Below are 288,358 nucleotides of genomic sequence, written 5' to 3' on the forward strand. Positions count from 1 at the left end.
TTACAGCAAACAGGTTCACCAAATCATGACATGAATTATGAGCCCCTGTCTAATCAAACACTCAGGGTTGAGGAAGCAACTGGTCCCCCATTCGAGGTCATTGAAGTCACAGCAGGCTTCCATAAGATGAAGCAAGGCGTGGGCTATTATTTTTCATCTCCAGCTATGAAAGGGCGGAAGCAATAAAATAGAAAAAGAAGGAAAATAAGAGACATGTAAAAGAACTATTTCATTCATCAAAAATGACATTTCTTTACAATAAAGAGAAAAATAGAAAGAAGATGTCGTAAAAAACGGTCAATAATCTCTTTGACCCTTCCCTTGCACTCATCAACTGAGGCTCTAGCTCGCTCGATGACCACCCTCAATTCGGCCACCAGCCCAACCTCGTGCTCCACTAGGGCTAGCTGCTCGCCCAGGGAGTACTCGAGATCCAGCACCTTTTGGCCCAGTCCCTTATGTTCGACCTCCCAAGCTGCCATCTCATCCTCCAACCTAGCAAGCTCTTGAGCCCATTTGGAAATCTTCGCCTTCAGGGTCTACACCTTGCGATTGCGCATTACTGTCTTCTCGATAAGAGCGGACTTCTGAGAGACGATAGCCTCTCTCTCTCCTACTTGGACCTGTGCTACCTTCTGGTTCTGTGATAGGGAAGCCTCCAATGATTATAATTGTGAGCCCTCTAGGCACGCTGCGTCCTCCTCTAGGCCTTTGTTGTTCCAAGCTCTTGAAGAGACAACTCCTTCAGCTTCTAGAGGCCCATTTGAAGTATCAAAAAAATGACGCCTGACAACCTGCTAAAAGAAGGCCTGGGCAATACAGCAAGATCATGCTAACATGGCTCCAAGTTTTCGACAACACTTTGACCGTGTTTGAGCAACGATCGTAGTAGCCCACCAAGCACTAGATGGCGGCCGGCAAGGAAGCCCGTCTCAAAGTATTTCTAAAATGCCTCGACACTTTCATGGTCCATGAGGAGTACTCCTTTAGGTATTGGTGCTCTCCTCGTACCCGCAGGTCGGTAGAATACCATTTCATGCTCGGGGTTTCTACCATCCACTTTCCTATAGTCGGCAACTTCGCATTAGAGGCTATGTTTCGGTGCTGGCAATGCAAGAGGCCTACCCCTTTCTCTACACTCACATTACCATCATTGTCCTCCCTCATCACCAGTTGGACACACTGACAAAGGTGATGCTCAAGGGCCACCTCAGTTCACACAAGCTTTCAGTGAGCCAGATTGGCTCACCTCTCATCAAGCTTTCATCGGTGAATTCATCAGTACCTAGCTTCCCTTCTCGCGGGTGATTCCTCACATCTGAAATGGTACCTGAAGACTCGACCATTTGATCAGAAGCTTCACTGGCAAAGGACACTAGGTGGCCGGCAAGAGACTACGCTCACAAAGGTGTATCGTCGGCTGGGCACTCATGGTGTAATGCTGGCAAGGTATCGTTGTCTGCCCACTGAGATGGTATCGCCGTAAGCAGAGGGCAAGCTATCGTCATCTCACAGCAAAGGTCAGGACTATCGCCGTCTTCCCACTGAGATGGTATCGACGTGCGTAAAAAGCAAGGTTATCGTCGTCCCATGACTAAGGCATATTAATGCTCCTACTCCAGCTGTCAACACATGCCACACGTGCGTTCCTTGAAATCTAAGCACACCGCCTAACAATCGTGACATGGCATGTTGTCGTGGGTGTGAAGGGTAACCGTTCACCGTCCCACACCTCCCGACCGTTACATTCCTGCGACCCCTCGAGGTCCCACCGACGTTTCCCCTCTTCACTGAGAGTTCTTTCTTGTTCACCGAAAAGCCCTTTCCCGCCTTCTACTCGTTACCAGAGTTAGTGGAAAACCACCAGAAATCCCTGAGACCCTGCCAGTTGCACCTCTCCCTGCTTTTTCCCTTCACCAGTTTGTCACAAACTCATCGGAATTCCACTGAGTTCCCGGTGAGCTCACTACTGCTGCTCCTTCTTCCCCCTGATAGCCAGAGGAGCATCAGACTCCCACGACTTCTCTGCGACCTCCCATTCAGCCACAGGACTACCGAAGAACGCACCAGAACTCTAACAAAGCACCTCTGCAAATCTTGCAAAGGCCTCGAGGAAACCTGTTTCTTGCTCAGAAAGCCCTGGCACTCTTCAAAAGTATCTGCAAGCATGGTACGAGGCTCAAGACCTCTCCAGTTCACCAGAAAGCCCTTGAAGGTCTGACTACTGCGAACTTTGGCCCCAAAACTCTTGCTGGAAGTCTCTTCTCAGAAACTTAGACTCTCTCTCTCTAGAAACCCTTTAACTATTTTACCCTTCAATAAAAACAGTAGAAAACGGTTTTCCCCCTTTTTTATGCTCAGAAGTACCGCAAGCTGCCGTTGACAAATCCGAAAAAAAAGATGCTGCAATCTTCATCTTCATACCGCAATAAGACCAGGTCGGGGTGGGTCAAGCCCAAGGCCCAAAAGGGCTATTGCCGCACGCTGCATAAGAAGTCATCGCCCTTGCCTTCATCAAGGGCCATCATCGCATGCCGCATAAGAAGCCATCGCCACACGCCTTCGTCAAGGGCCATCGTCGCACGCCTTCGTCAACGGCCATCGTCGAGTGCCTTCATCAAGGGCCATCGTCGTACGCCTTCGTCAAGGGCCATCACCTCACGCCTTCGTCAATGTCCATCGTCGCGTGCCTTCATAAAGGGTCATTGCCGTGTGCCTTAACCTAGAGGCTATCGTCGCGCCCTTCATCAAGGATTTAACGTTGCGCTCTTCAACAAGTACCTAACATCGTGCATGCACCATCTAAGCCTAATGTCGCGTGCGCCATCCAACACTTAGTGTCGTGATCATGCCACGAAACTCCCCTCTGGACCATTGTCCGGCCTCTTCAAGAAGTTCATTCCCTGCATCACAGTCTCACTTCTTAGAGAATCCAGTCTCCGGTGATGGCTCTGTTCCCCCTGGAGTCGCATTCCTTCACCACATACCAGTCCGTACTGCATGACCTTAAACTGCACAGCCATGGTCCAAACTATATGACCTTAAACTGTAGCGGAGGTCTAGTTGCACGACCTTAGACTGCTTAGTCCTCGTCGTACGACTCAAAACTGTGTGACTATGGTCCAGTTGTGTGACCTTAAACCATAGTGCACTTCCTAGCCGCATGACGTTAAAGGGCTTAACGACAAAGTCCAAACTACATGACCTTAAATTGTAGCAAAGGTCTAGTTGCATGACCTTAAACTATATGGTCCTAACTGCATGACCTAACACTGCGTAGCCATAGTCCAAGCTACAAGACCCTAAAATTGTAATGCACAGCACGACAAATGGTCCATACACATGGGCCACTTATTCGCTAAAGGTGTACTTCATCAACACCCCCAGTGGAGTTAGATGCATGCAAGGGTCGTACCTACCCCTTTAATCCTCAATAGGTTTCTTTCGCACCAACATTCCACTGAGAGTCACATCTTACTGCCACCCACTATCCTCAGGGAGTAGGGGCCATTCTTATCCTTCAATCCTCAATAAGGCTCATATGTGCTCTGGCCTCTCATTCTCAGCAGAGTTACATCCATACCATTACTCAATATCCCCGTACAGCCACACTGGCCCTCCTAATCCCCAGTGAGGTCTCATTGGCTTGCCACTCCTCGTAGGGCCACCATCTTTGTCTAAACCTCTCTGCTTGTGTATAGCCTTAACTATCTTTATCCCCAAGGAGTCAGGTAGCTATCCTCAGACATATCCCCCATGTAGCTTTACCTTCATGGCGACCCACTTACTGGTCCGCATTGCATACTGCATAGCCATGGTCTGCATTGCATGACCTTAAACTACACCGCCATGGTTCGCACTACATGACCTTAAACTGCACAGCTATGGTCCGTGCTGCATGATTTTAAACTGCACAGCTGTGGTCCTGGTTGCATGACTTTAAATTGCATGACCACGGTCTAAACTATATGACCATAAACTATAGCGGAGGTCTAATTGCACAACCTTAAACAACATGGTCCTAGTTGCATGACTTTAAACTGCATAACCACGATCCAAGCTATATGACCTTAAACCATAGTGCACATCCTGACCGCATGACGTTAAATTGCTTCGCACAGGTCTAGGAGGCATGACCTTAAAGATGCCCTCACATACACGCACACCTCTTTTACGTGCATCTTCACGCACTTCTTCCCTAACCAGCCCATTCATGTACGCACACCACCTTTATTGCCTCCCCAGTGAGTCCACATACTCACACACATCCTTTACATGCATCTCCATGCATGCCTTCCGTAACCAACCGTCGTGTGCATACACCAGCTTCATTACCTCCTTAGTGAGTCCAATTCATCATTACCATCTTTCATCATTCCCAGTGAGTCTCACTCGTGCCCACAAAATGGTGAGCCATCTGGCCACCCATAATCGCCGTCAATTAGTGGGTCATCATTCTTCACCCACCATTTTTCCTGCATAAGTAGCTTTGTGTCATCTTCCCAAAGTGAGTCGTAACTACCACCATACTCACTCCATGGCCTCTACAGATTGCCATTCATCACCATCACGGTCCAGTTGTATGCCCTAAAACTATAGTGCATGTCTTGGCCGCATGACATTAAAAGGCTTCGCACGGGTCTCGAAGGCACGACCCTAAACATGCCTTCACAGAAAAAAAAAAGGGGCATGGTCTACACCTGTACAAGGGAACGCCATGAGTAAAAATTATGGACTGGCATGGTCACGAAACCATGAGTAAAAGAGTTCCATGGAAAACAAAACCCAGGCACGGTGAAATCCCCAAAACGGCATCGTGAGCAAAAACGGATGTAAAAGGTGGACATGAGTGTGAGGTCATGGGTAAAAGAGCTCAAAAATAATAGAAGTTGGTGAAAATCGTCTTTATGGCACCACTTCCCATATTCAAGTGAAAACCCGTGAAAGGGCACTTGGATCAACAAAATAGGTTGACGCACTACCGCCGCCTCACCCAACACTCAATTTCCAAACAATCATATGCCTGGCTAATGAGGTCTACCTAAAATCCTCAAATGTCAGCATCCAGTAACAACACAAATTGACTCATCAGGAAGTGAGAGTCGACAAGAGTCCTTGAGGGTGAAGACCATGACCAAAGGATCCCTCCATAACGCTAAAGACCATCACAAAGGAAAGAAGCCGACGAAGTCAGGGTCTAACCTGCTAAGAACTTCAGGGTATTCCTCACCAAAATCCCCTAGCCAATAAGGGCCGAGACTTTCGGGCAGGTCGGAGGCCCCTGACTGGACCCCACTAGACGAGACCTACAGAGATACCCTGAACATCAAAAGAAAACCTGGTGTAGCAGTGAACAATGCCGACCAAAGGTTCATAGCAGTCGCCCTTTAGATAGGCCTGATTATGTCCGAGGAGGTCCCTACAAAGGCCTCACACTTCAGAATTGCAGATAGTCCCTCGAGGGTGAGGACTTTGACAAGATCCCTCAAACTTCCCGAATGATTGCACTTCTCAATTCTCTTAAAGCACAACATTCGGCAGGGCATGCTGTTGGAAGATATTTTTCATCATCATGGGGCTCCCGCTTAATAAAAGCCTGGCAAACAGTGGAAATCCCAACAATCTCAGAATAGCTCCAAAACTGGTCAAGATCTTCATGAAGTCTCTCAAAGTCTCCTGCCAAGTTTTGTCTCATTCCGACATGTATAAGGTAGTGCTAATTGAGAAATAGTTACGATAGAATCGGCCTTTGGCATCTTGAAACGGACCCTTTAACTAGAGCTACATTTTCATTATTTCAATTTGTTGTGGGACCACTGCCATTGGATCCGACACGGTTGAAAACTCCCATGGGTCAAATTTCATCTTGAATTGATATCCCAGGAAAACGCTATAGGTGAAAGAGCGAAACAGGAGGAGTCGCATGCTATTCCCGTGTGACCACCCTACAACTCAACGCCATTAAAGGGACAATCACGACAAGTGACTTTTGACACTCATATCTCACTAGTCTGAGGTCGGATTAAGCTCAAATTTTGTGTGTGTATTCGTTGCCTCAAGACAAGCGTTTTGATATATGGCATGCCCCATGACGACTTCTGAGCGCGAAGAAAAGCTAAGAGAAGTTTTTGATCCATGAAGAAAGTGCTGGAAATTCATCAGCGTCGTTCTTCGCTCTAGCGGCGCCGTTCGCGAGCCCGAACGACGCGAGACCAATTCCATCACGTACGTAAGGTCTTGGGCTATTGCTGACTCGAACACCGTACATTATGAACAGTCAGATTCTGCAGACGAAGCCGATGAAGCAACAGCAACTTCCGTCGTCGAAATTCCAAATTCCAGCCAAAATTCCAAAGTTGCAAAATCTTCGTTCGGACGTGTAATCAAGCTGTGTTTGTTGCCCCACTATCGTAACGGCATGCTCAGTGTGATCCAGCGAAGAAATCACCAAAAAATCAAGGAACGAGCACACTATCGATCCAAAGTTTCAAAACTCAACCAAAATTCAAGTCGCATGATTGTGCCCTAAAAACACGATCCATGGCTCAAAGTTGGTATCAAACCGATCATCATGCCAAGCCCTACAATAAAATAATCATCTTTTGATCAACCGGGCATCAGAACGACCCCGGATCATCCGTGAAGAATCATGCATGTTTTAGAGCAACACAGGGACGGCTCTGGAATTCCTAAAATTGCTAGAAAAGGGCAAATCTATCATTTTGCACATTATTTTCTAATTTATTTTAATTCAATTTAATCTTAATTTTTAGAAATTAGGGTTACTTTTGATCATCCACCGATGTTTGAGACAAATTCTATATATACCACGTACCATCATTATACGGGCAATACACATACACACATAATACACAAAGAGAGAGTTTTTATTGAATAAAGTTTCTCTTTCTTCTCATTGTTGGGTCACGTTTAGAGAGTGTAAGGTAAGAGAGTTTTGGACAGGTACCTCTAGGCTCAAGGCAAACTTTCTCTCTCTTCGTTTTCTTTTCTTCTTCTCTCTCTTCCTCTTCTTCTTCTTCCTGTTCTCCGTCTGAGCTCCCCTTAGAGGTCATGCATGGTAGTGCCAGTGCTATGCATACCTCTCCTGTGGTCGCATAGGTCGCACATGGCGATGGCAGCACTATGCATGAGCCTCCTTCTCCTTATGTTCGCCCATCTCTACCTCCCAGCGAGGCTTGCAGACGGCGCTGCTAATCGCCATCCACAAACACGTCTTCGTTGCCTTAATGAAGAGCACAGACGGCCAAACTCATTGCCGCCTGCGGGGGTCTTCCCCCATCGCGTGCCTATCACAGAAGACGATGCCTATGGTATACGGTGATGCCTATCGCCACCCGTGAGAGGTCTCGGCAATGTCTATCGCCGCCCGCGAGCTTTCTTCGCGTGCACAGTGCCAATCGCCGTCCACAAGCCTCCTTGGTGCATTTAGTAGTGTTGTGCAGAAAAAAACGAGGAGATTATAGGTCAAGGGAGGTGATTCCAAACCAGCTAAAGCAGCTGAGGGCCTTTCTGATGTGATCTAAGAGGGCACCCACGTGAGCCAGCCTGAGTAAGTCTCAAACCCACCTTAAATTCCTCTCTCATTGGTTGGTAAACCTGCCCTTGCTCTTGAGCAAGGTTCCGAGAGAGCGATCTCAAATCTCGGGTTCACCAGAAACTCGAGATACGTGTTGCCTGATCATCTAGATCTGGAGGGTGAGATCGAGGCACCTAACCACTCTTCTCCCCTAAAGTCTCCATGGACCTGTACATTGCATCCAAATGTTTGAGCATCCTAGTTACAACATTGCGTGGATCTCCTCGATGTTCACATCTTGTGGCTAGGAAGAAAAAAGTAATCAAGCCGAATAAAATTTTCCAAATGTTGTCCTTCTCGCTTCACTCAAAGCACAAATTTTGGCGGGGAAAGCTGTTTGAACACATTTTTCAATACTTTAGGTCCCCGATACAGAATAAAAAGAGAAGCCGGTCAATAAAGCCTAAATTACAGTGGAATTCTCGACAGTCTCAAAATTCCCTCAGAATAAGTGAAAAATATTCATAAGAATTTCAAAAGGCCACTTGCCAAGTTTCATCGCAATCCGACATGTCTAAGGCAGTGCAAACAAAGAAACAATTTTAGAAAAATGAGTCTTTAGCACCCGAAAACGGACCCCATAAATAGATTTCTATTTTTGGTATGTCAAATAGCTATGAGACCACCGCAATTGGATCCGGCACGGTCGAAAACCCTCATGGGTCAACTTTCGGCTTAAACGGACATTCCAAGACAAAGTTATGGGTAAATGACAAAAAAGGGGTAGGCTGCACACTATTCCCGTGCGCCCTTCCTGCACCAAATGACCATTAAAGGTGATTGGTTTTACAGTCTTGGGCAGTGACTTTCAGGAGCCATATTTCACTCGTCCCAAGTTGGATCATGCTCAAATTTTGTGAGCGTGTATGTCTCGTCAAGATGAGCATTTTCATATGTTGCAGGTCCCGTGATGACGCTCGAGCAGGGAGAAAAGCTAGAGAGAAGTGGATGATTCATGAAGGAAATTGCAGGAAATTTAGCAGCGACACGTCCCGCTGAAGTGGCCATATCACAACGCTTGCACATCGGATTGACACAAGACCAGTTTCATCGCGTGCGTAAAGTCTAGTGCTAGCAATGGTCTGAACCCCGTGTGTGATGAACGGTCAGATTCTACATATGAAGTCAATAAAGTTGTTGTAAATTCTGACCGTCAGAACTCATATTCCGACTAAAAACTTAAGACTACAAAATCTTTATCCAGGTACGAAATTAAGTTGTATTTTTTGCCACGTGATCGTGACAGTATGCTCAGTGCAATACAACAAAGAAATCACAAAGAAACATCAAGATATGAACACACTATCGATCTGAAGTTTATAAGACTCACATGAATTTTAAGTTGCATGATCGTGGCTTAAAAAAACGATCAGTGGCTCGAAGTTGGTATCAAATCGATCGCCATGACGAGCCTTATAAGAAAGCAATCATCTTTTTATCAAACAAGCATCAGAACAACCTCGGATCACCTATGGAAGATCAAGTACGTTCTAGGGTAGCAGCAGGGACTGTTTTGGAATTTCATGTATTGTTAGGCAGGGGCAAAACAGTCATTTCACACCCATTTTTTGAATTTCTTTTAATTCAAATAAATTTTAATTATCATCAATTAAGATTTTTTTTTGGCATCCACCCATGTTTGGGCCCAATTTTATAAATACATACTAAACCTAATTGTACAAGGATACCTCTCATACTATAATTCATCAATGAAGCTTGAGTTTCTACATTGAGTTGGATGGGCACGTCTTAGAGAGAGAGAGAGGAGAGAGAAGAATTAAGCCGATACCCCTCTTTTCAAAGGTAATTCTATCTCTTCCTTTCTTCTCTCTCCTCCTTTTTCTCTCTCTTTCTTCCCCTCTCTTTTCTATCTTCTTCTTTTCTTTGTTTCTCTCTTTCTATCTGAGAACATGTACGGTTGTAGCAGAACCGTGCATGCCTCTCTCTTTCTTTTCTTTCTCTCTTCTCTCTCTTCTTCTTCTTCTTCTTTCCCTTCTCCTTTACTTATTCTCTCTCTGCTCTATCTTTCTCTCTGCTTTTCTCTATCTAAGTGTGCATAGCGATGGTAGTGCCATGCATGAACTTCTCTCTCTATTTTATTTTCTCTATTTAGCACACACGACGATGGCCAAGCCGTGTGTGTTTCCTTCTCTCTCTTTCCTTCTTTCTCTTCTGCCTCTTTCCTAAATCTCTTTCCTTCTCTTTCCTCCTTTCTCCTCTGACACTATTCTAATCTATCTCCTTACTTTCCTTTTCTCTCCCTTTTGTTTTTTTGTCTCTCACTGTTCACTTTCCTTCTCTCTTTACTTTTCTTTCCTCTTTCTCTTCCCTAAACTCTCTTTTCTTCCTCTCTGTCTTTCTTTCTCTCACCTTGTTATTTCTTTTCTCTCTCCTCTCTAATCACGCACGGCGATACCCATCGACAGGCATCAAATTCTCATTCTTCCCTTATCCTCTGGAAACATACACAGTGAGCCAAGCCTTAACCCGAGTGGCGGGCCAGGTCTCTATTCAAGTTTCCCCTTTCCAATGTTGTGCACGACAATACTCATCGTCGCGCATGACATTCCTTTCCTCATTCTTTGACAAGCACACTGAACGAGGCCCTTTCCTGAGTGGCGGGTCGAGTCGTGTTTGAGTCCCTTACAAAACGAGCGGCGATGCCTAGCGCTGCACATGTCTTTCCCCTTTCTTGCTCCTGTCTCTCTCTCTTGTCATGGGCGACGGAACCCATCGACGTCCATGTCCTTTCTCTCTCCTCTGTCCTCTGCCATGGGCGACGGAACTCATCACCGTCCATGTCTTTTCTTTCTCCTCTTTCCTCTGTCATGGGTGGCAGAACCCATCGCCATCCATGTTCTTTCTCTCTCCTCTTTCCTCTGTCATAAACGGCGGAACCCATAGTCGTCCATGTTCTTTCTCTCTTCTATTTTCCTTTGTCATGGGCGGTGGAACCCATCGCCGTCTATGTACTTTCTCTCTTCTTTTTTTCTCTTCTTCTTTCACCTTTCTTCTTCTCTCCCTTCTCTTCTCTTACTCACTTCTCTTCTCTCTCCTTTCTCGTTTATCTCTTCTCTTTCTTTTCTTCTCCTTTCCTTCTCTTTTCTCCTATCCCTTTTCCTCTCTCTCTCTTTCTCTTCTACTTTTCTTATCTCTCCTCTCCTCTCTCTTTCTTTTTCTTCTTTCTCTCTCATTTGACCAAGGGACAAGTCTAGTACTATCAGGATAGTCTCTTCATCAAGTAGTATTGTTGTTGTGCCAGTCTAAGTTAACGTGACCATCTTACTGCCACGTTGAACTCGTTGTGCCAGGCTGGTTGGTGTTGGTGTTCTGTCGTCGAGTAGTATTGTTGTCGTGCCGGTCCGCGTTATCGTGCCCATCTTGCTACCACGTCAGGTCAATCATCATGCCAATCTAGCCATGGTGCTAGGCTAGTTACCCGGTCAAATGTCTCTTTCTTTTCTTTTCTTCCCTCTTTCTCCTTCTCCCAACCCTCATCTCATCATTTCTTCTCTTTTCTCCTTTGAATGTGTACGCCTATGTACATTCGCCTATAGACAAGGTGGGTTCCCTCGGCCCACCTGTCCTGTAAAATTAACCATGTGTGTGTGATTACAGAAACAAGAGAATATAGGCCAAGTGAGGTGATTCTGAACCAGTTGTAGAACTGGGGGGCTTTTTTCATGAGCTAAGAGGGTGCCCACGCAAGCCAGCCCGAGTAAGTCCGGAACCCACCTTAAATTCCTCTCTCATCAGTTGATATACATGCCCTTGTTCCTTAGCAAGGTTCACGAGAGAGCGATCTCAAGTCCTGGATTCCCTTCGAAACCCGAGATGCATGTCACCAGATCATCTAGATTCGAGGGCGAGATCGAGGCACCTAACCAACAATGTTAGAACAGACTGCAACCTTGATAACCAGCTAATTGCACCACCTCCCATAAAAAAAACTTACCCAATAGTAGTCCTTCTTTTATCTAAGTCTCCTGCAAAATTTGCATCAATAGAACTAGTGATTTTCAAATCCATTTCGCGATAACAAATACCAACATTGCAAGTTTCCTTCAAATACTAAAGAATCCATTTCACAACAGTCCAGTGATCATGGCCTACATTTGCTATATATCTGCTCACAACTCCCACTGCATATGTTATGTCAGGTCTAGTGCTAACCATAGCAAGCATGAGGCTCCCTACTGATGACGAATACAGTACTCAAGATATTTGTGTCTTCTCTACTTCTTTGCTAGGACAATGTTTCGAAGACTTCATATCCACAGAAAATGGGGTACTAACTGGTTTGGTATTCTGCATATTGAAGCACCACTTTTCACATAACTCTTCTGAGTTAACCTGCTTTTCTTCTTCTTCCTATCTCTAAGTACACTCATCCTGTTGATTAACGACTCCCAAATCTTTCATCTCAAATTCCCTAGCGAATTGAGCTTTAAGTGTTGCAATATTCCCTTTATTTGGTCTTGCAACAATCATGTCATCGACATATAATAATAAGATAATAAAACTTCTATCACCATATCCGTAAAACTAGGAAAAATGGTCAGCTTTACATCGACGAAAAATTCAAGCTCAACATGAAAGAGTCAAATCATTTGTACCGACACCTCGACGATATTTTCAACCCATACAATTTTTTTGAGCCTACAAATCAAATTCTCTTTATCTTCCTCAATAAAACCCTCAGGTTGAGTCATATAAATTTCTTCTTTTAAGTCACAATGCAAAAATACAAATTTCACATCTAATTATTCCAAATCTAGATCAAGCATAGCAGTCATGGCCAAAACAACTCTAATAGTAGACATGCACACAACAGGAAAAAAAATCTCATCAAAATCAATACTTGATTTTGAAGCATAGCCTTTCACAACCAATCGAGTTCTGTACCTTTCAACTATATCATCAAGAACTTTTTACTTCTGCAAGACCCACCTGCAACCAATTGCCTTTCTCATCTCTAGTAATTCGATGAGGTCTCATGTTTTATTTTTTCGCATGGCCTCATCTCTTCTTCCATGGATGCTCTCCATTTATTGACTCCATCGACCTTACATGCTTCACAAAAAGAAACTGACCCACCCTCCTCTGTTAGGCAATCATTGGACAAGATATAGTCGTTAAGCCACACATGATCTTTTTTAGGCCTATCATATTTTCTTAATTCAAGATCTTAAATATTCTTCAAGCTCTTGAACAATTTCAGGTTCTTGCTTCTAACCATTATCTTGCTGGTTCTAATTGGTGTATTCCACGTCAAAAGTGTTTGCATCTTAGTCATCTTTCTTTTTCTACATGGAATTTTTATTGAAAATAATATCTCGACCAACTATAACCGTGTGGTCAGTAGGGTCCCACAATTTGTACCCCTTTGTACCATTAACATAACCAAGAAAAACACACTTATTGTAATTTTCATCCAACTTAGTTCTTTTCTCCTTTGGAATCAAAGAATATGCATCATAACAAAAAACACAAAGGAAATAATAATCAACTAGTTTACCTATCCAAAGATCTTCTGGTGTCTTGTAGTTAATAGCAAAAGCAAAAGACCTATTAATTAAGAAACAAGTTGTACGAATTGTTTCTTACCCATAAACATTGCTCTAACCCGAGAACACTCAACATACACTTGGCACACTTCATAATGGTACGATTCATCCTCTCAGCAGCACCATTTTACTGAGATGTTTCAGGAACTGTGAACTAGCAATACCATGCTCACTACAAAAATTATTAAATTCACTAGAACAAAATTCTCCCCCATTATCAGTTCTTAGACATTAGACACTCTTACCTTTTTTATTTTCTACTAAGGCCTTAAATTTTTGGAAACAACTAAAAGTATCTGAGATCTTTTTCAACATATAAACTCCTACTTTTCTTGAAAAATCATCAATGAAAGTTACAAAATATGCAGCACCCCACATATAAACAAGTGATTCACATGTGCCCGAATGAATCAATTCCAAAAAATCCTTACTTTTAGTGGTGGATAAAGCAAAGCGAAATTTGTTTTTCTTTTGAAATAAGCATGACTCACAAAAAACTATATTAAAAGATTTTAAACCAATGAGAAGATTTTTATTGAGATGTACCTTTAGTTCAAGCTCACTCATATGGCCAAAACGTGTATGCCATGTCATTTACGGAGTTCACCCTGCAATATCGGCCTCCCCCAAAATTGCTTCTCCAACAAGTCTGTATAAAGCCTGTTAATTATCATTTTGCAGCCACTATTACTCCTTTTGAAATTTGTAGATATCGTTTTTCATTTGTAAACTTGAAACCTTCCTCATCAAATTTTATTAGGAAGAAAAATTTTATTAGGAAGAAACTCTGCCTTCATCAGTATTTTTTAGCTTATCAATAAAATCTTTTGTGAAAATTTCTAAGGAGACATTGAATAAAACAAGCATCTTTATTTTCTTTGCCTTTTAAAGCCACTACACAACCATCTTTCATCAATACCGCATACATCTTTAATTTCCAAATTGAGAAATATGAACTGTCAAATTTTGATATTTTATATCTAGTTGAACTTTCCTCTAGCCATTTCAAAGATCTACGATCTGTCACAAACATTGTGCCCAACAAGGATATTAAATAACCCTAAAGCTCTGATATCAATTGTAGATGATAAAAATCAAGGTTTACTAAAAATAAAGAAAAGAAAAATAGTGTAGAAAAATAAAAGAAAAGATACAAAGATTTATATGGTTTGGCATGTTGCCCACGTCCACGGGGCAGCAAAGTTCTCTTCCATTTATCAGATAAATATCATGCAAACATGAAAAATAAAAAGGTTACAACCTCTCTCTCTCAAGCTCTAAAAGATGATCTTTCTCTCTTTAAAATACCCACCCAAAAAGACTAAAGAACTAACCCTTCTCTCTATATTTTTCCTTGCATAATAACCTCTCTACAAAGCGAAGAAACCATGGGAGACCCATACCCATCTTCTTAACCCCTTTCTTTTAGGAATGACATAGTTTCATCTCTTTCCATAGATTCACATTTATCACAATCACATTTATCACAAAAAATATGGATTCACATCCCATATAATACGGAACCACACATAGGAAGTAATATACGAGTTAAAAGGGCATCACGTACATCCCAATTTTGTGGGGATTAACCTGCCTTAAAAGATGGCTTCACCATGTAATTTTTGAAGGTAAAGACAAAGATTGAGAAATTTTTTTTTTTGGCTTTAAATAACGAAAATAATTTCCGACGGAAATACGTTTATCCCAAAATTTTGATCTGAACGCCATAAATGTGTATCTCCACAGAAAAACATTTTTGAAAATATATTTTCAAGTATCCTACTAGCCTCTAAATTGTAATAGTTAGTATATGCATGGACATGATCTGTGAGACGCCCCATGGTTAACGGGTTCAACCACGCAGTATAGAGCTTCACTGCAATCACAGGACCAGTTTTGAAACCTCAAACACACTACTAGACTACTTTTGTCCTTTTTTATATTCTTTTAAGTAGTAGAGCATTGGGAGTCGAACTTGAGATGTGGCATTTGCCAATATCAAAGCCTAACAAACTCAAGGCCAAGTCCGATTCTTAACATCTGACCAGCACCCCTATATACCACAAATTTGACAACAGAGCAAACTGTACTAAGACCGCATTTATGTCTCGCAAATATTTGTGGAGCAAGACAAGACCAGGAAATAACAGATAACTACAAATTCATAGCCTGGGACTTGGGATCATCAAGTACCAAGGCCACGTCAAATGATATTTGTCCATTGTTCAGCAGAACCGGAAGGAAATTGGCAAAAACAACACACAAGGCAACCCTCTCTTCACATTAAGAACACAAGGTTATAAATACAAGGAACAAAAACAGGTTAGTCCATCATACACATGCACTCGGGACAAAGAGGATGCCGATAGATATTCCTTCCAGCAGGCCTTATGTGAACGTTCTTACTCTGTCTAACCGCTTTCCTCACGCTCTTTTCAAACACTTTCCACTCTATTTTGTTGTTCTTGACGAAGATGCCAGCTAGTCGACGCTTATTTGGTCGTACAGTGGGTAGCTTACCACCACCATAGTACATCCGATATCCTGACACAAGGGATGAGAACCGACTCCCTGAGTCAGTCATTGCAAATGCATCGGCAGCAGCACATCCTATGAAATCCAGGGCAGCAAGCTGCAAAAAAGCAGCAGGATCAACATTGGAGATGAGACCAACTACAAGAATCATAACTTATAAACTATTTGGAGTCTTAAGCTTCAAAGTGTTTTAGCCACAACCATTTGAAGGGTGCAAATAGCTGAAATATCTCATCTAGTTCTATTTCTTAGCGATCATTCAAAAATAATGACGGATTTCCCCCAGGTTTCTTTTGAAATTCGTCAAGAAATAGGCTGAAGTATGAACCTCGGAAAAATATTTGGAGGAAGCTGAAAAAAATAGGCAAAAACATTTGAACCTTCGCTCAAAACTCCTGAATATTCATAGACTAAATATGATCTGTGACAGCTAAAGTTATTTAATCCTGAGTCCACAATTGGCCTTCATTATTTCTATCTATTTTTTCATGAGGTGATTGAGAATATGTTTGAGTTCCCATCTACTTAACTTTATACAAGGGAAGTGATGACCAAAACAAACATTGTTCTTACCTGAGATGAAAAGTTTTTGAATGGCCTTATCTCTTCTGATGAAAGAAGATCTTCTTTAGTCACTAAGTTGGGATACAAACTAGTCAGTGCAACCATCCGTGACTGGCCCCCATAGATATGTGCTCCTGCTACAAATATATGTGATTCACGTTTAAATCCGAGAGCTGCAAGCACAAGAACGGCTTCTTCGGGTGTCAGTGGACACCTTCCTTCAGACCGCAGGTCTTCAGGAGAAGGTAGCCTGTGGAAGAACAAGTAATTTACTTATCAGATGAATGTCCTATAAAATTGTAAATCAATAATCCATTTTGTACAAAGCCAAAAATAATGAATGAATGAATTATACAAGTGAAGGATAATCACCAGTCAAATCTAAGAGGCTTACATTGTGCTTTTTTTGAGAAGGTACAAAGCTGGAAAATGAATTGATCGATATAATTCAAGTTCCTCTCTCTCAGCTTCTACCCCGCCGAATTCACACATAGAGTAAGCCACCATGTCAATTTCAAACCGCAAGTGTAGAGCTAAATATTTCGAGGCTTTCACTGGAATGTGATTTTTCCCTTTCTCATCTGTATCAACTGCAAAATGACCCAAAAGGTTTCGATCTATCGGACCCCATCGGGGAACATATTGATGCATTCTTTGAACTATCAAAGCCCCGGCTTCTTGAATTTTGTGAACAAATATAAGAGCATGAAAATTGCATCTGCATCGAAGTTTCTAATCGATTACTTTGATTAGAATAAAGTACACCAAAAGCAGAAATACATAAAAGGAGCGATTCCAATCCAAAAGAATTGGAACCTGAAATCTTATTTATCAAAACTGACATGATAGACCCATCATGCAGCAAACAAGGGAATCTAAAGTCAATAATCTGGGGATATAAGAGAACAATGTGCATATATACAAGCATAAAGTACACACCCCGTGCCTAAGAACATGCATAAAGCCATATATACAGAAAGACACCCATAGCATGCATAGTTTTGCATATGCCAATAAATTCACAAAAAACAATGCTCAAAAAGCTCAATGATTGAACAAAAGATTTTCTTTAATCAACTAAACAGGGACTTGACTTGAGTCCCAAAACACTCATGCTTGCTTGAGCAAAGACTACGAGATTGGACTAGGTGAGTCTTAGAACTAAAGAAAGTCCTCAAAATTTTAGGAGGAATGTGAAGAGCTGTCCAAAAAGTTGAAGTCAACTTTTATATGTAGGGCATTCGGCAGAAGAGGTGTTCTCTGGGCAGATCTCATCCACCAAGGATACTGAAATTTCCTAGCACCAAAACAACCCTTGATGCAAGCAAAGTTTCAAAAATACCCAAGATTTTATTTTGGAAATGTATTTTATGTTCACAATTTTTCTAAGGCATTTTAAATACAAACACATACAACTTGTTTGTTTTAGATTCAATGTAAGAATATCTCTAGCCACCACATTTGTAGGCAATATAAATGTCCTAGAACATCAACCAACTAAGATGATGGTAGACATGGCTGCATGTAAACGAATGCCCAAGGCTGTTGAAGACATGACCCAAGTAAAATACATGCAACAGGAGAGTGCCAAAGAATAATAATGCCATCATGTATGCCGAATTATCTGACAAGCTTACCTGCAATTCAAATGGTATTGGGTCGAAAGCTAAGCGATTTCCAAACCCTACAAAGTGAACCACCCGTGTTTGTATCAGAAGAGGGAGAATCTTTCTTAGGAAAAAACTTGGCTTGGACTCCTTCATGATATCATTATCTGTAACCTATTGAGAAAGAACACCACCACAAGTTAAATTAATATGCAGAGAATACCATGGTACTTCAAATCGCATTCAGCGACATGAAAGGATTTAAAACAAAAATAACTTACAACACTACCAATTGCTTCCAAATCTAATGACTGCAGCTCCACCGGGAGTTCTTTAACAATCTTGATATCTTCTTTCAAGTAGTTGATAAAATGGTCTTCCTGGTAAATATCGCTGAACTGGCTAAGAAAGTATAAATAAGATCAAAATCCATTCCTAAAATGTTGCAGAAAATTAGAATATTAACAAAAGAATCTAAATCCAAAATAATATTAGCATGAAAATCTAAATCCATAGCTCATGAAATAAATGCACATCAACATAGACAAGGAACATCTTCCATATTCTAAAAAGAGTGGTTTGAAAGACAAAACTTATGGTAGCCCATTTTATTTGTCTCTTATTGACATTGTCAAGATAAAACCCGGAGTCAAACTCAAAGTACATTCCAATCACTAAAAATCATCATCATCCAAGCTTTATCCAAACCATTTGGGGTCGACTATACGAATTTTGTTCGACCATTCTGCTCTATCAAGAGCCATACCCTCAATCGGACCGTGAGTCACCATATATTTTCTCACGACTTCCATCCCTGTCATTTGGTGCCTTTCCCTTGTCTTTTTAGAGCCTTCCACTTGAACCAAATCACCCCTCCTAATCGTTGCTATTTTAGGTTGACGCTGCAGTCTATTTTACCGCATTTTATCGCCTATTGAAGCTAGCCCTAAATTCCCTTGAATGCATTCATTCTGGATTCTATCCTTCCTTGTCTTGCAACTCATCCATCTATATCCTCACCTCAGCTAGACTCATTAAATAGACACAATTGATAATCAAAATGATTGTCAAAAATTGCAAGTCAACTTCAGTTTTTTGAGAAAGCCCTTGGGAAATCGAAGAATAACAACTATAACCAATTCTGTAAGGAGACTAGAGGAGACGTCGAAGCCCTGCCTGATCATGGAGGTCAAAACGACAGAAGACATAGACGGAGTGTGAAGATTACAGAGGTTAAGAGCTCTTGATGGTGACCAATATATAGTGGATAGTTGTAGGATGTTCCTGAATGCATGCCTTCATACAGTTTATTCCAGATGCCCAAACACAACTTCCATCATTAGATGGTCCTTGAGAACTTAACACATGTGGTTACAGTTGATGTGAAGCTGCAAGAAGGTGCAATGGTATCCTTCCAGATCGATTACGTGGTAATGGAAAACAGAATTTTACACTATGGCAGCCAAATGACAGATCGAGAGATGAACTTAGACTGGACGTACAGAATGGACACTCTAGGAGTGATTAAGACTGGATAAGAATATAAAGTATGGAGATATCCATCCATGGATGGCCGTGGACACCTTCGGGTCTGGAAAATTTTGGAAATATAACGTCTTCAGCCAAGTGACCAACGTCCAAAAACAAACAGAAACAGAGAGAAGGGCATGCGGCATGTGCCTCAAGGGCATAACGTCATAAGATTGAACAAAGACCGTCCTATTTTCAGACAGTCGGATCTATGTTAAAGAATTCAAATTTACTTTTTTAATAAAAATAATCGTCTAGTGATTCTTAGGTGGATCCCAAAATTTCAGATCGAAAAAATCCTCCTAAGCAGCTCTTTCACCCAAGGGACTGAGTGTACAATATACTCCCAAGGAAGCATGTTGTACACACTCTTCTTTTAAATTAGTAAACCAATCCTACCCTCAAGATTTGGTTCTACAAACCACTAATAGACATTCTCTCCATAGTTACCGAAAGCGATTCAGAAATTAAATTGATTTAAAAATAGGAAGTGCAGAATCGCTGCCAGCTGGAAGAATCCTGTTTTTTTATTCAACTTTCGTACAAAAGGAATCGTGGGGGACGAGATTCCTATGTTTAGGAATCGAGATTCGACCAAAATACAAGTGAGAGCCCTACATAGATGGAATCGAGAATCCTAGCTCTTTGAAATCAAGTTTCTGACCTTGTGGAAATCCACCAATATGGAATCAAGATTCCTTCATTTATGGAGTTGAGATTCCGATATCTTTGGAACGAAAAGGGAACTTAGAGGGAAACAATACATGTCTCAATGCCATTCATTGACCAACATGTCATACATACGCATTTACATTATTTGTATTACATTATTTCTGACATCTTGGAGTTGCAACCTCTACATTGGATCAATACAACACATATTTAAATAATTAAGTAGAGAACATGGACCATCAATTTAGTTTCTATCGGTCATTTCATGACTTAAAAGATGACTAGACCTTGACTTAAAAGATGACTAGACCTTGTAGCTTGAGATTGTGTGTCTAGCTAGAGTAGTTTGATGCCTAGAAAACATCTAAATTATTACTTCTTTGAAAAAGGCAAAAGGAAAAAAACAAAAGAGGGGGGGGGGGGGGGGGGAGGCATGGTAGAATTCCAGTAAATGTAGAAACTAGTTTCAACAAGTGTAAAATCAAGATTCACCAATTGCGGAATCGAGAATCAGTAAATATTGAAAACGAGATTTTGCAAGCGTTGGAGTCAAGATTCCTAAAATAAGGAATTGAGATTCCAAACTTCTCGAAAACGAGTTCTACGACGATTCCTAGTCAAAATTGCTGAATCGAGGTTCTAAATCAGAATCACAACCTTCATAAGAGAATAGGGTAACTATGATTCTCTCCACAAGTTCAAGCGAACCACATCAATTCTAAAGGAACATGATTACCAATAATCTGCAGATAATTTTCCTTCAAAGGTAGGGCTATAGGATACCTTCCTTACCAATTGGATCAATTCCCTGTTAAAATGTACCTATGGTAGTCAAAGCCACATCCAAAAATCCCAAATAGACCCTTAGGAAACTTCTTATCCAAGGGCTAAGCTCACCACCATGGGCACTTTATTAGATGCATAGTAAGAATGAGCTTCTCAAAAATGATTTGCATACAAAGATATTTAAGCAATCTCCACATGGCGATCTACGTCGTCAATATATTCCACCACCAACAAACTGTGCTTTCTAGTCTCAAAGAAGATCCTCAAGTTTTTTTTGAAATGTTTCAAGCCATGGTGCTTCAGGAGATTCAGGTGATAATTCGAAGGTTATTCATCATTCAAGTGTAAAATTCTTATACCTAATTTATATGTATTATCATTCAAGTGTAAAATTCTTATACCTGATTTATATGTAGCCGACATTGCAATTGACAGCACACTCATATCTTACCTTGAGCATATTTTATCACCACATCTCCAGAAGGATATCTGGTCCCTTTCTTATGCTACACTTGAAATTACAGTAAGGAACTTATCAACATTAAGCAATATGTAAGATCTCATAGCTAGGGACCATGCATGATAAACAACAGATACACCTCTTGAGAAGAATGCAATGCACTCAGCAAAGGATAACAATCATCGCCATGATATAATTTACATCTTCTTCTTGTAAGTAATTACTCATTTTGTGCAATCACCTCCAGCATCCACTTGAATAGAATTCACCGCATCAACCGATACATATATTAATGTAGACATAGGGCTAACCCTGCATTAGTGTCGGGTACTTGTCACCATTAAAGGCCTTATGAGAGCATGTAATCAACATTTGATATAGTGGAGCAATGAACTCCAGTGGGAGTATGGTCTACAAGGACTGTGGTAGGCAAATGCAATTTGTCGAGACTCAGACTAGGCTTAATACGCAAGGACAATCGAGTTGGAAAACCCTTAATCACTTAGGCATATAGCAAAACGGAGGAGGGTTAGCAGGGTTATACCTTGATGAGGTCGGAGTTGCCTAGGGTAGTGAGTCAAATGACTGTGTGACCTTTGTGTGTGATGGTAGGCCTATAGGGACAAGGGTCAAAGCCTCATCTTGAACCATAACAAAACAAGTACTTATGATAGCCGTGTCACGAAAGAAAATCACCATTAAGGGTGATAAATATACATGTGCAACAGATGACCCCTATGCACTATAGAGTTGTGGTTACACCACGTCTATGTGACCTTGGACTTGTCCCTAAGAGAGAACCTGTAATCAATAGACTGGGATTATGTCCCCTCACCTATTAGGTGACTTTGGTAGCCCAATCATGAACCCCTGTGATGGTCTGTAGGTCATAGGAACTGCTAGGTCAGTTTAAAAAAGTGAATGTGGATTATAGTCCTCAGTAGAAGATGGAACGCTTCAACAAATTAATAATTCCTTAACATAGTTAGATCTGAATCCCATCAAAATTATTTAGAAATAACTATTTTGATGTTAAAAGATTTTTAGATAGATAGTTTGAATTTTTAGAAGTCTCTGGATATTTTATTTTCTCACAATGGATTTATAAATAGAGAGATTGAATTTTCAGTATTTTAATATTCAGAGAGAAAAATAATATCTTATTTTTAAAATTAATTTCAATAATTTAAAAATTTCTATTACACATGGGGGCGCATTACACCTCATGGGCCCCAATAAATTAGAACTTTTGGGTGATGCGTGGGGCCCACTAGAGGCCCCATGAGAGGCATGCCCCACATATATGTTCTAGACACCCCCCCAGAAATTCTGGCTAAGGAAACTCCTAAAAACCTCGATTCTGAATCAAAAGGACCACACAAGCCTTAGTAGACCACAGGCAACCTAGACCCAATATAATTACTTCAAAACTGCCCAAAACCTACTCCAACTTGAAGTAGAGCCCGAGAGCATTCCAACGGTCAAAGAATCGCCTAATCCGACCTACGGATAAAAAAATCCAACAAATGACAATTTAGTCACCGTAAGACCCAAGTATTGAGCTGTAGGCCAAGCCGTGTCAGGCCCAAGCATGGCCTAATGACTCAGTAAACGCGTTTTCTTTAATTAGATACGAAAAACTTCAAAATAAATCCAAAAATTCCGAAAAAAATTCCAAAAAAGCCAAGAAAAGTCACCAATTAAATCCTATAAATAACCCCTGCCATAAACCAAAAAAGACCAGAGAGAAAAGAGATCAAGAAATCCCTTGGAAATTCTCGAAATTCGGAAAATAGCCCAAAAATTGGAAAAACCCCTAAAAAATTCTTAAAAATTAGGAAAAAATCCCAAAAAATCACATAAAATCCAAGACTTCATATTCAACCTTTGGAGATCCCAAAACCCTTAGAAAACTAAGGAAATTCTTCTCCAATCCCAAGAAATCCCCAAGAAAAGCCTAAGTAGAGTCTACCTAAAATTCTCAGCTTTTCCCCATGCTTTAGAAACCCTAGATATAGGTCAAATAACTTAGATCTACCAATTCCAACATGAAAATGCAACCAAAAACGAAGATGGTGGTGCAAATCGGAAGAGTGGCCTATTCCAAGTCTAAAACTCTGGGTTTCGGGTTCCTCGTTCTTTGCTTAATTTAGTTTGTTTTTCTTCATTTAATTCTCCTTTTTATTTTAGTTTTTTGGAAATTAATTTATCATTAGATTCAATTAAATTTAGAAGCATTTTTTTTAGCCAAAATACGGATTTGGAGCTCGCGCTGCCAATGGACTCAGAAAAAGACCAGATTTGTGTAGATCTGGGACTTTTCTAAGCTCATAATTCAAGCAACCCCCCTTTCTCTACCTTTTCAAAAAAAAAACTCAGTTTTTTGCTAAAATTTGAGCAGATCTTATCCGAGAGATCGACGCAGATTGGAGCGTATACAGTTTGGCGAGCATCGTGGGGCACACCTTGAGCTTCAGATCCGTATTTTAGACTTAAAAAAGCTTCTTCTTTTTTTCTCATATTTATATTTCCAGCAAAAATAAAAAATAAAAAAGAAGAAAAACAAGGTAGATTTGAAAAGATTTCTTTTTATTAGATTCTACCCTTTCTTTCTAAATCTTATCTTTTCTCTCTCCATAAATAATTTAGAATCTTTTTTCTCTCAATTTTTATGATCTTTGGATCTCTTAGATCATCTTCTTTTAGATTCATCTTTTAGATCAATCATTATTATCTTTTTTTAGATCTTCTTTTTGATACATTTTGATCATCTTTAGATCAATCTTTATCATCATGTAGATTAATCTTTATTATCTTTTTTGGATCTTCTTTTAGATCCATCTTGATCATCTTTATCTTAAGATCATCTTTTAGGTCTATCTTTTAGATCAACGTTTTGATCAATAGTTATCATCTTGTATATTAATCATTATTATCTTTTTTAGATTATCTTCTATTAGATCCATCTTGATCATCTTTATCTTTAGATCTTCTTTTATTTTCATCTTTGTTTTTTTAGAACATCTTTAGATTCACCTTGATATCATATTTTTTAGATCCTCTTTTATTCATGCTTATCATCTTTAGATCATCTTTTCTCTACTTTAGATCATACCTATCTTCTTTAAGTGTATCTTTATCTTTTTAGAAGACATCTTTTAGAAAGAATCTTTTTCTCTTTGCTAAAAAAAATAAGAATTTTTATCTCTTTTCATAAAATAATTTTTGTTAAAGAAAAAGAGAAAAAAACAGATAGATTTAGGCTTTCTCTACTTTATCTGTTTAGATTAGAGAAAAGATCTCATCTTTTTTTATCTTATCTTTTGCTTTTAAGCTTTATCAGCATAGCTTAAAATTTTCTTGACTTTATCTTTTTTTTAGGAAAAAAAAAATCTTTTTCTTTTAAAAGCATCTTTATCTCATTTTGAAAAGACATTTTTCTTAGATAGATTAAAAAAGATAAAAATAAAAAAAAAACAGATTTTTGTGCATAGCGTTGTAGTTATGTCCATTATTCATGGTGACTCAGTTATTAAGTCTACTGCATAGTCTAGACCCATTTGGATAACTAGACCTACAGGGCCTTATGACTCAGTTCCCTAGGTCTACCATGTCTTAGGTCAGTCGATATCCAGTTTTAGTGGGTCATCGAACCCATCTGTAGTCCAACCAAGCCGTGTAGTCCAGCAAGTCTGTCTGGCTCGAGCTACTCAAAACAGTCAAAGCATTCGACCCGAGACTAAAGAACCAGGTTGAACCCAACTTCATCTTCTAAGTCTAGATTAAGGGAAGATGTAGCCCAATCAGGGGCGTACCTCCCACAAATGTCCAAGTCTAAGGGTGACGCTGCCCAACTAGGGGCACACCACCCATGTCTGTCTAACTTTAGAGTTGACGCTACCCATCTAGGGGCACACCACCCATCTCTGTATAGCTCTAGAGTTGATGTTGCCCAATTAGAGGCACACCACCCACCTCCTCAAAAGACCCATTCTAAGTGCCACCAACTTAGTAAGATCCAATTAACAACCCAGATGATGAGCTTATTAGGTAGGCTAACCTGTTAGACTTAGAGTACTGTCGAAGATTAAGTCAAGGCCCAAGCAAGGCTAGCCACCAAGGAAAACTAGAGAGTGAAACATCTTCACCTAAAAGAGTTCTTTAAGCCATGCCTCTATTCTTCAAAGTTTACCCTTATCCAATTCTATAGACTACGAATCCTTTCAAATCAAGTGTCTTAAGAACTTACACGAGGTCAAGGCTTTCTTGAGGCATGCCGCCCTTGTTGAATCACATGCCCTAGCATCAAGTCGTCAGTCAGGTCAGAGTCAAAGGACTTCTCTAGCCCCTAAACAACAAAGTCATGTGAGTTCAACCCCGTGGTGAGCCGGCACCGCCAATCTTCTCGTCCTCCACCTTTCATAGAACCAGCTCGACCACGGGATCGTCCATTCTATAGTAGTCAGTCCAGACCTGACCCTCCTCAGGTCATGTATGCAGCCTCTTCAAGCGGCCTTGGTCCTACACCATCAGTCGCAGGTGGCCTATATAGCTCCTGTTCCAACTCAGTATTCACCACGTGAACCATACTTGTCGGCTCCATACCCTTCGACCGCACCTCCGGCCTCCAGTCATTCTTACCTAGGTATCCTGTCAACCAAGCCCCTATGTCTACACCACCTCTCTATCTGGACCCAGCCATCTCGCAAGTCCATCCTATGTCTAGTCCGGTGCAGCCCACATCAGCTGCATCTCCTGCAATACAAATTATGCCATCAGTTCCGAGGAACCAAACAGACCTCTGAGGTTAAAACCCCTGAGTCAGTTGAGCTTACCCAACTGAAAGGCGAATTATCTACATTTAACGAGACCTCGGCTAAGATCGAAGTTCCAAATATACTCCTTCCACAATCTTATGTCAAGGATGTTATTGAGGATTGCGAACCCCTTCCTCCGGGTTTAGAATTCCCTCGGTATGAAAATAACTTCAACGGGCATGGTGGTTCTGAAAATCACATCACCTCTTACCTATTGATTGTTTCTGCACTTGAAGAGAAACCATGGCGTCTCAAAGCCATGTTTCTGTACACTCTTTTCGAACAAAGCTTTAACATGGTTCCGAGAGGTGGTCTCAATATACTGAATCAAACTCCCGATGAATTGTTTCAACGTTTTGTTGAGCAATATCGTGGGACAAAAAGAGAGACCAATGAACCTTGGAGAATTGGTCTCCACAAGACACAATCTTGGTGAATTGTTCACAGACTTTGCCCAAAGATTTAGAGAGGCGGCATCAAAAGTCATTGATTGCACGCTTTCTAAATCCTCTAAGATCAGTATGGCCATAGAGTACGTTTCCCCTGAGTATAAACTTGACTTCAGTAAAAGCATTCGGCCTTTTTCTTTTGACTCAATGTTCGAAATGGTTTCAAGCTATGAGAGAGCAAAGGAGAGGGTTCGAGATCGGTCACAAGTTACACTGGGGCAAGAGCCTGAAGAAACTATACTTGGGCAAGAGCCAGATGAAGTCATGATGGAACAAAAGCCTGACTACAATGAAGATTCATCTAAATGTGACTCTGAAGAGATGACAATTGAAAAATTTGAAGCCGATCCCAAGTAAGGATCATCCTCAGAATCATTAAGGGATATAGGTGGGGCTAACTTATGGCAAGACCAAGAGATGTCAGATGATACGAGTGAAGATGGAGAAGTCTTAGCTGATATCAATTTGATAAAGATCAACCAGTCAAGACTCATGCCCGAGCCTGAAAATCATACGGTGAAACCGCCCAGAAAATGAAGACCGCAACGATAGAGTGACGTATTTTACTAAGGAATTTCAAAAACCAAGTGACGAGAATTGCCTTAGCACAGGGTCTACAACCCAAGAGAGAATAGAAGAGCAAACTACCCCACAAGAAGTTCCAATTGCAGTGGAAGGAACAAACTTGCAGAAGGCTCAAGACACCCCTATCCTAGATAGCAGAGCAGGGGTAGATGACCCAAATCTTGAGGCTATAGATTCTCAAATTCAAATTGAGGAGAGTAATTATAGCCAGAATTTTGAAACTTGAGAAAATGAGGAAAATACAAGAAAAATCTCAATTCTGTTTGAAGAAACGAGCCCACAAAAAGTCTGGGACATCCCAATGACACATGTCACCACAAAAGAAAATGACCTAATCATCCCATCTTTCAAATAAGTGCAGTGGATGACCCACGGAAGGCTCAAGTCATCAATGAGCTCAACCGAGATCCTGAAGCTAGGCACTCCCAAGACTACATTTATGAAGAGTGTCTTAATCTCGACAGTGCAATGCATGGAGAAACAAAAGAGTCAAGCCTAGAGGATTCTTCTGAACTATCCCCTGATGTGAACCCAAAAGAATATCCATCCCCTCAAGAATGGATGAAAGAACTTGAACCTCTAGAGATCCTAACCTTCACTTAACTTCTTACCAGACCCATCTATTTGGGATGAAGAGCTGAATCTAAAGTATTCAATTACATCACCTTCGATCTTGCAATCAACATCGAAGAAGCGAGGGATCCAAATTGTATCATTCCTGAAGATCCAACACCTCTGCAAGATTTAAAAGAAATCTAACCCCTAGAAGTTCTAAGGAGACTACCTGGGCCGCTCTCACTAGATTTCCTGAAAAACCCACATATCTAGGATGAAACCCCAAGAAGAAGATAGGCGCAGGGACATGACTCCATTACCTGGGGTATCCCAAATTCAAAAAGAAAAAGAAGATCCAACAGGGCAGTCTCATCACCAACTTGCTAGGGATCCGCTCATCTAACGAAAAATGTTGTAGAGATTGTCTCATCCAACATGCTAAGAGAGACAATCTCATCTAACGAAGAAGACCCTACAGGGGCAACCCCACTAAACCACTTTGTAGGGGCACCTCCATCCATTAATATAGCAGGGGCAATCGGTGAGGCCTGCACCTTATCCCACGACTCCCAACATGCCTCGAGGCAATGTACTCCCCAAGAGCAACATGAGGTTCCGATCAAAAAAGATTATCGAAATGGCGTGGGGTGATTACTTACCCCTCCCTCTCAAATAAGCCAACTGGGGCATCCATGCTCTGCTTAGGCACACTAGTCCATAGCATTAATGGAGTCCAAAAAAAAGGCTTAGCCAACCCAACAAGATATTGAAGGACTAAGAAGTTGAAAGTGACTCCGAATATGAAGATCAAGGCTCAAGTGAAGCGATTCAAGGAGGAAAGACTCTAAAAGCATTCAACAGCCGTTGTCAAGGAAGTATCGGATACCAACCACATGCAAGGAAATCTAAGTATAACTAAAACTAGGACATCCCTGCCACTTGGAAGAAGAAAGGATGATCGAGCTTTTATTTATTTTCTAAGACGAAGTGCCAAAAAGAGAAAAAAAACAAACACCACTAACTTTTCTTCTTCTCCTCCTCTTTCTTCATATTTTTCAAAAAGCAAAAGGACAGAAAAAAAAAATCTGTTAGGCTGAAAATCCGAAAGGAAACCCAAGCATTGGAAAAAAAAACCTTACCGGGGCTGAACACCCACACCCGAAAGGGACCTCAGGGCGATAGAAAATGGCGTCAGAAAGCAAAGTAAATGAAAGGCATCAGTCCAAGTAAACATGCAGATGCTCAACTATCTTTCCAATACTCCAGTTTGCTCAGAAAATAAGAAATATTCTCCCTTGAATAGTGACGTAAGAGCCATGATTGGAAGATGATGAAGTACTTGGTGATTCCGCATCCTAAAAGTCCCAAGTAAAGGCTCGGCAAGCTCATGTCAAAAAATAAAAAAATAAAAAAAAAGAAGAAAAAAAAAACTGAAAAAAAAAGAAAAAAATAAAAACAGAAGAAGAGAGAGCTCCATGATAGCATGAGCCTAAACTGCTTACCAAACTTGTTTTTTAAAATTTATCATCCATCTTCAAAATTTCCCCAATGTGTTTCATGAGTTTTCAAAAACTTTAATTTTTTTGGTTAAAACGTAACCCGAAACTCTGTTTCTGTTTTCAAAATTGAATCAATCTTCAAACCTTCTAAAATGTTTTAAAAATCGAAGGAGTTTCATGGAGGCGTGGATATGATGCATCGGCCGCCGCCAAATACTGGATTGCCATGCTTGCAAACCCTTAGGAAAACAAAGAAAATGAAAGGCATCAGTCGAAGTAATTAGGAAAATAGCCCATAAACCAAAAAAGACCAGAGAGAAAAGAGATCAAGAAATCCCTTAGAAATTCTCGAAATTAGGAAAATAGCCCAAAATACCCAAAAATAGGAAAAACCCCTAGAAAATTCCAAAAAAATTAGAAAAAATCCCAAAAAATCCCTAAAAATCACAAAAAATTCCATAATTCATATTCAACCTTTGAAGATCCCAAAACCCAGAGAAAACTAAAGAAATTCTTCTCCACTCCCAAGAAATCCCCAAGAAGAGCCTAGGTAGACTTTACCTAAAATTCTTAGCATTTCTCCATGCCTTAGGAACCCAAGATCTAAGTCAGAACCTTAGATCTACCAATTCCAGCAAGGAAAGGCATCCAAAAAAGGGGATGGTGGCTCAAATCGGAAGAGCGGCCTGATCCAAGCCTGAACCTCTGGGTTTTGGGTCCCTAGAGATAAGTATCTCTTTCTTTGCTTAATTTAGTTTGTTTTTCTTCATTTAATTCTCTTTTTTATTTTATTTTTTCCAGAAATTGATTTATTATTAGATTGAATTAAATTTATAAGCGATTTTTTAGTCAAAATACGGATTTGGAGCTAATGCTACCAGTAGACTAAGAAAAAGACTGGACTTGTATATATCTGGGATTTTCCTGAGCTCATAATTCAAGCAACTCCACTTTCTCTACCTTTTCAAAAAAAATAACTTAGGCTTTTGCTAAGAGAGCAGATCTCATCCCAGAGATCGACACATATCGGAGCGTAAACATATGTGTTCTTTCCTATTTTGTAGCCTTATCAATCAAGGCATTCAATTGAGTTAAAATGATAGGATGTCTTGAAAATTAAGAGATATAATTTTCAATTAACGTATGTGTAAGAAGATTATGGAAAAGAGAGGTAAGATTATTTTTATTTGATAGGATTAGGTTAAGAAAGTTGAAGGATAAGGTGCTAGCATCTTCCTTTTAATCGTGATGTTGATCTAAAGATTGTATTGCTAAGATCCCTTACCCCACAGGTCTCTTTTGATCAATAGTCTGGATCTATCTTCTAAAAGGATGGCTAAACCTAAGAAACCTAACCCTAGAAAAAATCTATAAATACACCCCATAGGGGTCCTAATTCTCTACACAGCTTGAGTTCTCTTTCTCTCCCCCTCACAAGGCGATATGCCACCCTCTCTCATCTCTCTCTCAAATCTCTCATCTCTCTCTTGCCTCCATTAGGAAATTCTAGTAAGAGAAATAGGGGAGCACGCCCCAAGCATAGTGCTAAGGGTAGGTTACCATACTAGCTATTGAGACCTAGGATACTATATTAGGTATTGAGACCTAGCCTACCATACTAGGTATTGAGACCTACACTTAGTCTTCCATACTAGGTATTGAGCTCTAGCTTACCATACTAGGAATTGAGACCTAGCATACCATGCTTAGGCATTGAGGCCCAATGTTGTGATTGTTCTACTATTGCTCTTTGGTTTGAAAGGGTTGATAGCCTAAAGTTTCTCATACTTTAAAGATCTCAAAAAGACCTTGATCCGGTGCACCATCGAAGGAGGCCTAGAGTGGGATGTGCAAAGTCCAATTGAGGTAATCTTTTGGCAATTTATTTTTTGTTTATACAGTTTGTGTTTCCTTCTCCCAAGACTTTAAAGATCAAGTTTATGCAATTTTGTTTGTGTAATAAAGAATGGTTAAAATGGTAGCAAGTGAGAGTCCTTGGGATTCTTTGTGTCTCTTTATTGTTTCTCATTATGTATGTGAATATCTGGAAGTAATCCGGGTGGTGAAAATAAAGAAAAGAAAGAAAAAATTTTAATCAATATATACTTGCCCGGGTTACATAGTCCAACTTTCAATTAAAGCTTAAGCCAATATTTTAAGCAGACTCTTAGTTGGAAGTGTTGTAATAGCTTATTTGATGACAGAGAGTTGAACTGGTGCTGGCCCAAGTAGCAAAGTTGAAAGAGAGAAACACAGCAAAATGAGAAAGGAACAAAACAACAATCGTTTCGGCACGATCTCATAGAGTTTATATTTGAATCACTTACAAAAATTGCCCAAGAAATTTTTACATTGTATATTTGAGGCCTTGTATGAGCTGTAGATAAATATGACATAAGCATAGGTCAAAAGCAATGTTCCAAAACACAGCCCGCCAAACGCCTAGGCAGCCGCCTAAGCAGGCCAAGGCGGTCTGGGCTAGTGCCCAAGCCTAGGTAGCCCTCCTGGGCACTGGGTCCCCAACCACCCTCCAGGGGAAGCAGGCCCAATACCTAGCCCTAGGCAGGCGCCCAAGGACTGTGGCCACCCAAGTGTGAAAATGCGTTCATGGACGGGCATTTTGGACCTTCCCCCTTCCCCCCCCCCCCAAATAAGGGGGAGGGAGAGGGGGGTTTAAGTTTTTGTGTGTCCTAAGGCCTTTTCTTACATATTAAAGGGAAAAACAAACAAATTTTTGCTTTCCTATTAGTTTTGATAGGTTAATTCAAAGTTAAAAAAAATTAATCGACACATTTTTTTCCCTCCTCATATGTGTATGGAGTATGGACTATGGATTGGGATGGTAATCATGGTATTGGTACATGGAGGACTATGGACTATGTGTTATGTCACTATGTGTATGAGTTAACATGAAGTTTGCTCTATGGTGTTTGGGTTGCTTTGGACTATGGTGTATGGTCTATGGATTAATTGGATTACAATTTATGACTCATGAATTGTGACTTGCGAGTTTGTGACTATTAATTATTATATTTTCCTTGTAATTGTGTTAGCAATTAGCACTAGTAATCTAGTACTGAATTTGAATGTTGGATTCTATTTTGCTCTGTTTCTGAAGTTATCATTAACTAATTGTTTCAGGCAGCAAAAGTGTTTTGGAAGTCAGTACCCAAACAAAAACTGTCATCTACAACCTAGATTCCTGCTCTGGAAGGTGAGCGCTCATGTAACTCACATATCCATGTTTCAGGCAGCAAGAGCCCATACATCTCACATTCCCATTTTCCCAGGTGAATGCCCATATAAATAATATACAAATCTTCTACGTAGTGAGTGGCCACATGGTTCACTTCACTTACTCATGTTCCTAGTGGTTATACACTCATGTTCCTAGGGGCAAGTCCCAGATGACTTTGTTGACAGAAGGTGGACGCCACTTGGAGATAATCTTGAAATGTGGAGATAAGGATCCCATATACATGGTGACACATTTCATTGCTCTATTGGGCACAAAGCCCACCTAGCGATCCATAAAGATATCCTAGGAGGAGACGGAATGGTTCTCTTCTCTCTCCGGAGACTTATCACAATCCCCGCACTCTCCATCCACTTGGCCATCTAATCACTCTAAGGCAGTTCCCCTCTTTTACACAATTCCACGGATCCATTATTAAGATTTTGATTTGTCATTTGTTCTATATTCATATAATTTAATGATAATGATATTGAAATAATATTCGAACATCTATGACAAAAACGTCAAATCAACATAGAACTTTATCCTAGCACAAAAAAGAAACACTTAGAGAAAGGGTTCTTCATTCTCATACTCTTTAACTTTGTACTACGAACTTTCATGGTGAGAAAACAGCACTAAAATATGACATTGAGTCCATGGATCAAAATGGGATTAACTACAAAACACTAGTTGAAAGTTGCCATAGGAAAAGTTTTCTGCAAAGAGGTTGGCTATTGAATGTAAATTTAGGCATTTGTTAAAGCCTTTTACGATGATCCAGTTTGGACTGGACCCATTCCCTCTGCATGTAATATTGGTTCATGGAAATTTCAAGTACAGCATATGTATGCTTTTGATAAGGATACGATATAATTCTTTCACGCAATATTAAATGGAAAAATAACACATCCAGTCAAAAAAGAACCTGCTCAAGATCCTGTAATGCAAATTTACCATGTATATCATCATCCTTTCCAGCAATAGTTTCACGTGAGTAAAATAGTTTCCAGTGAGTACAATTCTATAAAGATTATCCTTGTTAAATATATGAAAAGATTACAAGCACAGGAAAGAATATGAACAGATGTACCTTTCATCTCTCCAAACACTACTATACAGAAATTTAGGGACTACTAGTGTGGCATTTAGCAAGCGAGAAACAGCAACGGCATTGCACACCTGAATTTCAACCAAAAATATATATATATGATTAATCAAGAAAACAACCTGCCCAAATGAATGACATTACCAAAACTCTATAAATGGTGAATAAAAAATATTTAGCACAAAAGCATATAAAGAACCAATATTTGCAGTAATTAATGGTATCCAGCTAAAGATCATGTAAACAAAACAAACAGACAATTCATACTCTAATGGATTCAATAGAAACACTAAAACTCTCACAAACAATCATACCAGCACCAAAATGAACATTGTCACAAAATGAGTTCTTACATTTATGTGGATTGATGTTCAAAAAGTAGATGGATGACAAATAACTGAGCAGGCAATTTCTACAATCACTATGCAGCAATAAACAGGTGAAATACAGAAAAGAGACAAATTGAAGAAATAGGGAACATCAATATATCGAAACCAAAATTTTATTCAGATCATATAATAGCTCCAAAAGATAAAAAGGAACTCCCATAGTTTCTCATGTTCCACAATGCTACCACTGAAATCTCTAGAGGTGTTTCTGAAGAATTGCATCCCTCTTTCCAACTTTCCAACAATTCCAGGTGAAATATATCAGGTTCTGATATAAAAGTTGAAGAATGGTGATACTAATCTATTGAAGTCTTTATCTTACGCAAATATAGTTGAAAGACCAGCAATCAAAAGAGAATCTGATAGAGAAAACTGTCACACATTACTTAGTTCAGCCTGATTTCCATATTGGGCATAGTTTCTAGGGTTTTTGTTTTGCTTTCGGTATTACAGTATGTGTTTCTTTCTAATACATGGTCTGCATAAAATATTATTCCAGTTAACAATACTGTTTTTAATTATGAAATAATCAGAGATCTACCATGTATGTATAAATAAAAAAGAACATAAAATTTATCAAGACCATTGGAGTTATGGTCTTTCAAGGCCTTGACCACATCCTTTTATAGCTCTTGATAGCTTTTGGGTACAGTGGGAGTGACCGAGAGCGATGTGACTGTAGGATCTTGGTGTACTCAGACCAAGAGTCACATCACCCCAAGTGTCATGAGGCTGTGCATGTGAGAGGCACCAAGAGTGTTGAGGGTTACCTCTAGTCAACGTTTCTTTTATATTCATGCCTCATGACTGTGTCATGACCAGGGTATTGTTTTTTAGACTGGTTGTGATTGACTGGTAGTGACATGAGCTCGAAGTATTCTATGTGATTTTAGCACTCTATGAGAAGGATAAGACTTTGAGAAGACAAACCTAAATCCCTGACCTTGTACATTCTCGTGTCATATGCATCTACAGTCAAAGGTAGCCACTCTTCCATAGCCGGTCCACTAGGAAGAGATATTTACATGTGCCGAGAGAGGACCCCAGCATCAACAAGAGTGCGTGTCCTCAGTGGTGCACCTATAATCCACTACAACCTGAGGGTCCCAAGCCATATATTGAATTAACTTTGATAAGCCAAGCCAAGCATAACACTGTGGGTTTGATGGGTCATTCTGGGCAGGTGACTTGGGATTCCAGGTCTATCCGAGTGGAGTGCTCTGATATCCAATTCATCTCTATAGGACCCTAATTTCCCTCATTGATCGTAACATATGATGCCAAATTGTGTGATTATGATGGAGTATGCTCTGAGGATTTTTGGGGATTTCTAAAAAAAATTCTAGATTTTTCTTAGCTCATACTATGGATTTGAGAAATTGTTTTTGAGAAATGACTAAGAACTGTGGACCCCATGGTCCACATGTGACACCCAAACAGCCCATGGGTGCCACATGTGGCTGATGTGGCTCCACATCATTGACACATGGGTATACATAGGGATGACATCATCCCCATGGCGACCTACTTATCATTTGTGAAATTGATTGAAAATTGAAATTTAAAATTATGGAGTATTTTGTGATATTGAGAAATTGGATTTGAGATATGGTTATGTGCACATGAGGAGATGTTCTTAAAGGGGTATAAGGTTTGGTATTATGAATAAAACCCAAAGCACATTTAGGATTATGTATATAACCACTTATCCTGCATGGCATCAAATGATTGGGTGCACATCCATACTAAAGTAAAATGGAATTGGGGGTAAACTTTAAGTTCAAATTTCTTCTAGAAGGATTGCCCAATTACGAAAGGGGTAACCCTCTACCTATGCTTTCTCATTTTAATCAAGAGAGTCAGCATGAGACATTATGGAAGCAAGTTGAATTTGATGTGAATTTGAATTTGAGATTAATGAGAGGATATTTGGAGGGAATTAGGGTTGATTAAGAGGATAATGGAGTTAACTCATCCACTCATCAAGATGACATGATGAGTGATGAGTGACTAGGATCATGCCCTCTCTCTACAATTGACGACTTGTTTCAATAGCCAAGATTACCTCATCTAGAAACATTTCTATACTAGACTATAAATACCCTCTTAGTTGCTCATTTGAGCACATTTAACTCTCTCTAAGTGGCTTGCCTGCCATTTGGCTCTCTCTCTCGCTATACACTATGTGAAAGTTTTTTAGTGAAAGAAACTAAATTTTTAAGTGGCACACACCCCATTTCTCGCTCTCTCTCTCCCTCTCTCTCTCTCTCTCTCTCTCTCTCTCTCCATAGAGTAGTACGATGGGCCTAGATCTTGGTGCTATCTGAGTAGTCATTACATGGTATGTAGCTAAGACCGTATCCGCAAACTGGGCACATAGATCTTGCTTATTTGGCTTCCCATGACCAAATCTAATGTGCACTTGTAAATGTTTGTTTTGGTGAAGAAGGAGATTGCATTTGAGTCATTTGATATAATTTCAAAGTGAACTATAATTTCCCTTGGAATTGTGTAGTGTTGTATTTTGTCGCACTTGAGTATTTGTCTTGTATATTTAAAACCTCCTTTTGAGTATTTTGTGTTTGGACTTTGTCAAGAGACCTATTAGAGTTGTAATTTTCTTTTTAGGTATATTTGAAGCCAAGTATAGTGGCTGGAAATTGCATTTAAATGGTATATGTTGATGTAAAATTCATGTAATTTGGAGCATTTTGTATTGTTATGAGATATTTTTAAATGTTGTTAGTTGGACTGGGCTTTATGCACTAATAAGTGGTATTCGAGCCAAAGTCTAAGGTCCCTTAGTCCATTAATTTTTGGCCTAAGATTGTGATCTAGGAAGTGCACAAGTACTTGATCATGGTAGCCAAGGCAACTTACTAAGCTTCTTAAAGATAAAAGATCCAAACACTAAGATGAGAGAGAGCAGACTTAGGTGGGCTCGCCATGTGTGGTGCAGACCTAGAACAGCGCCTGTTAGGAGGTGAGAGCTAGTTCAAGTAGAAGGCTTGAATAGGGTAAGGGGTAGGAAAAAAATGGCATGGTTGGAAGTAGCCTGAAAAGATATGGGGACTTATGATCTCACAGAGGTGGCTCTTAATAGATCACAATGGCGGACCAAGATTCGTCTAGCCGACCCCAATTAATTGAGAAAAGGCTATGATGATGATGATGAACTTGTTAGATTGAGTGGGAGCAAATTGATTAGTAGAATGCTAAAACCATTCAGAGAGGGGAACTTGGCCTCGAATTTGGAAACTTTTTCTTTCAACCAATTTCGCATGAGAATTTAGAAGAGATTATATATGGGAATGACGTGATATATAACCAAAAGGAGTTTTAGGCCTCTTGATATTTGAAATTGGACTTTCCATGAACCTATGAGCTTATCTTCCTCTGCTTTTTGAGTATCGTGACATCAATATTTTGCCACATTGGAGAAAAAAATGAGTCACTTGAGGTATGCCACTGGTGGTTAAATTAGAGGTCATTTATTAATGTTGCTAGGCACCTAACATTTGACTCTTGATCTTCCAATGGATGATTGAATGGGACCTATGCATAGAATCCTCGAACGCCTACATAATTCATGCACTATGTGCTAGGGATGACTATAATGCCAATATGAACTTATTCCGTTCACCGACGCATGAGGAACTCACCGAATGGCCTTACCCCGTCTCTTAAAGACTAGGAGGCTCCTCAGTGGACCATTCATGGATGTTTTGAGGACAATCAATTGGCATGTGAGACTTAATGAAAGGCTACATGAACATGTGAGGATTATGATAGATCTTATGACCATGTGAAAAGGACTCCTCATATTATGGGCAAGTCATAATCATAGTGACAATCTTATAAAGACTAAATGGGACGATTTTCAGGCAAATGAAATAATTCCATTGGCTAGACCAAACGAAATTTGCCAAAGAGAAACTTTTAAGATTGAAAGATGAGAAAACCCAAGTAAAGATTATTAAGTCCTGCATTATATGAGGTCTTGTCCTAAATATATGTTGGAATGATTCAAACCTAAATGTGCTTGGTTACTCGGATTCCTATAGGTCTCAATCAAGTGAACCATTTGATTATGGGGGCAAGGACTGATAGAATCAGTCGATAATGGCACTAATTTGGCATGGAATACACATTATTCATGAGGAATGAGATAATGAGCAAAATGATGTGGTTTTAAGAACTAATGTCCCATAGAAAAATCCAAGCACAATCCCACACCCTGGTCTTAAATGGACAAGATCTTATTTTGAGTTCTGGTCCATGACTACGGGAGGTTTGAGAGCTTTACATGAGTAAGAAAATGTGATCATGAGGATGAGTATTTGATGAGTACTTGCATGAGCATAAAGTGTGGGTAAGCGTGTATTCATAAATATTTATGTGTATTGATGAGCATGACACTCTGAGTACTTCATTGAGCATACGAGTATGTGCATAAGTATTGCAGGAGCATATGGAAATATGGACATGAGCATACATGAGAATTTGTGTGTTTGTGAATTTAAGTATGAATGCCTATATGGGCATGAGTATGTGTGTGAGAACATGCCTGAGTGCATGGTATGGATTTGAGAAAATGTGGCATAAGCATTTGCAAGAGTATCATATGGAGTTTTTGCATAAGTATGATATGGAGCATTGGTACGGGGATTATGTGTGGTATGATTCATGAATGGCTTGTGTGGAATGATTTATGTGGATCATGGCACAATTTATGTGGATCATAAGTGCTATGGTTTATGTGGATGATATTTGTTATTTCAATAGCAAGGCCTCAAAAGGCCAAGTAGGAAAATGTTAGAGTTATGGTCTTTCAAGGCCTTGACCCCATCTTTTTATGGTTCTTGGGGAGCGACTGAGAGCGATCCAACTCCAGGACCTTCATGCACTAGGACCAAGAGTTACATAACCCCAAGTGTCATGAGGCTAATTTATATGTGAGAGCAACCGAGATTGTTGAGGGTTACCTCTAGTCAGAGTTGGTTTTTTATTTATACCTCATGACTAGTGTTTCAAAAAGCGCTAGGCAGCACCAAGGCTGTCGAGAGGGTCTAGGCTGCCCAATGCCTAGGCGGGCGCCCAGAAACTGAGCAGCCCAGTAGGAATTTTTTTTTGTTTGGATTTTTTCTCTCTAAAATAGGCTCTAATGGGTTTTAGGTTTCAAATGAACCTACAACCCACAATTTTGTACCTTTAGTATTAAACAAATGACCCAAAAAATACCCTCAACGAGGGGCATTTCCACCCCTGGGCGGGGCACATGCCCTAAGCGGGTTCAGGCAGGCGCCTAGGGATATCCACCTATTTTGGCCGCCTAGGCCTGGGCAATGCGCTTAGGCCTTCTGGACCGCCTCGGCGGCCACCCAGGCACTGGGCGGTCCGCTTTTTAAAACACAACTCATGACTGTGTGATGGAAAGGGTATTGTTTTGTATATTGATTATGATCAATGTGTCAAAAAACACTAGGTAGCCTGCTTGGTGCCCAGCCCCTAGGGGGGCGAGTTGAGGTACAAATTTTAAGAAATACATATGTTGAACAAACACACATATATGGAGAGAGTTGTGATAATTTATAATTTTTTTGGCATTTATATGTATTCTAACTAACTTTCCAATCATATATATAAGCATGAGTGTTGAAACGCAATCAAACCTTCAAATAAAAGCTCAAAAATATTATTGTCCCGATCCGAAATCGACCGATCTGGATCAGGAATCACCTGGACCGTCCCGGATCTGACCATAAAACGGGATTCACCAAATTTTTTGTACAGGCTCGAAGTGCTGACGTCACGACAACAGTGAACCATCGAGTCCATTGATTCCACTGCGATGAACAGCGAAAGCATTTCAATCATCATGGGTTTGATCTTTTTGATTAATTATTTGCCATTTGCAGGATTTGGCAATGAATTATTGGTCACTTTACAGCCTTTTATTGCATTATAAACAAACTTGTGCTCGATTTGAGATCACAAATTCAATTTGCATTCACGGTTTTTTGAAGAACAGTTAAGAGCTTTGTTTTTCGCCATTTAATCGATTCCAGTCGATTTTGGGCAAATGTTTGTTCATATCAGAGGGTTTTTGTTCTTGATAGTGTTCTTGACCGATATTGTAGCCCTTATTCGTATTTTCGGCCGATTGTTGGTCGATTTTCGATTTCAAGTCACATTTTTTGAAAAACAGGTAACGGCTTTTCTTTTCTGGCATTTGACCAATTTTAATCAATTTTGGGTAAATTTTTTGTTCATATCAAAAGGTTATTGTTCTTGATAGTGTTTTTGACCAAATATTGTAGCCTTTTTCATGATTTTAGGTCGATTGTTGATCGATTTTCGATATCAAGTCATGCTTTTTGAAGAACAGTTAACTGCTATTTTTTTCCGCCATTTAATTGATTCCAGTGGAATTTGGGCAATTTTTGGTTCACATCAGAGGGTTTTTGTTCTTGATAGTGTTCTTAACCAGATATTGTAGCCCTTTTTCGGAAGTTTTGGTCGATTTTTTATTTCAAGTCACCTTTTTTGGAGAACAGTTAACTGTTTTTTTTTTCCGCCATTTAATCGACTCCAGTCAATTTTGGGCAAAATTTTTGTTCATATTAGATGGGTTTTGTTCTTGATCATGTTCACCAGATTTGTATCCCGTTTTCGTGATTTTTGCTCGATTGTTGCTCGTATTTCGATTTGCAGTTAGGTTTCTTGCTAAAACAATTGATAGAAAAAAACCTTGATTTCCGGTCATTACAACTCGATTCAAATCCAATTAAGGTATGCATTTTATTCTTGATATTTTCAATTCTCAGATCTAGTAGTATCATAATTTTTTCATTTTTTTATATGAATTTTTTTTAAAAATGCTTTATGGTTTGAAATCCAATTTAGGGTTTTTGAGTAATTACTTTTAAATTTAATTTTCTTATTTAAATTAGGAATTTTGAAAAATAATTGTTCTTGATACACACAACATAAGAATACATTTTTTTTATTTTCTTGCAATTATATTCAATTGTATGTCATGATTTATTAATTTCATGGGAAAAATCTCGTATTTTTTAATTTTACGTCAATTTTTTTTAAAGCACTAAAATGTATGTTTTTGAATCTTGACACATAATTAAATTTTTCTTGATACATAAAATATATGCATGTTATTGTTTCTCTCGGTATAAGAATACATTTTCTTTTCTATTTTCTATTTTCTTATAATTATAATCAATTATTCAATTCTATGTCATGAATGTATAATTATCATACAAAAAAATTGTATTTTTCAATTTTATTGTCAATTTTTTTTAATGCAATAAAATGTACATCCATGATGCATAATTAAATTATTCTTGATTGTGATATTTTTAAAAATGTGATGTTCCTTCCATGCTCACTTCATAGTATCTTATTCTTATCCTATAATTTGATTTCATATTCTGCTGCAATTATTTTGATTTGGAGCATGTTGGCATATTACTGTAGTTTGATTTATGGCAAAATGCCTACTTTTTTATAACAACTAACTTGGAATGCAAATTTGGAATTATATTGATGTGTGGACATCCAACTTAAAGAATACATGATCGCTTTTTTACTCCTTGGAGCAAGCACCGGTGGTCAAATAGCCATTTAGAACTAGGTTAACAAACATCCAGACAAGAAAACAGTGTCTCAGTATTCACCTATTTTTACAAAATAATGAAAGTACATAATGCACAATTCCTAATTTGTTTTATAAACTAAAAAAACACAATTTTTAGAGTTTTATAGTGATTTTTTGAAAAAACTTTGGAACAAAATTGGCCGATTCTGCCGATTCTCCGATCTGATCCACCGATCCGACACAGGTATGGGTGTGAACGATTCGGATCACCCATCAGTCTTTTTAAACCTTGCTTCAAATCATTGAAAATTTAGTAAAAAAACCTAAACAAGTCCATGATGTATTAGTTTCCAACTTTCCAATCCATACTCCAGAGTGACACACAGTCATGATAACAATTAGATGCACACAGACATAATCATTGGAGTCCAAGTCTCCAATAAAATACAAAACCAATAGTCCAAATGTCCCATACAAGATAGTGTAATATAAAAGGCAAGGTGAAATACAAAAGAAATTCCAATAATAAAGGGTCAGCTTTTGGATGCTTCTTCAAACCTCAAATAATTTTTGCGATTCAAAGAAATTTGTAAAATCAATTTATTTGGGTGTTTGTAGGGTCTAGATATGATTTTGTTTTTTCACTTTCGGGGTTTAGAATACCCCCCAATACTGTTTAAGTTTAGTTTGGGGGTCAAATGACCCAAAATGCCCTTAGGTGCCTATTTTATTACACAAAAAAAGGCCCAGGCCTAGGCATGTGGCCTTGGGCCCTTTAGGCACCAAGACAGGCGCCTAGTCGCCGGGCAACTGTTTCTTTAAACAATTATGTTTCAAAAAATGCTAGGCGGCCGACCTGGCGCCCAACCCCTAGGTGAGTGCCCAAAACCTCACACGCCTTGAGGTAAAAAATTTTAAGATATGCATATATGTGCTGTTCAAACGCACGTATTTGCTGATATTTGTGATAGTTTTGTATTTTTCTGTATTTATATGATTCTAACTTTTTCCACACATGTATATAGGAATGAATGTTGAAACCCGTTCAAAACTTCAAATCATTTGAAAATTTAGTGAAAAAGCATAAACAAGTCCCTGGTGTATTAGTCTCCAGCCCTCCAATCTATACTTCAAAGTGACACAATCATGAGACACAATTACACGCACATAGACATAGTCACATGGACTCCAAGTCTCTAATAGAAGTATAAAACCAATAGTCCAAATGTCTAATACAAGAGGATGCAATATAAAAGGCAAGATAAAACACAAAAGAAATTCCAATAATAAAGGGTAAAGCTTTTGGATGCTTCTTCGAACCTTAGATTCTTTTTTTAATTCGCAGAAATTTGCAAAAATCAATCTATTTAGGTGTTTGTAGGGTCTAGATTTTTTTAACTTTGGGGATTTAGAATTCCCCCCAACAGTTATTAAGTCTAATTTGTGGGTCAAAATGCCCTTAAGAGCCTATTTTATTACAAAAAAAGGGCCTAGGCCCCCGCCCAGGACTGGGCAGTAGGCGGTCACCTAGCAATTGGCGACCAGGGAAGACCGCCCAGGCCTAGACATGCGGCCTAGGGCCCTTTGGGCGCCTAGGCGCCAGGCAGACCGTTTTGTTAAACAATGCAACTTATATATTACTAGATAAAAATTGGCTGTTAAATGTGTACTAACCATTTAGCAAAGGAATATGATACACCTCATTGTGATTACTTGCATACGAGTAATACTTGCATAACTTAGAAGACAAACTTGTGTAATCAAGTAAACAAATGTTTCTGGGTGAAGTTATGAGCATAACCATGCAGGAAACAGATGATTATATGTGAAAAACTCATGAGGCTGTTACCTTTGGAAAAGCTTCTTTATATGTATGTAGAGAAAAGTTCCAAAATATTTTTAGACTTCTGAAATTTAGGAAACAACAGTTACTACCATGTCTTTCCAATAATTTTTCTTGTGACAGCTGACAAAGGGAAAACAGAAAATAGACAAGTCCATCCCTCCACGCTCCCTCCCTCCCTCTATGCACCAGTTCTCCTCTTATCCGCTTGTTGAAAATCATGTATTGGTTTTATTCATTTATCTGCATAATGGTATTATCATACATTTGGTTCTTTCAGCTCATTCTATAGAATGAGAAGCTATTCTTGCTCTCATCTTTTCCTTTCTTCTCTTATCCTCCTCAGATTGTTATAAAGCAATGAAGATCCTAAATTCACGGACCGCAACACTACAGCACAGTCTTGCTGTCTTTTTCTTTATGTGCTGGACATCACATTCAAGTTTTATATTTTTCTAGAAGTTTTTCTTGAACTTAAAGTTTTTGTGAAACGTTCATACCACATTAACCTATTTTTTAGAATTCCTTAGATTAGGCAAGCATATTATGAGATTTGTACAACTTAATTTTGCCCTAATCAGCAACCGCTCAGGCGTTTCAATTAGTTCTATGTTTTCAGCATGATAAACCTCAACCTATTTGAATTAACAAAAGAGAACCTGAACACATTGGTCCTTAAGGGTAATGGAACTTTTTGCTACTAGCTGTTGTGTATTTAACATTGCTTTCCAAAGAATTTCTGGTTATGAAATCTAGGTGACACAGACATTGAAGCAAGGTCTAATTAAGAGCTTGAACATTCCAACCATTATTAAAAACCCTAGCAGTTAAACAGTGCTGCAAAAGAGATCGCAAACAAATTTATATCCAATGGCCCTGATGTTTGTATAGCTTCTATGGGATGAAGAGATAAGGCCACAATAGATGGTCTACTCTTAAGACATTACCAGACAACTAAGGACAATTAAAGCTAGATGCCCCTGAATGGAGGTCCCCTAATCTACTTATTCCACTGTGGTCCAGAATGCTATCGAGCATACTATTTCAGTGGGGCTTCTCTTCATGAGAGTAATCAAGAAAACATGGGACCCCTAGAAATCATGTATTCCCAAGGAAATGCAGCCAATTACCCTAATAGACAATGGAAACAGAAAAATTTCGGACAAGGGACACTTTTACTTGGGCAAATACTACAACATCTTGAGCTTATTCTCATGTGTGTCAAAAATTTCTTCTAACGAAAAGGTATTTTGTCTTGACATTCATAGCATTATTAAATTTGACACAGCAGTTATGTGACCCCAATTCTTAACTTGCAAACTGTATATATTTCAACATAATGCACTTTTAAGACGGTAAAATATGCAATGACATATTCACAGATAAGCATATGCATAAACTACAATCAGAAACAGCACTTACAGCGACCCGTTGCTGGTTAATGCCACCATTTGCACTGACTACAATGTAGCCAGTACTGTTCTCTGGATGTAGTGTTCATGCAAGAAAACCATATTATAGACATCAGATAGAGCCATAACTATAAGACAACTCAAGGTGGAAACAACAGAGATAAAATTGATGTTACCAGTAACTTCCCAGTTACGTTGATCAGCACAAGGAGCCCAAGCCGGTTCATAATGTAATGGCTCCACCCATAAGTCCTTAGGCTCAGGATTATGAACACCCTGGATTTTTTACCATAACAGATTCAAGTAGAAATAGCTAGTAGTTTGAAGCATTTCCACAGACAACATGCTTAAAAGCAATAAAAATTACAACACATACCTCTCCTAAAGCATGGGCAGCCAAGGCCAACAAGCGAGGATACATAACTTTCTGAGGTCTATTCTGTTTAGACGACTTGATCCATTCCCCCTACAATAGAGAAAGAATCAGGTACAATTTCCTTGAAGGTGTCATGTTCACTCACTCCATCTAATTGTGATGGAAAGAACATATAATATCAATTCATATATTAATCAGTGAATTTTAACTAACAGCCAATACATATTGATAACTCAGAAACACTGGCACACTGCATCAAAATACAAGGTTGCTGCTAAATCAGGAAATAAGCATTCAGTCCAAAACAAATAAAAGAAAATATTATGGGGAAGGCAAGGCTATAGAGCGCTTCATGAACTCATAATGATTTAGTCGTACGTTAGAGAGGTAAACACTTGAATTAGGGGAACCTAAATAGATGGATTAGAAGGGTCATGTTGGTTCCATATATTTCCAACTGGATAATTATGTTAAGTAGGATAAGTAAGATTTGGACCTTGGATGTCTTGAAGTGGGCATCAGCCCAAACCCCTGCTTATAGGAAAAACAAACTCATCATCAGCATCCTCAGAGACATTTTCCAACTATTTGGGGTCGGCTACACAAATCTTGGTCTGCCGTTCTGCTCTATCAAGGGTCATACCCTCAGTGAGGCCATAAGTCCCTATATCTTTTCTCATTACTATCTAGTTTAAGTATTTCAACTTTGTAGTCCTTGGAACTAGTTAAATTATTAAACAAAAGAAAAATTGAAAATCGTGAACACCCGGCTGAGTGAAACATAACTCGGGTGAGTTGGGGCCGTCATACTATGATTAAGCTAAGTCATGGCAAAACTAGGCCATCAGAAAATTTGACTCTGTTTCTCAATATGCTGAGCAGACTGAGACAAGTCCCAAGTCAACTCGTCATGAGTTGGAGAACTATGATAGATGTTTACATTCAAGTTTCACAAAACTAACCAAAAGACCCTTTAATATGCAAATGGCAACTTAAAAAAAAAAAAAAAAATCAGAGCCACATGTCATGAAACACAACAAAATATGGCAATGTGGACAGTTAATTGCTAAAAGAACAAGACTAATTGGTAAAAGAGCAAGACAGCAGAAATGCATTTCAACACTTGAATATGTTGTGACAGCTGAAGTGCAATTAATATAACAGAAAGCCTAAAATATCATAAATGGATATAGCACCTCAAAGCTCATTTTCTCTACATTTATAAGAGGGTAGGACTCATAACTACTACTACCTTCCCAGTGGTGTCAAACCTAAAGGGAAATTATACCTGTCAATCATCTAGGGGAAATAGTTGCTGTTTTATTCCCTCCTTTTCGTAATCTATAGTTTTGCCTCCCTTTAAGTGTTAATGAATTAATAGAATGCATTCAGCAAAGTCTAGTGACTCATAGTAAATGAAGAATTTTCCTTCCAACTGCTACATTTTGTAATGACAAAGAGATATATACTCCCCACCATAAACTCATCCTAAAATAGCAATGGATTCACACCATTATCAAGTCGCAGAATCTCAATGGATTCCCCAAGTTGCGCCTTCCCAAATGAACTGTGAAAACAATATAAAATCCTAGAACCATTTCCTCAAGGTGGTATCTAGGCAACCCCCCAACCTTAATATTGAAACCGTCCTTGGCAATAAAATTATGTTCTCCTCTCAAGCCCTCCTATCCCCATCTTTCAGTTAATCCAAGTTGCAGCCCTCGGAGCTTGATTTTTATTGTTGCAATAGAAGAAAAAGAAGTGTGTGAAAAAGAAAGATGTCGCATGCAAGTGGAAAGGACAATATGAGCTACAATTGTCTCAAATTTCCCCTTTAGTTATTATATGTGTTTGTTTGATGCATATCAATTGGCTAAAGTTTCATTTTATATTACTCCATTTAACATAAGCTCAATCTTGCTTGTGTATGACTTCTCCAGGAGTTCAGCAATCAGAATGCGGACCTTAAGATCTACCTTGAATTGCTGGAGTCACTCCGTGGCCAAGTGCATGTTCCTAAATTGTTCATTGGAAATTATATTCTCTTGTAGTTTACTTAATTGTCCCTGGAGAAGCATCCGAATACAAATACAGATAACTGATGAGAATTTTTGTCATGTGAATTAGATACCAGAAGTAGATAGTCTCGTTCTCATTTGAAAGTAAGCAGCATTGTCACGAGAAACCGGATCAATTTCTTATACCCTGATCCAAAAGGAGAAATGGACGTATCCCTTCTAGAGGTTAGATTGGAATTTTAATGGGGACTCATAACCTTCCGCTTGATGCAGCATTAATTGGACTAAAACCCCATCATTACCAATTCCAGTGGTTTCTGACATGCTTTTTATAGAAACGATAGAATCATGTTCCATAAGAGCATACTATTTTAAACCAGAATTCCAGATACTTGATTCAAACAAGCCTCAATTTCTGAAATATCTTCTCACATTATTCTTCATAAAATACCAACAATTTCATCCCTCTCAATCTTTGTTATTGGAGGAACTATCAAAGAATTCAGTTCTTCTTGCCATGGTAGAAGCAGAACCCCCACCAGTGTCGGCAGATGGAGCCAGCGCTGAGTTCAAAGCACTTCAAATATAAACAAAATTTATAATAACAGTTGCAAACTGTTAAGAAAAATTAGATTTCGAAACTAAACTCCACTACCAATTTCATTGAGCTTGTCACATGCAAAATCCATAAAATTCCAAAGAAAATATTACTCGTCAAGAGAACAGTTTTTCCCTTTTCTTTAATTCGTCAATAACTTCGTCAAATCTGGTAAAACATGAATAAAAGAAAACATAAAGGGAAATCCAAATAAAAATAATACCTCAAACAATGAGCTCTGGTTCAAAGTAGCTTCACGTTTTCTTGAAGGAACATCCTGCAATCTCAAAAGAATCCACCAATTTATCAAAAAGAAGGTCGCCACAAGCCCTAAAGCCCCAATGATACTCCAAAACCGCCTCTTTTTCGTACCAACTATATGTTTCTTCTTCATCTCAAACCCCTGTAACTTCAACCAAAACCCTAGAAATCTCATCCCAGCCACGAATTTCAACCTCAATCTTCTCCCGAAACCCACTGTGGAAGCAGAAGCCCCTTGCATCCTCGAGAATCGACTCTGAGAGCCTGAGCTTCGACCGAGAGGGCCATTATCTTTGAAAATAGTGGGTTGATGAGTAGGGCTTCTTGGCGAGCCTTGGCGACTCCTTGGAGTCGTAGAGTGAGATCGCATGTGAAAAGCACTACTCCAAGCATTTGAAGCAGCATTGGTTTCTCTGTCTCTTGTCTCTCCATTTGACTGATCGAGTTCTGGTAGCAAAGCTTCGTGTTCATCTTCCAAAGAGGTGAGCTTGAGCTTGCGGAGCTGAAATGAAGCCGGTTCCTCAAGAGGATTCATGGTAGCTTCATGGAATGAGCAAAGTGGAGTGTAGAATAAGTAGTACTTGAGAGATAGAGAGAGAGATTTCTCTTTCAAATAACTGCGAAAAAGAGTAAACCTTACTGCGAGGTGAGAGGCACTGCAAGAGAGTTTTTTACTCGAAGCAGAAACAGATTAATGGAAGCAAGAGAGAGAATGTAGCAGGCAGCAGGAGAGAGAGAGCGCAGATGAGCAGGGGAGAGGAATTCGAGGTGGTAAGGAGAGAGAGAGACTGTGGAGGAGGGAGCTTGCGGTAAGATCGAAGAGAGAGAGGGAGAAACTCGGCAGAGAGAGAGTAAGGATATAGGGAGAGAGGGAGAGAGGGAGAGAGAGAGAGAGGAGCACGTGATTGCCAGGTCAGAGTGCGTCAAAGTGGTCGTATTTCTCATAATTTTTATAGGAGCTGCAAAATCACGAAGTCGCCCTCCTTTCAAATGCGTCCACCTCCATCGCATAATATTTCACCAAGTCTTTCTTCCAAACCATATGTAGAAAAAAGAAAAGAAAGGCGAAAATGGCTTTGGTGGAAACTGATACACCGGGGACGTTTTTCAACAGAGTGCGGTTTGTATAGAGCCGAGGCTCTAAACAATCAAAGTAAAGCGCACATTTAAATAGTGTCGAGAAATGTGGTTTCAATACTAAAAATCTTTATGATGACTTTAAAATATATTTTTATCTTTAATTATAAAATTTAAAGCTTCAAAAATAGTATAGATCGAACAGATTTACGAAAACTTGAAAATTGATGATCCAAAAATGCGTTACAAGATGCACTGTTTCCAAAACTTGAAATCCATTATTTTCTCATGTCCATGGATCTTGATGTCGAGATGATCTATTCGAGATATTTCGGTATCAAAACAACTTCTTCTAGTGAACGTTTTGAGGTGGAATCTAATTTAATTGTTTAAAGCCTTGGTTCAATATAAACTTTTTCCTTTTCAATATGACTTATTTACTTTGTGATGTGTATAGATCACAAGAGGGATGGAGAAAGTTTGTCATTTAAGTGCATGTTTCATGTTTCGAACATCTTACTCTAAAAATTAATTAAGACTCAAAATATTTTTACAATTATTTACCTATTTAGTACATACTAGTAGAGTGCATGTGTCTCGCATGTGATTTAAATTGGATCTATATTGAGTAACTCTCTAGTCATGTATTTTTTCTCGTTACAACATCCTGATCATATTATTTATTTAAGTCTTTGTATCTCCAACCATGCCCTTTCTCTCTCTAACTTCTCTTTCTATAACTACATTTATATTTGCTAACTGCAATATCAATCTATCTCATGTTCTCTCCTTGAGCACATCATTTCTATCTCTAACCACACTCTATGGTATTCTTTAGAGTAAATTTAGGGAATTTAGTGGATTGGATATATTGTAAAACATCCATTTCTATGCATGAAAATGCATGAAGGTAAACCCAGAGTTTTGAATAGAATGCAGTCTGATGTTTCTAACATCGGACCGTATTTTTAACAAAAAAGAAGAATGTTAAGCTTGATTTTCATAAAAATTTCAACATCAAGATAAAGTAATCGATATTACAAAAACTATATAATGCAGCACGATCCAATTCTTGCGCAAAAACATGAAGAACAATATAATTTTGAAACATCAAGATTTTTTGCACTCATCCATAATTGAATAGTACAACCTCAATATATTTCATTTATGGAGCAATGAAATTTCGAGTACATGATGAACAATCAGATTGTTTGTTGATACACAAAAAGCTTCAATCAAAAGTCCATGGGCTCAATTGCATCGTCTGAATTAATAGAAAATTCGCTCTCATGCTCCGATGCATCAATGAAGTACATTTCTTCTTCAAGTGTACCTGAAAAGTCCCTCTCTTCCTCAAGTATACCACAACCATAATTGTGTTCTTCAGGTGTATCATAGAAGTCTCTATCTTCCTCAGGTGTATCAGGGAAGTCATTGCCTTGCTCAAGTGCATGAGCGCAGTTCATCCCTTACTCAGATGTAAGAGGACTACTATCATCAATTGCCTTTTTGCATGACCTCATATTGTGGCCCTCAGCACCACAACGCTTGCAGAGGGAAGTTCAAAGGATTCAATAAGTATTAACTACAAATAATGAAATATATGATAGACATATATGTTATGAGTATTACCTCGTTGATGGACAACATGATGGAGCCATACACACTATATCTGGTTGATGTTCCCTATGATTGCTTCGGATAGTTGGTTCGCAACACATACATGAACATTGGAAGATACCAATAGCATACATGTCACATCTACATTTTCGTTTATTTCTACTAAAATATCATTATCTATATACATAATTATCAAATTGTTGGGGTCACAACACGCAACAGCCCATATGCATTTGAAACTGCTCCAATGAGTCACTTCATAAAACATAAAATGTGCATCCAAATACTAGAAGCAAAATAAAATATAGAAAATTTTAGCATCTCCCAATTCTCATAATGTACATGAAACATTGAGATATTGATTCAATCGATTTGATCGAACATAAAATGGGCATGTAGATATAAGGATCTGAATGAAAGATATGAAATTATAATTATGTATACTTAGTACACTCTTCTAATAATAAATGTAGAAATTTTGTATTAAATAAAAAGATAAAGCAAACACACATAGGATCCCCTTAGAGCTATAGTTTTTCAATATTTACAGAAATCGATGCATAAAAAAATTAAATTCATTGTGTACCTCACAAATATGTTTCGCCCAACTTCAATGCCTTTGCAATGTCCAAATACGAACTCTAATAGAAAATTCTGTAAATTTAGGGAAAATGAGAAAGTAAGGTTCAAATTGATAAGAGGATAAGAGAGAGTGAACTGAGAGCTGATGCCAACAGAGAGAGATAAAAAGTAAGAGAGAAGATAGAGCAAGAGTAAAGAGAAGAGAGGACGAAAGAGTAAAGAGAGAGAGAGAGAGGCTTGAGAGCAGACGAGGGTGTTTCTAGAGAGAGAGAGAGAGAGAGAGAGTGAGAGAGAGTGAGCAAAGAGAGAAAACGAGATCAGGGTATAAGTAAAGCGGTCCGAAGTTGAAAACATCGAACCGAGGCTAGAATAGTAAAAAAAAAAAAAAAACTTAATGGGACCTCCAAGGAATTAACGAGAAGGGGTTTAAAACATGCAGTTTGATGTTTAAAACATCGAATAGGGGGCAAACTTATCAAAAAAAAGAAAAAAATAGGATTCCGTCTTTTTGGGTAATAACGAGTCAATTTTGAGCCAATAATGGATTCCTCTTGCTACCACTACTTACAACTCCTTTTATTGAATAAACAAAAACTAACACAATACTAAGTGGATAAGAAAGGCACAAGAAGAACTGCAACGCATAAAATAAAAGATGCTGAAGATTATCTCAACCATGTTTAGTACACCCCACATCAATGGTCTTTGTCATATCTACCAAGTATGGAAAAGTTTGAGGCTCAACCCTTACAATATTAGAACATGGAAGATCTATAGTTTAAGACCCCAATGCCTTAACCAATTAAGTGGCCGTAGCCCCTCTTAACTTAATTGCCTAAGTGGGACGTGGCACCCCTTTCTACTACTAACCCTTTTAGAAAGATCATGAGATGAGAGAGGAGAAAAAGAAATCCTAAGGGCGGCGTGCCACCCTTCTAGAGAGATAAAGTAGAAAGAGTTGAGAGGTGTAGACAATTGAGGGAGAGGCAACCCCTATTTATAGATTTTTCTTGGCCTATGGTTTCCTTAGGGTAAGCCATCTTTATGTAGATTGAATCCAAAGCATTGATCATATGATACCTGTGAGGCAAGAGATCTGAAGTATCGAGTCCTTAGATCAGTCATCATGAATAAAAAGATGATGCAGAGCGTTATCCTTCAACTTCTTAAACTTAATCCCATCACATATTGTAATATGGAAACTATTATCAATTATACTATATTTTTCCATAACCTTCTTACACATAATTTATTTTATTGAAATCAAACCTTCTCAATTTCAAATCATACCAAATTATCACATCTTTGATTAGCATGCCAAAGTGGCTAGACCAATATTTAGTAAGTGATAGCCAATTTGAGTGGGGTGTGCCACCCTTAGGTGGTCTCAAGAAGGCCCCACAAAAACATCACCATGTGCATAATATATTATGGAAAGTGGGGTTTCCCTTTGAGTGGGCATACCTCTAGGTGGCCACATGTGGGCCCCACTCAAAAATAGTGGGCCCCCACAAAAATAGTGATTTATAAAATTAATAAAGTGATTTTTAGATGATTGGAAATATATTTTATTTTCCTTCGAATATTAAAATACTGAAAAATGCCTATATCTCTTATTTTATACATTCATTTTGTAAAAATAAAATATCCAAAGACTCATAAAAATTCAAATAATCAAATTAAAAATCATTTATCATCAAAATATTCAAAACCGAATAATTTTAATGGGAATCGATTCTGTATAGGTCCAGGAATTATATTATCGTTGAAGCATTACATCTTCTACTGTAGGCTATAATCTACACTTGTTTTTTCAAACTAACCCAGTAGTTTTCATGACCCACAGACCACCGTAGGAGTTCATGATTAGGCCATTAAAGCTCGCCAATCTATATATTCTCCTTAGAGAAGAAACCGATGTCATCCAGACATGATGCAATTGCAACCACAACTGTATGGTGCATAAGGATAATCTCTGGCACATATACATACTTCATACTCAAAGGTGGTTTGCTTTTTTAATACACTTATCATATGTACATATTGTGTGATAATTTAGTGATGAGGCTTTTGACCTCGTCTCTAGAGGCCAACCATCACACACAACGGTGAAATTGTCCATTGGCTCATACATCTGAGCAACTCCAATCTCATCAAAGGATGACCCATCAAACCCCCATTGTTTTAATTCCATGCTCAAGTAACTTGGGTTTTCCAACTCGACTGATCTAGTATGTCAAGCCAAGTCTGAGTATCAGCATATAACATTTGCCTATCATGTTCCGCAAGGGACCACACTCCCACTGAGTTTAAGTTCCACTATATCATGATGTTTGTTACAAGCTCTCACAAGGCTTTAATCACCACAGAAACCCAACACTTAGTCACTCGATCAATAAATGTGAAGTCTATTTCATGGAAATCGAAGTACAAACTTACGCAACAATCAGATGGGACAGTTGATCAAATGTATGTAGTTGTGCACATCTATCTCAGGCAATATCGCCACCATGTTAATGTTCATCGCGCTTGTAGTGGTCAAAACATGGAGGTTGTGGTAGATGGATAAGGAGAATGCATGTTTATCGCATGTAGCAGCTACATGGGTTCAAGTGTAGCAAGACACCACAACATTTGTGCAAGCTATGAAAGGTGTTGTAATGTATTAAACAGACAACGCGAGTTTGATATAGGATGATTGCATAATTCTGGTATTTAGTGAGTTTACTGTGGCACCCATGCACTTGAGTTTGTTTATGAAAGAACAAATGGGAAATCTAGAGATTATGCTCGGTGATGTGGATGGCTTGACCGACACAGATGATGATGTGGATGAAATCAAGCACATTCAAGAGAACCTTTACACGAGGATGGTGAGGGAACCAGGAGAGCCATGACGCTTTTGTTGCTTGGACATAAATTATTGTAAGAAATATACAACATACTTGCTCCACAGTTTAGGATGGAGAACTACAAAGCTTTCTGAACACCTATTGTAGTAACTCATAAATTGAGAAGCAACATGGGGAAGGAACTCAAGGAGGTAAGAATGCAGAGGTATCTTATAAGGAATTTAATTACTTAACTATTTTTTTTATCAGATATACCTTATGCAGTCGAAGTCACAAGAAGATTTAAGCTCGCGAAAGTTCCATATGAAAGTAGAATCAATGCACATTGGATAATGGGTAAGGGTCAGCATCTGTGATGAGGATATTGCTGATGACAGGTTAATAAATTACAGGGTACTAGTTGAGCTGAAGGTTAGGAGCAATCTCTTGGTGCAATTGACAATATCCTTGTCCATGATAGAAGTTGAGTACCTAGCTTCATACTACTTGATGGTGTAGCAAAAGGCAATTGATATAATATTGAGTATGTACATAGACCATAATTGATCACCATATAATTTAAGGTGTGTCCAATGTTCCACTCAAGGATGAGATCAATGTTGTCAGATTCACTTCGGAGACTTTTTCGGTATGGTGAGAAAATTGAAGCAATTTAGTGCTTTGGCTGATTCAGGGGAAGACTTCGAACTTTTTATTTTAAAAAATTTAATATAAATAAATTAGATATTTATATATAAAATATATACAAATAATTAAAAAAATTAACCGAAGTGGTCCGAATTTGACTGAAGCAGCCCGAAGCGGTCCGAATCTGATTGAAGCGGCAGCACCAGGCTTTGCTTTTATACCAAAAATCTAAAGGCTTCGTCTCCTAGGCCGAAGCGAAGTGAATTTGATAACATTGGATGAAACACACTGAATTGTACTACCATTTCATGATGAAAAACACTGAATTGTACTACCATTTCATGCAGGAAAAGGCACTGAATGGATAAATCGACCATATTCTCATGGTGATAACAGTGTAAACTACAGACTTGTGTATGGTGGGTTGGCATTTTTCTAATGTTCATAAAGTTTGAAGGACTAATTGGCATAATGAGTAGAAAGTTCTCGTTGATGGGGTGTTTCAAGAGAGGTCAATTCTCACGCATCAGGCCACTAAAATATCCTACAAGTAATAGAAATGTTAAGAGTGTTTGTATTGGGTTTAAATTGGCAAGATAAATGTAATTGATCAAAGATTTGAATATGCACGATATATGAAGTAGTTACATAGCGTTAAGAAGTTTCAATTTTGTAAATATCTCCCGCGTATTTGTAATTGCCAGTCCATGTGGGTCTTTCTTAGGAGAGAGAAAGTTCAGGTGTCTTTCTCTTTTTCTTTTTTTTTTTGGTTTATATATATTTACTTTGTGTTGGCATAAGTTTTCTTTTCTCTATTTTTTTATTTTTTAATTTATTTTTAATAATCAAAATTGTGAAAAGTCTTAGGTTTGTCAGAAGAGACTCAGTGTCCATTATTGTATGCATTTACAGACTTGCTTTTTATAGACAAATTATTGACAAGAATAGAACTATACCTAGACTTACCATAAAATACAAGCTATTCTATCTACCATTCCCATATATATATATATATATATATATATATATATATATATATATATATATATATATATATATATATATATATATATATACATGTATATATATATATATATATATATATGTATATATATATATACATGTATATGTATATATGTATATACATGTATATATGTATATATATATGTATATACATATATATATATATATATATATATATATATATATATATATATATATATATATATATGTATATACATATATGTATATATATATACATGTATATATATATATATGTATATATATATACATATATGTATATACATATATATATGTATATACATGTATATGTATATACATGTATATATATATACATATATGTATATATATATATATATATATATATATATATATATATATATATATATATATATATATATATATATATATATATATATATATATATATATATATATATATATATATATATATATATATATATATATATATATATATATATATATATATATATATATATATATATATATATATATAGACACACATACATTCCATATTAACATGATGTGTAATATATACTTTCCTTTCACACTCCCTCTCAAACTCAACATCTTATGAGAGAAAGCAGCTGAAGTTTGAACACTAAGTTGCGAAAACGAGCAGTTGGATCTTCAAGTGCATATTCAGATTGCTTGACCAAACATAGAGGAATATCAAAACATGGAAGGCTCAAGTAACAGTAGATCAACAACTCTCGAAAATAGAAAACTCGAATAGAGTAGGCTTGAGCAACAAACAAAAACTTCAGATCTTCTCTAGAGAGAAAAACAGTCGAGTTAGCTGAGAAAATATATTGGCACTTGGAAGAGCCAATAGGACTCTGTGTGGATCCGAGACAGATTCAACAGCTCGCAGACCAGAACAGATATGACCGAGTAACATAACAACATACTTGATCATACAGAAAAGAACATGATCGAGTAATATACCTGATCTTATAGGAATGGACACAACGAATCAAGTAATAGACTCGATCTTACAAGAATGAATACATTGAAGATAAATCTAGCTCTTATACCATATGAAGAGTCTAAAGTTTCTCAAAAGAGACCCAATGTCCATTATTGTATGAATGTACTTACTTGCCTTTTATAGACAAATTACTGATGACAAAAATAGATATAAATCACAAATACCTAAATTATACCCAGACTTATTATAAAATACAAGATATCGTATCTACCCTTCCCATATATATATATATATATATATAGGAAAACACAAAACACTATGCAATACCTATAGGCGAAAATCAACAGTGATTTTGCCTACCCCCATCACTGTCCAAAGTTCATCGCGCAGTCACGATTGTCTAGTAGAGTTTCATTTTTCATTTTTTTAAAAAAAATTGGAATGACCTAAAATTTGGAACATATATTTATCAAAAATAGATAAATATTTTAAAAATATAAAAAAATTAATTTACATGAAAACAGTTGACCAAAATACCCCCAAAATGTTTCAGGGGTATTTTGCTCAATTTTATTTTTGTGGATAATTTTTTTTATATTTTTATTAGATGCGTCTCAATAAGATGTACATACCCTCTAAATTTTAGGTCATTTATATTTATAGAAAAAAATAAAAAATAAAACACTACTAAATAATCTTGACCGCGTGATGAAATTTTAACAGTGATGAGGGTAGGCAAAATCACTATTTATTTTTGCGTATAGGTGTTGGGAAGAGTTTTCTATATATATATATATATAAGGCTGCAACCTTAAACAATCCAATTAAGGCGCACCTCCAAGTTTTATCATAACATGTAATTTTGTTGTAAAAAATTCTTAGAGTTATGTTAAAATCCATTTTCATATCTAATTAAAAATTTTAAACCCCAAAAACGGTTAAAATCAAGGAGATCTATAAACATATGAAAATCTTCAAAATGGACGGTCTAGATAATGTGTTGCAAGATGCACCATTTTTGAGACTCAAAAACTGTTTTTTATTTTTTATATTCATACATCTCGACATAGAGATGATCAAATAGAGGGTTTTTCAACATTAAAACAACCTTTCCGATAGATTTTTTAGGTGCATATGTAATTCTACATTTTAAAGTTGCAACCTTATATAAACTTTTCCATATATATATATATATATATATATATATATATACCTTCTATATTAACCTGATGTGCAATATATACTTTCCTATAAAAAAATGGACACTATAATATTTTTGAATGTATGCATTTTGCCAAGTATTAAAAAGCTAAAAAAAGAAGTCATTGCCCAAAAAAATCAACTATTAGAATTTTGAGGCGTAAAAGAGGTACGGGTTGAGAGAGAGAGAGCTAAGTGATCTTGTCTTTCCCTCCACTACCCATATTTCCTATCTCTATCTCTCTACAAATTTCAATGGTGTCTTTGTTATAAGGGAGTATCCAAAGACTTGGAAGGTAACCCTGAGACCAGTCAATACTGAGCCTAATTGCATGCACCATTATCCATTAGCCTCTCTCTAACCTAAAATCCTTAAAGTGATTTTTATGTAGCAAAGTATGTTGATTTCCGGCTCATTTGGTGGCTGGTATATTGGTGAAAAAGTTCCTTTTTTTTTCCATTTTCTATTTGCATGTTATTAATACAAGTTCAGGGGAAAATACTCGAAGAAGAAAGTAAAGATTTTGGACGGAATGTTGTAGCTTGTAGAGCTCGTTTGGATAATATAACATGGTAATTTTGTTATTACTAAGTGTGTAGCAGTTGATACATACCATATGTTTGACGGAATTCTAAAGTGATTCTAATAGATATCGAATTTAGCACTTTGTTCTCTTGATTAGTGAATCAAGCAATTTGTTTGACCCTTTAGAGAAGATTCATACTATTTATCTACGTGGTTTCTTGTGCTTGAATCATTATTTGTTAGACTCCACAAGGTTCTTATAGAATTTTTAGAGAGAGATGAACTCTTTAAGAAAAATAATTGTGCCCCACACTATTTTGTGGTGGTAATGTAATGGTAATGTAATGATGTAATACACACTTTTCTATCTTGTTATATACAATGTACACTTTTCTATCTTGTTACATTTTCCGCTAAAAAAGAAATGACAATATTTCTATTGTGGCCTTTCCAAAAACAGGAATTGTGGAATATTGTTTCTATTACTCCTCCTCAAACTCGACTGGAGAGGCATTTGAAGCCCTAGTTTGAAGCAAATATCTCGAAAAACATCTCGTGGCAAAGGCTTGGTGAAGATATCAACAACTTGATTGCGAGAGGAAACAAAACGAGTGATTAGTAATCTAAGAGTAACCTTTTTACGTATAAAATGATAGTCTAACTCAATGTCCTTTGTCCGTGCGTGAAAAACATGTTTAATTGTCATGTAAAGAGTACTAATATTCTCACAAAAATATATTGGTGGCTGAGGAAGAGGCAACCCAATATCTCGAAGAATAAAAGAAAGCCATATCAATTCTGCAGCAGTGGATGTCATAGATCGGTATTCCGCTTCAGCACTAGAATGAGACATAATCGACTATTTCTTATCACTCCAAGATATGCAATTAGAACCAATATAAGTGCAGAAACCAGTAGTTGAATGACGAGTGGTTGGAAATCTAGTCCAATTTGCATCAGATTATAACTCAAGGGAACTAGCAGATAAGATACTTAGACTACATGATTGTGTACTATTGAGATAACGAAGAATCTGTTTAACTGTCTGAAAATGTTCAATTGTAGGGGCATGCATAAATTGACACAATGTATTAACACTATAAGAAATGTCTGGTCATGTTATGGTAATGTATTAGAGTGCTCTAATAATACTCCGATAAAGAGAAGGATTAAGAAATGAATCAGAGTTCCCATGAAAATTATTTTTCATTTCCATTGGTGTTGAAATAGGTTTAACATCGAGCATCTGAGCATGATCAAGAAGATCCCAGGCATATTTGCTTTGTGAGAGAAAAAGCCTACCTAAAAAATAAGATCTGGATGCCAAGAAAGTAGTGAAGAGATCCAAGATCTTTCATTGCAAATTCTCTTCCAAGTTGGGAAATGAACAATTCTAGAAGATCTGAATTATCACCGGTAACAATATTATCATCGACATAAAGGAGAAGGATAATAGTGCCTTGAGTATTGTGAGAAACAAATAGAGATGAATCAGTTATACTGCAATAAACCACAATGATAATAAATAGATACTAAATCGATGAAACGAGGTATGAGGTGCTTGCCTGAGACCATATAATGCTCTTTTTAATCTGTAAACATGATTTGGATATTTTGTGCTAACGAATCTAGGAGGTTGTTCCATAAATACATGTTCCTTAATAAAGCCATGTAGGAAAGCTTTTTTACATCAATATGTTTAATGGGCTAGTGGCGTACAGTAGCTATGGTGAGCACAACTGAATATTAGTAGGCTGAATAACAGGACTGAATGTTTCAGAGAAATTAATTCCATCAACTTGATTGTATCCCTTAGTAACTAGTTTGCCCTTAAGTCTCTTTAAATTTCCATTATACTTTAATTTAGTCTTACAATAACCAACAACATTCATACTTGGAAGACATGGAACTAGCTCCTAAGTTGAATTATCTTATAGGTCTTCAATTTTCTCTTCCATCGCACGATGCCAACCTGGATGACCCAAGGCTGACTTACTAGTTTTAGGTTCAGAAGGGATAGCTTCAGAGCACTTGAAATTGCTGTCATTGAGGGGAGAATTTGAGGCCTTTGAGTACCATCTTGAGATCTTGTGACTATGTGATGATGATGATACTTAGAGGCTGGTAAAAAATTCGATTGGTTGGTTTCTTGAATTGTAATATGTCCATCATCATGATTGTGTGTTGCATCATCTTGAACATCTTGGATTAGTGTTGCAGTAGTGATATCTTCATCTATAAGAGAAGGTGGAGCGCTATCATTGGTGATGGGCAAAGCAAGATCTGAAGAGCCAGATACATCAAGTATGTCCTGTATAGGTGGTTTATGTGGAGGTGAAGAATCAAAAGAGGAAAGAGCTTGTATGTTAAGCTCATAATAGTCTGACCATTCTGCATAAGTGGACAGCTCCCCTTGAACCTGTGCACTATCAAACAAAGAATTGGAGTTAATATAAGGATATGTATTTTCATCAAATACAATATGTCTAAATATATAGACTTGGCATGTGGGTGGATGTAGACATTTGTAACCCTTATATCAGATACTATAGCCCAAGAGTACATATGGAAGAGAATGAGGACTAAATTTGTTTGCAGCATAGTCTCAAAGATATGGAAAACACCGACAACTAAATACTCAAAGTGAGGAATAATCTGGTAAACGTCCAAATAATAATGAGTATGGTGAATCCTTTTTTAAATTGGTAGAGGGAATTTTATTGATAACAAATATTGCAGTACAAAAGACGTCAACCCAAAAACGTTTAGGAATTCCTGCATGAAACATCATTGTAATGCCCAATTCTATAATATTTCTATGTTTCATTTTAGTTATTCCATTTTGCTCAAGGGTGCCCGGACATGATAATTGTTGAATGATTCCATTGTCATTAAGATGAGCAATAAATTATTTCTTAGCAAATTCACCAACTCCATCACATTGAAAAACTTAAATTCTTTTAACAAACCTCGTTTCAACCATGCAATGAAATTTCATAAATGCAACAAAAAATTCAAATTTTTGTTTCCAAGGATAAATCCAAGTAAAAAAATTATAATCATCAACAAACATAAAATCGATAGCCTTGATTAGATAAAATTGGAGCATGATCCCATTAGTTTGAATGAATATTAAAGAGAGGTTCAGTAGAGGTTTTGTCAACACCACTAAAAGGAAGCTCAGAACTCTTTCCCTTCTGACAACTAACACAAACAAAATGAGATTTATTTCATTCATCAACATTAATCAATTGTTTAGATTCTAAGTAACGAACAACATTATTTTGAGGATGTCCAAGAAATATTGTTTGTATTAGTTTTCTTCCATCTAAAGTAAATACCTTTAGAACTTATATTCATGCTAATTCATAATGATTTCCAGCAGCATTTTAAAACTTGACCGATCTAACTCGGGCACAACTGTCCGAGTTAGTTGTGCATCATTTTTTTTAGTTTAATTATTTTAAAACTTCTAACCTAAATCAGGTATGTAAATGTGTTTTTTTGGTTGTTACTTATACGTAAAGTCGAACCTGTACTTTTAAAATGTCTCGTTTTGGAGTTTTTTAAAAAAGTATCCTCCACGGGAGTGGATCCCAATTTAAAGTGGAAACAATAACCAACACACCCATATGCGGCTTAATGATAAATGATGGCACTTTTAATATATGTAATTTAATTTTATCTTTATTTTCTTAAAAAAAAAAAGGAAAAAGAAAAAAGAAAAAAGAAAAAAAGAGCTAGACTCGGGCGAAGCCCGAGTACTTTGGTCGAGTCGAGTTTTTCAACTATGATTTCCAATATCGACTATTACTTTTCTTTTGTGCAATAATGAAATTCGGATGATTCATTTTTGCGCATCAAAATGAAAGATCATGATCTTGATCAAGGAAAATTAGTTATACATAAGACAAAGAAGAAAGGACATAAAAGAAATAAAAAAAAAAAGAGGATATTACCAAAAAAGAAATGGTAGGAATATCTGCTTGCACGTACATGGAAATTTGAAAGTAAGGGAGAGAAACAGCAGGACGAGTGGGAGGATGCTTTGCCAGAAAGTCGATAAGGAAAAGGTGACCAAAACTAAAGTGTATGGGCACAACCAAGTTATGTCTGGAAAAATGACCAGTATTCCATTTTAGCAACGAATGTATCTGATTCCAAATGCCCCTCTAAATTCAGTTGAGGAGCCCATATAAATACGTGTAACAGTAGTTGCCTCTCAGCAACCTATTTGCTATGTTGGGAGACCCCTGGAGTTCCCCCTACACTTCAGCGATGTGATGTGCTCTCTACAAGAGAGAAAGAGATTTAGTTTATGCTGAAGTATTTTAGAGAGAGAGAGTTACTTTGTGCTAAAGTCTTTTGGCAAGAGAGAGAGAGAGAGGGAGTTGACGCTGAAGTGTTTGGGGGAACTCTTGGAGACCCTCAATAGTCTTGGTGTCAGGGCATACGGCTTGGGCTTGTTTGGCTTGATGGGTTAGCAAACCCAGGTTTTGAATCAATACCTTGTTATTGAAAGGAAGGTGTGAAGAATAATCGGCGCTCGGTCTACTCTCATTGTGGGAAGGACAATCACACTATCGCCGAATGCTACAGGAAGCGGAATGTGTGCCTCGGATGTGGCAAGCCCGGCCACTGGGTTAAGGATTGCCCTTTGATGAAGACAGAGGACCGACCAAAGACACAAGGGCGAGTGTTTGTTCTCACCGAACAAGAAGCCAAGGTGTCCACCTCGGTGATCAGAGGTATGCTCTCCATCTGTGGTGTTAGAGCTAGAACCTTAATTGACCTTGGTTCCTCTCACTCTTTCGTTGCACCCCATTTTGCTTGCTATCTAAATATTGAGCATGCATGTCTTGATTTTACTCTTGTAGTATGCACACCTGTCGGGGATTCCATGGAAACTGCTAGGCTTTATAGATAGTGTAAAGTTACAATTGATGGGTGTGACCTGTCAGTAAACTTGATGCTTCTAGGTGTTCAGGATTTTGATGTTATCCTAGGCATGGATTGGTTGTACACACACCATGCCACTGTCAATTTCCATGAAAAGACAGTGACTTTTTAACACCAGGACTAAGCTGAGTTACGCTTTGAGGGCACTCGGGATAGTCCCCCTCTGCACTTTATTTTTGCTCTCCGAGCCTTTTGCCTCCTAACTAAGAGATGTGAGGGATATCTGGCCTATGTAGTTGAAAATCGGGGCGTCCAGTCTCAGTTAGGAGAGATACCAGTAATAAGAGAGTACCTTGAGGTATTTTCAGAAGAACTACCATCCCTACTTCCAGTGAGGGAAATTGAATTTGAGATAGATGTAATCCTTGACACTGTTCTCATCTCTAAAGCCCTGTATATAATGGCTCCAGCAGAGTTGAAGGAGTTGAAAGAACATTTGTAAGAATTGTTGGATAAGGGATTCATCCGACCCAGCGTGTCACCTTAGGGTACACCGGTCCTGTTTGTGAAAAAGAATGATGGGTCCTTGAGGCTATGTATTGACTATAGGAAGTTTAACCAAGTAATAGTAAAGAATAAGTATCTTTTGCCTTGGATCGATGACCTTTTTTACCAACTCCAAGGGGCCGAAGTGTTTTAAAAATTGATCTTCGATCGGGGCATCATCAACTGTGAGTCAAGGAGGGAGACGTCCCAAATATCGCTTTCAAAACTCGATACGGCCATTATGAGTTCCTTGTGATGTCATTCGGGTTAACCAATGCCCTTGCTGTATTCATGGATTTGATGAATAGAGTAATCAGGCCTTTCTTGGACGATTTTGTTGTGGTATTTATTGATGATATTTTTGTGTATTTGAAAAGTTGGCAACTACATGAGCAGCATTTGAGAATTGTCTTGCAAACCTTGAAGTCGGAGAGATCGTATGCTAAATTAGGAAAGAGCGAGTTTTGGCTCCCCAGTGTGGCCTTCCTTAGGCACATTATTTCTATGAATGGAATCACGATCGACCCCTCTAAGATTGAAGCTGTGCTTAAGTGGACCGACAAATGTGCCCAAAGTTCGTAGTTTTCTGGGGTTAGCATGGTACTACATGCGCTTTGTAGAGGGATTTTCAAAGATAGCACTTCCCCTTACTCGGCTGACCCAGAAGAATGTAAGATTTGGGTGGTCAGAGGACAATGAGAGAAGATTCCAGGAACTTAAGCAGAGACTAACCATAGCCCCAATACTGACCTTACCTAAAGAAAATTGAAACTTTGTGGTTTATTTCTATGCATCCCATAAAGGGCTCGGATGTGTCATGCAGAGAGGTAAGGTTTTTTCTTATACCTCCAGATAGTTGAAGCCGTATGAGAAAAACTATCTAACTCATGACTTGGAGCTTGCGGCCGTAGTATTTGTGTTAAAGATTTGGAGACACTACCTCTATGGGGCCCAATTTAAAGTGTTCGTGGATCACAAGAGCCTTAAGTACCTATTTTCCCAAAAGGAGTTGACTATGAGGCAAAAACGATGGATGGACTTACTGAATGATTATGATTGTACAATTGATTACCGTCCAGGCAAGACTAATGTGGTAGCCGATGCCCTAAGCCAGAAAGCAGTGGTCTCAGTGGCACACCTGATGGTTCGAGAGATGAGATTGCTAGAGGATGCAGTGGAATGGCACCCAACTCTACCCCTCAATGATGGGGTCAGGATGCTTTCGTGTATAAGAATAAAGCCCCAACTCTTTCAACTGATCCGAGTAGCGTAAAAAGAAGATCATCAGCTTACGAAAATTCTTGAAGAAATGAAATTGGAGGAAAAGGAGGATTTCTCTATGAGTAGTGATGAGTTGTTGAGGTTGAAGGGCCGTGTATGTGTTCCTAATGATGAAAGTATAAAAGGGGCTGTTCTAAGAGAAGCACACCACTCCCGCTACACGGTACACTCAGGGAGTACAAAGATGTACTAGGATTTGAAAAAGGTCTTATGGTGAACAACATGAAGAGGGATGTGGCACAATTTTTCGCTAAGTGCTTGACGTGTCTGTTGGAAGATATTTTTCATCACCATGGGGCCTCCGCTCAATAAAATCCTACCAAACATTGGAAAATCCGACAGCCGTAGAATAGCCTTAGAACTGGTCAAGATCTTCACGACAACTCTCTAAAGTATCTTGCCAAGTTTCTTACGTTCTGACATGTCTAAGCCAATGTAGACAGAGAAACAGTTCCGATTGGATCACCACCATAACTATAGCTATATTCTCGGTGTCTCAATTTGTTGTTGGACCACTGCCATTGGATCCGACACAGTTGAAAACCCCCGAGGGTCATATTTCAGCTTCAACGGACATCCCAGAAAATATTATAAGTGAAAGAGAGAAATAGGAGGAGCCGCACGCTATTCCCTTGCGGCCACCTTGCAACTCAACTATTAAAGGGACAGTCACAACAAGTGACTTTCAATGCTCATATCTCACTCGTCTAATGCCGGATCAAGCCCAAATTTTGTGAGCATATTCATCTCATCAAGACGAGCGTTTTGATATGTGGCACGCCCCGTGACACGCTCGTGAGTGAAGAAAAGCTAGAGAGAAGTTACTGATCCGTGAAAAAGGTGCAGGAAAATCAACAGCATCATGCCTCACTCGAGCGGCCAAATCATGCCGTTCATAAGTCCGATCGATGTGAAACAAGTTCCATCACGTGCGTAAGGTCTGTGGCCATCACTGGTCTTAATCTCACATGTGATGAACAAACAAATTTCGCACACAAAGCCGACGAAATTATGGCAAATTCTATCATCAAAATTCCAGATTCTAACCAAAACTCCAAACTTGTAAAACCTTCGTCCGAGCATGGACCGATCTACGTTTGATGCCCCACCATCGTGACAGCATGCTTAATGTGATCCAGTGAAGAAATCACAGAAAAACATAAAGGAACGAGCACACAATCGATCCAAAGTTTCATGATTCATTCAAACTTCAAGTTACATGATCGTTCCCTAAAAACATGATCCATGGCTTGAAGTTGGTATCAAATCGATCGCCATGCCGAGCCCTACAAGAAAACAATCATCTCTCGATCAACCGGGCAACATAGGGACTGTTTTGAAATTCCACAACTTGTTAGGAAGAGACAAATATGTCATTTTGCACCCTATTTTCTAATTTCTTTTAGTTCATTTTATTCTTAATTTTTAGCAATTAGGGTTACCTTTGATCATCCACCCATATTTGGGGCACAATTCTATATATACTGTACTATCAATGTACATAAAAGGGGAACTCTTCACAAAAAAGGAGTTTTTACTTAATAGAGTTTCTCTTTCTACTCATTGTTGGGTCATGTTGGGAGAGAGAGAGTAAGGAGAGAGAAACCATTGGATCGGTACCCCTAGGCCCAAGGTAAATCTTCTCTCTCTTCTTTTTTTCTTTTCTTCTTTTCTCTCTTCCTCTCCTTCTTCTTCCTCTTCTTCATCTGAGCTCCCCACAGAGGCCATGCATGACAGTGGTAGTGCCGTGCATGCCTCTCCTATAGTCTCATAGATCTCACATGATGATGGCAGTGCAATGCCTGAGCCTCCCTCTCCTTCTGTTCATCCATCTTTGTCCCCTGGTGAGGTTTGTAGATAGCGTTGCTCATCGTCATTTGCAGACGTATCCTTCGTGCCTCAATGTAGAGCGCAGACGGCGAAAGTCACTGCTGCCCACAGGGGTCTCCCCTTGTTGCGCACTTATCACATACGGCGATGCCTATCACCGCCCAGCAACACCTATTGCTGTTCGTGAGCTTCCTTCGCGTGCTCGGTGCCTATCACTGTCCGTGAGCTTCCTACGCACGTGCGGTGCCTATCGCCTTCTGCGAGCTTCCTTCTAGTGCTTGGTGTCTATCGTCGTTCGCAAGCCTCTTTTGTACGTTTGGTGCTCATCGCCATTTGTCCCGCTCCTATCGTCATGCACCTCATAAGAACTATCGCCACACGCTTCGTAAATGGCTATCGTCGTGTGCTTCACGAGAGGCTATCACCGCTGGCGCAGGGGTTGCGCTGCCTTCTTGTGTTACTAGCAGCAATGCCTAGTGCTATCCGTAGTTTCCTTCTCCCTCTCAAGCCATGAGCAGTAGTGTTTAGCGCTGTCAAAGGGCCCTGACACTGCTGCTTCACGGTCGTGGGTGGCAACGCTTAGCGCCGTCGGGACCCTATCTCTCCGTCATCTCGTGACTTCTCTTCATTCTTTCCTCTTCTCACTCGATTGAGGGTTGATCTAGCTTAACACCGCCATATCGGCCTCAGTTTTTGAGTAGTATTGCCGTCGTGCTGTTCCTGAGTACCATGCCCATCTTGCTACCATTATGAGTCGGTCACTGTCCGGCTATCAAGCTAGTCTTGTCCCTTCATCAAGTTTTCTTCTCTCTTCGACCTTTGTCTTAACCTTCTACTACATCACTCTAATCCCTCATATTCTTAGCCACACAAATGTGCATTTCCCTAAGACAAGGGTGGTCCCTTCGGCTCACCTGTCTTGTAAATTAACCATAATAGTGCTGTGCAAAAAAACAAGGAGACTGTAGCTCAAGAGAGGCGATTTTGAACCAGCTAAAGCAGCTGGGGAGCTTTCCATCATGATCTAAGAGGGCACCCAAACGAATCAGCCCGAGTAAGTCACGGACCCAGGTGAGGTTGGTTCCCACCTCACATCCAAAATTCCTCTCACTAGTTGGATACTTGCTCTTGTTCTTAAACGAGGTTCCCGAGAGAGCGATCTCAAATCCTGAGTTTTCCAAACTTGAGACATTGTCACCCGATCACTTAGACCCGGGGAGGTGAAATCGAGGCACCTAACCAGCTTGACGACTCCATTGGGGACTTATTACCCCTTCATCAGTTCTCTCTTGTTCACTTTCTGCACTACTTTCTATGGCACCTGGGTTATTCAACCCTTTCATCCAAGTTAAGGACTTTCTTATCCCTGTACTCGTGATTGTCCCAGGGAAGGGAGCTGCTCAAGCTTCCTTCCTTACACTCCTTTTGAGTAAGGACTCATAGTCTGGCTCCCAGGTTCTCTCTTAGAACGGTGCGAGAGGGGATTTAAAGGTCTTTGCCCCCCCTCTTTCTCGCCTTGGTGGACCCTCCACCAAGTCCCCATGCATTGGTAGCACATCTGCTACCGCACACAGCACCCACCGTGCTACTGGAAAATCTCTTGCCGACCATATTGCTAAGGTACGCTGGAAGGCTACCCTACCCACTCTAGCGAGAGGTAAGCAGGTTGCCATCGCTTCTGAGGGTCGCCGTAAGGCTACCCCCCGAACTCCTTTATTACCTCGAGCCTCTACACCTGGAGGCTCGGCACATAAAGGCGGAGATCTTGAGGTCTCCACCCCACGCACACATCTAAAGGCTCGTGGTCTATCCACTCGAGCCACATCTCGGGGCAACTTTCACGCTTCCCCGAACTTTGGTTCAAGGCTATGCCTTCTCGGCCCAAACCCTGCGCGCGCCATGCATCCCACATCTCGAAGCGGCGCCAGTTCCATGTCAGCTTGAGCACCAGAGGGTTGACCGCACACTGCTTCGACCTGTGAGAGATAGGTTCCTACCCCATCCCTCACGGACACAAGCTTGTGGGTGTCGACCTTCCAAGGTCGAACCCGTTGACTGAGCCCAGGTTGAGTCTCAAGTTACCCAGATGGCTAACCCTATAGGTGCACACACACTAACCTTGCAAGTTCCTCCTCACTCTCGACTCAGGTGGAGTCATGAACCAGCTCCTTCTTATGCTACTCTCCCTTTGCCAAGCAAGTACCCGAAACTTGGTACTCAAAGTGTTTTTCTAAGAGTACCGTCTTGAGCCAGCCTCAGGTCAGCTGTGCATCCGAGCCTCACAAAGGGACTCGGAGCGGCTTGATGTTTGACAGAAGCCTCCAACCTCCAAAGCAGAAGCCTAGGTTGCCTTCTGTCATTAGGCCCCACTCCCTACTCCAATTAATAGACTCGGCCCTGACATGCTCAAATGAAGTGGGGCAATCTAAACCTTCGGCCCAGTTCTAGGGCGAAGTGCACAACAGCCTCAGGGTTAAGCAGAAGAGAGGCCTGCAGATCCTGACCAAAGAGGCCTCCAAGGTAGCTGAGGTCACTACTCTCGATGACCTCCTACCTAGTAATCCCTTTTTCCCTCTCCAAACTCTAGAACCTGAGCATGTCCCAGAATACTGCTCGGTGGTCACTGCCAAGAAACCACAGTCCCAAGACCGTTTAGAACCAGTCCTCACAAGATCATCATATAAGGCTCGAGGCCAGTCGGGGCAAGCTGATCCCCTGCATATTGACTACCATGCTCGACTCGCCAACCTCGGCAGTCCATTGCCCCACTTGGCGCTGACCTTTGAGAAGAAACGGTCAGTGTCATGGTGATCAATGATCTGGATGACGCCTAAGAAGAAAGGATGAACATGTTCAAGGTAATGGTGCAGTCCATCCTAAAAAAGATGGAAAGCCTAGTAGCCTCCAGGGCCCCTTCTTCTCACCACGAGACTGATTCCCCATATAGCGAAGACATAGTTCCCAGGCAAACTCTCCCACCGGTCTCCCAAGACAGCTCTCCCTCTTGAGGGGTTTCCCAGACCGATATAGATGCCATAGTCACCCACAGCCTCAAGAACAAGGTCCCAGGCATGCAAGAGGAGCTGCTCTACCAAAAGTCGTACCCTTCATACATTGACCAGGTGTCGTTTCCCCCAAACTATCAAAAAGGGAAAGTCCCCCTGTTTAATGATACTCCGTCTCCTCACCAGCATATCGCCCACTTCCAAGTGGCCTATCAAGAGACAGCGACTGACGGGAGACTCCTCCGTCAGTTCATTGAGACTCTCGAAGGGTCAGCCTTCTAGTGATATGCTTGGCTGCCTTCAAACTCGGTGCACACCTGGCAGGAAAGGGAGCAGTTATTTTACCAATGCTTCTACGAAGTCCAAAGGAATGTAGAGACCATCGAGCTCCTTACTCTGACTCAAGACCCTGGTGAGCCGGTTGTAAAATTCATCGCTCGATGGAGAGCATTGACAACCTTTCATGCTGCCCCCATGACCGAAAAAGAAGCCGTCCAAACCTGTATACGGAACATGCTTCCCGAGATTGCCCTGCATGTCGAGGTCTCCAATTTGCCCTCCATGTTAGAGCTCATCTCTAAGGCAGTTTGTATCGAGGGCTCTCGTCAGCAACCCTCCGTTTCGAATTCTCGTTCCAATAGTCAGGGCAACTAGCAAAAAGTAGTGATTAGTGCGACTGTCACCGTGACTGACACGAACAAAGCTGCCCCTGAAAACTTGGATCCCTCCAAGGCACAAACGACTTAGGCCGGGGGACAAACAATAGTCCTACAATAAGGTCTTGCCTCCTAAAAATGCTGGGTGAAGTGACTTTTGGACCCAACACCAAAATAAGGTTTACCCCTTTGATAAGGAGTGGACTCGTACACTGCTCTGACTGCTGCTAGAATAGAACATGATCCAGCTGCTGGAGGTCAACACCCCAGAGCCAATTGGGCAAGAGATGAATGAGGGGCACTGCACCTATCACAGAAAAGTCGGCCACCCCACTCATGACTGCTATAAGCTCAACGACACTATCAAAGTCCTCATTAACAAGGGTCAGATAAAAGCTCGAAGAGTTAAAGAAAGCATTCGGGGCAACTGAGGCCTCTCACATAGTGACGGTCAATGAGGATGAGGGGGCACCCAGTATCGTCTGTGCACTATTCTCCATAATGCTCGAGGAGGGACACATCACATCCAAGCCGACAAGGCAGCCTAAGTTCCTGCCTCTAGGAACTGAGAACCTCTGGTGCTCGTAACACCTGATACGACGCCATGACGTGAGCAAATGCGTTGTCTTCCATGAACTCTTGGCAAGGAAGATGCAGCAATGCCAGGAAGCGCATGGTAAACTAGAAGGGCGCCCTCAAGTCCCTCTTCCACCAGTGTAAGAAGAACTCCTGTTGTAAGCCCTGGGAAGCATTGAGCTAGACCCTCTGCGGGCCCTCTTCAAGGTAATACTCCAACAGGGTCTCATCACTCCCAAGCCCGCCAGGCAGCTTAAACACCCTCTGGTGCCCATGTCACCAAGTATGGGGCCACGAGCTGAAAGAATTTCTGGGTTCAAAGCTAGAGTCACTCGGAAGGTACAAGAAGGCCACATCATTTGCATCGTTCTCGGGGAGCACTTCCATGCCGTCACTCCCATCCAAGAGGAGACCTCGCTATAGGTCCCCTATGACCATACACCCGACCCTTCAGAGCCCTCGACCTCTAAACCCTGAGAATCTACCATGGAAGAAGTAGGCTCATGTCCTTGAAGCGGGAGGCAGTCCACTTAGCTAGGATACTCACCAAACCAATAGGACAGTCCAGACACCCTCTTAGGGGTTCAGAAGGAGAAGATGAGAACCTAGGTCAGTCCGTCGAAGGAATCCCATCTCTTAGCCATCAGTCGAGGAAGAATTTCTCAGGCCTCTTCCTCCGCTACCAACTTTACAGGATTTCATCCTAAGTGCAGCTCGCCTTATCCTTTCGTCCAATCAGGCAGACGTCCCTGAGTCACCAATAGCTCGGGATCCCTCCAATATGGGTGACAATGCTAAATGCACCCCACAATGGTCAAAGCCAGGGTAAGACCTAAAATATCCGCTACAGTCATCCAAAATGGGTGATGACACTAAAAGCACTCCTCAACGATCAGAGCCGGGGCAAGACCTAAAATATCCCTTGTGCATGTCCAATTCCGGTGACGACTTAAAAAGCTGCCTATAATATTCTAACTCTTCTCCTCCCTCCTCTGCTATTTTCTCCACAGGTACAACTTGACAGTGCCTAGACTTCGACTCTCTAACAGAGAGCTCGGAGACACCAGCCTCAGCAAGTCGTAGCAAAAGCGCCTCAGAGAGATGTTGGCCTAGGAGACTGGATTCTCGATAGTCGCTAACGCCCTGGCAGTCTGAGCCAAAACCGAGTCATCTTCAGGCTCCTGTGCGCACGCGACCTGTCACATGATCCAAGTTCATGAAGCGTCATCTAGTTCAGGGCAAGTACCAAGTGACCCCAGACACAAGGTCATGGCCTCCCCGTTCGAGGCTGACCCTTGCATTATCTGAACCAACCAGGGACAGGGAGTCCTCTCCCACACTCGGCCCCTCTTTGAAGTCGAGATGTCAGGATCATGGATTTCTACACTCGAGGCTAGTGAAAATCCTTGTGAGTCCCCTAACGAGGAACTTCAGGAAGCTCCAGAAGAGTGGGAAGAAGGCGATTGGGCCACCGCCGACGAGATTGAAGAGATCAACTTAGGGGATGAAGATGAACTAAGGCTAACTTTCATCTCAACAAAAATGTCCCCAGAGAAAAAAGAAAGTTATATTTCCCTCTTTCGAGTAAATCAAGACGTCTTCACCTAGCATTATTAGGAGATGTCTGGTCTAGACGCTCAGATTGCTGTCCACTGCCTCAGTATTGATCCCACCATCAAACCCATGAAGCAAAAATCAAGGAGGTTTAGACCCGATCTTGAGATGCAGATCGATGCTGAGGTGAACAAGCTCAAGCAAGCTGAGTTCATACGTGATATCAAATTCCCAAGATGGCTGGCAATTTTGTTTCAATCCAAAAGAAGAATGACCAAATCAGTTGTATAGATTTCCATGACTTGAACACCGCTTGCCCCAAGGACGATTTCCCCCTTCCATTCACTGAGATGCTTGTCGACTCCACGGCTCATTGCCAGATCTTCTCCTGTATGGATGGGTATTCTCGTTACAATCAAATCAAGATGGCACTAGAAGATGAGGAGGCCATTGCGTTCTTAACCCCAAAAGGTATCTTTTGCTACACAGTGATGCATTTTGGGTTAAAGAATGTCGGTTCCACGTACCAGCATGCCATGACAGCCATCTTCAAGGATATGATCCACAAGGAGGTCGAGTGTTATGTGGATGACCTGGTTGTGAAGTCTGAAACAAAGGACACTCATGTACAAGAACTTAAAAAGGTATTTGAATGACTGCAGCATCACCAACTCAAAATGAACCCCTTGAAATACTCCTTTAGTGTATGCTCAGGAAAATTCTTAGGGTTCATCGTGAGGTACCATGGGCTAGAGATCGAGCTAGTCAAAATCAAGGCCATTCAAGACATGTCATCACCTACGACCCTCTATGAATTGCGGTCTCTTCAAAGATAGCTCGCCTACATTTGGAGGTTCATCTCAAACCTCTCATGACGATGCAGGCCCTTTTCACATATCCTAAAGAAGGACACTCTCTTTATATGGGATGAGACGTGATAAGCTGCGTTGAATGATATCAAGCAGTACCTCTGTTGAATCCTCAAGTACTCTCCACATCAGTGTTGGGAAGGCCTCTCATCCTATATGTGACTGCTCTTGATGAGTCACTCGGAGCGCTTCTAGTGCAGAACAATAATGGGGGAAAGAGACAACACCCTATTATCTCAGCCGCAAGATGCAGGGAGCCGAAAAGAATTACCCTCCCATCGAAAAGATGTGCCTAGCCCTGATCTTCGTGGTACAGAAGCTCCGCCATTGTTTGCTCGGTCACGAGATCAAGTTAATCTCAAAGGCTGACCCGGTCAAGTTCCTTATGACCCAGCCATGCCTATCAGGATGTTTAGCCAAGTGGGCATTATTGTTAATGGAGTTCGACATCACGTATGTGCCACAGAAGGCAGTCAAAGGTCAAGCCTTAACAGACTTTCTTGCAGCTCAGCCAGTCCCTTCGGAATCTCCCCTGTTAAGTGATCTACCAGATGAAGAAGTTTCTGTATGACACTAACTCAGCAGTGGGAGATGTGTTTCGACGGAGCATTCCCGTTTGATAGAGGAGGTGCCAGAGTCATATTCTTGACCCCCGATGGTCGAATGATTCCTCTATCCTTCTCACTGGCAGATGTGTTCTCTCATAACGAAGCTGAATATCGAGCCCTCATAATCGAGTTGGAGATCGCTCGGAGCTAGACTTGGAGCAGCTAAACATCTTCGACGATTTTGAGCTCATCATCCGGCAGCTTAAAGGGATTTATGACATAAGGAAGGATACTCTCAAGCCTTATCATGACTCGGCCAAAACTTATATGGCCCAGTTTGATGATTTCTCCCTGAGTCATATCCCTAGAAGGCTAAACTCATAGGCCGATGTGCTCTCAATGCTCGGGGCCACCGTTAAATTGTCTTCATTAGGGCCCACGCCAATTTGGGTAATCGAATGGAGACACGTCGACTTGAGAACCTAAGTTGATGCAGATGATGAGAGGGATGAATTCCCTAAATGCCCGCCCTACTCATTTGGGGCACTTCTCGCGGCCAAGGATGTGATTGAGGCAGAGCAGGAGATGTCCCAAGGTAAAGAATCCAAGGTTAAGAAGCAGGAGCCCAAATTCTTCGACCCGATATGTGCACAGGTTCAACAAGTGGAAGACTGGAGGGAGCCTATCATGGACTTCATAAAGCATGGAAGGCTACCTCAGGATCAGGTAAAACACAACGACATACAACAGATGTCTACCAAGTACGCCCTTCTCGACAGGGATGTTCTTTTCGACAGTCATTTGATAGAATTCTCCTCAGATGCGTTGATACATAAGAGGGAAGAAAAGTACTTGGAGAAGTGCACTCGGGTATCTGCGGGCTGCATCAGTCCGACCCTAAGCTCTACAAGCGCATACGCAGACTCGACTATTATTGGCCTTTAATGGTAGCTGAAGCCCAAAACTATGCTAAGAGATGCCAGGTGCACCAGATTCACTCAAGCCTCACTCATTTGGCCTCGGAGCCTCTCCACCCTACAGTGACATCGTGGCCCATTTCCCAGTGGGGTATGGATATTGTAGGGCCCATCGACCCTCCTTCTGCCTTGAGTCATGCTTTCATTCTAGCAGCAACAGATTACTTTTCCAAGTGAGTTGAAATGGTCCCTCTCAAACAGGTTTCAGGGACCACGGTATCCAACTTTGTGCGTCACCACATCATCTACTGGTTTAGGGGTCCAGACCGAATTATTTCTGATAATGGTCCTCAGTTTAGAAGCCATCATGTTGATCACCTAGCTAACGAGTTCGGTTTCAAGTGGAAGTACTCGACTATGTACTACCCTAGAGCCAACGGTTTGGCTGAGGCATTCAACAAAACTCTGTGCGGGGTGCTTCAGAAGTCATATTCGCAAGTCAAAGAAGAATTGGCATGAGAAGCTGCTCGAAGCTCTGTGGGCCTATCGCACCACCACTTGGAATGCTATGAACTCCACTCCTTATTCCTTGGTCTATGGAGGTGAGGCGGTCTTACCCCTCGAAGTTCAGATACACTCACTCCGTGTCGTTATACATCAGAGACTAACTGAAGATGAAAGGTCATGCTCCATTACCAAGAGTTGGATGCCCTTGACGAAAAGAGACTAGAGGCCCAGCAGAACCTTGATCTCAATCAAGGAAGAATGAAGAGAGCCTTTGACAAGTCTGCCAAGGTTGGCTCATGTGCTCGTGGGGATCTAGTCCTAGCAGTCAGAAGACCGATTGTCATGCATGGGCGCCGTAAATGAAAATTCGAACCTAAGTGGGAAGGTCCATTCATAATCAAGAAATTTACACCAAATGGGGCCCATATACTGGCAAACTCTGATGGAGAAGAGGCAATACCCCCTATCAACGGGCAGTATTTAAAGGTGTACTATCTCTGACATGTCCATAAAGGGCTGTGCATGCAGTGGAAAGAAAGAAATGAAGACCAGGAACATCAAGCTAACTCAAAGGAAGTTCATTTCTTTTATTGCATTAGGAAAAACTACAAGCTACAGTCAAAAGCTCATTGGTAGGGAAGTTACAAAGCTTTGCATCTAAGGGTAAGAGGACGGTTATAGGCAAAAAAGAAACGCTCTCCTCAGGAAGAAGAAGCAAACCCACCAAAGAAATGCTCTCTCCATGAAGAAGAAGCGAAACCACCAAAGAGGATGGTTATAGGCCAAAAAGAAGACGCTAACTATTTTCGAGTCAGCTTCAATTCATCTGACGAGGCGTGGCTAGCTTCCAAGGAACCGGCTCATGATGGAAGGACATGGACTTCATGGTTGTGTTGAAGGACTTGGCTTTCAACAGACTGCGGCAGCAGGGCCTCCTCATTTTCCATCACTCTTGATCCCCGTGTGACATCGATGTCCATGGTCATCATCATGCGCAACTCAACACCCTGCGCAGCCATCGCCGTGTGCAACACAATGCCGTGGTCTACCATCACCATGGATAGGCTAACGCTGCGCGATACCATTGCCGCGAGCGGCGTGCTCTCAAGGATGGCTATCGCCGTGTGTGGCTTAAGGATGCGTGAAGGCAGCATTGCATGCGACTTAATGTCGCTCATGCCCTTGGAGTGCCCTAGTTCCCACCGTCTCCAACTCCCGAGGGACATTAACTCCCACGCCTCTTCGGTTTCCCCAACCATCGCTCCTCGCCAATGGTCCACCTTCTCATGACCTTTCGAACTTTTGGGTTTCGCCGGAAACACTCCTCCGCCGGCCGGGAACCCTTGTCTAACGTTGTTCTTTCCCTACCGGCGTTCCCTCTCCCCAACAGAAACACTCCTCCGCCAGTTGGAAACCCCGTCTGACCCTGTTTTTACTCCCCTTTTTTGACAACCGAGAATATCGCGAAAACCATTGGAATCCACAAGAAACTTCCCTGTGACTCTGTGGGTTGCCCCCCTCCCTACTTTTGCCCTTTGCTAGTTTGTTACAAACTGACCGGAATTCCACTGAGTTTTAGGTGAGCCCACTATTGCTACTCCTTCTTCCCCCTAATAGTCAGAGGACCGTCAGACACCCCCAACGTTTCTGCGACCTCCCCTTCAGCCACGGGACTACCGAAGAAGCTCTCAAACTCCGGCAGAGCACCGCTACAAATCTTGCTAAGACTATGAGAAGCCCCGTTCCTTTCTCCAAGGAGCCTCAGCACTCTCTGATAATGTTCGCTAAACACATTGCAGGAACCTGCAACCTGCTGAAACTTGTCGAAAAAGCTCTTGAAAGCTTGTCTGCTACAAGCTTTGGCTGGAAAACTCTCACCGGAAGTCTGTTGCCAAAGGCTAAGGCTCTCTCTCTCTCTCTCTCTCTCTCTCTCTCTAAACTGTTTTACCCTTCAGTAAAATAGTAAAATGGGGTTTTTCCCCTTTTTTATTCTCAGCAGTGCTGCAAGCTGCCCTTGACAAATCGGAAAAGACATTGCAATCCTCATCTTCAGATGGCAATAAGACCAGGTCAGGGAGGGTCAAGCCCGATACCCGAAAGGGCTATCACCACGCGCTGCATAAGATGCCATCGTCGCATGCCTTCGTCAGATGCTATCGCCGCGTGCCTTTGTCAGAGGCTATCGTTACATGCCTTCATCAAGGGCCATCGCCGTGTGCCTTCATCAAGGGCCATCGCCGCGTGCCTTTGCCCAGAAGCTATCAGTGAGCCCTTCGTCAAGGATTTAACGCCATGGGCCTCAACAAGTGGCTAACGCCGTGCACACATCATCAAGGCTTAATGCCGCATGCGCCATCCAGCACTTAGTGCCACGATCATGCCATGACACTCCCATCTGGACCATTGTCCTGCCTCCTCAGGAAGTTCATTGCTTGCACCACAGTCTCACTCCTCAGGGAGTCCAGTTTCTGGTGACGGCTCTATTCCCCTAAGAGTCACGTTCCTTTAGCACGCCTTGGTCTGTGCTGCATTACTTTAAACTGCACAACCATGGTCTGTGTTGCATGACTTTAAACTACACAACCATGGTCAGTGCTGCATGACTTTAAACTACACAGCCATGGTCCATGCTGCATGACTTTAAAATGCACAACCATGGTCCGAGGCACATGACCTTAAATTGTGCAGCCTTGGTCCAAACTATATGACCTTAAACTGTAGCGGAAGTGTAGTTGCACAGCCTTAAACTGCAAGGTCCTAGCTCCATGACTTTAAAACTGCGTAGCTATGGTCCAAGCTACAAGACCTTAAAACTGTAACGTACGGCGCGACAAATAGTCCATGCGCATGACCTTACTGTGAGAGGGACCACCTCTTCACCTGATGTATTTCATCAACACCCCTAGTTGAGTTAGGCGTATAACAAGAAAAGATGGGTTGCACCTACCCCTTTAATCCCTAGTGGGTCTTCTTCGCACCAACACCCCAGCGTGAGTCACACCCTATTGCGACCTACTAACCCCAATGAGTTAGGGCCATGCTTATCTTTTCAACCCCCAGTAGGGTTACACCTGTGCTCCGACATGTCATCCCCAGTGGAGTTATGTGAAGCTTCATCCTTCAGCCCAGGGAGTCACACTTACCCCCTTAAGCCCCAGAGGAGTCCACTTTCTCTTGTCACTCCTCGTAGGGCCACCATCTTCATCTAAAAGCCCCTACCTGAGTGTAGCCTTAGATATTTTTATCCCCAGGGAGTCATATCACTATCCACAGACCTGTCCCCCATGGAGCTTCACCTACATGGCAACCCACACAATGGTCCGCGCTGCATGACTTTAAACTGCATAATTATGGCCCAAACTATATGACCTCAAACTAAAGAGGAGGTCTAGTTGCATGACCTTAAACTGCATGGTCCTAGTTGCATGACTTTAAACAGCATAACCATGGTCCAAACTATATGACCTTAAACTATAGCGGAGGTCTAGTTGCATGACCTTAAACTACATGGTCCTAGTTTCATGACTCTAAACTGCATAACTACGGTCCAAGCTATATGACCTTAAACCATAAGGCATGTCCTGGCCTCATGACGTTAAACTGCTGAAATATAAACAGAATTTCAAAGACATGTCACTGTCTTCACAGCACAACAGATTTCAGATGAAGTGTCTCTGCTCTTTGGTTCTTTTGAGGGGTCAAGTAAGGTTCAATTGCGTCAAACCACCCCTAATTGAAATATAGCCGTGTCTAAAATAAAATTAATTTTGTAATTATCTTTAAATTCCAAATGAACTGAAATCTATAGCCTTGTTTTAATTGGATGTCATTGCTTGAAATTTCAGAAAGCATGACATCAATATTGAGATTCTGTGTTTCATAATGTATGATACTGGCATTGTTACTCTATGATACTCTGTTGCTCTATGATACTGATACAGATATTTTGTGACATTGATGCTATTAAAATTCAATAGTGACATTGTTATTATGTGACATTAATATTGTCATTCTGTAATACTGATACTGTTATTCTATGATATTGATACTATCATTCTGTGATAGTGACATTGTCATCCTGTGATACTGATATTGTCATACTTCAATACTATGAATATGACACTGGGATTCTATTATATGAATATTGATATATGTGTCACGACCACTACGTAATGGGTCCTCCATTGGTAGTTAATATTTTGACTCTCTTATATGGAAATAGTTATTCTATGATTTCTGGCCACTACGCAATGGGTCCTCCATTGGTAGTGGATATTCTGATCTATGTTATATGTATTCTGATTTCAAGCCAATACTATGATTCTCTGACAACTACGCAATGGGTCCCCCATTGGTAGTTGGGTATACTGTACCTCGATTCCTATGATAGGAGTGGAGTCGAGATGTAACTGTAATTAACTGGGTCATGCCCACTAATTTTCATAGGCACTACACATTGGGTCCCCCAATGGTAGTGTAATGCCCTCCCGCCTGAGGATGAAAAAGGGAGGGTCGTGTCTTGCAAGGCCGCAACCTATTGAAAGCCCCAAAGCCCATTGGGGATTATGTGCGTGAGTGAGGACATTACGAAGTAGGGCCCCTACTTGTCATTGTCCTCCCTCCCGAATGACAGTAAAAGTCTCAAGCTCAGGATTGGCTTAGCGTGATCACTATGGCTTTTACTTCGGGAGTAATTTAATCTGTTCTACTTATCTGAATTCTATATTCTATAAGAACATTTGACTGTAACTGTGATATTCATAAAGGTAGATGTCATCTTGAGAATAAGTAATGCTCCGTTAACTAAATCTTACCCTCTTATTACAACATTTATATGTACTCTGATGTGTGACCTTACTCTGTGAGGCAAATGTGATTTCTGACGAACCATGGGCATGTTATTATGTATATACACATAGTTAGGGATGCAAGGGCAGTGATCGACTTACTGGGCTTATTGCTCATTCCGCTTATTTCATCTGTGTAGAGTGATAGTGCTTGACCGAGAGGGACGAGCAATTGACCGGTGATAGCAAGCGCTTGGAGTTTGGACCTGTCAAGGATTTTCCTTCCTGCTTAGTAGGTGTTTTTGGGGAGGCCATTATAATGTTTTGATGTATAAGATGCATGTTAGGCTTGTAAGCCTCAAACTATATTGTAAAGACTTTTGGAAGTGAATGAAAGTTAAATTGTTTTAATTTATTCAGTTTTTAGTGCCTGATAGATGAGTTTTTATTCGTTTCTCGTGGTTTTCTTTGATTCCACACTCTAAAACACTTGTTAATGCCACTCCCACCTGAGTGACGTATGCGACCTCCAATCGTGATCCCACACTCTGTTGCCCTCCAGTATGGGACGGTAGGGATCAGGGGGTGGGGTCATGACAGTTTTGGTATTAGAACTGCCAGGATAGGATTCTTGGCCTAGGGTCTTTAGAAGTGTCATTAAGATAGTTCTTTAATATGTTGGCAACTGAGTGCTTGTGTCGTAGGACAAAGATGATAAGGCCCTGTATCAACAATGAGGCCTCCAACAATGAGAATGCAGAGGCCCTTGGGGTATTTTTCAAGACTTTAAGAGTGATGACTCAAGCGATGAAAGATTGTAGGGAGTTTCAGCTGGGAATATAAGGTAGAATAAGGCCCCCACCATATGGAAATGTTGACAAAAGGGTTCGTCAGCCCTCTAGGGAAAGGACTCAACCGGGTTTTTTTAAGGGATGTGAAGGAGAATCAGCGCCCGTCATGCTCATACTGCGGGCTGAACAACCACCTCATGATTGAGTGCTGTAGGAGAACGAGAGCGTGTTATGGTTGTGGCAGACGTGGCCACCAAGTCGAAGGCTGCTCAGTGATGAGGTCGAAAAAGTAGAAGGTAAAACCTCCACCTTCAAGATGTTCCCAAGGTAAAAGAGATCAGAGAAGTGGTAAGACTCTGAAGACCTCCTGTGGTGGCGTCGAACAGAACCCGCTAGTGCATTATGCCTCCTGTGGGAAGCAGGAACACGTGGATTTTGAGTGCTGGCTGAAGACGAAAGCATGCTTCAAGTGTGGCAAGTCAGGCCATTTGATTAGGGATTGCCCAATAATCAGAAACAAGTCTAAGCTAGGAACCCAGGGTGGGGCTGTTGCACCTAGAGGAGAGAAACCTTTAGCCTCAACTTTGAAGACTAGAGGTATGCTTTTGATTTGTGATGCAGAAGTTAGAATTCTGAATCTTGATCATGTTTCTTCTCACTTTTTGCTGCACCACATTTTGCATACAATATGAATGTTAAACCTGTACAACTTGATTGGACATTGGTAGTATGCACACCTATAGGAGAATATATATATATATAAACTGGTACTATTTATAAACACTATGAGGTTTTGCTTGAAGGGTGTGTGCTACTTATAGATTTAAAACTGTTAAATATCCAAGGATTTGATGTTATTTTTGGCATGGACTGGCTATCCACACACCATGCTATTGTAGATTATCGTGATAAGGCTGTAACCCTTAGACGCCCTAACCAGCCTAAGTTGAACTTTATTGGTGTTAAGGATGCCTCCCCTTTTGCACTTCATTTCGGCACTTCGAGCTTCCCAATTGCTGACAAAAAGATGTTTTGGATATTTAGCTTACATAGTCAGAAAATCGGGATGACCGGTCTAAGTTAAAAGAAGTATCAGTGGCGATAGAATATCCAGAGGTCTTTCCCGACGAGTTGATCTCTTTGCCCCAGTCAGAGAAATATAATTTGAAATAGATGTGGTCTCTGACACTGCCCCCATCTCTAATGCCCTTATAGGATGGCCCCAGCGGAACTAAAGGAATTAAAAGAACAGTTGCAAGAATTACTGAAGGAGGGTTTCATTCGGCCTAGTATACCACCCTGGGGAGCACCTGTCCTGTTTATTAAAAGGCAAGATGGGTCTTTGAGGTTATGTATAGACTATCGGCAGCTGAATCAGGTCACTGTGAAGAATAAGTACCCCTTGCCAAGAATTGACAACCTTTTTGACAAACTCCAAGGGGCCCTGGTGTTTTCCAAGAATTAAAGAAAAAGCTAACTACAGCATTGAATATTAACCTTACCCTAAGGAAATAAAGGTTTTGTGGTCTACACTGACGTGTTTCATAAGAGACTTGGGTGAGTGTTATTGCAGCAAGGGAATTTCATAGCTTATGCCTCTAAATAGTTACAATAGCATGAGCAAACTTACCCAACTCATGACTTAGAGCTCATGGCTGTGGTTTTTGCCTTGAAAGTTTAGAGACGTTACCTTTATGGGGCCCAGTTTAAGATATTTACTGATCATAAGAGTCTCAAGTATTTATTTTCTCAGAAGAAGTTGAATATGAGACAAAGAAGATGGATGGATTTACTGAAAAATTATGACTGCACCTTTAATTATCAATCGGGTGAGATAAATTTAATAGCTGACGCTTTGAGTCAGAAACCCTTAGTATCAGTTGCACATCTGATGGCCTAAGAAATGAAATTGATAGAAGATGCAGTTGAATATCACCCCCTAGTAATGTGGTCGGGGTAATTACAGGTATAAGTGTTGAACCTCTTGTCTTTCAGCAGATCTAGGCAGCACAAAAGGTAGACCCCTAGCTTATGAAAATTGTAGAAGACTTGAAGCAGGAAAGAAAGGATAATTTCTCTGTTAGTAGCGATGATCTTTTAAGATTTAAAGAACGAGTATGCATTCCAAATGATGAAAACGTAAACAAAGTCATTGTAGAAGAGGCACACCACTCTTGTTATACTATACACCCAGGAAGTACAAAAATGTATCAGGATTTGAGGAAAACTTTATGGAGAAATAACATGTAGAGGGGATGTGGCACAGTTCGTTTCTAAATGTTTGAGGCTGAACACCAGAGATCGGCCAGGCTGTTGCAACCCTTGCATGTGCCTTAATGGAAGTGGAAGCACATCACTATGGACTCTGTGTCTGGTTTACCAAGATCAGGCACTAGACATGACAATGTTTGGGTTATTGTGGATTGATTAACTAAGGCTGCACATTTCTTACCGGTCCACACTACTTATATCGTAGACAAACTGGCTCAGTTGTATGTCAAGGAAGTAGTAAGGCTGCATGGAGTACCTATTAGTATTGTATCCGACAGAGACGCTAGATTTACTTCAAGGTTTTGGAGCAGTCTGCAAACAGCCCTAGGGACAAGACTCATGTTTAGTACTGCTTTTCACCCTCAGACTAATGGACAATCAGGGTGAACTATTCAAACTTTAGAAGATATGTTAAGGGCGTGTCTTACAGACTTTAAAGGAAACTGGGATAATCACTTACCTTTAATAGAATTTACATATAACAACAATTTCCAGGCCGGTGTCTAAATGACATCTTTTAACACCTTGTATGGTAGAAAATGCAGATCACCGGTGTGTTTAGAAGAAGTCGGCAAAAGGAAAGCTGTTAGAGCCAGAAATTGTACAAGTAACATCAGAAAAATTGCCTTAATTCAAGAAAGACTCAGAGCAGATCAGAGTCGAAAGAAGAGTTATGCCGATAACCGATAAAGGGACCTCGAGTTTGAGGTAGGAGATCAGGTCTTTCTGAAGGTATCGCTAACGAAAGGAATTAGGAGATTTGGCAAGAAAGGGAAACTAAGTCAGTGAATCATCGGACCTTTACAAATATTAGAAAGAATCGGAGTCGTGGAATATCGACTAGCTTTTTGGCTCGAGTTGGCTAATATTCATAATGTCTTCCATGTTTCATTGTTGAGGAAGTACCAGCCCGATCCGTCCCACGTCTTGAAGTATAAGCCAATCCCGATCAGGAAAGACTTAACTTATATTGAGCAGCAAATTGAGATCATAGACAGGAGAGTCCAAGTCCTCCATGACAGAGAAATTCCCCTGGTCCGAGTTTTATGACAGTATCATTCACAAGAAGAGTCCACCTGGGAACGAGAAGATGAGATCTGAGATATGTACCCCCATTTATTTAATTAATGGGCGATTTTGGGGAAAAAATATTTTTTTTAAGGGGGGGATGATGTAAGGACCCACACTTTTTCCATCATTAGGGTCGTGCGGCAGAAGGAGGCGCGTGGCGATAGTGCTCGCGAAAGAGAGAAGGTGCGCGGTGATAGAGCGCACGACAGTGTAAGCGCCCAAACATTCCCAGCGGTGTGCCGCTGCTAGTATAGGGATACAGTAAATTTAGACCACCAGGATGGGTGGTGTAGGGTGGTCCTTGAGGGACTACCTCTTTTCCTTTTTCCCCTTTTTCCTTCCCCTTTCCATGTGTCACCCCCTTGTTGCCACATCACCCTTATAGTTGCCACTTGGAGGTGGCTTGTTGCCACCTCTCCTCCCATCCTCTCCATACATTTTAAACCCCCTAGCCCCCATCTCTCTGTCCTCTCCCTCTCATTCTCACGTCCTCACCTCTCACCCGTCCATTCCTCTCTCTCTCTCTCTCTAGGGCATTTGGAGAGCTTTGAGGAAACCCCTATAGTTCACTATTAGGACAACCATTGTAGGAGTTGAAGAAGGCTGTGGAAGGGGGTTTTGGAGCACATTACACCCTAGGTAATTGGATTACTTCCTTGTACTTCCCTAAATGTAAGTTAGTCATGAACTAGCATGCAAAAAGAGATGAATAGTAGTATAAGTGATGGAGGTTCCTGCCACTGTTAATTTCCAGCCATATAACATGCTTTTGCATGATTACAATGAGCATAAGATTTGCATTGTTCTTCATGAAAAATCTGTGATTTGTAATTCTTAAGTATCTATTTGAAAATGGGAGGTTTATGTTAAGAATTTGCACTCGTAAAGGCCATTTGGGTATTGTATTATGTGGTAATGTGTCTGTGCTGTGAATTTCCAGGAAGCTTTCATGTATTTGCAATTCGCTTTTGCCTATCAAACGGGGTCCAATTGTCCTTAAATCACTACCTTTGGAAAGACATACTACTCTAGTCTAGTACAATGTTTGTGTTTCCGACTGTTGAAATTCTTTATAAAATATGAAGTTATGTTTTAAAATACACATGTAGGTCACTGTTTGACTGTTTTACTGGATTTTGCATTAACCCTGCTGTGGTCACTGGTTTTTTACTAACCAAATGAAGTCCATTTCTTATAAAACCACAACCATTGAAAGCTATTTGAGTGGGCTAAAGGTTACATTCGTAAATTATTTTTAAATTCCTTTTAGATTGAAAGTTATACGTCTTTTTATGAAGAGATGTTACTGTGGACAGCTTTGGTAAAAGCACAGATTTAATGCTTCTGATGTCACTGAGTTTGACTGACCAAAAGTATCCATTTTAGTTCAAACTACCAAAATTGGAAATATTTATGAATCTATTTTAATGTTCATGTTTTTATCTTGTCCTAATTCTTCATGTATAAAAAGTTATATCTTGAAATATGCCACTAGGTCACTGTGGACAGTTTTAGCAAAAGCACAGATTTAATGCTTCAGATGTCACTGAGTTTGACTGACCAAAATGTATCCATTTTAGTTAAAATTACTACCGTTAGAAACATTTAGGAATCTATTTTAATGTTCATGTTTTCATCTTGTCCTGATTCTTCATGTATAAAAAGTTATATCTTGAAATATGCCAGTAGGTCATTGTGTACAGTTTTAACGAAAGCACAGATTTAATGCTTGTGATGTCACTGGGTTTGACTGACCAAAACGTATCCATTTTAGTTAAAAATACCTCCATTGGAAATATGTTTGAATCTATTTTGATTTTCATGTTTTCATCTTGTCTGATTCTTCATGTATAAAAAGTTATATCTTGAAATATGCTAGTAGGTCACTATAGCAAAAGCACAGATTTAATGCTTCTGGTGTCACTGAGTTTGACTGACCAAAACGTATCCATTTTAGTTTAAACCACAGCCATTGGAAATATTTATGAATCTATTTTAATGTTCATGTTTTCATTTTGTCCTGATTCTTCATGTATAAAAAGTTATATCTTGAATATGCCAGTAGGCTACTGTGGACAGTTTTAGCAAAAGCACAGATTTAATGCTTCTGATGTCACTGACTTCCCAAAAGGTATCCATTTTAGTCCACAATACTGCCATTGGAATTGTTCATGAGTGAGCTTTCATTCACATGTTGACCACTTTTTGAAATTCCTTTTTAATTTTGAGATATAGACATGTCACTGTCTTTACTGCACAGCAGATTTGAGGGGCCAAATAAGGTCCAATTTCCTTCAAACTACCCGTATTTGGAAGATAGCTGTGTCTAACATAAAATTGATTTTCGAACTATCTTTGAATTCCTAATGAACTGAAAGCTATAGCCTTGTTTTGATTGGATGTCACTTCTTGAAATTTTAGAAAGCGTGACATCAATACTGAGATTTTGTGAGTCTCATAATCTATGATACTGGCATTGTACTTTGTAGTACTCTATTACTCTATGATACTGATACCGATATTTCCTGACAATGATACTATAAAAAGTCCATATTGATATTGTTATTCTGTGACATTAATACTGTCATTCTGTAATACTGATATTGTTATTCTGTGATATTGATACTATCATTATGTGATATTGACATTGTCATCATGTGATACTGATACTATCGTACTGCAATACTGTGAATATGACACTGGGATTATGTTATATGAATATTGATATATGTGTCACGACCGCTATGCAATGGGTCCTCCATTGGTAGTTAATATTTTGACTCTGTTATATGGAAACTGTTATTCTGTGATTTCTGGCCACTATGCAATGGAACCTCCATTGGTAGTGGATATTCTGAATTCTATTATACGTATTCTGATTTGTGGCCATTACTTTGATTCCTTGACCACTACGCAATGGGTCCTCCATTGGTAGTTGGGTATACTGTATCTCGATTCTTATGATAGGAGTGGAGTCGAGATGTAATTATAATTAACTGGGTGGGTCGCGCCCCCCAATTTTCATAGGCACTACGCAATGGGTCCTCCAATGGTAGTGTAACGCCCTCCTGCCTGAGGGCGAAAAAGGGAGGGTCATGTCTCTCAAGGCCGCAACTTATCGAAAACCCTAAAGCGCGTTGGGGATTGTGTGCATGAGTGAGGATATTACAAAGTAGGGCCCCTAGTCATTGTCCTTCCTCCCGAATGAGGGTAGAAGTTCCAAGCTCAGGATTGGCTTAGCTTGATCACTGTGGCTTCTACTTCGACAGTAATTTAATCTGTTCTACTAGTCTGAATTCTGTAATCTGTAAGACATCTGGCTGTAATTGTGATATGCATAAAGGTAGATGTCATCTTGAGAATAAGTAATGCTCCGTTAACTAAATCTTACCCTCTTATTACAACATTTATATGTACTCTGATGTGTGACCTTACTCTGTGAGGCAAATGTGATTTCTGATGAACCATGGGCATGTTATTATGTATATACACATAGTTAAGGATGCAAGGGCAGTGATCTACTTACTGGGCTTATTGCTCACTTCGCTTATTTCATCTATGTAGAGTGATAGTGCTTGATTGGGAGGGACGAGTAGTTGAACGGTGACTGCAGGCGCTTGGAGTTAGGACCTGTCAAGGATTTTCCTTCCTGCTTAGTAGGTGTTTTTGGCGAGGCCATTATAATGGTTTGATGTATAAGATGAATGTTAGGCTTGTAAGCCTCAACTATATTGTAAAGACTTTTGTGAGTGAATGAAAGTTAAATGGTTTTAATTTATTCACTTTTCAGTGCTTGATGGATGAGTTTTTATCTGTTTCTCGTGGTTTGCTTTGATTCCCCACTTTAAAACATGTGTCGATGCCACTCCCACTTGAGTGATGTACGCAACCTCCAGTCGCGATCCCTCTCTCTGTCGCACTTCGGTATGGGACGGTAGGGGTCAGGGGCGGGGTCGTGACACACACGCCTTCCCTAACCGACTCGTTCACGTGTGCGCACCAACGCCATTACTGTTATTTATCATTCTCCACTTAATTCATTAACCATTCCCCAGTGAATTTGTTCACCATTCCCTAGTGAGTCTTACAAATGCTCACAAAACAATGAATCATTCCACCTCCATACTCGCCGTCAGCTAGTGTGTCACTATCTTTCACCCACCATTCATACATCATCCATCTTTCATAGGTAGCTTTGTGCCATCTCCCTAGAGTGAGTTGAAACCATCACCATACTCACTCCATGGCTCTACAAACCACCATTCAGCACCACTACGGTCCAATTGTATGACCTTAAACTATAGTGCACGTCCTGACTGCATGACATTAAAAGGCTTCGCACAGGTCCCAAAGGCATGACCCTAAACATGCCTTCATAAGAAAATGGGCATGGTGTACACTTGAACAAGGGAATGCCATGAGTAAAAATGAGAGACGAACATAGTCTCGAAACCATGAGTAAAAGAGTTCCGTAAAAGCAAAAACCTAGGCATGGTGAAAACCCTAAAAAGGAACCGTGAGCAAAAATGGATGAAAAGGGTGGACATGGCCACCAGGTCATGGGTAAAAGAGCTAAAAAACAAAAGAAGTTGGTGAAAACCGTCTTTATGACGCTACTTCTTGTGTTCAAGTGAAAACCTGCAAAAGGGTACTCTGTCCGACAAAACAGGTTGATGCAGTACCACAGCCTTAGCTGACACTCAATTTCCAAACAGTCACAATCCTGGCTAATGAGGTTTAGCTAAAATCCTCAAATTCCAACATCTAATCACAACACCAAATGACTCGTTAGGGAGTGAGAGCCACATAAGATCTCCCACACTTCAACTCCAAAATGCTAAGGACCATCACGAAGACAAGCAACTGATGAAGCTAGGGCCTAACCTGCCAGAGACTTTGGAGTTACTACTCGCCATGAGATTGCCTTGCCTAAAACCTTCCTTAGCTGACAGGTCTAGAGCTTCGGGACATGCTCCGACTGAACTCGGCAGGATGGGGCTCATGAGGCCGCTTTGCCAAAATCCCCCTAGCAGGCCCAGACTTTCTGGTAGGTCAGAATCCCTTGACTGGACCCTGCTAGACGGGACCTCCAAAGAAACCCTAATCATCAAAAGCAAACCTGAAGTAGCATTGAATAATGCCGACCAAAGGTTCATAACATTTTGCCTCCAAATAGGCATCATTATGGCCAATGAGGTCCCTACAAAATCCTCAAATTGTCCAAATCATGAATAGTCCCTTGAGGGTGAGGACTTCGAAAGGATCCCTCAAACATCTCTTCTCCCTCTACAAGTCTCCACAAATGGACTCGTACATTGCGTCCAAACATTCGAGCACCCTAGTTGTAGCATTATGTGGATCTCCTCGGCGTTCATGTAGTATTGTGGCTAGCCGAGAGAAATTTCTTAAATGATTATACTTCTTGATTATCTCGAAGTACAACAATCAGTGGGGCATGCTGTTGGAAGATATTTTTCATCATCATGGGGCCCTTGCTCAAGGAAATTTTGACAATATCAGAATAGCCCCAGAACTCGTCAAGATCTTCATGATCACTCTCACAAGTCTCCTGCCAAGTTTCTTCACGTTTCAACATGTCTAAGCCAGTGCAAACCGATAAACAGTTCCGGCAGAATCAGCATCTCACTCCCTGAAACGGATCCTTATAACTAGAGCTATATTCTCGATATCTCAATTTGCTATGGGACCACCTCCATTGGATCCAAAACAGTTGAAAATCCCTATGGGTCAAATTTTAGCTTGAACAGACATTCCAAGAAAATGTTATAGGCAAAAGAGCGAAACAGGAGGAGCTGCATGCTATTCCCGTGTGGCCACCCTACAACTCAACACCATTAAAGGAACAGTCACGACTAGTGACTTTCGATGCTCATATCTCACTTGTCTGAGGTCGGATAAAGGGCAAATTTTCTGAGCGTATTCATCTCATAGACGAGCATTTCAATATGTGGCATGCCTCGTGACGATGCCCGAGCACAAAGAAATGCTAGAGAGAAGTTGCTGGTCTGTGAAAAAGGTGCAGGAAAATCTGCAGCATCGTGCCTCGCTCGAGTAGCCAAATTACGTCGTTCGCGACTCCGATCGACATGAAACCAGTTCCATCATGTGCGTAAGGTCTGTGGCCATCGCTGGTTCGAACCTCGTGTATGATGAACACACAAATTTTGCACATGAAGCCGACGAAGTGATTGAAAATTTCGTCGTCGAAATTCCAGATTTCGATCGAAACTCTAAACGTGTAAAACCTTCGTCCAGACACGAATCGAGCTGCGTTTGTTGCCCCACGATCGTAACGGCATACTCAGTGTGATCCAGTGAATAAATCATAGAAAAACATCAAGAAAAGAGCACACAATCGATCCAAAGTTTCAAGATTCATTCAAATTTCAAGTCACATGATCGTGCCCTACAAACACGATCCATGGCTCAAAGTTGGTATCAAATCAATCGTCATGCCAAGCCCTATAAGAAAACAATCATCTCTCGATCAACCGGGCATCGGAACGACCTCGGATCATCTATGAAAAATCTTACATGTTCTAGAGCAACACAGGGACTGTTATGGAATTCCATAACTTGTTAAGAAGGGGCAAATCTGTCATTTTGTACCCTATTTTCTAATTTCTTTTAATTCATTTTAATCCTAATTTCCAACAATTAGGGTTACTTTTGATCATCCACCCATATTTGGGGCACAATTCTATATATACTGTACCATCATTGTACACAAAAGGGGAACTCTTCACAGAAGAGAGAGTTTTTACTCAATAGAGTTTCTATTTCTTCTCATGATTGGGTCACGTTGGGAGGGAGAGAGGAGAGAGAAACTATTGGACCGGTACCCTTAAGCTCAAGGTAAATATTCTCTGTTTTCTTTTTTTCTTTTCTTCTCTCTCTTCCTCTCCTTCTTCCTGTTCTCCATCTGAGCTCCCCTTAGAGGCCATGCACGGTAGTGGCAGTGCCATGCATGCCTCTCCTGTGGTCTCATAGGTCACGCATGGTGATGGCAGCGCCATGCGCGAGCCTCCATCTCCTTTTGTTTGTCCATCTCTGTCCCCTGGCGAGGTTTATAGATGGTACTGCTCATCGCTATCTGTAGACGTATCCTCAACGCGTCAATGAAGAGCGCGGATGGTGAAACTCACTGCTGCTCGCAGGGGTCTCCCCTTGTTATGTGCTTATCGCAGACGGTGATACCTATCGCCGCCCTCGCGAGGTCTTGACAGCACCTATTGCAGTCCGCGAACTTCCTTCACGTGCTCGGTGCTTATTGCCATCCACCAGCTTCCTTTGTGTGCGCGGTGTCTAGCGCCGTCTGCGAGCTTCCTTCACATGCTTAGTGCCTATCGCCGTCTACGAGCCTCCTTTGTGCGTTCGGTGCTCATCGTCGTTCCTCTGGCGTCCCACGTGCCTCATGAGAACTATTGCCACGCGCTTTGTAAATGGCTATCGCCGCACATTTCACGAGAGGCTATCGCCGCCTGCACTGGGGTGCGCTGCCTTCTTATGTTGCTAACGGCAATGCCTAGTGCCGTCCGTAGTTCCCTGCTCCCCCTCAAGCCATGAGCAGTAGTGTCTAGAGCCGTCAAACTGACATTGCTACTCCACAGTTGTAGGTGGCAATGCCTAGCACCGTCGGGACCCTATCTCTCTCTGCCATCTCATGCCTTCTCTTCATTCTTTCCTCTTCTCACTCAATTAAGGGTTGACCTAGCCTAACATCGCCATATCGGCCTTAATTTTGAGTAGTATTACCATTCCGTTGGTCTAGCGTCTTGCTACCACTCTAAGTTGGTCACTGTCCAGCTAGTATTGTCCCTTCATCAAGTTTTCTTCTCTCTTCGAACCTTCTACTTCATCACTCTAATCCCTTACATTCCTGATCACACGAATGTGCATTGCCCTAAGACAAGGGTGGTCCCTTCGGCTCACTTGTCTTGCAAATTAACCATAATAGTGTTGGGCAGAAAAACAAGGAGATTACAGGTTAAGGGAAGCGATTTCGAAACAGCGAAATTGGCTGGGGGGCTTTCTATCGTGATCTAAGAGGGCGCCCACACGAGTCAGCTCGAGCAAGTCACGGACCTAGGTGAGGCTGGTCCTCACCTCACATCCAAAATTACTCTCTCACTAGTTGGATACCTGCCTTATTCTTAAATGAGGTTCCCGAGAGAGTGATCTCAAATCCCAGGTTTTTCAAACCCGAGACATTATCACCCGATCACCTAGATCCAGGGAGGAGAGATTTAGGCACCTAACCAGCTTGTGTCAGCAAGTGAAGATGGAACATCAAAAACTCGTTGGACTGTTATAACCCTTGCCAATACAAGAGTGGAAATGGGAACACATCACAATGGATTTTTTGTCTAGATTGCCAAAGTGAAGTGGGGGCATGATAATATTTGGGTCGTTGAAGACCGATTAACTATGGCTGCTCATTTCTTACCTGTCCGCCTGACTTATACTCTGGATAAGCTGGCCCAGTTATACATCATAGACGTTGTGTGGTTACATAATATAACTATCAGCATCGTGTCCGACAGGGACACCAGGTTCACCTATAGGTTTTGGGCAAGTCTGCAGTCAGCCTTGGGAACTAGACTTACCTTTAACACTGCCTTTCACCCCCAGACAGATGGACAGTCAGAGAGGACCATTCAAACACTATAAGACATGTTGAGGGCATGTGTTACTGACTTTAAGGGAGGCTGGGAAGACCATCTACCTTTAATAGAATTTGCCTACAACAACAGTTTCCAAGCCAGTATTTAGATGATGCCTTATAAGGTCCTATATGGAAGAAAGTGTAGGTCGCCAATTTTTTAGGATGAGGTGGGTGAAAGGAAATTATTGGGGCCCGAAATCGTTCAAAGAGGAAGAAGGTGCGCGACGAAGTAGAAGAAGAGAAGGGCATACATGAATAAAGCCGGCCACCTGTTAGCTGCATGCTGCTTTGGGCGCAAAATTTCAACCCTCCTTCCATGGAAAGGCCACTTGGTGAGCATAGAAAGCCACCTCCCCACATTTGGAGTACAAAACCACTCTTTCTCTCTCTACAGCTCCTATTTTGAAGCTCAAGCTTAGCCCTTTGTGCAATTGTTGAAGAGTTCGAGAAAGCTTAGTGGAGGGGACAGTGGAAGGAGTTTGGGATCATCTTTGGAGACTCAAAGAGGTAAGTTGGTCACTACCTTGTAGACCCATAAGTATGAATTGAAGCATGAATTAAAGCATGAATGATATATGAATCATTTATAAATGAAGTATGAATCCAAGCTTGTATAAAGAATGATTTAGGCATGAATGATAGTTGAATTTAAGCATGAAATTGGGCATGAGATGGTATAGAACTGTGTACAAGGAATAGGATAGCATGAATGTCATTGTGCTCTGTTTTTCTAGAAAGTTTACTTTCTTTTGCCAGTTGGAAATGAGCACTAAAATCCTTTTAATGGCCCTGAAATTTCGTGGGGTAATGCTCTTGTGAGTCTAGTTAGGAGCTGATTTTGGAAAGGATTTCATGGCTAGACTGTGATTTTTCCGGGATCTTACATGTTCTTGTAATGACATTTTGACTAAGTAAATGATATCATTTTGGCCTCAAATCACAACCAATTGAAATATCTTTGAGTCTAATTTGAGTTTAGTGTTTATGTCTAGTTGTGATTTTAGCTAGTTTGGAAGATATATTTCATTTTGGTTCATATGCCCTGGTTGGCAGACTGTGAGAAATTCTAGAAGTATTACTTCTGTTACATTGAGGCTTTACCTGACCTATTGATAACAAAATGATACAAAACTGCATCCATTTGATGGATGCATGAGTCCTCTATGATTTTCATGCTTTAACCTTGCCCAAGTTCTGTGGAAATGAGGAGCTATACTCAATAATGCTCCAGTTTGTCACTGTTGACAGACCTTATAGAAACTCATAACTTTGGTCTCTGTTGCTCTGGATTTTGGCCAACCAAATGGGGCTCGATCGTTTCGAAAATACAGCCATTTGAAAGCTTTGAATTTTTACTAAAATTTTCATGTTTAATTTTTTTCAAAATTCCTACTAGGTTGAAAGCTAGGATCTAAATTGTGAACATATGTCACTATTGGCAAAATTCAGCAAGGTCCAGAGAGATATATTGGACCCTCAATTGATCAACTATTGTTCATTTTGAAAATTGGGTTAAGAATTTAGTTGAATCTCCTTTCATAATTTGGGTGTCATGCCTCATATTGCATATGCCCATCCCTTTTGCAAGGTGATTTAAATCGCATGCTTATGATCCTACAAATGTTGAATGCTTCAGACCTTTTGAAAAGAGTAAAGTATGAATGGATGAATGCTATGCATGCTTATAGATGGAACTCTGTTATATGTGATTTCTGGCCACTACGCAATGGGTCCTTCGTTGGTAGTGAATATTTTGTTTCTATTATATGAACTCTGTTATATGTGATTTTTGGCCACTACGCAATGGGTCCTCCATCGGTAGTGGATATTCTGCTTCTATTATATGAACTCTGTTATATGTGATTTCTGGCCACTACGCAATGGGTCCTCCATTGGTAGTGAATATTCTGTTTTTGTTATATGAACTATGTTATTGTGATTTCTGGCCACTACGCAATGGGTCCTCCATTGGTAGTGGATATTTTGTTTTGCCAGCTAGTTCTGATTCTGCCCCAACTCCAATGATAGGAGTGGAGTCGAGAGACAACTGTAAATAACAGGGTGGGTCGCACTCCAAAAATTGTTATGGGCACTACACATTGGGTCCTCCAATGGTCGTGTAACACCCTCTCACTTGAAGGCATAAGGAGAGGGTCGTGTCTTGCAAGGCCTTAGCCTATCAAAACCCCAAAGTGTGTTGGGGATCGTGTGTGTGAGTGAGGACACTACGAAATAGGACCTCCATTTGTCATTGTCCTCCCTCCCGAATGAGGGTAGAAGTTTCAAGTTGCAAGATTAGCTTTGCCTAATCGATGTGACTTCTACTTTGGAAGTAAATGATTATGTTCCTGTTTCTGTTTCTGTTTTTGTTTCTATTTCTGATTCTGATTTTGTTTCTGTCTATTTGAATTAAGTATCCATATGATTGTATGACTATGACTGTGATATGCATCAATGTAACTGCCATTTCGGGAAATATTAGATACTCCAACTTTTGAACAATACTCATTGTATGTTGTTAATGTACATATTCAAGGGTATGACTTTACTTTCTAATTGCCAATACGATGTCTGATGAATTGTCGGCCCTGTCATTATTTATAAGCTTGTAAGTAGTATTGCACGATACTGATTTACTTACTAGGCTTTTAGTTCATGCCTCTCTTTTCCCTTCCATGTAAAGTGACAATCGATAGCTTGTACGTGGACATCTGGACGTGGTAGCCGACTTTTGGAAGCTCAAGTTCTGTCCAGGAAGCTTGTGATCGTAGGTGTCTAGTGGCATTGCCACAATGTTCTTTTGATGTATTGTATTTTGTTGTTGGGCCAGTAGCACCTTGAACATTTATAAAAGAATTTTTGAAGGCTGGATCTGTATACATGGTTTCTATTTTTCTCTATTTGTGACCATGTGCTTATTTTAGTTCATGGTTTGCTTTGATTCTGCAATTATATCACGTGTTGATGCCACTCCCATTGAGTGACGTACGTGACCTTCGGTCGCGGTCCCATACTCCGTCGCCCTCTGGTTGAGAATGATACGGGACAGGGGTGGGGTCGTGACAGTTATGGTATCAAAGCCAGGTTAAGATTCTTGGCATAGAATGATGTAGAGGTGTCTTTAGAATAGTTTTGATTAGACTAGTGATTGGGGTTCCCCTGTTGTTGGATAAAGCTTCCAAGGACTCGTGCTAATAATACAAGCTCCAGTAGTTAGAATGCAGAAGCCCTCGAAGAATTCTTCAGGACGTTGGGGGCCATGACTCAGGTGATGAAAGATACTATGTCGACCCCGTTTACTGTTGCCTTAGAGCAGACTGACAGTGGACTAATAGAAAGATTCAGGAGGCTAGCACCTCCGACGTTCCTAAGCCATGGGGGAGTAGAAAAAGCAGAGCGATGGGTAAGGCAAGTGGAAAAGATATTTGAAGTGTTACCTTGCAATGACGAGCAGAAGGTTAAGTTAGGGGCTTCATGTTAGAAGGAGAAGCTGAGCAATGATGGGGCTTAGTAAACCAATCTTGGGAAAGGTCAGGGATGGAAGTGGCCTGGGAAAATTTCTTAGAAGCCTTTAATCATAAGCACTTCCCTGACTCAGTATGGGAAAGAAAGGAAGTGGAGTTTATTGAGCTATAACAAGGGGGACTGTTTGTAGAACATTATGCAGCCAAGTTCGCATAATTGTCAAGATATGTGCCGCACATCATTAACACTGAGGCACAAAAGGCTAGTAAGTTCGAGAGAGGCCTCAAGCCAGAAATAAGGAGGGGGGTAATATCGACCAATTAAATACCTTCTCCTCTCTCGTGGACCTGGCCATGAAGATAGAAAGGGAAGGCGAAGGGTCTCGGTTCAGTAAAGAGGGAAGGATGGGACTAGGTCAGTTTAGAAGATTTGGAAGAAGGACTCGACCACCTCCAAGAAGAAGCGTCAGGGGAAATAATAATCAAGGAAGCAAGAAGATCCAACAAACCTTCTCGAGTGATGTAAGAGAGGAACATGTTCAGGTGTGGCAAGCTTGGCCTTGTTATGTGAACGAGGTTCCCAAGAGAGTGATCTCAGGTCTCGGGTCTTCTGAACCCAAGACACGGGTCACCCGATCACCTAAATCTGGGGAGGCAAGATCGAGGAACCTAACCAGCTTGATGACTCCACTAGGGAATTATTACCCCTTCATCGGTTCGCTCTTGTTTGATCAATATCACCTTTTACTTTCTGCATTACATTCTATGGCATCTAGGTTATTCAACTCGTTCATCCGAGTTGGGGACTTTCTTATATCTGCACTCGTGACTGTCCCAGGGAAGCGAACTGCTCCATATTTGTTCCCTACACTCCTTCTGAGTCAGGACTCACAGTCTGACTCCCTTGTTCTTTCCTGGGTTAGTGCGAGAAGGGACTTAAAGGTCCTTGACTCCTCGCTTCCTCGCCCTGGTGGGCCCTTCACCAAGGTCCCTTGCATTGGTAGCACATACGTTACCGCACACAGAACACACTCTGCTACTGGCAAGTCCCTTATCGATCATATTGCTGGGGTACGTAGGAAGGCTGCTCTAACCGTTTTCGTGAGTGGCAAGCAGGTCGCCATCGCTCCTAAGGATCATCGTAAGGCAATCTCCCATACTCCACCACTCCGAACCTCTATACCTAGAGGCTCGACACACCTAGGCGGAGACCCTACAACCTCCACCTCTCACACACACTTAAAGGCTCGTGGTCCAACCACTCGAGCCACACCTCAGGGCTTACATACTCCTTGAGCTCACATCCAGGGCTAGGCCTTTTTAGGCTGAACCTTGCGTGTGCCCTACATTTGCATCCCACCGCTTGGGGCAGCTTTCGAGCACACGAGGGCCCACCGCTCTGTCCTCCCTCTCAGCACACACAGCTTCATCCTGTGAGAGATAGGCTCCTGCCCATTCCCTCATAGGCACAAGCTCATGGGTCTCAACCTCCCAAGGTCGAATCAGGTGACCGAGCCCGAGTTGACCCCTAAGTCACCCGGATGGTTAACCTAAAAGGCGCACACGCACGAGCTTTGCAAGTTCTTCCCCGATCCTGGCTTAGGTGGAGTCATGAACCAGCTCGTTCTTCTGTCACTCTTCTTACACCTGGCAAGTAATTCGAGACCTGGTACTTAAAGGTTTTCCCTATGAGTATCATCTTAAGTTAGCCGGCTCAAGTTAGACATGCACTCGGGCCCCACAAGGGAATTCAGGGTAATGACCTAATGTCAACCAATGGCCTTTAGCCTCCAAGGCAGAAACCCAGGTTGCCTAATGTCCAATTAAGGCACTCTCTGCTCCAATTCATAGACACTTCTCTCCCAAGCTCAAGAAAGCGGGGCAGTCTAAATCTCAAGCCCAGTTATGGGGTGGAGTCCACAGCAGCCTCAAGATTAAGTAGAAGAGAGGCCTGTAGATCCTACCAGAAGGCTCTCAGGTAGTTGAGGTCACCACCCTTGGTGACCTCCTACCTCATAATATGTTTTTCCCTCTTCAGACTTCAGAACCTGAGCAGGTCCAAGAATATTGCTCGATGATCACTACCCAGATGCCACGGTCCCAAGACTGTCGAGATCGTGTCCTCACAAGGTCGACGTACAAGGCTAGAATCTAGTTGGGGCATGTTGAGTCCCGGTAAATTGATTTGCCTTGTACAACTCGCTAACCCTGACAATCCACTACTCCACCTGGCTTTGACCTTCCAGAAGAAACGGTTAGTGTCATGGTGATCAACTAGCCAGACCATGCCCAAGAAGAGCGGATGAAAAGGTTTAAGGTAAGGATGTAGCCATCCTCGAAAAGATGGAACCCCAAGAAGCCTCTAGGTTCCCTTCTTCTCAGCATGAGACTGATTCCTCGTCTGGTGAAGACACAGTTCTTAGATAAACTCCCCATCGGTCTCCCAAGATAGCTCTACTTCTCGCATGGTTTCTCGAGCTCATATAGGTGCCATGGTGACCCACAGTCTCAAGAAAAAGGTCTCGAGCATGCAAGAGGCACCCAATTTCATGTGCAGCCACCCTACAACTAAACTATATTAAAGGGGCAGTCACGAATAGGGACTTTCAATGCTCATATCTCACCCATCTCGAGTACGTTCGTCTTGACAAGACGAGTGTTTCGATATGTGGCATGTCCTGCAATGATGCCTGAGAACGAAGAAAAGTTAGAGAGAAGTTGCTGATCCGTGAATAAAGTTGTACGAAAATCAGAAGCGTCGCACCTCGCTCGAGCGACCAAATCACGCCGCTCGCGACCCTTATCGACGCGAAACCAGTTCTATCGAATGCGTAATATCTAAGGCTATCTATAGTCTGAACCCCGTACATGATGAACGTTCGGATTCCACACACGAAGCAAATGAATTGACTGCAAATTTCGACGTCAAAATTCTAGATTTTGGCCAAAACTCCAAAGTTGCAAAATCTTCGTTCGGACACAGAATTGAGCTACGCTTGTTGCTACGCGATCATGAAAAAATGCTCAGTGTGATCCAGTGAAGAAATCACAGAAAATCATCAAGGAATGAGCTCACTATTGATCCGAAGTTTCAAGATTCATCCAAATTTCAAGTCAAATGATCGTGGCGTAAAAGCAAAATCCATGGCTCGAAGTTGGTATCAAATCGATCTCCATGCCAAGACCTAAGAGAAAACAATCATCTTTCGGACAAATGAGCATTAAAGCAACCCCAGATCATCCATAAAAGATCAAGCAAGTTCTAGGCAACAACAGGGACTGTTCTAAAATTCCTCAAATTGTTAGGAAGGGACAAATTTTTCATTTTGCAACCTATTTTCTTATTTCTTTTAATTCAATTAAATCTTAATGTCCCACAATTAGGTTTAATTTTGATAATCCACCCTTGTTTGGGCACAACTGTATATATATCACGTACTACCATTGTATGCAAGAGGCTTAAACCCTTCGCCAAAAGAGAATTTTTACTTAATAGAATTCCCTTCCTTTCTTATTGTTGGGTCGTATTTGGAGAGAGAGAGGAAGTAGAGAAAAAATTTTGGATCAGTACCCCAATGCTTAAGATAAATCTTTCTCTGTCTTCTTTTCTTTTCTTTCCTTTTCCTCTTCCCTTTCTTCTTCTCTCTCTTCTTTTCTTTCTTCTTCTTGTTCTTTGTCTAAAATCCTCTCAGAGGCCATGTACGGCAGTGGCAGTGCCATGCATGCCTCTTTCTTCTCTTTTCTCCATCCTGTGGTTTCACAGATCGCATATGGCGATGGAAGCGCCATGTGCAAACTGCTTGCCCGTTCTGGTCGTTCATCTTTATCTCTCAGTGAGGTTCACAGATGGTGCTGCTCTTCGCCGTACGCAGAGGTGTCCTCGAAGTCTCAGTGAAGAGCATAGATGGTGAAACGTACTGCCCCCTACAGGGGTCTCCCCCTGTTGCGTGCCTATCTTAGACGGCGATGCAAATCGCCGGTCGCCTGGGGTCGCAGCAACACCTATCGTCGTCTGCGAGGTTCCTTCATGTGTCCGGTGCCTATCGGCATCCACGAGCTTCCTTCACGCGCTTGGTACCTATCATCGTCAACAAGCCTCTTTCGTGTGCTCGATACTCATCGCCGTCTGTAGGTTCCTCTTGCATTCCACGCCTATCTTTGTGTTCCTCAGAAAGAACTATCGTCGAGCACTTCACAAATGATTATCGTCGCGCACTTCACAAGAGGGTATTCCCGCCTGTGCAGGGGTGTGCTGCCTTCTTGTGTTGCCAATGGTGATGCCTAGCACAGCCCGTAGTTCACTGTTCGTCCTCTATCCATGAGCAGTAGTGTCCAGTGCCATCCAAGAACCGTGACACTGCTAATCCATGGTTGTGGGTGGTGACGCTTAGCACTGTTAGAACCTCCTTCCCTCGCCGTCTCGAGCCTTCTCTTCATTCTCTTCCGTTCTTACTTGACTGAGGGTCAACTCGGTCTAGCGTTGCCATAAAGTTACGGCTGTCGAGTAGTATTTTCGTCACACCAGTCTGTGTTACCTTACCCGTCTTGCTACCACTCTGTGTCGATCATTCACTAATGCAGCTAACATGCTAGTCTCGTCCTCTTATTGAGTCCCCTTTTCTTTTCTGCTCTCATTCAAGCCACTTTCTTTTCATCACCCTAACTTCTCAGCTTCTCAACCATATGTAAATGCATTACCCTTAGACAAAGGGGGGTCCTTCGACTCACTTGTCTTACAAATTAACTATAATAGTGTTGTGCAGAAAACAAGGAGATTACTGATCAAGGGGGGCAATTTCGAACCAGCTGAAGCAGCCGGGGGCTTTCCATCATAGTCTAAGAGGACGACTGCGCGAGTCAGCCCGAGTAAGTCACGGACCCAAGTGAGGTTGATCCCCACCTCACGTCCAAAATTCCTCTCTCACTAGTTGGACATCTGTCGTTGTTCTCTGAACGAGGTTCCCGAGAGAGCGATCTCAGGTCCTAAGTCTTTCAAACCTGAGACACGTGTCACTTGATCACCTAGATCGGGGGAGGCGAGATCGAGGTACCTAACTAGCTTGGCAACACCACTAGCGACTTATTACCCCTTCATCGATTCGCTCTTATTTGATGAATATCTCTTTTTACTTTCTGCATTACATTCTATGGCATCTGGGTTATTCAACCCCTTCTTCCGAGTCGGGGACTTTCTTATCCCCGCACTCGTGACTATCCCAGAGAAGCGAACTTCTGAAGCTTCCTTCCCTACACTCCTTCTGAGTCAGGACTCACAGTCTGGCTCCCAGGTTCATTTTTGAGTTGGTGCGAGAAGGGACTTAAAGGTCCTTGACTCCCCGTTTCCTCGCTTTGGTGGGCCCCTCATCAAGGCCCCTTGCATTGATAGCACATCTGCTGCCGCACACAACACGCACCCTGTTACTGGCAAGTCCCTTGTCGGTCATATTGTTAAGGTACATCGGAAGGCTGCTCTGACCGCTTTCATGAGAGGCAAGCAGGTTGCCATCACTCCTGAGGGTCACCTTAGGGAAATCCCCATACTCCTTCACCGCTCTGAGCCTCTATACCTAGAGGCTCGACACACCGAGGCGGAGACCCTACGACCTCCACCTCTCGCACATACCTAAAGGCTTGTGGTCCATCCACTCAAGCCACATCCCGGCTCTGACGAGGTCATGAACCTGCTCATTCTTCTGTCACTCTTCCTACACCTGGCAAACACTGCGAGACCTGGTACTGAAAAGCTCTCCCAAAGAGTCCCATCTTTAGTCAGCTGCCTCAAGTCAGACATGCACCAGGGCCCCACAAGGGAATTCGGGCTAACAACTTAATGCTAAATAGAGGCCTCCAGCCTCCAAGGCAGAAACCCAGGTTGCTTTATGTCCTTGGACCCTACTATCTGCTCCAATTAATAGACACAACCCTCGCATGCTCAAGAACTGCGGGGCAGTCAAAATCTCAGGCTCGGTTCTGGGGTGGAGTCCACAATAGCCTCAAGATTATGCAAAAGACCGGCCTTCAGATCCTGACCAGAGAAGACTCTAAGGCAATTGAGGTCACCACCCCTTAGAGACCTTCTGCATCATAATCCCTTTTTCCCTCTTCAAATTTTAGAACCTAAGCAGGTCAAAGAATATTACTTAGTGATCACTGCCCAGAAGTCACGGTCCATACACCGTCGAGAATCGGTCCTCGTAAGGTCGGTGTACAAGGCTCAAGTCCAGTCGGGGCATGCTGAGCCCCTAGAGATCGATTTTCCTCATACGACTCGCCAACCTTGACAGTCCAATTCTCCATCTGACTTTGACCTTCTGAAATAAACGTTCAGTGTCATGGTGATCAACAAGCCGGATGACGCTCAAGAAGAGCGGATGAACAGGTTCGAGGTAATGATGCAATCCATCCTCGAAAAGACGGAACGCGTAGAAGCCTCCATCCCCATCTGGTGAAGACACAGTTCCTAGACAAACTCCCCCACTGGTCTCCCAAGACAGCTCTGCTTCCCGCATGGTTTCTCAGGCTGATATAGATGCCATGGTGACCCACAATCTAAAGAACAAGGTCTCGGGCATGTAAGAGACGCCGCTCTACCAGAAGCCTAACCCTTCGTATATCGATCAGGTGTCGTTTCCCCCAAACTACAAAAAAGGGAAGCTCCCCCAATTCAATGGTACTACATCCCCTCGCCAGCATACTGCTCACTTCCAAGCAGCTTGTCGATGGACGGCAACTAATTGGTGACTCCTCCTCCGTCAGTACGTCAAGACTCTCGAAGGGCCAGCCTTCCAGTGGTATGCTCAATTGCCTCCAAACTTGGTGCACACATGGCAAGAAATGGAGCAGTTATTTTACCAACACTTCTTCGAAGTCCAAAGGAATGTGGAAACCATCTAGCTCCTCACCTTGACTAGAGACCCTGGTGATCTGGTTGACACGTTCATAGCCCGATGGAGAAAGGTGGCAACCTTTCATGACACTCTCATGAATGAAAAAGAAGCAGTTCAAACCTGTATATGGAATATGCTGCTCGAGATCGCTTTGCATGTCGAGGCCTCCCATCCACCCTCCATGTCAGAGCTCATCTCTAAAGCAGTTCATATAGAAGGTATGTCCAAGCTCCATGGTGGATCTCGCCAGCAACCCCCTGGCTCGAACTCCCGCTCCAATAATTGGGGCAACCAGCAAAAAGCGGTGATCTGTGCAGCTATCAACGTGACTGACACTAAGAACGCCACCCCTCAAACCCTGGACCTCTTTGAGGCACGAATGTTTCAGGCCAGGGGCAAGCAGAGGTCCTATAACAGGGTCTCGCCTCCTAAAATTGTTAATCGAAGTGACTACTGGATCCAGCACCAGAACAAGGTCTATCCTTTTGACAAGGAGTGGGTTCCTGCACTACTTCGACGACTACTGGAGCAAAACATGATCCAGCTGTCAGAGGTCAATATTGAAGAACAAGTTGAATAGGAGACACACGAGAGGTACTGTGCCTATCACAAGAAAGTAGGCCACCCCACTCATGACTGCTATATGCTCAAAGACACTATCGAAGCCCTTATTAACAAGGGTTAGATAAAGCTCGAAGAGTTAGCGTTATGGACAACTAAGGCTTCTCACATAGTGACAATCCAAGAGGGTGACGAGGCACCCACGATCCTCCATGCACTATTCTCCATAATGATTGAAGAAGGACTTGTCACGCTTAAGCTGACAAGGCAGCCCAAGTTCCTGCCTCTAGGAAATGAGAACCTTTGGTGCGTGTATCACCAGACACGAGGCCATCACCTGAGCGAATGTACTGGCTTCCATGAGCTCTTGGCAAAGAAGATGCAGCAATGCCAGGAAGTCCATGGTAACCCAGGAGGACGCCCTCAAGTCCCTCTTCCATTAGTACAAGAAGAGCTCGCAACGTAAGCCCCGGGAAGTGCTGAGCTAGACCCTCTTCGAGGCGATGTTCCAACAAGGTCTCGCTCAGGACATGTCTTAGCCCTCGCTCCCGTTCAAGAGAAAGCCCCACTAGAAGCCCCTAATGAGCATGCACTGGACATTTTAGAGCCCTCGACCTCTCAACCTTGGGAAGTCTACCATGGGCGAACTAGGCTCAAATCCCTGAAACATGAGGCAGTCTACCAAACTAGAGTCACTCACTAGCCTGATCGGGCGGTCCAAGCACCCCCTCACGGATCCCAAAGGAGATGACAAGCACCTAGGTCAGCCCACCGAAGGAATTATCTTCCTCAGTCGCTAGTTGAGGAAGAATTCCTCAGGCCCCTTCCTCTGCTGCCAACCTTGCGGGACTTCATCCCAAGCACAGCTCACCTCATCTTATCGTCCAATCAGGCAAACGACCCTGAGTTATCAATATCTCAGGAGTCGGCCAAAATGGGTGATGACGTTAAAAGCACCCAACAACGGTCAAACCCAGGGCATGACCTTAAATATCACTTGTAAACGTCCAATTCCGGCGACGATGTAAAAGGCTGCCTAAAACATTCTAACTCTTCTTCTCCTTCCCCGTCCTCTATTTTATCCACAGGTGCGATGCCTGGATTTCGACACTCTAAACAAAGAGTTCGGAGGCACCAACCTCACCACGCTGCCGTAAGTGCGCCTCAAAGAAATGCTGGCCCAGGCAGCAAGATTCCCAACAGTCACCGATGCCCAGGCAACATGGGCTAAAACCGAACCACCTTCGAGCTCCTGCTCTCATGAGGCCTGTCACATGATCGAAGTACATGAGGCGTTGCCCAGCTCGGGGCAAGTACCGAGTTAGCCAAATCATGAGGTCATGGACCCCCCTGCTTGAAGCCGACCCTTCCCTCACCTGGACCAGCCAGAGACTAGTCCTCTCCCACGTTGTGCCCCTCCTAGAGGTCGAGATGTCAGAATCATGGGTAGCCACATTCAAGATCAAGAAACCCTTGTGAGTCCCCTGACGAGGAACTCTAGGAAGCCTCCAAAGAGTGGGAGGAGGGCGGGCAGGCTACGGTTGATGAGCTTGAAGAGATCAACTTGGGGGATGAGGCGTACCCAAGGCCAACCTTCATCTCAGCAAAGATCCCCAGAAGAGAAAGAAAGTTATATCTCTCTCCTTCGAGCAAATCGGGACATCTTCGCCTGGCATTATCATGACATGCCTGGTCTAAAGACCTAGATCACTGTCCATCGCCTCGGTATTAATCCAACCATTAGACCCATGAAGTAGAAATCAAGAAGGTTTAGGCCCGACCTCAAGATGCAGATCGATGCTGAGGTGAGCAAGCTCAAGCAAGCTGGATTCATACGTGAAGTCAAATACCCAAGGTGGCTGGAAAATTTTATCCCAGTTAAGAAGAAGAATGGCCAAATCAGGGTCTATATCGACTTTCGTGACTTGAACACTGCTTGTCCCAAGGAAAATTCCCCCCTATTGTTCATCGAGATGCTAGTTGACTCCACGACCCATTGTCAAATCTTCTCCTTTATGGACGGTTATTCTGGTTATAACCAAATCAGGATGGCGCCAGAGGATGAGGAGGCCACTGGATTCTTGACTCCAAAATGTGTCGTTTGTTACACTGTGATGCCTTTTGTGCTAAAGAATGCTGGCGCCATGTACCAACGAGCCATGAAAACCATCTTCAAGGATATGATTCACAAGGAGGTCGAGTGCTATGTTGATGACTTGGTGGTAAATTCTGAAACAAAAGCCACTCACGTACAATACCTTAAAAAAGTGTTTGAAAGGTTGCGGCGTCACTAGCTCAAGATGAACCCCTTGAAATATGCCTTCGACGTACACTCAAGAAAATTCTTAGGGTTTATCATTAGATACGATGGGCTGGAGATCGAGCCAGTCAAAATCAAGGCGATTCAGGACATGACACCACCTACAACCCTCCATGAACTGCGGCCTCTTCAAGGACAACTCGCTTACATTCGGACGTTCATTTCAAACCTTTTAGGGCTATGTAGACTCTTTCACACCTTCTAAAGAAGGACACGCCCTTCATATGGGATGAGGCATGCCATTTTGTGCCCGAGGACATCAAGTAGTACTTGTTGAATCCACTAGTACTCTTTACGCTAGTGTTAGGAAGGCCTCTCATCCTATACATGACCGCCCTCGACGAGTCACTCGGGGCACTCCTGGGGCAGAACAATGATGGAGGGAAAGAGACAGCGCTTTATTATCTCAGCCGCAGAATGCAAGGGCCCAAGAAGAATTACCCTCCCATCGAAAAAATGTGCCTAGTCTTGATCTTTGTCGTACAGAAGCTCCGCCATTACTTGCTCGGCCACAAGGTCAAGTTAATCTCCAAGGTAGACCGGGTCAACTTCCTTATGACCCAGCCATGCTTGTCAGGACGTTTGGCTAACTGAGCACTATTGCTGATGGAGTTTGACATCACGTATGTACCACGAAAGGCAGTTAACGGTCAAGCCCTTGCAGACTTCCTGTGGCTCGCCCCGTCCCTTCAGAATCTCCCCTGCTAAGCGATCTCTTGAATGAAGAAGTTTTTTGTGCGACACTAACTCGGCCATGGGAGATGTAATTTGACGGAGCATTCCAATTCGATAAGAGGGGCGTCAGAGTTGTCTTCTCGACTCTTGATGGAGGAATAGATCCTCTATCCTTCACACATGCAATGGCGTTTTCTCATAATGAAGCTGAGTATCAAGCCCTCATAATCGGGCTGGAGATCGCCCAGGGACTAGACTTAGAGCTGCTAAATATCTTCGGTGACTTTGAGCTGGTCATCCGGCAGCTAAAGGGGATTATGACGTAAGGAAGGATACTCTCAAGCCTTCTCATGACAACCAAAACTTACATGGCCTAGTTCAATGACTTCTCCATAAGTCATATCCCTAGAAGGCTAAACTCACAGGCTGATGAGCTCTCAAAGCTTGATGCCACCATCCAATTTCTTCAACGGGGCCCATTCCAGTTTGGGTAACTAAATGGAGACACATCGACCTGAGAACCGAAGTAGACGCAGACGATGAGAGGAATGTCTTCCTTGAGTGTCTACCTTACCCATTCAGGGCACTCCTCGTGGCTAGGGATGTCATCAAGATAGAGCAAGAAATTTCCAATGGAAATGAATCCATGGCTAGGGAGCAGGTGCCCAGATTCTTCTACTCGACGTGTGCAGAAGTTGAACAAGCAAAAGATTGGAGGGAGACCATCATGGACTTCGTAAAACATGAGAGGTTGACTCAAGATCAGGTGAAATGAAACGGAATAAGATGCATGTCCACCAAGTCCACCCTTCTTGATGGGAATGTCCTCTTTTGTTTGTCATTTGATGGAATCCACCTCAGATGCATCAATGCACAAGAGGCAATCAAAGTACTTGAATAAGTACACTCGGGCATCTACGGGCTGCACCACTCTGGCCCCAAGCTCTACGAGTGCATACACATACTCAGCTATTACTGGCCTTCCATGGTAGCTGACGCCCAAAACTGTGCCAGAAGATGCCAGTGTGCCAAATTCACTCAATCTCATTCATCAGCCCCCGGAGCCTCTCCATCCTATAGTGACGTCATGGCCCTTTTCCCAGTGGGGCATGGACATTGTAGGACCCATCGACCCTCCTCTGCTTTGGGTCATGCCTTCATCTTGACGGCAGTAGACTACTTTTCCAAATGGGATGAGGAAGTCCCTCTCAGATAGGTTCCAGGGACCGCTGTGGCTAACTTCGTGCGGCACCACATCATCTACCGGTTTGGGGTCGTAGACCGAATAATTTCTGATAATGGCCCTCAGTTCAGGAGCCTGCATGTGGATCGCCTAGTCAACCAGTTCGGTTTTGAGTGGAAGTACTTGACTATGTACTACCCTCGAGCCAATGGGTTAGCTGAGGCGTTCAACAAGACTTTGTGCGGGGTGCTCTGGAAGTTGGTGTCAAAATTAAAGAAGATCTGACACAAGAAGTTGCCTGAGATTCTGTGGGCCTATCGCACTACCACTCGCAATGCTATGAATTCCACCCCTTATTCCCTGATCTATGGGGGTGAGGCGGTCCTACCCCTCGAAAATCAAATACCCTCACTCCGTGTTGATGTATACTAACTGAGGATGAGAGGGAAGGCTCCGCTACCAAGAGCTAGATGCCCTTGATGAAAAGAGACTAGAGGCCTAACAAAAGTTCGAGCTCAATCAAGGAAGAATTAAAAGAGCCTTTGACAAGTCTTTTAAGATTCATTCATTCACTTGTGGGGACTAGTCCTAGTAGTCAAGAGACCGATCGTTATGCGCGGGCATCACAAAGGAAAGTTTGAGCCTAAGTGGGAGGGTCCATTCGTAATCAAGAAGGTTACACTAATTGGGGCCTATGCACTTTCGAACTCTGATGGAGTGGAGGCGATGCCCCCTATCAACGGGTGATATTTAAAGAAGTATTATCCCTAACATGGTAATAAAGTGTGGTGTGTGCAACAAAAAGATAGAAATGAACATGGGAAACATCAAGCCAACTCAAAGGAAATTCATTTCTTTTATTGCATTAGAAAAATTTGTAGGTTTCAACCGAAGGCACATTGTCAGGGAAGTTACAAAGCTCTTGCATCCGAGCGTAAGAGGATGGTTACAAACCAAAGCCAGCGGCGTTACTATTGCATTTGAGGATAAGAGGATAGTTACAAGCTAAGACAAACACCCTCCTCGCATAGAAGAGGCAAACCCACCAAATAAACGCCTGCCTCATGAAGAAGTGGCAAAACCACGTGTAGAAGTTAGCCTCGGTCCCGCCAAGGAGAATGTTTACAAGCCAAAGGGAAAAGCCAAACACTTCTGAGTCAACTTCAATTCATCTGACGAGTATATCTAACATACAAGGTGGGCTTCCCTGGCAAGGAACTGGGCTATGATATAGAGCATACCCTGTTCACAGTGGACGCCCTTCCACAGAACAATATGGACTTCACGGTTGTGCTAGAGGACTTGGCCTCCAACACACTCCGGCGGCAAGGCCTCCTCGTTTGCCATCACTCTTGACCCTCGCAAGACATCGTCGCCCAAGGTCATCACCATGCGCAACACAGTGTCGCGGCCTATCATCACCACGAGCAGGCTAATGCCGCACGAGACTATCGCCGCTAGCCTCATGCTCTCAAGTTTGGCTATCGCCTAGTGTGACCCAAGGACGTGCGAAGGTAACGCTGCATGTGACTTAATGGCATGCGTGACTTTAAAGCACCCCAGTCCCCACTGTTCCCAATTTTTGAGGGGCATTGACGCCTCTTCGGTTCCCCCAATAGTCACCCATCGCCGACGGTCTACCTTCTTGTGACCTTTCGCCTTCCCCTCTCTGCCATGAATCCACTCCCATTGAGAAAATCCTTCCCACCTTCTGCTCATTGCTGGAGTTGCTGAAAACCACCAAAAATCCTCGAAAGCTTCCCTGCGACCTTGCAGATTTCTCTTCTCCCTAGTTTCCCACTTCAGCAGTTCGCCAAAGCTCACCAGAGTTCTGCTAAGTTTCCGGTGAACTCAATGTGGTCCCTTCTCCTTCTCCTCCAACAATCAAAGAGCTGACAAAGCCCTCTAAACTCTTTACGACCTCTCCTTCAGCAGCAGAACGACAGGAGGGGCACTGGAACTCCAGCAGGGCACCTTTACAAATCCTGCTAAGGCCCTCAGAAGCCCTGTTTGTTGCTCGGCACTTCTCATAAAGGTTCACAAACATGCTGCAAAGCTTTGCACCTCCTAAAACTTATCAAAAAAATCCCTAATGACCTGTCCCTGCAAATTTTGGCCTAGAAGTGCTCATCAGAAAACACTCACCAAAAGCTTTGGCTCTCTCTCTCTAAAAAGCCCTTCTACTCTTTTACCCCTCTGTAAAATAGTAAAGTGGGGTTTCTCCCCCTTTTTATAACCCGCAATGCTCAAGACTGCCCCCGATAAACTCAGAATGATGCCCCAGTCCCCAGCTCTTGTTGGTGATAAGACCAGGATGGGGCGGGCGAAGCCCGGGCGAAGCCCGAGACCTAAGGCATCAATGCCGTGCATCTCATCCATAGAAAATCGCGTGCCTCATCAAAAGGCTACTGTTGCGTACCTCATCAGGACTTTTACCGAGCATCTCAACCAAAGACTATCGTCGTGCGCTTTGCCGAAATTTTCGCCTTGTGCTTCGTCAAAAGATCATCACTGCATGGAACGTCAAGGCCTACTGCCACATGCCTCACCAAGGGATCTAACGCATCACGTGGGATTACTGATGACTCTGCCACTTCACACATGGGGCCACGTGCATGCCTTGGCACTCCCCCCTGGACCATTGTCCTGCCTCTTCAAGAGGTTCATTCCCTGCATAACTCTCACTCGTCAAGGAGTCCAGTCTCCAACTGATGGCCCCGCTCCCCATGGAGTCGCATGCCTTCACCTTAATGGTCCGCATTGCATGACCTTAACTGCACAACCATGGTCCGCATTGCATGACCGTAAATTGCAAAGCCATTGTCCGCATTGCATGACCTTAAAATGAACAGTCATGGTCCGCATTGCATGACCTTAAGCTGCACAGCTATGGCCCGCATTGCATGACCTTAAACTGCAAAGCCATGGTCCGCATTGCATGACCTGAAGATGCACAGCCATGCTCGGCATTGCATGACCTTAAACTACACAGCCATGCTCCACATTGCATGATCTTAAACTGCACAGCCATGCTCCACATTGCATGACCTTAAATTGCATAGCCATGCTCCGCATTGCATGACCTCAAAATGCACAGCCATGCTCCACATTGCATGACCTTAAACTTGACAGCCATGATCTGCATTGCATGACCTTAAACTACATAGCCATGTTCCTCATTGCATGACCTTAAACTGCATAGCCATGCTCCGCATTGCATGACCTTAAACTGCACTGCCATGCTCCGCATTGCATGACCTTAAACTGCACAGCCATACTCTGCATTGCATGACCTTAAACTTCACAAACATGGTCCACATTGCATGACCTTAAACTTCATAGCCATGGTCCGCATTGCATGACCTTAAACTGTACAGCCATGGTCCGCATTGCATGACCTTAAACTGCACAGCCGTGGTCCGCATTGCATGACCTTAAACTGCACAGCCATGGTCCGCATTGTATGACCCTAAACTGCACAGCGATGGATCGCATTGCATGCCCTTAAACGACACAGCCATGGTCCACATTGCATGACCTTAAACTGTTGCATGACCTTAAACTGCACACACATTGCATGACCTTAAAATTCACTGCCATGGTCTGCATTACATGACCTTAAACTGCATAACAGCGGCCCGTATTTCATGACCTTAAACTGCACAACCATGGTCCGCATTGCATGACCTTAAACTACACAACCATGGTCTGCATTGAATGACCTTAAACTGCATAGCCATGGTTCGCATTGCATGACCTTAAACTGCACAGCCATGGTCTGCATTGCATGACCTTAAACTGCACACACATTGCATGACCTTAAAATTCACTGCCATGATTTGCATTACATGACCTTAAACTCCATAGCCGTGGTCAACATTTCATGACCTTAAACTGCACAACCATGGTTTGCATTGCATGATTTTAAATTGCAAAGCCATGGAACATTGCATGACATTAAACTGAACAGCCATGGTCCGTCTTGCATGACCTTAAGCTGCACAGCCATGGCCCGCATTGCATGACCTTAAACTGCATAGCCATGGTCCACATTGCATTACATTAAACTGCACAACCATTCTCCAGATTGCATGACCTTAAACTCACAGCCATGATCTGCATTGCATGACCTTGAATTGATATGCATTGCAAGACCTTAAACTGGTCTGTATTGCATGACCTTAAAATTGTCCACATTGCATGACCTTAAACTACACAGCCATGGTCTGTACTACACGACCATGGTCCGCATTGCATGACCTTAAACTGTACAACCATAGCCCGCATTGCATGACCTTAAACTTCACAACCATGTTCTGCATTGCATGACCTTAAACTGCACAGCCATGCTCCGCATTGCATGACCTTAAACTACATAGTCATGGTCTGCATTGCATGACGTTAAATTGCACATTCATGGTGCGCATTGCATGACCTTAAAATACATAGCCATGGTCCACATTGCATGACCTTAACCTGCACAGCCATGGTTTACATTTCATGACCTTAAACTGCATAGCCACAGTCTGTGTTGCATGACCTTAAACTATACTGCCTTGGTCCATGCTATATGACCTTAAACTGCATAGCCATGGTCCAAACTATACGACCCTAAATTGTAACGGCGGTCTAGTTGCACGACCTTAAACTGCATGGTCCTGGTTGCATGACCTAAAACTGCAAAACCACGGTCCAAGCTATACGACCTTAAACCATAGTGCGCGTCTTACTACATGACGTTAAACTGCTTTGCCCAGGTTTAGGAGGCGCGACGTTAAAACATGCCCCCATTAACCGCACACCCCTTTCATGTGCATCTTCTGCATGCTTTCCCTAATCGACCCATTTGTGTGTGTGTACCCTCTTCTTCTCCCCAGTGAGCATACTTAGGCGCACATGCCCTTTACATGTATCTCCACACACATCTTCCATATCCGGACCATTCATGTGCACGGGCCACCTTCACAGTCTTTCATCATCCCCTAGTGAGTCTTACTCATGCTCACCAAAACGTAAACCATCTCAGCACCCATATCCACCGTTGGCTAGTGGGTCACCACCTTTCACCTACCATCTAATCAACTCTCCATAGACAACTTCATGCCATCCTCCCAAGTGAGTCAAAGTCATCACCAAACTCACTCTATGGCCTCTACAGACTGCCATTCTTTACTCTCACTATCCAGCTATTTGACCCTAAATTATAGTGCACATCTTGACCGCATGACATTAAAAGGCTTCGCACAGGTCTCGAAGGCACGATCCTAAAACAAGCCTTCGCTAAAAAAAAATGGGCATGGTGTACGCCTAGACAAGGGAACGCCACGAGTAAAAATGACGGACGGGCATGGTCACGAAACCATGAGTGAAAGAGTTCCGTGGAAAAAGAAACCCAGGAACGGTGGAAAAACCCAAGATGGCATTGTGAGCAAAAACAAATAAAAAGGGCGGACATGACCATAGGTCATGGGTAATAGCCCATAAATAATAGAAGTTGGTGAAAACCGTCTTCACAATGCCACTTCTGCTGTTCAAGTGAAAACCCACGAAAGGGCACTTGGACCGACAAGACAAGCTGACGCACGACTACCTCCTCAGCCGACTATCAATTTCGAAATGATCACGATGCTACTAAGGTCAGCCTAAAATCCTCAAAAGCCAGCATCCAGTTGCATGCTAAATGAGTCATCAAGAAGTGAGTGCCCTACAAGATCTCCCTAGTTTCCATGGTTCGTCAAGGAGTGAGAGCCCCACAAGATCTCCCCTATTTCATGGCTCATCAAGGACTGAGAGCCGCATAAGATCGCCCCAATTTGATGGCTCATTAGGGAGTGAGAGCCCCACAAGATCTCTCAAATTTCCATGGCTCGTCAGGGAGTGAGAGCCCCACAAGATCTCATCGGTTTCATGGCTCATCGGGGAGTGAGAGCCGCATAAGATCTCCCCGGTTTCATTGCTCATCAGGGAGTGAGAGCACAGAAGACTTCCCCAGTTTCATGGCTCATCAGGGAGTGAGAGCCGTATAAGATCTCCCCAATTCAAAAACAAAAATAGTCCTTGAGGGTGAGGACGATGATCGAAATATCCCTCTGAAAATGCTAAGATCCATCGTGAATGCAAGAAACTGAAAAATCCAAGGTCTAACCTGCCACAGGCTTCAGGGTAGTCTTCGCCAAACCCCTAGCCTACATGGGACAAGACTTTCGGTTTGGATCAGAAGCCCCTGATTGGACCCCGCTTGAAGGGACCTATAGGAGATACCTTGAGCATCGAAAGAAAACCTAGTATAGCAGCAAACAATGTTGAGTGAAGGTTTGTAGCATTTGGCCTTCAAGAAAGGCCTGGTTCTGTACGACAAGGTCTTGACAATGGCCTCATGCTCCAAAACCACAGATAGTCTCTCGAGGGTGCAAAATCTACAATGATCCCTCAAAATTCTTGAATGATTGGACTTCTTGATTCTCTCGAAGCACAAAATTTGGTGGGGCATGTTGTTGGAAGGTATTTTTCATCAACATGAGGCCCCCGCTCAATAAAGGCCTAGCAAGTAGTGGAAATCCAGATAGTCTCAGAATAGCCCTAGAACTGGCAAACATCTTCATAAGGTCTCTCAAGAGTCTCCTACCAAGTTTCATCACATTTCAACATGTTCAAGGTGGTGCAGACTGAGAAACAGTTTCGACAAATCAGCCTCTAACACCCTGAAACAGAAGCTACATTTTTCAGCATCTAAAATTGTTGTGGGTCCATCACCATTGGATCTGTCACGATTGAAAACCCTCAAGGGTCAAGTTTCAGCTCAAACGGACATTCCAGAAAGAAGTTATAGGTGAAAGAGTGTAACAGGAGAAGCTGCAAGTTATTCCCGTGTGGCCACCCTGCAACACTACACCATTGAAGGGACAGTCATGAGCTGTGACTTTCAACCCTATATCTCACTCATCCTAAGTCGGATCACGCTCAAATTTTGTGAGCATGTTCGTCTAGTCAAGACGAGCGATTCAATATGTGGCACGCCCCGTGATAATACTCGAGTGAGACTGGTGCCTCCAAGATCTCTGTTTAGAGCATCAAAGTCTGAGCACTATCAAGTTGTGCCTGTGAAAAAAATAAAAGAGGAGGGAGGACAAGAAGAGTTAGAATGTCTCGGGCTGCTTTTTACTCTGTCATCGGAATTTGACGTGTGCGTGGGGGTACTTTAGGTCTTGCCCTAGCTCTGACCGTTGAGGGGTGCTTTTAGCATCATCACCCATAATAGAGAGATCTTGAGCTGGTGGTGACTCAAGGACGTCCACCTGATTGAACAAAAGGATAAGGCGAGCTGCGCTTGGAATGAAGTCTTGCAAGGTCGGCAGTGGAGGAAGGCACCTAAGGAATTCTTCCTCGACTGGTGGCTAATTGATGGGATATCTTCGATGTACTAACCTAGGTGCTCGTCATCTCCTTCTGGACCCCTGAGGAAGCGTTTGGTCTGCCTCATCGAGTTGATGAGTAGTCCTAGCCTGGTGGACTGCCTCACTCTTCTGGGATTTGAACCTACTTCGCCCATGGTATCCCAGGGCTGAGAGGTCGAGGGCTCTGAAGGGTCCAGTGTATGCTCATAAGGGACCTACAACGGGGTCTCCTCTTGGATGGGAGTGAAGGCTTGAAAGTGCTCGGGGAGAATGGCACAAATGATGTGGCCTTCTTGTACCTTCTGAGTGACTATAGCTTCGAACCCAGAACATTCTTTCCATACCCAGGGCAAGGTGTTTAGCCTGCCTTGCGGGCTTGGGAGTGATGAGACCCTGTAGGAGCATTACCTCAAAGAGGGCCCACAGAGGATCTGGCTCAGTGCTTCTCAGGTCTTGCGTCTAGGGTTCTTCTTGCACTGGTGGAAGAGGGACTTGAGGGTGCCCTTTTGGGTTACTATGAGCTTCTTGGCATTGATGCATCTTCTTTTCCAAGAGTTCATGGAAGCCAGTGCATTCACTCACGTCATGGCCTCGTATCAGGTGATAAGAGCACCAAAGGTTCTCAATTCCTGGAGGTTGGAACTTAGGCTACCTTGTCGGCTTCGGCATGCTGTGTCCCTCCTTGAGCATTATGGAGAATAGTGCACGAAGGATAGCGGGTGCCCCATCATCCTCATTCATCTCACTATGTGGGAGGCCTCAGTTGCCCCAAATGCTTTCTTTAACTCTTCGAGCTTTATGTGACCCTTGTTAATAAGGGCTTCGATAGTGTTGTTGAGCATATGGCAGTCATGAGTGGGATGGCCTACTTTCCTGTGATGGGCACAATACCTCTCATTGGTCTCCTGCCCAGTCGGCTTTGGGGTGTTGATCTTCGGCAGTTAGATCATGTTTTGCTCTAGTAGTAGTCGAAGTAGTTCAAGAGTCCACTCCTTGTCGAAGGGGTAAACCTTATTTTGGTGATGTATCCAGAAGTTAATTCGACTAGCATTTTTAGGAGGTGGGACCTTATTGTAGGACTGTTGTTTGTCCCCTTCCTGAGGCTTTGTGCCTTTGAGAGGTCCAAGGTTTGAGGGACGGCATTCTTGATGTTAGTCACGATGACGCTCGCACTGATCATTGCCTTTTGCTGGTTGCCCCAACTGTTGAAGCGAGATTTCGAACCAGAGGGTTGTTAACTAAATCCGCCATGGTGCTTAGACAGATCCTCTATACATACTGCTTTAGAGATGAGCTCTAACATGGAGGGCGGATTGGAGGCCTTGACATGTAGGGCGATCGTGGGAAGCATGTTCTGTATACAGGTCTGAACAATTTGTTTTTCGGTCATGGGGGTGGCATGAAAGGTTGCCAGCCCTCTCCATCTAGCGATGAACTTGTCAACTGGCTCACCAGGGTCTTGAGTCAGAGTAAAGAGCTTGATAGTCTCTACGTTCCTTTTGACTTCGTAGAAGCATTGACAAAACAACTACTCCATTTCCTGTCAGGTGTGCACCGAGTTTGGAGGCAGCCGAGCATACCACCGAAAGGCTGGCCCTTCGAGAGTCTTGACAAATTGATGGAGGAGTCATCCATCAGTTGCCGTCTCTCGACATGCCTCTTGGAAGTGGTTGGTATGCTGGTGAAGAGACGTAGTACCATTAAACAGGTGGAGTTTCCATTTTTGATAGTTTGGGGGAAACGCCAGCTGGTCAGTGTATGAAGGTACGACTTTTGGTAGAGCGACGCCTCTTGTATGCCTGAGAACTTATTCTTGAGGCTCTGTGCGACCATGGCTTCTATATCAGTTTGGGAAACCCCTCGAGAGGCAGAGCAATCTTGGGAGACCGGTGAGAGAGTTTGCCTGAGAGCTGTGTCCTCACCAGTCGGGGAATCGGTCTCATGGTGAGAAGAAGGGGACCTGGAGGCTTCTAGGCGTTCCATCTTTTCGAGGATGGACTCCACCATTACCTTGAACCGGTTCATCGGCTCTTCTTGAGCGTCATCCAGATCATTGATCACCATGACACAGACCGTCTCTTCTAAAGGCTCAGAGCCAGGTGGAGCAGTGGACTGCTGAGGTTAGCGATTCATGCGTGGCAAGTCAGTCTACTGAGGCTCAGCATGCCCCGACTTGACTCCAGCCTTGTATGCCGATCTTGTGAGGACTGGTTCTTGACGGTCTTGGGACCATGGCTGCTTGACAGTAATGACCAAGCAATACTCTTGGACTTGCTCAAGTTCTGGAGTTTGGAGAAGGAAAAATGGATTACAAGACAGGAGGTCTCCGAGAGTAGTGACCTCAGCTGCCTTAGAGGGCTCTAACGTCAGGATCTGTAGGCCTCTCTTTTGCTTAATCTTGAGGCTATTATGGACTTTACCCCATAACTGGGCCCGAGGTTTAGACTGCTCCACATTGAACATGCGAGGGTTGTGTCTATTAATTGGAGTAGGGAGTGGGGCCTTAGGACAGAAGGCAACCTTGGCTTCTTCTTTGGAGGCTGGAGGCTTCTGTCAAACATCAAGCCACTGCTCCGAGTCCCTTTGTGAGGCCCGGATGCACAGCTGACCTAAGGTTGGCTCACTTGCTCGATGAACAAAGAGCAGCATAAGAAAGAGTTGGTCCATGACTCCGCTTGAGTAGGGAGCGAGGAAGAATCTGCAAAGTTTGTACGTGTGCACCATTAGAGTTAGCCGTCTAGGTGACTTGGGGATCAGCCTGGGCTAGATCAATGGGTTCGACATTGGAAAGTCGAGACCACGAGCTTGGGTCTATAAGGGATGGGGTAGGAACCAATCTCTCACAGGGTGGACCTGTGTGTGATGAGAGGGAGGACGAAGCGGACGACCCTCTGGTACTCGAGCTGACACAGAACCGACGCTGCCCCGAGATGTGGAATGCATGGTGAGCGTAGGGTTTGACCTAAGAAGGCCTAGACTTGAACGTGAGTTCGAGGCAGCATGAAAGTTTCCACAAGCCTTTAGGTGTGTGCATTAGGTGGAGACTTCACGATCTCTGCCTTTGTGTGCCGAGCCTCTAAGTGTAGAGCTTCGGGGTAGTAAAGGAGTTCGGGGGGTAGCCTAGCGGTGACCCTCAGAAGAAATGGCAACCTGCTTACCTCTCGCAAGAGTGGATAGGGCAGCCTTCTGATGTACCTCAACAATATGACTAGCAAGAGATTTGCCAGTAGCAGGGTGGGTGCTATGTGCGGTAGTGTATGTGCTACCAATGCAAGGGGCCTTGGTGGAGAGTCCACCAGGGTGAGAAAGAGGGGAAGCAGGGACCTTTAAGTCCCCTCTCGCACCGATCCAGGAGAGAACCTGGGAGCTGGACTGTAAGTCCTGACTCAGAAGGAGTGTAGGGAAGGAAGCCTGAGCAGCCTGCTTCCTTGGGACAGTCCTGAGTACAAGGATAAGAAAGTCCCTGACTCAGATGAAAGGGTTGAATAACCCAGGTACCATAGAAAGTAGTGCAGAAAGTGAAAGGAGATACTGATAAAACAAGAGCGAACATAACGAAGGGATAATACCCCAACGGAGTCGTCAATCTGGTTAGGTGCCTTGATCTCGCCTCCCTAGACCTAGGTGATTAGGTGACAATGTCTCGGGCTCGAAAAACCCAGGACTTGAGATCACTCTATCGGGAACCTTGTTCAAGAACAAGGGCAGGTATCCAACTAATGAGAGAGGAATTTTGGATGTGAGGTGGGGATCAACATCACCTAGGTCCAGGACTTACTCGAGGTGACTCGTGTGGGCACCCTCTTAGATCACTACTGAAAACCCCCCAACTGCTTTAGCTGGTTCGGAATCTCCTCCTTTGACCTGCAATCATCTCTTTTTTCTGCACAACACTACTATCGTTAATTTGAAAGACAAGTGGGCCAAAGGGCCCACCCTTGTCTTATGGCAATACACATTCGTGTGGCTTGGAATGTGAGGGGTTAGAGTGATAAAGTGGGAGGTTCCAACAAACATCGAAGAGAGAAGAAAGCTAGATGAAGGGATGAGACTAGCTTGATAGACGAACAGTGACCGACTCGGAGTGGTAGCAAGCCGGGCATGGCACTCAGAACGAGCACGACATCAATATTACTTGAAACTGAGGCCAATATGATGGTACTAGGCTAGGTCAACCCTCGATCATGTGAGAGGAGAGAATGGAGAGAAGGCACGAGATGGCGAAGGGATAGGGTCTCGTCGACGCTAGGCATCAACACCGACGACTGTGGAGTAGCAGTTTCACAGCCCTTGGATGGCGCTAGACACTACTGCTCATGGCTTGAGTGGAAACAGCGAACTACTGATGGCGCTAGGCATCGCCGTTAGTAATACAAGAAGGCAGCATGCCTCTGCACGGGCAGCGATAGCTTCTCGTGAAGTACATGGCGATAGCCATTCGTGAAGCATGCAGCGATAGTTCTAATGAGGCACACGATGATAGGTGTGGGACACAAGAGGGATGACGATGAGCACCAAATGCACGAGGGAGGCTCGCGGACAGCTATGGGCACCGAGCACGTGAAGGAGGCTCGTGGACGGCGATAGGCACTGTGCATGCAAAGGAAACTCGTGGATGGTGATAGGCACTGCGCACGCAAAGGAATTTCACGGACGGCAATAGGTATCGAGCACGAGAAGGAGGCTCACATACGGCGATACGTATCAAGCACGTAAATGAGGCTCGCGGACGACGATAAGCGTCGTGCAGGAAAGGAAACTCACGGACGACGATAGGCACCGCACACGCAAAGGAAGCTCATGTATGGCGATAGGTATCGAGCAAGTGAAGGAGGCTCGCGGACAGCGATATGCACCGTGCACGCAAAGGAAGCTCCTGGACGACGATAAGTATTGTCGAGACCTTTCGCGGACAGCAATTGGCATCGACGTTTGCGATAGGCACACAATTGGGGGAGACCTCTATGGGCAGCAATGAGTTTCTCCGTCTACACTCTTCACTGTGGCGTCGGGGATACATTTGCGGACGGCGATGAGCAGCGCCATCTGAAAACCTCTTGAAGGGACAGAGATGAACGAGTAGAAGGAGAAGGAGGCTCACGCATGGTGTAGCCATCGCCATGCGTGATCTGTGAGACCACAGGAGGTATGCCTGGCACTGCCACTGCTGTGCATGGCCTCTGAGGGGAGCTCAAACAGAGAAGAGGAAAAGAGAGAATAAGAAAAGAAAAAAAAATAGAGAAGAAGAAAAGAAAAAGAAGAGAGGGAAGATTTACCTTGAGCCTACGGGTAGTAGTCTAATAGTTTCTCTCTCTTAACTATCTCTCTCCCAACATGACCCAATAATGAGAAGAAAAAGAAACCCTATTAAGTAAAAAAACTCTCTTTTGTGAAGAGTTCAAGCCCCTGTGTACAAAGATGGTACGAGGTATATATAGAAGTGTGCCCAAACATAAGTGGATGATCAAAATTAAACCTAATTGCTGGAAATTAAGATTTAATTGAATTAAAAAAAATTAGAAAATAGGGTGCAAAATGAAAGAGTTACCCCTTCTAAACAATTTTTAGAATTTCATAACAGTCCCAGTGTTGCCTTAGAACGTGCATGATTTTTTGTGGATGATTTGGGGTCGTTTGGTGCCAGGTTGATCGAGAAATGAAGTTTTTCTTGTAGGGCTTGGCATGACGATCGATTTGATACCAACTTCGAGCCATGGATCGTGTTTTTAGGGCACGATTATGTGACTTGAAATTTGAATGAATCTTAAAACTTTGATCGATGGTGTGCTTGTTCCTTTATGTTTTTCTGTGAATTCTTTGCTGGAACGCACAGAGCATGCCATCACAATCGTGTGGCAACAAACGCAGCTCGATTTTATGCCCGGATGAAGGTTTTGAATGTTTGGAGTTTTGGTCATAATCTAAAAGTCCGGTGCCCGAATTTGCAGCCACTGCATCATCTTTGTATGTGAAATCCAACCATTTATCACACGCAAGGTTCAGATCAGTGATGTCCATGGGCCTTACACACGCGATAGAACTAATTTCACGTCGATTGAGATCGCGAGCGGTGTGATTTGGCTGCTCTAGTGTGGCATGATGCTACTGATTTGTGCCTGGTTCCACTTTCATTTATTGTATACCTTCTTAGGGGTTGCTTACCCCCACATCTGAACTGTGCCTTTGGTCAGTCAAAAACCCGATCCGAAGCACTCCTCACTTGGCACCATTTGCACCAAGTGCTCAAAGTTTTTCTTACTTTGTGTGCCTGCTTGCTTGCTACTTTATTTTTGATTGCGTGCTTCTTTACACTCTCTAGCACACATAGGACCTGGTATGCCCAAGAAACCAGAAAAAAAATATTTCGAAAACCCCAAAAGTCCACATTAACGGTGTGAGGGGAACCTAACTTTGAGAGTCGAGGCGGTTGGAACTCGCGTAACTTTAACTGTGAGCACCCCTCCATAATCCTTTGCCTCAAAGCAACTCCACGTGTAGTAGGAACTGGTGAACATCCTATAACAGAAGGTCAGAACCTATGTGGGGACCTATATCAGCCTAGCCACATTTCAATAGTTGGAACCCACTCTCAAGCCAAGCCTACCTATAATCTAGGTCAAACATTTTCGTGTGTTGTGCTTGCTTATTTTTATTGGTTAATCTTAGATCTAAAACCGGGCCAGCTTGTAGTCAGAGCTGAACCCTCTGGGTCGAAGTCCAAGCTTGTACCTGCTTAGCCCAGGTCCGAACCAGGTTTCGCCTTGGTCTGAACTTAGGACCCCTCTCGGTTCGAGCTAAGGGCACATTCCTAGTACATCATTGATTTAGTCCGGGTCCATACCTAGTCTAATCATCAAAACTCTCTGGGTCCAAGTTCAAGCTTATACCTAGCTAAACCCAAGTCCGCACCAAGTTCACACCTAGGTCCGAACTCAAGCCCCCCTTTTTGGTCCGAGCCAAGAGTTCATGCCTAAACCAACCTTGTTCCAGTCTGGGTCCACACCCAATTTGATCTTCAAAACCCTCTTGGTCCAAGCCCTGGCTTGCACCCAGCTAAGTCTAGGTCCGAACTAGGCTCACACCCAAGTTCGAACCCAGACTCACTCTTGGTCTGAGCCAAGACTCGTACCCATCTAGTCTAGATCTCAGTCAAGGTTCTAGTATAGGTCAAAGCCTAGAGTTGCCTCTAGAGCTAGACTAGGCTTACCCTAGTTCAGGGTCCAAACAAAAACCCATCAAGTCTAGCAGGTTTCAACCAGTCTAGTCCTAGCCTAGATCTTAGTTAGGGTTTTGCCCCTAAAGTCAGACTAAGTCTACCCTGAGGCATCGAGTCTAGATCCCACCGAGTCTAGGAATCATGACCTAAGATCATAGCAGGGCAAGGTCCAACCCCATGGCCCCAGCTCGATCTAGATCCAGATAACCTAGTCAGTCCGAGGGCACCATCACAGTGCTCCCTCACATCATTCATAGCACTTGTGTCAGTGAGCTGACTCTCGACCCACATGGAACAAAACCTAGTTGTTCAAGCCACCTTCAAGGCCACCATTTAGAAGTCACGAGCCAATAGGTTGATAAGGTTCATAACACCTTGAACAGTCAAGGGGTCAGGCTTGGGGCAATCCTCAAAGACATAGGGGTTAACCTAAAATCCAGCCGACACAACAAGAATAAGGCCTAACCCAAATCTCTGAGTCAGTCGATCTCAGCTGTGTGAACCCCGATGGTCAATTAGCAGCCCAACATTCCAATCTTGGCAACCAGTCAGTTAGTGGGCAAATGGGTTCACATACAACTAGGGAAAGTCTACCCACGCAACCCATCACGAGTAAAGATCAGGGTTTTGACCTAACTCGATATAAAGACAATCCTAAGGTACATGCTTAGTTTCAAGACCTTCTCAATAGAGGATACACCATCCAGCGCACTCAATCTACGAAAGTCAGGCCAGAAGCTCAAGCCATAGATCAAGCCCAACATTTTGCTCAAACTAGGATAATCTTAGGGCTGTTAGCTTGCCAATCCAATCAACTACAGGCAAGGGGTCTAGATCTAATCGTCACTCCCTAGAGGGCAGACTCCCTCTGATAGTAATTATGGCATTCCTTCACTCTTTCACTCCAGTGCCGGGGCAAAAGAGTACCCTAACCCTAGGGATAAATCATCTAATGAAGGTCAAGGTCAGGTAGACTTAGCCGCCTAAGGTCAGAGGTCTAGTCATCATAGCAACTTGAATCGTCCATCCCAATTAAGTGGTGATTCTATCCTACAGGCCTCCTTGCATGGCCAGGTTGTGCAACCTCCGAGTAATGGGTCTACTCTGACCCAATTCAACTAGGGTGAGTCTACAAGCCGACAACCGACAACACATTCCTCAGGCTCAATCCTTGGGGCAACCCGCTACATGGTCCCAACAGCCAGTTCATATGAGTCACATACCACAAAATTAGGTTCAATAAACCATACAACCGAGCCAGCTCACAGCTACAACAATAGCTCAATTCGCATGTATAAAACACCACCAAGAGTCTTTAGAGAAAATGAGAATATGGGATTTTTCAACTCCTTAAGCTTATGTACAAGAGGTTCTAAGACACTTAGAAGATCTACTAGTGGGGTTTGCAATGCCACAGTTCAGAAATTGATTTTCAGGGAAAGGGGATCCTGAGGCACACATCAACACCTACTTATTGATGCTCCACACACTGCGAGACCGATCCAACCAATTTAAGGTCATGTTCTTGCATAGCTTATCAGAAGAACCCTTGATGTGGCACCGAAGATTCATGAATGATAACCCTCAAGCAACTCCTGACAAAATGTTCAAGAAATTTTCCTCCTGCTATAGTGGAGGAAGGCTAAGACCCATCACCCTTGGTGAGTTAACTTCCATTAAATAGAAATCGGGTGAATCTCCTTCCCTGTTTATAACCAGATTCAGAGAGGTCGCTATGCGAGTCACTGAAACTCCACTCCCTGAAGCTACGAGGGTAAGCTTGGCATTAGAGAACATGACTCCAGAATATGTCACGTTGTTCAGTATGGGAAGAACCTCTTACTCATTTGATGTTATTCTTGAAAGAGTGTCGTGATATGAGCGAGCCAAGGAAGATAAAGTGGCAGTTGAAAAACCTTCTCAAGAAGGAGAGGTAAACATGATCAAGAAAAGAAACCCTTTTGCAAACCATTCACAATAAAAGACAAAAATTCATCTACCACATGGAGAATGCAGACTTCCACACCAAGGGAATTCACTCCGATGTCATGACGAAATTACTTAAGCCAAGGCTCATAGAATTACCGATAGCAGTCAAGATTCCTCCTTTCCATAGAGGCGATACATCTCGATGGAGCAATTGGCATCAAAACTATGCCCATAGCACTGAAGAATGTCGAGCTTTCAAACATAGAATTCAAGATCTCATCGATAATGGCATGATAAGTGTCATAAAGGAAGATATTGATAGCAAAGAAGAATCAGAAACTCTAGATGTTTCGAAAAAGAATATTGATGTCAACCTGATTAACTCAGGAGCTCACAAGTTGTGCCCAAACCCGAAGAACACCCACAAAAGCCTTGGAGCACAAGAAGAAATCAATTGGAAAGTCCGGTACGCGAAGAACAAAGAGAGCATAACCTCAACCAGGAGTTAATGATTAAGGATACTCAAGATCAAAGCAGTGAGGATGATCTTAGCTCCAAGCCTATAACCTAAGAAAGGGAAAAAGAAAGGGGTATCTCATATGGAATTCCACTCCAAGATACACCCCCAAAAGTGGCACAAGAAATCCTCATCATAAGAGTCACACTAGGGCATATGAACCTTTCAACCCGTACTTCCAAGTTAACACAATAAATGGTTCATACGGGTCACACTAGGGCATATGAACCCGTCAACCCATACTTCCAAGTTAACACAATAAATGGTTCATACGTGTGTGGCAACGAATCAATCTCGCAAGAGCAATATGGAGTCGAGCATAAGCTCAATCAAGGTTTTGAAGCTATAGATTCTCAAGCCCATGACGACAAGAAAGACCTTAATTCCTGGATAACAACTCGTGAGGGGGCAAATGAGCAAGTGCTAAAATGAAGCTCTTCACCCCAAAAACTTGACGACCCACCCAAGTGGGATCAATATGATGAGGACGACATGTTAGAAATTGGTGTGATCTAAATCAATGAGAAGGGATCATTTTCCAAACAAGGGCTTAACACCCCAAAGTCTCCCATTATGCCCTGCAAACTCTGTGATTCAAATGAATAGATAAATCCAAGATGAAGATGGAGAGGGTGAAGATGGGAAATGCATGGTTATCCCTTGAAAAACCACAATTTAGTAGTATAAGAAGGGGACTCCCCGATTGAAGAGGGGTCACACATTTTGATAAAAACAGTTCAGTAGAGAAGTGTTTTTGCGAGGTTTTGCCTCACTAAGAATTAAGAGTGGAAAAGAGAGGGCTATTCAAGACACGAAGAGAGAGATAGTTGTCTCCTACGATTCATTTGAGACTTGTTCTCTTAGGAAGACTAGACTCGAAGGATAACACCCTTATACAGCCACAAGTATATGGGCCATTATGCCCTCGATGTTATCTTTTCCCCTTTTGATATGTCTGTGTATTTCCCTCCTTTATAAACAAATGTATAGGTTTCAAGGCCAGAGTCAAAGGTTTTTGACTTTTTTTCTTTTCTTCAATCTATGGAAATTGTAATAGAGGATTAAACCTTTAGAATTTTTCAATGCTTAGTATAAATATAAAACCTGTTTTTCTGATATGAAGTACACGTGTGAATTTGGCCTCGAATGTGATGTCCTCTAGTTTTCTATTTGGAGTCTAATATTTGTCTAAACATTCCTGGTTATTTAAACATCCACATTTCGGAGCGTCTGTGTACTGAGTAAGGACCTAGTGTGTGTGTTTAAGGAATGTCTTAACATGCAACTTTTGGGCTTGGTTGTACTTCTTGGATTTAGCCTAAGAGATACTGAGATGCCTATGATCATCTTTTGCTAATTTGAGAAAACACCTGACTGTTTGGGAACAAATGGCACGTGACGATCTAGGCGGATTAGCAGCACAAGGATTCCTAACTGCCATCCAGTGAGTGTTATTGGGATCGAGCAAGTTAGCATTGTAAAGATGCCTAACTGCATGCATGTGAGGTGCATACGACAGCTTAAACGGATTAGCATCGTAAGGATTCCTAACCGTCAGCCGGTGAGTGTTATTGGGACTAGGCAAGTTAGCATTTCAGAAATGCTTAGCAGCTGGCATGTGAGCTGCATACAGCGGCCTGGACAGATTAACATCGCTAGGATTTCTAACCGTCAGCTAGTGAGCATTATTGGGACCAAGCAAGTTAGCATTGCGAAAATGCCTAACTACTGACATGTGAGCTGCATACCGCCTGGACAGATTAGCATCGTGAGGATTCCTAATTGCCAGTCGGTGAGAGTTATTGGGACCATGCAACTTAGCATTATGAAAATGCCTAACTACCAGCATGTGAGCTGCATGCACGTTAGGATCGCGAGGATTCTTAACCGCCAGATCGATAGCGTTATTGGGGCTAGGCAAGTTAGCATTGTAGAAATGCCAAACTGTCAGCATGTGAGCTGCATAAGGTAGCCTGGAGTATTAGCATCTCAAGAATTCCTAACTACCAGCCAGTGAGCATCACGGACAGCTGAGTGTGGAACATGTATGATTAACGGCAAGAAAAGGGGGCTCGAAGGTGATGGAATGGAGGGCTTAAAATGTGAGGATCCTTGCTTGAACCTTGGAGAAAGTGGCATAGATATTTTTCTTACATGCAGGGATGACTGACCTCACGAGATGCAGTGCTTGTGTTTGTCCTAAGACATTGCAGGCTATGGCATCCTTATCGGTTTTTGTTTGCCAACCCTTGTTGGGGTAAGTCAAAATTACCCTCAACAGTTTGCTGCCTGGGACCAAGTCCACCAGAGGCTGAGATTTTCGTGTTGTCCTAGCCTTTGAAGTTCACAGCTTGGACTCTTGTCCTACGATCATTGTCTTCATAAAGCACTGCATAGTCGCGGCTTTAAAACTGAAGGCAGATTGGCCCCTTGTTGTGGAGAAGTGTAGTGGGACCTACATGGTTCCTACCTGGAAAGATGTCACATTGTAACCATTGTTACCTCTGACGACCTGTGATTAACGCAAGGGTTCACTCGTCAGGGTGAATAAAGAAGACACGAGAGTAAATGTCGAAAATATCGTGACTCAAGACATATTCTAGAGAGATATTCGACTTCTTAGACTCAACTAGAGATGAAAGGTGAATTGTTCCCTAGTGGATTTGCCAGAGATTCTGATGCTCCGAATTGTGAATGCTATAATGGGAATGTTTAAACAAGCAACAGACCCCAAATAGAAAACCAGAGGACATTACATTCGGGACCAAATTCACCCATGCATTCTATGTCAGAAGCATAGGCTTTATATTATACTGGGCACTGAACAACTCCTAATATTTAATCCCCTGCTACAATTTACATCGGCTACATAAAAGAAAATAAGTAGAAAACCTTTGATTCTAGCCTTGAAACCTATACATTTGTCTCTAAGGAAGAAAATATATAAACATATCAAAAGAGAAAAGATAACATCGACGGCATATAAATGTGGATGTACGCAGGGATGTTATCCTTCAAGTCTGGTCTTCTTAAAACAACGGGTCTTAAGTGAATTATAAGAGACGATTATCTCTCTCTTTGTGTCTTGAATTCTCTTTTCCACTCTTAATTCTTACTGAGGTAACACCCCCAAGAATGCTTGTCTCTACTAGACTGTTTCTATAAAAAATGTGCGAACCCTCTTCAATCGAGAGACCCCTTTTATATTGTTGAGTTATTGTTTTTCAAGGTATAACCATGCATTTCCCATCTTTGAATCTTTACCCTCCATCTTCATCTTGGACTTATCCTTTCATTTGAATCATAGAATCTGTAGGGCATAACTCTTATATTCATAACAATGTTTACTTCTTTTAATTAACTTTTCACGATGCTAATCTCACTGTTGAGTTGTTCACGCAAGTATAATCGATGACGCTTTCTTGAATTTCAAACTTTTGAACCTCATAAACATGCGGGAGAAAAATAAGGGATTAGTCACTGTTGCTAGTGGGCTACAACCACTTTCGTTGTTCAACTCAATCCATGCTACATCTTTTAAGGGTGATAAAGTAATGAGTCAAGAATCCTACTGTGCTGATTTTGTGATAGAACTCATTGAACTAAGGAAGCAATCTCCCTTCGATAACCAAATGTCGTACGACACATAAAACTTTTAAGGCCTTAACTATCGTGCGATGAGAATGATGGGTTAAGCCATATTCTTATTTTTAAATACACACAAGTATTTTAGAAAAGTTTGAGGGCATTACAAAATGGAATAACCCCCTTCTCATCACCCTCCCTCTTATACTATAGTAGAGATCTTAAATAATGGGATTGGCTTAGCCTGATGGATAGGGTCTCTACTGCAGGAGTAGGTGATTTCGAGAGAGTGGATAAGAATTGATTTCTGTATAAGGAATGTTTAGTATTACAATGATTGAATGATTAATGATTTCACTGATCGAATGCTTATGATCACACCGATTCAAAGGTAACTGTCGTTTAAATAAAATATTTATATTCACTGCCTTGACCTGATACACATATATGCTAAACTATGACTTTATATTGATGAACTGTACTGTTTTCACACATGGATAGAACCACCATAGATGCATGCCACTATACCTGCTTCTTGGGATGTATGGCTCATTCCATTATTTTTCCTCTCCTTGTGGATTGATAGTAACAGATGCAGGGCTAGAAATTCATGTTTGGCAGCTGGAAGACGAAGCAAGTGGTTTTGAAGAAGGTGCGTAGACCTTGTTTATATCTGGGCTATTTGGCCATGGCTTTGTTTTGTTCTTGGTGGATATGTGTAATATTGGGCCTAGGTGCCCCAAACTGAATGTAATAGCGGAAGATTTTTATATTATGAATTTTGGTGTGTGGAGTTTTTCCTTACTCTTCTGCTAGTTGAGTTTTTGTTTTAGTTCTTTTCCATGGTTTTCTCGATTACCAAAAATAAAGGCATTGAGTCCACTCCTACCTGTGTGACAAACGTTACATTGGATCACGAACCTGCCCTCAATCGCCCATCACCACGTACGGTACGGTAGTTGGGGACGGGGTCGTGACAGATATGGTATCAGAGTTGTCAGGAGAGGATTCTTGGCCTAGGAATTTTAGGAGAGTCCTTACATTAGTTTTGGGATAGGCAAGTGACTTGGTGTTATTGTGAAGGTAAGAGGATGTTGAGAGCTCGTAACCACAATGCGAGTTCAAGTAACGAAAATACTAAGGCACTCAGTGAGTTTTACAGGTCTCTGGGGGCTATGACCCAAATGATAAAGGAATCCATGCCAACCCAGTCTACCCCTACGCTCGAGCAGAATGACAGTAGCCTCATTGAGAGGCTTAGGAGAATGGCACCCCCAACCTTTTGGGGGCGGAGGAGTGGAGAAGACTAAGAAGTGGAAGAAACACATAGAGAATATCTTAGAGCTGTTACACTGCTTAGATGAGCAAAATGTCAGGCTAGGGGTCCTTATGCTGGAAGGGGAAGCAGAATACTAGTGGGACTCGATGAAGCAGACTCGGAGGGAGACAGGGAACGAGGTCATTTAGGAAAACTTCTTGGTGGCATTTTACGAGAAGTACTTCCCTAATTCAGTCAAGGAAAGGAAGGAAGTAGAATTCGTTGAACACTAGCAACGGGGTATGACTGTTGAACAATACGCCGCTTGATTTGCAGAGCTCTTTAAGTATGTGCCCCACATCGTAATACCGAGGCGCAAAAGGTGGCTAAATTTGATAGGGGCTTACGTCCAAATATCATGAGTAGGGTGACGTCGGACAATATAAAGTTGTACACCTCGATGGTGAACGTTGCTCTGAAGATGGAAAAATATTGCGAGGATCGCAAGTTAAGGGAGGAAGGAAAAAGGAAATATGTGTCATCGGGGAAAGTTTGGGAAGAAACCATGGCAGTTTTCGAGGAGAAACGCCAGAGGGAGGCCGTACCCTCCTAACCCAAGGATCTCAAAGAGTCTTCCGAGCAATATGGACAATGATCAACACCCTATTTGTAGTTATTGTGGGAGAAGCAACCACACTACCGCGGAATGCTACCAAAAGAAGAATGTATGTCTAAAATGCGGCAAGCCTGGCCACTGCGTGAAGGACTGCCCGATGATGAAGACCGAGGATCGCATGAAAACTCAAGGACAAGTGTTCACACTCACTGAAAAAGAGGCTAAGGCATCCACCTAGGTGATCAAAGGTATGCTCTCAATTTGCGATATTAATGCGAAAGTCTTAATTGACCCTGGATCCTCTCATTCATTTGTTGCACCCCATTTTGCCTGTTACATGAATGTCGCACCTGCATGTCTCAATTATACTTTAGTAGCATGCACGCCTGTGGGAGGCTCTATAGAGACTGATAGAATATATAGACAGTGTAAGCTCAAGATTGATGGGTGCGACCTACTTGTGGATCTAATCCACCTAGATATTCAAGACTTTGATGTAATTCTAGGCATGGATTAGTTGTTTACAAACCATGCCACCGTCAATTTTCATGAAAAGACAGTAACCTTTAAATGCCCCGATCAAGCAAAAATACACTCCAAGGGCATTAAGGACAATTCCCCACTGCACCTCATCTCTACCCTCCAAGAATCTCGAATTCTGGCTAAAAAGTGTGAAGGGTACTGGTAGTAAAAGAATACCCTGAGGTGTTCCCAGAGGATTTTCCATCCCTACCTCTAGAAAGAGAAATCTAATTTAAGATAGAAGTAGTATCTAGCACTGCTCCCATTTCTAAAGCCCCATATAAAATGGCTCTAGTGGAATTGAAAGAGTTAAAAGAACGGTTGCAGGAATTATTAGATAAAGGATTCATCTGACCCAGTGTGTCACCTTAGGGTGCACCTTCGCATTAAAAATCTAGAGTCACTACCTCTATGGGGCCTAGTTTAAGGTGTTCACGGACCACAAGAGCCTCAAGTACCTATTTTCCTAGAAAGAGTTGAGCATGAGGCCAAGAAAATGTATGAACTTGTTGAATGATTATGATTGTACAATTGATTACCAACCAGGCGAGACTAATGTAGAGCCAACGCCTTAAGTCGAAAAGTTGTGGTCTCTATGGCACATTTAATTGTTTGAGAAATGAACATGTCAGAGGATGTGGTAGAGTGGCACCCATCTCAGCCCCGTAGTGAGGGGGAAGAAATGTTATCATGTTTAAGGATGGAATCCCAACTCCTTCAACAAATTCGAGCGGCCCAAAAAGGAGATCCCCAATTGATAAAAATCCTTGAAGAACTGAACATGGAAGGAAAAGGAGATTTCTCTATGAGCAGTGATGACTTGTTAAGGTTTAAAGGCCAAGTGTGTGTTCCCAATGGTGAGAAAATAAAAAGCACACCACTCCCATTACACGATACACTCAAGGAGTACAAAGATGTACCAAGATTTGAAAAAGACCTTCTGGTGGAACAACATGAAGCGAGATGTGGCACAGTCTATCGCTAAATATTTGTCGTGTCAGCAAGTGAAGGGAGAGCATTAGAAACCTGCTGGATTGCTACGGCCCCTGCCCATACCAAAGTGAAAATGAGAACACATCACGATGGACTTTGTTTCTAGATTACCGAGATCAAGTGCAGGGCGTGATAGTATCTGGGTTGTGGTGGACCAATTAACCATAGCTGCTCACTTCTTACCGGATCGCACGACCTATGCTCTAGACAAGCTAGCCCAGTTGTACATAAGGGAAATTGTGAGATTGTACGGAGTGCCCATCAACATTGTGTTAGATAGGGACACTAGATTCACCTATAGATTTTGGGCAAGTCTGCAGTCAGCTTTGGGAACCAGACTTACTTTTAGCACCGCCTTCCACCCCTAAATAGATGGACAGTCAGAGAGAAACATTCAGACCTTGGAGGACATGTTGAGGGCATGTGTCACTGACTTTAAGGGTAGCTAGGAAGACCATCTACCTCTGATAGAATTTTCCTAACACAAAAGTTTCTAAGCCAGTATTCAAATGGCACCTTATGAGGCCCTATATGGAAGAAAGTATAAGTCGTCCATCTATTGGGATGAGGTGGGCGAAAGAAGATTATTAGGGTCCGAAATAGTTCAGATGACTTTCAAGAAGATTGCCTTAATTAGATAGCGGCTCAAGACAACCCAAAGTCAGCAAAAGAGCTACACTGATAATCGTCGGAGAAACCTCGAGTTTGAAGTGGGGGATCTAGTCTTCCTGAAAATATCACCAACCAAGGGTGTTACGAGATTTGGTATAAAGGGGAAATTGAGCCCATGATTCATTGGGCCTTTGAAGTCTTGAAAAGAATTGGAAGTGTGGCTTACTGACTTGCTCTGCCACCTGAACTTGCTAGAGTCCACAATGTCTTCCATATATCACTGCTGAAGAAATATCAACCTGACCTGTCCCATGCCTTGGAGCATGAACCAATCCTACCTAGGGAAGATTTTACTAATGTTGAACGACCAATTGGGATATTAGAAAAGAGAGTACAAGTGTTGTGCAATAGAGAAATTCCTCTGGTCCGAGTACAATGGTAGTATCATTCAAGGGAAGAATCAACATGGGAACGAGAGAGTAGTATTAGAGAGAAATACTCCCACCTTTTTAGTTAATGTTGATATGATTTTCAGGACAAAATCCCTTTTTAGGAGGGGAATGATGTAAGGGCCACAATTCAATTAAACTGGACCACTCGTGGTAGTGGAGAGAGAGAAGGAAGCCGAGTAAAATGGAAGCACACACCTGATGGTTAGGGCAAGGATTAACGCCGTCTGGGTGACTTGGCCTAGTACCGTCCATGTAGCTAAAGCTAACGCCGCGCGCAAGGGTGAAGAATTGGTAATGATGCGTGTGAACAAGGAGTATCATCGAGAGCAAAAGACGTAAGGATTATCGTCGTGTGCGAAAGGTGTAAGAAGTATCGCCACGCGTAAGAGTCATCGTGAGCGTATCGCCGTCTGACGTATTATCGAGAGCACGGGCATATTGCCGGAGGAAATCGTAGCGCCGGTTGAGTAAGAGAAAAATGCAACTCCAGCTGAGTAAGGAAAATGTAGTGTCAGCTGAGTAAGATAAAAATGTAGCGCCGGCTGAGTAAGAGGAAAACACAGCACCGGCTATGTAAGAAGAAGACGCAGTGCCAGCTCTGTAAGAGAACCCATCACCGTCTGTGAATGCAAGGCCTAGCGCCGGCTGTGACCTAGCGCCGACTGGAAAAGGGGAGCAAGAAAGAGCAGTGCTAGGAGTGTCTTGGTCAAACGTACAGCCTCCGTACATGTCAGCGTCGCTCCGTACGTGTCAGAGCAATGAGTTATTGCGTCAGCCACAGTGAATCCCACCAACCGTGAGCACTTAAGCCCTTTGACAACCTGTTTTCTTCATTCTACTCCCTCTCTCCCACTTAAGGAGTTCACTGCTGCCCCTTGAAGGTAACCCACTGGTGGAGCTTAAGGAAAGCCGTGGAGGCTGTGAGTGAGGATTTGAGAAACCGTGAGAAGTCAAGGTAAGTGGGTTTAGTTTCTATGCATCCATAGTTATGTAAAGAACAAATATTTAGAATGGGTAAGATGATAGAATGAAAATGTGACGAATGAATGGGTTAACAGGAGGTTGAAATTTCAGATTTGTGCTTCTCAATGCCATGATTGTTTTACGAACATGCGACACTAAGTTATCTTGATATATGATAAATGTGAATGCCATATGACAAATTCCATGAGAATGCCACTAAGATATGTGAATGATGCCGTGTAAACTGCCCTTTGTGAGAAAGAGGGGCTACGAGTGTGATAGTGATGAAATGAATTCATAATGAATGTCAAATGCTATTGAGAGGGCTTATGTGTAAATGCCCTGTAAAAGCCTATGAAAGGCATGCCCTTTACTTAATGCTATGATTTTATGATGTTATGATGAAATATGATTCATCTATATGAGACATTGATTTATGAGAATGTGATTCATCCATTATGAGTCATTGTATTGGCCACTACGCAGTGGGACACTCACCAGTAGTGGATATTGTTATGATACTGTAATGAATTGGCCATTACGTGGTGGGACACTCACCGGTAGTTGATATTGTTGCGATATTGTGATTAATGACCAACGCTTATGTTGATATTGACCATTAGGTGATGGGACACTCACCGGTTGTGGATACTGCTATGATATTGCCTGCTATGCGATGGGACACTCATCGATAGTAGGGGGAGAGATGCCAATATATCCCCTAACCTGCATAATGATAGGAGCGGGTTAAGGGAGAGGATAGAGGTTCGTACCTTAGATTTATAAAATGAAATGATTGATGTTCTGCAAGGTAAGGCCTATCGATCTCGCAATGTGCGATGGGGATTGTGTGTGTATGTTGAGGCCATTACGAAGTGGATTAACACAATTGTCATTACCCTCCTTCCTGTACGATGGTTGAGGTATTAAGAAATGGGATTGGCTTAGCCTAATGAATAGGGTCTCTACTGCGAGAGTAAGTGATTTAGAGAGTGAGTGGATAAGAATTGATTTTCTGTATAATGAATGTTTAGTATTACAATGATAGGATGATTAATGATTTCACTGATCGAATGCTTATGATCACTCCAATTCAAAGGTAACTGTCGTTTAAAAAAAATGTTCATATTCGCTGCCTTGACCTGATATGCATATATGCTAAACTATGACTTTATATTGATGAACTGTACTGTTTTGACATATGGATCGAACCACCACAGATGCATGACACTAAACCTGCTTACTGGGCTGTATAGCTCATCCCATTATTTCTCCTCTCCTTGTAGATTGATAGCGACAGTTGTAGGGTTGAAAACTCGTGTCTGGCGGTTGGAAGACGAAGCAACTGTTCTTGAAGAAGGTGATTAGACCTTGTTTATGTCTGGGCTGTTTGGCCCTGGTTTTGTTTTGTTCTTCGTGGATATGTATAATATTGGGCCTAGGTGCCCCGAACTGAATGTTACATTTTGGAAGATTTTCATATTATGAGTTTTGGTGTGTGGAGTTTTTCCTTACTCTTCTGCTAATTAAGTTTTTGTTCTAGTTATTTTCCATGGTTTGCTCGATTATCGAAAATAAAGGTGTTGAGTCCACTCCTACCAGAGTGACAAACATTACATCGGATCATGAACTTGTGCTCGATCTTTATGTCTTTCTCTCTCCTCTCCTCTTTCTCTCTCCTTCCCTTTATCTCATCTCTATCTATTTCTCTCTCCTCCCCTATTTGTCATTTCTATCTCTATCTCTCTTCTTCTCATCTCTATCTCCTTTTCTTCTGAACCCAATCGACGAAGCCTAGCACCAGTTGGATTTCTCTCTATCCTTCTCTTCTGTTGCAGTCGGTGAAGGCTAACGCCAGTTGGATTTCTCTCTCGCCTTCTCTTCTGAAGCTAATCGGTGAATCTTAGCGCCGATTGAATTTCTCTCTCTTCTTCTCTTCTATTGCAGTTGATGAAGCCTAGCTCCAGCTGGATTTCTTTGTCTCCTCTTCAGAATCCAGTTGGTGAAGCCTAGCACCGGCTAGATTTCTCTCTCCTTCTCTTCTGTTGTAGTCAGCGAAGCCTAGCGCCGATTGGATTTCTCTCTCTCCTCTACTATTGTAGTCGGTGAAGCTTAGCGTCGGTTGGTTTTCTCTCTCTCCTTTTCTGTCACCGTCCGTGAAGCCTTGCGTCAGCTCAATCTCTCTCTCTTGCTTCTCTTCCATCACAACTGGTGCAAGCCTAGTGCCAGCTGGGTCTCTCGTTTTCTCTTCTTCTGACACAGTCGGTGAAGCTAAGCGCCAACTGTATTTTCTCTCTCTTCTCCTGACAGTCAGTGAAGCCTAGCACCGACTGTATTTTCTCTCTCTTCTTTTGACACAGTCGGTGAAGCCTAACGTCAACTACAATTTCTCTCTTCTCTTGACAGTCGGGTAAGCCTAGCGTCGGCTGCATTTTCTCTCTCTTCTTTTGACACAATCGGTAAATCCTAACATCGACTGCATTTTCTCTCTCTACAGTCGGTGAAGCCTAGCACCGACTGTGTTTTCTCTTCTTCTTCAAGCATAATCGGTGAAGCCAAGCATCGACTATATCTTCTCTCTCCTATTCTTTGCATAACACAGTCGGTGAAGCATAGCACCGACTGCATTTTATCTCTCTTCCTTCTAACACAGTCGGCAATGCCTAGCGTCGAGTGCGTCTTTCTTCCCTCGCTCTCTTTTATTCTCCCACCTTTCATAATCTTCTCTTCCTTTCTTCTCCCTCCCTCCTTCTGTTCCATTCTTCTCTTGCTTTATTTCTTATGCTTTCCTCATAATCATCATCATGTTACTCTTTCATTCGACTAAGAGGGATTGAGGTTAGCCTCTCATGGTAGTCTCATCGTCTAGCTATAATGTTGTTGTGTTAGGATTACTTGGCCTGCTTTATTGCTACGACAAACTAACCATTGTGCCTAGCTAGTTGGTACTGATAATGATGTCAAGTAGTAATCCTGTGAGCCGGTCTTAGTTACCGAGCTCGTTTTACTACCACGTCAGGCCAATGATTCACCAGCTTAGTCACCGCTCTGATCCTCCCTCTCAATCTAATTCTACTCTCCCCCATCGTTCTTCTCTTATTTATTTATTTTTAATGCGCATTCTTGTGTATGTTTATCAAAGAGGAAAAGGGCGAGGTCTGATCCACCTGTCTTATAACCTTTCCCATATGTGTGTGATTGCAAAAAACAAGAAGAATACAAGCCAAGGGAGGCGATCCCGAACCAGTTTTATTACTAGGGGGCTTTCTTCGTGATCTAAGAGGTTGCCTATGCAAGTCAGCCCGAGTAAGTCTTGAACCCACCTTAAATTCCTCTTTCACCAGTTGGTAACACTTACCCCCGTCCTCGAACAAGGTTCTCGAGAGAGTGATCTCAAAAATGTCCTGGGTCCCTCGAAACCCGAGACACGTACCGCCCGATCCCCAAAAGGATCTGGAGGGTAAGATCGAGGAACCTAACCAGCATGGCGACTCCACTGGGGACTTACTACCCTTTAGTCGAATCATTCTTGTTTGGCTAGTTTCTTATTTTATTATCTGCTTTCATTATCTTTTCACATTTTATTTATGGCTTGCATGTTCTGTAATCCATTTATCCGGATCGAGGATTTTCTTATCCCCTCATTCGAGAGTGTCCCTAGGGAACAAGTTCCTTCGAATTTGTTCCTAACCATCCTCTTGAGCAAAGACCCCTTGTCTAGCTCCTAAGTCTTAACCTGCTGGACCGGTGTGATGCGGGACTTAAAGGTCCCTCACTCCCCATTTCATCACTTTGGTGGAAACTCCACCAAGGCACCTCTCATCGGTAGCACTTATGTTGCCCCACATAGCATGCACCCAGCTACCAACAAGTCACTTGCTGGTTATGTTCTTGAGGTACGCCAGAAGGTTGTCCAATCCCTTTCTACAAAAGGCAAACAAGCTGCCATTGCTTCTATGGGTCGCCATAAGGCTATCCCCCACATTTCTGCACCATTGGTCTTTATCCCTAGAGGCTCAACACATCGAGGTGGAAGCCCCACGGTCTCCACCCCTCACACACACCACAAGGCTAGTGGGTTACCCACTCGAAACACCTCGGGGCAACCCTTCTGTTACCTTGAGTCTGTGTCCAAGATCGATCCTTCCAAGGCTAGGTCCTACGCACGCTACTCATATGCTTCCACTGCTCGGGGCAACGCTATTGTTACGCCAACCCTACTACACAGGAGATGATCCCATCATCCTCCTACTCTGCACACACAAGCGTACCCTGTAAGGGGCAGGCCTACACTTGTTCTCTTACAAACACCTGCTCGTAGTTCTTGAAATCTTAAGGCCAGATCACTTGCACGAGCTGGGGCTGACCCCCAGGTCTCCCGTAATCCTTCTGCAAGGGGCGCAAACACGTCGCTGTCACAGACATCCCCTCGCCCTAGACTTGGGCCTTCACATGACTCAATCCCGCTCTGGCCCACTCCACCTTCATCGAGCAAGTATCTTCAGCCGTAGCACCTAATGGTTTTCCCCAAGAGTACCTGAACCAGCCTTGTCACTTTGGTCGTGTCTCTGGAGCTCACAAGAGAGCTCAGGGCATTGACCTAATGCAAGTCCTTCATCCTCTCCGACCCAAGATGACTTCAGTTCCTGGCCTTCATCCATTGTCGCACCTGATGGAAACAGCTCTCTCGTACAAGAAGAGCAGACCAGCCGCAACCTAGATCAAGCTCGTGTTGACGGGCGCAGCGGTGGGGAAAATACCCCTCTAACCTGGCACTGTGCTGAGTCCGATAAGGTAGAACTCCCCCTCTGATTCTTAGGATGACCATGAGCTCCATAATGGTTGTTGGAGCATCGTCTAGCTCCTTTCCTAACTCATCAATGAAAGCATGGTCATTGAAGCTCCTGATCGGGAAGGGGACCCGCCTCATGTTCAAAGAGTCATTCCTAAATAGACCCCGAGCCTCCCCTAGGGTATGAAAGATAGCTCTCTGGATGGTAATCCTCATCAAGAAGGGCCACAGTTTATTTTCTAAGCACTGATGCTTGACATAGGTGTCAGGTAAATATGCCCCTAGCCACCCATACACGTAATGCATAGGGAAAGGAGTTTTGAATTCCCCAAGAAATACCTTTCCTCCTACAATGCCATTCCCTCCCTCTTTTCCCTTGTAAGCTTTTCCATGGGAGATGGCCCCCAATCCATGGTAAATGTTACACAAGACTAGCTGAGCAAGGGCATATTCACGCCCTCTGACCATGTCGCATGCCACATACAGTTTGCCTGGCTGGATGTCATCCCCCTAGCCAGGGAGCACGAATTTGCACAAAAATAAGGCCAAATATGGGGTCAAGAAGACACCGTCATCATCGGTCTCAAGTTGATATACAGGAGGCATCTCCTTTGCAATTGCCTTCCCTTTCCCCTTCAGGGTGCCCTGACCACCCTCGGGATAATCCCTGCAAAAGAATTTCACCCATTCAATAAAGGTGACCCTTTCGTTGCCAGACCAGGTGGCAATCAACTGGTAAGCCTCAAAGATCTTTTGAAGACTGGCAGGGGGCTCTTCATCCCCTAAGTTAGCACCACCTAAGATGACCGAGTTCGGGGGCATGAACTAATCCTACATAGCCCTGATCATCAGGAGACCTCCAATAAAATGAAGATCTAGTAAAGAGATTCCTGCTTCACCATGTTCAAGAAGTCAGGTATTACTAACATGGCTCCACGTCTCTAGTAACACCTTTACTGTGTTGGAGCAACGATCATAGTAGCTGCCCGAACATTGAACCACTGCTAATAGTGAAGCACGTTGAAGAGTGCTTTTGTACGACCCCAATATCATGATAATCCAAGAAGAGTAGCCCTCTAAGTATTGGTGCTCCCCTTGAATTTGGAGGCCTTTTGCTGACCACATTAGTAGTCCCTTTGCCTGTACCATTCATTTTCCTAAGGTAGGCAAGTTATCCCCGGAAGCTATGTTCCTATGCATACACTGAAGAAGTGCCACCCCTTCTTCAGTACTGATGTTGTCGTTATTGCCCTCGCGCACTTTGAAACAAATGAGATCAGTAATGAAAGTGACATTGAGGGGCCACTCTGGTTCGCAGTCAGCCAAATGGGCTCACCCCATGATAAAACCTCAATTGTAAAATCGCAGGCGTCGATTTCGCCCTCCCTTAGAAGCCTCTTCACATCAGGAATTTGGTAAGAAGAACCAACCATTGTAAAGGGCTTAGTGGTTTTACTCCCAAAAGTTGCTAAGAGACTGGATCAGCGTCGGATGAGTTTGCCAACACTTAGCCCCAGTAATGTATCTTAATACTTAGCCCCGGCTGTGTCCATTAATACTGAGCGTGTCGGCTGTGTCCGCTAATACTCAGCACGTCAGCTGCGTCTACTAACCCTTAGTGTCGCTGCGTCTGCCAAAGCTAAGCACCTGTTGAGCTTATCAATGCCCAGCACCGACTGAGTCTGTCAACAGTTAGCGCTGATTGAGCTTGTCAATGCCCAGCGCCGGTTGCGTGCCAACGGCTAGCACCGGCTGAGTCTGCCAACACTTAGCGCTGGTTGAGATTGTCAATGCCCAACGCCGGTTGTGTCCTCCAAAGGCCAGCACCGGCTGTGATCGAATCTCTCACATGTGCCATGAATTATAGTCGTGAAACCTCGAACTCAGCTGTGCCGACAGACAACCGTCACCACATTCTTCAGCACCACCTGACACACGAGCGAATGCCAACCGTCACCACGTCTTGCTGCTCCGCCTGACACATGAACGAGGTAACCGTACACGTTCCCTGCGATGATTCACCTATGGTAACTGTATAGCTTCCTTGCGACAGTCTACCTTTAGTAACCGTTCATTTTCCTGAACCTTTCAGTTTCTGTCGAAACTCCCCTACCATTCCCAGAAAACCTCTGCAACACCGCTAACAACCTTTGAAAAATCACCACAGCCCCCGAGAAAACCCCCAAGACTTGCAAAAATGCCTACCAGTGCACTTCCCACCCTTTTCACCTTCAAAATACCATAGTCAGAGCTCTTCCCTCCACCGGAAAGTCCTTTGTGCTAAAACCTTCCTCGGCAACTTCACCAAATTCTTGGCCAAGTCTGCTTGCCGAAGGCCTTCCCTGTAAAAACCACCGGGAATCCCACTGCTTGCCAGAACGTCAACTGGGCACCCTCTCCTAACTGTTAAAGAAAAATTTTGTTTAAGTTTTTTTTACCCTTGGTGAAAAGTGAAGAAAAGGGGGTCTTGCCCCCCTTATATAGCCTGCACTACCCTCAAACACCCCTCACAAACTGGGAATCCCAGTCGCGTCAAAGGGAATCCAAATGACGATGGGCCAGAATGAGTCAAACTCGGGTCATGACTCAAGTATTAGTCCATGCCCAGCGACCCTAAAATGCATAACTCTAAATTGCACAGCCTGGTCTAGTTGCACGACCCTAAACTGCACAACCTTGGTCCATGCTGCACGACCATAAACTACACAGCCTTAGGCCGAGTTGCACGACCCTAAACTGCGCAACCTTGGTCCGTGCTACAGAACCTTGGTCCGTGCTGCACGATCCTAAACTGCACAGCCTTGGTCCATGCTACATTACCCTAAACTGCACAGTCTGAGTCCGTGCAGCATGACCCTATACTACCCAGCCTCAGTCCATGCTGCAAGACCCTATACTACCCAGCCTTGGTCCATGCTGCACAACCCTAAACTGCACAGCCCAGGTCCAGAAGCACAACCCTAAACTGCACAACCCAGGTCTAATTACACGACCCTAAAAACTGCATGGTTCAAACTATATGACCTTAAACTGTAGCGGAGGTCTAGTTGCACAACCTTAAACTGCACGATCCTAGTTGTACGAATTTAAACTGCATAACCATGGTCCAAACTATATCACCTTAAACTGTAGTGGAGGTCTAGTTGCACGACCTTAAACTGCACGGTCCTAATTGTAAGACTTTAAACTGCCTAACCATGGTCCAAACTATATGACCTTAAATTGTAGCGGAGGTCTAGTTGCACGACCTTAAACTGCACGGTCCTAATTGTATGACTTTAAACTGCATAACCCCGGTTCAACTGTATGACTTTAAACCATAGTGCACGTCCTGGCAGCATGACGATAAACTGCTTTGCACAGGTCCAGGAGGTATGACCATAAACTCGCCCTCACATACGTGCACACGCCTTTACGTGCACTTTCACGCATGCCTTCCCTAACCTACCTGTTAGTGTGCACGTGCCACCTTCATTACCTCCCCAATGTGCTTATTCCTTTCATCATCCTAAGTGAGTCTCACCCTCTCTAACAAAATGGCGAATCATCCCACCATCCAAACTCATTGTAAGTTAGTGGGGCACCATTTCCCCAAGTGAGTCAAACCACCACCATACTCACTCCATGGCCTCCACAAACTGTCATTCATCACTACCACGGTCCAGCTATATGACCTTAAACAATAGTGCATGTCATGGCCGCATGATGCTAAATTGTTTCACACAGGTCCTTAAGGCATGACTTCAAACATGCCTTCACAAAAAAAAATGACGAAATAATGGGCATGGTGTATACCTTAACAAGGGAACGCTATGAGTAAAAGTGACAGACGGGCATGGTCATGAAACCATGAGTAAAAGAGTTCCGTGAGTAAAAATCGAGCATGATGAAAACCCAAAAGGGCATCATGAGTAAAAATGGATGAAAAGGGTGAACATGGAAGAAAGGTCATGGGTAAAAGTGCCCCAAAATAAAAAAAAGAAGTTGGTGAAAACCTTCTCTACGGCGCCACTTCCCAAGTTCAAGTGAAAATCTGCAAAGGACGCTTTGATCAATAAACAGGTTGATGTAGCATTCATCTCAACAGGCGACTTCATCCCTCAATCAAAAGAAGAAAATCCCTGGTGTCACCATGCCAGGACTCCAAAACTATGAGCTTCAAGGAAAAGATTACGACAACCTGAGTCCAGTTGCAAGAGGACTCGAAAGACAAAAGACTCACCAAGACGGCACGACAAGTCTCATGAGGTAGAACGTTATTCCCACGAGGTCACAAACAATCTCTAGAAACAAACACTACAAAGGCAAGAAACTAACAAAGTCAGGGTGAAACCTGTCAGAGACTTCAGCTCGCCTAACTGGTAAGCCCAGACCTTCTGGATCGGTTAATAAAACTGCCCCCTACTGGACCCGGTAGACGAGACCTACAGTGGTACTCTAATAGTCAAAAGCAAACTTAGTGTAGCAGCAAACAACGCCAACCAAAACCAAACAAACGAACCCGGACCAAATGGGAACAATGCCCTTCAACATGACACTCAAGTGCTAGACAGGCTTGATTCTGACTGACGAGGTCCGTACAAAATCCTCAGCTTCAAAATCAACGAGGGTGAGGACTTCAACAAGATCCCTCAAAAAATTATTCTCCCCCTAAAGTCTCCGCGGATGGACCCACGAACAATGCATCCCTACATCTGGGCATCTGAGTTACATCATTACGTGAATCTCCTCGGCGTTCTTGTGGTTCTGTAACTAGGAAGAAAAAAAGCAAAAGCTGAAGGAAATTTTCCAAATGATTGTCCTTCTCAATTCTCTTGAAGCACAACATTTGGTGGGGCAAGTAGGTCAATAAAGCCAACAAAACAGTGGAAATTCCCAACAGTCTCATAATGGCACCAGAATTGGTCAAGATCTTCATAAGCACTTCAAAAGACCACCTGTCAAGTTTCACCGTGATTAAACATGTCTAAGGAAGTGAACACAAAGAAACAATTTCAATGAAATTGGCCTCTAACGCCCTGAAATGGACTCTATACTAGATCCATACTTTTGGTACATCAAACAACTGTGGGACCACTGCCATTAGATCTGGCACGATCAAAAACCCCTATGGGTCAAGTTTCAACTTAATCAGGCACTCCAAAACAAAATTATGGGTAAAATACCAAAAAAGAGTAGGCCGACACTATTCCTGTGTGGCTTCACTGCATCAAAATACCATTAAATGATGTTGTCTTTACAATTATGAGCAGTCACTTTCAGGGCTTATAACTCACTCGTTCCAAGTTGAAATCGCTCTCAAATTTGGTGAGCGTGTTTGTCTCATCAAGACGAGTAATTCGATATGTGTTACGCCCCATGACTACACCCGAGCAGAGAGTAAATGAAAGTCGCTGATCCATGAAGGAAGTTGCAGAAAATTCAACAGCAGCACGCCTCATTCGAGCAGCCAGATCACGACTCACACATATTCGATCGGCACGAAACCAATTACATTATGTGTGTGAGGTCCGAGGCTATCTCTGGTCCGAACCTCGAGCATGATGAAAGGTTGGATTTAACACATGAAGGCATCAAAGCTGCTATAAATTCTGGCCGTCGGATCTCAAAATTTCTGTCAACAACTCAAGATGACAAAATCTTCATCCGGACACGAAATCAAGCTACATTTGTTACAACGTGATCGTGATGGCATGCTCAGTGTGATTCAATGAAGAAATCATGAAGAAACATCAAGGAACGAGCACACAATCGATCCAAATTTTTCAAGATTCATCCAAAATTTAAGTTTCATGATCATGGCTCAAAAACATGATTCATGGCTCGAAGTTGGTATCAAAATGATCGTCATGCCTAGCCCTACCAGAAAACAATAATCTTTTGATCAAACAGGCATCAAAACGACCCCGGGTCAGCCACAAAAAATCATGCAAGTTCTCGGGCAGTAGCAAGGACTGTTCTGAAATTCTGCACATTGTTAGGTAAGGGCAAAACAGTCCTTTTACACCCATTTTTAGAAATTCTTTAAATTCAATTAAATTGTAATTATCTTCATTTCTAGCTAGTTTTTGGGCGTACACCCACGTTTTAGCCCAACTCTATATAAACATGCAAAGCTAAATTGTAACAACCTTCGGTTCATTTTTCATTGATTCAATAAAATTTCCATTCTTGCTGAAGTTCTTGGGTACGCCTGGGAGAGAGAGAGAGAGAGGAGAGAGAAAAAAGGGGTTGATACCTTACAGTCAAGTAACTTTCTCTCTCCTTCCCTCTTTTTCTCTCCTCCCCTCTTTCTCATCTCTCTCTTTCTCTCTCCTCCCCTCTTTCTCATTTCTCTCTTTCTCTCTCCTCCCTTCTTTCTCTCTCCTCTCCTCTTTCTCTCTCCTCTCCTCTTTCTCTCTCCTCTCTTTCTTATATTTATATCTTTCTCTCTCCTCCCCTCTTTCTCTCTCCTCTCTTTTTCATATTTATCTCTTTCTCTCTCCTCCCCTTTGTCTCGTATCTATCTCTTTCTCTCTTCTCCCATGTTTCTCATTTCTACTCTGTCTGTCTTCTTCTCATCTTCATCTCCTTCTCTTCTAAAGCTAATCGGTGAAGCTTAGCACAAACTGGATTTCTCTCTCTCATTCTCTTCTGTTGCAGTCGATGAAGCCTAACATCGGCTGGATTTCTCTCTCTCCTTCTCTGTTGTTGCAGTTGGTGAAGCCTAGCACCTGTTGGATTTCTCTCTCTCCTTTTCTTCTAAAGCCAGTCGGTGAAGCCTAACGCTAGTTGGATTTCTCTCTCTCCTTCTCTTCTGTTGCAGTCAATGAAGCCTAGCGCCGACTAGATTTCTCTCTCTCCTCTTCTGTTGCAGTCGGCGAAGCCTAACGCCAGTTGGATTTTTCTCTCTCCTTTTCTGTCACAGTCGACGAAGCCTAGTGTCAGCTCGATCTCTCTCTCTTGCTTCTCTTTCATCACAACCGGTGCAAGCCTAGCGCCGATTGGGTCTCTCTAGCACCGACTACGTTTTCTCTCTTTTCTTCTGACAGTCAACGAAGCCTAGCGCCAACTGTAATTTCTCTCTCTTCTTCTGACACAATCAGTGAAGCCTAACACTGACTGCATTTTCTCTCTCTTTTCTTGACATTCGGTGAAGCCTAGCACCGACTATGTTTTCTCTGTCATCTTCTGCCACAATCGGTGAAGCCTAGCGCCGACTGTATTTTCTCTCTCTTCTTCTGACAGTCAACGAAGCCTAGAACCGACTGTGCTTTCTCTCTCTTCTTCAGGCACAGTCGGTGAAGCTTAGCACCGACTACATCTTCTCTCTCCTCTTCTCTGTATAACACAGTCGGTGAAGCGTAGCACCAACTGTATTTTCTCTCTCTTCCTTCTAACACAGACGACAATGCCTAACGCCGACTGTGTCTTCCTTCCTTCTCTCTCTTTTATTCTCCCGCCTTTCATACTCTTCTCTTCCTTTCTTCTCCCTCCCTCCTTCTGTTCCCTTCATCTCTTACTTCATTTCTTATGCTTTCCTCATCAGCATCATCCTGTTACTCTTTCATTCGATTAAGAGGGATTGAGGTTAGCCTCTCATGGCAATCTTGTCGTCCAACCGTAATGTTGTTGTGGTAAGATTACTTGGCCCACTTTATTGCCACGACAAACTAACCATCGTGCCTAGTTAGTTGGTACTGGTAATAACGTCTAGTAGTAATCCTGTGAGCCTGTCTTAGTTATCGAGCTCGTTTTACTACCACGTCAGACCAATTATTCACCAGCTTAGTCACCGCTCTGATCCTCCTGCTCAGTCGAATTCTTCTCTCCCCGTCTGTCTTCTCTTATTTTTCTTTTTGAATGCGCATGCTTGTTTATGTTCATCAAAGAGGAAAAGGGTGAGGTCTGACCCACCTGTCTTATTACCTTTGCCATATGTGTGTGATTGCATAAAACAAGAAGAATACAAGCTAAGGGAGGCGATTCTGAACCAGTTTTATTACTGGGGGGCTTTCTTCGTAATCTAAGAGGGGGCCCATGCAAGCTAGCTTGAGTAAGTCCCAAACCCACCTTAAATTCATCTCTCATCGGTTGGTAACACCTACCCCTGTTCTTGAACGAGGTTCCCGAGAGAGCGATCTCAAAAACAACCCGAGTCTTCCCTCGAAACCCCAGACACATGCCGCTTGATCCCCAAAAGGGTCCGGAGGGCGAGATCGAGGCACCTAACCATCCATAACTAATTAACATTTCAATGGAGATATGCCTTCTCGCAATATATTTAGATTTTCCATTATGTACATCATTACTATCTCTCACTGTAGTAGCTTGATTATCACTATGATCGTGGGTATTAGTTTTGGCCATATGAGAATATCACGTAACAAATTCTTTAGTTATTCTGTCTCTTTACAGGCATAGTTTAAAACAATAATTTATGACTCCATAGAGCATGGAATACACGTTTGTTTATTTGACCCCCATGATATCACACCACTCGCTAGTGTAAAAATTCCATCTAGATATTGATAGTGAATTTTGGATTTCTTTGTTCCAATTAGCATAACTATACCTTTTCAACACTCCGGAATAACCCACATATTGTATGTCATAATTGATAGCTCCGTTCAAGTATCTTAGTGCTCGAGATATTACATACCAATGCGATCTATTTGGTCAACTTGTATATCTGCTTAGTTTTCCCACCGCATTTGCAATTTCAGGCCTCGTGTTGCATGTTGCATACATTAAACTATGGATTGTCCTAGCATATTCAATTTGAGATATACATATCCCATCATTTTTCTTCAACTTTATATGAGGAACTATCGGGATAGAGACTGGTTTACTATGAGTATGCTAAAACTTTTTGAGCATTTTCTCAAGGTAGTGAGATTCAATCAAGATTAATTGTTTTCTTTTCTCACTATTTTAATATCACATATCACATCAGTCTCTCCTAAGTCCTTCATATTGAAGTTAAATGTGAGGAATCTTTTAGTTTCCTCCACAATTTCTAGATTAGAATCAAACATACGCATATCGTCTATATATAGACAAATTATGACACAAAATTTAATTAGTTACTATATGCACATTTATTAGTATCATTTCTCTTAAAATCATTTGACATCAACAAATTGTCAAATTTCTTATGTCATTGTTTAGGTGCTTGTTTAAGTCCATAAAGAGATTTAACTAATTTACAAATTTTATTCTCATGATCTGGCATCACAACCCCTTCAGGTTGTTCCATATAGATTCCTTCATTTGTCACTGTTTAAAAAAGCGGTTTGTACATCCATTTAATATATGACCAGATGATTGATAAAGGTTATTGCTAATAGCAATGGAATAGTAGCAATTCTTGTCACAAGTGCATATGTGTCAAACAATTGATTCCTTCTTTTTGTTTAAATCCTTTAGCTACTAATATTGCTGTATATTTATTAATGAAACATCAGCATTACGTTTTCTTTTAAATATCCATTTACAACCTATGGTTTTTGAACTATGTCAAAGATCTACTAATTTTCAAGTTTTATTTGCCATTATGGAATCAATTTCATTATTTATAGCTTCTCTCCAAAATATTATGTCTTGAAATGCCAAGGCTTCACTCAGTGATGTTGAATCTTCCTCCACATTTGAGACTATAGGTGTTGAATTTAGTATGTGATTTTGATTAGAATCAACTTGATAAATATAAAAATATGGTCTAAAGCAAATAAACATAAACATATATAAAAAAAAATCATCAATAAATATAATGAAATATCTTTTACCACCTCTAGTTAGAATATTATTTAGATCACATATATCACTATATAATTCCTAACAATTCACTCTTTCTTTCTATTGAAGGAAATCGTTTTCTAGTTATTTTAGCTTGAGCACATACTTCATATTTTTGTTTAGACAAATCATCACAATTAGAAATCAATCCTAACTTAACTAATGATTTAATAGAAGCATAGTCAACATATCCTAATCTACCATGCCACACATTATAAGAAGTCACAATGTAAACAGGAGACTTATTTATTTCATTGACTAATTTAAACTTAAATATCTCATTACAAGAGTACCCTTACCAACAAATATACCATTTTTTGTCAAAATGAGTTCATCAGACCCAATGACCATTTTAAAGCCCTTTTTGTTCAAGATATATCCTGACACAATGTTTCTTCTCATATCTGGTGCGTAATACTTATTTTCCAAGGTAAGAACATTACCCAAACTAAATTTTAGTTCCATTGTACCATTTTCAAGCATTTTTGCCATATCTTGTGTTCCAAGTTGAACCGAATTTCCATCAATCACTAGTTCAAAGGTCTTAAATAGATCTTTATTGTTAAAAGCATGAATGGTAGCGCTGATATTGACTCACCATCCATTTATTTATTGATCATGCTTATTTATGTGACCATTGCTACAAAGTGTTTATCAATGGTCATGTTCATTTGTGCTTTAGGCCTTTTTAGCCCCTTTCGGTGTCGACACTCTCTTGAGAAATATCTAGACTTTCCACATACAAAACATGAGAATTTTCTTTTATTTATGTTGGCATAAGACTTCTAATCCTTAGAATTATCATTATAGACCTTAAGAAAGAAAGACTTCTTGTTATATTGAGCACTTGATTTTTGCTCAACAAGGTTTGCCTTAGTATGAAAATTCATTGTTTCATCTTCATTTTCCCGTAATCTATTCTCTTCTTCAATTCAAAGATATCTTTGAAGTTGAGCCAAATCAAGGTCCACTTTCTTATGTTTCATTTTCTTTTGATACTCTTTTCAAGATGGGGGTAGTTTGTGAAATATAGAGCCTACTCAAAAAAATTCATCTAATTGAATTCCACAATATTGAAGTTCATTAACTATAAGTTGCAATTCATATACTTGAAAAAATAATGACTTGTTTTCAATGAATTTAAAGTCTAGAAACTTCAAAATAAAAAACATTTTGTTACCATATTCTTCAGAGATGTATTTGGTTTCTATAAGCTTTCATAGCTCTCTCGCCATGGCAATGGATGCGTACATATAGTATATGGGATTCGCCAAAGCATTGAGGATATATCCTTTGTAAATGTAGTCATCCTCCATCCACCTTTTGTAGGATTGAGTTTGCTCCTCACTGGAATCATCAAATTGAGGTAAAGGTGTAGGCATTGATTCAGTTACCATGTAAGCCACTATGAGAGTAGTGAGCAAAAACGGATCTTTTGTTGCCATCTCTTATATTCAATCTATTGAAGCACTCTAGCCTTGTAAAATCATGGTTCATGACTTTCAAGGATGTCCTGACAGTCTCCTTATTTTCACCACCCATAAAATACCGTCTTGAATTGTTGGGAATTGTTGGGTGAAATAGCGTATAGATTAAACAAATTGAAGCCTAAAGTCTTCTTGTTTTCAGGCATGCAAGAACACTATCTCAAGACGATATTTTCCCACTTTCGATACTGTAATAGGTGTACATAAGAAGGAAAAATCGTCCATGGGATACAGGAAAACAAAGAGGTTTCTTTTGATGTTCCAAACTCTATAGGCCCCAAGCTTGGAAACCCACATTAGACACCCAAGTGTAGAATTGTTTAGAGAGAGAAAGAATGAAAAATGAGTACAAAGAGTTCACTTTATTCTCCCTAGAATTCACAAAAAAAATATATGTTGAGAGATAATACAAAAGCCTATTTTTGTTTGGGAAGAAGGGCCCTTACTATAGAGTTACAAGGAGGCTACACATTTACTGTAGTGGTAGTTACATGAACCACCAACAATCACAAGTTACATCCACACCCCTAATCTCAACGACTGTTGTTACAAGCCTCATTTCTTTAATTGCTAGATGACCGTTGGATGACCCACACAACTTAATCTCTACCCACACAACTTAAATGGCTGCTATTACAAGGCTCTTTTCTTCAATGGCTAGATGACAGCCTCCTTTTCTTCAATGGCTAGATGAACGTTGGATGACCCACACAACTTAACTTCGATGGCTGTTGTTACAAGCCTCTTTTCTTCAATGGCTAGATGACTGTTGGATGACCCACACGATCCATGCTCACAAAAAGATATCGAGCCTCAAGTTGGACTTGTAAACACGCTCTGGGGAGTAGTGCTTATGCGAGCGTGCAAAGTACAAAGTGTGTCATTACGCCTCGGCTAGATGACCGTTGGATGACACACACAATCCATGCTCACAAAAAGATATCCAGCCTCGAGCTGGACCTGGACATGTGCTTAGGCGAGCATCGCCGATGCAAGCGTACAAAGTAAAAAGTGCGTCATCAAGTGCCCTTGCACCTACTCCCTCGCCCATGAGCGCATCGCACGCTTCATGTGCTCCGCACATGCACCATCCCCACATGCATACATTTAAATATTATTCAATTTACTCTCCCATCTTCATTGTAGGACAAAAAAGCCACATCTTTCTCTATCTATGAAGTACAGATTAGAAAAAATCACAAAAATCATGTTGTTATTTTGAAATATACATAAGTATTTTTCAAAACCAAAAATACTAACACTGTCACACAAAAAACATTTGACTTCCGTATCCCGAGCAAGTGAGGCGAGAACTTAGGGCGCCCAATTGCATAATATTTAGCAAAAAGATTTTCTACTCTTGTGGAACCATAATATACATCTACTCCCTCAAGCAAAATTCATATTGGGAACATTTCTTAGATCCCAAATTAGGGGATGTAATTTCTAGAACCTAACGACCAACCTCAAAGAAAAAAAATTAACTCCTAGTATACCTACCTAAAAATAAAAAGAAAAGGTATATGGTGAGTCAGCGGACTCGTACTATTTTTGTGAAGTCTCCCTACAAGATATATCTCAAAGATGTATATTCGATCCAAAATTTTATTGTTCGATAATCTCAACCATGACAATGATCTAAATTTAAATTTTTTTTTTTCAAAAAATATAAATGCTACTTTTTTAATTCTTTTCTTCACCATCCATTTTAACAATTACTGGACGTAGCATTTTTTGACATCCATCTTAAGATGAATGCAAGATGAACGTTAGATAGACAAGGGATCACACGGTAATAGGTGAGTCGCCTGACTCACGAAACCAATGTCCAAAAGAAAAAATGACAACTCAGATTGCACAAAAGCTGTCAAATTTCTGGACGAAAGGATCTAGATGTTCAAGAAGTTCAAATTTAAATTTTCATTAAAAATACTGATAAATTTTGTTTTCATTAAAAATAATCATCTAATGATAATTAGGTGGATCATAAAGTTTTGATTACAAAAAGATATCCCAAATAGCTCTCCCGCAGTAGCATATGCTTTACTCGCTCTATATTTATGTATAGTTGCAAAAGGGAAGCGCTCACAAACACTACTTGCTACTCATTGCAACGGTCCACCGGTGCCTCGTTTTACTATGCACATAAAGCTTCCGTATGAGGAACCACCAGTGGCCACTTTTTCTCTCTCTCAGCTTGCCTAGGAGGTAGCCCCAGTGATTTCTCTTTTTTTTTTTGAAAAATGTTATGAGTTTTTATTATAAAAATACTTCAAGAGTATAAGATTAAAAAGTTAGAATCAAAGCGTCAAGAATTTGCAAAAGAGGGAAGGGTAACTCCATTCCTAGCGAGATCATCAGCAGCATCGTTAGCTTCTTGGAGGGTGTGACTGAATGAAATCTTCAAATTTGGCAGAACACAAAGATCATGAATTTTAATCCAAAGGGTAAATAAGAACTAAAAGATCATTTGCTCTCTCTTACACCATTTAATAACATTCAAGGAGCCACCAATGCTCTCTCTACTTGCCTATAAGACATCTCTCGATGGTGTAGGCCTCCTCTCTTGCCGTGCAAACCAATAACATGGCATGCTTCTCTCTCGGCACCCAGCCAGCGTAACAGTCGACTCGCCTTTTTTTTGCAATTACATCTCGTGTCTGCGTCTCTGCTCCCAGTTTATTCTGGGGTAGCAGAACTGGTTATTGGCTATTCATTGTTCGAAACTTGGCTGGCTAATAATTGCTTTAATATTGCTCAGATGCCTTGGATATTGTGATTTGTTTAAAGGATGAAGTTTTTACAAGGCCTAGGATTTATAAAAAGAAAATAAAGCCTCACCTCAAATTCTCAGCCGAAGAGCACTTTCGGCATTCGAAATCTTCATAATGGCTCTAAAATTAATTTCCAACATTGACAATAAATTTTGAAACTCAAAAAATAATACAAATCCCCAAGATCTCTGAACAATTGTTTTTAAGGCAAAATGGATCATCTAAAATATATACTATTTTTAGAATTAGAAGCCCTAATTTTTTCTTTCAAGCTTAAATTATTGATTTAAAGGTTTTCCAACACATGGAACACTTGGAATTGCAATATTGCAATTTGTTTAAAAGATAATTAATCTAGCTTCAAAAATCCAGATTGAGATATGCATGTGCCACGGGAGTTTACTTACAGTGGCAGCTGATGAAGATTTCAAGGCATGCATTACGATGAATCTTTGGAGGTCAGATTTGATGACAAATATGCGGCAGGGCACCATGTTTAGGCTATTTTCTACTTAAATAACCTAGTTTTCCCAATTGTAGAGTGTTGCAAATAAACTAAACTTCAGGCCTTAAACGTCTGAAGTTGTCCCGATTGCACTAAAGTTTGGGAGAACTACATCGAAAGTTTGATGGGTCCAAAGTTGGGACAATTGGTGGAAAAATAAAATAAAAATAAAAAACCGGTACGAGCATAAAAACAGACTATTGAGAGGTATTTTAATAACGGATATTTGGGTGGAATACCCATGTAAATCTCTCTGATAACTTTGAGATATTTTCTATACCTCTAAGCTCCTGTATTTGAACTCGAGGGAGATTGACAATGGAGAGAAACCATTTGTCATCCTCTTTTTCCTTCACCCACTTTCCACTTCTTCCATCTACCCATTTTCATCTAAAAGAGAGGAACCATTTGTGCCCTCTTTTTTCTTCACCAACTTTCCACTTCCATTCCATCCATACCCACTTTCCACTTCCATCCAATCTGTCCAACTTCCTACAGGTTCTAGTTGCATGAAACGAACTCCATCGCATGACTCAACGAATCATTAAAGTAGCTAATGAAGGAAGTTATTCCACCTTTTGTTAAGAGCAAATTCACAAACTCCCGCATGTGAGCAAAGCAGCCTTCTTATCTACTCGCGCACAAGTAGCAGCCTATATTGCACGGCCAAACCAGGGGACCAAGCAGAGCTTATCCTGCTAGGGCGTACAAATCAGTACAAGTAATGCATCTAACGTTAATAATCCACAATTTCATTCTTCGACCAATACTTTTCTGTGCACGTACATGTGCATGCATCCTCTTGCTCACATCCCAACAAACATAAGGAACTGCTGTAGGAGTAATCAAGTTCAAGTAACTTTGGTCACAATGGTATGTCACCAATCCACAATGAACCAGTCCATTCATCTAATGCTTCACAGAACCACCCAGGAGAGGCCTCTCGATCATCTCCCATCTTGATAAATACAATGCACCAACAACCATTCAACATATGTTTCCATCATGCTGTTGATGCAGCAATCACTTTTGTTATATATGCCGCATCACTAAAGAAAAATGGATAAATTTACTATACAGGGCACATGATTCAAACATAACAGGAACTACAACTAAAGATATTCAAGACAGAAGCAAAGGGAAACTACAAATTAAAAACATCAGAGTTGGAAAGGAGGGAGAAAAGAAGAGGCAAAGGTCCCCATATTTACGAGGCACCAGAAGCTCGTATTTACAGATATTGCTGTAAACCTACCATTTGGAGCTCAAGTACAGTTGTTTAAAATAAGAGAAATAAAAGAGAATACTAGACCGAGGGAAAACAAAACAAACCCAGAAGGCATGTAAATCAACTATAAGGATGAAGATGATATTGGGCCGATTTATATTGCTGGAGAACCACGTAATACAGAAAGAATGATGATAGCCATCCCAAATCTTATGAACAGCAAAATTTGCACCTCTGCTTCATTTTTAAATTTTACAATTTGGAAACAGAGGAAGGTAGTGAAAGAATATACCTGTGCAATGCAGAGACAACCTACTACACCTTCACCATGTGGGCCTCAGCCAATGAAGAATTGAGGTCTTCTCTTGACTGTGATCTTCTGCTCTGAAGCCGCATCTGGCTCCTATTAGGCGTCCAGAAGGACCCACCACCGCTACTATCATGAAGCATCTGCCCTATACTGCCCAAAGAAAAGCTGTGCACAACTCCACTTGATGAGTGCGGTGAAGACTGAAACATCTGAATGTCACTGCTGCTCCCAAGGCCATGTGCCATGCCAAATGGCCTCAAGCCAGAGCCACCACCAACTGTGGGACTGAGGGGTGTCTTCACTCTTCCATCTGCAAAAACAAGTGGCATAAACAATAGCCTCTCGACAGTGGCAAGCTGCTAGACAAGCCAAACTACAGAATTGGGCAAAAATGAGCTTCAATACCAATTCTACAAGTCCACTGAAGTAAATGACGAGCTGGAGAAGAATATTGGCCAAGTTGATCAGTTTTCTTTTAGAGCCAGAGTTGGATGAATTTTCAGCATAAATAACTATTAAATATCACAAAATAAGAGGTGGATAAAGATAGCCCTCATCACTTTGACAAGAGAGGGCCCCTCTCTGTAATTGACCTTCCAAGTACTAATGTCCCTTGCTCAGCTTATATGAGAGATTAGACTAAGATGTAGATGTCAGTCAGCCAATATTCTTAGATGATCAGTGGGATATTCCATCTCCAGAATATGAGGATAGGACACTTGATTAGACAGCCTATGGGATAGTACCTTCTGGCCTGGAGTTGGAGATGGATACCATGAGATCCTCTGTAATGAAAAATCACCAAGCTTTGAAGATACTATCCAAGAAACAATCTGCTTGGCATACTGAAGCTGGGGAGGCTAGTTTAGTTGCAGAGGTAGGAAAGCCACGTAAGCTGGTCATTTCTTCAGATCTAATCTCAGATTCTCAAAAGGTAAATCTTACACAAGTTGATAAATCATTTACAAAGTTAAATTATAAATAGCTACTTATTCAGTCAAAAAATTCTAAGTCCTTGCCCAAATAAGAAGCCATCAAAGAGAGTTCTTCCGCATTCTGCATGTTCTACAGATCGATTTCCGGACACCACTGAGAAATGTATAACTCAATATGAATTGTTTGCTAAAGGAACTCTGGAGATTAAATGACACCCATACTTCAATAGTTCATTAATTTGGTAGGTTTAGTTCCAGAAATGAGATACAATTAATCTGTTCACGCTTTCACGAAGTACACATCCACCTTTCAAAGAATGATCAAAACAAAAAAACGTGAACTGAAGTAGCTTCTGTATTCTTCTTCCAGCGGTGAATTGGGGGCCACTAATGTTTACATTAAGGGCAAGTTTGTTGGAGTTATGACCTTTCAAGGCCTTTACCCCATTATTTTTATAGCTCTTATTTACAGTGGGATTGAGCTAGAGCAATGTGACTCTAGGATCTTGGCAAACTGGGACCAAGAGTCGCAACCACCTTGTGTCTTGGTTTGAGTATGAGAGGCACTGTATCGAGAGGGATGAGGGTTACATCTAGAATCAGAGTTGAATTGTTTTATACCTTTTGACAGTGTGACGGCTAGGATGTCGAGGAACCTAGAGTATGATAAGAGCTCAACTAATTGAGAGTAATAACCTGGTGTGGGAAGGTTAGGCTCTTAGAAGATATAAGCAAAATCCTTGACAGCAAATCTTCTCATGGCACATGCATACATAGTTGCAAATGGGAAACCACTCTTTTATAATCGATCCACTGGAAAAAGAGACGCACATGTGCCGAGAGAGGACTCCCACATCCACAAGAGTGCATGTCCCCAGGGGTGGACCTGTAATCCACTGTAACTTGAAAGTCCAGAGCCATATATTAAATTAACTTTGATACGCCAAGCATGAGCCCCTGCAACAAATTGTGGGTCATTCTGAGAAAGTGACTTTGGATTCCAGTGCTCTGTTACCCAATTCATCTCCATATGATCCTAATTTCCCTCATTAATAATTTTATATGATGCCAAAATGAATAAAATGATTAGAGCATGTTTTGGACAATTTTTGGGTTTTTTTTTTTTTTTTTTTTGGAACAAATGCTCCGTTTTAGAAATTTATTTTGGTAAAATCCCAAATGAGGACACAGCCCCCCAAGACCCACAGGTGACATTCATGTGGCCAATGGGTGCCATGTATGCATGACATGGCTCCACATCATCACTACAAGGAGTTGATGATGGGGTGACACCAACTATGATATGTGGTGTCATAGAATTGGTCGCACATGCACACTTGATGACATGGATCTAGGGGGCAATTTCAAATTAAAATCGTTTCTAGAAAGAAATTTTATTTCCAAGAAGGGCACTGCCCCTATATAGCCTTTCTTCATTTCATTTTATTAAATTGGATGGGCACTTTTAGAAAAATATTGAATTTCACATAAATTTGCATCTACGAATGAAGCTAAATTTGGAGTAGGGTTTATTAAGAGGATAATGGTGTTAAATATCATGCAATCATTAAGATGGCATAAGAAGTGATGAGTGGATAGATCAAGCCCATAGATGACTTGAATTAATGGCCAAGACAAACTCATTTAGAAGGAACCACTACACAAGCCTATAAATAGGGGTCTTGATCGCCCATTTCAAGTGACCAATTCATTCATAGAGTGCCAGGTCCCTCCTTTGGTTCTTTCTCTCTTTCTTCATTGGTGAGAATATTCTACACTGAGAAAGAAAAAAGAAGAGTGTGGCACATAGGTCAGAGAAAAGTGAGGTTGGAGCTCCATTAAAGCTCCAACATAAGCTTGGAGTTGAAACCATAGCTCCATAGTGATTCAATTTGGAGAATTTCGCACGTCAAGCCATGCATCCATGGAGGTTTTGGTGGGCTGTAACTCTTCAGTTACAGCAAGGTATCATGGTCCTTTACCTTCTTATTTCATGAGATATTGAGTTCATATTGATCCTAAAGTATACGCTTTCCATGCCTAGATCTTTAATCAAATTTAAAGAGATTTTGATGAGTTTTTATGAGAATTTGTTGACTGATTTCTCTGTAACTTTTGGATCAAATCAGTCAATTAAATCATCTCATTGACACTTTTAATTTGGTGACAAATTCAATGAGAAACTATGTCAAAATTTCCTCACACCTTTACTACTTTTATTACCAAATTGAGAGAACTTGAACCCTAATCTCCCACGTTTCTCTCACGATCTTTTACAAATTTCTTGAGCCCCTCTATTGTAAAAGCGTACCACTTAGAGTAGTTGATTTGATGCTTAAAAGCTTCCCATAAGATGATGTGATAAACCAATGGGAGTGGGGTCCAGAGGGACCAAAGGATTACAGTCCGGATGGACTGTGTGGCATTCTGATGTTGTGACTCACCTGAGTTTCAACAGTCTAGGCTCGGGCTGATGTCCAAAACCTGTAGCCCTTGGCATATGGCACAACTGATAAGAGTTTTACGGTGGGCAAGGTTTCAAAAAACGCTAGGCGGCCTTCTTGGCGCCCAGCGCCTAGGCGGGCGCCCAAAACCTCAGGGCACCCTATGGTGCAAATTCTTAGCATTTTTTTATATATTTGCGATCCAAATGCACATATATGCATATATTTGTGTCACATTTTGTAATTTATTCCATTTGAAAATATCACAAGTTTGCAACAAACGTTTTTATAACAAACATATCACATATCTCAGGTTTCTTTTGGGTAAATTTAGATTCTTAGAAATAAATTTAGAGATTGAGGGTTTCTATTTTTTTTTCACTTTGGGGGTTCAAAAATAAACCCCATAACGTTTTTATACAAATTTGGGGGTCAAAATGACCCCTTCTGCCCTTTTGGGTGAATTTAAAAATCAAAAAACGCCTGACGGCCTTGGGCATCCACCCAGAACTGAGCGTTGGGCACCCCCGCCTAGCCCGCCTCGATCTATGCCTTTCGTGCTGGGTGACACCCGCCCAGGTAGGGGCCGCCTGGGTTGAGGTGTGCGGTTTGTTTGTTTAAGCTACCTAGGCGCTGGGCAAACCGTTTCTTAAAACATTGATGGTGGGGTCATCCTTTGATGAGGTCGGAGAGATGCCCGAGGGGCTGTGCGACCCCTACATGCAATGGTTGGCCAGAGATGACAAGGGCCAAAATCCTCATTATTGCTATTGCATGGCTTATACACTATATAGCCATCAAGGAAGCAACCCAATGGGGGCAAAGTCGTGTAAATGTGCAAAAGCGATGTTTCCCTGCAACACTAGATTGTCTTGGAAGGTCCTATGACCAAGACTTGTCTTCAGGAAGGAACCTGAAATCTATGGACAAGGATCGCATAGTCTTCATTCATTGGTTGGATTTGATGGACCAATCATGAGCCCCTGCGATGGGTTGTGGGTCATGGATTTCTATTGGGTCAGTTTGAGAACATGATAGTAATGCACTGTTTCTAAAATAGATGGAGTGCCTCAATATATTTCTCTTATCCTTACCTTATGAATCCAATGGATCCAATTCCCATCAAATTCATTTTAATATGTTTAAATATGTATTATGTGAATTTTAGAATATTAAAATGAATTCTTAAAGCCCTCTATACATTTTATTTTGGCAAAAAGAAATGTTAAAATAGCCAAAATTAAATTTTCTTGAGTTTATACATATAAAGAGAACAATATTAAATGGACTCAAAAATGATTGTTATTAATTTGTAAATTTACTAGACGATATGGGGGCCCACCATATAGGGTCCATCGAGGTGGAGATGTGGGCCCACTTGGGACTCGCATGGGTGGCACACCCCACCACCTACTCCTTTTCTCTCTTTGACTTGTGGAACAAGTCTTCTAGAAGGGATAGAGATTATGGAATGATATAAGTGAATAGACTTGATTGATTTCAAAACGGAAGACTGATTAAAATCACTATTATGTCACTTTATTTTTTATATATTAAATATTTGATGGAAATGTGATAAGGAAATTGAGGGATAATAGTTCTAGCAGTGTATTAAAATGTGGGATGCAGCCGTATGCGTTGGTGGGGCCGATGCGGCGATAAGGCTTGATGCGGTCCAGATGTGGGTGCATCGCCACGATGCGGTCAATAAAAAAAACCCTTTCCCTCCATTTTCGAAGGGCAAAATGACCTTATTAGCCCTGCTCGAGGGGTTCAATTTCGAAAAAAATGGTGGACCGCATATGAAGTATGATGCGGTCAATGCAAGATGCGGCTATGATGTGGAGAGATGCGACGCACATGCAGGTGCATCTCTCCAAACTGCATATGCGGTCATGTGTGATGATGTGCTAGACAGCGCATAATGCCTGATGCGGCCGCATTTAAAACATTGGGTTCTAGAACCTTCCTTTTAATAATGATGGATGATCTAGAGAGTAGGTTGCTAATATCTCTTCACCCCACTATCTTATAGGTAGACGCAAACACACCTCTCTCCTCTCTCCTCCCTAAGGTTGCATGCCCTTCTCTCTCAAAATTCTCTCTCATCCCATCTCTCTCTAAGAAAAGAAAAGGAGGGGTGCCACGTCCTAGGGCCATACGAAAGAAAAGGGGTGGCATGCCAGCCTAGACCTATGGATTTGTCGACCGCATCTCCAAAGATTGGTTTGATGATGCTCTCATAGAGATTAGGGTTTGCCCAGGCTTCCCAAATTGTTAGACAAGGTTAGGACCTCGATCCATGCACCATCAGTGGAGGAAACCTGGAGTGCAGTGTATCAAGTCCTTCTGGGTAACCCTTGACAAAGTAATTTGATATTATGGTTTTGTTTCTTAATGCTATCTCATGTATTGTATTTTCTTTGAACGTAAGAATTATAATGGCATGCAAGTGAAGATCCTAGATTGTATTAGGGTTTATTTCTGTAAATTAATGTTGTATTTTGGACACCTGCCAGTATGAATAAAACAAAGAAGAAAAAAAATTTAATGTATATACTTGGCTAGATCACATCGTCCACCTTTCATACTCTTGGTGTCATCTGAGTAAGTATATCCATGGAATGCAACTAAGTCCCATGGTGGTTAGCCAGGCACAAGGAGCTCGAATTTTGGCTTTCTATGATCAAGATCTCTTAAAAACTTGTATGTCTTCATTGTTACATCTGGAGATTGAGTATTGTGAAGTCTATGTTAATAAAATAACACACGTGGATAGAGATTTTGTCATTGCATGATAGCAAAAGATTACATAGTGTAATTTAAAGGAAAAAAAGATATAAGACCTTCGATATACGACTTTTATACACATTAATGGGAATATTGCCCAGAGAGAGATGCGGCCCATTTTTGTTGGGAGAGCAGGGGGAGGCTACAGTTTCTTCCCTTTTCCGCCCCATTGGTTCTACAGCGAGGAGTTCCTGTGTGACAGCCGAAGATGAAAGAGATACTCTAGGGGCCGATCTAGGTGAAGGTTGGCTTGGGAGGCAATCGCCTCCAGTTCAGTTTCCAAATAACTTAAATGTGAATCATGGGAAACAATAAATGTTTGAACTATTGGATACAATCATCTCCAATCCAATTTTGAAATAACTCAAATCCAAAACAATAAATGTTTTAATCAATCCAAAAGTCATGAACCTAAAACTTTAGTATTTGCTTTCTGGTATTACGATTCCAAAATATGTGAGATCGAGATTTTATGAGGGTGAAAGCGAGATTAGATTTTTCATTAACTCGTAGTTTCTTGCATCTACAAACCGTGGTGCTTGATGTTCAGGAATCTGCATTCGAAAACAACAAAATCGAGTAACATTACTTGTGTATCCAAATTCAACAAGTGAAGGATCAAGATTCAACAAATGTAGAATCGAGAATCAATAAAAAAATGGAAGCGTTGGAATCGATATTTCTAAAATAAGAAATCTAGATTCCTGACTTCATAGAAACGGGTTCTATGAAGATTCTTTGTCATAATCATAGAATTAGTGAGAGATTCCGTTAACTATGGTGTTAAGTATGTTCAATCTCCTTATGTAGTTTTGGTTAGAGTTTGTTAAGGGACCTAAATAGAGTGTTATTCTTTGAATTTTAAAGTGCATGGATTTCTTAAATGTGGTTGTAATTGAAGCATAGTTGTGGGGATCTTGATCAAGGGGTGGCCACGATCCCGAAGCTAGAACCTGAGCAGTAATCGTTTCCTCCTATCACAGGATCTCGACCCCTAATTGGGATCTCGATTCTTAACTTAAGGGGATCTCAATCCTTGACTACAAAGGATCTTCATCCACTCCTCCAAATATTCTACATAATTTATGATTTTTATTATTATATATTATTTCAAAGTCTAGTGTAATGATGGAATTATTGTATATATTTGCTTTTTTCTTTTCATTTTCATTTAAAATTTGTAATTTATAATAAAAAAATATTTTATTGGATTTCATAATGCCCTCTGTCTCATTTCATTCCTTTATTGTATCTTTTTTTTTTGAGGAAGTTTAGTGTATCTTACTTCAAATCTTCCCTAAAATCATTTCCTTGATTTTTAATTGTTAAAATTTTTGAACATTATACTTTTTTACACAAAATGTCTTTTCTACCTTTCATTTAAAGATTTTTGTTTATAGTAGAAAATATTTTCTTGGATTTTCTTATTCCCTTTGTCTTTCATTTCTTAAATAATCAATTTAATGTCATTTCATGCATTCAGTATGAATTCTCTCGATTTTGCATTTAAAGATTTTTGTTTGTAGTAGAAAATATTTTCTTGAATTTCGTTATTCCCTTTACGTCTTTCGTTTATTAAATAATCAATTTAATGACCTTTCATGCATTTATTATATCTCCTTTCAAATCTTTCCTAAATTATTGTCCTTGAATTTGAATTATTAGGATTTGTGTGCATTATCTATATATACATATATATATATAGGGAAAAGTTTATATAAGGTTGCAACCTTAAAATGTAGAATCACAGATGCACCTCAAAAATCTATCGGAAATATTGTTTTAATGTTGAAAAAGCCCTCTAATCAATCATCTCGGCAATGTGATCTATGAATATGAAAAAAAAAAGTTTTTGAATATCGGAAATATTGCATCTTGGAACATATTATCTAGACCGTCCATTTTCAAGATTTTTATGTATTTATAGATCTACTTGATTTTAACAATTTTTCGAATTTAAAATTTTTTGATTAGGTATTAAAATAGATTTTAAGATAATACTAAGAATTTTTTAAAACAAAATTACATGTTATGCTAAACTTTTAAGGTGCGCCTTAATTGGATTGTTTGAGGTTGCAATCTTATAGAAACCGCACCCATAAATATATATATATATATATGTCAGTGATTTCATGCAACGGTTATATAGTAATGTAATGCAACAATCTTAAAAAAACCATTCGTGATCATCAGATCAGCCCAGATTCAATCTGAGATGTTGGGCTCATATGTTCATATGAGCTAGTAGGCTAATCCCATATATATATATATATATATATGTGTGTGTGTGTCAGTGATTTCATACAACGGTTATATAGTAATGTAATGCAACAATCTTAAAAAAACCATGTTGGGACCATTTGTTTGATCCAAACTTTAAAATACAATCTCTTTTCATTCGAATGAACAATCACAAAAATAGAAAATTTTGAAAAAGCAAACCTATAAAGTATTTTTTTAGCCCAATTAACATTGGCCGTCCATTTTGGTGAGATGCTTAGATCTAAGCCTTAGAATTATCTTTTTTCTTTCCAAATTTTTTAAATAACTTTATTATCATTAGATTAACAATATTAAAAAAGAAAAAAATGATCTTAAAGTCATAAAGGACTAGATTTTGAAATTCATCAAATGTACGGTCTAGATTCATTGTTGAAGGGTACTCATTTTGACCATATATAATGTGCAAATTAGTTTTTTCTTTTGTAGATTGATTATTGAGATGAAGAGAGTGTGTGCAAAATTCTAGGTCATACAAAAACCACAAACATGGTTTTCTAGAAGTGTGGTTGCATTATACTATAATACAACTGTTGCATGATATCACTACACATATACATACATACATATACCCATATATATATATATATATATATATATATATATATATATATATATATATATATATATATATATATATATATAAACAGATTTTCTATTATAAATAGAAGAAGGAAAGATTTGAAGTGAGATACAATAAATGCATGAAATGATATTACACTGATTATTGAATAAATAAAAGACAAAGGGTATTACGAAATACAAGAAATGATTTTCTGCTATAAACATAAGTTCTTAAATGAAAATTAAGAGAATAAATAAATCAATGAAAATGTCATTAAATAAAAATAATGACATTTTCATTGATTTATTTATTCTCTAAATTTTCATTTAAGAACTTATGTTTATAGCAGAAAATCATTTCTTGTATTTCGTAATACCCTTTGTCTTTTATTTATTAAATAATCAATTTAATATCATTTCATGCATTTATTGTATCCACTTCAAATCTTCCTGAAATCTTTTCCTTGATTTTTAATTAAGCTTTTCGTACATTACATTTTTTTAACACAAAATGCCTCTTTAATTTTGTTTAAATTCTTCTATTTATAATAGAAAATCTATGCCTACATTCTGTGATTTTCTTATGTCTATCATTTGCACTCTTATATCTATAGACTATATGTACTCTTTCTTTGGATTTCATAATTTTTTATGGAACTTCTTACTAGCATGTGTTCAGCATATTAATAATGTTAAAAGATTGATTGCTCATTCTTTTAGTTTTAAAATATCAAATCTGAAAATTTTGATAGGACATATATGTAAGTACATGCATACATATACATTTATGATTTATCATTCAGGTAATTGCAATAATATATAGTAATAATTGAGGACACCATGCACACACACCCACACAAGCACTGACCCCCACACCCACCCACACGCACGCACGCAACACACACATCTACAAATTTATAATATCGGGTGTTCCCCCTACACTCCCATGTATATGTTGTGCATATATAGGAGATCACTCCCAAGTCACTCCATGAGCAGCAGTCCTAACGCTCCTAGGGTAGGGAGCTTCAACCAAGGGTCAATCCTAGGCTCCCGCTCCCAACAAGTATGAATTGACGTATATGTCGGTGTATTTGATGTAATTGAGTTGTAATTTCGAGTTGTAATGTCCATTGTAAGTCAATTTTTCAAGTCTCATAACTTGGCCTAGGTTCCGTACACCATCAGCATTTTGATTTTAGGAAACTGCAGCTCTGGAGTCACATCTTCCCGAAAATGGAGCACTTCCTGTGTTTGATTTCTGGAAGTTCTGCAGTGTTTTGTAAACCACCACTTCCCAAGGCTCCAAAATTACGTCAAAAATGGGAAACGACGGCTTCCACTCCCCCCAATGGAAGCCACCACTTCAAAAGCTAATGTAGAGGCACTTTTAGAAGACTTCTTTAAAGAAGTCCTGACATTTTTTTTAAAATACTTTTTAAATACTATTATTATCTATCATATGATACTCTTCTTCAAGTAACTCTTCTCTCTCTCTCTCTCTCTCTCTCTCTCTCTCTCTCTCTCTCTCTCTCATATGTTATTCTTCGTCAAGTAGATGTTTGGGTCTCTCATTCTTAACAAGTGGTTTACCTCAATCTCATTCTTCATTTGAGGAATTGTCTCAATCTAATTCTTTAGAGAGAGAGAGGAAGAGCTTTTCATTGCATCAGAGAGAGAGAGAGAGAATTTCTATTTTACTAGAGAAAGACTTGAGTCCTTTTACTAAATTGAGATTTCAGCACAATCACTAGATATAGATAGGCTACGGGCATTTATGCAAGTCTTATGGAAAAAGCTCTTAAATGATTATTTCTTAAGTGCTGGATCATTTTCTACAAACGTCAAACTGATAACATGATAGAAACAAACCTATCTTTATAAAAGAACGTTAAGATAGTGGTTGATGTTGATCTTAAATTCTCCTTTGCTGAATAAATATCACCCTATCATCAATGAAAACTTCAATGAAAGGTTAAAACTGGCTAATTTCTAGAACTCAAGTTTTCTAGAACCCCCAGTTCAATCACAGATTCCCTAGACTTACATCGAATTCCATACAGTTATCACACATGGTATTTGCCAGTGCCCCGTAGCCAGATCGCCTGACTTCCGGGGAGCCAAAACCAGCATCTACTTCTCAAATAAGGAATTGTCTCACTCATAGTTGTTGGGATCGGGGGCGGGAATGGTACTAGAATCGGGATTTGGAGTGGGGGATCATGAGATACTAGAAGATCCCTGTGGTTGGGAATGCCTTCCATACACTGCACATGTTAGGGATTGAAATCTCCAAATGTTAGGAATTGAGATTCCAACCTTTTGGGATCTTGATCTTAACCTTTTGGGATCTTGATCCCCACTTTTTGGGGATCTTGCTGCCAAACTTGAAGTGTAATCTAAGATATGTATACTCTTTAAAGTGGGGATCTCATTATTGATGACAAGCATGCAATGCAACTATATCAAAAGTATAGTTGACTACTAGCTGGCTATAAACAAAGAAAATCATCAGTTTGGTTGTTGTCTTGGACTTTAAAGTTGGAATCGAGATCCCTAACAGCAAGAATCGGAATCTCTATCAGTGGGGTTAGAGATCCCAAAATTTAATAATCGAGATCCCTAAGAGATCTGTTTCCAGGAGTGATGGAATCGATATCCTAGAAGGGATCTCCTACTGAGATCCCGGTAACTATGGTCTCACTTTTAGAAAAGTGGTTCTTATGCATTTGGATACTATCTCAATGATGTGTAAATGTTATAAGTAGATAAACATAAGGCTTGCCTTTTCTGGATGACTTCTTTTGCTAATATGAGTGAATTCATTAAGCAGGCATCCTTTAAGAGTACCACAAACAGATAATTACTATTCACATCAAGACAGTGCACCTTTCATAAAGTAAATTCAGTGGGCTAAGATTTAGACCAGCTTTATTAGCAACCGTGCCCATATGTACTACCTCAGGTCCATCATCCACAACTTGATTGATAGATAGACAATGTAAATGTATGGATGAGTTACCAACAAAGTGGAAGAAAAATTAACCCTGAAAATATATTGCAATAAATTAAGCATCAGACAGCTTTTCACAAACATGAGACGCACTGGGAAAGCTTTCATATATTAGAAGACTGCTGGAATCTTGAACAAGCAAGGAATATCTAACATTGAATGCCAAGACAACAATTCTCACAATAGTAGCTCAGTGTCAAGAAGTTCATTGTAAACAATTGAATATGCATCAGCCCCACAGATAAAGAAACTTTAGACAGGCATCACAGAAGAATATAGTTGTTCAGATATTGCATATAGATTCCAGAAAAATCTCTTACCAGCTCTCCCAGCGGGAATGCCTGAACTCAGAGGACTCCACCATTGAAAGCTAAAAGGAGGAATCTTGAAAACATTTACACCTGTACTATGATGTCTGAAAAGTGGCAAATATGACCTACTGCAAAATCTTGGAGACCAGGTCTTGGAAACAGTGCTAAAAATGATGAAAACTACAACTACCAGTGAAATAATCAGCATCACAATAAGAATTCCTGTGTTTAACTTCATATGAAGTACTGGATAGCCTTGCAGCTGCATCCTGCTTGATAATATCTCCCCCGCTTCCAATAAAGCAACTCCAAGTGTCCAGGTTATACTACCAGAGCCAACAACGACTCTGTCATCCTTTATGTGCAAGCCTTCTCTCAAGAGTGAGACAATATATGGTGCCCGAAAACAGTACTGCTCAATGAAAGGTTGTGGAGCAACACTATACTTAGCAACTTCCCATGCTTTTCCACAAAATTCTTGACCCTTCTGTACTACTTGGTCAAGAGTCGCTTCTGAAGTCAAGTTAAAAAAGCGAAATACCACAAAAAAACCTGACATGGCATAGAACTCTCCACGGGGTTGAGGAAATTTATCACTCAGAGCACAAGGCTTCAATTTGCAGTTAATTCCAGAACCCAAGTCTGACCACTCTGACAAATTAACTGTTGATTTTGCAAGGGCACTGCATTCTTCCCATTGAGGAGCACCCAGTAACTCAATAACTGTGGCAGGACCTTCTTTTCCAGTGGTTCTGACTCCAATCACGGGGCTTCCATCTTGGTTTAAGGATCCACACTGAGAACACATGTATTTCTCTTTATAACCAGTCTGCAAGCAAGGATGTTTAAGCTGTAATATGCCATTATTTAGCTTCATCTCCATTGGTCCAGATAGCTTCTTCAGGAGAAGAACAACAGACTTGTCAAAGGCATCATTCAAACCATACCCAGGAAGAGAATATGCAGTAAGACGGTGCTGCACCGCTCCAATACTCAAGTTCAAACTGGTTCCATATTGGCCAACTTCCTGTGTCTCAAAAGTAACTTGCAAAGAAGAACCACCCAAATCAAGTGAACCGTAAGTTGCTTTAGTGGGTGAATAACTTAAAGTATTCATGTGATAGTTTAGGGCTATCCATCCAAAGTAAGCTTCCTCCATGCCATTGATAATCTTAACCCACTTATCTTGATACAAGAATGACGATTCTTCCAAAATGGACCGTACCTTATCCAAAACCCATTCTGAATCAGAACTTGGCAACCTTCGGAGTCCAGCTGTAGCATAAACGAAGATAGGAGTGCTCTGATGGGCATGTCTTGGTATTTTCTTCTCAGCCCACTGAAGAAGAGGATTTATGGCAGCTCTCAAACCAGACTCATTGTGTACAAGCTTATCAAAACCAGGTTCAGTTTCCATTCGGTGATAGGCACGGCCATTCTGTGGACTGGATTTTCTATGGCGGCCTTCAGGTAAAGATCTCAACACCATGGGTAAACTTTCTCGGCCTTTTCTGTTATCAAGTAACCACTCGTACACATAAACCCGAGTCCCAGTACTTCCACAATCAAACACAATGGAAAACTGCGATCCTTCTGAAGTCCAGTAAGGTCTAAAATGTCTAAAACCTACATAGTAGCACAGGAAAAACACCAACATAGGACAACAAATACTAATTGCTGTACGCACCCATCTTTTCCGTTTAACTGGTGATGATGGAAAGCCTTTTTCCTTAGAAAAGCTTGATCCAGCATTTTCTTGTAATAAAGGAACGGGCCTAAGTTTGGCATGTGTTGAACCTATATCACTTCCGAGAATCAGACCACCTTCTTCAAGATCAAGCTTTTGATACGTAGACAGATCCTGAAGAGACGATGAAAGCCGCAAATTGCCTTTCTTTTCATAATTTCCCAATCCTTGCCTATAGCTTAGATTTGGTTTTGGCAATGTACCAGAGGAAACTGAATTACCAGTTGGAGAACTTTGAGTTGTACCATGACTCCGTGATGCAGCAAAAATTGCAGCAAGTCTCCCAAAAACCATTTTGGATGTTTCATAACCTTACACTAAGACAATGCCAGTGCAAGATCCAGTGTAACATGGCGCATTTTAATGATCCATGTCAACTTTTCTTGCGAAATTGGTAAACCAGCATAGCAGCACCCTGTAGACTGGTATCTTCCTGTTAACTATAGAGGCACAAATCTGCCAGCAACAAAAGGTGATTAGCCTGCCCCTGAGATCATTAGATGACATTACATCAATAAGAAAGCACAAAAGCAAGAAAAGGTAACTACCCGTGCTATGTCCAGACACAATGCCAAGAATCAGTCAGACTCAGGCATAAATGCTTATTTTTTATATTGAAAAAGTATTCCATAGGTAAAGAAATTATTCAGCAAACCCAATATCTGTAGCTAATAAAATTATCTTCTAACATTTTGGCATTAATGTGCCTTAGGATTTTGTACCCATGTCAAATTTGCATTCACTAATGGAGGTTATGCATTTGGAGAAACTATATTCAGAAGCATTCTGAACTCACGATTCAAAGTTTAGACGCTGAGGCTTGGTTGTCGATCTGACGACGAGAGATTCTCTATAGTGTATGCTTAAGATTCTACACAACTCATCTTTCCAAGAAACAAAAGATTAGGGGTGTGTTTGTTTTGGTGGTGGTGAAAACCCCAGTTCCACCAAAAACACTCCCCTGTTTGTTGCATCCCCATGAAAGCCTAAGATGGAAGTGCAGTGTTTCATTGGGCTATTTAACATCAAATGACCATCTTTTTGGAACTGGCCCCTTCCATGCTGAAGGATGGAAGAGTGGCTTCCATATTTCATGGAAGCAGGGGCTTGGGCAGCCCCCTCTTCCTTGACCAAACATGCTCTCCAAGACCTGAATGGAGGTTCCAAAGTCAATCCAATAAAAACCTGGGAGCTTGGTAAAGGGTTTCATGATCTGCATACCCATGGATCAGTCGAAATGATGATAATAATGTCTTGATGTGTGTAAGAATTTGGGAAGCCAGACAGTGGACAGGAAAATCAAACAATACAAGGATTAAGATCAGTGACAGTTTGCTCTAAAGAGTGGATACCGAGGAGAAAATAAGAGAAGAGAAAAGATGAAACAGTGAGATAAATTTTCAGGTTTGAACAAATCATATTGGCCAACCACGGAGCATTTGAAGCTGGGTTAATTGGGAAGGCTATTTACTAGTCATCTAGAGTTATGTTTATTCAAGTTTGAAGGGAAGAGTTCGCTTCCCTCGAAAGTGAGATTTTGCATATGTAATATAAAAATTATGTAAGGCAATTTACTAGTCATCTAGAGTTATGTTTATTCAAGTTTGAAGGGAAGAGTTCGCATCCCTCAAAAGTGAGATTTTGCATATGTAATATAAAAATTATGTAAACTCACCCACCTAGAAATGCATATGAAAACACACAAAAGCATGAAAATAATAGGTATGGCACGAAAACATCTCTAAGTATTAATGGCGTATATCAGAGAATATTCAATGTTACTACTAGTTAGCATAAAAAATACACCACAATAATTGATAACCGAAGAATAAGATGAAAATTGAACCACTATCTCATTCACATCACATCAAATCCATAAACTCCAATAGATAAGAAGCAAATATTTATAAATAAATAAATCCCACATTACATATAATCTAGTTCATGAATTTGACAAATTAGTGATTTATCTATCACAAACAAGAAAAGCATCACATAAAAGCATGATACAAGATTACGATTACCTAATTAATGCAAATTATTCAGTAAAAAACACGAGCAATAATAAGCATCTCTAGTTTGCACTATGTAAAATTTAAATCGTAAGAGTAGACCCAAATTCCAATTTCACAAGAAAACAACACACAAAATTAGGAGAGAAAGAATTCAGGAACAGTCGAAAACACCAGATCATATCTACACACAAGAAGAATAAAATTAACTCATATACAATAAACCCCCAACTCCAATTTCACAAAGAAACAACACGCACAAAAAATCACAAAAAGAAAGAAATTCAGGAACAAACAAAACCCCCAAACCATAGCTACAAAAGAAGTGACACACATAAAAAGCATTTAACTAATATACAATAAATCTGATGTAAGAAATTCGAAGAAAACATTAAAATCAGCAAGCTTTAGGCCAAATACACACAACAGATAGAAGAAATCTAGGGTTCCTTCCTCAAACCCTAATTAGGTTTTCAAAAATTAAAGCTTTTACTCTCGTTGTGATGCAAATAAAAATTGAGGTTATCAATTTTTTTTTTTTTTAGGAATAAGAAGTGCGTTGGGGTAAGTTAGGTGGGAGGATTTTGTCCGTGAGTTTTAGTAGGGTGTGAGTATTAAAAAAAAAGTTTGTTTTGCAGGATAATTAGGAAGTTGGTTGTCCCTTGGGAAGGCCTATATTTTGGATTAGGAAATAACTTATCTTTTAAGATAAGCAAAAATTATCTTTTATTATCTTTTAGAAAGAGAAGATAACATGAGATTTTGGGAGATAGATGTATGTAGAAGTTAGAGAGAGAGAGAGTGAGAGAGAGAGAGAGTTTATTTTTTTTATTTTTTTCTTTCTTTTAAGTGTATTTAAAGGGGAGATGTCTTTTTTTAAAAAAAATAGTTAATTGTTATTTAAAGGGGAGATGTTCGATCTTTGTATAGAGAATTTAAAGATTCAGAAAAGAGTTCAATAAAGAGTTGATCTTGTGGAAAGATATTATGGGCTGGATTCCCTTGCAGACCCGAGAGAGCATATTTTCTCCCTCCATTCTCCCTACATCAGTTGGTATCAGAACAAGTAAGATTCATCAATCACAATGCCGTCGAAACCTACTCTTACACTAGAGGATATAATGCTACAATCATAGAATATGCAGGTCAATAAATTAAGGAGAGCATGAACACAACCATGGGGGTATTCGAAACGACATAAGCGAAACTAAACAGCGAGTGCAATGGTTGAAGAACACTATTATTCGACAAAAGGGTGTTCGCAACCATGAAGATCCGGCACCAGATTTTGTTGTAGAGATGAATCGAGGCCCACGACTAACTAACGGTGTCGATCCTGAATATGAGAATCATATTGTGATGCAAGAACCACGATTTGAGGAGCATCCACATGTTTTCATAATCAACTCAATCTTCACAAGTTTTACGAGGAACTTGCAAAAGAAAAGAAATCACGATTGAGCTCGGCATCTCAGTGTTCTACTTCGAGATGAGCGCAAAGTATTTGATGAATCGGTTTATTGAAAAAAAAGTATTGAGGCGCATGGTGGGACTATATCATCAATGATTTGATTGGCCTCTGCAGGGTGTAAGCTCAAGGTCAAGCTTCTCTGAACCCCAAGAGATATAAATAGAAATTGAGGTTATCAAAATTTTATTTTATTTTTCTTAAGAATAGAAAGTGCATTGGGTAAGTTAGGTGCGAGGATTTTGTACGTGAGTTTTAAATACGTGTGAGTTTTAGTAGGGGTGTGAGTATTTTAAAAAAAAAAAATTATGTTTCAGAGGATAATTAGGAAGTTGCGTTGTCACCTGGGAGGTTTATCTTTTGGTTTAGGAAATAGCTTATCTTTTAATATATGTAGATATTATCTTTTATTATCATTTAGAAAGAGAAGATAACATGAGATTCAAGGAGATAGAGAAGAGATGTACATGGAAGTTAGAGAGAGAGAAGGGAGAATGAAAAGGTGGAACATGAGTTAGAGAGAGAGATTTTTTTTGTGGGTTTTTTATTTATTTATGTTTTCTTTCCTCTAAGTGTATTTAAAGGGGAGATGTCCCTTCTTTGTACAGAGAATTTAAAGATTCAGTAAAGAGTTCAATAAAGAGTTGATCTTGTGAAAAGATCTTTTGGGGTGGATTCCCTGGAAAATCACGTGAATTGCCCCATAAGGATCCATGAACCTCTCTTTCATTCAATACTTTAATTACGAAGTCAATGATGCCCCTAACCAAAAGTAAAATGACTAAAACAATTCTACCTTAAATCAAAATTCGTAATGGCATTTTTACCCTAATAAATAAAATATGACATAAGCACTTTAACTACTTTTTAAAAAAAACCCTAAAATCCCAAGAATATAATCAACCTCGAATCCCAAAAAAAACCTAAAAATCCTTAAAAAAACCAAAAAAAAATTCCAAAAACACATTCCTAAAATTTAATAAAAAATTCAACAATAACAAACATCTTGTCCTGCATCATACATCTCTAGCTAGAGAAAACTCATCCTCGAGTTTTGCAGTAAAGTAGGTTATGATGAATCCATCGTCAAAACTACCTTCTTCTGTGTTAGCTCAAGGATCATTCGTGGTAAGAAGAAATCCTCAAAGAAACAAATCATTGTATGTATATTGAGGAATAGAACCAATTTATCAAACTTGGGTATCCTAAACTAATGTTGAAAATCATGTAGGAAACTTCATACTCAATTTCTAGCCTTTAGAGGCTTTCTTAATACCTATTCCATAACTCTTTGAATCCAAGGCCATAATTTGCGATCTATGAGTTGACTATCATAACCTTGCAATACTTTGATTCCAATGCCCTAAATCTCTTGAATGCTCCACCTCTTCAACACGAGATCTTCAAAGAACATGAGTTTGATAGCCCCCTTGCCACCTTCTCTCCATGTTCTTTACGAGCAAGTTCCTCTTCCGAAACATCTTCATCTTCATCTTGAAACCTATCATAGTTCGGATCTCCTAAGAGATCTCGTTGTTTATCAGAGCATGTATTGAAGATTGGTGCAGAATCCCAATGTACAACTTCCTGGTTTTGAAAACAACTTGCATCAAAATCTATAATGTCCTCCTTCAAATCTAAAACCTTAGAGTGATAAGCCCCACGTCTTGATCTTCTATCATTGTGCTCTTCACTCAAGTATTCTGAAAGTGGTTGTACTCGAGATCTCCTTGGGCCGAAAGGTCACTGTTTTGCCCATGATTAATACTCGTGAGCTTCTGCATGAGTTATTGAACTTGCCTTCTAAGGTCTTCAATCTCTTCATATCTAGGATCACTAATCAGGTCTATGAAAACCTCCCTTCCACAACCCCTTCTCGTTGTCATGGTTTCACTGAAATTACAAATCCTTGGAAGAGAATCAATAAAACCTAGCTAAAATCAGAAACATCTAAGCTGAATTAACATAGGCCCAAAATCAGCAAACCTAGACTTGGTTGTAGTTCCCTGGCCTTGTAGAAGAAACCTAGCTTTTATACCACATTGATGTAGGAAATTCAAAGAAAACAGCAAAATCAGAAAGTTTCAAGCCGGACACATGCAACAAGTAGAAGAAATCTTGGGTTCTTCCTCAAACCATAACTAGGTTTGCAAAAGGCAAAGCTTTTTCTCTCTTTGGTTTCAAAATCACGTGAATTTCTCCATATGGATCCATGCACCTCTATTTAATTCAATACTTCAATTACAAAGTCAAAAAATCCCCTAAACCAAAAGTAAAAGAACTAAAACAATCCTAACTTCAATCAAAATTTGTAATGACATTTTTACCCTTTATAAACCAAAAGATCCTTTCAGAAGTTCTTTCTATTTCTACATTTGTTTCCTCAGTTTCCCTTGTTTCTAAGGTTTCTTTCAGTTTATTTTTCTTTTAGTTTCTTTTTCTTTTAGTTTCTTATTGAAAATATGCTATCCCTCCTTCATACATATACGGTGTTGGATAAAATTTCATGCGATTCGGTAAACAAAATATACATTCCATCATTGTTGGATCGATCTATATGATTCGGAAAAAGAGAGATCCTAAACTCACATATGTGCATCAAGTGACCATTACCACCTCATCTTAATACATTCCTAAAATTTAATAAGAAAAATTGAAAGGGAATCTTGTCCTGCATCAAAGCCCCAATGCCAATTTCACATGAAAGTAGAAAAAAATTGAAAAATAAGTAAGGGAATCTTGTCCTGCATCAAAACCCCAATGCCAATTTCACATGAAAGCAGAAAAGGAAAGAAACCTACGAATAAAGAAAAACGCCAACCCATTGCTACACAATAGAAGAGGCACACATAAAAGGCATAAAAATTAACTCATATGCTGTAAACCCCAATTCAACTTTTACATAAAAAACGGACGACACAATGCATTAAAAGAAAAAAATCAGAAACAACCAAAAGCAGCATAGCTACATGTAGAAGAGACACGAATCAAAAGCAAAAAAAAAAATACAAAATTTGAGACAAACAAAAACAAAAAATCTTAAATCCAGCATTTCATATGACCTAGTTTGTGACTTGGATCAAATTATAATTTATTTTCAACAGAGGAAAAAAGGCATCAGGACAGAGCATAATGCAAACTAGGGAATACCTGATTGTTGCAAATAGTCCAGAAAAATAAACGAGGAATGATCCTAAGCCTCTCAGATTTGTAGATTTTACAGGCAATCAAAGAAATAAGTAAAAATTAACTAATATACAGCAAACCCAAATTCAAATTTGGCATAAAAACAACACCCAGAAAAAAAAAAAAAAAAAAAAAAAAAAAAGAACGAAAATGAACAAAAAAAAAATTAACAACAAAAAACACCAAAACATGAAACAAAAATAAAAATTCGGGAATAAATAAATACCGTGTGTATAGAGAGAGAACAAACAAGTACCTGATTGTTCAACCCCCTCGAGTGTTGACTTGTTAAAGGTCTAATTTGGGGGGTTTATGGTGGGTGAGAGAGAGAGATTGGGATTTGGGACTGATTTGAAACTCACAGAGATATTTGAGTTCAGGGAGAGAGAACGCTGCTTTAGGGTTGGGGTATTAGACGGAGAGAGAAATGACGTGAAGTTGCATTGGATCACGAAAGAGATACTCAGCGAGACATCATCTGTTGAGTGGTTCGATTGGGGATTGAAGCCTGATGTGATGATCAATCTGCGCTCGCTACAGAGAAAATAAAATCCTTGACCTTGCTTTTGCTTTCCCACTTGTCTGCTACGGATTTTGGTTTTCACTGTCAGAAGAAGAGTACTATTCCCACCCGTTACTGGGTTAAGGGGTAAAATGTCAGGACGATGTATATTTGTAAATTTGACAATTAAATTCTTAAAAATAGAAGGGAAATATGCGTAAATAAATATCATAAATACTTTCCAGATTTAAAAATATACGTTTTATGCGGAGGGCGTATTTTTTTTTGTCAAATTCTTGTTTTTTTTTCCCTAAAATATCTCTGATCCGGCATTCATGTGCCAAACCATTTTTTTTTTTTTTTTTATTTACCAGATGTTAGTTAGAATTACCGAATTTTGAACTATCTCTGTACGGGAAAGGGTTGTACGGGAAAGGGTAAGGGAAAGGCAAAGGGAAAGATTTAAGGGTAATTGTTTAAAAAAAAAAGTTTATATAGAGTTGAGGCTCTAACAATGAAATTAGAACCCACCACAAAAATTTAACTAGAAGAGTTTATTTTGATGCCCAAATATCCTAAAATTGATGATCTTGACATCAAGATGCATGAACATGACAAAAGTATATTTCAAGTTTTAAAAATAGTGCATCTTATAATGCATTTTTGCACCATCAATTTTCAACATTTCAAGTTTTCATATATATGTTGGATCTACACTATTTTTTAATCTTCAAATTTTATAATTAAAGATAAATATATTTTAAGGCTATCACAAAGATTTTTAGTATTGAAACCATATTTTTCGATGCTATTTGAATATGTACTTCATTTTGATTATTTAGAGCCTCCGCTCTATACAAACCATACCCTTGTTTAAATTAAAAGAATAAACTGATGGCGGCACAAACATGCATCCCAATGAATTTAATATACACAGCATGCCTTATTCTCATTGCAATCAGCGTGCAATTACGGTAACTGATTTCTTTCATTTAATGATAATTGTACTACATGGAATTTTCACATTTATTCAAAACATGTACGCTCAATACAATGTATTATCAAATGTGAAATTGCTTATAGTAAGATATTAAATAACTCGATCAAGATGCGAATTTATCTTTTCTTTTTTCACACTCAAAAATAAATCTCCTTGTTCTTTATAAAATTGTCTAATTCTCTATTATCCGAGCTCCCCTTTAATTCTCTATTGGAATTTTCTTGCATGTATAGGACAAAGATAAACTTATACTTTCATATTTTTTTGAAGACTTTTATTCTTTGTAGATAAAACAAATAAGATACTCTTCATTCTTTTTCTTGAATTTCAAATAAGTTTCTTTTTTAAGGGTGAGGTTTGTATGAGGTAAGCACCTTAAGCAATCACAATAAGGCGCACCTCCAAAATGATGTCGAAAGATGTTATTTCAATGCCGAAAATTCCCATGATAGTCTGAAAATCTATTTTTATCTTTACTTATGAAATTTAAAGCTTCAGAAATAGTGGAGATCGAGTGTATTTACGAATACTTAGAATTATTAAAAATAGATCATTCAGATAATATATTATAAGATGCAGTATTTTCAAGACTTGAAATCTTTTATTTTTTTCTCCACATCTATACATCTTGAGAACGAGATGATCAAGTGGAGGGTTATTTTCATCATTAGAGTAACCTCTTTCCAGTGGGTTTTTGGGATGCACCTTACTTTTGTAGTATAAAGTTGACACCTTATATGAACATTTTCCTTTTCTAAATAATATCCCTTGTTGAAAATATAATAAATTTTTGTCATTGAATGAGATTTCTTTGCATTTAAGATTAAGAGTAAGGATATTGACCTAATTTTTCAGTTTTAAAAACTTTTAAGATTTCTTTAATTTCTATGTTCAAAGGAAGAAGCAGAACTTTTTTATACATCTATTCTCTTATGGTCACAAATAATCTATTGAACATTAAAAGATTTTGAGAAAACAATTTTACTTTACGTAATAGTCTCGATAATAAAATGATTTTTAAGTATATCTATATTAAAAATTCCTTTTAATGTTCATTTAATTCACAAGTGTTTAGTGAATGTGAATTACTTATTCAAATTTAACATAAAGAATTTGAAATATGCATTATCTCAAGCAATGTTTAAAATAATGGATCAACGACGCAGATCATCCACATCGAAAACTAGTCCGGATCTGTGAATTAGTTAGTTGCCCAAACTAGCCATAAAAACATTTCAAAGAAATCATTAAAACTTCCTAGAAAACTAGTTTTTTGGTTTCTTAAAAGAAATGGTGGTATTGCATAATAGATTTTTATTATTTTATTAAAAATATATAAATACTAAGAAACTATTTCATGTTTGACTGTTTGTTGACCTCTACATTGGTTTTATAGTCAAAATGAAGTTTAAAATGCAACATATTGTAATAAATTGGATCCATCTAACTCAAATTGTTTTCTTTTTATATTTTTATAATCTCTAATGGTAAGTGCGCTTGTGTAGACACCCCTTTTTAAAACTAGCAAATTCTATGGTTTCCTGAACCCTTAGGACCACACTTAACCTAGTGAACCGAAATCCATAATTCACACAACCTACATTGTGACCCATAACTAGTTTGCCTATCTAGAACCCTGCAGAAACCTTGTTTTTTACCCAGATTTTTATAAATGCCCTCTTGTACCAAAAAAATCATTAAAAATAGTAAAAATATCTTTTATGACCCAAATTTCTCTGAGAGCTTCATAAGAGGCTGAGGAAGACATTCAAATTGAAAAACATCAATTTGGACTAGTTTTGGTTTGGGCGACACTGGCAGTGTCGTCCAAGTCATCCAGTAAACATCCTGTTTTACCAAAACAATAATTAAAAATAGTAAACAAATATGTATTGACCCAAATTTTTTATGGTAGCTTCACAAGAGGATAAGGAATGCACTCAAAGTGAAACTTTTGGATTTTGACCAATTTTCGCTTGGACTGGGCGACATGCCCAATGTCGCCCAGATTTGGGTGACACGGCCCATGTTGCCCAGCCACTTTTGCCCTAAACTGAATTTTGATGCTTTTTAGATGATTTTTACAAATTTCTTGGGTGATACGGCCCATGTCGCCCAAATTCGTGACCCTCAAAATTCTCATTTTTTGACCGGGGATTTATTTGTTACGTAAGTTTATCCGTCCCAACAAGCTTTGATCCCTATAAGGCCCCTTTTCGTGGGTATTTAGAGGGGGAACAACTAAGGGATAAAGGGGGAAAACCCTAAGATAGAGAGGAGGAAACTTCAGAGAGAGAGAGAAAACCTCAGAAAAAAAACTCGGAGAGAACCCCAGCCTCCTAAAACTTCAACCCTTAGAACTAAAAACCTAGAACCATCTATAGGGCACAACCACCATATACTGAAGGAACTTGCTGGCTAATATCTGGATCAAAGAGACAAAGGCAGACCGGTTCTGATACGGGCGAGTCCCAAAGGGCTCGGGCGTCCCGGGCCATCCGACCCGGTTCAGTATTATTTTCTTCCTTCTTTTATTCTTATTTCACTATTCGTTTATTCTTATTTCACTATTTTATTTTATTTTTCTCTTTTTTGGTTAATTTTCTCAAAATCATATTTTGGATATTTTTGGATCATGTTGGCCCTGCCACAGATCTGAGAGCAGATCTACTCGCTTCCGGGTAGATCTGGCTTCAGATCTGAATTTGATCTATCCCACTTTCTTTACCACTACATTACCATTCATTTTCATTAGTTTAAAGTGTCAGATCCGACAGATCTTCACTACCAAATATGTCAAATTTGCATCATAAACAGTTTGGCGGCCACCGTGGGGCATTTCGCGCCTAATCCAAGCGCATTTCGAGCCTGATACGATTTTTATTTACTGTTTTTCACTGTTTTTTGTCACAAAAAGTCCCAAGAATATGCAGTAACCAAGATCCAGGGTTTCGGTTCTTCGAAACCCAATTTTTTCTGGGCGACACTAGCAGTGTCGCCTAGGCAACACCACCCGTATCGCCTTGATCCAGAGCGACACTCCCCGTGTCACCCAAAAATAAAACGTTTCAGATTCTTATGAAACTTTGCAAATCTATTTTAAGGCCTCTTTTGTTACTGTTCACAAATTTCAGAGCAAAATAAAATTTTAAAAATACCAAAATAATATTTTACTGCTCCATCTGCACTATTCTACTTTACTCTGTTTTAATGTATTTCATCATAAATATATTTTTTTCTTGCTTCTTGCAAGTTCAAAGTAGGCTTATTTCGTCAATTTTGACAAGAAAACAATATTTAAAAAATAATAAATAATACGTTTTTGGGTGACACTGCTACCTGTAGGGGCGGCACCACACATGTCGCCCAACTGCAAAGGTCCCAAAAACATTCTGGGACCCCACAGGACTGTTCCAAGGACTTTTGGCTCCCTGTTGATCAATGTTTTACTTAAAATAAATTTTTTAAAAATATAAAAAAAATATTTGCTTCAGATAAGTCTGTGCTGCTTCTGACTCTTTTATTTTATTTTAATTTGTTAATTTTGATTAAAACCATGTTATTTTTGCTTTCACCATGCTTAGTTTAACTGGATTTCATCAAGGTTAAAAAATATAAAAAATTAAAAAATTAAAAAAAATAAATATACATCGAGAGTTGTTTGCACGCTCCTGAACCGTGTCCCATTCGAGTCACCCTTGACTCGGGCCGCGCTCAACTTAGCACGGACCGTGCCTGGTCTCATTGTTTTGACTTTACCTTTTAGGGGGTTGCTTACCCCTTCATCTATATTGTGCTTCGAGCGAGTGTCACCTCGAAACACGCATTATTGTGCACGATCAGTGCCGAGCGCTCACTTATTTCCTTTCTTGTTTTGTCTGCTTGTGTGCTTGATTTTATTTTAATTGTGTGCTTCTTTACACACTCCAACACACATCGGAACGGGAGTGCCCGAGAATCCTACAAACAAATATTTTGAAAACCCCCAAAATCCGCGTTAACGGTGTCAGTGAAATCTAGCTTTGAGAGTCAAGGCAGCTGGGAATCACATAACTTTAACTGTGAGTGCCCCTCCATAATCCTTTGCCTTAAAGCAACTCTACGTATAATAGGACCCGGTGAACATCCTATAACAGGAGGTCAGGACCTATGTGGGGACCTATAGCAGCCTAGTCGCAATTCAATAGTTAGGAACCCACACTCAACCAAGCCTACCTATAATATTAGGACCAAAAGTTTTCGTGCGCTTTACTTACTTATTGGATCTCAGTCCAGACCCGCTTTTGGTAGGAGCTGAACCCTCTGCGTCCAAGTCTAGGCTTGTACCCAGCCCAACCCAAGTTGGAGCCAGGTTCACACCCAGGTCCGAACCTAGCCCCCCCCTCTTGGTCTCAGCCGAAGGCTAGTCCCTAGTTCATCCTAGATTCAGTCTGAGTCTACACCTAGTCTAATCATCAAAACTCTCTGGGCCTAAGTTCAGGCTTATACCTAGCTTAGCCTAGGTCTGAACCAGGTTCACACCCAGATCCGAACCCAGGCCCCCTTTTGATCTGAGCCAAGGGCTCGTGCCTAAACAAACTTTGATCCAGTCTAGGTCCACACTCGTTCTGATTATCACAACCTTCTTGGTCCAAGCCCTGGCTTGCACCTAGCTCAGTCTAGGTCCGAACCAGGCTCACACCCAAGTCCGAACCTAGACCCACTCTTGGTATGAGCCGAAACTCGTACCCATCTAGTCTAGGTCTTAGTCTAGGTTCAAGCATAGGTCTAAGCTTAGAGTTACCCTCTAGAGCTAGACTAGGCTTACCCGAGCCCACCTTGAAAACTTGGTTGTCAGATTTGATCCAGTCTAATCTTAGCTTAGATCTTATTTATGGTTTTTCCCCTAGAGTCATACTAGTTCTACCACGAGGCGTCGAGTCTAGATCTCACCAAGTCTAGGAATCATGACATAGGATCATAGCAAAGCAAGGTCCAACCCTACAGCCCTAGCTCAATCTAGATCTAAAGAACCTAGTCAGTCCGAGAGGCACTATCACAGTGCACCTTCACAAATCATCCATAGCACTCGTGTTAGTGAGCCGACTCTCGACCGGCATGGAACCAAACCTAGCCATCAAAGTCGCCTTCAAGGCCACCTTTTAGAAGTCATGAGCCAACAAGTTTGTAAGGTTCGTAACACCTTGAATAATCAAGGTGTCAGGCTAGGGCAATCCTCCAATTAATCTCAAATCCAGTCGGCACAAAAAGAATAAGGCCCCGGTCCAAATCTCTGAGTCAGCCGATCTCAGCCGTATGAACCCCGATTGTCAATTAGCAGCCCAACATTTCAGTCTTGGCAATCAGCCAGTTAGTGGGAGAGTGGGTTCACATGCAACTAGAAAAAGTCTACCCAAGCAACCCATCACCAGTGAAGATCAAGTTTTTGGCCTAACTTGATATAAAGACAATCTTAAAGTGCATGCTTACTTTTAAGACCTCCTATACACCATCCAGCGCACCAATTCAGGAAAGTCGGGTTAGAAGCTTAAGCAATAGGCCAAGTCCAACATTTTGGCTTAAAACAGGATGATCCCAAGGCAATTAGCCTGCCAATCCAACCCACTACGGGCCAGGGGTCTAGTTCTAATCATCACACGAGCCCAAGTCTACCTCAAGGGTAGACTCCATCTGATAGTAGCTATGACATTCCTTCACTCTTTTAGTCCAATGTCAGGGCAAGAGAACATCCTAGCCTTAGGGATAGATCATCCAACCAAGGTCAAGATCAGGTGGACCTAGCCACCCAAGGTTAGAGGTGTAATTGTCATAGCAGCTTGAGCCGTTCATCCCAGTTAAGCGGTGATCCTATTCTGCAAGCCTCCTTGCATGGCCAAGTTGTGCAATCTCCGAGTAATCGGCATGCTCTGACCCAATTCAACTTGGATGAGGCTACAAGCCGACAACCGACACATTATGTTCAACACATTCCTCACGCTTAGTCCTTGGGGCAACTCGCTACATGGGCCCAACAACTGGTTCATATGAGTCACATACCACAAAATCAAATTCAACAGACTATACAATCGAGTCAGCTCACAGTTACAATAACGACTCAATTTGCTCATATGAAACACCTCCAAGACTCTTCCGAGAAAATGAGAATATGGGATTTAACTCCTAAATCTTATGTACAACAAATTCTAGGAAACCTAGAAGATCTACCAGTGGGGTTTGTGAATCCACAGTTCAGAAACAGATTTTCAGGGAAAGAGGATCCTGAGGCACATATCAACGCCTACTTATTGATGGTCCACACACTACGAGACCGACCCAACCAGCTTAAGGTCACGTTCTCGCATAGATTAAAAGAAGAACCCTTGATGTGGCACCGACAATTCATGAAGGAGGACCCTCAAGCAACTCCTGACGAAGTGTTCAGGCAATTTTCCTCCTGTTATAGTGGAGGAAGGCCAAGACCCGTCACCCTCGGTGAGTTAACTTCCACCAGACAGAAGTCAGGCGAGTTTCCTTCTCTGTTTATAACCAGATTCCGAAAGGCTGCTATCTGAGTCACTGAAACTCCACTCCCTGAAGCAGCAAAGGTAAGCATAGCATTATAAAACGTGACTCTAGAATATGACATGTTCTTCAGTGTGGGGGCAGTCCCTTACTCATTTGATGATATGCTTGAAAGAGTATCACGATATGAGCAAGCCAAGGAAGATAAAGCCATAGCCGAAAAACCCTCTCAAGAAGGGGAGGTGAACATGATCAAGAAAAGCAACCTTTCTGCAAACCATTCACAAGGAAAGACTAAAATTCATTCTACCACATAGAGAATACAAACTTCCACACCAAGGGAATTCACTCCCATTGATGAGCCTATGACTGATGTTATGAAGAAGTTGCTTAAGGCAAGGCTCATAGAATTACCGATAGGAGCCAAGATTCTTCCTTTTCATGGAAGTGATACATCTCAATGGTGTGATTGGCATCAAAACTATGCCCAAAGCACGAAGGAATCTCGAGCTTTCGGACATCGAGTTCAGGACCTCATTGATAATGACAAGATAAGTGTCAGAAAGAAATAGGCTGATGACATAGAAAAACCAGAAACTCTAGATGCTTCGACAAACAATTCTGATGTCAACCTGATTAACTCAAGAGAATCACAAGCTGTGCCCAAGCCTAAAGAACATCCACAAAGGACTTGAGCACAACAAGAAATCAACGGGAAAGTCCAGTAGATGAAGAACAAAACGAGCATAACCTTGGAGTTAATGACTAAGGATACTCAAGATTAAAGTAGTGAGGATGACCTTAGCTCTAAGCCCATAACCGAAGAAGGGGGAGAAGAAAGAGGTATTGCATATGGGATTCCAGTCCAAGATATACTCCCAAAAGTGGCATAAGAAATCCCCATCATCAAGAGTCACACTAGAGCATATGAACCTTTCAACCTGTACTTTCAAGTTAATACAAGAAATGGTTCATACGTGTGTGGTAACGAATCAAACTCGCAAGAGCAATATGAACTCGAGCATAAGCTCAACCAAGGTTTTGAAGCTATGGATTCTCAAGCCCACAACGACAAGAAAAATCTTAATTTTGAGACAATAACTTGTGGGGGGGCAAATGAGCAAGTGCTAAAAGGAAGCTCGTCACCTCAAAACTTTGACGACCCACTTAAGTGGGATCAATATGATGATGACGAAATGTTAGAAATTGATGTGATCCAGATCAATGAGAAGGGATCATCTTCTAAACAAGGGGTCAACACCCCAATGTCTTCTATTATGCTTCCAAACAAGGGGCCAACACCTTAAATATCGAAAGAAGATGAACCTTTAGAAATTCCAAGGGGCCCACAACAGACTTCCTCGCCAACCCACCTACATAGGATGAGCAGTCAAGCTTAAAAGATTTAACCGAGTCACCTCTCGAGGTGAACCCAGTTATAGATGATGGAGAAGCAAAGAGCCCGAATTTAACTATTCTCAAAGATTTGACATCTTCACTAGTGTTGATAGAGCTCGCACCTTTAGAAATTCGAAGGGGCCCATCGAGGCCACCTTCACAAGAGTGCTTGAATGATCTGCCATTCTAGGATCAAGAATTGGATATTGAAAATCCGACCATGTTACCTACTCAAGAGGCAAGCTCTCTAAAAGTTATTAACGACATGAGCACAACTCTGATAATCGGAGCACCACCGTATAAAGAGAATTTATCCTGTGAAGAACAACTTCCCAACAGAACAAAAAGCCCTATAGGGCAACTCCATCAAAATATTCAATAGGGGCAAACTCCTCTCATGAAGAGGATACAATAGGGGCAACCAATGAGACTGAACCCTTCTTTGTTGACTCCCAACATGCCATAAGTCCATCTAATACCAACTTAATCACTCTTCTGGTGAAAAAATCTCACTTAAGCTAGAGCACTGAGCATGAGCCTACTACATAGTTAACCTCCAAAAAGCAATTTGAAATTTGCAATGAAAAGATTACCGAAAAGGAGTTGGGTGATCACTCACCCCTTACAAATAACCAAATGAGGCATTCATGCCTCACACTCCAAAAGCCATTAACGCCTAATGTGTAACATGAAGTACTCCATTAAGGGGACAACCCTGATGAGCTTATCCATCCATACAGACTGAGGGATTAGAAAACTGAGAGTGATTTTTAGTCCTAAGATCAAGGCTCAAGTGGATTAGGAAAAGTTCAATGGAGTCTCAGCAACCATTGTCAAAGAGATTTTGGATGCCAACCTGCGTCAAGGGAAATCAGAGAAAGACCGATATTAGAACCTCCCTGCCACTTGGAGGAGGGAAAGATGATCGAATTCTTACATGATCTTAAGGCAATTTCCTAAAAAAAAAGGGGCACCTTTCGACTCTTCTTCCTCCTCCCCCGCTTTCTTTGTCACTGTTTTCTTCTTAAAAAAAAATAAAAAATTCCTCTGAGCTGAAAGTTCGAAAGAAACCCCATGCATTGGAAAAATGGCTACCGGGTTGAACATCGGAAAGGGACCCTAGAGAGATAAAAAAGAAAAAAAAAATAAAAAATTCCACTGGGCTGAAAATTCAAAGGGAACCCCAAGCGTTGGAAAAAAGACTATCGGGCTGAACACCCGAAAGGGACCTTGAGGCAACAAAAAAAGAAGAAGTTATTTCCTTCCTTCTACTCTCCAAAATCTTTTCTCTCTAAACATCTCTTTTTCCTCCCCTTGAGTCAAAGTGGTGTTAAAAGAAAATCAATAAGCATTAGCTTGACGGAACATTGTTAAGGACCTAGAACGTTTGAAACTTTGAAAGGGTGAGTGGTGGAAGAATGAAATCGGAAATCCAAAACATTCTGAACACCTAGGGGCAGTATACTATATTTTTAAGACTCTGTTTCACTCGAAACTCCGGAGAACTCTCTTTGAATTGTAATACAAGAGCTCAGGTTGGAAGATAAAGAAATACTTAATGATTCCTCGCCCCGAAGATTCAAACAAGGACCCGATACGCTCACATAGGGTCCCCCAAAGGGGTCACAAGTGGTTAAACTATAAGACCTACATTAAAAGAAAACCACCTCCCAACAGGGGTAGCAAAAAAATAAAAAAATTAAAAACTCCACGGTCGTATGAGTATAACTGCCGACTACACCGTCTACCACTGCATGACGCTAAACTGCTTAGAGGGCTTTATGGTTACAGGAGCTAAAATTTCTAACGAACCTTGTTTTTCAAAATGTCCTCCTCTTTTCAAAATTCTCTCTATATATGCCTTGTGTTTTCAAAAAAACTTAATTTCTTTGTTAAATCATAACATGTCCCTGCTCCAAGTTCTATTTCAAAAATGTCCCCTACTTTTAAAATTTCTAAAAATGACTTTTAAAACGAAGGAGCTTGGACACCAGTATATAATGATCACCGCATTGCCGCGATTACTGCGTTGCTGCATCGTCTCTCTTTTCGGATTCGGCCAAACAAGTGTCTACCTATAAAAAGCCTTAGGAAGGCCTGAGGAAATCCAGGAAAATGCAGGTTTGCAAATTTGAAATTGAAGTTAAGTGGTATGACCAAAACATCCAACTCGAGTTTCAAGCTTGTGTAACTCACCGACATCTCATGCCGAAAAACCTTAGGAAGAAAAATTCCCTATGCGGGTGAGCTCGGTGAGCGCAATGACTTGGAGGGATAGTTGGTGTACCCTCGGACCACGGGTCATCAAGAACAAATTTTCAATGTCTGCATTATCCACTCTTTTCTTAAACCTATAAAAAGCCTTAAGAAACCCTAAGGAGATCAAAGAAGATGCCATGGTTAAAATTTCAAACTGCAAAACCCCCTGAAGTTAAGTGGGATAACCAGAAAATCCAATTCGAGTTTCAAGGTTGTGTAACTCACCGACAGCTCACGTCGAAAACCCTAAGTGGAAAAATGCCCTAGGTGGGTGAGCTCAGAGAGCGCAATGAATTGGAGGGATAGGTGGTGTGCCCCCTGACCACGTTACTTTAGGACAAAATTTAAAATGTCTGCTTTGTCTTTGAAGTTCACAAGCCCCTTGAAGGACAGGGAACGTTAAAGTGTCTATTTCTTTGCCACTCATCTGTCACCCGAAGGACAGGAAGGGCCAAAGAGGGGTAACTATAGACACCCCATTTTAAAACTGCCAAATTCTATGGTTTCTTGAACCCTTAGTACCACACGTAACCTAGTGAACCCAAATTCATAGTTCACACAACCTACCTTGCGACCCAGAACCAGTTTGCTTACAAAATTTTGTAAATGCCCCCAAAAACATTATTAAAAATAATAAAAAATTCTTTTTTGACCCATATTTTCTCTAAGATCTTCATAGGAGGCTGAGGAAGACATCCAAATTGAAAAACATCAATTTTTACAAGTTTTGGTTTGCGTGACCCCAGTGGTGTCGCCGGGTGAGACTGGTAGTATCGCCCAAGTCATCTAGTAAATGTCTTATTTTACCAAAACAATTATTAAAAATAGTAAAAAAATTCTTTTTGACCCAAATGTTTTAAGGTATCTTCACAAGAGGATAAGAAATGCACTCAAAGTTAAAATTTTGGATTTTGACTAAGTTTGACTTGGGACTGGATGACACACCCAGTGTCATCAAGATTTGGGCGACACGGCCCATGTCGCCCAACCCCTTTTTCCCCAAATTGAATTTTAACACTTTTTAGATGATTTTTACACTTTTCTTGGGCGACACTAGGCGTGTCGCCCAAATCCGTGACCCTCAAAATTCGCACTTTTTGACCAGAGATTTGTTTGTTACGTAAGTTTATTCGTCCAAACAAGCTTTGACCCTTATAAGGCCTCTTTTTCGTGGGTATTTAGAGGCGGACCGACTAAGGGATAAAGGGGGAAACCCTAAGATAGAGAGGATGAAACTTCAGACAGAGAGAAAACCCTCAAAAAAAAAAAACTCAAAGAGAACCCCAGCCTCCTGAAACTTCAACCGTTAGGCCTAAAAACCTACAACCATCTATAGGGCACAACCAGCCTATACTGAAGGAACTTGCTGGCTAATATCTGGATCAAAGAGACAAAGGAGGACCGGTTCTGATACGGGCGAGTCCCAAAGGGCTTGGGCATCATGGGCCATCCGGCTTGCTTCAATATCATTTTCTTCCTTCTTTTATTCTTATTTCACTATTCTTTTATTATTATTTCACTATTTTATTTTATTTTATTTTTCTCTGTTTTGGTTAATTTTCTTAAAAATGTATTTTGGATATTTTTGGATCATGCTAGCCCTGCCATAGATCTGAGAGCAGATCTGCTCGCTTCCGTGCAGATTTGGCCTCAAATCTGAATTCAATCTGTCCCACTTTCTTTACCACTGCATTACCATTTCATTTTCATTAGTTTAAGGTGTTAAATCCAAGAGATCTTCACTACCTGATCTGTCAGATTTGCATCATAAACAGCTTGTAAAGATTTGGGGTCTTGCCTATGCATTCCTTATGTTTTCTCTTTTTTAAAAATTAATTTACTAAATTTATTTTTCATTTCCCTCCATATTTTTATTAATCCTTTATTTCTTTAAAGGTGTTGTATTTGATTTATTTCTTTAGAGGTGTCATATTTATTTCCATTCATATATAGTTTATCTCTCACTATTTGCTTGAAAATGCCAGCCTCTCCTGGTCTCCACTGATTTTGTAAGGACCACAACTTTTCTAGACTTGAGACGCTCACGGAAATTGAGATAAGAGAAGTAAACACACGCTCGACACCAAGGAAGGAGGCACACTGCCGCGCATGTATACGCCATCGCCGCACGTGAATTGACCCAGCGCCGTCTACGTGAAGTAAAGGCATAGCACTGGCTGTGTAAGAAAACATAGCACCAGTTGTGTAAGAAGGAAAAGTGCCAGCTGTATAAGAAAGCAAAGCGTCGGCTGTGTAAGAAGGCATAGCGCCGCCTGCGTAAGAAAGCATAGTGCCGGCTGTGTAAGAAGGGGTAGCGCCGACCGTGTAAGAAGCCTTGCACCAACTGAGGAAGAACCCAGCACCGATTAGAGATCGTCGCGCGTGTATAAGGACCCATCGCCCTCTGTGACCCAACACCATTTGTGAAATGGGAGACCATCGCCACGAGTGCCATTGTCGCAAGTGAGCAGTGCCGTTCGTGGAAAGAGCGTAGCGCCGTGTGTGTTTGGTCAATTTATACAACTGTCAGCACCGCCCTTGTCAGAGCCACGTATGCCAGCCCCATGGACCTTACCTACTATCAGCAACAGTGAACCCCAACTACCCACGAGTACCTGAACACCACTCTTCTTTACCCCTTCGTTATTTTGTTCATCTCCCTTATTCTTCTGCCAACTTTCTCTCTCTAGAGCCCAACGGAGAACCCTTTGCTGCTGCTATTGGGGAGCCTTGCCAAGAAGGTTGAAGTGGTATTTGTGTGGAGTTTAGGAGCATTGTGAGCATCACATAAGTGATTCTAGCTATTATGCATCAATAAATTTTAAGTGTGGAAAATGGGGGAAAAATGTTAGGATGACATGTATGAATATGAATGTATTGTGATGAGCTTGAAATCTCATATGCCATGATTGATTGAGCCCTGTATATGATTTCATTTGTGGTGGAAATGTGTGAAGTAGTTCAGCTGTGAGAATAGTTTATTATGAACTTGGTTTTGCATCAATATTTGCTTTGGCTTATGCATTATTGACTGTTCTTGAATGTGTTAAACTTGAGAAGGCGAATTTCCAGAACTACGATGGTCCTTGCATCGGACCTTTACATAGCCAAATGGGGTCCAAATGGACCCAAACTGGTTTTGAATGAATGATATGCTTGTCTACTTCAACGTTTCTCTTTATATCATCTTGTAATTTCCCATAGATTAGAAATTATGCTTCAAATGTGTGGGTATGTTACTATTAAAAGATTGCAGAAAATTCTTGGACTGTTACTCTTTTTGTAACAAAATTTTGACCTACCAAATGATATCCAAATGTTCTCAAATTACCACCATTTGATAAATACATGTGTCTACTATGATGTCTATGTTTTAACCATGTCCAAATTCTTCATAAATGTTGAGCTATGCTTTAAATTGTGCATATATGTCACTGTTTGCAGATTTCACTGGATTTCACAGTCGATACCTTGTCACCAGTTTTGACTAACCAAACGGAGTCCGAATGCTTTCCCACTTGAAATATTTGTATGTGTACTAAAAGTTTCATGTTGAAATATTTTTGAAACTCCATGTAGATTGAGAGTTATACCCCAAAATGTGAGGGTATGCTATTGTTCAATGTTGGAGGAAATTCCAGCAACTGCCACTCACATTGTGCCGAGCTTTTGACCTATCAAATGTTGTCCAAACACCTTCAAACTACCACCATTTTAAAGGTCTATGAGAAAACTTAGAGTTACATATTTTAGTCATTTTGAGATTCTCCCTAAATTGGGAGTTATGCCTCTGAGAAAAGGGGTACATTACTGTTATATAACACGAAGATTTTCAGATTTGTGCCTGTTGTAGAAACAAATGGTTTTGAACAAAAATTCTATTCAAATGCGTTCTTTTCACCTTCAGATGAGCTTTATGCAAGTCTATTTCGAAATCAACTTCTAAACCACACTAAAACTCTCCACTATTTGAAAATAGTGCTCTATTCCTACGAGGACATCACAATTGTTGATGAAATGAAATTATATCAACTTGCTGAATGATTCACTTATGCTTTTAAGTAACAAGTGTAAAGAGTGATCACTGATGAACTTAAATTTTATTCAATGGCCTCCCTGTGATGAGTGCTACATATTTACAGCCATGGAACTGTATGAATAATGCTATGCAAACGTGCCATAAGCGATCATTTGATAAATGCACATGCTCTGTGATATCCCTGTAATACATATTGCATGAATGAGACTACGAGTCATAAATGTCAATTGACAAGTGCAAATGCTATGAGGCAGCTCTCTTATGATGGATGCCTCATGCTAGTGGCATAACATACTTGTTGGTTGTTTATTTCTATTATGATACTGTGATGAATGACCACTGCTTATAATGATATTGACGACTACGCGGTGGGACACTCACTGGTAGTGGATATTGTTATGATATTGTGATGAATGGCCACTGCTTATAATGATATTGACCACTATGCGGTGGGACATTCACCGGTAGTGGATACTATTATGATACTGTGATGAGTGACCACTGTCTATATTGATATTGGCCTCTAGGCGGTGGGACACTCAACGACAGTGGATATTGCTGTGATATCGACCACTACACGATGGGTCACCCATTGGTAGTGGGTATTGTTCTATTATGATACTTTGGTATTGAGCGCTACAGAATGGGTCACCCATTGATAGTGCGACTAAAGTGATGGATGCCATGAGCATTCTTTGGCATGCTTTGTGTGTATTGCATGACCAAGATTGATATAAATGGGTGCTTACTTTGAGAGTATTGCAGGGCCTATTATGTGACTGATGTGGTTAGTGTTATGAGCATTCTTTGGCATGCTTTGTACGTATCGCATGAACCAGATTGAGATTGAGAGGTGCCTGCTTTGAGAGTATTGCAGGGCCTACTTAGGTGACTGATGCCAGTGAGGTACATGCTCTGGGCATATTGCATGGCCCGACCTTCTGTTTATTGTGAAATGAAAATGTGCTCCATGATAAATCAAGAGCATACTCTAATGAGATAAGAACGTCTACTGTGAAACGGGTTTAGTTATAGAAGAATGAGTGATAATGCGAAGTGCATTATTGTTATGTACCATGATGGTGTTCATTAAGGAAACGTTTTCTAAACTGTTATTTCTTATGATATATGTTATTTGCACTATGAATGTGAATCGTAATTATTGTATTAATCATATGAGAATTCAGATATCTGAAATGATGAATGTGATTGGTGCACTGATGAGATTCATGATTTATCTGATATTTATATTGTGATGGATTTATTAATGATGCTTAATATCTAGAGTTACTTACTGAGTTGTTCAGTTCACTCTATTACTTTACCATCTTTGCAGAGCAAGAGTCACAGTTGAAAGATGTGGCTTAGTAGAAGCAGTTGACGGTTGAGATCTAGAGTTGACAAAGACACCTTCCCCCATTGTATGTTTTGTGGGCAGTTTGGCCCTAGTTATTGTTTATTGTGGAGCACATGTACTATTGGGCCCTAATGCCCCAAACTGAGCTGTAATGTTTATGGAAGAATTTTCATAATGGGTTTTGGTGTATAAGAATTCTATTTCTGGATGTTCTTCTGCCTCTTTGAATCTTTTTTTTCAATTCCTTGCCATGGTTTGCTTTGTCTACCGCCTTATCAAAGTGATGAGCGCACTCTGACCTGAGTGGCATTCGCTACCTCCGGTTCACTGACCCGCTCTCGACCGCCCTCCGACGAGTATGGTAAAGGGGACGGGGACGGGGACTGGGACGGGGACGAGGTCGTGACAGTTTGGTATTAGAACAGCCATGATAGGTTCCTTTGCTTAGGGAGTTTTAGGAGTGTCCTTAGAGTGGTTTTAGGATGGAGTAGTGACTTGGTGTTCATGTGACTAAGTTGAAGATGCCGAGAGCTTGTGGCTACTATGGGAGTACCAGTAACTATGACACTGAAGCCCTCGAAAAATTTTTAGGACTCTGGGAGCCATGACCTAAATAATGAAAGAGTCGATGCCGATCAGATCCACCCCTACCACAGAACAGAATGAGAGTAACCTAATAGAGAGGTTTAAGAGGTTGACACCCTCAACTTTCTTAGGGCAATGTAGAGAAAGCAGAGAAATGGTTAATGCAAGTGGAAAAGATCTTTAGAGTCATATAGTGCTCTAATGACCAGAAGTTGAGACTATGTGCCTTTATGTTAGAAGGGGATGTCGAGCATTGGTGGCGTTCGGTCCAGCAAGCTTGTGAAGAGAATGAGATAATACCTACTTGGGAAGGATTTTTGGAGGTCTTCAATGAGAAATACTTCCCTGAATCAGTAAAGGAAAGAAAGGAGGTTGAATTCATAGAGTTACAGCAGAGGAATCTAACCGTTGATCAGTATGTGGCCAAATTTTCAGAGTTATCTCGATATGCGCTGCATATCATCAACACGGAGGCTAAGAAGGCAAGTAAGTTTGAGAGAAGGTTACGGTCTGATATCAGAGGGAGAGTCTTGTCGGCCAATCTTAAGGCCTTCTCTCAATTGGTGGATATGGCTAAGAAGGTGGAAAAAGACAATGATGACTATCGACTGAGGAAAGAGAAGCGAAAGACATGACCTCCATCCTCTGGGGGTCTACGAGAAAAGGAAAGGCAAGGCCTAAATGAACTCACAGGGCGACGTCAAGTAGAGCCACCTCTTGCGTTGTACCTCTTGCAGGAAGCAGTGCCATGCGGCTTTTGAGTGCTGGCTGAAGACCAAGACATGTTTTAACTACGGCAAGTCGGGCCACTTGATTAGAGACTGCCCGACATTGAAGAATGAACCCAAACCCAAGACTTAGGGTAGGGCCTTTGCACTTGAAGGGGAAAGAGCTAAGGCCTCCATGTCGGAGAACTAGAAGTGTTTTTATTGTAATATGAAATGTAAAAAGTTTTGTTATAACTTGTTTCCTCTCACTGTCTTTGTAACACCATATTTTGGCACATATAATAGAATTTGAACTTTTATTGTCTGACTGTGTTTATATTGTGTGTGACTAATTAGAGATCCTGTTGAGATCTTTTAGTATGATAACTGTGTGGGACCTTACTTGACGGGTATGCCCTATCCCTTATAGTTGAGGGCTAATATGTGCCATGCAATTGAAGTGATAAGTACATTATGATATGACATGTCTGGCTTATGGTGTGATGAATGGAATGTGATGTATGAATCCTGAAATGCATGTAGCAAGTGCTACACGGTTCCTAGGGTGCCTACTTTGAGCGTATTGTAGGGCCTAATTGTGTGATTGATACTGATAGGGTGCCTGCTTTGAGGGTATTGCAGGGCCTGACTATGTGATTGATTGGCATGCTTTGAGTGTATTGCATGACCATACTGTGATATGTGCATGATTGGCATACTTTGAGTGTATTGCGTGACCATACTGTGATATGTGATTGATTGGCATGCTTTGAGCATATTGCATGACCATATTATGATATGTGATTGATTGGCATGCTTTGAGCGTATTGCATGACCATACTGGGATATGTGATTGATTGGTATGCTTTGAGTGTATTGCATTACCATGCTATGATATGCGGTTGATTGGCATGCTTTTAGCATATTGCATGACCATACTATGATATGTGATTAATTGACATGCTTTGAGCGTATTGCATGACCAAACTATGATATGTGATTGATTGGCATGCTTTGAGTGTATTGCATGACCATACTGTGACATGTGATTGATTGACATGCTTTGAGCGTATTGCATGACCATACTATGATATGTGATTGATTGACATGCTTTGAGCATATTGCATGACCATACTATGATATGTAATTGATTGTCATGCTTTGAGCGTCTTGCATGATCATACTGTGATATGTGATTGATTGGCATGTTTTGAGCGTATTGTATGACCGTACTATGATATGTGATTGATTGGCATGCTTTGAGCGTATTGCATGACCATACTATGATATGTGATTGATTGGCATGCTTTGAGCGTATTGCATGACCATACTGTGATATGTGATTGATTGGCATGCTTGAGCATATTGCATGACCATACTGTGATATGTGATTGATTGGCATGCTTTTGGCATAATGCAGGGCCTAGTTTTGTGACTGTGATTATGCGGTGTGTGTTTTGAGTATATTGTATGATTGATGCTTGTAAGGGGCTGCTTTGTGAGTATTGCCGAACCTTATTTAGAGACTAATACCAATAGACCGCTGATAGTTGAAATTGATTAGAGTTGAATGGCTTGATTTGATTTGTGTGTGTCAACTTGCTAATGTTGGTTGGTTAGGTTAATAGGGTACCTAAATTGCTAAGGTATTTGAATGGTTAGTGCATGACACTGTGTATGAAATGTGAAGCATAGACTATAAATGTTGAAGATAAGACTATAGACAGTTGGATGAAACAGTAGTGGATGTGTGGGTACGCTCCCCCAATTGTTGGAGTTCATATGTATGATTTTGAGGACAAAATTCTTTTTAAGGGGGGGATGATGTAAGGACCACAACTTTTCTGGACTTGAGACGCTCACAACAATAGAGATAAGAGAAGGAAACACACGCCTGATGCTAAGGAAGGAGGAACATTGCCGTGCATGTATAGGCCATCGCTGTGCATGAATTGGCCTAGCGCCGTCTGTGTGAAGTAAAGGCATACGTCAATTGTGTACGAAGGCACAGCACCGGCTGTGTAAGAAGGCATAGTGACGGCTGTGAAAGAAGGTATAGCGCTGTGTAAGAAGGCATAATGCCTGCTGTGTAAGAAGGCATAGCGTCGGTTGTGTAAGAAGGTGTAGCGCCAGCTATGTAAGAAGCCTAGCGCCGGTTGAAGAAGAACCTAGTGACGATTGGAGCATCACCGCCTGTGTATAAGGACCCATCGACATCTGTGACCCAGCACTGTTTGTGACATGGGAGAGCATCACCGCGAGTGCCACTGCAACGAGTGAGCAACGCCGTTCGTGGAAAGAGCTCAGCGCTGTGTGTGTTTGGTCAATTTGTACAACTGTCAGCATCGCCCTTGTCAAAGCGATGCATGCCAACCACATGGACCTCACGTACGCTGTCAGCAATAGTAAACCCCACCTACCCATGAGTACTTGAACACCACTCTTCCTCACCCCTCCATCATTTTCCTCATCTCCCTTCTTCTTCTCCCAACTTTCTCTCTAGAACCCAAGGGAGAACGCTTTGCTGCTGCCGTTGGGGAGGCTTGCCAAGAAGGTTGAAGTGGTATGTGTGTGGAGTTTAGGAGCACCGTGAGCATCAGGTAGGTGATTCTAGCTATTATGCATCAATAAATTTTAAGCGTTGAAAATGGGAAAAAAATGTTAGGATGACATGTATGAGTATGAATGTATTGTGCTGAGCTTGAAATCTCAGATGCCATGATCGATTGAGCCCTGTATATGATTTCATTAGTGGTGGAAATGTGGGTAAAACTTGAGAAGGCAAATTTTCAGAATTGTGACGGTCATTGCATCAGACCTTTCCATAGCCAAATGGTGTCCAAATTGACCCAAATTGGTTTTGAATGAATAATATGGATGTCTACATTAACGTTTCTCTTTATATCATCTTGAAATTTCCCATAGATTACAAATTATTCTTCTAATGTGTGGGTATGTCACTGTTAAAAGATTACAGAAAATTCTTGGACTATTACTCTTTTTGTACCAAACTTTTGACCTGTCAAATGACATCCAAATGTTCTCAAATCATCCACATTTGATAAATACATGTGTCTACTATGATGTTTATGTTTTAACCCTGTCCAAAGTCTTCATAAATGTTGAGCTGTGCTTTAACTTGTGCATATATGTCACTGTTAGCAGATTTCACTGGATTTCATAGCTGATACCTTTGTAGTCACCAATTTTGACTAACCAAACGGAGTCCGAATACTTCCAAATGACTGCCACTTGAAATATTTGTGTGTATACTAAAAGTTTTATGTCGAACTCTTTTTGAATCTCCCAGTAGATTGAGAGTTATACCCCAAAATTTGAGGGTATGCTACTGTTCAAAGTTGCAGGAAATTCCAGCAACTATCACTCTCATTGTGCTGAGCTTTTGTCCTATCAAATGTCGTCCAAACACCTTTAAAACACCACCATTTTAAAGGTCTGTGTGAACGTAGAGTTTAATGTTTTAATCATTTTGAGATTCTCCCCAGATTGGGAGTTATGCCTCCGAGAAAGGGGGTATGTTACTGTTACATAACACTGAGATATTCAGATTTGTACTTGTTGTAGAAACAAATGGTTTTTCACTAAAACTCTGTTCAAATGCATTCTTTTCACCTTCAGATGAGCTTTATGCAAGTCTATTTCGAAATCAACTTCTGAACCACCTTAAAACTCCGTGCTTTGTTCCTACGAGGACGTCACAGTTGTGGATGAAATGAAATTATATCCACTTGCTGAATGATTCAGTGATGCTTTTAAGTTACAAGAGTAAAGAGTGATCACTGATGAGTGCTACTTATTTACTGCCATGGTACTGTACGAATAATGCTATGCATTCATGACATAAGCGATAAGTTGATAAATGCGCATGCTCTATGATATCCCTGTAATACATATTGCATGAATGAGACTACGAATCATAAATGTTAATTGACAAGTATAAATGCTATGAGGCAGCTCTCTTATGATGGATGCCTCATGCTAGTGGCATAACATACTTGTTGGTTGTTCATGCTGTTATGATACTGTGATGAATGGCCACTACTTATAATGATATTGACCACTACACGGTGGGATACTCATCAGTAGTGGATATTATTATGATACTGTGATGAATGGCCACTGCTTATAATGATATTGACCATTACGTGGTGGGACACTCACCGGTAGTGGATACTGTTATGATACTGTGATGAATGGCCACTGCTTATATTGATATTGGCCTCTACATGGTGGAAAACTCACCGGCAGTGGATATTGCTGTGATATCGACCACTACGCGATGGGTCACCCATTGATAGTGGGTACTGTTCAGTTATGTTACTATGGTATTGAGCGCTACGCAATAGGTCATCCATTGGTAGTGCGACTGAAGTGATGGATACTATGAGCATTCTTTAGCATGCTTTGTGTGTATTGCATGACCAAGATTGATATGAATGGGTGCTTACTTTGAGAGTATTGCAGGGCCTATTATGTGACTGATGTGATTAGTGTTATGAGCATTCTTTAGCATGCTTTGTGCGTATCGCATTGCCCAAATTGAGATTGAGAGGTGCTTGCTTTGAGAGTGTTGCAGAGCTCACTGAGGTGATTGATTCCAGTGAGGTACATGCTCTAGGCATATTGCATGACTTGACCATCTGTTTATTGTGAATAGAAAATGTGCTCTATGATAAAGCAAGAGTATACTCTGTTGAGACAAGAACATCTATTATGAAACGGGTTTGGTTATAGATGAATGAGTGATAATGTGAAGTGCATGATTGTTATGTACCATGATGGTGTCCATTAAGGAAAGGTTTTCTGAACTGTTATTTCTTATGATATATGTTATATACACTGTGAATGTGAATCATAATTATTGTATTAATCGAATGAGAATTCGGATACCTGAAATGATGCCTGTGATTGATGCACTGATGAGATTCTTGATTTATCTGATATTTATACTGTGATGGATTTATTAATGATGCTTAATATCTTGACTTACTTACTGGGCTGTTCTGCTCTATTATTTTACCATCTCTGTAGAGCAAGAGTCACAGTTGAAAGATGTGGCTTAGTAGAAGCAGTTGACGATTGAGATCCGGAGCTGACAAGGACACCCTCCCTCATTGTATGTTTTGTGGGCAGTTTGGCTCTAGTTATTGTTTATTATGGAACACATGTACTATTGGGCCCTGATGCCCGAAACTGAGCTGTCATGTTCATGGAAGAATTTTCATAGTGGGTTTTTGGTGTATAAGAATTCTATTTTGGAATGTTCTTCTGCCTCTTTGAATCTTTGTTTTTAATTCCTTTCCATGGTTTGCTTTGTGTACCGCCTTATCAAAGCGATAAGCGCACTCCGACCTGAGTGGTATTCGCTACCTTCGGTTCACAGACCCGCTCTCGGCCGCCCTCCAGCGAGCACGGTAAAGGGGACGGGGGTGGGGTTGTGACAAATTTACTTGGAGATTTTCTTGGATAGAGTTGGAGCACAATCACTTTAAAAAAAAAGAAACAAAAGCTGGGAGGATCTCTCTCTCGCATCTCCATAGTTCTTTCCTTTGAGAGGATTTCTCCCTCATCTCCAATTTTCTCCGTGAGTGCTCTATTTCATCCATCCTTATTTTCTCTCTAGATGAACCCTCTCTCTCTAATGCTCACATACCCATATGTTTTCTCTAAGTGGTCTCCTCATGCCCACGTATTCACACACACTCTCTCCGTTGCACCGACCCAATTTTTTTGTGTAGGAATTCTCTCTTTGAACTTTAAATACATATATTATCTGTCTAGACAATCTTGTGATCTCACTCTTACAACAAATCAAATAACCTTTTCTTTCTGTCTCTTAAGCCTCAGCCCTACATGCCCGTGTCTTTTCTAAAATGTGCCACTCATACATACAGGTTCATGATCTATTTCTTGCCTAATTCACAAGAAGGGAGGGGGGGGGGGGGGGGGGGGGGGGGGGGGGGCGGAGGGGGGGGGAGAAAGAGATAAGAGAAAGCCAAGTTGATGACTTATCATAGTAGGACTTGCATTTTATGGGTTTTATTGTGGAGTATTAAGAAATCAAGATAAAATTCTATTAATTTTATTTGTCTTGTTCATTATTATATCTAAATGACTATACAAGTTTTTCCTTTAAATGTTATAATTTACTTTAACTTGTTATTTGCAATTTTATTATTTTCAATTATTTTAAATCGAGCTTATAAAAATAAAAAGACCTTTATATGTAGTATGATTGTTTTTTGTCATTTTAAATGGAGCTCATAAAAGTAGAAAGAGAGAGAGAGAGAGAGATAGAGAGATTTTGGGAGGAGTATATACTCATAGCCCACAATAGTTGTAGATACTATCTTAGAAATTATGGCTAAGGGAATTCCTAGACACTTAGAGGCCGTTTGGGTACCCGATAATACATTACGAGGAATTGGATTTATGTGAAATCTCTCATTTTTGTTGTTTGGATATGCAACAACACAAAGCGTGAAATGGAAATATATTACCATATAGGGTTAAAAATTGTGTAATGGATTTTCCACCAAAATAGCTACAAAATGGATTACGAGGATAATGGGTAATCTATTCCCCATCGGACGTGAAATAATTAAAGGGGTCTATCTTTCTACAATTGACAAATATGGCATGAGGTGGCTAATTTGACATCAAAACTCAACTATCCTCCATCAAACATCAAGTAGCCACCCATAAGTTAACCCTTGAAGGCAAATTCTAGATGAGGTAAAGCTCTTTCCTCCTTATAAGGTTCAAAAAATTGTCAAAAATATTTGGTTCACAATTGTTTTTCTATATTATAGGGTCCTCTCTTTCTACCATTAAGCTCTCTCTCTCTCCCTCCCCCCCCTACTTCTCTCTCTATTTTAGGGTTCTCTATATTTTTCAAACTTGTGTTATTCATTCATGAATTTTGTAATCATGTTCTTTTGAGATTGGGTTTTATACTCATTTATGAAATTAGTTGTGTTACTTGTTTTTAAAATTTTTTAGCATTTGAGCTAGTGCAAATTGTAGTATTTGATAATTGAATTATCTTTCTTGTTGTTGAATATGCATGGCTATTCTTCTATTTGTTGCTGATCTTATGCATATGCAAGACTATGATTATATTGTCCTAATTATGATGTCTTTAAGTTTTATTTCTAATGAAGGCTATATCATGTCTGGATTGTGTGTGTTATTTCAAAACCTTGTTATTTACTATGCAGGTCAATGTCAAATGCATTGGTTGTGGCCTCAATTTACTAGAGTAATGAGGCCATTCATTTTCACAAATTAGTAAGTAGTGGTGATAATATTATCTCTTTGAAAATTGGTGAAGCCATTCACTTATTAGTAAAATAATTATAGGGAGAAGAGGGATAAAATTAACCAGTGGTTCCTTCGCATGTTAGAAAATAAAGTAGTTTTAATTGATATTTTATCTTAAAAAGAAAAAAAATCTGTACGACAAAAAACACATTATTATAGATAAAAATAATGTAGTATTTCTTAACCAAAATATCGGTAATATATTTTCTAGATTTCTTCCAGACATAGCCAAATAATAACAATGTATTACCTAGATTGCATGAAGATGCTACCCAAATAGCAACAATCAATTTTCAGGTAACATATTATGTCAATAATATATTTCTCAGATAATATATTTTCAGGTAGTCAAATGACCCCTTAATTTTTGAGTCTTACATACCACACTTAGCCTACTGAACCATAGTGAACCTAGACCCCGTAGAATTGTCTTAAAGCTACTAAAAACCTAACCCATGTCATAGTACACTCCAAGAGCTTTCGAACGGTCCGAAAACATCAAAATCTGACTCATTGTTGGGGAGATAGGCCTCAGGGAAATCTATTCAATCAAAATGACAAGCCAGTCCTTGTGCGAGCCTAGGCGGGACGCACAAGTCGCAGCCATACGTATAGCCCATGGGCCGCGTATGTCTCCATGTGTCATGTAGGCCCAATGGGCCCATGGCAGTGTAAAACGTTCTAAAAGGCTGGGGATAAGATTTTCTGAACGGTTTTAGGTGAGATAAACAAAAAAACTAACGAATTTGCCTCTACCCAACTTGATTGGAAGCCAAACTTTAGTTTCCAAAATATTAACCTTACCCCTAGGTAAAACCTATAATACCCCTTCAAAAATACTCAGAAAATCATCTGAAAATAGTTGAAAATCCATAAAATTAGAAAATAGCTAGAAATTTGCTCGAAAATCATAGAAATTAGGAAAAATCCTAGAAAACTCGTATTAAAATTAGAAAAAATCCAAAAACAACTCAAAAATATATTAGAAATTTGTAAATCTAGTAAGCTAAAAACCTCAAAGAAAACCTTAGAAAACAAACATCTATCATTAGAAATCTTTAAGAAAATCTTATACTTATGAACCTTGAAGCCTTCTTCAACTCTAGACTTGAACTTCAAGTCTAGGATATCCAACCAATTTATAGCAATTTCCAGTATCAAAGAGCATTCAACAAAAAAGGATATGGTGCGAATGATAGCCTGATTTGGGTGAAAGTGGACAACATAAAATAGCATGTTTCAAACTAGCTAGCACACTTACAAAAGTCCAAATATTACAATATAAACTTAAATAAACAAATAAGAACATAAATTTAGATTCTGACTTGCTGCCACTCTAACAACTCTTTATTTTATGAACAAAAATTAACCATTTACTAGGGAATAAGAAATATAAACTGCAGTAAAGAAAGAAGATGCCAAAAGATTACTTCAATTGGACTTAATACAACCTGTGTCTCGTCCTCTGATGACCCATGAGATTAAGGTCTTTCTTAGATCTCACAACTATGGGAAGCCTTGACTATAAACCCTTAAAAGAAATGAGAGCAATGGAACATGCTAGGGCCTTGGCCCTTGATCTAATGTGTGGGATGTGCGCCCTCCTTTCTTTCTCTAATAGTTTTGTAAGTGTGGGGGCGAGACTAAGATGATGCTAGAGAGATGAGTGAGGGTGGCAAGCCACTTTTGGAGAGAGAGAGAGAGAGAGAGAGAGAGAGAGAGAGAGAGAGAGAGAGATGTGTCTTGTGGTGTGTAGAAAAGAAATCTTTTATAGATTTTTAGGACCAACACACTCCCCAAAAATACTAGATAGGTGAAGCCCAAGAAGTATATTGGGCCCCCATATGGTTTAATAATTTTAAAGTCAATAAAATGATATTTAGAAAACAATAAGTAATTTTATTTTATTTCTGAATAATTAAATAGCTAAAGATGCAGTTTAAGCTTATTTATAAATATGTTTTTGGAAAATAAAATATCTAGGGACTTATAAAAATTTATTTATAACTAAATAAATTATTTCTATATGGGAATCATATCCTACTTTGTTGAGGAAAATACAAAAATACTGAGGCACTCCATCTCTACTAGAGATCAGGTCTCACACCCATTTTATCAAACTAACCCAGTAGTTCCCATGACCCATTATCCATCATAGGGATTCATATCAGGCTACCAAAGCCAACTAATAGGTGATGGGACACAATCCTAGTCTATGGACTATAGGTTCCCCCTAGGGACAAGCATATGTCACATGAACCTGTGCACACATAACGTAATTGGTGCATGGGGGCTATCTCTCGTACATGCACATGTAACATCCTCATTGATGTTTATTTTTCAATATGACTATCATATGTACATGTCGTGTGATGGTCATGATGAGGACTTGGCCCTCATACTTTCAGGCCTACCAATTATACACAACAGTCATACAATCCCTTGACAAACTACTCTGGGGATCTCTCCGACCTCATCAAAGGGTAACCTTACTAACCCTCCTCCATTGTGCCTTATGCCAAAGTATCTTAGTGTTTTGGAACTCAACTAGCCTAGCTTGTTAAGTCTTGTTTGAGTTTCGAAATTAATTTTGCCAACTTCGGTCCCTTTGGACCATAGTTCCACTAGAGTTCATTGTTTCACTATCATATAATTCATTACATACTCTCATAAGACCTTTTAAAGTCTACAAAAGCCCAATACCAGGGCCCACTACAGTTGCATGTTCATAGTCAGCATAAGCCATAGAGACTCGTGCCAATTCAATCTCTGTTACTCGCATAGTATAGTAAATAAAGCGCTTCTCTCTTTTGATTGACTTTATTGCATGACTTCATTTTCTCTTTACTTTTGTTGTGCTTCATGTGATTCTTTTGAATGCCTCTCAACACTTCTATTGTCCCAAAAGACTACTACCTTAGGCCTTGTTTAGCCCCATGGCGGGCTGCTGCGGCTTGGATAGCTTCGAAATAAGGGGTCATTGCTTTTGCTGCGGTTACCACTTTAGGGAGGTCCAAAGTTTAAGGGGAAGCCTTCTTTGAATCAGTGGCCATGACGGCTGCACTGATTACCCCTTTCTTTTGGCTGCCCCGTGTGTTATTCCGAGAGCTACCATTGCCCCGATTACTTGCTGAACTTGTAGATGGCTGTCGTGTCGCACTATGATGACGTGACAAAATTTCTATGCGTACTGATTTAGAGATCAACTCTGACATGGAGGTCAGATTGGAGGTCTCGACATGTACGATGTTAGGCCTCACCGACTGGTAGAAGAAGAAAAAGAAGACCAACTGGTGCTAGGCTTCACCGACTGATAGAGAGAGAAAAGACAATCGATGCTGGGCCTCGTTGACTAGTAGAAGAAGAGAGAGAAAAACAACTGACGATAGGTCTCACCGACTGATAGATGAATAGAGAGGAGACCAACCGACGTTAGGTCTCGCCGATTGACCGAGGAAGAGAGAGGAAACCAATCGACACTAAGTCTCACCGACTGATAGATGAAGAGAGAGAAGACCAATCTACGCTAGGTCTTGCCGACTGACAGAGAAAGAGAGAGAAAACCAACTGGCGCTAGGTCTCGTCGACTAATAGATGAAGAGGGAGAAGACCAACGGGTGCTAGGTTTGGCCGACTGACAGAGGAATAGAGAAAAAACCAATTGGCGTCGGGTCTCGCTAACTGATAGACGAAGAGGGAGAAGAAGAGAGAGAAAGAAGAGAGAGAAAGAGAGAGAAGAAGATTGAGAAAGAGAGAAGAAAGAGAGAGAGAAGAGAGAGAGAGAAAGAGAGAAGAAAGAGAGTGGAGGAGAGAGAGTTGCCTGTCTGAAGGGTATCAACCCTTTTCTTTTCTCTCCTCTCTCTCTCTCTCCAAGACGTGCTCACAAGCTCAAGCACGGAATCGAAATTTCTATTCAATCTTCTCAAAAATCAACTGAAGGCCAATGTTCTTTGTGGGGGTGGGCATGTGTGTTTACAATGAGGCAGTGCTTGTTTATATAGAGTTGTTGCCAAACATAGGTGGATTGATCAAAATTAGACCTAATTGCTGAAAATTAAGATTTAATTGAATTAAAAGAAATTCTAAAAATGGGTGTAAAAAGACTGTTTTATCCCTATCTAACAATGTGTGGAATTCTAGAATAGTCCCTGTGGCTACCCGAGAACTTGCGTGATCTTCCGTGGCTAATCCAGGGTTGTTCAGATGCCCGTGTAATAAAAAGACTATTGTTTTCTTGTAAGGCTAGACATGGCGATTGTTTTGATACAAACTTCAGGCCATGAATCATGTTTTTGAGTCATGATCACGAGACTTGAAATTTGTTTGAATCTTGGAAACTTTGGATCAATAATGCGGTCTTTCCTTGATGTTTTTCTGTGATTTCTTCATCATAACGCGCTAAGCATATCATCATGATTGCGTGGCAACAATCAGAACGCGATTTGGAGCCCAAATGAAGATTTCACAACTTTTGAGTTTTGATCGGAATCTTGAATTCGGTGGCCAGAATTTCAGTAACTTTGTCGGCTTCGTGCATGAAATCTGACCATCCATCATGTACATGGTTTGGTTCAATGATAGCCCCAAACCTTACACACATAATGGAATTGGTTTTGCATCTATCCGTTGCGCGAGCGTCATGATTTGGTGCATTGAGTGAGGCATGTCACTGCTGAATTTTTTGCAACTTCTTTACAGATCGACAACTTCTCTCTAGCTTTTCTCCTTGCTCGAATATCGTCTCAGGGCAGCGTGCCACATATCGAATTATTCGTCTTGGTGAGATGAATACACTCACCAAATTTGGGAGCAATCCAACATGGAATGAGTGAGTTACGGGCTCCGAAATTGACTGCTTGTGACTGTAAAAACAACCACCTTTAATGGTGTTTTGGTGAAGTGAGGCCATACGGGAATAGTGTACGACCTCTCTTGTTTCAATGTTTTGCTCATATCTTTGTTCTGGAGTGTCTGATCAAGCTGAAACTTGGCCCATGGAGGTTTTTGACGATCCAATGGAGGTGGTCCCATAGTGATTTGAGACACTAAAAATATAGCTCCAGTTGTAGGGTTCGTTTCAGTGTGCTCGAGGCCAATTTTTTGAAAACTGTTTCTTTGTGTTCACTTCCTTAGGCATGTCTAATCGTGATGAAACTTGACAAGTGGTCTTTTGAAGTGCCGATGATGATCTTGTGTAATTTTGGGGCCATTTTGAGACTGTCGAGATTTTTCCACTGTTTTGTAGGCTTTATTGACCTGCTTCCTACCAGGGTCCAAGATGATGAAAAATGTGTTCAAACATAGAGAGCACTGGAGGGTTGAGTAAATATTTTTTGATGTCATCAAAATCTGTCAGACACGCTTCATCACAAATGAATGGGGTATCCTTCTTTAATAGGTGTGTGAAGGGCTTACAGCGACCTGAAAGATTTGAATTGAACCGACGAATGTACACCAGCTGCCCTTGAAGGGAGCGCAATTCTCAAAGTGTAGTCAATGACGGGATTTCTTAGATTGCCTTGATCTTGATTGGCTCAACCTCAAGCCCTCGATGTCTGATAATGAATCTTCCCGAACATACGGCAAAAGCGCATTTCAGAGGATTCATTTTAAGTTGATGAAGATGTAGTCGCTCAAACACATTTTCAAGGTCTTTCATGTGAACATCCTTCTCCTCGGATTTTACTACCAAGTCATCTACATAACATTCTACCTCTTTATGCGTCATATATTTGAAGATGGTAGTAATTGCTCTCTGGTATGTGGCACCAGCGTTTTTTAATCCAAAAGGCATCATCGTGTAACAGAAGACCCCTTTTGGAGTTAATAACACAATGGATTCTTCATCTTCAAGCGCCATCCATATCTGGTTATACCTAGAATACCCATCCATGAAAGAAAAGATTTGACAGTGAACCGTTGAGTTGATGAGCATCTCGGTGAATGGCAACGAGAAGTCATCCTTGGGACATATGGTATTGAAGTCGTGAAAGTCAATGCAGACCCTAATTTGACCAATCTTCTTCTTGACTGGAACAACATTTGCTAGCCATTTCAGGACTTGACTTCGCGAATGAAGCCTGCTTGTCTGAGTTTAATCACCTCGGCATCTATCTGTATCTCGAGGTCAGACCTGAACCTTCTCGATTTTTGTTTGACTGGATTGACAGTCGGATCATTGCCAAGATGGTGAACCTCGACTTGAGGGTCTAGACCAGGCATCTAATGGTAATGCCAAGCAACGATATCTTGGTTTGTCGAGTTCAAAGTAGACCTTGGGTCGACTTCATCCCCTAGATTTATTTCTTTGAGTTCGTTAGCAGTCTCCTGACCGCCTTCTTCCCATTCTTCTAGGGCTTGTTGCAACTCTCCCTCGTTGTTTTCAGAGGTCTTTTCATCAACTTCATGTGCGGAGATCCATGACCCTGCCTCCAATAGGGCTCCAGGTTAGGTCATTCTTTCTGCGCCTTTCTTAAACCGAGGGACAGAAAGGTCAACCTCAAACGTGGAAAACATATCAGGTTGCAGTAGCTTGTCTTGAAGGTTACAGGGAAATTGAGATTCATCGATGATAGGGTGAAAAGCGTCTTCGTATGAATTGCACGGTATTTGCATGGGTGCCTGCAGTGTTTGCCCCGTGCTAGTAGGTGCTTCATAGACTTGTACTATGTGGAAGGCTTCTTGAGAATAGAAACTCTGCTCCTTTGACTCTCTCAGTCTTTGCTCAAAGTTGAGCTCAAGGGGCCACTAGGGTTTCTTTAGCTTCGACTTTTTGTGCTTCTTTAAAGAACATGGCTCTGCCTTGGCTTTAGCTGCTAGGGCATCAACAACTGTTAGGAATCCTGCTGCCTATGCCAGGGTCTTGCTCAATCGTTTCCGTTGCGTCCTTCTTATATTGATCCCTTCAAATTCTCTGTCGAGAGCCTCAAAGTCCGGACATTTCATGGTAATACCTATAGGAGACATAATAGAAGAAAGATGAGAAACAGAAGAAGAAAACGGAGAAGGGTCAGAAAGTGGGGGACTTTTAAGGTCATTCCCCTCATCGGATCGATCTAGGTGGCTTTCTACGTCATCACCAGGGTCAGACATGTGCAGGGCATCTTTTAGGTCTTTCCCTTGCTTAGATTGTTAGGGAGTGCTTTTAACATTGTCACCCTCATTGGACGTATTGTGAGTGGAAGAGGACTCTGGGAGGTCCTCTCGATGGGAAGGAAGAAGGAGCATGCCAGGGAGAAAATCCAGTAAAGTTAGCAGTGGGGGAAGGGGCTTGAGAAATTCCTGCTCGATGGGCTGTTGATCCGTCTTGTTTCTCTGCGAGTAGCCCTCGATACCCATCTCCTTTTCGTTTTCTGAGCTGGTGTTTGATTCGTTTTACTAGGCTTGTGAATGACCTTAGCTTGGCAAACTTCTTCTCGCCTTAAAGACTTGAGCCTGCTTCGCCCGTGGTGAACTATCCATAGATGGGAAGTCAAGGGTTCAGTAGAGTCTGAATCGTTATTAAGAAGGTCCTGTGTTGGGCGGTCCTCTTGCATTGACGGAACAGTGGTTTGGGGGTCACTTACTGGGACATTGTAAAACTCTTGGAATTCCCACATTTTCTTTGCGAATATATCATCGAAATTGGTGCATTCCCACAAGTAGTGACCCCATAACTGGTGATATGGGCACCTATGGTCCTCAGTCCCGTTAGTCAGGCGTCTGGGTTGCCTTGCCTGCTTCAGTGTGATTATGCCTTCGTGAAGCATTATAATGAAGAAGGTGTGAAGGATACCAGGGGCTTCATCTTCTTTCTGGATGATTACTGCATGGGAGTCTTCTGCTACCCCAAAGGCCTTCTTTAAGTCTTTGAGCTTTATCTGACCCTTATGAATCAGGGCCTTGAAAATATCTTTTAGCATGTAGCAGTCATCTATGGGATGATTGATCCTTCTATGATATGCGCAATAATTTGCTTGAGTGTCAAGGGCAGCTTGCTAAGGGAACTTGGCTTCTAGAAGCTGAATCATATTCTGTTCCAATAATAACTGGAATAGTGCAGGGACCCATTCATTCTCGAAGGGGTAGACCTTGTTCCTATGCCTGGTGAAATAATCACCCCAATCAAGGTTGGTCGACGGGGGTACTCGGTTGTACGACTGTTGTTGCTGGCTTGCATGAGGAGCTGTCTTCGTCGTGCTCACCCTTTTGGAGAGGTCCAAAGTTTGGGAGGGAGTCTTCTTTGGATTAGTGACCATGAAGGGTGCACTGGTTACTCTTGTCTGTTGGCTGCCTCATGTGTTGTTCTAAGAGCTACCATTGCCCCAGTTGTTCGCTAAGCTTGCAGACGATTGTCGTGACCTGTTGTGGTGGCGTGATAGACTTTCTATGCGGACTGATTTAGAGATCAATTCTGACATAGAGGTCAGATTAGAGGCCTTGACATGTAGAGCGATCTTGGGTCGCATGTTCTGCATGCAAGTTTGGACTTCTTCCTTCTCGGGCATAGGATGAGGATGACGAGCAGCCAAATTTCTCCATCTTGATATGAACTGGTCTACGGGCTTATCGGGGTCTTGGGTCAGGGTGAGAAGTTCGATAGTTTGAACCTCTCTCTCGACCTCATAGAAGTGTTGATAGATCAATTTTTCCATTTCCTCCCATGTATGTATTGAGTTTGGAGGGAGTTGAGCGTACCACTGAAAAGTTGGCTCGTCAAGGTTTTCAACAAACTAATGGAGAAGAAGTCTCCCGTTGGTCGCTTTTTCTCGACATGCTATCTGAAAGGGGGCAATATGCTGGTTTGGGGACATGGTTCTGTTGAATAGAGGAAACTTCCTTTTCTTGTAATCTGAGGGAAATGGGACCTGGTCAATGTATGAAGGGTATGACCTTTGGTAAGGCGTCGCACCCTGTATCCCTGGGATTTGTCTAATCTTTAGGCTATGGGTCACCAAAGCATCAATATCTGCCTGAGATATGGGGTGAGGGACATAATTGTCCTGTGAGGCAGAGGGGGGGGGGGCTGGCTTGGAGGTGCACCATCTGAGTGATGGCAATTGACCTCGTGGTTAGCTGATTGACGTGTGGCATCTATACGATCGATATTTTCCATCATCGCGCACACCATATTCTCGAACTTGTTCACGCGCTCTTCATGCGCATCACCACGCTCGCTTCCGCCATTACACTGACTGTTTATCTATAGAGGTCAGCATTAGTTGGAACTGAGGGCTGTAGACACCCCATTTTAAATCTGGCAAATTCTATGGTTTCCTGAACCCTTAAGATCACACTTAACCTAATAAACCCAAATCTATAGGTCACACAACCTACCTTGTGACCCAAAACCAGTCTGCCTTCCTGGAACCCTGTAGAAACCCTGTTTGACCTAGATTTCTGTAAACTCCCTGTTTTATCAAAACAATCATTAAAAATAATAAAACAAATCCATTTTGACCCAAATTTTCTCTGAGAACTTCAAAAGAGGCTAAATAAGACAGCCAAATTGAAAAACATCAATTTGTACAAGTTCTGTTTTGAGCGATATAGGGCGTGTCACCCAATGTTTTAATTTGGACCAAAATTTGTGTGTGTGACATGGAGCGTGCCGCCCTGGTGACATAGGGCGTGCCGCCCAGGCGACACAGGGCGTTCCGCTCAGGCGACACAAGGCGTGCTGCCTAGGAGACACAAGAGGTGCCACCTAGGTGACACAGGGCTTGGTGCCTAGGTGACACAACCCATGCCGTCAAGGTGACATGACCCGTGCCGCCCAAATCCACCCCCACAAAATGTGCATCTTTGACAGAGGGATTTGTTTATCACGCGTGCATATCCTTCACAACGGATTCTATAAGGTCACTTTTCATGGTTGGAGGGGATAGAGAGAAACCCTGAGATAGAGAGAGAAAATTGGGATGGAGATCAAAAACCTGAGAGATAACTTTAGGAAACCGTAACGTCTTGATACCCCAAGCCTAAGTCTGAGAAAACCTAGACCTAGGGCACAACCACCCCAGGTCTACCCTTTGGGCACAACCATCCTTCTTCAACCAGAGACTTGTTGGTCAACATTCGACTTAGAAAGACAAAATAGGACGGGTTTTATTAAGGGCGAGCTTCAGAAGGCTAAGGATCCCCAGCAATCCGGCCCGGTTCGGTATCATTTCTTTTTTTCTTTTTTTTTTTTAAATTCTTCTTTTATTGTTTTAATTTTATTTTGATCTGCTTATTTGCTTTGAAATCATATTTTTGTGTCTTGGATCATGCTAGCTCTGCCACTGATCTGAGAGTAGATCTGCTCGTTTTCGGGCAGATCTGGTCTCAGATCTGAATTCGATTTGTCCCACTTTCTTTACCATTCTTTTATTGCATTTTATTTAGTTTAAGGTGTTAGATCCGAGAGATCTTCAACACCAAATCTGTCAGATTTTTCATCATAAACAGTTTGGCGCCCACCGTGGGGCATTTCGACTTGATCCAAGCCCCAAATTACGATTTTTGTTCACTAATTTCACTATTTTCAGTCCCAAAACGGGCCAAAACCCGATTGTGACAAGGACCTAGGGTTTCGGTGCTCCAAAACCCTGTTTTCCTTGTGCGACATGAGGCGTGCCGCCCAGGCGACACAGGGCGTGCCGCTCAGGCGACACAGGGCATGCCACCCAAGAGACACGGGCTGTGTCGCCCAGGTCTAAGGCGACACGCCCACTAGTGCCCCCCATCGCCCAAGTCAGATTGTTTTTGAAATTTTTCAAGCTAGGTCCTGGGACTCTCTTGTGACTATCCACAAAATTTCAGAGCAAAATAAAATTTTTAAAAATACCAAAAAAAATATTTTATTGTTCTACCTACACTATTCTACTTTACTTTATTTTAATTCATTTCATCATAAATAGTTTTTTTTCATAGTTCTTCCAAGTTTAATGTAGTCTTATTTCATTAAGATTAACAAGATAAAAATATAAACAAAATTTAAAAAATAATTTTTTTTGAGCGACCGAGTTTGCCTTGTGCGACACGAGGCATGTCGCCTAGGCAACATAGGGCGTGCCGCCCACGCGACACGGGCCATACCACCCAAGTCCAAGGCGACAAGTCCTCTGGTGCTCCCTGTCATCCAAGTCAGATTTTTTTGAAATTTTGCAACCTGGGTCCTGTGACTCTCTTGTGACTGTCCACAAAATTTCAGAGCAAAATAAAATTTTTAAAAATACCAAAAAAACTATTTTCCTGTTCTATCTACACTGTTCTACTTTACTCTATTTTAATTTATTTCATCATAAATAATTTTTTTTCATACTTCTTCCAAGTTTAATGTAGTCTTATTTTATCAAGATTAACAAGATAAAAATATTAATTATTATTATTTTTTTAGCGTCGCCTATCCTGCAAGGGTGACACCACCAGTGTCGCCCAACTGCAAGTGTCCCAGAAAAATTCTAGGAGCCCACATGCCATTTCAGGGACATTTGGCTTCCTGTTGACCGAGTCTCGACTTTAAATAATTTTTTAAAAATATAAAAAAATTATTTTGCTTTCAGATAGGTCTGTGCTGTTTCTGAATCTTTTATTTTAGTTTGGTTTGTTAATTTTGATTAAAACCATGTTTTCACTACTTTCACCATGCTTAGTTTAATTGTATTTCATCAAGGTTAAAAATTATAAAAAAAAAAAAAAAAAAATATACATCGAGGGTTGCTTGCACCCTCCCTATACCATGTCCCGTTCGAGTCACCCTTGATTCGGGCCACACTCGACTTAGCACGGACTATGCCTGGTCTCATTGTTTTGACTTTACCTTCTTAGGGTTTGCTTACCCCTCCATCTATACTGTGCTTTGAGTGAGTTTAGCCTTGAAGCGTGCATCGCTAAGAACGATCAGTAGCGAGCGCTCACTTATTTCCTTTCATGTTTTGTGTGCATTATGTGCTTGACTTTCTTTTAATTGTGTGCTTCTTTACACACTCCAGCACACAACGAATTGAGACTGCCCGGGAAACCAGTAAAAAAATATTTCCAAAACCCTCAAAATCCGAGTTAACAGTGTGAGGAGAACCTAGCTTTGAGAGTCGAGGCGGTTGGGATTCACGTAACTTTAACTATGAGTGCCCCTCTGTAATCCTTTGCCTCAATGCAACTTCGAGTATTGTTGGGGTTTGAATGCAATTTTCAGCACCTTGGTCCCTGATGCTGAATAAAGAGGAAACAGGTCAATAAAGCCTACAAAACAGTGAAAATTTCAACAATATCAAAATGGAACCAGAATTGGCCAAGATCTTCACCGTACTTCAAAAGACCACTTGCCAAGTTTCATCGTGATTAGACATCTTTAATGCAGTGAACATAAAGAAACAATTTCGGCCAAATCGGCTTTTAGCACCCTAAAATGGACCCCGTAACTAGAGCTATATTTTTGGCTCATCAAACAGTTGTGAGACTGCCATTGGATCTGGCATGGTTGAAAACCCATATGGGTCAAGTTTTGGCTTAATCGGGCACTCCAGGACAAAGTTAGGGGTAAAATATCGAAAAAGGTTAGGCTGCACACTATTCCCGTGTGGCCACCCTACACTAAAACACCATTAAAGGTGGCTGTTTTTACAGTCATGGGCAGTGACTTTCTATATCTCATGCGTTCCAAGTTGGATCGCTCCCAAATTTTGTGAGCATGTTCGTCTCATCAAGACGAGAGTTTCGATATGTGGTATGCCCCGTGACAATGCCCGAGCAGAGAGAAAAACTAAAGAGAAGTTGCTGATTCATGAAGGAAGTTACATAAAATTCAGTAGCAGCATGCCTTGCTCGAGCGATCAAATAACGACTTTCGCATACCCGATTGACACGAAACTAATTGCATTATGTGCGTACGGTTCGTGGCCATCTCTGGTCTGAACCCCGCGTACGATGAACGGTTGGATTTCACACATGAAGGCATCAAAGCTGTTATAAATTCTGGTCATTGGATTTTAAGATTCCGATCAAAAACTCAAGATGACGAAATTTTCATCCGGACATGATATCAAGCTGTGTTTGTTGTAACATGATTGTGACGTCATGCTTAGTGTATCTCATTGAAGAAACTAAAGAAAAACATCAAGGAATGAGCACACAATCAATCCACAGTTTCAAGATCCATCCAAAATTCAAGTCTCATGATCATGGCTCGAAGTTAGTATCAAAACGATCGTCATACCGAGCCCTATAAGAAAACAATCATCTTTCGATCAAACGGACATCAGAACAACCCCGGATCAGTCATGAAAGATCACACATATTGTTGGGCAGCAGTAGGAATTGTTCTGAAATTCAACACATTGTTAGGTAGTTTTGGGCATGCACCCATGTTTTAGCCCAATTCTATATAGGCATGAAAAGCTTCGTTGTAAAGGACTTCACACAACCATCAAAAAATTTCAATTTCTTCTTGAGCTCATGGGTGCGTACTGGAGAGAGAGAGGAGAGAAGAAAAAGGCTGGTACCCTTCGGTAAGGTAACTTTATCTTTCCTCCTCCCTTTCTCTCTCATCCCTCTTTCTCTCTCTTCTTCTCATCTCTATCTCTCATTCTCTCTCTTCTTCTCATCTCTATCTCTCTTTCTCTCTCATTTTCTCATCTCTATCTCTCTTCCTCTCTCTTCTTCATCTAATACAGTCGGTGAAGCCTAGCACTGACTACATTTTTTCTCTCTTCTTTATCTAATACAGTCAATGAAGCTTAATGCCGATTGCATTCTCTCTCTTCTTCATCTAATACAATCGGTGAAGCCTAGCATCGATGGCATCTTCTCTCTCTTCCTCGTCTAGTACAGTCAGTGAATCCTAGCGTCGACTGCATCTTCTCTCTCTTCTTCATCAAATAAATTCGATGAAGTTTATCATCAACTGTATCTTCTCTCTCTTCTTCCTTTAATACAGTCGACGAAGCCTAGCGCCGACTGCATCTTCTCTCACTTCTCGGTCTAATATAATCGGTAAATCCTGGCATCGACTGCATCTTCTCTCTCTTCGTCTAATACAATCGACGAAGCATAGCACCGACTGCTTCTTCTCTCTCTTCTCTGTCTAATACAGTCGGTGAAGCCTAGCGCCGACTGTCTCTTCTCTCTTCTCTGTCTAATACAGTCGTTGATTTCTAGTGCCGACTGCATCTTCTCTTTCTTCTCTATCTAATACAGTCGGTGAAGCCTAGCGCTGACCGCATCTTCTCTCTCTTTTTCGTCTAATCCAGCCAGCGATTCCTAGCACCGACTGCATCTTTCTCTCTTCTCATTTTAATCCAACCGGTGATGCTTAGCTTTGACTGGATCTTTTATCTCTTCTCCTTCCAACCCAGTCGGCGATGCCCAGTGCCGACTGCATCTTTTCTCTCTTCTCCTTTCAATTTAGCTAGTGATGCTCAGCTTCGACTGCATCTTTTCTATCTTCTCCTTCCAACCCAGCTGGCGATGCCCAATGTCGATTGTCTTCTCTCTCCTCATTTCTTAAACATAGCCGATGAAGCCTAACGTCGACTGTGTCTATCTCTCTTTCCAACCCAATCGACGATGCCTACCGCTGACTGTGTCTTTCACCCTTTTTTCTCTTTCCTCTTATCTTCCCTCACACTCTTCTCCTTCTATCTTTCTCTTCCTCTCTTTCTTATTCTCTTACTTCTTATACTCTCTTTATGATTTATATATTTTTTGTTATCCTTTCGTCAGATTAAGAAGAGTTGAGATTAGCCTATTATGATGGTCCTGTCATCTAGCTAATGTTGTTGTGCCAGAATTACTGTGCCCACTTTGTTGCCACGACCGACTAATCATCGTGCATAGCTAGTTAGTATCGATATTGACGTCTAATAGTAATCATATGAGCCAGTCTTAGTTATCGAGCCCGTTTTACTACTACGTCAGGAAAATTATTCACCAGCTTAGTCACCGCGCTGATCTCCCCACCTAGTCAAATTCTTCTCCCCCCATCTTTCTTCTTTCATTATTATTTTCTTCTTTGAATGCGTATGCCTGCATGCATTGATCGAGAAGGCAAGGTGAGGTCTGTTGACCCCCTATCTTATGTCCTTTGCCATATATGTGTGATTGCAGAAAGCAGGAGAGTAAAAGCCAAGGGAGGCGATTACGAACCAGTTTTATTACTGGGGGGCTGTCTTTGTGATTTAAGAGGGCACCCACGCGAGCCAGCCCGAGTAAGTCCTGAACGCACCTTAAATTCCTTTCTCACCGGTTGGTAATACTTTCCCTCGTTCTCGAACGAGGTTCCCAAGAGTGCGATCTCAGAACGTCTCGAGTCTCCCTTGAAACTCGAGACGCATGGATCCGGAGGGCAAGATCGAGGCACCTAACCAGTCTGGCAACTCCACTGGGGACTTATTACCTCTTAGTCGGATCACCCCTTAGTCGGATCGTTCTTGTTTTGCTAGTTTCTTCTTTTATTATCTACTTTTATCTTTGCACACATCACTTATGGCTTGCGGGTTCTGTAACTCATTTATCTGGATCAGGGATTTTCTTATCCCTGCATTTGCGAGTGTCCCTAGGGAACAAGTTCCTTCATCTTCGTTCCCAACCATCCTTTTGAGCAATGACCTGGGGTCTAGCTCCCAGGTCTTAATCTAGATTGGCGTGATGAGGGACTTAAAAATCCCTAACTTCCCATCTCCTTGCTCTGGTGGAACCTCCACCAAGGCACCTTGCATTGGCAACACATTTGTTGCCCCACATAGCATGTACTCAGTTACCGGCAAGTCACTTCTCGGTCGTATTCCCGAGGTACGCCGGAAGGCTACCCAGTCCATTTCTGCAAAAGGCAAACAAGTTGCCATTGCTTTTGTGGGTCATCGCAAGACTACCCCCCACATTCTTGCACCACCAGTCTCTATTCCTAGAGGCTCAATACATCGAGGCGGAAACCCTACGGTCTCCACCCCTCACACACACCACAATGCTCGTGGGTCACCCACTCGAGCCACACCTCGGGCCAACTCTTATGCTACCTCTAGTCAGTATCTAGGATCAGAACCAACATACCACCCAAACCAATGGCAGGACTAGGAGCATAAGGCCTTGATCAAGAAAAGGTGAAATATGATGTGATAGGGCATCTACAGCAGCTTCCAACCCTCCTCAGTATCTACGACGCCCTCATGCTCTCGAAGGATTATCAGATAGCTTTGGTTCAGACCCAGAAGTGTACGAGACTGAAGTAGAACCTATTATGGTGGACCCAACAATTTTAGAAGGATGTGTGCCAATTACCTTTTCTAAGGATGATCTGCAGTTGGGAGAAAAATTTCATAAATGCCCCCTCTTTGTTACTGGCGAATTACATGCATACCCCATCAACCAAATTATGTTAGATGCAGGGTCGACAATCACCTTATTCTAAGAAGGATCCTTACTCGATTAGGGTTGGGGTCCGAAGATCTTACCCCGACCCAGGTCACAGTTCAAGGGTTCAACCAATTAGGAGAAAAGCCAGCTGACACGTTTCGCCTTCGTTTTAAGATTGGTGAGCTGAACGATTACGCCCAGTTCCATGTAATCGACACCGACACTTCCTACAACATTCTCATTGCTCAGACATGGCTCCATGACCAAGGGGTGGTTCCATCGACATTGCATCAGTGCTTCAAGTATAGTCGAGATGGGAGACAACATACGGTCTATATTGATAAGAGACCATTCCCTGTAGCTGAAACTCACTTTGCTGATGCTAAATATTACTTCATAGATCTGACGTTGCCTCAGAAGCCAAATGATGGAGGTCACAAGTCTACAATCAAGAGAACATCTTCGTCTTATGAAGATGTTGAGGATGTTGAGAGAACATTGGTGAACATGTTCAAAGAGGAAGAAAGGAAGGCAAAATTTTACCTCTAAACACTATTCATTCTAACGTCCCAACCATCATCCCTCAAGAAACTCCTTTCTCTCTTGAAACGGAGTCTTCGCCCTCTGCCCCTAGTTCTGAGCCACCTTGGCCGGAAGATGAACCGGAGGTCATTCATGAGATTGAGCAAGTCACGGGGATAGAATTCTCAGCTCGAAGGATCACTTATACGCTAGACCATCAAAAAGTCCTGCATATCCCCATTGCGCTCTTGAAAGCAAGAGCGACACGTCAATCGCCACGAAAGATTTTTCAAGAGCCTATTGCTATAAGTATAGAAGATGCGCCTCGGACTAGTGACAAGCTGAAAGTTCTACTTTTCTCTGATTTTGTAGGAGGAGAATAGTTTGAGTAAGGGAAACCTTCTTCCCCTCAAGGGAAGGATCCCCTAGCAAACTTAAGAAGCAAAGTTAACAGTCTCCAAAGTCAATTGGAGGTCATGCGTATCGCTTCAAAACATCACAAGGAGTTTGTGCCTGAGACTAAAAGCTATGATGAGTTTGAAGTGAATGCACCACTAATGGAGGCCGAAGCCCCTCATGACTAGACTAGCTATAATAACTAGGCTCACCAAATGATGAGGAAAATGAACTATGAACCCTTTGCTAATCAGACATTAAGAGGACAAAAAGCAACGACTTCCCATTTCGAAGCTATCCAAGCTGCGTCAGCCCATCATGGGGCTAAACAAGGCCTAGGGTATTAATATATCAAGAGGCATTCGAGCCCGAACAAGAGCACATGAGATGTAGCCAAAGTAAGAAGAGAATGAAAATCATGCAGCAAAGTGCCAAAAGAGAAAAAGAAGCACTTTATTCATGAGTAAAACTTTTACAAGTAATGGTAAAAGAAAAGACATTCTCAAAACCGATCAATCATTTTATTGGTCTCTATGTTGTACACTGCAAGAGAAGTCTCGGTGACACGCTCCTTTAGTTCGGCTACAATTTGAGTCTCCTCCTCCATCGCTATTGTTTCCGACTCAATGGTGTCGTTGAGTTCGGATAAATCTTCAACCAAAGAGGCCTCCATGGCCCTCCTTTGAACCATCTCTGCCTCAAGACCCTTGAATTCCAGCCTTAGTGTTCACATCTTATCTCTGATTTCAATCATTTTCTTGTAGCTTCCTTGCGCTGCCCTCTTGAGATCCCACTGACGGCCAGTTATCGCAGCCTTCTTCTCAATGCAAGAATCTATCTTCTCACGACGACGCAAGATTGACTCCTCCAAGGAGGCTAGCCTGCTAGTTTCTTCGTCACGATGTAGCACTCCCAACCGCTAACCCTCCAACTCATTTAGGGTTGCATTAAAATGGGAAGCACTTCTGGTGCACTCCCAACCACAGTGGTCGAAGCGAATTCCCTCAGTTTTGCCAAAGCTCCGCCTAGCTCATTGAAAGGAAACTTCCTTAATCCCTGAAGGCTTACTCGAAGCATGCCTGCAATCATGCCAAAATCCCACTAAAAACAGGCCTAGATGATACTGCTGAGACCACTACTGCTAAAGAAACCTCGACCTCAAGGACCGGGCTTATCGAAGTGACGACCATCTGAGCCACTAGCTCCTCTAGAACGATGGCAAAGTCCAGAGTTTCTTGGCCCTCAGACTCAGAGGCAGCCCCAGCCTCAACCCACCTGGTTCTTAAATGCCAGCCTCACTGCCTTGACTTTCACTTATGGGGACCTCTACTTCTGTTCCGGCAGGCTCTGAAGAAACCTGCTCCCCTAGTTCTTCACCCTCCTGAATTGCCACTTCAGCAGTAGCATGTTCGGGAACTACCTCTTCCTCTTGGCCTTGGCCAGCCGATTCACCCCGAGCCATGGTTTCTTCCATCTGGCCTATACTTTCAATAGCCAAAACCTCGACCATGAAGAGCTGAACCCCCTCATCTTAACGACCTGTACCCACGGGGGTAGCAACCTCTTGGTGCTCAGGCACATCACCAACTATAGGCTCTCCTTATTGAGTCATAGTCCTTGCCTCGATTGGGGTAATAAGCTCTTGATGCACAGAGGCCACATCACCATCAAAGCCCCTTCCTGGAGCAGTTTCCTCAGGGCCTTCAGCCTCGTCAATCTCCATCAGAGCTGCCTCTGACTCAAGAGCTACCCTTGGACTCAAGGGCACCTCCCCAAGATCTGAAGTCCTTTCCCGATCATAAGTAATAATAATAGGCTCAGAAGAGCCGGAGTAATCTACTTCTGGTTCTGAAGAAGAAAACAATTTAGGAGAAACAGAAGATGGTGGAGAAAGTTCAAAAGGCGATATTGTTGTAGTTGCTAAAAGATGGTGGAGAAAATGAAGGGCCTCCAACTAATTTACTATGGGGACTGCTCCCAATTTGTGCATTCAAGTCCTGTGCAAGATGCTTCTCATAACCAGGGACTTGCCGGCCCTCATTCCACTCGAAGATGGAACTAAGATTATAAAAAATACTCTCAATTCTCGCCTTCATCGCAAAAAATTTCGGTGAGGCTTCATCAACTGCTCTCTCGTGCAAAAGCCCTAAGGCTTCCCAGTTAGAGGGATAGTCTAAGACAAATACCACGTCAAGAGAAGGAGTATCCGCCGCTCTCCACTGCTTGGTATCCTTGTGCCAATTACCATTCTCCCCTTTCCTAGGGTGATCTTTATCCCAATATCCGTTGTTGGTGCATAGGCCTTGATCGTTCGGACCCTCTTGCCAAAGTGAGGTAATACATATTTGCTGGTCTTTGTCATTTCTAGAGACATGGACCAAGCGATTCGTATATGCTCTGGCAGCCAGCACTCACGGAAAGTTCCAAGCTCTTCCATTTTTCTCTTGTTCACCTTACCCCGGCGCTTTTCGAAAAATACTAAGAAGGGGCAGCTTTGATCAAGCCCGTGTGACCGGTGAAGCGGTAAAAGAAATACCCCTCTAATCTGGCGTTGTGCAGAGTCCGATAAGGTCGAACTCCCCCTCTGATGCTTAGGATGAACATAAGCTCCTTAATGGTTGTTGAGGCACCGTTTAGCTCTTTCCCCAATTCATCAATGAAAGCATGGTCGGTACGGCTCCCGACTGGAAATGGGCCCTGCCTCATGTTCAAAAAGTCATTCCCAAATAAACCCCGTGCCTCCTCTGGGGTATGGAAGATAGCCTTCTAGTTGGCAATCCTCTTTAAGAAGGCCCTCAGTTTATCTCCTGAGGCTTGGTGCCTGACATAGGTGTTCGGGTAGGTGTTCGGGATGTAGGCCCCTAGTCACCCGTACACGTAATGCACGGGGAATGGAGTTTTAAAATCCCCAGGAAATGCCTCTCTTCCTACAATACCATTCCTCCCTCTTTGCCTTTATAGGCCTTTCCATGGGAGATGGCCCCCAAGCCATGATATATGTTGCACAATACTGGCTGAGCAAGGGCATACTCACGCCCTCTGGCCATGTCACAGGCCACATATAATACTCTTGAGTGAATGTCGTCTGCCCACCAAGGGAGCACGAACTTGCACAAAAATAAGGCCAAATATGTGGCCAAAAAGACAATCATCGCTGGTCTCGGGTTGATACACAAGAGGCATCCCCTTTGCAACTGCCTTCCCTTTCCTTTTCAAAGTGCCCTGACCACCTTCGGGATAATCCCCATAGAAGAATTTAACCCATTCGGTGAAGGTTACTCGGCCATTATCAGACTGGGCAGCAATCAATTGGTAAGCCTCGAAAATCTTTCAAAGACTGGCAGGTAGCTCTTCTTCCCCCAAGTTAGCACCACCGAAGATGACCGAGTTCGGGGCACGAACTCGTCATACATGGCCCCGATTATTGGAAGGCCCCCAATAAAATGAAGATCTAGCAAAGAGATTCCTTCTTCCCCGTTCCCAAGAACCCACGTATTGCTAACGTGGGTCCATATCTCTAGTAATACCTTTATAGTATTGGAGCACCGATCATAGTAGCTTCTTGAACACTGCACCATTGCTAATAGTGAAGCACGTTCAAGAGTACTTCTGTACGACATCAACACCTTGGTGGTCCAAGAAGAGTATCCCTTCAAGTATTCGTGCTCCCCCTGAATTCAGAGGCCTTTTGCTAACCACATTAGTAGCCCCTTTGCCTGTACCATTCGTTTCCCTAAGGTAGGCAAGTTCTCTCTGGAAGCTATGTTCCTATGCATGCAATGAAGAAGTGCCATCCCCTCTTCAATACTGACGTTGCCGTCATTGCCCTCGCGTACTTCAAAACACACGGGGTCAGTAATGAAAGCGACACTGAGAGACCACTCTAGTTTTCATACTGGCTTGGTTAGCCAAATGGGCTCACCCCTTGATAAAACCTCACCTATAAAATCACATGTGCCGACCTCTCCCTCTCTTGGAAGCCTCTTCACATAAGGAATCCGGTAGGAAGAATCAGCCATGATAGAAGATTCACTCCCAAAATAAAATCTGTTAAAAGCACTGGATCAACACCTGCTGTGTCCACTAAAGCTTAACACCGACTGTGATCTCGAAGTCTCGTGCCGATTGAGCTTGTCAATGCTCAGCGCCGGCTGTATCTGCCAATGTCGTGTATCTGCCAATACCTTGTATCTGCCAATACCTAGCACCAATTGAGTCCCAATGGCTAGCGTCAGCTGAGTCTGTCAACACTCAGCACCAGTTGAGTTTGTCAATGCCCAACACCAGTTGCATTTGCCAATGTCTAGCGCTGGTTGTATTCAAATCTCTCATAAGTGCCACGGATTCTACGCGTGACACGTCGAGCTCTGCTATGCCGACTGACGATCCTTCATTGCCGCCTGACACACGAATGAATGTCAACTGTCACCACGTCTTGCTGCTCCGTCTGACACGTGAACGAGGTAACCTTACACCTTCTCTACAACGGTCCACCTCCAGCAACCGTTGCCATGTCCTTCAGTGCCGCCTGACACACGAATGAATGTCAACTGTCACCACGTCTTGCTGCTCCGTCTGACACGTGAACGAGGTAACCTTACACCTTCTCGATGACGATCCACCTCCAGCAACCGTTCGTGTCCCTAGACGTTTTGATTTTCATCGAAACTCCTCTTCCGTTCTAAAAAATCCTCCTCTAAAGCTGCTAAAAATGCCGAAAAAGTCCCAAGACTAGCAGAAATGCTCACCATTTTATTTCTCAAAACTGCAGCTGGAACGTCCCCTATTTCCCAGTGAACTCCCTGCAAACTCCTGCAACTCCTCGTTTTCCAGCAAGCCCTTGACAATTCTGCTGAAGTCTTCCCTGGGAGGCTTGTCGGAGCACTTGCTTTCTTACCCCTTTTCCTGCAAACTTGACCAAATCCTTGGCAGAGTTCTTGCTTCCCAAAACCTTCCCTACAAGACCCTTGCTGGAATCCCATTGTTTGCCAAAAACCTTCCCTGTAAGACCCCTGCTGAAAACCCACTGTTTGCCAAAAACCTTCCCTGTAAAGCTTTTGCCAGAATCGTTGGCTACTTGCCGGAGCCTCTACCGAGCACCCTCTGCTCACTGCTAAAATTTTGTTTAAGTTTTTTTTTGACCTTCAGTGAAAAGTGAAGAAAATGGGCTTTTACCCCCTTATATGGCCAACACTACCTTCGAATGCCCCTCACAAAACTAGGAATCCTAGTCGTGTCTAGTGAAAGCCAAACGATGATGGGCCGGGTCGAGCTTCGACCCGAGGCCTGAGAAAACTCTCATCACCACTTATAAAATCCCAACAAATGGGCTAGACCGAGTCGGGCTCACGTCATGGGTGAGTTTCAACAACCTAGCGTCGGCTGAGTTTCAACAACTCAGCACCAGTTATGTTTCACCAACCACTGTGCCGATTGTGTGCTCGACAACTCAGCACCGACTGTGTCCGAGCGAATGCACAGCGTCGGCTGTGTGTCTACCAACTCAGCACTGACAGTGTTCAGGCAATAGCATGGGCCATCCTCATCACTGAATGTGTTTTTAACAACCTAGTGTCGGCTGAGTAAGAGACTTAGCAGTCAGCCGGTGCTAAGTCTCAATAGGAGTCACACCCATGCTACAACCCATTATCCCCATTCGAATTAGGGTCATTCTTCCCTCCCCAATCCTTAGTGGATCTGTTTCACACCAAGCTATCTTATCCCCAGGGAGTCGGGTTACTTGTCATAAGCCAATTCTCCATAGAGTCTCATCTTTCACCCCAGGGAGTCACGCTTCCCCCTTAGTCCCCAGTGAAGTCTGCTTCCGTTCGCTATCCCTCGTTGGGTCACCATCTCCATCTAAGCCATCTGCTTGTGTATGGCCTTAACAATTTTATCTTCAAGGAGTCAGATTACCATTCACAGACCTATTCCCCATGGAGCTCCACCTATATGGCGACCCACACAATGGTCTAAATGCACGACCCTAAACTGCATGGTCCGAACTATATGACCTTAAACTATAGCGGAGGTCTAGTTGCAAGACCTTAAACTGCATGGTCCTAGTTGTAAGACTTTAAACTGCATAACCACGATCCAGCTGTATGATCTTAAACCATAGTGCATCTTCTAACCGCATGACATTAAAAGGCTCTGGGCCATGGTCCAAACTATACGACCTTAAATTGTAATGGAGGTCTAGTTGCATGACCTTAAAATGCATGGTCCTAGTTGTATGACTTTAAACTGCATAACTGCGGTCCATCTATATGACCTTAAACTATAGTGCACGTTCTAGCTACATAATGTTAAAAGGATCAGAGCCATGGTTCAAACTATATGACCTTAAACTGTTAAGGAGGTCTAGTTGCATGATCTTAAACTGCATGGTCCTAGTTGTATGACTTTAAACTGCATAACCACGGTCCAACTGTATGACCTTAAACCACAGTGTACGTCCTAGCTGCGTGACGTGAAAAGGCTCAACGCCATGGTCCAAACTGTATGACCTTAAACTATGCACAACCTTAAACTACATGGTCCTAGTTGTATGACTTGAAACTGCATAACCACGAGCCAGCTGTATGACCTTAAACCATAGTGCACGTCTTGGCCGCATGACGTTAAACTATTTCGCACAGGTCCCGGAGGCATGACCTTAAAACTCGCCCCCACATACGCGGTGTATCTTCACGCATGTCTTCCCTAACAGAACGTGTGCGTGCTTCACCTTTATTATCTCCCCAGTGAGTTCTTTCCCATCATCATTCTACATCATTCCCTAGTGAGTCTCACCCGCACTCACAAAATGGCGAACCATCCCACCACCCGCATCATCCATCTTTCATAGGTAGCGTCATGTTATCTCCCCAAAAGTGAGCTAAAACCACTACCATACTCACTCCATGGCCCCTATGGATTGCCATGCATCTTAATTATGGTCTAGTTGTACGACCTTAAACTGTAGTGCACGACATGGCCACATGACGTTAAAAGGCTTAGCACAGGTACCGAAGGCATGACCCTGAACACGCCTTCACAAGAAAAGTTATGAAATAACGGGCATGGTGTATACCTTAATAAGGGAATGCCGTGAGTAAATATGACAGACGGGGCATGGTCATGAAACCATGAGTAAAAGAGTTCCGTGAATAAAAAAACCAAGCATGGTGAAAACCCGAAAGAGCATAGTGAGTAAAAATGGAAAACAAGTGTGGACATGGCCGAAAGGTCATGGGTAAAAGAACCCCAAATAAAAGGAAGTTGGTGAAAACCATCTCTACAGTGCTGCTTCCCAAGTTCAAGTGAAAATCCACAAAGGATGCTTGAACTAATAAACAGGTTGATGCAGCACTCGCCTCAACAGGCGGCTTCTGGCCACAGTCGAAAAAAAAAAAAAAAAAAATTCCTGGGGTTCACAAATATTAGGACCCAAAAAAAAGAAAAAAAAAAAACAAGCTTCAACGAAAAGATTTTGACAGCCTAAGTTCAATTGCAAAAAGGACTCAAAAGATAGAATACTCTCCTAAACAGCAGGATGAGTCTCATGAAAAAGAGCATCATTCCCACGAGGTTACAAACACTCTTTCAAGATGCTGAAGATGCCCCAAGGAAGCTAAGTCAACCATGACTTTCGAGTGGCAATCAGATGATTGTTGTAGCTGCACAGCAGTGGGTAGGGGTGGTTGTACCCAAAGTGATTATCTTGATAAACTGAGGTACCCTACTCGCCAAGGAATAACTGGTCAGTCATAACTTTGCTGTGGCAATCAGATGATTGTCGTAGCTGCATAGTAGTGGGTAGGGGTGGTTGTACCCAAAGTGGTTATCTCAATAAACTGAGGTACCCTACTCACCAAGGAATGACTGATGACGAAGAAGACGACGCCGATGCAAGGCCTTTTAGCATACCATTCACGTAATCCTTGAAACGTGAATCAACACTAGAGGATATATACAAAACCCAAGCCAACTGGGAACAATGCCCTTCGACATGACACTCAATTGCCAGATGGGCCTGATTCTGACTGACGAGGTCCATATAAAATCCTCAGCTTCAGAATCACAAACAGTCCACACGAGGGTGAGGACTTCGACAAGATCCCTCAAACAGTCTCTTATCCCCCTAAAGTCTCCATGGATGGACCCACGAACAATGTAAATCTATGTTTGAGCATCGTAGTTATACCATTACGTGAATCTCCTCGGCGTTCACGTGGTCATGTGGCTAGGAAGAAAAACGTAATATAGCCGAAGGAAATTTTTCGAATGTTGTCCTTCTCGCTTCTCTCACAACACAACATTCGGCGGGGCAAGCTATTTGAACACATATTTTAGCAACTTGGTCCTGATGCGGAATAAAGAGGAAGCAGGTTAGTGAAGCCTACAAAACAGTGGAAGTTTTCTGTCTTCTCCTTCCAACCTAGAATGGCTACAAGACAATCTCATAATGGATTCAGAATTGGTCAAGATCTTCACCAACACTTCAAAAGATCACCTGCTAAGTTTCATCACGATCATACATGTTTAAGGCAGTGAATACAAAGAAACAATTTTGACTAAATCAGCCTCTAGCACCTTGAAATGGACCCCGTAACTAGTACCTCAAACAGATGAGGGACCACCACCATTGGATCCGGTATGGTCAAAAACCCTTATGTGTTAAGTTTTTCCTTAATCGGGCACTCCAAGACAAAGTTATGGGTAAAATATAAAAAAGGGGTAGGCCGCACACTATTTCCGTGTGACCACCTTGCACTAAAACACCATTAAAGGTGGCTGTTTTTAAAGTCACGTGGAGTGACTTTAAGGGCCTATATCTCACTCGTTCTAGGTCATATCGCTCCCAAATTTTGTGAACATGTTCGTCTCATCAAGGCGGGCATTTCGATATATGGTATGCCCCGTGAGCAAGGAGAAAAACTAGAGAGAAGTTGTTGATCTGTGAAGGAAGTTGTAGAAAATTTAGCAGCAGCACGCCTCGCTCGAGCAATCAAATCACGACGCTCGCATACCCGATCGGCACGAAACTAATTGCATTATGTGTGTAAGGTCCATGGCCATCTGTGGTCCGAACCCCATGTACGATGAATGGTTGTATTTCACACACAGAGGCATTGAAACTGCAGTAAATTTCGACTGACGGATTTCAAGATTCTGGCAAAAAACTCAAGAAAACGAAATCTTCATCTGGACACAAAATCAAGCTGAGTTTATTGCAACATCATCATGATGGCATGCTCAGTATAATTCAATGAAGAAACTAAAGAAAAACATCAAGGAATGAGCACACAATCAATCCAAAGTTTTCAAGATCCATCCAAAATTCAAGTATCATGATCATGGCTTAAAAACATGATTCATGGGTCGAAGTTGGTTTCAAAACGATTGTCATGTCAAACCCTACAAGAAAAAAATCATCTTTTGATCAAACGGGCTTTAGAACAACCTTGAATCAGTCATGAAAGATCACACAAGTTTCTCGGGCAACAGTAGGGACTGTTCTGAAATTCCACACATTGTTAGGTTGGGGCAAAACAGTCCTTTTGTACCCATTTTTAGAATTTCTTTTAATTCATTTAAATTGTAATTATCTTCAATTTTAAATAGTTTTGGGCGTACACTCATGTTTTAGCCCAATTCTATATAAGCATGCAAAGTTTCATTGTAAAGGACTTTGGGTTCATTTCACACAACCATTAATAAAATTTCAATTTCTTCTTGAGCTCGTGGGTACATCTTGGAGAGAGAGAGAGGAGAGAGAAGAAAAGGGCCGGTACCCTTCAGTAAGGTAACTTTCTCTTCTTCCATCTTCTCTCTCCTGTTCTCATCTCTATCTCTCTTTCTCTCTTTTCTTATCATCTCTTTCTCTCTCTTCTTCTCATCTCTATCTCTCTTCTTCTCTGTTCTTCTCATCTCTATTCATTCTCTCTTCTTCGTCTAAAACAGTCGACGAAGCTTAGCACTGACTGCATCTTCTTTCTTTTCTTTCTCTTCTCTGTCTAATACTGTCGGTGAAGCCTAACATCGATTGCATCTTCTCTCTCTTCTTCATCTAATATAGTTGACGAAGCCTAGCATTGACTGTCTCTTCTCTCTCTTCTCTGTCTAATACAGTCGATAAAACCTAGCGTCGACTGCATCTTCTCTGTCTAATACAGTCGACGATGCCTAGCTCCGACTACATTTTCTCTCTCTTCTTTGTCTCATATAGTCGACGAAGCCTAGCGTCGTTTGCATCTTCTCTCTCTTCTTCATCTAAACTAGCCGACGATGCCTAGCGTCGATTGCATCTTTTCTCTCTTCTCCTTTCAATCCAGCCGCCGATGCCCAACTTCGACTGCATCTTTTCTCTCTTCTCCTTCCAACCCAGCCGGTGATGCCCTACGCTGGCTGTCTTTTCTCTCCTCACTTCTTAAACACAGCCGACGAAGCCTAGCATCGACTGTGTCCATCTCTCTTCTCTCCTTTCAACCCAACCGGTGATACCTAGCGTCGACTGTGTCTTTCACCCTCTTTTCTCTTTCCTTCTCTCTTCCCTCAGACTCCTCTCCTTCTTTCTTTCTCGTCCTCTCTTTCTTATTCTCTTACTTCTTACTCGCTCTTTATGATTTTTATTCTTTCTGTTATGCTTTCATTTGATAAAGAAGGGTTGAGATTAACCTCTTATGATAGTCTTGTTGTCTTGCCATAATGTTGTTGTACCATAATTACTGTGCCTATTTTATTGCCACGACAGACTAATCACCGTGCCTAGCTAGTCAGTATCGGTATTGACTCCTAGTAGTAATCTTGTGAGCCGGTCTGAGTCATTGAGCCCATTTTACTACCATGTCAGGCCAATTATTCACCAACTTAGTCACCGTGCTGATCTCCCCACCTATTCAAATTCTTCTCCCCCCATCTCTCTTCTTTCATTATTCTTTTCTTCTTTGAATGCGTACACTTGCATGCATTGATCGAGAAGGCAAGGTGAGGTCAGTTGACCCACCTGTCTTATAACCTTTGCCATATATGTGTGATTGTAGAAAATAAGAGAATACAAGCCAAGGGAGGAGATTCCGAACCAATTTTATTACTGGGGGGATTTCTTCTTGATCTAAGAGGGCACCCACGCGAGCCAGCCCGAGTAAGTACCGAACCCACCTTAAATTCCTCTCTCACCGGTTGGTAATACCTGCCCTCGTTCTTTAACGTGGTTCCCGAGAGAGCGATCTCAGAACGTCCTGGGTCTCCCCTGAAACCCAAGACGCGTGCCGCCCGATCGTTCAAGATTCGGAGGGCAAGATCGAGGAACCAAACCAGTAGGACCTGGTGCACATCCTACAATAGGAGGTCAGGACCTATGTGGGGACCTATATCAGCCTAGCTGCATTTCAATAGTTAGAAACCCACTCTCAAGCCAAGCCTACGTATAATGCCATGTCAAAATTTTTCGTGTGCTTGCTTGCTTATTTATGTTGGTTAATCTTAGATCCCAGTCCAAACCCGCTTTTAATCCGAGCTGAACTCTTTGGGTCCAAGTCCAGGCTTTTATCCAGCTTAACCCAAGTCCGAACTTAGGCCCCCTTTCGGTCTGAGCCGAAGGCTCGTTCCTAACTCATATCTGATAGAGTCGGGGTCCATACTGGGTGTGATCATCAAAATTTTCTAAGTCCGAGTCCAGGCTTGTACCCAGTTAGCTCAGGTCTGAACCAGGTTCACACCCAGGTTCGAATCTAGGCCCCCTCTTGGTCCTAACCAAGGGCTCGTTCCTAATTCATCCTTGATCCAGTCCAGGTCCACACCTAGTCTGATCATCAAAACTCTTTGGGTCCAAGTTCAGGTTTATACCTAGCTTAGCCTAGTTCCGAACCAGGATCACACCCATGTCTGAATCTAGGCCCCCTTTTGGTGCGAGCCAAGGGCTCGTGCTTAAACCAACTTTGATCCAGTTCGGGTCCACACCTGGTTTGATTATCACAACCCTTTTGGTCCAAGCCCTAGCTTGCTCCCAGCTCAGTCCAGACCTGAACTAAGCTCACACAGGTCCGAACCCAGACCCACTCTTGGCTCGAGCCGAGACTCGTACCCATCTAGTATAGGTCTAGATTCTTGCATAGATCTAAAGCTAGAGTTGCCTGTAGAGCTAGACTAGGCTTACCCTAGTTCAGGGTTCAAACCATAACCCATTGAGTCTAACAGGTTTCATCCAGTCTAGGCCTAGCCTAGATCTTAGTTAGGGTTTTGCCCCTAGAGACATAGTAGGTCTACCATGAGGCGTCGAGTCTAGATCTCACCAAGTCTAGGAATTATGGCCCATGGCAGAGCAAAGTCTAATCCTATGCCCCTGCTCTGTCAAGATCCAGATAATCTAGTCAGTCTGAGATGCACCATCATAATGCTCTCTCATAGATCATCCATAGCACTCGTGTCAGTGAGCCGACTCTCGACCTGCATAGAAATAAACCTAGCTGTCCAAACCACCTTTAAGGCCACCCTTTAGAAGTCACGAGCCAACAGGTTAATGAGGTTCGTAATACCCTGAATAGTCAAGGGATCAGGCCAGGGGCAATCCTCCAAGACATAGGGGTTAACCTCAAATTCAGTCGGCACAACAAGAATAAGGCCCCGACCCAAATCTCTGAGTCAGCTGATCTCAGTAGTATGAACCCCGATGGTCATATAGCAGCCCAACATTCCAGTCTTGGCAATCCTCCAGTTAGTGGGCGAGTGGGTTCACATACAACCAGGGAAAGTCTACCCGAGCAACCCATCACCAGTAAAGATCAAGGTTTTGATCTAACTCGATATAGAGACAATCCTAAAGTGAATGCTTACTCTCAAGATCTGCTCAATAGAGGATACACCATTCAACGCACTCAGTCCAAGAAAGTTTGATCAGAAACTCAAGTTATAGGCCAAGTTCAACATTTTGGCTCAAACAAGATTAATCTTAGGGCTGTTAGTCTGCAAATCCAACCCACTATGGGCCAGGGGTCTAGTTTTAATCATCACTCGAGCCCAAGACTACCTAGAGGATAGACTCCCTCTGACACTAGTCATGGCTTTCCTTCACTCTTTCAGTCTAGTGTCAGGGCAAGAGAATACCCTAACCCTAGGGATAGATCATCTAATCAAGGTTAGGGTCTGGTAGACCTAGCCACCCAAGGTCAGAGGTCTAGTCGTCATAACAGCTTGAGTCATCCATCCCAGTTAAGTGGTGATCCTATCCTGCAGGCTTCCTTGCATGACCAAGCTGTTCAACCTCCGAGTAATGGATATGCTTTGACCCAATTTGACTCGTAGAGTCCACAAGCCTACAACCGGCATATCAAGTTCAACACATTCCTCAAGCTCAGTCCTTGGGTCAATTCGCTACATGGGCCCAACAGCCGGTTCATACGAGTCACATACCAGAAAATCAGGTTCAACAGACTATACAACGAGCTAGCTCAGAGCTACAACGACGACTCAATTCGCTCATATGAAGCACCTCCAAGACTCTATAGAGAAAATGGGAATATGGGATTTCTCAACTCCTAAGGCTTATGTTCAAGAAATTCTAGGAGACCTAGAAGATCTACTAGTGGGGTTTGTGATGCCACAGTTCAGAAACAGATTTTCAAGGAAAGAGGATCCTGAGGCACACATCAACGCCTACTCATTCATGGTCCACACACTGCGAGATCGACCCAACCAACTTAAGGTCATGTTCTTGCATAGCTTAAAAGAAGAACCCTTGATGTGGCATTGAAGATTCATGAAGGAGGACCCTCAAGCAACTCCTGACGAAATGTTCAGTTAATTTTCCTCCTGCTATAGTGGAGGAAGGCCAAGACCCGTCCCCCTTGGTGAGTTAACTCCCACCAAACAGAAGTTGGGCGAGTCTCCTTCCCTCTTTATAACTATATTTAGAGAGGCCGCTATGCGAGTCATTGAAACTCCACTCCCTGAAGCTACGAAGGTAAGCATTGCATTAGAGAACATGACTCTAGAATATGTCCCGTTCTTCAGTGTGGGGGCAATCCCTTACTCATTTGACGTTATGCTTGAAAGAATATCACGATATGATCGAGTCAAGGAAGATAAAGCAGCAGACGAAAAACCCTCTCAAGAAGGAGAGGTGAACATGATCAAGAAAATAAAATCAACCCTTCTACAAACCATTCACAAGGAAAGACTAAATTCATTCTTCCACATAGAGAATGTAGACTTCTACACCAAGGGAATTCACTCCCATTAATGAGCCTATGACCGATGTCATGAAGAAGTTGCCTAAAGCAAGGCTCATAGAATTACCGACCGCAGCCAAGATTCCTCCTTTCCATAGAGGCAATACATCTCAATGGTGCGATTGACATCAAATTTATGTGCATAACATAGAGGAATGTCAAGCTTTCAGACATAGAGTTCAATATCTCATCGATAATGGCATGATAAGTATCGAAAAGGAAGTATTGACGATAAAGAGGAATAAGAAACTCTAGATGTCTCGACAAAGAATACCTATGTCAACCTGATTAACTCCAAAGAATCACAAGCTATGCCCAATCCCGAAGAACATTGGTTTGGTGCCTCGATCTCGCCCTTCGAATCCAGGAGGATCGGGCGGCTCACGTCTCGAGTTTCGGGGGAGACCCAAGACGTTTATGATATCGCTTTCTCAGGAACCTTGTTCGAAAATGTAGGCAGGTGTTATCAACTAGTGAGAGACGAATTTTGAAAGTGAGTTCGGGACTTATTGAGGCTGACTCGCATGGGCACTCTCTTAAATCATGAAGAAAGCCCCCAGTAATAAAACTGGTTCGAAATTGCCTCCCTTGACTCATATTCTTCTTATTTTTGCTTTTTTGCAATCACACACATATATGGCAAAGGTTATGGGATAGGTGGGTCAAACCTCACCCTTTTCCTCTCTAATGAACGTACACAAGCATGCACATTCAAAAAGAAGAAAGAAAGATGGGGGGAGAGAAGAATTCGACCAAGCGAGAAGATCAAAGCAGTGACTAGGCTGGTTGATAATTGGTCTAACATGGTAGCAAAATGGGCTTGGTATCGAAGACTGGCTCACGGAATCACCACTAGACGTTGTTACCATTGTCGACCAGCTAAGCACGATGGTCGGTCTGTCGTGGCAGTAAAGTGGGCCAAGTGATCCTGATGCAACAACATTACGGCTAGAAGACAGGTTTGCCATGAGATGCTAACCTCAATCCCTCTTGGTCGAATGCAATAGTAGCAGAGGAATGGTTGAAGAGAAGAAGGGAATAGACAGAAGGAGAGAGAAGAAGGAAGAGAGGAGGGTGAAGAAGGGATAGAAGATGCAGTCGACGCTAAACATTACCGACTGTTTTAGGAGATGAGGGAGAGAGGAAGCTGTCGGCATTAAATCTCGTCAACTAACAAAAGAAGAGAGAGAAAACTCATCTGCTCTAGGTCTCATCGACTGATAGAGGATGAGAGAGAAACCAACTGGTGCGAGGTCTCACCGACTGATAGAGGAAGAGAGAAAACTAATCAACGCTACGTATTGTCGACTGACAGAGGAAGAGAGAGAAACTTAGTTGGCATTAGATCTCACTGAGTGATAGAGGACGAGAGAGAAAACCAGTGACATGAGATCTCCTTGACTGACAGAGGAAGAGAGAGAAAACAAGTCGGTGCTAGATCTCACCGACTGAGAGAGGAAAAGAGAGAAACCCAGTTGGCGCTAAGTCTTACCGATTGACAAAGGAAGAGAGGAAAAACCAGTCGGTGCTAGGTCTCACCGACTGATAGAGGAAGAGAGAAAAAACCAACCGACGTGAGGTCTCACCAATTGACAGAGGAAGAGAGAGAAAATATGTCGATGCTAGGTCTCACCAACTGATAGAGAAAGAGAGAGAAACCCAGACGGTGCTAGGTCTCATCGACTGATTGAGGAAGAGAAAGAAGGCCCAGTCGATGCTAGGTCTCACCAACTAACAAAGAGAGAGATGAGACCAATCAATGCTAAGCCTCGCTGGTTGCATTAGAAGGAGACAAATGAAGGTTGAGATGAGAGAGAAGAAAGAGAAAGAGATAGAGAAAAGAGAGAGAAAGAGAGAGAAGAGAGAGAAAGAGAGAGAAGAGAGAGAAAGAGAGAAGATAGAAAGAGAGAAGAGAGAGAAAGAGTAAGAAGAGTGAAAGAGAGAGAAGAGAGAGACAAGAAGGTGAGAGAAAAGGAGAGAGAGAAGAGAGAAAGTTGCCTGATCAAAAGGTACCGACCTTTTTCTTCTCTCTCCTCTCTCTCTCCAAGATGTACTCACAGGCTTTAGCAAGGAATCAAAATTTATATTCAATCTGTAAATCATCAATTGAAGGCCGAGGGGTCTTATTTACAATGAGGCAGTGCCTGTTTATAAAGAATTGTGCCCAAACATGGGTGGATTGATCAAAATTAGACCTAATTGCTCAAAATTAAGATTTAATTGAATTAAAATAAATTCTTAAAATTGGTGCAAAATGACTGTTTTGCCCCTGCCTAACAATGTGTGGAATTTCAGAACAGTCTTTACGGCTGCTTGAGAACTTTGGTGATCTTTCGTGACTGACCCGGGGTTGCTTTGATGCCCGTTTGATTGAAAGATTATTGTTTTCTTATAGGGCTCGACATAGCGATCGTTTTGATACCAACTTTGAGTCATCAATCATGTTTTTGAGCCATGATCATGAGACTTAAAATTTGTTTGAATATTGAAAACTTTGGATCGATAGTGCACTCATTCCTTGATGTTTTTCTATAATTTTTTCATCGTAGTGCACTAAGCATGCTGTCACTATCGTGTGGCAACAAACAGGACACGATTTTTAACCCGGGCGAAGATTTCGTAACTTTTGAGTTTTGGTCAGAATCTAAAATTCGACGACCAAAATTTCAGTTACTTCATCGGCTTCATGCATGAAATATGACTGTTCATCATGTATAGGGTTTGGACCAATGATAGCCATGGACCGTACGCACACAATGGAATTGGTTTCACATTAATTCGTTGCGCGAGCATCGTGATTTGATCCATCAAGTGAGACGTGTCGCTCTTGAATTTTCTACAATTTCTTCGCGGATCGGCAACTTCCCTAAAGCTTTTGTCCCTGCTTGGACATTATCTCGGGATGTGCCACATATCGAATTGTTTGTCTTGATGAGACGAATACACTCATCAAATTTGGAAGCGATCCGACTTAGAACAAGTGAGTTATGGGCCCCGAAAGTGACTGCATGTGACGATAAAAAAAACAACCTTTAATGGTGTTTTGGTGCAGTGAGGCCATAGGTGAATAGTGTGTGGCCCCTTTTGTTTCAATGTTTTGCTCATATCTTTGTTCTGGAGTGTCCGATTAGGCCAAAACATGGCTCATAGGGGTTTTCGACCATGTCAGAATAGTGATTTTAGAAACTGAAAAATATAGTTCCAGTTGTAGGATCCATTTCGGAGTGCAAGAGGCCATTTTTTTTGAAAATTGTTCCTTTGTGTTCATTGCCTTAGACATGTCGGAATGCAATGAAACTTGGCAGGTGGTCTTTTGGAGTGATAATGATAATCTTGACCAATTCTGGTGCAATTTTAGGACTCTCAAGAATTTTCACTATTTTGTTGGCTTTATTGACCTGTTTCCTACTAGGGACCAAGGTGCTGAAAAATATGTTCAAATAGATTGCCCCGCTAAATGTTGTGGGGCTCGACATAACGATCGTTTTGATACCAACTTCGAGCCATGAATCATGTTTTTGAGCCATGATCACGAGACTTGAAATTTGTTTGAATATTGGAAACTTTGGATTGATTGTGCACTCATTCCTTGATGTTTTTCTATAATTTTTTCATCGTAGTGCACTAAGCATGCCATCACGATTGTGTGGCAACACACAGAACATGATTTGGAGCCCAAACGAAGATTTTACAACTTTTGAGTTTTGGCCAGAATCTAGAATTCCACGACTAGAATTTCAGTTACTTCGTCAGCTTTGTGCATGAAATATGACCCTCCATCATGTACAGGGTTCAGACCAATGATAGCTGTGGACCTTACGCACATAATGGAATTGGTTTCGCATTGATCTGTTGCACGAGTGTCGTGATTTGGTCCATCGAGTCGGCGTGTCACTCTTGAATTTTCTACAATTTCTTCATGGATCAGCAATTTCTCCCTACTCAAACATCGTCTCGGGGTGTGCCACATATCAAATTGTTCATCTTGATGAGACGAATACGCTCATCAAATTTGGATGCGATCCGACTTAGAACAAGTGAGTTATGAGCCCCGAAAGTGACTGCCCGTGACTGTAAAAACAACCACCTTTAATGGTGTTTTGGTGCAGCGAGGCCACGCGTGAATAGTGTACAACCCCTCCTGTTTCAATGTTTTGCTCATATCTTTGTCCTGGAGTATCCGATTAGGCCAAAACTTGGCTCATAGGGGTTTTCGACCATGCCGGATCTAATGGTGGTGGTCCAATAGTGATTTGAGACACTGAAAAGTAGTTCCAGTTGTAGGATCCGTTTCAAGGTGCTAAAGGCCATTATTTTCGAAAATTGTGCCTTTGTGCATGTCGGAATGCAACGAAACTTGGCAGGTGGTCTTTTGGAGTGATAATAACAATCTTGACCAATTTTGGTCCCATTATGAGACTGTCAAGAATTTTCACTGCTTCGTAGGCTTTATTGACCTGTTTCCTACTAGGGACCAAGGAGCTAAAATATATGTTCAAATAGCTTGCCCCATATTGTGCTTCATGAGAAGCAAGAAGGACAATCATTCGAAAAGCTTCCTTCGGCTTTTAATTTTTTCCTTCCTAGCCACAAGACCACGTGAACGCCAAGGAGATTCATGTAACGGTGTAACTAGGCTGCTCAGACGTAGGGATGCATTATTTGCGGGTCCGTTCGTGGAGACTTTAGGGGGAGAAGAGACCTATTTGAGGTATCTTTTTGAAGTCCTTACTCTAGTGCAGATTGTTTGTGATTCTAAATCTGAGGATTTTGTACGGACCTCGTCAGTCAAAATCGAGCACATCTGACAATTGAGTGCCATGTCAAAGGGCATTGTTCCCATTTGGTCTGGGTTCATTGATTTACTTTGGTAGGCGCTGTTTGTTGCTACACCAGGTTTGCTTTTGACATTCAGAGTACCACTTTGGGTCTTGACTACCGGGTCCAGTCGGGGGCAGTGTTAACCAGTCTCGAAGGTCTGAGCCTATTGGCTAGGCGAGCTGAAGTCTCTGGTAGGTTCTCCCCTTGCTTTGTCAGTTTCTTTCCTAGTAATATTTGTTTCATAGAGTGTAATTGTGACCTCGTGAGAATAATGTTCTTCCTCATGAGACTTGTCTTGCCATCTTGGCGAGTATTCTGTTTTTCAAGTCCTTTTGCAACTGGACTTAGACTGTCAGAATCTTTTCCTTGAAGCTCATGTTTTTGGGTTCATGGTTTTTATGTCACCAGGGATTTTCTTCTTTTGAGTGAGGATTGAAGCCGCCTATTGAGAAGAGTCCTGCATCAACCTGTTTATTGATCCAAGCATCCTTTGCGGATTTTCGCTGGTCTTAGGAAGCGGTGCCTTAGAGACGGTTTTCACCTACTTCTTTTTATGGGGTTCTTTTACCCATGACCTTCTGGTCATGTCCACCCTTTTTTTTTCATTCTTTCTCACGATGCCCTTTCAGGTTTTCGCCGTGCTTGATTTTTTTTCACGGAACTCTTTTACTTATGGTTTCGCAACCATGCGCTTCCGTCATTTTTACTCATAGCGTTTCCTTGTTCAAGTATACACTATGCCCATTTTTATTTTATCTTTTTCTTTGTGAAGGCGTGTTTAAGGTCACACCTCTAGGATCTGTGTGAAACAGTTTAATGTCATGCGGCCTGGACGTGCACTATGGTTTAAGGTCATACAGCCATGATGGTGATGGATGGCAGTCTATGAAGGCCATGGAGTGAGTATGGTGGTGGTTTGGCTCACTTGGGGAGATGGCTCCAAGCTACCTATGAGAGATGGACGATGTATGAGTGCCCTATTAGAGAAGGGCTGCATAACTTGTTCCTTGACTTTCCCGAAAAACTGTGAGATTGACTTTCCTTTCTAACGCTGCAAGCACCCAGAAGCAAAAGGAGTTTAGTTTATCTCAAATTCAAAGTAACCCTCTCCCAGAATAGAAGTGAATGATGGTGACCCACTAACTTACAACGAGTATGGATGGCGAGATGGTTCACATTTTTTGAGCATGGGTAAGACTCACTGGGGAACGAGGTATGGTGATGAAATGAATGGACTCACTGAGGAGGTAATGAAGGTGGTGCGCGCATACTACCAGGTAGGTTAGGAAAGGTTTGTGTGAAAGTGCACATAAAGGTGTGTGCACGTATGAGGGGGCAAGTTTTCGTGACCTGGGCAAAGCAGTTTATCATCATGCCAGCAGGACGTGCACTATGGTTTAAGGTCATGCAACTAGACTGTGGTTGCTGAGCCTTTTAATGTCATGCGGTTAGGACAGGTGCTATGGTTTAAGGTCTGACAATTAGACCATGGTTATGTAGTTTAAATTCATACGACTAGGACCGTGCAGTTTAAGGTCGTACAACTAGACCTCCGCTACAGCTTAAAGTCATATAGTTCGGACCATGGTGATGTGCAGTTTAAGGTCATGCAACACGATCCACTGTTACAGTTCAAGGTTGTATAGTTTGTACCAGGGCGCTGTGCAGTTAAAGGTCATGCAGCTCGGACCACCGCTACAGTTTAAGGTCATATAGTTTGGACCATGCTATTTAGGGTCGTGCGTGCAGTTTAGGGTTGTGCAGCAGGGATAAAGGCTGTGTAGTTTAGGGTCATGCAGCAAGATCGAGGCTATGTAGTTTAGGGTCATGAAGTACGGACAGAGGCTGTGCAGTTTAACGACGTGCAACACAGACCGAGGTTGTGCACTTTAGGGTCGTGCAGCACGGACTGAGGCAGTGGAGTTTAGAGTCATGTAGCACGGACGGAGGCTGTGCTGTTAAGGGTCGTGTAGCATAGACTGAGGCTTGGCAGTTTAGGGTTGTGCACCACGAATCGTGGCTATGTAGTTTAGGGTCGTGCAGCATAGACCGAAGCTGTGAAGTTAAGGGTCATGCAGCACATACCGAGGCTGTGTAGTTTAGGATCATGCAGCACGGACCGAGGCTATGCAGTTTAGGGTCACAGACCGAGGCTGTGTAGTTTAGGGCCATGCAGCATGGACCGAGGCTGTGCAGTTTAGGGTCGTATAGCATGAACCAAGGCTGTGTAGTTTAGGGTAGTGCAGCACAGACCGAAGCTGTGTAGTTTTGGGTCGTGCAGCACTAACTGAGCCTGTAGTTTAGGGTCATGCAGCACGGACCGAGGTTGTGCAGTTAGGGTCGTGCAGCACAGACTGAGCCTGTGCAGTTGTGGTCATGCAGCACGAACCGAGGCGGCGCAGTTTAGGGTCATGCAACACGGATCGAGGCTATGTAGTTTAGGGTCATGCAGCATGGATCGAGGATGTGCAGTTTAAGGTCATGTAGCACGGACCGAGGCTGTGTAGTTTAGGGTCGTGCATCACGGACTGAGGCTGTGCAGTTTAGGGTCATGCTGCACGGACTGAGGGTGTGCAGTTTAGGGTCCTGCAGTAAGGATCGAGGTTGTGCAGTTTAAGGTCATGCAGCACCGACCGAGACGGAGGCCGAGACCGTGTGTAGTTGAGGGTCATGCAGCACGGACCGAGGCTGTGTAATTTAGGGTCGTGCAGCACGGACTGAGGCTGTGCAGTTTAGAGTCGTGCAGCATGGACCGAGGCTATGCAATTTTGGGGTGTGCAGCACAGACCGAGCCTATGCAGTTTAGGGTCGTGCAGCACAAACTGTGGCTGTGCAGTTTAGGGCCTGCAGTAGGGATTGAGGCTATGCAGATTTGGGTTGTGCAGCATAGATCGAGGCTGTACAGTTTAGGGTCGTGCAACACAGACTGAGGCTGTGCTGTTTAGGGTCGTGTAGCATGGACCGAGGCTGTGCAGTTTAGGGTCATACAGCACGGACCAAGGTTGTACAGTTTAAGGTCGTGCAGCACGGACCGAGGCTGTGCCGTTTAGGGGCGTGCAACACGTACCGAGGCTATGTAGTTTAGGGTCATGCAGCACGGACCGAGGCTGTGCAATTTAGCGTCGTGCAGCATGGACTGAGGCTATGCAGTTTAGGGTCATGCAGCATGGACCAAGGCTGTGCAGGTCATGCAGCACAAACGGAGGCTGTGCTGTTTAGGGTCGTGCAATACTTATCGAGGTTGTGCTGTTTAGGGTCGTCCGAGGTTGTGCAGTTTAGGATTCTGCAGCATTGACCGAGGTTGTGCAGGTTAAGGTCGTGCAACATGGACAGAGGTTGTGCAGTTTAGGGTCGTGCAACACTGATCGAGGCTGTGCAGTTTAGGGTCGTGCAACATGGATCGAGGTTGTACTGTTTAGGGTCATGCAGCCCGGACCAAGGCTATGCAGTTTAGGGTCGTGTAGCACAGATCCGGGCTGTGCAGTTTAGGGTCGTGCAGCACGGATCGAGGCTGTGTAATTTAAGGTCGTGTAGCACGGACCAAGGCTGGGTCATCATGTAGGTGGAGCTCCATGGGGAATAGGTCTATGGATGGCAATCCAACTCCCTGAGGATAATGGTTAAGACCATTCACAAACTAAAGGCTTAGATAGAAATGGTGACCTGATGAAGGCTGGTCAACAGAGGTAGACTTCACTAGGGTTTAAAGGAGGTAAGAGTACTCTTTCGTGAATTGGCTTATGAAGATAACCCGACTCCCTAGGGATAAGATAGCTTAGTGTGAAACAGACTCCTCGGGAGTAGAAGGGGTAATAATGACCCTAACCCCACTGGGGATAATGGGCTATATTATAGGTGTGACTCTTATTGGGGGATGAAGCACAATGCTTGACTTCGATTGGGAAGTCATGGTTTGGGTGCAACGGCCTGTGTGTAATTGCACTGGGGATGACACATCATGACTTGGGTGCAACTTCACTAGGGATAGTGGTATACTTGAAATACAGCCGGCGCCATGTGTAGCATTAATGGTCTATTTCAAATATTCAACCGGCCCTAAGTTCTCACAACATAACTTGCACTGGGTACTTCAAGATTTTGTTGGCGTTGTGAACGACCCGTGATGTTATATGGAGTCAATTGACGCTGAGTTAACCGGTGCTAGGGTTGTTTTTGAAAATATACCCAGCATTAAGTCAACCAGCGCCAGGGTTGTATTTGGAAACTCACCCAACGTTAAGTCAACCAATGCTAGCGTTGTATTTGGAAACTCACTTGGCACTAAGTCAATCGGTGCTAGGGTTATATTTGGAAACTCACCCGGCGCTAAGTCAACCGGTACAAAGGTTGTATTTGGAAACTCACCCAACACTAAGTCAACCAGCGCTAGGGTCATTTTGAAATTTACACCTGGTGTTAAGTCAATCGGCACTGGGGGAGAGAGTTACCTCGACCCGAGGCTCGACCCGACACATCGTTGCTTGGCTTCCCTTGAACACAACTGGAATTTTGAGTGTGTGAGGGGCATTTGAGGGCAACGTAGTCTATATAAGGGGGTAAAATCCCGTTTTCCCTTATTTTTCACCAAGGGTAAAAAATTAAGCGACAACTTTCTTTAACAGTGAGGAGAGGGTGTGCTCGGATGAAGTTTTGGCAAGCAGTAAGACTTCAGCAGGAGTTTTGTAGGGAAGATTCTTCGACAAACAACAAGATTTTGACAAGAGTCTTACAGAGCAAACCTTCGGCATGTGGATTTTGCCCAGAATTGATGAAGTTGCAGAGAGAGTAACAGGGGGAGAAGAATCCTCCGAGAAGTTTTCCACGAAAGAAAGGAAATTTCTAGTGCATCTTTCCTTTTTAGTAGGGATTTTTAAGGGTTTCCCTGTGATTGTGGAAGTTTCTCGGCACTGTTCGTGGTGTTGGGGAAGTTTTAGAGAACTTAGGGGAAGTTTGCATGAGTTTTCCGGTGAGGTTCTGGTGACACTCATGCCAAAAACACGGGCTGGAAAGTTCTTCAGTGGGTTTCCGGCCGTAAAGGAAAAGTTCTAGCGGGAGACGAACGGTCGCAAGAGGTGGGCTGTATGATTGTAGGAGGTGGACCGTCGTGGGGAAGCCGTAAGGTTGGTGACGGTTTGGCCTTCGTCCTTGGAAATCATGTGACCATTAAGGAGGTACGAAAACTTAAGTTTTGAGTCTCAGGAGGCGAACAGTCACGACAGAGTCGGCGCTAACAGAAGTGCAATTGAAGTTGAGGCAACCGGCGCTGATGGTTTGGAGTGTCGACACAATCGGTGTTGAACCTCAAGAAAGGCAACCAGCGCTAAGGGCTAATATCACAACCAGTGCTGGCCTTTGGAGAACACAACCAGCACTGGATTCAGTCGATACTCGTCTGCATATGTGGCTTATCACGATGCAAGGAAAGATGCTTGCGTATGGCGTTAAGTCACGTGCGGGGTTCGCGACGCTCGATGATGAGCTACGACGATGTTCATGGGCTGGCAAAAAGTGGCGAAGGATGGGGCGTGGCATGTCGTACCTATTGGAAGCCAAATCAGCGAGGTTCATGTTGTTGTGGAAGGGCATGCACTGTGAACAGGGCATGCTTTCTATCAAAGGCCAGCTCCTTGCCAGGGAAGCCCCTCTTGTATGTTTGATATACACGTCGAATGGGTCCTACGTCGTATGTTCGACATACACGTCAGATCAGGTATCTGGCTTGTATGTTTGACATACACGTTGGATGGACTAAGGCTAACTTCTTGGAGTGGCTTTGCTTTGTCTTCTGGCCTGTAACCATCCTTTTACTCGTCGCATAAATTAAAGTTAACTCTCCAATGGTTTTGCTTCTTCTTTATGAGAAGTTCCTTCCTTTCATGGGATAGGCATTTGTTTTGGCCTATAACCATCCTCTTACTCTCAGATGCAAGAGCAAGAGTACAAGTTTTGGTTTGTAACCGTGCTCTTATCCTCAGAAGCAAGAGACTTATAACCTTCCTAGTAATGGGTTCTTGTAGCTCATATTTACTGCAATAAAAAAAGTTAACATTGTATTTGGATTATCTTGCTTGTTTTCGCATTGAGTCCCTTTCTTTTGAATACACATCACGGATAGTACTTCTTTAGGTATCGCTTATTGATAGGGGGCATTGCCTCCTTTTCATCAGGATGTGCCAATATTTAGACTCCGTTGGGCGAGACCTTTTCGACTGTAAAGGGACCTTCCCACTTAGGCTCAAACTTCCCTTTACGTTGGCCATGCATAACAATAGGCCTCTTGACAGCTAAGACTAGATTACTAGGGGTGAACAAGCGGATCTTGTGAGACTTGTCAAAAGCCCTCTTCATTCTCCCTTGGTTGAGTTCAAGGTTCTGCTGAGCCTCTAGCCTCTTTCCATCAAGTGCATCCAATTCTTGATACCGGAGCTTGACTGTCTCATCTTCGGTTATTCCTTGGTGAATAACGACTGGCTATGATGGGATTTGTATTTCAAGAGGTAAAACTGCTTCACCCTCATAGACTAGAGAATAAGGAGTGGAATCAATAACATTTCGTGTAATAGTATGATAAGCCGACAGTGCTTCGGGAAGTTTCTCATGCCATTTCTTCCTTGTTTTTTATAGCGACTTTCTTAAGACATTGCACATAGTCTTATTGAAAGCCTCAGCTAATCCATTCACCCGAGGGTGGTACATAGTCAAGTACCTCCATTCGAAACCAAATTGGTTAACTAAGTGATCATTGTGATGACTTCTAAATTGAGGGCCGTTGTCAGATATGATCCGATCGGGCACTCTGAAGCGATATATGATATGATGTCGAACGAAGTAGGCTACCGTTGTCCTACGAAATTGGAGAATAGGAGGGTTGTTTAAGGTTTTGAGATTAGAAAGAAGCCTAGGGAGCTGTAGGATAGGCCGACTAGCCTTTGGATTAAGGGGTAGTGGCAGACGGGGGACGTTCAAGGTGCCCGACTTCTGCGGTGGAGGCTGCAACGTCCTCGTTGATCTGAGATTAATCTGCCCTGTGGTGGGTATTGCTCCTGAAATTTTCACCATGTGGCAAACTCCTTAAGAATAGAAGCTTTGCCTTCTCGACTCTCTCAATATCCTCTTGAAGTCAGGCTCAAGGGGCCATTGGGGTTTCTTTGGCTTCAACTTCTTGCGCTTCTTTGAAGAAGGTGGCTCTACCTTGGCTTTAGCTGCTAGGGCATCAGCAATTGTTAAGAATCCTGTTACCTGCGCCAGGGTCTTTCTCAATTGTTTGCATTGCATCTTTGTTATGTTTGATCCCTCAAGTTCTCTATCGAGAGAATCGAAGTTCGGACATATCAACATTGTACCCTCATCAGACCGATCTGGGTAGCTTTTTATGTCATCGCCAGAGTTGGATGGGTATTTAACGTTGTCACCCTTGCTTAGACTGTTTGGGAGTGTATTTAACGTTGTCACCCTCATTGGACGTGTGCTAAATGGGAGATGAGACAGGAGCATCCTCTTGACAGGATGAAGAAGGAAAAATGATTGTGTCAAGGATGAAGTCTAGCAAGGTTGGCAATGGGGAAGGGGCCTGAGAAATTCCTGCTCGACTTTGAGTGGTCTTGTTTCTTTTGCGAGCAGCACTTGGTGACCGTCTCTTTCTGGTTTTCTGACGTTATGTCTAATTCGTCTCGCTGGGGTGGAAAACAACTTTAGCTTGGCGAACCCCTTCTTCTCTTAAGGACTTGAGTCTGCTTCGGCCATGGTAGGTTATCCATGGTTGGGAATCAGAGGGTTTTGTAGAGTCTGAGTCATTGATAGGAAGGTCTTGGTTTTTGAGATCTTCTTGCCTCGATGGAGAAGTGATTTGGGGATCAGTTATGGGGAGATTGTAAAATTCTTGACACTCCCACATCTTCTTTGAGAGAATATCAAGGAAAGTTGTGCATTCTTGACAAATAATGACCTCTTATTTAAGGGAATGGGCACCAACGATCTTTAGTCCCCTTAGCAAGGCGGCGGGGTTGCCTTGCCTGTTTCGGTGTGATTATGCCTTCCTGAAGCATTATAATGAAGAAAGCATGGAGGATATCAGGCATTTCATCTTCCTCTTGAATGGTTACGACATGGGTCCTCAACTGCCCCGAAGGACTTCTTCAAATCTTCAAGCTTTATTTGACCTTTCAAAATGAGGGCCTCAATGATATCCTTCAACATGTAGCAGTCATCTGTTGGATGATTGATCCTTCGATGGTAGGCACAATAATTTACCAGAGTGTCAAGGCCAGATTACTCAGGTAACTTGGTTTTCGGAAGCTGAATCATATTCTGCTCTAATAGTAACCATAATAGCACAGGAACCCAATCCTTCTCGAAGGGATAGACCTTGATCCTATGTCTGGTGAGATAATCACCCTGATCAAGGTTGGTTGGTGGAGGTACCCGTTTGTACTACGGTTGTTGCTTTCCCGTCTAGGGTGTTACTGTCATCGCGGTTACCCCTTTAGAGAGGTCCAAAGTTTGGGAGGGAGCCTTCTTTGAATCAGTGACCATGACAACTGCACTGATTACCCCCTTTTGTTGGCTGCCCCATGTGTTATTCTGAGAGCTACCATTGCCCCGGTTGTTTGCTAAACTTGTAGATGGTTGTCGTGTTCCACCATGATGGCGTGACAAACTTTCTATCCGAACTGATTTAGATATCAACTCTGACATGGAGGTCGAATTAGAGGCCTCGACATGTAGAGCGATTTCAGGTCGCATGTTCCACACGCAAGTCTGGACTGCTTCCTTCTCAAGCATAGGATTAGGATGGAGAGAAGCCAAGTTTCTCCATCTTGATATGAACTGATCCACATGTTCATCTGGTTCTTAAGTCAGGGTGAGAAGTTTGATAGTTTGAACCACTCTCTCGACCTCATAGAAGCAATAATAGAACAATTTCTCCATCTCCTCCCATGTATGCACTGAGTTTGGAAGAAGTCAGGAATACCATTGGAATGTCGAGCCATCGAGAGTCTCAACGAACTGTCGGAGAAGAAGTCTCCCGTCAGCCACTGAAAGTGGGCAATATGCTGGTCCAGGGAGGTGGTTGCACTGAATAAGGGATACTTTTCTTCTTTATTGTTTGAGGGGAACGAGACCTAATCAATATAAGAGGGGTAAGGTCCTTGACAAGGCGTCCCATACTGTATCCCCAGAATTTATATGTTCTTAGGCTATGGGTGACCATAGCGTCAATTTCTAATTGAGAGACCAGTTGAGGGACAAAATTGTCTTGTGAGGTAGACGGAGGGGCTTACCGTGGAGGTGCACCATCAGAGTCATGGGAATTGACCTCATGGTTAGTCGACTAGCTTGCCACGTCAATGTGATCGATCTTCTCCATCATCACGTGCACCATGTCCTTAAACTTGTTCATACGATCCTCCTATGCACCGGGCTCGCTTACGACCATTATGCTGACCGTTTCTCTAGGGAGGTCAACGTTAGTGGCAGTTGAAGGCTTCCGAGCTTGATGGGTCATACGTGGTAGGTCAGTTAGTAAGGGGTCAGCATGCCCTGATTGAACTCGACTCCTATACGCGGATAACAATTGCACTGATTCTCGACGGTCTTGGGACCGTGGTTGCTGAGTGGCCGGGTCTTCTTCTGCGACAGTAACCACAATATAGGGCTCATGGAGCTCTTCTTTAGGCTTCATTGTCTGACGGGGATAGAAGGAATTCAGGTGAAGAGGGTCATCCAAATTGGCTGTTTTGATTGCCTTGGTCACTTCCCTAGTAGAAATTTGTAGACCTCCATCACGTTTAGGGTTGAGGTTTTGATGGACCTCTCGCAGGAGAGGGTTGTCTTTGTCAGATGCGGCAATGGATGAAGGCCAGGAACAGGAGTCATCTTGGGTCGGGGAGGAAGAAGGACTCGATCTTCCATGAGGTCTATGCCTCGAGCTCTGTTATGAGCTTTAGAGACATGACCTAAGTGATAGGGCTGATTTAAGATGGTACTCTTGGGGAAAATCTTCGAGTACCAAGGCTGAAGGTGCTTGCTTGATGAAGAAGGAGCATGCAGGAGCAGGGTTGACGCAAGAGGAGGCCTGAGTTGAGGGCAATGGGAAGTCTAAGATGGCGATCCATATGCGCCCCATAAAGAAGGATTACGGGGGACCTGGGGGTCCACCCAGGCTCGTGCAGGTGATCTAGCCTTAGGAGGTCGAGAACTACGAGCATGTATCTGTATGAAAACGGCGTTGCCCTGAGCAGTGAGTTGCATATGAGTAGCGTGCGCAAGACTTTGCCTTGAAAGGTTCGATCTTGGACATGGACTCGAGGTAACAGAAGGGTTGCCCCGAGGTGTGGCTCGAGTGGGTAATCCACGAGCCTCGTGGTGTGTGTGAGGGATGGGGACCATGGGGTTTCCGTTTCGAAGTGTGGAGCCTCTAGGGATAGAGACCAATGGTGCAGAAATGTGGAGGGTAGCCTAATGGCGATCCACAGGAGAATTGGCAGCTTGCTTGCCTTTTGCAGAAAGGGAATGGACAGCCTTCCGAGTTACCTCAGGAACTCGACTTGCAAGTGACTTGCTGGTGGCTAGGTGTATACTGTGTGGGGCAACATAAGTGTTGCCCATGTAGGGTGCCTTGGTGGAGTTTACACTAGAGCGAAGAGATGGGGAGTGAGGGACCTTCAAGTCCCTCCTTACACCAGTTCAGGTTAAGACCTAGGAGCTAGACAAGGGGTCTTTTCTTAAGAGGATGGTCGGGAACGAAGTCGAAGGACCTTGTTCCCTTGGGACACTCTCGAATAAGGGGATAAGAAAATCTCCGATCTGGATAAATGGTTTACAGAACCTAGCAGCCATAAGTGAATATGAAAAGAGATTGAAAGCAGCTAATAAAAGAAGAGACTAGCCAAATAAGAACGATCCGACTAAAGACCTCTCATCCCTAATGGAGTCGCCAAGCTGGTTAGGTGCCTCGATCTCGCCCTTCGGATCCTGGAGGATAGGGCGGTGTGTGTCTCGGGTTTCGGGAGAGAGCCAAGATATTTATGAGATCGCTCTCTCGAGAACCTTGTTCGAAAATAGGGGCAGGGATTACCAATGGTGAGAGGAATTATGAAGGTGGGTTCGGGACTTACTCGGGCTGACTCACGTGGGAACCCTTTTAAATCACGAAGAAAGCTCCTCAGTAATAAAACTGGTTCGGAATCGCCTCCCTTGGTTCGTATTGTTCTTATTTTCTACTTTTCTGCAATCACATACGTATATGGCAAAGGTTATGGGACAAGTGGGTTAGACCTCACCCTTTTGCTCTCCGATGAATGTATGCAAGCATGTGCATTCAAAACGAAGAAAGAAAGATGGGGGGAGAGAAGAATTCGTCCAAGCGAGAAGATCAGAGTAGTGACTAGGCTGGTTGATAATTGTCCTAATGTGGTTGCAAAACGAGATTGGTAACGAATACTGGCTCACGAAATCACTATTAGACGTTAACCGATGTTGACCAGCTAAGCATGATGGTTGGTCTGCCATGGCAGTAAAGCGGGCCAAGTGATCCTGGCACAACAGCCGGCTAGATGACAGTCCTACCATGAGATGTTAACCTCAATCCCTCTTGGTCGAACATAATAGTAGCAGAGGAATGGTTGAAGAGAAGAAGGGAATGGACAGAAGGAGAGAGAAGGAAGAGAGGAGGGAGAAGAAGGGAGAGAAGAAGTAGTCCGCGCTAGACATTGCTGACTATTTTAGAAGACAAGGGAGAGAGGAAGCTGTCGGTGCTAAGTCTCGCCAACTGACAGAAGTAGAGAGAGAGAAAACATGTCGACACTAGGTCTCTTTGATTGAAAGAGGAAGAGAGAGATCACCAACCAGCATGAGGTGTCACCGACTGACAGAGGAAGAGAGAGAAAACAAGTCGACATTAGGTCTCACCGATTGATAGAAAAGAGAAGGAAACCCAGTCGGTGCTAGGTTTCACCGAATGATAGAGGTAGAGAGAGAAAACCAGTTGGCATGAGGTCTCGTCGACTGATAGAGGAAGAGAGAAAACCAATCGACGTTAAATCTCGTTGATTAAGAGAGGAAGAGAGAGAAATCCAGTCGACGTTAGGTCTCTCCGACTGACAGAGGAAAAGAGAGAAAACCAGTCGGTGCTAGGTCTCACCGATTGATAGAGGAAGAGAGAGAAACCAATCGGGGCGAGGCCTTGTCGACTGATAGAGGAAGAGAAAGAAAACCAATCGACGTTAAGTCTCATTGACTGACAATGGAAGAGAGAGAAACCTAGTCGATGTTAAGTCTCACCGATTGATAGAGGAAGAGAGAGAAAGCCCAGTTGATGCTAATTCTCGTCAATTGATCGAGAGAAAGGAGACTAATAGGCACTAAGCCTTGCCGATTGCATTAAAAGGGGACAAATGGAGATAGAGATGATAGAGCAAAAAGAGAAAGAGACAGAGAAAAGAGAGGGAGAGAAAGAGAGAGCGAAGAGAGAGAGAAAGAGAGAAGAGAGAGAAAGAGGGAAAGAGAGAGAAGAGAGAGAAGAGAGAGAAAAGAGAGAAGAGAGAGAAAAAGAGAGAGAAGAGAGAGAGAAAGAGAGAGCGAAGAGAGAGAGAAAGAGAGAAGAGAGAGAAAGAGGGAAAGAGAGAGAAGAGAGAGAAGAGAGAGAAAAAGAGAGAAGAGAGAGAAAAAGAGAGAGAAGAGAGAGAGAAAGAGAGAATAGAGAGAAAGAGGGAAAGAGAGAGAAGAGAGAAAGAGAGAGAAGAGAGAGAAAGAGAGAGAGAGAGAAGAGAGAGAAAGAGAGAGAAAAGAGAGAGAAAAGAAGGAGAGAGAGGGAGAAAGAGAAAGTTACCTACTTGAAGGGTACCGATCTTTTTCTTGTCTCTTCTCTCTCTCTCTCCAAGGTGTATTCACAGGCTCAAGCAACGAATCAAAATTTTTATTCAATCTTCAAATGATCAACTGAAGGCCTAGGGGTCTTGTTTACAATGAGACAGTGCATGTTTATATAGAGTTGTGCCCAAACATCGGTGAATTGATCAAAATTAAACCTAATTGCTAAAAATTAAGATTTAATTGAATTAAAAGAAATTCTAAAAAATGGGTGTAAAAGGACTGTTTTGCCCCTACCTAACAATGTGTGGAATTTCAAAATAGTCCCTGTCGTTGCCCAAGAACTTGTGTGATCTTCTGTAGCTGACACAGGGTTGCTCTGATGCCCGTTTGATTGAAAGATTATTGTTTTCTTATAGAGCTTGACATGGCAATCGTTTTGAGACGTACTTCAAGCCATGAATCATGTTTGTGAGCCATGATCACAAGATTTGAAATTTGTTTGAATCTTGCAAAACTTCGGATAGATAGTGCACGTATTCCTTGATGTTTTTGTATATTTTTTTCATCGTAGTGCACTAAGCATGCCGTCACGATCACGTGGCAACAAACGAGACGCGATTAGGAGCCCGGACGAAGATTTCGTAACTTTTGAGTTTTGATCGGAATCTAGAATTCTATGACCGAAATTTTAGTTACTTCATCGGCTTCATGCATGAAATCTGACAGTCCATCATATATGGGGTTTGGACCAAGGATAGCCCCGGACCTTACCCACATAATGGAATTGGTATTGTGTTGATCCGTTGCACGAGCGTCGTGATTTGGTCCATCGATCAAGGCGTGTTGCTGCTAAATTTTCTGCAATTTCCTCACGGATCGACAATTTCTCTCTAGCTTTTCTCCCTGTTCAGACATCATCTCAAGGCGTGCCACATATAGAATTATTCATCTTGATGAGATGAATACGCTCACCAAATTTGGGTGCGATTTGACTTAGAACGAGTGAGTTATGGGCCGCAAACTTTACTACCTGTGATTGTGAAAATAGCCACCTTTAATGGTGTTTTGGTGCAGTGAGGCCACACGGACTCCTGTTTCACTTTTTTGCTCATATCTTTGTCCTGGAGTGTCCGATTAAGGCAAAACTTGGCCCATAGGGGTTTCGACCATGCTGGATCTAATGGCGGTGGTCCCATAGTTCCAATTACCGGGTCCGTTTCAGGGTTCTAGAGGCCATTTTTTTGGAAACGTGGTCCTTTGCGTTCCCTACCTTAGAATGTCAGAATGTAACAAAACTTGGCAGGTGGTCTTTTGGAGTGTTGGTGACGATCTTGACCAATTCTAGTGCTATTTTGAGACTTTTTTGTAGGCGTTATTGACCAGCTTCCAACCAGGGACCAAGGTGCTGAAAAATACGTTCAAACAAACATCTACAAAGGCCTTGGAGCATAAGAAGAAATCAACTGGAAGGTCTAGTAGATCAAGAACAAAGCGAGCATAACCTCACTTAGGAGTTAATGTCTGAGCATACTCAAGATAAAAGCAGTGAGGATGATCTTAGCTCTAAGCCCACAACCAAAGAAAGGGGAAAGAAAAGTGGTATCACACATGGAATTCCACTTCAATATACACTCCCAAAAGTGGCACAGGAAACCCTCGTCATCAAAAGTCACACTAGGGCATATGAACCCTTCAACCCGTACTTTCAAGTTAACACAATAAATGGTTCATACGTGTGCGACAACCAATCAAACTCGCAACAGGAATATGGATTCGAGCATAATCTCAACCAAGGTTTTGAAGCTATGAACTCCCAATCCCATGACGACAAGAAAAACCTTAATTCCGTGACAATAATTTGTGAGGGGGCAAATGAATAACTGCTAAAAAGAAGCCTTTCATCTCAAAACGTTGACGACCCACCTAAGAGGGTTCAATATAATGAGGATGACGTTTCATAAATTGATGTGATCCAGTTCAACGAGAAGGGATCATCTTCCAAAAAGGGGGTCAACACCCCAATGTCTCCAATTACGCTTCCAAACAAGGGACTAACACTTAAAATATCAAAAGAACATGAACCTTTAGAAATTCTAAGGGGCCCACCTGGGCAACCTTCACCAGACTTCTTGGCCAACCCACCTATATGGGATGAGGAGCCAAGCCCAGAAGATTTAACCGAGTCACCTCTCGAGGTGAACCCAGTTATAGATGATGGAAAAACAACGAGCCCAAATTTGAATATTCCCAAATATTTGACATCTTCACTAGAGTTAATAGAACTCGAACCTTTGGAAATTCTAAGGGGCCCACCTGGGCCTTCTTCACAAGAGTTCTTGAATGATCCTCCAATCTGGGATCGAGAATTGGATGTTGAAAATTTGACCATGTTACCTAGTCAAGAGGTAGGCTCTATAAAAGTCATTAACGACATGAGCACAACTCCGATAACGGGAGCTCCACCATATCAAGAGAATTCATCCTATAGAGAACAAGTTCCCAACGAAATAGAAAGACCTGTAGGGGCAACCCCATCAAAATATTCAATAGGGGCAAACTCCTCTCATGAAGAGGATACAATAGGGGCAATTAATGAGATTGAACCTTTCTTCGTTGACTCCCAACATGCCGTAAGTCCATCTAATACCAACTTAATCACTCTTCTGGTGTGAGAGTCTCACCTAAGCTCATGCACTGAGCAGGAGCCTACTATGGAGTTAACCTCCGAAAAGCAATTCGAAATTTGCAATGAAAAAGATTACCGAAAAGGAGTTGCGTGATCACTCACCCCTTGCAAATAACCAAATGAGGCATTCATACCTCACACTTTAAAAGGCATTAACGCCTAATGTGTAACATGAAGTACTCCATTAACGGGAAAACCCTGATGAACGTATCCGTCCATACAGAAGGCTAAGGGAGTTAAAACCTGAGAGTGATTTTTAGTCCCAAAATCAAGGTTCAAGTGGAGCAATTTAAAGGAAAAGTTCAACGGAAATTAAACAACCATTGTCAAAGAGAGTTTGGGTGCCAACCTAGGTAAAGGGAAATAAGAAGAAGACCGATATTAGAACATCCCTACCACTTGGAGGAGGGAAAGATGATCGAATTCTTACATGACCTTAAGGTAAATTGCTAAAAAAAAACGAAAAGGGCAACTTTGACTTTTCATCCTCCTCCTCCTCCTCTTCCTTTTTCATTGTTCTCTTCTTCAAAATAAATAAATAAATGAAACCCATTGGGTTGAAAATCTGAAACGAACCCCAAGTGTCGGAAAAACGTTTGCCCGACTGAAAACCCGAAAGGGACCTCGGAGCAATGAAAAATAAAAAAAATAAAACAATGTGCTGGGCTGAAAATCCGAAAGGAACCCCAAGCGTTGGAAAAAAGGCTACCGGGCTAAACACCCTAAAGGGACCCTGGGGCGACGAAAAAAGAAGAAGTTCTCTCCTTCCTTCTAATCTCCAATGTTTTTTCTCTCTAAACATCTTCTTTTCCTTCCCTGAGTCAAAATGGTGTTAAAAGAAAAATCAATAAGCATTAGCCTGACGGAACATTATTAAGGACCTAGATCGTCTGAAACTTTGAAAGGTGGGTGGTGGAGGAATGAAATCAGAAGTTCAAAGAGATTCTGAATATCCAGGGACAGTATTCTGTATTTTCAAGTATTTGTTTCGCTCGAAACTTCAGAGAACTCTCCTCGAATTGCAAGCTGAGGTTGGAAGATAAAGAAATACTTGATGATTCCTCGTCCCGAAGATTCAAGAAAGTTTCTGATATGCTTACATAGGGTCCACGAAAGGGGTCACAAGTGGTTAAACTGTAAGACCTACATTAAAAGAAAACCACCCCCCAACAGGGGCAGCAATAATAATAATAATAATAATAATAATAATAATAATAATAATAAAAACTCCACGGTTGTATGAGTATAACTGCCGACTACCCCGTCCATCGTTGCATGACGTTAAACTGCTTAGAGGGCTCTATGGTTGCAGGAGCTAAAACTGCTAACCAATCTTGTTCTTCGAAATTATCTTCCTCTTTTCAAAATTTTCACTATAAGTTTGTGTTTTAAAAAACTTTAATTTCTTTGTTAAAATCATAGCATGTCCCTGCTCCGGGTTCTATTTCAAATCTCCCCCTACTTTCCAAATTTTTAAAACGACTTTTAAAAAATGAAGGAGCTTGGACACCTGTATAGAAAGCCTCGGGAAATCTTGAGGAAATCCAAGAAAATGCAGGTTTGTAGATTTGAAACTGAAGTTAAGTGGCATGGCCAGAAAATCCAACTCGAGTTTCAAGATTGTGTAACTCACCGACATCTCATGCCAAAAACCATAGGAGGAAAAATGTCCTAGGTGGGTGAGCTCAATGAGCGCAATGACTTGGAGGGATAGTTGATGTACCCTCTAACCACAGGACATCAGGAACAAATTTTCAATGTATGCATTATCCTCTCTTTTCTTAAACCTATAGATAACCTTAGGAAATCCTAAAGAAATCAAAGAAGATGAGAGGGTTAAAAATTTTCGAACTCTAAAACCCCTGAAGTTAAGTGGCATGGCCAGAAAATCCAACTCGAGTTTCAAGCTTGTGTAACTCATCGACATCTCACGTTGAAAACTCTAGGAGGAAACATGCGCTAGGTGGGTGAGCTCGATGAGCGCAATGACTTGGACGGATAGTTGGTGTGACCTCTGACCACGTGACCTCCGGAAGAAATATTTGACGTTCACTTGCCCCTCAAAGGATAGGGAACGCCAGAGTGTCTACTTCTTTACCACTCACGTGTCCCTCGAAGGACAGGGAGTGCCAAAGAGGGGCAACTGTAGACACGCCGTTTTAAATCTGGCATCTATGGTTTTTGGAACCCTTAGGATCACACTTAACCATGTAAACCCAAATCTATAGTTCACACAACTTACCTTGTGACCCAAAACCAGTCTGCCTGTTTTGACCTAGATTTCTGTAAATGCCCCGTTTTACCAAAACAATCATTATAAATAGTAAAAAAAAAATCCGTTTTAACCCAAATTTTCTTTGAGAGCTTCACAAGAGGCTGAAGAAGACACCAAATTGAAAAACATCAATTTGGACAAGTTTTGTTTTGGGAGACACGGGGGGCGTGCCGCCCGGGCAGCATAAGGCGTGTCGCCCAAGTCATCTTGCAATTGCCCTGTTTTACCAAACAAATAATTAAAAATAGTAAAAAAATACGTTTTGACCCAAATTTTTGTTGGTAGCTTCACAAGAGGTTGAGGAATACACTAGAAGTGAAAAATATCAATGTGGACTAAAATTGGTGTGTACGGCATGAGGCGTGGCACCCAGGTGACATAGGCCGTGCTGCCCAAGTGACATGACCCGTGTCGCTCTGGCGACACGACTTGTGCCGCCCTAATCTCCCCCCTCAAAATGTGCATCTTTGATTGAGGGAATGCATGCATATCCTTCCTAGCGGATTTTGATCCCTATGAGGCCAATTTTTGTTGTCATTTGGAGGGGAGAGACAAAAAACTTGGGATAGAGAGAGAAAAATTGGGTCGCAGATCAAAAGCCTGAGAGATAACTTTAGGAAACCCTAGCCTCCTGAAACCTCAAGCTTAAGTCTGAGAAAACCTAGGCCTAGGGAACAACCACCCCAAGTCTACCCTTAGGGCACAACCATCCTTCTTCAACCAGAGACTTGTTGGTGAACATCCGACTCAGAGAGACAAAAGAGGACCTGTTCTGAGAGTTCCGAGCCATCCGGCCCGGTACGGTATCATTTCTTGCTTTTTTTTACTCTTCTTTTATTGTTTTAGTTTCATTTTGATTTTCTTATTTGCTTTAAAATCGTATTTTCGTTTCTTGGATCATGTTGGCTCTACCACAGATCTGAGAGCAGATCTGGTCATTTCCGGGTAGATCTGGCCTTATATCTGAATTCGATTTGTCCCACTTTCTTTACCATTCTTTTATTGTATTTTATTTAGTTTAAGGTGTCAGATCCGAGAGATCTTCACCACCAGATCTGTCTGATTTTTCATCATAGACAAGGGCTTGCAAACTTCACTGGTCGTGCATGGTAGATCGGTCAGTAGGGGGCTAGCATGCCCTGACTGAACTCGACTCTTGTATGCCGATCGCATTAAGACCGGTTCTCGACAATCTTGGGACCGTGGCTGCTGAGTGGCTGAGTCATCTTCTATGACACTAACCACAGTGCAGGGCTCATGACCTTCTTCTTCAGGCTTCATCATCTAAAGACGGTAGAAGGGATTCAAACGAAGAGGGTCGTCAGGACTGATTGTTTTGATTGCCTTGATCACTTCATTAGTCAAAATTTGCAGACCTCTTTCACATTTCGCTTTGAGGCTTTGATGGATCTCGTGCCAAAACTGTGATTGAGACTGCAGCTAATTGGATCTTCTTGCACAAGAGAGAGCTTTCTCCATCATGTGCGGCAATGGACAAGGGCCAAGGACTGGGGTCATCTTGGGCCAGGGAGGATGAAGGACTTGATCTTCCATTAGGTCTTTACCCCGAGCTCTCTTGTGGGCTCTAGATACATAATCGAAGTGACAAGGCTGGATCAGGATGGTGCTGTTGAGGAAGATCTTCGAGTATCATGGTCGAAGGTGCTTGCCCGAAGAAGGAGCAGGCACAAGCAGGTTTGACTCATGAGGAGGCCTGAGTCGAGGGTGCGGGGCTTTCTGTGACAGCGACGAGTGTGCGCCTCGTAAAGAAGGGTCACGGGTGACCTGGGGGTCAGCCCGGGCTCGAGCAAGTGGTCTAGCCTTAGAAGGTCGAGAACTGCGAGCATGTGTCTGTAAGAGATCAGGTGGAGGCCTTCCCCTCATAAGGTGCGCTTGTGTGTGCAGAGTATGAGGACAAGGAGATCGTCTCCTATGTACTCGGGTTGACGTAACAATGGCATTGCCCCAAGCGGTGGAATGCATATAAGTAGCATGCACAAGACTTGATCATGGAAGGTTCGATTTTAGACAGAACTCGAGGTAACAAAAAGGTTGCCCCGAGGTGTGACTTGAGTGAGTAACCCATGATCCTTGTGGTGTGTGGAAGAGGTGGTGGCCACAGTGCCTCCATCTCTATGTGTCGAGCCCTTAGGGATAGAGACTTGTGGGGGTGCAGGAATGTGGGGGGCAGCCTTGCGACGACCCACAGAAGTAATGACAAATTGCTTGCCTTTTATAGAGATTGACAGGGCAGCCTCCCAGTGTACGTCGGGAATACGACCGGCAAGTGACTTGCTGGTGGTTTGGTGTATGCTATGGGTGGCAACAGAAGTGTTGCCAATGCAGGGTTCCTTGGTGGAGTTTCCACCAGAGCGAGGAGATGGGGAATGAGGGACTTTTAAGTCCCACCTCACACCGGTCTAAGTTAAGACCTGGGAGCTAAACAATGGGTCTTTGCTCAAATAGATGGTTGAGAATGAAGTTGAAGGAACTTTTTCCTTGGGGACACTCATGAATGCAGGGATAAGAAAATGCCCAATCCGGATGTTCGGATGTATGGGTTACAAAACCAGCAAGGCATAAGTGAAGTGTTAAAAGATTAAGAAGATAATAAAAGAAGAAACTAGCCAAATAAAAATGATCCGACTAAGGGGTAGTAAGTCCCTAGTGGAGTCGCCAAGCTAGTCAGGTACCTCAATCTTGCCCTCCTGATCTAGATGATCGGGTGGCATGCGTCTCAGGTTTCAGGGGAGACTCGGGATGTTTGAGATCACTCTCTCAGGAACCTCATTTGAGAACAAGGGCAGGTATTACCAACCGATGAGAGAGGAATTTTAAGGTGGGTTCGAGATGTACTGGGGCTGGCTCACGTGGGCGCCCTCTTAGATCATGAAGAAAGCCCCCTAGTAATAAACCTGGTTCGAAATCGCCTCCCTTGGCTTGTAATCTCCTGTTTTCTATAGTCACACATATATGGTAAACTTTATAAGACAAGTGGGTCAGTGGACCTCACTTGACCTTTTGGGTGAACGTACATAGGCGTGCACATTCAAAAGACGAAGGAAAGAACGAGAGTAGAAAGATGGGGGGAAGAATAATTTGACCTGGTAGGGAGATCAACACAATGACTAAGCGGGTGGGTAATTGGTTTGACATGGTAGTAAAACAGGCTTAGTAACTCAGACCGGCTCAACAAGATTACTACTGGACGTCAGTACCCATACTAACTAGCCAGACACAATGGTCAGTCTATCGTGGCGATAAAGCGTGCATAGTAATTCTATCACAACAACATTACAGCTAGACAAAAGGACTACCATAAGAGGCTAATCCCAACCCTTTTAGTCAAACGAAAGGATAACAGAAAGAATGAAAATCATAAAGAGAGAGTAAGAAGTAAGAGCATAGGAAAGAGAAGAGAAAGAAAGAGAGGATCAAAAAGAAAGAAGGAGAAGAGTGTGAGAGAAGGGAGAAGGAAGGAGAAAAGAGGTGGAAGACACAGTCGACACTAGACATCATTGGCTGTGTTGGAAGAGGAAGAGAAGGAAAGACACAGTCGGCGCTAGGCATCACTGGCTGGGTTGGAAAGAGAAAGATAAGGAAAGACACAGTTGGCGTTAGGCATCACCGGCTGAGTTGGAAAGAGAAAGAGAAGGAAAGACACAGTTGGTGTTAGGCATTATCAGCTGAGTTGGAAAGAGAAGAGAGAGATGGATATAGTTGGAGCTAGGCTTCGTCAGCTATGTTTAAGAAATGAGGAGAGAGAAGACACAGTCGGCATTAGGCATCGCCCACTGGGTTGAAATGAGAAGAGAGAAAAAGGACACAATCGACTCTAGGCTTCATCGACAGTGTTTAAGAAGAGATGAGAGAGAAGGCACAGTTGGTGTTGGGCATCGCTGGTTGGGTTGTAATGAGAAGAGAGAGAAAGGTGCAGTCAACGCTAGGCTTCATCGACTGTAGTAAACAAAGAAGAGAGAGAAGATACAGTCGACACTAGGCTTCACTGACTTTATTAGATAGAGAAGAGAGAGAAGATGCAGTCGGTGCTAGGCATCAATGATTATATTAGATAGAGAAGAGAGAGAAGATATAGTTGACACTAGGCTTTATCGACTATATTAGATAGAGAAGAGAGAGAAGATGCAGTCGAAGTTAGTCTGCATCAACTATGTCAAAAGAAGAGAGAGAAAGATGAGAAAGAGGAAAAAGAAAGAGAGATAGGTGAGAAAGAGGAGAGAGAAAGAGAGTTAAAGATGAGTAAGAGGAGAGAGAAAGAGATGAGTAAGAGGAAAGAGAAAGGGGGAGGAGAGAGAAAGAGGGGTTGAGAGAGAAAGAGAGGAGAGAAAGAAGGGAGGAGAGAGAAAGATAGGGAGAGAGAAAGATGGGAGCAGAGAGAAAATTACCTTATCGAAGGGTACCAACCCTTTTCTTCTCTCTCCTCTCTCTCTCTCCAAGACGCACCCATGAGCTTAAGCAAAAACGAAGTCTCTATTGAATCTTTAAGAATGAACCCTAGGTTGTTTTAGAATTGGGCCCAAAAATGGGTGGACATCCAAAAACTACCTAAAATTGAAGATAATTACAATTTGATTGAATTAAAAGAAATTCTAAAAATGGATGCAAAAGGATTGTTTTGCCCCTGCCTAAAATGTGTGGAATTCCAAACAATTCTTGCTACTTCTTGAGAACTTACGTGATCTTCCATGACTGATCTATGGTTGTTCTGATGCTCATTTGATCGAAAGATGATTGTTTTCTTGTAAGCATCGGCATGGTGATTGATTTGATACCAACTTCGAGCCATGAATCATGTTTTTAAGCCATGATCATGAGACTTGAATTTTGGATGAGTCTTGAAACCTTTGGATCAATTATGTGCTCGTTTCTTAATGTTTTTCTTCTATTTCTTTATTGAATCACACTGAGCATGCCGTCACGATCACGTTGCAACAAGCACGACTTGATTTCTTGTCCGGATGAAGATTTTGTCATCATGAGATTTTGGTCGGAATCTTGAAATCTGATAGTCAAAATTTATAGCAGATTCGATGCCTTTGTGTGTGAAATCCAACTGTTCATCTTACGCAAGGTTCGGACCAAAGAAATCCTCAGACCTCACACACATAATGTAATTGGTTTCATGCTGATCGGGTATTTGAGCGTCGTGATTTCATCATTAGAGTGAGACGTGCTGCCGCTGAATTTTCTGCAACTTTCTTGATGGATTCACAACTTCTTTTTAGTTTTTCCCCTTGCTCAAGCATTTTCATGGGGCATACCACCTATCGAAATGCTCGTCTTGATGAGACGAACATGCTTACCAAATTTGAGCGCGATCCAATTTGGAACATGTCAGATATAGTCCCCGAAACTCACTGCCCGTGATTGTAAAACTAGCCACCTTTAATGGTGTTTTGGTGTAGGGTGGCCTATCCCTTTTCGTATTTTACCCATAACTTTGTCTTGAAGTGCCTGATTAAGCTGAAACTTGACCCATAAGGGTTTTCAACCATGCCGAATCCAACAACGGTGGTCCCATAGCTGTTTGATGCACCAAAAAGATAGTTTTAGTTATAGGATCCATTTAAGGGTGTTAGAGGCTGATTTTACCAAAAATATTTCTTTGTGTTCACTACCTTAAATATGTATGATCACGATGGAACTTGACAAATGGTCTTTTGGAGTGCTTATGAAGATCTTGACCAAGACAATTCTAAGACTGTTGAAATTTCTACTTATTTTGTAGGTTTTATTAACCTGCTTCCTCTTTATTCCGCATCAGGGACCGAGGTCCTAAAAAATGCGTTCAAACAACCACCAAGTCATCCTGTCCCTGAGGGTGAGATCGAGGCATACAATCAGCTTGGCGACTCCATTAGGGACTTACTACCCCTTTGTCGAATCATCCTTGTTTGGCTAGTCTCTCCTTTGTTTTTTTGTATTGTACACACATGGCTTCTAGGTTTCTTAACCCATTTATTCGGATCGGGGATTTTCTCATCCTTACATTTATGAGCTTCTCTCGGGAACAAGTTCCTCGAACTTCATTCCCAACCTTCCTTCTGCCAAAGACCCAGTGTCTAGCTCCCAGGTCTTAACCTGGATAGGTGTGAGGAGGGACTTAAAGGTCCCTAACTTGCCATTTCTTTGCTCTGGTGGAACCTCCACCACAGCACTCTGCATCGGCAGCACGTCTTTTACCAGTCACAGCATGCACCCTATCTTCGACGAGTCACTTGCCGATCATATTATTGAGGTACGCCGAAAGGCTGCTTAGTCCCTTTTTGTCAAAGGCAAGGAAGTTGTCGTTGCTCCTGTGGGCCATCGCTCCTCTACCACCTTGGGTCTCTATGCTTAGAGGCTCGACATATCGAGGCGGAGATCATGGGGCCTCCACCTCTCACACACACATAAAGGCTCTGGGTCATTCACTCGAGCCACACATCAAGGTAACCCTTATGTTACCTCGAGTCAGTGTCCCGGATCTGGCCTCCTTGGGCTAGGTCCTGCACACATTATGCATGTGCATCCCACCACTCAGGGCAACATCGTCATCGCGCTAACCCGAGTATAAGGAAGACGAACCCCTCGTACTTCCTCTTAGCGCACACTAGTACACCCTGTAAGGGGTAGGTTTCCACATGTTCCCTTATAGACACCTGCTCGCAGTTCTCGACCTCCTAAGGCCAAACAACTTGTTCGAGCCTAGGTTGACCTTTGAGTCACCCGTGATCCTTCTTTAAGGGGCGCACATGCACTGCCTTGACAGATCTCTCCTCGCTCCCGACTCTGGCGCCATCATGAGTTGATCCTTCCCCTGCCTGCCCCTTCTCTTTCGGGTAAGCACCTCGAGCCCTGGTAATCGAAGACCTTCCCCAATAGTGCCATCTTGAACCAGCCCCATTAGCTCAGCCATGTCTCTTGAGCCCCTAGGAGAGCTAGGGGAAAAGACTTTGTGGGAGATCAAGTCCTTCGTCCTCCTCGGCCCAAGTTAACCCCAGTTCTTGACCCACACCCATTGCTTCACCTAATGGCGACAACTCTCTCTTGTGCAAGAAGGGCCGACCAGCCGCAGTCCCGATCGCAGTTCTGACATGGGGTCCATCAAAGCCTCAATGACAAGTGCGATAGGGGTTTACAAATCCTAACTAGAGAAGCCAGTCAAACGGTCAGGGTAGCCAGCTCTGATGACCCACTTCACTAGAATCCTTTCTACGCTCTTCAGATGATGAAGCCTAAAGAAGAAGTGGGTGAATCTTGCATAGTGGTCACCGTCGTAGAAGATGACCAAGCCATCTAGCAGCTACGGTCTCAAGACTGTTAAGAACCGATCCTCACACGGTCGGCATATAAGACTCGAGTCCAGTCGAGGCATGCTGAGCCCTTGCTGACCGATCTGCCACGCGCAACTCGCAAACCTCAGAAATCTGCAACTCCTTCTCAGACTGATCTCCCCAGAGAAATAGTCAACATTATGGTTGAGAATGAACTTAACGATTCCCAGGAGGAACGCATGGATAGGTTCGAACAGATGGTGCGAGCAATGATGGAGAAGATTGATTGCATGAAAAGCATTCCCATCATGAGGTCGACTCCCATCACTCAGATGATGCAGCTCCAAGGAATCCTCCTCCTCCTCTCTCACAGGACAATTCCGTTCCTCACCCCATCTCACAGGCAGACATCGATGCTATGGTAACCCATAGCTTAAAGAACAGACAGATCCCGAGAATTTAGGGTACAATGCTTTACCAAAAGCCATACCCCTCTTACGTTGATCAGGTTTCATTTACCTCGGACTATAAAAAAGGGAAGTTTCCCCTGTTCAATGGTACGACATCCCCGCACCAGCATATCGCTCATTTCCAAGTGGCATGTCGAGAAATAGCGGCTTATGGGAGATTTCTCCTCCGTCAGTTCGTTGAAATTCTTGATGGTCTAGCCTTTTAGTGGTATGCTCAGCTTCCCCCAAATTCAATACATACTTGGGAGGCAATGGAGAAACTGTTTTACCAGCGTTTTTATGAGGACAAGAGAGAGGTCCAAACCATCGAGCTTCTCACCTTGATCCAAGATCCTGATGAACCCATGGATCAATTCATAGCAAGTTGGAGTGATCTGGCTGCTTGCTGTTTGAATAAATGTTTTAACACTTTGGGTCCCCTATGCGGAATAAAGAGGCAATCGATCAATAAAGCTTGACATACAGTGGAATTCTCGACAGTCTCAAAATTGCTCCAAAATGAGTCAAAATGTTCTCAAGCACTTCAAAAGGCCACCTGCCAAGTTTTGTCACAATACGACGTGTCTAAGGCAGTGCAGACAAAACAACAATTTCAGAAAAATCAGTCTCTAGCATATTGAAATGGACCCAGTAACAAGAGTAATATTTTTGGTGCATCAAATAGCTATGGGACCATCTCCATTGGATCCAAAAGCAACAAAACCTTTATGAGTCAAGTTTCGGTTTAATCTGGCACTCCAAGATAAAGCTATAGATAGAAGACCAAAAAGGGGTTGGCCGCACGCTATTCCCGTGTGGTCTCTCTAAACCAAATCACCATTAAAGGTGACTATTTTTTCAGCCTTGATCAGTGACTTTTGATCTCATTCGTCGCAAGTCAGATCGTGCTTAAAATTTGTAAACGTGTTCGTCTCGTCATGAGGAGCATTTCGATATGTGGTACGTCTCATGACGATGCCCAAGCAAGGAGAAAATCTAGAGAGAAGTTGCTGATCCATAAAGAAAGTTGCAGGAAAATCAGCAGCAACACCCCTTGTTTGAGAGGTCGAATCACAGCGCTCGCACATCGGATTGACATGAGACCATTTCCATTATGTGCGTAAGGTCCAGGGCTACCATTGGTCTAAACTTCGTTCACAATGAACGGTCGAATTTCACACACAAAGCCAATAAAGTGACTGTAAATTCTGGTGCTAGAATTTTATATTCCGCCCGAAACTCCAAAGTTGCGAAATCTTTGTCCGAGCATGAAGGAGAGTTGCATTTGTTGCCACACGATAGTGACGACATGCTTAGTGTGATCCAGCGAAGAAATCATGAATAAACATCAAGAAACAATCACACTATCAATTCACAGTTTTCATGATTCATCCAAATTTCAAGTCGAATGATCGGGGCTTAAAAACATGATCCATGGCTCGAAGTTTGTATCAAATCGATCGTCATGCCGAGCCTTATAAGAAAACAATCATCTTTTGATCAAACGGGCAATAGAGCAACCTCAGATCATCTATAGAAGATCACATATGTTCTAGGGCAACAATAAAGACTATTTTGAAATTTCATGAATTGTTAGGCAAGGGAAAACAATCATTTTACACCCATTTTCAGAATTTATTTTAATTCAAAATAATTGTATTCATCATCAATTGAGATAGATTTTGAGCATCCACCCATATTTGGGCCCAATTCTATAAATACATGCTAAACCTAATCCAAAAGGGTCATTGGCTGGCTTTTCCCAACTCTTCCCTGATTCCCCCTTAGACTTTCAATTGATCAATAAAGTTTGTGCTTTTGCTTGGAGTTCATAGGTGCATCTTAGAGAGAGAGAGGAGAGATAAGAAAAGGGTCGATACCCTTAGGTAAAATAATTTTCTCTCTCCTCCTCTCGTCTCACTCTCTCTCCTCTTGTCTCTATCTCTTTTCTCTCTCGTTTGTATCTCTTTTCCTTTTAATCTCTATCTTTCTCTTTTCCCCTTCCTCCTTTTCATTTATCTCTCGTGCTTCCTCTTTCTTTTCCTCTTCTTTTCTCGACTCTTCTCGCTTCTTCTCTGTGAACACGCACGACTGTGGCAGAGCCGTGCATGTCATCTTCTTCCTTCTCTCTAGCCTACATGGCTATGGCAGTATTGTGGGTGTCCCATTCTCTCTCTTTCTTCTTCTTCTTGATCTTTCTCTTTGTTTCTCTCTGAATGAATGTGAATGGCTATGGTAGCGCCATGCACGAACCTCCTTCTCTCTTCTTCTCTATGTCACGCACACGACAATGGCAACACTGTATGCTTTTTCTTCTATCTTCTTCTTTATCTCACACACACGGTGGTGGCAACATCATGTGTGTTTTCTTCTCTCTCTTCTTCTCTATCTCACACACATGGCGATGTCAACACTGTGTGCATATTCTTCTCTTATCTTCTCTATCTCACACACATGGGGATGGCGATGCTGTGTGTGTTTTCTTCCATCTTCTTCTTTAATCTCACACACACGACAATGGCAATGCTGTGTGCATTTTCTTCTCTCTTCTTTTTTAATCTCTCACACAATAATGGCAACATCGTGTGCGTTTTTCTTCTCTCTCTTCTTGTCTAATCTCACACACACTGTGATGGCAACGCCGTGTGTGTTTTCTTCTCTCTTATTCTTTAATCCCACACACACGGTGATGGAAATGTCGTGTGCATTTTCTTCCCTCTCTTCTTCTTTATCTCACACACACGACAATGGAAACGCCGTATACATTTTCTTTTCTCTCTTCTTCTCTGTCTCATACCCACGATGATGGCAATGTCGTGTGTGTTTTCTTCTCTCTTTTCTTTTATGTCTCACACACATGGCGATGGCAACGCCATGTGCATTTTCTTCTCTCTCTTCTTCTTCCTCTTCTCCTTCTTTCTTTGTTCTCTTTGTTCTCTATCCTTCTCTCTATCTCTCTCTGTTCGAAGATGCATGACGATGACAATGCCGTGCACGAATCTCTCTTTCTGTTTTCTTTTCTCTCTAACACCCATGGTGGTGGCAGTGTCGTGCGTACCTCTTCCTTCTGCTCTTTCCTTATTCTTCTTCTCTCTTTCCTAATCTCTTTCTCTCTCTTTCCTTCTTTCTCCTCCAAATCTTTCCCAATTTCTTCTCTCGCTTTCTTTTGCCCTCTCTTATTTCCTTTCTTCTCTCTCTACTTTCCTTTCCTCTTCCTCTTTCCTAAAAATCCTCTTTCCTCATCCCTGTCTTTCTTGCCTTCACTCTGATTTCTTCTCTCTCCCCTCTAGTCATGCACTGCGATGCTCTTTGTCGGGTATGACGTTATCAATCTTCCTTTATCTTCTTGAAATATGCACAGTGAGCCGGGCCTTAACCCGAGTGGTGGGCCAGGCCTCTATCTATATTTCCCCTTCCTCATGTGGTGCACGACGATGCTCATCGTCATGCACGACATTCCTTTCTCATTCCCGTCTCTTCTTCTATCATGGATGGTGGAAGTCTGTCACCGTCCATGATCTTTCTTTCTCTTCCTTTCACTCTCTTCTTTCTCTCTTCATTTCTCTCTCTTCTTTCTCTCTCTTCCTTTCTCTCTCTTCTTTGTATCTCTTCTTTTCTCTTCTTTTTTTCTCTCTCTTTTTATCTCTCTTCTATCTCTTTCTTCTTCTTCTCCCTCTCCCATTTGACCAAGGGACAAGTCTAGCACTATCACAGTAGTTTCGTCGTCGAGCAGTATTGCTGCCATGCCAGTCTGAGTTACCATGCCCGTCTTACTGCTACGTCGAACTAGTCGATGTAGTAGGCTGGTTAGTGTTGGTATTCTATCATCGAGTATTACTATCGCCATGCCGATCCGCGTTACCGGACCCGTCTTGCTACCACATCAAGTCAATCGTCATGCCAATCTAGCCCCTATGCTAGGCTAGTCACCCGATCAAGTGTCTCTCTATTTTCTTCTTCTTCTCTCTTCATCCTTCTCCCAACCCTCGTCTCATCATTTCTTCTCTTTTCTCCTTTGAAAGTGCACGCTTTGTGAACTTCACCTAAAGACAAGGTGGGGTCCCTCGGTCGACTTGTCTTGTAAAATTAACTGTGTGTGTGATTGTAGAAACATGAGAATACAAGCCAAGGGAGGCGATTTCGAACCAGTTCTACGACTGGGGGGCTTTCTTCATGATCTAAGAGGACGCCCATGCAAGCCAGCCCGAGTAAGTCCCGAAACCCAGCTTAAATTCCTCTCTCATCGGTTGATGTACTTACCCTCGCTCTTGAGCGAGGTTCTTGGGAGAGCGATCTCAAAGTCTCGGGTTCCCCCAAAGCCCGAGACACGTGACGTCAGATCATCTGGATCAGGAGGTTGAGATTGAGACACTTAACCAGCTTGGCGACTCCACTGGGGACTTACTAATCCTTCGTCGTATCGTCCTTGCGTGGCTAGTTTCTCCTTTGTTTGTCTGTTTTCACACACCACATATGGCTTCTGGGTTTTCTAACCTGTTTATCCGAATTGTGGATTCTTGGATCTATCCAAATTGTAGATTCTAGCTCCCAGGGTGTGAGGAGGGACATAAAGGTCCCTAACTCCCCATCTCATCACCCTGGTGGAACTTCCACCAAGGCGTCTTGCATTGGTAGCACATCTGCTACCACTCACAGCATGCACCCAGTCACCGGCAAGTCACTTGTCGGTTGTATTGCCGAGGTACACCGAACGGCTGCCCAGTGCCTTTCTGTAAAAGGTAATAAAATTTTCAATGCTCCTGTGGGTCGCCATTAGGCCACCCCCTACATTCCTGCACCACCACGTGTCTCTATGACTAGAGACTCAACATATCGAGGAGGAGTCCTAGAGGTCTCCACCTCACGCACATACACTAAGGCTCGTGGGTCATCCACTAGGCTCGTGGGTCATCCACTAGGCTCGTGGGTCATCCACTTGAGTCACACCTTGGAGCAGCCCTTGTGCTAACTCGAGTACGTGTCCAGGATCAGGCCTCCTTGGGCCGAAACCTATGCGCATGCATATGCATCTTACTTCTCGTGGCAACGTCGTCGCGGCGGCAACCCAAGCATACGGGAGACGACCCCTTCATCCTCCCACTAAGAACACACTTGCACACCCTGTAAGGGGCAGGCTTCCACCTGATCTGTTACAGCCACGTGCTCACAGTTCTTGGCCTCCTAAGGCCACACCACCTGTTCGAGCCCAGGATGACCCCCAAGTCACCCGGAATGCTACTTCAAGGGGCGTACACGCGCCACCTTCCTAGGGCACTGCTTGCTCTCGACCTAAACATGGTCGAGAGCTGCTCCCCTCTTCTTCCACCCTTTCTCCTCCCGACGGAAACCTCAAGACCTGGTACTCGAAGGTTTTCCCTAAGAGTACCAGCCTCATCCGGTCAGCTATGCCTTTGGAGCCCACAAAGGAATTTGGGGCAAAGGCCTAGTGATCGATGAAGTTCTCTAACTTCCAAGGCAGTTTCCCCTATTTAATGGTACCACCTGCCCACACCAGCATATCGCGCACTTCCAAGCGGCATGTTGAAAGACAACAGTTGACGGCAGACTCCTACTCTGTCAGTTCGTTGAAACCCTAGATGGCCTGACTTTTCAATGGTATACTCGACTTTCCCCAAACTAAGTACATACGTGGGAGGAAATGTAGAAACAATTCCATGAACGCTTTTATGAGGTTGAGTCAGAGGTTCAAACCATCTAGCATCTCACCTTGACCCAAGATCCAGATGAACCTGTAGATCAATTCATTACAAGGCGAAGAGATTAGGCTACTCGTCATGCCAATCCCATGCCTGAGAAGGAAGCAGTTTAGACTTGTGTGCGAAACCTCTGACCTGAGACCGATCTGCATGTCGAGGCCTCCAACCCGACCTCCATGTCAGAGCTGATCGTTAAGTCAATTAGCATAGAGAGTCTGTCACGCCACCACGGTGGGTCGAGACAACAATCCTCAAGCTTGGGAAACAACCGGGGCAGTGGTAGTTCTCGAACCAACGCTGGGGGTAACAAAAACAAAGGGGTAATCAGTGCAGCTGTTATCGTCAGCGATCCAAAGAAGTCTATCTCTCAGACTTTGGACCTCTCCAAAGGGGTAAGCACAACAAAGACATCACCTCAGACAGGCAAACAACATCACTCATACAACCGGGTACCCCCACCTACAACCTGAAGCGAGATTACTATTGGGCTAGACATTAGAATAAGGTCTGTCCTTTCGAAAAGGAATGGGTTTCTGCGCTGCTCTGACTATTGCTAAAATAGAACATGATTGAGCTGCTCTAGAGCAAGTTTCTTGATCAAGCTGGTCTTGATACGCACACAAGATATTGTGCTTATTATTGAATGGTAAACCATTACACATAAGAATATTACACACTTAAATATCTTGTCGAGGCTCTGATCCAAAACGGTTAGATCAAGCTTGTAGAACTCAAGAAAGCAATCGCGGTAGCCGAAGCGTCCCACGCAATGACAGTTTAGGAGGAAGATGAGGCACCCAGCATCTTTCTTGCCTTGTTTACCATGATGCTTCAAGAAGGCCTAATCATGCCAAAACTAACAATACAATCCAAACATCAGACTCAAGCAGCGGAGGGTCTCTGATGTCCATGTCATCAAATATCGAGGCATGACTTGAGCGAATGCTCTATCTTCCACAAGCTTTTAGTGAAGAAATGGAAAGAGGCTAAGAAGTTGGTGACATTCCAGACAGGGATCCTCAAGTCTCCCCTCCATTGTTACCAGAAGACCCCTCGACCCAAGACCCCGAAAATGATAATTTGGACCCGCTTTTAGCCCTGTTTGAGGCTATGCACCAACAAGGGCTCATCACTCCTATACCTCGCTCAGGGGACCGAGAATCACTGGTATCAGATATGGGGCCATGAGTTGAATGAATGTTATGGGTTCGAAGCTGTGGTTGTGAAAAAAGTCCAGGTAGGTCACATTGTTTATGCTGAACGCCCACAAGTTGATACTTCCACTCAAGAGACTATTCTAGTACAAGACTCCCATGATGAAGCCTTTGATCCTGCTGAACCCTCAACTTCCCAACCATGAAAGGTCCATCAAGGGCAGAGCAGTCTTAAGCTTTTAAAGCGAGAAGCTATTCGTTAAGCTAGGGCTGTTCACAAACCTAGCAAGACAAACCAAGCACCTCCAAAGGTGATTAGAAGAAGACGAGCACCAAGGGATGCTCGCCCGAAGAACAAGGTTCCTCAGCCACCGGCCAAGAAAGAATTCCTCAGGCCTCTTCCCACCTTGCAGACTTTAAAAGACTGCATCCAAGTTTCCGTCGGCCTCATTCCTTCATCTCATCAAGAGGATACCCATGAGTCAACTTTACTCGAGGTACGTCCAATGAGGGTGACGACATTAAAAGCACTCCCCAACGGTCTAAGCAAGGGAAAGACTTAATAGAACCCTTGCACACGTCCAATGAGGGTGACGACGTTCAAAGCACTCTCCAACAGTCTAAGCATGGGAAAGACTTAAAATACCCCCGACACACATCCAACTCTGGTGATGATGTAAAAAGCTGCCCAAATGGGTCCAATGAGGGGAACGACCTTAAAAATCCCTCACCTACCCTTCTCCTTCTTCTTCTTATTATTCTTCTTCTTACCCTTCCTCTTCTATGTCACATACAGGTACAACCTTGAAATGTCATGACTTCGAGGCTCTTGACAGAGAGCTTGAAGGAATCAATATAAGCAGGACTTACCGGAGGCGGCTAAAAATTGTGTTGGCCCAGGTGATTGGATTCTTAACAGTTGCTGATGCCTTGGCAGCTCGAGCTAAGTTAGAGCCATCCTCTTCTACCTGAAAGCACAAGAAGTTAAAGTCAAAGAAACCTCAGTGTCCTCTTGAGACTGACTTTGATCGGAGACCGAGAGAATCAAGGGGGCGGAGCTTCTATCCTTAGGAAGCTTGCCACATGATGCAAATCTCAGAAACATCACCCAGCATGGGGCAAATGAGCCTAAGGTCGGGGAAAACGCTGCAACCTCTACTTCAGAAGCTCGGTATCCTGAAATTCCTTGGTCTGCCACATCTCCTTTACCCAAATTCCTCAAACAATTTATCCATCCTCCAACTCCCTGAGCTCCTTTCTCGCCCAAATACCTCAAACAATTTACCCATCCTTCAATTCCTTAGGATGCCACTGGTCCCATATACCAAGCCATCTCATAAGCCTCAACCTCAAACATCCACTTAGATGACCCAAACCAAGTCTATTGTGTAATCAAGTCAGTCAGTAGCTCAAAATAAACTTTCTCCATCTAAACCTCAACCCACACCCAAACCAGTGGCAGGACTGGGAGGACAAAACGCTAATGAGGAAAAGGTGAAGTATGATGTGATAGAGCACCTAAGGAAGCTTCCAGCCCTTCGCAGCATCTATGATGCCCTCATGCTCTCAAGGGATTACCGTATGGCTCTAGTTTAGGCTCTCTCAAATCCAAAGGTGTATGAGACCGAAGTGGAACTCGTTAAGGTGGACCCATCAATCTTGAGCGGATGTATGGCAACCACCTTCTAGAGGATGATTTACAATTGGGAGAAAAATTTCACAACCGCTCTCTCTTTGTGAGTGGTGAGTTACATGCATGCCCCCATCAATCGAATTATGTTGGATGGAAGGTCAGCAACCAACCTTATCCCAGGGAGAATCCTCACTCATATGGGATTAGGGTTTGAGGATCTCATCCCAAGGATATCACAGTGTAGTGGTTCAACCAATCAGGAGGGAAGCCGGCTAGCACCGTCCTCCTTCGTCTTAAGATCAATGAATTAAATTATTACGCCAAATTGCATGTGATCGACACAGACACATCTTACAACATCCTTCTCAGCCACTTGTGGCTCCAAGATCAAGAATTGGTTCCATCCACATTGCATCAGTGCTTCAAGTATAGTCGAGATGGGAGATAATATATGGTCTTTGCTAATAGAAGACCGTTTCTTGTGGCCGAAACTCACTATGTTGATGCCAAGTACTACTTCACAGATTCGATGTCACCCCAAAAGTCAAATGATGGTGTTCCGGTGATCATGAGGAAGACAGAACCCACGTCTCATGAAGATGTCGAAGATATTGGGAGAACACTTGTGAGCATGTTTAAAGAGGAAGAAAGACAAGGAAAAACTCTCCCTCTAACTTCCATTCATCATAGTCTGTCATCACCCATTATCCCTGAGGAAACTCCATCTTCCCCTGAAGATGAGGCTTCCCCATCTGCTTTCATGTCATAACTACTTGTGCAAGAAGAAGAACCAGAGGTCACCCTTGAGACTGAGGAGGTCATGGGGATAGATTTCTCGATCCCAAGGGTCACCTCACATCTGATCATCAGAAAGTCCTACATGTCCCCATCGCACTCTTGGAAGCAAAATTAACGCATCAGACACCCCCAAAGGTTTTGTGCTTCCCTGATTTTATTGGAAAAGAGCAATTACGAAAAAACACACTCTTGTCCTCAGAAATAGGATCTCTTGGCAGACTTAAGAAGAACCAATTGGGGGTGATGCGTATTGCTTCAAAACAGCTAAAGGAGTTCGTACTTGAAACCAAGAGCTACGATGGGCTTGGAGTGAATGCACCTCGAATAGAGGCCAAAGTTCCTCCTGGTTGGAGTATTTACTACAAATAGGCTCATCACATTATGAGAGCAATGAACTATGAGCCCATGTTCAATCAAACATTAATGGGAGAAGAAGCACCTGCTCCCCCTATTCAAGGTCATTGAAGCTACAACGAATTGTCATAAGAAAAAGCAAGGTGTAGGGTATTCCTCCACATCCCATTCCATGAAGGGGAAGGAACAATAAACAAAAAGAAAGATGAAATCATGCAGCAAAATGTAGAAAGATGAAACAAACGACGCATTTTATTCATGAATCCAAAAATTTTACAAGTGTCAGCATATGATGAAAGTAAAAAGACAAAGAAGGACATTCTATTACTATTGCCCAAAAATTTGTGTGCAAAGGATTATAAATGAATATGTTCGTTCAATCCTTAAGACGGAGCCTATAGTGGTTCTGTTGTGTCCATTTGATTTCATCCTTCATAGCCACTGCCTGGAGAAGGGCAAACCTTCTGACCAAAGGGGGATACTCTCCGCGCACCCGATGAGGAGAAAATGGGTCTTTTCCTACCTCACGGGTTGTAATAAGTAAGCCTTCCAAATCATTGATGTTGCGTTCAAGAATCGCCATTTCATCCTCGTTTTCAAAACATACGATTTCTTTAAATATCAAAGGAACCTCTGAAGGCAAGATCTCAAAATCTGAATGAACAAATTGTCGCATGAGCAAGTTGGTTTTTAGATTACCCAAGTGTGTCGTCGTAGAATGTGTGACAGTCAAACGTCCAAGGAAGAGCCTGAGTAAAGGCTTGATAGAAGGATACTTCTCAATAAAAGAAATTCTTCTAAATCCAAAACTGCCTTAGTCCGTTGAGATATTTCAGTCACTTTCTCTTTGAACGAGTCTGCACTGGGGACATTGAAGTCTATGAGGTTGTCTATCAGCCTTTTCGCAAAAAATGGGAACATGCCCAGCTTGAAGAAAGAAGCTCGGCTGAAAATTTCATAAGCAGTCCTAAGAAGATCACGTCCATTGTCTTTAGAGACATTACCACGATTGAGCATGGTAACCTGTACAGGGAAAGGCATCATGGCATGTGATACGACAAAGCCTCTGCAGATGCACCAAATAAAAGGATGAATAACTTGTCTCGAGAAGGAGGTGACTACAAAAGCTGAACCTATGATAGGTTCCCTTCTAGCAGAAAGTGCAAGGCCCCCTCTCAGGGTTGTAAGAGAAATTTCCCTGTTGCCCATTACTATCATGTCGCACAGACCAGAATCACCCCGCGAAGGTTGTGGCGTACCCCTGCCCCTAGGATCAAGAGTTTGAGATGAGGGATGTGCTTCGTTCTCAGTAATAAGAGGTTCTTCATCCTCGATAACAATGGGTACCTTTTTCGAAGGGACCTGCATTCTAGGAGCTTTTGCGGTCTTGGATGAATGCCGAGAAGATATTTGTTAAAGGGCTTTATCTAACCATCGACTATGCACAATCAAGCACCAAGGCGCTGTGCTAACGTCGGTTGTGCTTGTTGCAGACCAACGCTAGATGCATTTGTGGAGGCTATCATCGTCTGCCATTGAAGTAGTAGCATCGTGCATCCACCAAGGCGCAACGCCGTTGCCCGATCAAGAGGCTATCACCGACTTCTAACTCAAGGCGCAACACCATGTGCCAACTCAAGGAGTTATACTATGAGGGGCTAACGCTGCCTGCATTTAGCACCGGCTGTGCTCAAGCTGTTCGTACATGCCTCAAGTGTCACCTCGAGCCCCGGGACCACCGCAGGACAACTGCCACCATGACGTGTCTTGACTCACGCATCGCATGTGCGAGCTGATAGCCATTCACCCCATGACTGTTTGCCTTCCTAAGATTGTTGGCTTTCTCCTTGATCCTTCGGTTTCTCTTTGGAGACCACTTCTACTAGACAAAAAACACATCCGCTCACCGCTACTACCCTTGCACTACTCCCTGGTAACGAAAAACCACCGAGAACTATCAAAAGTTCATGAAAATGTCCAGCGGTCCTCGCTTGCCTCTTTCCCCACCACTCCGGTGACTGAGAACCTCCATCGGAATACCTCTATAACCCATTGGCATCTTCCCTTCTTCACCTGAACCTTTTATTCCTCAGGGAAAACCTCGGTGCTCCCTGAAAAACTCTTGCGGACACCCTGCCGAAGCTTCTAAACTTGTTGAAATACCTGTGCGCTAGCTGAAGTTCTCACTGGAAGACTGTTCTCTCCACTGTTAAACTCTCCCTGTTTTAACTTTGATAAAACAGTAAATTTGGGTCTTCCCCCCTTATCTAGAAAAGGGTTCCCCAAGCTACCCCTCACAAAGCAAGAATACCAGACAGGTCCTTGAAGGCCATTCGGCTATGGGTCGGACCGGGTCGGGCTCAGACTTGAGGCTCAAAATAGAGGCTTACCACTGACCATGCAACACGGAGCAACAACCTTCAGATGGGCTGGATCGAGTCGGGCTCTAACCCGCGGCTCGAATAGAGGCTTATCGCCGCCCGTCACGAATGCCACGTTCAACCAATGTTGAACGTAGGCTAACACCGACTGTGTCACCATGCATAACTAATGCCATGTGCAACCAACGATGCGCGTGTCGGTACTATTGTGGCTCGTGACCACTCCTGTTCATGCCAACGCCGCTGGTGCTAGCACTATGTGTGCCAATGACTATCGCTGCATATGATGCTGTTGTCCGTGGTTAGCAACGCGTATGTCTGAACTTCATCATCACTGTGAGTATTCTTCCACTATCCCTAGTAGAGTTGCATCCAAACCGTTCCACCCAAGCCATGACTGGTCATCCCCAATGGATTCAGGAGCAGGCCACTGTCCCTTATCTCCAGTAGGAATTACACCTGTACTGTAGCCCATTGATCCCCAGTGGAGTTAAGGTCGTGCTTACCCCTTCAATCCCCGTGCGTCAGTCTCGTACCTAGTTGTCTTATCCCCAAAGGTCGAGTTACCTTCCATGAGCCTATTCCCCATGGAATTCCATCCTTCACCTTAGAGAGTCATACTTGTCCCCTAATCCCAAGATAAGTATGCTCCCTATCTAAAAACCCCTGCTATCATTTTATCCTCAGGGAGTCAAATTACTATCCACAGACCTATCCCCCATAAAGCTTCACCTACTGGGCAACCCACACTTTGGTCCGAGCTGCAAGACCTTAAACTGCACGGCCTTGTTTCGAGCTGCATGACGTTAAACTACACAACCTTGGTCCAAGCTGCATGACCTTAAACTGCATAGCTTTGATCTGAGCTGCATGATCATAAACTTCACAACCTTGGTCTATGTTGCATGACCTTAAACTGCACAGCTTTGATCTTGATGCATGTTCCTAAACTTCATGATCCAAACTATATGACCTTAAACTGTAGCGGAGGTCTAGTTGCACGACCTTAAACTACACGGTCCTAGTTGTATGACTTTATACTGCATAACCATGGTCCAAACTATATGACCTTAAACTGTAGTGCACGTCTTAGCTGCATGACGTTAAAAGGATTTTCACCATCATCTAAACTATATGACCTTAAACTGTAGCGGAGGTCTAGTTGCACGACCTTAAACTGCATGGTCCTAGTTGCATGACTCTAAACTGCATAACCACGGTCCAAGCTATATGACCCTAAACTATAGTGCACGTCCTAGTCGCATGACGTTAAACTGCTTTGCACAGGTCCAGGAGGCATGACCTTAAACACGCCCCCACACACGAGCACACGCCCCTTACCTGCATTTTCACACACGTCTTGCCTAACTTACCCTTCCATGTGCATGCTTCACCTTCATTACCTCCATAGTGAGTCCATTCTGTTCATCACCATTCATCAGCCTCTAGTGAGCCTCACCCATGCTCACATAATGACGAGCCATCTCATCACCCATACTCGTCGTCAACTAGTGGGTCACCACGTTTCACCCACCATTCATACATTGTCCATCTTTCATCTGTAGCCTCATTCCATCTCTTCAAAGTGAGTCAAAACCACCACCATACTCACTCCATGGCCTCAACAGACTGCTATCCATCTCCAATACGGTTCAAGCTATATGACCCTAAATCATGGTGCACGTCCTTGCCGTATGATGTTAATAGGCTTCGCACAGGTCTCGAAGGTATGACCCTAAACACGCCTTCACAAAAAAAAATAAAAATAATAACGAGCATGGTGTATACCTGAACGAGGGAATGTCATGAGTAAAAATGACGGACGGGCGTGGCCACGAAACCCTGGATAAAAGAGTTATGTGAAAATAAAATCCTAGGCACAGTGAAAACCCAAGAGGGCACTGTGAGTAAAAATGAAAAAATAAGCGTGGACATGGCCGAAATGTCATGGGTAAAAGAGCCCAAAATAAAAGGAAGTTGGTAAAAACCATCCCTATGGTGCCACTTCCCAAGTCCAAGTGAAAATCCGCAAAGGACTCTTGGATTAATAAACAGGTTGATGCAACACTCGCCACAACAGGCGGCTTCAACCCACATTGGAGAAAAATTCCCAGGTGTGATAATACCAGGACAAAAAAAATACGAGCATCAAGCAAGATTTTGATAGCCTGAGTCCATTTACAAAAAGGACTTGAAAGATAGAAGACTCGTAGAGAAGGAAAGACAAGTCTCATGGAGAAGAACACTATTCCCACAAGGTCACAAACACACTTCAAAAATGCTAAAGACGCCCCAAGAAGGGCAAAGTTAGTTAGAACTTGGACCTATTATGCTAACAAAACTGTAAGCAGGGGGCAGGCGTTATACCCACAGTGGTCACCTCAATAAACTGAGGTACCCTGCCCAACTGAGTACAATCCTGGTGCACCATGCAGACGTAAGCCAACCAAAGGCCCTTCAGCTCCACTACTAACAAAAAAACAAACACACTACATAAAGCTAAAGACACCCCAAGAAGGCCAAAGTCAGCTAGAACATGGACCTGCTATGTAACGACACTACTAGGAGGGGGTAGGGGTTATACCCACAATGGTCACCTCGATAAACTGAGGTACCCTGCCCATCGAGAACAATCCTGGTGCACTAGGCAGACAGATGCCAGCCAAAGGTCCTTCAGCAGACCATCGACAAATAAACTAATGCCCAAATGGGAAAAATGCCCTTTAGCATGGGATTCGACCGCTAGACCGGCCTGATTTGACCAACACTCTGTAATAAAATCCTCAACTGTCAGAATCACAATTAGTCCCATGAGGGTGAGGACTTCGACAGGATCCCTAAAAAAATTCTTTTTTCTTCCGAAAGTCTTCATGGATGGACTTGTACATTGCATCGAAACGTTTGAGCATCCAAGTTACAACATTACGTGAATCTCCTCGGTGTTCATGTGGTCTTGTGGCAAGGAAGAAAAAAGTAATAAAGCCAAAGGAAATTTTTGGAATGTTTTCCTTCTCACTTCTCTCGAAGCATAATATTCGGTGGGGCAAGCTGTTTGAAGATATTTTTTAAGGTTTCTGATGTGGAATAAAGAGGAAGTCGGTCAATAAAGCCTGACATACAGTGGAATTCTCGACAGTCTTATAATTGCCCCAGAACAAGTGAAAATGTTCTTAAGCTCTTCAAAAGGCCACCTTCCAAGTTTTGTCGCAATCTGACATGTCTATGGCAGTGTAAACAGAGAAATGTTTTTTTAAAAATCAGTCTCTAGTGCATCAAACAGTTGTGGGACCACCACCATTGGATCCAGCACGGTCGACAAACCATATGAGTCAAGTTTCGGCTTAATTGGGCACTTCAAAACAAAGTTATGGGTAAAAACCAAAAAGGGGTAGGCCACACGCTATTCCCATGTGGCCCCCTTGCACCAAATCACCATTAAAGGTGACTGGTTTTGAAGCCTCTGGCAGCAATTTTGAGGTCCATATCTCATTCATCTCGGGTCGGACCGTGCTCAAATTTTGTGAGCATGTTCGTCTCGTCAAGACGAATGTTTCGATATGGTACGCCCTGTGACAACGCTCGAGCAAGGAGAAAAGCTAGAGAGAAGTTGCTGATCTGTGAAGAAAGTTGCAGGAAAATCAGCAGCAACACCCCTCGCTCGAGCGGCCGAATCACGACGCTCGTGTATCGGATTGACATGAGACTAGTTCCATTACATGCCTAAGGTCTAAGGCTATCATTGGTCTGAGCCCCGTAAATGATGAACGGTCGGATTTTACACACAAAGCCAATAAAGTGACTAAATTTTAGTGCCAAAATTTCAGATCCCGACAGAAACTGTAAAGTTGCAAAATCTTCATCTAGGCAAGAAATCGAGCTACGTTTGTTGCCACGTGATCATGATGGCATGATCAGTGTGATCCAATTAAGAAACCATGAAGAAACATTAAGAAACAAGCACAATGTCGATTCAAATTTTTCAAGATTCATCTAAATTTCAAGTCGAATGATCGTTGCTAAAAACATGATCCATGGCTTGAAGTTGGTACCAAATCAATCACCATGTCGATCCCTACAAGAAGACAATCATCTTTCGATCAAATAGGCGTCAGTGCAACCTAGGATCATCTATAGAAGATCACGTATGTTCTAGGGCAGCAATAGGAATTGTTTTGAAATTCCATGAATTATTATGCTGCAGAAAAACAATCATTTTGCACCCATTTTTAGAATTTTATTTAATGCAAAATAATTATAATTATCATCAATTGAGATAGATTTTGAGCATCCACTCATGTTTGGGCCCAATTCTATTAATACATGCTTCGTTGGCTTTTCTCAGCTCTCCTAAATTCTCCCTTAGTCTTTCAATTGATCAATAAAGTTTGATCTTTTATTTTGAGTTCGTGGTTGCATCTTGGAGAGGGAGAGAGGAGAGAGAAGAAAAGGGTCGGTACCCTTCAGTAAGGTAATTTTCTCTCTTCCTGTCATCTCTCTCTCTCCTCTCGTCTTTATCTCTTTTCTCTCTCATCTGTATCTTTTATCTTTCTCATCTGTATCTCTTTTCTTTCTCATCTCTATCTTCCTCTTTTCCCCTTCCTCCTTTTCTTTTCTCTCTCTTGCTTCCTCTCTCTTTTCCTCTTTTTTCTCGGCTTTTCTCTCTTCTTCTCTGTGAACACACATGGCTGTGGAAAAGCCATGCATGTCGTCTTATTCCTCTCTCTAACCTACACGGCGATGGATGTGTTGTGGGTGTCCCATTCTCTCTCTTTCTTCTTCTTCTCTTTCTTCTTCTTCTCTATCTTTCTCTCTGATTGAATGTGCATGACGATGGCAACAACATGCATGAACCTCCTTCTCTCTTCTTCTGTATCTCACACACGCGACGATGGCAATGTCATGTGCGTTTTCTTCTATCTTCTTCTCTATCTCACACACACAGTGGTGGCAACACCGTGTACATTTTATTTTCTCTCTACTTCTCTCTTCTCTCTATACTTCTCTATCTCTCACATATGGTGATGGCAACGCCACGTTCGTTTTCTTCTCTTATCTTCTCTATCTCACACACACGGCGATGGCAACGCCATGTGTGTTTTCTTCCCTCTTCTTCTCTAATCCCACACACACGACAATGGCAACATCGTGTCCATTTTCTTCTATCTTCTTCTCTAATCTCACACACACGGTGATGACAACGTCGTGTGTGTTTTCTTCTCTCTCTTCTTCTCTAATCTCACACAGACGGTGATGACAACGTCGTGCGCATTTTCTTCTCTCTTCTTCTCTAATCTCACACACACGGCGATGGTAATGTCATGTGTGTTTTCTTCTCTCTCTTCTTCTCTATCTCACACACATGGCGGTGGAAACACCGTGTGCGTTTGCTTTTCTCTCTTCTTCTCTGTCTCACACCCACGACGATGGAAACGTCGTGTGCATTTTCTTCTCCCTTTTCTTCTCTGTTTCACAAACACGACGATGGCAACACTGTGTGCATTTTCTTCTCTCTCTTCTTCTTCCTCTTCTCTTATATTTATTCTCTTTCTTCTCTATCCTTCTCTCTGTCTCTCTCTGTTCGAACATGCATGGTGATGGCAATGCCGTGCACGATTCTCTCTTTCTGTTTTGTTCTCTCTCATACACCCACAACAGTGGTAGCACCGTGCGTACCTCTTTCTTCTCCTCTTTCGTTATTCTTCGTCTCTCTTTCCTAATCTCTTTATCTTTCTTTTCTTCTTTCTCATTCGGCTCTTTCCCATTTTCTCTCCTCACTTTCATTTGCCATCTCCTCTTTCCTTTCTTCTCTCTCTACTTTCCTTTCCTCTTCCTCTTTCCTAAAAATCCTTTGTCCTCCTCCCTGTCTTTCATGCCTTCACTCTGATTTCTTCTCTCTCCCTTACAATCGTGCACGACGATGCTCATCGCCGGGTATGACGTTCTCAGTCTTCCTTTATCTTCTGAAAACATGCGCAGTGAGCCGAGCCTTAACCCGAGTGGCAAGCAGGGCCTCTGTCTAAATTTCCCCTTCCTCATGTGGTGCACGACGTTGCTCATTGCTGCACATGACATTCCTTTCTCATTCCCATCTCTTCTTCTATCAAGGAAGGTGGAAGTCCATCGCCGTCTATCTCTCTCTTCCTTTCTCTCTCTTCTTTCTCACTCTTCCTTTCTCTCACTTTTTTCTCTCTCTTCTTTTCTCTTTCTTTTTTTTATCTCTCTTCTTTCTCTTTCTTCTTCTTCGCCCTCTCCCATTTGACCAAGGGAAAAGTCTAGCACTATCACGATGGTTTTGTTGTCGAGCAGTATTGCCACCGTGCCGGTCTGAGTTACCATGCCCGTCTTGCTGCCACATCGAACTTTAATGTTGGTGTTTTGTCGTCAAGTAGTACTGCTGCCATGTTGGTCCGCGTCACTGTGCCCATCTTGCTACCACGTCATGTCAATCATCATGCCAATCTAGCCACTATGCTAGGCTAGTCATCCTGTCAAATGTCTCTTTCTTTTCTTCTTCTTCTCTCTTCTTCCTTCTCCCAACCCTCATCTTATCATTTCTTCTCATTTTTCCTTTGAATGTGTACTCCTTGTGTACATTCACCTAAAGAAGATGGAGGGGTCCCTCGGCCCACTTGTCTTGTAAAATTAACCATGTGCATGTGATTACAGAAACAGGAGAATACTGGCAAAGGAAGGCGATTCCGAACCAATTCTACTACTGGGAGGCTTTCTTCGTAATCTAAGAGGGTGCCCACATGAGCCAGCCTGAGTAAGTCCCGAACCCACCTTAAATTCCTCTATCATCGATTGGTATACCTGCCCTCGCTCCTAAGCGAGGTTCTTGAGAGAACGATCTCAAAGTCTCAAGTTCCCCTAAAACTCGAGACACATGCAGTCAGATCATCTGGATCCAGAGGGTGAGATCTAGGCACCTAACCAGCTTCGCGTCTCCACTGGGGACTTACTTCCCCTTCGTCGAATCGTCCTTGTTTGGATAGTTTCTCCTTTTATTGTCTATTTTCACACACCATAAATGGCTTATGGGTTCTCTAACCTGTTTATCTGAATAGGGGATTTTTTTATCCTCGCAATTTCGAACAGACCTAGGAACAAGTTCCTCTAAATTTGTTCCCAACCTTCCTTTTAAGCAAAGACCTAGTGTCAAGCTCTTAGGTCTTAACCTGGATAGGCATGAGAAGGGACTGAAAGGTCCCTAACTCCCCATCTCTTCGCCCTGATGGAACTTCCACCAAGGCGTCTTGCATTAATAGAACGTCTGTTACCACTTGCAGCATGCACCCAGTCACCAACAAGTCACTTGTCGGTAGTATTGCCAAGGTACATCAGAAGGCTGCCTATTCCCTTTCTGTAAAAGGCAAGAAAATTGCCATTGCTATTGTGGATCATCGTAAGGCCACCCCCACATTCCTGCACCCACACGGGTCTCTATGACTAGGGACTCAACATATCGAGGAGGAGACCCTGGGGCCTCCACCTCACGCACACAACCTAAGGATCATGGGTCATCCACTCCAGTCACACCTCGGGGTTGTGCTACCTCGAGTACTCATCTAGGATCAGGCCTCTTTGTGCCCAACCCTATGCGCATGCATATGCATCTCACTGCTCGGGTCAACGCCGTCGCAGCCCTAACTCAAGCACACGGGAGACGATCCCTTCGTCCTCCCACAAAGCACACATTTGCGCACCCTGTAAGGGGTAGGCTTCCACCTGATCCATTACAGACACTTGCTCGCAGTTCTCGGCCTCCAAAGGTCGGACCACCATTTCGAGCACGGGCTGAACCCCCAAATCACCTAGAATGCCACTTCAAGGGGCGTACATGTGCTGCTTTCCCAGGCCACTGCTTGCTCCCGACCCAAACATCATCGAGAGCCACTCCCCTCTTCTTCTGCCCTTTCTCCTCCCGATGGAAACCTCAAGACCTGATACTCGAAGGTTTTCCCTAAGAGTACCATCCTCAACCAGCCTCATCAGGTCAGCTATGTCTTTGGAGCCCACAAATAAATTCGAGGTAAAGACCTAGTGATAGATGATGTTCTCCAACTTTCAAGGCAGTAGCCCAAGCTAGTCCCTCGTCCAAGGTCAACATTCATTACCTCATCTCATGGACACCGCCCTCTCATGCTCTGAGAAGGCAAGTCAACCTCAAACCCAGCCTTAGTTCTGAAGGGAGGTTTATCGCAGTTTAGAGCTCAAGCAAGATAGAGGACTGTAGAATTTGATTAAGGAACTGATTAGAAAAGTTGAGGCACCCCTCTCCAAGGGTCTCCTCCCTCAAAATCCCTTTTACCCTCTTCAAATCACAGAGACTGAAGAAGAGGTGCAAGAATCCTGCACCGTGATCAGCATAACAGAAGACGACCTGACCACCCAGCAGCCACAGCCTAGAGGCCATCAAGAACCGATCCTCACACGGTTCGCATACAAGAGTCAAGTCTAGTCAGGGCATGCTGACCCCTTGTTGACTAATCCGCCACGTGTGACCCGTCAAGCTCGTAAGCCCTCTACTGCAACTAAGGCTGACCTCCCTAGAGAAACAATCAGCGTAATGGTTGTAAACAAACTTGGCGACTCGCAGGAAGAGCGCATGAATAAGTTTGAAGACATGGTGCGCATAATGATGGAGAATATTGATCACATAGATACCACGCGACTCTCGGCTAACCATGAGGTCAACTCTCATCACTCAGATGATGCACCTCCAAGGCAGCCTCCTCTTCCTACCTCACTGGACAATTCCGTCCCTCACCTTGTCTCACAGGCAGACATCGATGCTATGGTGACTGACAGCCTAAAGAGCAGACAAATCCCAAGAATATAGGTGTTTGAACATATTTTTCAGCACCTTGGTCCCGGGTAAGAAGCAGATCAATAAAGCCTACAGAATAGTGAAAATTCCCAATAGTCTCAGAATGGCACCAGAATTGGGCAACATTGTCATTTGTACTCCAAAATACCACCTGCCCAGTTTTGTGACATTCCGACATGTCTAAGGCAGTGAACACGATGGAACAGTTTTCGAAGAAATGACCTCTAACACCCGGAAGTGGAACTATATTTTTGGTGTCTCAAATCACTATAGGACCACCACCATCAGATTTGGTACGGTCGTAAACCCCTATGGGCCAAGTTTCGGCTTAAGCAGACACTCTAAGATAAAGATATGAGAAAAACATTGAAACATGAGAGGTCACACACTACTCCCGTGTGGTCTCACTGCACCAAAACACCCATTAAAGGTGGCTGTTTTTATAGTCACGGGCAATCACTTTCGGGGCCTATAACTCACTCCTTCCAAGTTGGATTGCTCCCAAATTTGGTCAGCGTGTTCATCTCATCAAGACGAACAATTCAAAATGTGGCACGCCCCGAGCCAATGTCCGAGCATGGAGAAAATTTAGAGAGAAGTTGCCGATCCGTGAAGAAATTGCATAAATTTTGGCAGCGACATGACTCGCTCGATGGACCAAATCACGAAGCTCGTGCAACTGATTTCATGCACCAAGCCTATGAAGTAATTGAAATCCTGGCTCCAAATCGTGTCTTCGTGAGAACATTCTTAGTGCACTATGATGAAAAAATTATAGAAAAACATCAAGGAACGAGCCCACTATCGATCCAAAGTTTCCAAGATTCAAACAAATTTCAAGTCTCGTGATCATGACTAAAAAACATGATTCATAGCTCGAAGTTGATATCAAAACGACTGCCATGTCGAGCCCTATAAGAAACAAATAATCTTTCGATCAAACAGGCATCAAAGCAACCCCGGGTCCACCACAGAAGATCACACAAGTTCTCGTACAGCAGCAGGGACTGTTTTGGAATTCTACACATTGTTTGGCAGGGGCAAAACAGTCCTTTTGCACCAATTTTTAGAATTTCTTTTAATTCAATTAAATCTTAATTTTCAGCACTTAGGTATAATTTTGATCTATCCACCCATGTTTGAGCACAATTCTATATAAACAGGCACTGCCTCATTGTAAGCGTAAAAAAAAGGAACCCTTGGCCTTTAGTTGATGGTTTGAAGATTGAATAAAAATTTCGATTCCTTACTTGAGCCTATGAGTATGTCTTAGAGAGAGAGAGGAGAGAGAAGAAAAGGGTTGGTATCCTTCAAGTGGGCAACTTTCTCTCTCCTTCTCTCTCTTTCTCTCTTTCTCTCTCTTCTCATCTCTATCTCCCTTTTTTCTCTCCTCTTCTTTCATTCTCAACATCGGGTGGAGTTTTCTCTCTCCTCTTCTTTCATTCCAATGTCGGGTGGAGTTTTTTTTTTCCTTCTCTTATCTCTCTCCACTTTTCTTTCTCTCTCTTCTTTTCTCTCTTCTCCTCTCTATCTCTCTTTCTCTCTTCTTTTCTCTCTTATCATCTCTATCTCTCTTTCTTTCTCTTCTTTCCTCTCCCTTCTCATCTCTATCTCTCTTTTCTCTCTCCTCTTCTTTCATTCTCAATATCGATTGGAGTTTTCTCTCTCCTCATCTTTCATTAAAACACCTGGTAGAGTTTTCTCTCTCCGCTTCTCTCTTTTCTCTATGACTTTATCTTTCTTCTCTCCTCATATCTATCTTCATTTTTCTGCTTTTGATGCAACTAACGAAGCTTAGCACCAGTTGATTTTCTCTCTCTTCCTCTATCAATAGGCGAGACCTAACACCGACTGGTTTCTCTCCCTTCCTCTCTATGTCGGTAAGACCTAGCACTAATTGATCTTCTCTCTCTTCCTCTGGTTGTTGGTGAGACTTAGTACCGACTAGTTTTCTCTCTTTTCCTTTATTAATCGATGAGATTTAGCGTTGACTGAGTTTCTCTCTCTTCCTCTGTCAATCGACGAGACCTAACGTCGATTGGGTTTCTCTCTCTTCCCTGTCAGTTGGTGAGACCTCACGTCGACTTGTTTTCTCTCTCTACCTCTTTCAGTGGGTGAGACTTAGTGCCGACTAATTTTCTCTCTCTCTTCTTCTGTCAGTTGGTGAGATTTAACACCTACAGCTTCCTCTCTCCCTCATCTCCTGAAACAGTCTGCTGCATCTTCTCCCTCCTATCTTCGTTCTCCTCTCTCCTTCTATCTATTCCCTTCTTCTCTTCAACAATTACTCTGCTACTCTTGCATTCGACCAAGAGGGATTGAGGTTAACATCTCATGATTGGCCGGTCGTCTAACCGTAATGTTGTTACGTTAGGCCCGCTTTATTGCCACGATAGACCGACCATCGTGCTTAGCTGGTTGATATTGATAATAATGTCTAGTGGTGATCCCGTGAGCCAATCTTCGTTACCGAGCCCATTTTTCTACCACGTTAAGCTCATTATGAACCAGACGAGTCACTGTTTTGATCCTCTCGCTAGGTCGAATTCTTCTTTCCCCCTTGTCTTCCTTTCTTCTTTTTGAATGCGCATGCTTGCGTACGTAGATGTGTGATTCCAAAAATGTAGAAAAATGAAGAATACGAGCCAAGGGAGGCGATTTCAATCCAGTTTTATTACCGGGGGGCATTCTTCGTGATCTAAGAGGGTGTCCATGGGAGTCAGCCCGAGTACGTCCCAAGCCCACCTTCAAAATTCCTCTCGCACCATTTGGTAACACCTGCCCCCATTTTCGAATGAGGTTCCCCAGAGAGTTATCTCATAAACGTCTTGGGTCTCCCCTGAAACCCGAGATGCGTGCCATCCGATCCTCTAGGATCTGGAGGGCGGGATCGAGGCACCTAACCAACAGGGTGTAACGCTTTATCAAAAATCGTACCTTTCATACATTGATTAGGTGTCGTTTCCCTCTGACTACAAGAAAGGGAAGTTTCCCCTGTTCATTGGTACCACCTCCCCTCATCAACATATCGCTCACTTCCAAGCAGCATGTTGAGAGACAGTAATTGATGGGAGACTCTTACTCTGTCAGTTTGTTGAATCCCTTGATGGCCTGACTTGTAAGTGGTATGCTCGGCTTCCCCCAAACTCAGTACATACTTGAGAGGAAATGGAGAAACTATTCCACCTACGCTTTTATGAGGTTGAGAGAGAGGTTCAAACCATCGAGCTTCTCACCTTGACCCAAGATCCAGATGAATCCATAGATCAATTCATAGCAAGGTGGAGAGATTTGGCTACTCATCATCCCAATCCCAGGCCTGAGAAGGAAGTAGTTTAGACCTATTTGCAAAATTTGTGACCTAAGATCACTCTGTATGTAGAGGCCTCCAACTCGACCACCATGTCAGAGCTGATCTCTAAGTTAGCTCACATAGAGAGTCTGTCACGCCACCATGGTGTGTCACAACAACAATCCTCAAGCTTAGGAAACAACCGAGGTAATGGTAGTTCGCGAACAAATGCCTGGGGCAACTAACAAAAAGGGGTAATCAATGCAGCTGTTATAGTTAGTGATCCAAAGAAGTCGGTCTCTCAAGACTTTGGACCTCTCTAAAGGGGTAACCACAACAAAGACAATACCTTAGACAAGCAAATAACAGCTGTCATACAACCGGGTACCCTCACCTGCAAACCTTAACTTGATGACTATTGGGCCAGACATCGGAACAAGGTCTATCCTTTTGAAAAGGAATGGGTTCCCGAGCTGCCTCTACTATTGCTAGAACAAAACATGATTAAGCTGCCCGAGAGCAAGTTTCGTAATCAAGTTGGTCTTGATATGCACACAAGATACTGTGCTTATCATCCAATGGTAAACCACTCCACAGAAGAATGCGACACACTTAAAGATCTTATCGAGGCTCTGATCCAAAAGGGT

The 288,358-nt window shown here is 42.1% G+C and overlaps 2 protein-coding genes and 1 long non-coding RNA gene across 19 annotated transcripts; 1 reads left to right on the forward strand and 2 right to left on the reverse strand.

The window, feature by feature from the left end:
• Positions 1-15,231: 15,231 nt before the first annotated feature.
• Positions 15,232-49,092, reverse strand: LOC18425480 (O-fucosyltransferase 2). Of its 10 annotated transcripts, none has more exons than XR_016043236.1 (10): positions 48,041-49,092; positions 45,202-45,291; positions 45,002-45,101; positions 39,695-39,801; positions 33,552-33,640; positions 18,160-18,272; positions 17,901-18,044; positions 16,658-16,981; positions 16,273-16,513; positions 15,232-15,796 (listed from the first exon to the last, which is right to left on the reverse strand). XR_016043236.1 is itself a non-coding variant. In XM_020662043.2 (10 exons), the coding sequence occupies exons 1-10, from the start codon at positions 48,611-48,613 to the stop codon at positions 15,488-15,490; spliced, it is 2,112 nt and encodes a 703-aa protein (XP_020517702.2). In that variant the 5' UTR covers positions 48,614-49,092; the 3' UTR covers positions 15,232-15,487. The 10 variants fall into 10 exon arrangements, 2 of the variants coding, with proteins under 2 accessions (XP_020517702.2, XP_006830095.2); XR_016043234.1 differs by having other exon boundaries at positions 18,152-18,272; XR_016043240.1 differs by lacking the exon at positions 39,695-39,801 and adding an exon at positions 44,836-44,897 and having other exon boundaries at positions 18,152-18,250.
• Positions 49,093-58,202: 9,110 nt separating this feature from the next.
• Positions 58,203-59,120, forward strand: LOC148780077 (uncharacterized). The gene is made up of 2 exons (XR_016043024.1): positions 58,203-58,303; positions 58,994-59,120. It is a non-coding gene; the product is annotated as an uncharacterized LOC148780077 (long non-coding RNA).
• LOC18425482 (GDA1/CD39 nucleoside phosphatase family protein) lies at positions 58,799-176,635 on the reverse strand. Of its 8 annotated transcripts, none has more exons than XM_088849993.1 (4): positions 176,354-176,635; positions 167,694-169,918; positions 155,330-155,657; positions 58,799-59,118 (listed from the first exon to the last, which is right to left on the reverse strand). In XM_088849993.1, exons 2-3 carry the CDS (start codon positions 169,723-169,725, stop codon positions 155,353-155,355), a joined length of 2,337 nt encoding a protein of 778 aa, XP_088706119.1. In that variant the 5' UTR covers positions 169,726-169,918; positions 176,354-176,635; the 3' UTR covers positions 58,799-59,118; positions 155,330-155,352. The 8 variants fall into 8 exon arrangements, with proteins under 8 accessions (XP_088706119.1, XP_088706123.1, XP_088706120.1 ...); XM_088849997.1 differs by lacking the exon at positions 58,799-59,118 and adding an exon at positions 60,170-60,959 and having other exon boundaries at positions 167,694-169,887; XM_088849994.1 differs by lacking the exon at positions 58,799-59,118 and adding an exon at positions 60,170-60,952.
• Between the last annotated feature and the right edge of the window lie 111,723 nt (positions 176,636-288,358).

This window comes from Amborella trichopoda, chromosome 10 (assembly GCF_054954075.1).
Source record: "Amborella trichopoda isolate Santa Cruz 75 chromosome 10, AtrichopodaSantaCruz75HAP2 v2.0, whole genome shotgun sequence".
Taxonomy (NCBI): Eukaryota; Viridiplantae; Streptophyta; class Magnoliopsida; order Amborellales; family Amborellaceae; genus Amborella; species Amborella trichopoda.

What these genes read in the sequence shown, in the direction of transcription:
- LOC18425480 (XM_020662043.2), bottom strand. Translation starts at nt 48,613, where the DNA reads ATGAATCCTCTTGAGGAACCGGCTTCATTTCAGCTCCGCAAGCTCAAG. An exon ending in ACGTAACTGGGAAGTTACTG is followed by an intron (nt 39,802 to 45,001) that starts GTAACATCAATT and finishes TGTTCATCGCAG; the next exon opens with TGGAATCAATGGACTCGATG. An exon ending in TGGAAGCAATTGGTAGTGTT is followed by an intron (nt 18,045 to 18,151) that starts GTAAGTTATTTT and finishes CTTTCTCAATAG; the next exon opens with GTTACAGATAATGATATCAT.
- LOC18425482 (XM_088849993.1), bottom strand. Translation starts at nt 169,725, where the DNA reads ATGGTTTTTGGGAGACTTGCTGCAATTTTTGCTGCATCACGGAGTCAT. An exon ending in CATTCCCGCTGGGAGAGCTG is followed by an intron (nt 155,658 to 167,693) that starts GTAAGAGATTTT and finishes TTGTTTTTGCAG; the next exon opens with ATGGAAGAGTGAAGACACCC.